Source organism: Gopherus flavomarginatus, chromosome 12 (assembly GCF_025201925.1).
Source record: "Gopherus flavomarginatus isolate rGopFla2 chromosome 12, rGopFla2.mat.asm, whole genome shotgun sequence".
NCBI classification, from domain to species: domain Eukaryota; kingdom Metazoa; phylum Chordata; order Testudines; family Testudinidae; genus Gopherus; species Gopherus flavomarginatus.
In genome coordinates, this window is record NC_066628.1 from 46200380 (window position 1) to 46432380 (window position 232001).

The window sequence follows — 232001 nt, forward strand, 5'->3', positions numbered from 1 at the left end:
ACACACTTCCATAAGTGCTGGAACTAGGGCTTCTGGTGCACCTCCTGGCTTGAAGTGGTTTCCCTCATATACTGGGTTTACAGTTTGGTGTAATGGCTCTCAGGACCCCTACTATACAAATTGTTCCAGCACCCCTGTACACTTCTGCTTCTAATTATCCCCATTCCTTAATTAATTCCCTATTCATGAGTGACATCACCTGCTTCACTATGCCTACACTCTTGCACTATACCATGCAAGATTCCCTGGACAATTATGTTCCCTTTGCTCTGGCCTGGGAGAGTGACAACTAATTGTATCTCCCCAGCAGGAACAGAGTTGATGTAGTGGCTCCTACATCATTTCCTTCATGTGTAAGAAAAGTCAGAGCATGTTTTTCTATGATTATCCTGAGCTGGTGGACAGTCCAACCCAAGATCCTCTAACCCAGAGATAGGCAATCTATGGCACTTGTGCCAAAGGCAGCATGCAAGCTGATTTTCAGTGGTACTCATACAGTGTGGGTCCTGGCCACCAGTCCAGGGGGCTCTGCATTTTAATGTAATTTTTAAATGAAGCTTCTTAAACAGTTTAGAAACCTATTTACTTTACATACAACAAGTTTAGTTATATATTATAGACTTATAGAAAAAGATCTTCTAAAAACATTAAAATGTATTACTGGCACACGAAACCTTAAATTAGAGTGAATAAATGAAGACTCGGCTCACCACTTCTGAAAGGTTGCTGACCCCTGCTCTAACCTTTAGCAAGACCAGACTTGGGGAAAGGGAAAGCTGAGCAAAGTGACTTGCTCCCTGGTAGCCTTTCTTCTGCTGTATCAACTGGATCTTCAGCTGCAACAGAAAATCTGGCCACTTATTTTATTGTAATAGTAATGATCCAAAAAGTGCCTAAAAACGGCAGCCTCTTACTCCACAGATCTGGTGTCTCTGTGCTAATCGACTTACTTTACTGAATAAACTAAGTTGATTCACGTTTAGTCCTATAAGATGTGTTAGATCTGAACCACTAAAGGGGGACTGGTATACATTTTGGTCTGGCTAATGTAACTGCAACAGAATTGCCAGATAAGATGTATTACAAAATATTTATTACTGCTGAAATGTGTGGACAGAACCCATTTTGACATTCTGATTCCAGGCTGAATTTGCAGTATGGATGTTAGAAAAAAAATCTTACTTGTAAATTAAAGATGTATAATATGGAATCATAGAGACACCAAAAAACAAAAGTAAACAGGAAAAAAAATGGAGCCACATGATGCCATTTTTCCAATGACTAGTCTCTATTTGGAGGGAGACTGCCCCACCCCACAAAAAGTCCATGTTTTGAGTCTTTCCAAGCCCCAAATGACAGTAGAACTTGGTAAAACAAGAGAAGGGCGAGTGTGCAGGCAGGCCTTGGGAGAGAACTGTGGGGCTTGGTGTCCCAGGAGTCCCACCCCTCCCATGTCATCCCAGTGACAGTGCAGAAGCCCCCCCGAGCTCCGCTGTGGGTACAAGGTCCCCTGGTTCCCCAAACTCTATCAGCCCTGGGCACACCTGCGCATGCACGAATGTCCGTGTGCACAAATGTGTAAGAGCACGCGCGTGCAAATCTACATGTGCCTACACGGTTAGGTCTGTGTGGGTGACACAGAGGTGCACTGAGTACATACGCTCAGCAGCCCTGCCTGTGTGGGGGCCTCCCCTGCTCGTACTCTGCGCGTGCCGCGGGCCATCGGCCCCGCCTGTCATGTTGCACGCGCGAGCTGAATACGCATGCGCAGACAAAGGCGCGCGGCCGGCCGCTGTTTAAGGCGGACTCGCTCCCAAATACCCTGGATCTCGCGACATCTTGCGATGACTTTAGCCCCGCCCAGGTACACACAGGCGAAACCCAATAGGCGGCAAAAACGTCACGTGACTGCGCTGGGTCGCAGAGCGGAAGGCTAATCATGTGACGACGGGCAGGCGGCGGCGGATAGGGCAGCACAGTCACGTGGCAGGTGTGAGGGGAGGCCCGCCCCCGCGGTCACGTGTCTCTTTCCGGGCGGCGGCAGCTGCTGCCTGCGAGGCGCATGTGCAGGCGGCCGCGCCGAGGGGAGCGCTAGGCTGCAGCTGCGGCGCGCGGCGGCCGCTCCCTGGCAGTGTTTGCTAAGATGGCGGACTTCCTGCCGTCCCGCTCCGCGCTGTCGGGCTGCTTCCCCGGCTGCCTGCTGACCAGCACCGAGGCCGAGCAGCAGCGCAAGTCCAAGGAGATCGACAAGTGCCTGAACCGCGAGAAGACCTACGTGAAGCGCCTCGTCAAGATCCTGCTGCTGGGCGCGGGCGAGAGCGGCAAGTCCACCTTCCTCAAGCAGATGCGGATCATCCACGGGCAGGACTGGGACCGGACGGCCCGCGAGGAGTTCCGCGCCACCATCTACAGCAACGTGATCAAAGGTGGGCGCGGGGCCGGGGTCGGCCCGCGGCCGCTGGGCTTGCCGGGGCCGGGATAGGGGGCGGGGCTGGGGACCGGCGGCTGGCCTCCCGGGACGCTGGCCTGGTGTCGACAGTAGTGTCAGATGGCGGGAGGGGGAAGGTCTGAGGGGCGGCCGCGGGAGAGCGCGCGGGGGGGAGTGGGCGCTGGGGCATGGTCTTGGGGGAGGGGACGAGAGGGGGGTATGGCCCGCGGGTGAGGGAGGTATAGGGGAAGGGGGGACGATGCGGGAGAGGTGAGAGAGCGTTGGGGGGTGTGTGAAGTAACTGGTCTCCAGATGTGGGGGGGAGAGAGCGCAGGGGCTGTGCCGAGGGCGTGTTGCGGGGGGGGGGGGGGTGAGAGAGAAAGCGTGGACGGGTATGGACCCTGAGGGAGGAAGGTGGGGGTAAGAGAGGATGGTGTGGGGAGGCGTGGCCTCAGGGAGTGGGATCTTGAAAGCACGAGGTGTGGGGGGGGGCAAGAGAGTATGGATCGTGGGGGGATATAGCCCGGGGGGAGAAGGGGATGAGAGCATAGGAATGGGGCGGGGGAGGTAGAGAGTGGGTGGGGCACAGAAACCCCACCTCCTCCGGGGGTCATGAAGAGTCTTTACTAGACTATTACCTTCCAAAGACGCGTCCAAGGAGGAGCCCTGTTTCTTACTGTCTGATCATTTTCTGCCTGATGGGCTTGGTTTTATTTCAATCACTTCACACTTTTATACAGCCCAGCACTAGTTTATATAATAACCACTGAGGGGAGAGTCTCCGAACTGGCGGGCCACCCTGCAGGAAGTGGAGGTAGCCTGGGCTGCAACCTGTGACACTCTCTGACGTGAGGCTTGGTACTGAGGGATTCTAGCTTATCGTGCAGTATTTTCCTAGCTTTATTCATGCAAAACACATACAAAAAAATTTCATTCAGACAGATTTCAGCTTCACCACTTCCTAGTAAGGTATCCCAGTGTGATAAGTAATGGAAAGGAGGAAACAGTGCACTTGAAAGTTTATATATACATATCTATATCTATATATAAAGAGAAGTGTCCTGTATTTGTGGAGAGGGATTTGCATATCAAGTTGATTTAGTAGAAGCTGCATTGCTGTGAATGTGGAAACTTAGACTGACCTAGTTGTTAAGCGAAGCCCACATATTCATCCCATTCTGTGCCCCCTCCAGAGCGCCATAACTGAGATGTGCATGTGACTTAAATGAGTGTGTCCAATGATTGCTGTCATCCTTTATTTTTTTTACCCCACCCCTCTAAATTTTTATCTTCATCTCATTTTCAGATTAGACTGTAAAGTTTTCAAGGCAGACACCAGGGATAAGATTTTCAAAATATATAAGTGATATAAGAGTCTTAAATTCCATTTTCAAAGTGTGCCTTTGATTTAAGAGTTAAGTTCCATTGACTTTCAGTAAAACTGGACTATAAGTCTAAAAGTCACCCTAGAAAAAGGGACCTAGACTCCTAAAATAATTACTCAGTTGAAAATTTTACCTCTAGTCTTTCTTCCATCAAGTGCCTAGTATGTGTTCAGGAGCTGCAAAAACTAAATAATAATGCTTTCCCTTACCCTGAGCAAATATGTATTGGACAGATGCTTGGGACAGAGTTCTATTTGTAAATACAGGTGGTTCTACTGCTGTAAAACAGTATGCAAATAAGGATTGCAGGTGAATGTTCTATACTTTAATTTTCTTTCCATTTGCCAATCTGGAAGGTATGGTTAAGTATTACCTGAAGAGAATGAACGTTTTAAAAATAGTTTGTATATCACCCTCATAAAATTAGACATTTTTCTTAATGTGGTTCTCGCGTCAAGATATTTTGATCCCATGTGCCTGTCCTGTACTTGCGTCACCATGCTGATTTCCTCTTTTCATACTTTCTCCTATCTATCAGTAAATCTAATGGTAGCATAATCCCTCAGTCATGTTATTTTTTTCTACTGCTGCATAGATGGATTTTAAAAGGTCAAATATTAAACTAGTTTAAATTGCTTAATTCACTTTTCTTTAAGAATTCATCAGAGTAAAAAGTAAGAGTAGGGAAATACTGTGTGTATAATGGTACTGAACATGATTAGTTACTGTGTAAATTTAATCAAATCAGAGTATCTTTAAGAACAGAAATTTACATTTTATGAAGTGTCGATTAATGTCACATTGGTAAACATGTTGACTAACTGTATCCCTGAAATCTATAATTTCAGTTTTGCTACTGTCTTTAGGCATAACTGAAGGTGGTTTTGGAACAAATTGATACATTAAACTTTAATAAGTCACCAGGAGCAAATAGTATTCACCCAAGAGTTCTGAAGGAACTCAGAAGTGAAATTATAAACTACTAATTGTGGTATATATTGTTTACATCAGCCTCACATGACTGGAGGATAGGTAATGTAATGCCAATTTTTGAAAAAGGCTACAAAGGTGATCCTGGCAATTAAAGGCCTGTAAGCCTAACTTCAGTACCAGACATATTGGCTTTAGTAAAGAACAGAATTATCAGATATATAGATGACTCTTCCTCAACATATTGTGTTCATTGCAGCTTTTGTAAAGGGAAATCATACTTCACCAATCTATTAGATTTCTTGAAGGGAGTCAAAAAGCATATGGACAAGAGTGATCAAGTTGATATCTTGTCCTTGGATTTTTCAGAAAGCCTTTGACAATGTTCCATACCAGAGGCTCTCAAGCAAAGTAATTTGTTATAAGATGAGGGAAGGTCCTCTCAGGATCAATAACTGCCTAAAAGATAGGAAACAAAGGGTAGGTATAAATGGTCATTTTTCACAATGGACATAGGTAAATAGTGGGGACCCTCAAGGATCTGTACTGGGACCAGTGCTGTTCAACATATTCATAAATTATCTGAAAAAGGGAGTAAACGGTGAGGTGGCAAAATTTGCAGATAGTTGCATCCAAAGCTAACTGCAGAGAGTTACAAAGCGATCTCATTAAACTGGATTACTGGGCAAGAAAGTGCAGATGAAATTTAGTGTTGAGTACAAAGTAATGCATGGTGGAAAACGTAATCCCAATTATACATAGATCCTATCATTTTCTATCTTACGGGTTATCATTCAAGGAAGAGATCTTGGAGTCCTCATGGTTAGGTCTCTGAAAGCATCTGTACAGCAGCAATCAAAAAAACTAACAATGTTAGGAACAATTAGGAAAGAGATAAGACACAGTATCATAATGTCACTGTATAAATCCATGGTACCCTGACACCTTGAATGCTGCATGCAGATCTGGTCGCCCAATCTCAAAAAATGTATTGGAACTGGAAAAAGTACACAGAAGGACAACAGAAATTATTAGGGCTATAGAACAGCTTCCATATTAGGAGAAATTAAAAAGATTGGGACTATTCAGTTTGGAAAAGAGCTAACTGAGGAAGGATGTGATAGAGGTCTATAAAATCGTGAATGGTTTGGAGAAAATGAATAAGGACATATTATTTACCTCTTCACATAACACAAGAACCAAAGGTCACTCAGTGAAATTAATAGTCAGCAGGTTTAAAACAAGCATAAGGAAGTACTTCTTAACACAGCCCACAGTCAACCTGTAGAACTCCTTTCCAGTGGATGTTGTGAAGGCCAAAAGTATAATTGGGTACAAAAAAGAATTAGATAAATTAATGGAGGATAGTATCAGAGGGGTAACTGTGTTAGACTGGATCTGTAAAAAGCAACAAAGAGTCCTGTGGCACCTTATAGACTAACATGTATTGGAGGATAAGCTTTTGTGGGTGAATACCCACTTCGTCAAGATAGGAGGATAGGTCCATCAGTGGCTGTTAGCTAAGATGGTGAGCGATGCAGCCCCATGCTCTGGGTGTCCCTAACCCTCTGACTTTCAGGATCTGGAACTGGACAACAGAGGGTGGATTATTGTTCTGTTTCTTCTGATAATTGTTCTGTTCTTTCTCTCCAAAGCGTCTGGCATTCGCCACTTTTGCAGGAAAAGATATTGGCCTATATAGGCCATTGGTCTGACCGTATGGCCATTCTTAGGTTCTTATCTTCCAAGTGTATTACAATATATGGAAACAAGGAGATGCCTTAAAGCAGGATACTAGAGACTTCATTGTGTTCTGAAATGGTGCTTAGCATAACTAATTTATAGGCCTGAAATCTTGGGCTCTTGCCAGGTAAAGTCAACTGCCATAAACTGGCTTCAGAGTTTTGACAAGTGACAAATAGGCCTTGTAAAGTGACGAAGTGGGTTAAGTAATATCTTTTACTGGACCAACTTCTGTTGGTGATAGAGACAAGCTTTAAAGCTTATACGGAGCTCTTTTTCAGGTCTGGGAAACTAACTCCGTGTCTCTTGTCTCTCTCTGACAGAAGTTGGTCCAATAAAAGAAGGTTACCTCACCTAAGTTGTCTCTAATATCCCGGGACCAACATGGCTACAGTGCTGCATACAAGTAGGCCTTGTGACATTTTTCATTTGCCAGCTTAGATTGCTTACTCTGTCGTTTAGAATATTATTTACAATCCATACTAGTCATAATACAAGATAAAAAAAAATCCTGGTAATAGGAACCTTACAATATTGCTGGTTCTGTTCTTCATAAGGATCTTAATATCTGCAATCAGAAAATTGACAGCTATCATATTCTCCTGAGAAACAGAGCATTAATAGCTAGGATCCCAGCCCTGGAAATATTTACACGTAATGCATATGGTTACATGTGTGTTTAAGTCTTTGCAGGTTCAGGGCCTAGTGTAATGACTAGACATAGCAGATATTGGAAGTATCTAATCATGGCACTTTCCCATTTTTTTTCAAGGTGTGAGAGTCCTTGTAGATGCTCGAGAGAAACTTCATATTCCCTGGGGTGATCCTGACAACCAGAATAACGGGGATAAGATGATGGCTTTTGATACTCGGTCAACAATGGTGGCACAAGGGATGGTGGAGACTCAGGTTTTTTTACAGTACCTTCCAGCAATAAAATCACTGTGGGCAGATAATGGAATCCAGCATGCCTATGACAGACGCAGAGAATTCCAACTGGTAAGCTGTGGCTTTCTTAATACTGTCAATGACATCTGTATGATGCATTGTTCGTGTATCATTTTTCAGTAAACACTAATTTAAATCTGCCTCTTTCAGGCTGTTATTGACGTATATCATGAGGCCTACCTAAAGTACTAGCCCGTGGAATTGCAGACTAGTTATAGCTTTTACTTTTAACCAAGAAAGCTAGATTGAGCTGAAACAGAACATAAGGAAGTATTAGTCCCCACTTTGCAGATGAGAGGTTAAGTTCAGTAAGGTTGACTTGCTGTCATGCTCTGAGTCTGTAGCAGATCTAGTAATTGAATCTAGATGGTTTGTCTCATTCCAGTGTCTTAACTGCAAGACCATTCTTCCTCTTTGATGTATTGAAACTTTTTTTTAAATGATGTGGAGGGGAGAATTAATACCTAGTATTTTATGTGATTATTCTTCCTTTAAAAAAAGTGGTGTTATACACTTGATTTTTATTAGAAAAAGGGTTTTTAAACCACTTTTTTCTCTATTCCAATCTGAGCAATCTTGCAAGCATATCCTCTGTGTTTCCTGATGTATTTCATGTGTGTTGTTTTCATGTAATCACCTATTCTGTTTTGTTGAAGTTCAGTTGGAAATATGGACTTCTAGTTGAATAGCTTAATTCTAGGATGGGAGGTGTTTGTGTGGGATGGCAGAAGAAACACAGGTTGATAACCCATTGGAAGTTGCATTTTTAATGTAAGTGATATGGAAAAGAGATAAAAAAATTGTCATATTTGTGTCTTTAAATGAGGAAAAGCCCGGTTCTGACTGGAAAATCAAACTCTAGCATATAATAACATTAAGGTGATTTTCCTAAGTAGTGGAAGTTCTTATATAACTTGCAAATAAAAATTGTGCATTTGTAACCTTGATCCCTTCTAAAATACTTTTTAGTATGCAGGTGAATTTGCCTAGTGTTGCATGCTTAATAACAATGGGCTTCCATGTCTTCAGTTGCTAAGTAATAACTGTGTAGTTGAGATTGCATTGTGTATCCCGTGTAATTCTCTGATTCGTTTTGACTTCAGGGGATTTGGATTTTCAGATTCACTACACATTATGTAAGTAGTTGACAATACGTACTCACTAGATACCAAGTTTAAGGACTGGACAATTTTTTTTAGTCTCTCAGCCAAATTTAACCTTTCCACTCCCTCTTTGATTAAAAAAAAAAATAAATCAAAATTTAAGCTCAGACATCTGTAAAATTTGACTTTTAAAAGTTCCCTCTTAACACTGAAATGAGAGAGCTAGATGGAACTTTTATCAGGGCGATAAATTTATCAGAACCATAATCCCACTGTGTAGTTTTAGAAGGGACATTTGGAATGTATAATACTTTAAATTGCAAGCACGATTTGATTTTGGCTCATCTCTAGTGGAATAAATTTAGAGGGGAGAAGTTATGTTAACCCATCAATTTCATTCATTTACACCAAGTTTCTCTTGTTACTATTGTGCTTTTTAAGTGTTCGCTTTTTGTATTGTATTGGTTGGTATATAAAAAGTTAAACCACTTCAGTCTGGGATACAGGAACTCTATATTTAACTCCTTTATTTAGTATATCTCAGGTGACAAAGTTCTGCTACCTACATTGATATTGTGAAACAAAATGAAAATTCAAAGTTAAAGCTGATGCCATTGGACTAGCCTGTGACAGTGAACTGTTGCAGTCCATAGGGATGTCGGAGCTTGCTCTCTTTGGCCACTACTGTAGGTAGATTAAGGCTAACATTTTCTTAACTTGATTTTTCACTTCCAGTCTTGTTACAATTTAAAATACACAAACCTAGGTTGTTAATTTCATAGTCTTACCTCAAATATGGGGGTTATTTTTGAGCAATAGACCATGATGTCTTCTAAGCTTTTATGGGCTATTGTATACACTGATTTAACATAAGCTGTGTAAATACTCTGTTATAAATTCGTATTGGCCTGAGGCTAGACTGTCTTCTAGAGAATATAAATTGGGTGAGTATTCAGGCAGTATGAATATTGTGGACCAGCTTAGTAGCGATGCTATATGAGACTAATTCCTGGCAAACGTGCTGCCTGTGTTATCAGATGTTGGACTGTTGCGGAGGCAAGTGTGATTGGCTGTAAAGGGAGTCTGGTGTAGTAAAGGGAGTTGAAGTGAAACATTGCTTTGTCTTCAGAAAGAATTATAAAGGAGTAGAAGTTTTCCCAGTGCTCAGGATTCTCGTCTGGTGTAGAGATGATATTCCTGATAAAATATTTACTATGGATGACACAGCCATCTTTTTAAACTTTTTTTTAATGAATATGCTCAGTCCTTTAGACCAAATAGTTCATCTTGAAAACCTTTCATGGAAAATCTTTTCATTAGTCACACTTGGTGTTTTTAATCAGTCTTTAAGCCGAAGAACTCCTCTCCCTTGCTATCTTCATGTCTTCCTTAGTCCATCAAGTACGCTTTGACAAGAGTTGTGACATATGCACAGTTTTTTGTTTTGAGTAGGAGCTAGAGTAGGTGCACTCTTCTAAAAGTCACCAGAAAGACTGATTAAACTGTCCCCAAATTAGAATCTGTATGAATGTACATCAGTTAAAGAGGCTACATTTCTGGCCTAACAATCTGTATGATATGCCGGTCTGGTAAAGTACAGATTTTTGCTCTGTCATTGCTGAAAGACTCTGTAGAGGTCTTTTTAGTGGGATTGATTGAAGAGGAAGGTTGTTCAAACATGTTACATGGTGTGGGAGGAAGATATGGAAGGATTGCATAGGAGGGAGTCTCAGGAGTAACTGAGGCGGTGGGAGGGAGAATGTGAAGACATGAGTAGAGAGGTAGACTGGTGAGTTGTGCAAGGCCTTGGAAGTAAGGACTAGAAAATTGAACTTGATAGGAACGTCGGATGAGATGCGTACAAGAAAAATTTGCACTTCACAAATTGTGAGGTGAACAAGGTATGGGCAAAGGCTGTTGGGGGGTGAGGGTGATATGGCACTGGAAGAGTTGGCTTTTTGGAGATGTAGAAGTAATGATAGGATTTGGTGAACGTGGAGGAGAAAGGAGTGGAATATGACATTTTGAGGTACTGTAGTGAAAGTTTAAAGGTCACGAACAAAGTTTTTTCAAGAGAAGATGGGGTTCAGTTTTCATTGCCCTGAATTTGAGGTTGTATAGGAACAACAGTCAGGAGGAGGAGGTGTTGCAGGTAAACTATGAGAATGGATGGAATTTGTGTGCATGAAAGCAGAAGAAAACAGGCTGAGAGCAGAGTAGTGAAGGAAATGAAGTGAGTGAAAGCTGTGAAGATTGCCCAAAGAAAAGGGTGGAGGGGAGAGATCAGCTGATTTAAGTGACAGAATGTGGAGGGTGAGTACTGAGAAGAAAGGCAGGTTGAGAATGTCATCAGAGGTACACCTCAAACTTATTTGCAACAGAAGAAGAGCTCTTATGAGAGAGCATTGAGTTTGTCCTTAGGACAAATTGATGAAACCTGGGGGAAGGGTGAGTGAAGGAAGGTTTTGAGGAGAGAATTAGAGCTAGATATGGGAGCATGGCATTGAAGAATCAACTTAACTTTACTTATAGCAGTGCTGGTGGGATGCTGAAACTCAGTTGCAGCTTCTTAATGAGAGGCAGGGTTACTCTGGAACTGACTTCTTATCCCTGCTCTGCTGCTAATTGTTGAGGTCTTGAGCAAACTATTAACTGGGGGTTCTCAAGCTGCAAAATGGGGGTGTTACTTCACAGAGGTGCTTATGAAGATCCATCAGTTAATACTTGTACAGTGCTTTGAAGATGGAAAGAGCTATGTAATATTTAGCGCTTTCATAATGACTAATTATAATCCTTCAAACAAAAAACTTCATTTAAAACCCAATTCAGGCTGTTCAAGTGATTAATCCACTAACACAGTTTATAAAGCCAAGAATTTCCTAGTTAACTTCTCAGCCATTCCTTGCCTTCATCATGTTCCCTTCCCACATCCACCGCACTCATGCCACCTCTTCCCTCCGCTCAAACCATGCAATGCTAACCGACTACAATCATTAGCTGTTGAGAAAACCCACAACATCCCACATTTCTGTCACCTAATAAATATTACAAACTTCTAAGCCAATACATTCTATTATAAACTGTTCCATCTGTCTTCCTACATGACTCAGGTAAACATAACCAGCTAAAATCTATGCCATATACACTAACAGTCTCCTTCAATGCAATACCAAGTCAACATTCCAATCAGTTACAAAACCTCCCTTTGTAACCACTCCACTGGAGGGAGTGAAATTAGCAATGTTTTGTGTGGAGGTGGAGGAAGGAAGCATGTGTTTCTGTGGGTGGTAGATGTGGAAGAGGTAATGTGGAGAAAGTAAAATTATAGTTATAGATTGCAGGTGGTGGCTGACAGTTTTTAACTAGGGATTTCCTGGCTTTTATGCATGTGTTGGTGGAATATATACTTGTTCACTTTAAACTGTTTGCTCTGTTTTGTGGGGGGCTCTCTTCAAAGTTACTGGCAGCTGAAGAGGAAACTTCTAGTGCCAGTGTTGTCTTGCTTTTATTACTGAGGAAGGTGCTTCTGTGCAGGAACACAGTTGGGAGAAGAGAGAGTGTGAGTGCATGCTAGTAGAAGGATCCCAGGGCAGATTAAGGAGAAAGCAAGCTCCCAGCATGGTGGGGAAGTACTCTGGTAGGAATATCTCCAGGCAGGATTTCCTTCTAGAATTTTCCCAGTTTTTTTGCGATATAGGCAGGACCAAGCTGAAAACTCAACTTTTCAGTCCCATTGTTACTTTGACTCAGATTTAAAGGAATTGCATCAGGTGAAAAAACTTTGAGATGGATTTCAAGTTTTGGTATCAGTACTTAGTGAGGTATCCTTTCCCCATTTCACATACTTTGAATGACTGTTCACCAACATATCCCTTAATAATCTGGAGATGATTTTTTTGCCCTACTTGTGATTTGACAGGGATTGGCAGTGGCAGAGCTAAACAGTTTTAAGTGCATGGACGCAGTAATTCCACCTTGGTCTGTGGAATCACCATTTGCAGAGAACTGCAGCTAATATGAGTGTTGAAACAGGGTGGAAACAACTGGATATGTATTTTACCTCTGGATTCCTGTTTACTTGTGGCATTGCGTCTAAGCGAGATCAGATTACAGTATAGAAAACCGGAAAAGGTGTGTTCAGTTAGAATCTTTCTTGCTAGTTTTGCTACAGTTTCTCTGTAGCTTTAGATGTTGCAAAGGAGAGGGGAAAATCTTATGGGATATTGTCCACACTGAGTTCTCTGCCTGATTCAGCTTACTATGAGGAGATAAAATGTTACAAATAATCCTGATTCCTGATAGGCTTCTCTCTGGAAGGAGTGATTCCCTAAATGGCCTGATGAGAGTAGTGAACAAAACTTACTGTAACTAGTTTTTTTGGGACAGGGTTGCTGAAGAGATTGATAGTGAGATAGGTAACCTCTCTCCTCAAGGTCACTGGCTTGGAAGTTGGTCCAATAAAAGATATTACTTCACTCTCTTTTTCCCTCTAATATCTTGGGACCAGGATACACTACACTACATATTGCCATTTATGCTACCAATTTGAGGGGTGGGAGTGGCAGTAAAGATTACATTGCCTATAATTCTGTGAAGTGGCGGAGACAATCCACTTCCAAATTGTCTGTCAGATCTTCAGAAGGGTTTTAAAGTTCTTGAGAATTTTCCACATGTGCTCCCTCTTTAAAAACAATTTGACTTTAAAATATCACAATTTTATTTTGATTACAGGCCTTCACATTTGTGTTAAGTCTAGTTTTAGACAACGTGAAGAGGCCTGAATTCCCATATTAGAGTATTCTGGGCCTCTGGCCACAAATGTTTGCAATTCTCCAGGCCCCTTAATTTCTGTGGGTGTATATATACACCACAATATCTGCAGTGCTGCAATTACACCATGATGGTGTAGACCCTTACTATAGTAACAGGGTTTTTTCCATAGCTGTAGTAAATCTACTTCCTTAAGGTGGTAGCTAGATTGACGAAAGAATTATTGCATCAATCTAGCAGTGTCTACAATGGGTGTTAAGTTGACATAACTATATCTTACACAGCATGAAATTTTTCACAGCCCTGATTGACATAGCCAGGTCAACTAAGTTTTAGGCATAGACTAAGCTTATGCAAACAACTAGATACTCTCATTTTTATAACACTTATTGATCTGAATAACTTTCATTCCAGTGATACTTCATGCTAATTTAAGTGCCAGCTTTCCTCATTTTCCAAAATGGGGCTGGTTTCCCTTTCAAACATGTAAGTTCTGCAATAAGTCCATTCTGGCACTACATTCCTTCCTTATCCAACATTCTTTTCTCCTTGCTTGTGACTTGTTTCTGCTTAGCTACAAAATTTAAAGTAATTGCAGAGTCCTAGTGTGGTATAGCACATTGATCTCATAGTGAGAGTTGGTTTTGTTTGCATTGTAGAGCAGTTTGTTCTGCACAACGTTTCCAAAATACATAGAAGATAAATTTCATGCTGCAAGTTGGTATGCTGTGTTCTGAGCAAGCAGTAGTGTGCTCCTGGTGGCCTTGTTCATCTTGCATGCTGCCTCTTGTGGTTGCAATTCTGTATCTAGCCAGTGATGTAAAGTCTGTTCAGTGTGGTTTGTATTTACACCTAGTAGTTCAGTTTCCTTCTGATGCATCTGTTCCTTTTGTAAAGGCAGCTGATAAAATGGTTCACATGTAGTTTGGGACTTATTAAATATGGACTATAGTTTTGGTAGATATGGGCTGGGTATCCAGAATGTTGTAGTTGACATATTGCTTCTACACTTGGGAGATGCAAGCTCTTTCCAATCGAGAACACTGCTGGCAGTTTGCCAGGGGAACACTTAATTTGCATATGTGGACTACATCATGGGGAGAAGGATGACCCAGTGGTTGGGGCACTGACCTGGGATGTGGGGAGACCCAGGTTTAATTACCTGCTTTACCACAAACTTCCAGTATCACTGTAGACAAGTCACTTAGACTCCTTGTGCCTCAGTTCCCTATCTGTAAAATGGGGGTTCCAGAGAGGATACAGGCTTCACTGAGATAAAATCCCCACCCATTGGAACATCCTGGAAATGACACTCCTACAACCAAATCGGTCACAGATACATTTCCTACAACCTCTTTAATCCAAAAGAGGTCTAACCAATATGTTTGCTGTATTAATAAAACTTGAGAATGTCATAGTAGCCCAGTGATATGACACCAAGTGGCAATTAGGAGACAAGGTTTTAATCCTGACTCTGCCATTGACAGGCAAGTCACTTGATCAATTTTTTTAGATTCTCTTAGTATTTTGTCATAGAAGTGAGAAGCACCAAAAAGTTAGACTTGTTATCAAGTCATCCTTGCTAAATCTAGAAGTTAAATTTGACTGTCCTTTTGATTCTGTATATATCTGTGCAATGGTCAAAGAGCCTGGTCTGAAAGGAAAGGGTTTTTTAATATCTGATGGTTAAAGGTACACTGACGTATTTTCCAGAGCTACTGGATTACTTGCAGTGGTCATAGTTCAAGGTGTCTCTGCTGTTAAATTTCCACAGTAATTATTTCTACAACTTGTAAAAGCCTGTTGGAGCAGCCTTTTCCACACTCTGCTTTCAGTGCAGTGTTTGAGGAGTTGGCATAATAATTCATTCAGAGCTGACTTTCTTGCTGGCCATTAGACTTGAAGGTAGCACATGTTGGCATAGGTAGCTTGTCTTGTTGGATCACATTGCAGTGGTAAAGATGTTAGTGGCCAGGGGACTAGATAGCTTAGGGATTTATAATTGGATAGAGAGCTCTCTATCTCTAATGTGTCAGTTGAAATCTAGCCCACAATGGTGGTAACAAAGCTCACTGTTGCACTGTATAGGTGGAATAAATTTGATCTCTGTGTAGTTCTAGTCATTCATGTCAAACAATACCTCATTTGGGAACAAGGTTGTCATTTTCAGCAGAGATCAAGGAATGAAAAGCTGTGGAGAGTGAACCTCCTTTGCATCTGTATAGTGGCTTCCTTGAGGATTGAGGCAAACTGGCAGGGTCGTGTTGGGTGGGGGAAAGTTTGTGCTGCTATTGCCCATGCTGTAGCTGCTCCATGGATAAATAAGATTCAAGTACTCAGAGCTGTCAAACTTGCATCTTATGAGCATTGAATTCGCAGCGACTACATGGTGTGACAGCTAGTTGCTTTCACATTTGTTGTAGACCCAGACTCTACCAGATTCTTTGTTTTATTTAAAATGTTCCATGTTCAGTCCATAACCCTTCTAGGAACCTAGCATAGCAATAGGAAGCTGTAATTTTGAGCATCTTCCCCAAGCCACGAAGCAAGTGTGAGGAAACCATAACATGGCTGACCTTACTGCTTTGTCTAGGAGGAAATCAGTGGAACTGTTGAAGTGCTGCTGTTGGCTATGGCAGCAAAATAGCTGCTGCATTTGTTACTAAATAGTTTAATTTACCTAAGCAAACTGGTCTGCTAATAAAGTTTGCATTTGCTGGTCTGTTTACTGATACATTGTGAAATGTATGAGTGTAGGACTGATCCAGAGCTTGTACTCTTAACAGATCAGTAATACTTGTAACAGTGCTATTGATCCTGGATGTTGTAAGTTACAACCAAGTCTTGCATTATTCTAACACTAGGGCTCAGTTTACTCCAGATTTTTTTTTTTTTTTTGCCATTAATATGGAGTCATGAGAGGGAAGGATGGATAATAGGATCTTGGAATATGCATTTCTGCACTGAACACAAGCAGCTTTGGTTGTCAAATATATTATAACCAAAATATAATTACTAATGAACATCTGAAGTTGGGAATCCGTTCTCCCTACTAAACTAAATTTATTACATTGACAAATGGGAAAAAAAGCAAACCTTAATTACAGTTGCTGGCCGTCCCCTGTGGATGCAAAGACCGAGGGATAGGGACTTGGCAACTGGAGCAAAGGCCTATGTTATGCAGGAAAGTATTAGTCTCTGGAGGTGTTGGAACTGATGCCTATATTGATGACAAATGTTACATGCATCTAAAGAGTAAGGAATTTTGAAAGCTAAAGAATTCAAGGTATTTTCTAAAAATCTCGTGAAATATCTCATGACCCCTTTGTCCTCACAGAATCATGAGCCATGATAGATTTGGATATTTCAAAGCAAGCAGTCTTGAACTCTAAAAGATAGTGAACCCATCCAAATAAAACACCCACTTTCACAGCCTCTTAATCTAGTGTGCCATACTTTCTTCAAATGTTTTCCCTGAATTCATCTGTGGCTGAGACTAAGCATGATAAATTTCAATGGAAAAGGAATTATTTGAGGGAGTCTGGAAAATAGAACTGGAAACATCACTTAACTAAGGCATCGCTAAGGAACTTGAAAGACTCAAAAATCTCCTTAATGGGCTGCTACAGGATCAGAAATGATATACAGCAAAGTGATAGTCTAATTGTATTTGCATAAACACACCTGAACTTCTTTCTGCATTGTATCCCTTCCCTGGTAATGCCACAGCAATAGTTTGAAAGTGACTAGAATCTCTGCAGTTTGAAATTGATTAGGAAAACACTGCTTGTCAGAGCAGAGATATAATCGTCTACTGCTGACTATTGAAGGGAGTGGATGCAGCAATTCCAGCTAAGAAAGTGAGAAGCCCTCTGGCAAATTAACATCAGATAAAACATGAACAGAATTATGCTCTTTGTCTATCTCACAGTAGGTTTCAGATTTTTAATAAGGGTTGTTTAAACCTTTCTTTCCAAAAGCACAGATGAATTCTTGCCTTAGTACAATGGTTCTCAACCAGGCATACGCAGAGGTCTTCCAGAGGGTACATCAACTCATCTAGATATTTGCCTAGTTTTAAAACCAGTTACATAAAAAGCACTAGTGAAGTTAGTACAAACTAAAATTTCATACAAGCAATGATTTGTTTATACTGCTCTATATACTATACACTGAAATTTAAGTACAATATTTATATTCCAAGTGATTTTCTAATTGTATGGTAAAAATGAGAAAATAAGCAATTTTTCAATAATCGTGTGGTTGTGCCAGTTTTATATTTTCAATGTCTGACTTTCTAAGCAAGTAGTTTTTAAGTGAGGTGAAACTTGAGGATATACAAGACACATCAGAGCCCTGAAAAGGGTGCAGTAGTCTGGAAAGTTTGACAGCCACTACCCTAGTATATTAACTTCTGTTGTGAAATTCCATAACTAATGTAAAATGTTGGGTGCCTTATATGGCATATGGGTGCTGTGCATAGGATTTTCTGAATGTTTTGACTTTGATATTTAGCTTTTTATTTCAGGGATTTTGTAGTCACAGCTTATGTCAATTTTTTAAAATGGTTAATGCACAAAATTATAGTGATTTGCTGTGCATTTTGCAAGCCATAGTGATTTCACATCCTTAAATGTAATCAAAAGGTTCATGACAAGTGGTCAACACACTTGTTGCACAAAATGTTTAATTGCTTTTGTTTAAGCTTCTTTGTTGAACAAAGAAATTAGAACTTTCCTTTACTCAGTCCAAATAGATTCTGCTAGATGCAGTCAAAGTGACTGATGAAAAGTATTTGGTCTGCATTTTGTCTCCTAAGAGACTGAAGGGGGGAGTGAATTCATGCTATAAAATAGAATCCTCATAAAGGATACTTACCCCAAGTGCATGAGTAGGTCCATATTCTTATAAAACTCTCCTTTCCTAGTGCATTTGTCTTCTGCATAGCATACACAGCACTAAATGTAACAATTTCTAGTTTAAGATTGGCAGTTCATAATAGGGGAAGGTGATTTAACTATAACTATTACTGTTATAACCTTTGTAACTTGTATACTAATGCAAGTGTTAGCATGTTTCCGTATGTCAGATTCTTCTCATGCTTTTGGCACACTTGAAAGAGTCTTTGCCAAGCTCTGCAAACTAGCTGCTTTTGGAAAGGAGCATAGTTCTGAGTGATGAGTGACAGACTTGCAGACTCACTGCTGCTTCAGGGTTAGATTAAAAGCAGTTTGAGTTGCAAATACATGAAGTCATGGAGCCAGTGGGTCAGTGCACTGAGGGAAGAAAAATGTTTACAGTCTGGTTCCAGTCTGTTTTGCACATAAAACATCCAAAGTTTATAGATGCTTCCAGAGTATAAATAGTAATTGGGAGATGGCAGTTTGGTCTTGGATAGTACGTGCTCCCTGGTCAGTACATGGTTTCCAGTTGATTTCTGTAGTAGTTAGAGGATGCCCTGGCCTGAAATGTGTCACATCATTGTAGAATGAGATTCCAAATAGTCATAGTTCAAAAATACCTGTGCTATGCCCCATCCTCCCACCCGCTGCAGGCAAGTACTTCCAAATACTGGGAGGAGGGATAGCTCAGTGGTTTGATCATTGGCCTCCTAAACCCAGGGTTGTAAATTCAATCCTTGAGGGGGCCACTTAGGGATCTGGGGCAAAATAGTACCTACTAGTGAAGGCAGGGGACTGGACTCAATGACCTTTTGGGGTCCCTTCCAGTTCTATGAGATAGGTATATCTCCATGTATGATATTGATATTATTCCATAAATGACTCTAAGATTTTATATGGAAGGAGAAGATGAAGAAAATTCTGCACTAAGGAAGTGCAACAATAATTGGACAGAAACATTTTCATTTCTTTACTTTCATGGATTAGTTTCTGTTCTGGATCTGGCAAACTAACAGCTGAGTGCTTAGTATAGATCATTTGGTATCCTGGCACTTGCAAGTCCTTCACCTCATGCCCAGCATATTCCCCATTTTTTTTCATATTCCTTGTGCTGATTTGAACTTCTGTGGAAGCGGTTGGAATGGTCTTAAGGAGGTCATCCTCACAGTTTGAAGAAGTACTGTGGCAAAACGGTGAGCTCTAGTGGTGTCCTACATCCCTTAAGTTTGTCAGAGAAAAAACTTGCTCCAGGCTTAACAGACATTAGGCTTTGGATATTGTCCTTAAACTCTGTGTGCATGTACAAATCTCTCCACAGCTCTGAGCTGTGGAAACTTTTGTTGAAGCCTTGGATTGGTTGGGTGATTCTAATGTGATATGATGCATCTTGCTGTCTGGGTCTCTGGCTTGAAAGTACGGGTTGAACCTCTTTAATCTGGCGCTCCCCGGTCCGGCAACATCTGTGGTCCAGCATAGGCGTCGACTCTGTGGGTGCTCCAGGGCTGGAGCACCCATGGGGAAAAATTAGTGGGTGTGGAGCATCCACCGGTGCCAAGCTTCCCCCTCCTCTCCAGCACCAGCAGCCCCACGCTTACTAACTCCTCCTCCCTCTCTCCCAGCACTTCCAGAGCCCTGTGAACAGCTCATTCTCAGCATTCAAGTTCAGGGAGAGAGGGAGCGGACCTGAGGCTGGCGGCTGGGACCCCGGTGCTGGGTGCAAAGCCTATGGGTGCAGAAGCTTTCCCCACTCCACTGCTTCCCGCACCTATAGAGACCCACTGGCACTCTGCATTGACCTCCCATGGTCAGTTGTTCCTGACTGAAAGCTGTTTTATGATGGCAGTTTGCAGAACAAGCTGGAGTTTTGCATCTGGTTCGTAGGAAAATTGTGCTTGTTCTCGCTCTGAAGCAGTAATGAGTGAGTTTGCAAGTTTTGTTTAAATAAAATAGTTTTCTCCTCCCCCCCCCTCCCCTGCCAAAGTGCACACCAACACAGCTTGTTTGTACACCACCTGGCAGGTTTCTTTTTTGTGCATTTTAGAGAAAATGTAAAACCCTTATTGATCGTCTTTTGGGGAGAGGCTAATTAAAAACTGGAACAGCTTGCTTTATTGTAAACTGAGCTGTAGCTATGGTATCTCTGGTACTTAAAACCTTAACTTGATCATATTTCTTTGAACAGAGTTATATGGGGTTAAGTAGGATAGTATTCAGTGAACTCTGAAATAATGAAAGTGTTAATTGGAGCAAATCTGAAACTAATTACAGGAGATGTTTACTAAATGCAAATTAGTGAGTTTTGAATGACTAGTGCAAAATCAGTTTTAAGATTTAAAATAACAAATTGACACCTTGGATTAATGAAGTGCTTTTTTGGAATGTATGTTAAGTTAGAACGGGGATCGGCAACCTTTGGCACGCAGCCCAGGCCAGTTTGTTAACCTACCGTGTCCACGGGTTCGGCTGATCGTGGCTCCCACTGGCCAGAGGGCTGCGGAAGGTGGCGGCCAGCACATCCCTCAGCCCGTGCCGCTTCCTGCAGCCTCCATTGGCCTAGAGTGGCGAACTACCGTCAGTGGGAGCCACAATCGCCCAAGCCTGCAGACGCAGCGGGTAAACAAACCGGCCCCGGGGTGCATGTCAAAGGTCGCAGATCCCTGGGTTAGAATCAGTCTTGTCTCTATCTGTCCATCCCTGCTTCTCCTCTTATTTGCAACGATTTTTGGATTGCTTTATGGCAACTGCAGCAGATGTTTCTGTAGAAGAGTAATATCCAGAAAGTATTTAGTGTATTTTTAGTATATTTTATGTAGAGTAAAATCTCAAAAGAGAATAGAACAGTATTTGTTCTCCATGGGACCATGCTTTGGGAACCCCTAGATTAATCTGCTTCTGCAGTAAATGGTGGATGGGAAATTAAACAGGTATTACTGGTTTACAACCTTCTTTTTAAAAACTTCTTTCCCCTTGTTTCTATTAACATAGTTAAGTGTTTAAACTGAAAATGTTAAATTTGTTTCACCAGTGACGTGTTTGACCTCTGTTTTCCTTGTCAATTGCACTTTAACTCATGTTTTAGTTTCACTTTTTAGTTTTCTTGTAGTATCAAGTTAGTGTAATGGTTGTGTCACACATCGTGCGGAGGTCTCTTTTTAAAAAAAAAATCCAAATTACAGTTTGTTTTGGAAAATAGTGTCGTTGCTTATTTCTTGTGAAATCCTTTCAACAAATAATAAATGTGAGGCGTAATCTACATGATAGTGTCTCTTTAACAGTAGAGTTGATTCCTTTCTGCTGACTGAACAGTGAGCAGTAACAAGCAAAACATTCACATTTCATTCTGTTTTGAGGCTGAAGTTTACCTTGTTCTTTCAGGGCAGATACTGAGATAGGAGTTGTGTTAAAGCAGTCTAGAAGTGAAGCCTTCTCTTCTGCAACGGAGTTTGGCTTTTTTTCGAAGCATCTAATGTTGTGCACAGAAAGTGCTAAAAAAGAAAAGAAGATAATGTTTTGAGCAGAGGTGGGATGAGATGTGCTTGTTACTGACATGCTTACCCCAGGAAAAGTATTTTGGTGAATCTGTTTTCACAGAGAAAAATCTGTGACTGAAATTCTCCTATCTGTCTAGGGAGCTACACAACCAGTCTTAACACTTAGTCAAAATCAGTTCACCCTGAACTGCATATAACAGACTTAAAAACTGAATATCATACTAATGTATTCAGGAATTGGGACAAGTGATGTATTTTTTTTGTATCTGATCTCTATATACAGTATCAGTGCTTTAGCTACTTCTAAATTACATTACAGTTTTTTTTGTTGTTTTTAACAGTTTCAGGCCTTGACACGACTACATTTAAAACTATACAAGCAGTAACCATGTTTTGACACACTGTATTTTTGAATGGCTTTCACCCTATTTTGATCAGATGTAACTGGAGCTTTTACTAACACTACTCTTTGACTTGCTAGCACTTTTTTCTAACTTTTTTTTTTAAAAATCAGTGTTTAAAGAAGGGACAGCCTCTTCAGAGGCTAGAGGATAATAGTGGTAGTTGGGACACAAGTTATTTCCCTTCTTTCACTAACTTGTTTGATGTTGGGCAAGTTGCTTAACTGTCCAGTGCCTCAGTTTCCCTATGTATAAAACGGAATATTCACCTGAGGCCCTGCATTCGTTGGGTGAAAGGCACTTCTAGCAGTCTCCACATAGGAAGCAGTACAAATTTTAATAAAAATAGGCAAAGATTGTATACATTGGGAACCCACTACTGAACTGTGGAGAGGTGGGAGGAGTGAATAGAGTGAGAATAGTTGGATATGAGGTATTGGGGGGGATTACTCCATAGAATCCCTGAAAATTCAGTGGGAAGTTGTTACTGGATTCTTGGCTGAACTAGGAAGCTAGTGAGTAACTGATGTGGTGATGGTCCTACCAGTGTCTGCAGAGTAGGCTACTTATGATGTTAGACATTCTAAAGTTCACATGGCTTCAGGAGGCCATGAGGTTGGAATTGGCATAGCTGTGGCTGTATATGAATGTGGCTTTCAGTGGATGCAGGATCAGGTGTTCAAGGGCAAACTCTCACTCAATCTTGATGATTCAATTAAGGACAATGGTAGCAGGTCACAGCTGGGACAAAGGACTTTAATCTGGCCTAATTTTATTGGTCTAACAAACACAAAACCAAGGAAATTCAGAGTTAAGGTGAATGTCTAACTCAGCAATAACTGACCTGTTTTTATTGCTAACATTCCAGAATACTGCAAATGTTACTTAACATTGATGGCAGCAGTGTTGCTTCATGATCAACCAACTTTGAAATGAGCTGTATGAGTTTGGGGAAACAAAAACTAAAGGCTTCTTGCTTTGTCGAACCCACACATCTGCTATGTATTTGGATAAAATAGTAACCAAAAGCATGCACACTTTTAAACTGCAGTTTTGAGGTTTATTAAGGTGTTGGCATGCTACAGAATTAAGAATCCTGACTAACTTCCCCCCAACCCTGTTTTCATAACCAGGCTACCTGCATTTTCCTGTGTTAGTTTTCATGGTTTATGCACGATCTGCACCCCAGACACACCCTTCAATAGTATCAACATTGTGGTTTACCTGTTGCTCTTAGCGTTGGCCAGGGCTTCTGACTACTTAGCTTTTTCACCTCTTCAAAGTACAAATAACATAAGGGGGAACAGGAAACGTTGATAGTGAAGAAAATGATACTGATTGAGTTGCTTAAATCCAAGACCACTTGCAATTAGAAATGTCCTTGATTTCTCTTTCTTGCTCTACTCAAGGATAATCCAGATCCTTGGAGGAAACCTGAAGGTTTCTTCTTAACATAACATAAGAACATAAGAATGGCCATACTGGGTCAGACCAAAGGCCCATCCAGCCCAGTATCCTAGCTGCTGACAGTGACCAATGCCAGGTGCCCCAGAGGGAGTGAACCTAACAGGTAATGATCAAGTGATCTCTCTTGTCAACCATTTCCACACTCTTGACAAACAGGCTAGGGACACCATTCCTTACCCTTCCTGGCTATTAGCCGTTAATGGACTTAACCTCCATTAATGTATCTAGTTCTCATTTAAACACTGTTATAGTCCTAGCCTTCACAATCTCCTCAGGCAAGGAGTTCCACAAGTTGACTGTGGGTTGTGTGAAGAACTACTTCCTTTTATTTGTTTTAAACCTGCTGCCCATTAATTTCATTTGTTGGCCCCTAGTTCTTATGGGAACAAGTAAATAACTTTTCCTTATTCACTTTCTCCACACCACTCATGATTTTATATACCTCTGTCATATCCCTCCTTAGTCTCCTTTTTTTCCAAGCTGAAAAGTCCTAGCCTCTTTAATCTCTTATTGTATGGGACCCATTCCAATCCCCTAATCATTTTAGTTGCCCTTCTCTGAACCTTTTCTAATGCCAGTATATATTTTTTGAGATTAGGACACCATATCTGTACGTAGTATTCAAGATGTGGGCGTACCATGGATTTATATAAGGGCAATAAGATAGTCTCCATTTTATTCTCTATTCCTTTTTGAATGATTCCTAACATCCTGCTTGCTTTTTTGACTGCCGCTGCATTTTGCGTGGATGGCTTCAGAGAACTATCCATGATGACTCCAAGATCTTTCCTCATTAGTTGTAGCTAAATTAGCCCCCATCATATTGTATGTATAGTTTGGTTTATTTTTTCCAATGTGCATTACTTTACATTTATCCACATTAAATTTCATTTGCCATTTTGTTGCCCAATCACTTAGTTTTGTGAGATCTTTGTGAAGTTCTTCACAGTCTGCTTTGGTCTTAACTATCTTGACAGTTGAGTATCATCTGCAAACTTTGCCACCTCACTGTTTACCCCTTTCTACAGATCATTTATAAATAAGTTTAATAGGATTTGTCCTAGGACTGACCCTTGGGGACCACCACTAGTTACACCTCTCCATTCTGAAAACTTACCATTTATTCCTACCCTTTTTTCCCTGTCTTTTAACCAGTTCTCAGTTCATGAAAGGATCTTCCCTCTTATCCAATGACAACTTAATTTACGTAAGAGCCTTGGTGAGAGACCTTGTCAAAGGCTTTCTGGAAATCTAAGTACAGTATGTCCGCTGGATCCCCCTTGTCCACATGTTTGTTGACCCCTTCAAAGAACTCTAATAGATTAGTAAGACATGATTTCCCCCTTCCAAATGTTTAAAGTAGACTTATCAGTCCAATGTTGTGTTGGATCTGCATCCAAACTGGGACAGGTGAATAAAAATGTGAACACTTAGGCTATGTCTACACTATGTACCTTTTAGCGACACAGCTGTGTCGCTACAGCCATACCACTAAAATGCACACCATGTAGCTGCTGTTTGTCTGCAGGAGAGAGCTCTCCCGCCCACAAAACTCCTGCCCCACAAACAAGCAACCAGTAGCTTTGTGGGCAGGAGAGCTCTCCTGACAAAGCCTTGCTCAGACCTCTGCTTTTTGTCAGCAAAACTTTTGTCATTTGTGGGGGAGGAGGGTTTCAGACCTCAGAAGTCCTTCAGGTTCCAATGCAGATAATGCCTCTGGGCTTGTCTACACTGGTACTTCACAGCACTTCACACCCCCAAGTGAGAAAGTTGTAAACACCCCCCCCCCCCCCGCCCCCCGAGCGCTGCAAGTTTCAGCTCTCTAACGTGCCAGTGTAGACCATGCACCAATGCTGGGACTTATTCCCCTTGCAGAGATGGGGTTTTTTAGACTGCCGGGAGAGCTCTCTCCCAGCTCCATGCCACAACTGCACAAGCATGGCAGCGCTTTAACGTTGCCAGTGAAGACGTGTCTTCCGGTTGTGTTATTTCAAAGTGTTAGGGCTCTTTAAGGGCTATCCCTAATGAACAAATAGCAAAACGCACAAGCTCTACCAAAGTCCTTTAAAATTTAATTGTGAGAACTTGGCTTGGTTTTAATTTTTGATTACTTGGTTTGCATGTAAATTAACTCACTTTTGTTTTTGTCAGTGAATTTATGCCACCCAGTAACTATTCTGATTTAAAAGGAGCATTCATTCATTTGCTGTGCATTTCAGTTAGTGCATATTTTTTGGCTTTTTTAAAAAAAAAGTTGCTTTCCTTTAAATGCTAGCAGTATACTTGGGCTGTTAGCAGTTTGCTTGTTGTTGAAGGGAACTCCTCTTAAAAGCTAAAACTAAGTGTATTAGACTTTGGGAGCCTGCTAATACTTTTTATAACCCACTAGACTCTCATGTAAGAAGAATGACTGAAAGCACATCGAGTTTTTGCTGCTGTCTTTTGGTGAAGGAAAATTGGACTGTGCATCTATGAGTTGGGTAGAAACAGGCTAGATTTGTAAAAACTAATACAACACTGAAAGGAAAGCTGGTGGTTAGAATGTCTTCACAAGGAGATTAGGTGTTTTCCTCATAATTTGTTTGAAACATGACTTGTGTGATTGCACTAAAAATAGTTTGCTTTGACTTTCTTCAGTAGAGATCACAAGACTTCAGGAGGCACACAAGCTGTCTGAGTCAAACCTGTCTGAAAATGGAATATTTGACAGTTATGAATCAAGTTATTTAACAGTGAGCTTCCTGTGGTTTACACAGACTTCTGAATCAGAGGGAGTATTGAGGTCTGCAGCTGAGCTGAGCCCTGGACAACTTTGATTCCAGTTAAACAAAAGAACTCATCTATGAGCATTCAAAGCAATTGGCTGAAATCCAAGAGAATGATAGAGGTCTATTTTAGTTCTGTACCAAAGGTGCAAAGGCTGATGTTCGAACAGAGGAAGATCTTGTAAGGCCACCCTGCAAACTAATCTCCAGAAAGCCATGCATCTTGCTGTATCATAGTGAGTGTATGTTAAAATACTGCTTTATCACACCACCTGTTGCTTGAGCACATTTGTCACCAAAGTGAAACACTTCAGCACATAAGTTGTCATGCAGAATTCTGCCCTTGGATCAAGTTGTTTTACCTCTTCTCTGATATTAGCCTCTTCATGTTTATACTTAGCCATTCCCTCACTATGTGAGATCCTTGAACTGTGAAAATAAAGCTTAACAGCATCTTTCAAGCTCTGTGTGTGTGTGTGTGTGTGTGTGTGTATATATATATATATATATATATATATACACACACACCCCCACTCTGACAATGTTTTTTAATGTAAACCATGCTTTTGGAGATCACTGCTTGAAATTCCCATATTTTCAAATGTCAGAACAAAGTTAGTAGCTTTCACTTCAATTTCAAGTACGTTGAGGCTCCCACTTAACACAGTTCTGCCTTAGCCATGTAGTGATGATTTGATTTTACTTGCATATGTATGACCAAACCAATGCCTAGTTTACACTTAAAATGTGGGTTGACGTAGCTGCATCAGTCAGGGGGCTGAAAAATCCACACGGTGAGTAATGTACCTGTGCTGACATATAATCCTCCATTATAGACGCAGCTAGGTGGACAAGAAAATGCATCTGTTGAACTAACTACCATTGCTAAGGGAGGGGGTGTTCCTATACCAACAGAAAAACTCCGTCCATTGCTGTAGGCTATGTCTGCACTATGTGGTTATGCCAGCATAGCTACAATGCCGTAGCTATGCTGGTCCAGTCCCTGTAGTGTAGACATTTCCCAAGTTAAGGGAACCATGCTAGAATGCGAATCTTCCAACTCATTACATCCCTGATTCTGCAAAGTTGATCCCTACCTCAGTTTTGTAACAGTTCCCTGAAGCAAAACTTGAAAATTTGGTTTGTGTTGGGGTTGTGTGTTTTGGTTTTTTTTTTTTTGGGGGGGGGGGGGGGGGGGTTGTCAATTTTGATTTTAAAAAAGTAAGTCCTGAAAGTTTGTGTTAACCTTAAAAATATCAGAAATCCAAGTCTTGTTTTTGTTGACTTCTGCTCATGGACTTGTGTGGGTTTTTTTAACTGATCTTTATTTTTCCAGAAATATACAAACTTACTCTCTCATTTCTCCATCTTCTCCTCTAATGTACAGGACGTTGTTACATCTTATCAAAACTTCACCAAGGTGTCCTGACAACACACCATCTATGTATTCTTCCATGTTTGCAAGCTGCATGTTCATGTAGCTGTCGACAGACACCAGGTAGCGGATCTCAGGATAGATGAGCTTTCAACTTAGTTTAGGAAATAGAGGTATTGAATTTTTAACAAAGGTTTCCTATCTCATAAGTGCTCAGTAGGCACTAGAGTTTAAATGAGTGTTAAATTGGAGTTAGTCTGTTCCCCTTTCCGTCACTTGGATTGGTCTTTCATGACGACACTTCACTAGTTTTCCAGTTATCATAGACTTGGTGTACCCTCTACTTTGTTCTCATTTTCTAATTCTTAGTATCACTGGTGCAGCTCTAGCAGTACTGAGAGCACTTGCTTAGATGGGGTGACTTATTCTTACATCATGTCATTGGAAAAAAGATTGTTTGGGGTCTTTAGATGCAAACTGATATAAATACTAAAGTTTCTCTCGAATGCAAACTAAACTGGGGGGAAAAAATTCCTAATCTTTCACTTAGCCATCCTGGGTATTACAAGTAACACTAGTAGGTTTAAAGAAAAAAATTAGACAGATGTGACTGTCTTCCTTTAAATAGAATTGTAACAGTTGCTGTCTTAGTCCTCTTCAGTAGGGCATACTTGTTCTTTAATCCACATAATATGCATAAGACGTTTTTCTATCCTCTGTATTACCAAAAAAAAAAAAGTGTATTAGTGAAGGATACTGTCGTCTTTTTGGCCTCATTAGGTCTCCTCATATCCAGTTACTATACCAATATATATATATACACAAGGGTTGCCCTGAAAGGAATTATTAAATGTGCCATATTGTCCTTGTATCTTACCTGTACATTCCAAGTGCTCTGTGGGGACTAGATATTCTGTTTTTTCGTGAAAGTGATATTTACTGGCTTTGCATCTTGCCCTTTACTCAGCTGAAGAATTTTTATAGATTTTCATGGCTTAAAAGTTGAAAATGTGCCTTGATGGAATATGCAGTTGTCTGAATTCCATCTTCACCTGATTGGGAATAGTGTGTTTGAGCAATCCTTAAATCTACACAAACTTTTTCTTATTAGCCCATTCAGCATAAACGACTAAGTGAACAATGGTGGAGCTGTAGTCAGAGCAGTGCTTAGTCCAGTAAAATTGAAGGGGTGTAAGTGAGGCTGAAATGATCAGTAGTCAAGACTCTAGCTTTGAGCTGTGTAACGTACAGAAACGACTCCAAGGCTAGAGACACAAGTTGGAAAATGTGAATTGAAGTCCACAAGAGCTGAAAGACTCTTACCTTCTTAGAGGTAATATAAGATTGAAGCATATTGTCAGGAAGTTTGCCCCATTGCTGTCACACTGGTGGTGTGAATGGATTTAGATAGGTACGGTGGCTGTCATTCCAGCCCAGAGAATGGACTCTCAGGGCACATCTTCACTAGCCATGCTAAAGCACTGCCACAGCAGCACTTTAACATGGCTTGTGTAGTCGCTGTGGCACTAGGGAAAAAAAAACAACCCCATGGAATAGCTGCCAGCACTGGGAGCACTGTCTGCATTGGCACTGTACAGCACTGAAATTTGCAGCGCTCGGGGGTAGGGGGAGAAATGTTTTTTCACACCCTTGCGTGAGAAAGTTCCAGTGCTGTAAAGTGCCGGTGTAGACAAGCCCCCAGGTTAAAGAAGTGGGGGAGGAAAATCTAAGCATCCTTATAAGTGGAATATTTATTTCTCTTTGTTTTTTTTCATAGCTTTTTCTGACTCTCTCAAAATGGCCATATCAGGACACAGCAGCAAACAAGCTTAAAAACCCAAGTAGAAGTAGCTTTCTCAATGCATCTGTTGAAGCTTTTGAGCATTAGTTTGTAAACTTACTGTCAAATGTATAGCTATAGAGCTTTGCCATTACTGTGTGCTAATGTATTTTGCATTCATGTTATCAGGAAATCCCCTCTTCTGGAAAGCAGATTTTGGTGCTGTTCTATGACCTTTATATGTTGTGGTTTTGGTTGTGTGCTTTAACAGAACAATCACTAGTGTGGCAATAAGCTCTCAGGACTTAAATGAAAAGGTAGTAACAAATTTGTTTAAATGCAGAAGAGTTAGGGCCTCATTAGAGCAATGTAGATTCCTTAAACAGAATAGTGCAGTCTGATCTAAAAGTTCTCTTTGAAGGTTCTTGGGACAACATTAGACTATCTAAGTCCATATTTAGGTACCTAAATAGTCTGATTTTTTTTTTCAAAGATGTTGAGCACCCAACAGGTCCTGTTAGAGCCTAAATAAGGATTTAGGAACTTAACTTTAAACATGCTTTTTAAAAAAAACTTGTCCTAAATCTTTAAGGTAGAAAAGGTGCTTTGGATTAAGAAAAGATGGAGTCAGGAGACCTGGAATTTCCTGGCTGTGCTGCGAACTTCCTGTGTTCGAGCAAGTCACTTTTCTCTGTTTCCTCATCTGTCTAATAGGAATGCCCGCCCGCCTCTCCCTCACAGAGGTGAGGTGAGGTTGTATCTGTAATTTATGAAGCACTGTGAGCTTCTGTAGTACATGGCATTGCAAGTGTGAAGTCTTGTAGTCATACTGAACAACCACTGCCTTCCTCCAGCAAACTTGGAAATCTGTTACTGTTTTCCAATACTGTAGTTTCAGTTTATGAAAAATGTGACATTAAACGAGATATAATATATGATAGTGGTTCTTGCCTCAATGTCTGTCCCTTTAAGTACATCAGGCACAAGATGACTCACACTGAAGTCTCAGCCTTGTCTAATTAAAGGCTTGGGTTTTAAAACTGCAATTTTACTGTGAGTATGGTGTATACTTGCACCAGGTGACCTCTAGCCCTACAAATGAAAAAGCTGGCAAAGCGTTTTAACTTCTGAGCTTGTTGAACTGGCCAGAAGTTTCTGGTGTCTTGGTTACTTTAATGTCCTAATGCCTGCTCAGACTTCACATTTTAATGCTGTCTCCTCTGGAAAGGACTGACGTCCTTTATCATTTTTTAAATATTCATTCTTAAATGAAGGACCTTATCAGAGATATAACTCTGGTCCCTTATCTTTAGTTCTGTTATGACTAAATGTAGTACCTCCTAATCTTGAATATTTTATGTAATTTAAAGTCCCTTGATGCACAGATTAATTGTATGTACTGCAAAATCTAATTGACTTCCTGCGTTTCCCTTCACTGGCAGAGTAGTATAGACTACTCTCTAACTGAATTGATGACCAAGTAAACCATATTGGGATTGCTTTGTAGTTAGGAATTGAAGTGTAACTTACAACTTTGCCCTCTTGTTATGACACTGAATATCTCAACAAGGCCTTTCTGTTATTGTGCCCTAAGTTTGTCATTTGACATCAACCAAAAATAGAATAATTCAAGCTTCTATAAATTTTAGTTTTTGCATCTGAGGGTGTTCAGAATTGCAATTGCCACATGTAAGGGTTGGTATTGTATTGAACTTGGAAGTCTGTTCAGTAGAAGAAATATTATACAGAATTGCAGCTTGGAGCACTATTCATAACTTCCTAAACAAGTTGTGCTTATCCAGGGTGGTCTTTGACAAGAAGGCTTATTCCAATGTTTTAGATTCATCCATTCATTATGGTTTTACCTTTCCATCTACCAGGAAGAGGCGGTTGGTCAATGGAGACTCCTGTGACTGTGGGGCTTGTTTCCGGGCCTTAGTCTGTTCATGTATCCAGGCAGAGTTCCTCTGGGCGGCATCCACTGGCTCCCTTGACGTCTTCAAGGAGCAGTGGGCGCTGTCCGGGGTTCTCTGCTCGATGTCCCCCTCAGACTCCCTTCTTATGACCCTCTAACCGCACTCCTGTCCCTGTTCTTTTATTAGTTGTCCTCCGGAATTGGTTGGGTTTTTGAAATCCTGTAGATCCTCCCCTTAGGCTGGGGGGTGGGGATCTGTTAGCAGTGGGCAGGCTTCCGCCCGCCCAGTTCCCAGAAATCCAATAGGTACTGCTATGTGCTCTGCTCAACAGGTAGCAGGGTCTGTAGAAATGGGAGCTGACTTCATTGTGCAGTTTAAATGAATCTATCTCAGTTGACCTTTATGTACCCAGGCACCTATATACAGACTACTCAGGAATAGCAAAAAAATATTAAATGCAATATTTTATGCTGAAGTTGAGTCTGAGGTTTTGTACAGTGATTACCCAAATGAACAGCACTAATAAAAATGTGACAATCCTAAATTTTGTAATCATTGAACTATTTTAAATTAGACTATCCCTGCTTTTTTAAATGGTTGAATATTAATTTCCATGAGTATCAAGCTCACTAAACTTCTCTACATAGTTGCATACAGAATTTATAGAAGTCGGTGACTAAAGCTTTTATACCAAGTATGTTTGGTTTCAGTAACTGGACTTCAGAATGTAAACTGCTGTGACCAAGTATGCCATCTGTGAAAAACACTGATCAGTTTATTTTGTTTTTTAGGGGGAATCTGTAAAATATTTCCTGGACAACTTGGATAAACTTGGAGAATCGGTAAGTTTAATTTAGTTGGGAAGTTTAAATCAAGTTAGTCTTGAATATCATTAGGGATTTTGTTGATTCAGTTTAAATATGTAACTTGCATGTGGTAACTGGGGAGTAGTGCTTTCATCTTGTTTTAGTAATTTACATGACCTACAGGTTGACTGGTAAAACATCCAAACATGAGTGGCAGGGGGTATGGATAGAGTCCTAGCAAATTCACTGTCTGTTTTGGCCAACTTCATGATCATAGGATTTAAAAAATCCTAAATTTCATGATTTCAGCTGTTTAAACCCAAAATGTCATGGTGTTGTAATTATAGCGGTCCTGATCCAAAAAGGAGTTTGGAGGGTGGGGAAACAGGCAGTGCTACTGTAGGAGGGGTTACAGTACTGCTACCCTTCTGTGCTGATGGCGTCACTGCCATCAGAGCTGGGCAGCTGGAGAGCAGCAGATGCTGGCTGGAAGCCCAGCTCCGAAGGCAGAGCTGCTGTCTGGAGACCTGGGCCTTCAGTCAGCAGCGGCCACTCTGTGGCCACCCAGCTCTGAAGGCAGCAGCACGGAAGTAAGGGTGCCATGGTATGGTATTGCCACCCTTACTTCTGTGCTGCTGCTGGCAAGGTGCTGCCTTCAGAGTTGGGCGGCCAAAGAGCAGCAGCTGTTGACCAGGCATCCAGCTCTGAAGGCAGTACCCTGCCAGCAGCAGCGCAGAAGTAAGGGTGACAATACTGTGGCACCCCTAAAATAACCTTGCCCCCCCCACACAACTCCTTTTTTGGCCAGGACCCCCAATTTGAGAAACAGTGGTCTCCTCCTTGAAATCTGTATAGTATAGGGTAACAGCACACACAAGACCAGATGTCATGATCCGTGACAAGTTTTTCATGGCTGTGAATTTGGTAGGGCCCTAGGTATGGAGTAGAATAGGGTAATTGTCCTATCTGGTAAAATGCTCAGAAAACAGTATGATAGTGGCCAGGAGAAGTCTGTGAATATAAATTGCAGAGTCAAGCAATCACCACTGAACTCTACAGAATATATGAAGTTAGTAATTTTTCTATAGAAAGCACATGGTGCTGCTGTATTCTGAAAATGTCTGTGAAAATACAACAAATATGGAAACAGTGCTATTTAATTTTGAAAATCATATATGTTCTTTTTACAAATAAAAAATGTGGCTTTTTCTAACAAGCTCCCACGGGGATCTAAAAGTCAAGCTGGATTTACTGGGTTCACATATCACGTTCAGTAAAGATTCTGACGTTAGAAAGTAGCTAACTACTCGGATGATGCATAAGCCATGTTTAAATCCCAGCTCTGCTTCTTCTGACACTAACAACAGATTGAGAAGTGGTAAGCTTATTACCATGCACACCTGGAGCAGGTCTGTTAAATAGGGTGGTTTTATTTTTAGTTATTCTTATGACCATAAATATACATTAAAGAAGAAGAAAAAATTGCTCTTTACAAAGTGTTTATCCAGATTGTGTATTTTGGCATCCTGAATTTGCTAGTAACACTGTACGTCCATTTATCAAGATGACTCTGGGGCAGTACAGATCTAATTATTGATACCCAAAGATGCCTCTTGCTAGAAAACTTTGTGCTTATATGTAAGAAACCTCTGGAACAAGAAATTGTGACTGTACAGTTCACTGTTATATTTTGTAATGTGCCTGGCATATAACACAGTTAATGTAAATTTAATATGGGATAGAATCTCTGTATCTGCTCTGGAAAATGTTTCAGCATTCCATTTTCCATGGGTTTGTATTGCTTTCTAATAATGACAGCCATTTTGATTGTAATTTTTGCCTCATGAGCTTGTGTTTATAGTCAGTTTGTATGTTCATATCCAGCGGTCTTGTTTTGCAGAATTTATGCATGAAAATTGACCTGACAATGGGAAGCTAACATCAAACCTAACTGCGGAGACACTGCATCTGTTATATTCCCAGCCATAGGTGCCAACTCTGGAGGTGCTCTGGCGCTGGAGCGCACACACACCCCGGGGGGCGGGGAGGAGGGTGCTCAGCACGCACCAGCCACTGCTGTTCGGCAGCGCCGCTGATCAGCTGTTTGGCATCTTGGGGAGAGGCTAGGGGGAGGGTGGAGAGTCACAGGCAGGCTCAGAACTCTGAGAGGGGGTGGACTGGGGGCTGGAAGAGGCAGAGCGAGGGCAGGGCATTGGGGGGAGTGGTGGAGCGAGGGCAGGCCTTGGTGCAGCACCAATAGGGGAAAAACAAAGTCAGCACCTATGTTCTCAACAAATGCTTTGAAGTCTAATACCACCCAATACCTAAGAACGGCCATACTGGGTCAGACCATTGGTTCATCTAGTCCAGTATCCTGTCTTCCAGTAGTGGCCAGTGTCAGGTGCTTCAGAAGGAATGAACAGAACAGGCAATCACTGAGTGATCCATTCCCTGTTGTCTGCTCCCAACTCCTGACAGTCAAGAGGCTAGGGACACCCAGAGCATGGGGTTACATCCCTGACCATTTTGACTAATGGCCATTGATGGTCCTATCCTCCATGAACTTAATTCTTTTTTGAACCCTGTGATAGTTTTGGCCTTCACAATGTCCCCTGGCAACAAGTTCCACCAGTTGACTTTGTATTGTGTGAAGAAGTACTTCCTTTTGTTTGTTTTTTAAGCTTGCTGCTTATTAATTTCATTGGGTGACTCCAGGTTCTTGTGTTATGTGATTGAGTAAATAACACTTCCCTGTTCACTTCCTCCACGCCGTTCATGATTTTATAGACCTATTATTTCCCCTTCTTTAGTCGTTTCTCTCTGAAACTGAACCAGTCCCAGTCTTTTTAATTTCTCCTCATACAGAAACTGTTCCATACCTCAGTCGTTTTTGTTGCCTTTCTCTGTATCTTTTACAATTCAAATATACTTTTTTCAGATGGAGTGATCAGAACAGCGTGCACCTAATTCTCTTTTCTTTTCTTTTCTCTTTTCTTTTCTCCTTTTCTTTTCTTTTCTTTTCTTTTCAATGATTTTGAGTGAGGAGAGTCTAAGCTATCATCTAAACTTAAACTATATGAGGAACCAAAACAAAACCTTTCCGAACTTGATTATCAGGTTAGATCTCACATATCACTTACTGAGTCTCATTTAGAAGTTCCAACATCAGTGCTGCTTGTTTGCCTTTTGCCTTATGGCATCTGTCTGAAGCAATAAAAGGAGTACTAATTGTTTGTCTCTAGTAGCCAGCCAGGTGGCTTTTTTAACTTTCTGTTCAGATTTTTCACACCCATTGTTATGCCGGTCCACACATTACATCTAAAACAATCGCTTTGAGGGCTGCTTCTGTTTTGCAGCCACCTTAAAGTTCTTAATCAGAACTATAAAAAGAAATGATAGCAATATAAGACATTCCAGTTAACTGTGCCTTAGAGTCTCTAGCTATAAATACAATAAATGACTTCGTTTCTTTAGCAATTGCATCTTGAACTAAAATGATTTTAGTCACTCATCAGAATGGTGACTTTTAAAGTTGGATAATAGTGTTTAATTGTAAATCACAAATGTTAGGAGGTGTAGTTTTCTTCAAAATCATTATCTGTTGACAGAAATGACTAGATATATTCAGGCAAATGCTAGGTAATTTTGTGTAAATATAGCTTTTGGTTTATTTCCCATTTGTATTGGAGCACAGCTCTTTGCTGGCGGTTAAAGATTGTTTGTTTGTTTTTGTACGTTGGCACTGTAGTAGTTTATGGGTAGAAGCACTCACTACTCCTGTCTCATGCAAACCGATGATTTGAAGTTACATTGTTAATGGGCAGACGTGACTATGGTCTTTTCTCCTTTAGCATAAGGAAGCTAGAGAGATCAGCATGTCTAAAACCTGCTCGTTCAGATTTCTGTTGACCTGGTCAAGCATAAGGAAATCTGTTCTTGTTTACATACATGATTATAATCAGGCCTGTTTATTTCAAAGCTGAATTGGAAAAATAGAGAAAATTACCTATCATTCTCACTATTGGTCAAGTAGAATATTAATTGTAAACATTTTATATAGGACCTTGGCTTTGCATAGCATGTTAGATTATGGCTATGGTCAGCACTACAATATAGAGGTATGATTCCCCTGCTCATGTACACACACATGTAGCAGCTTGATGAGAACTAATGCAAGTATAAATAGCAGCGTAGCCAGGTAGCACAGGCAACAACAGCAGAGGCACAGCCAAGCTGGCAGGTACATATTCAGCACAGCTCAATCGTGTCTCTGCTTCCTGTGTTACCCCAGCTATACTGCTGTTTGTAGTCATTCTAGCTCTCATTGATCTGTCGCGAGCATGTGTGCACGAGCAGGGGAATCCCTACCTCAGCGTGGACATATCCTCAGAGACATGATCCCTGCCTTGAACAGATTCCAATCCAGATTAGGCAGACACAGTGAGTCACACTAGCAAGTGACACATTCTGATATTTCTAAGTAGGTTGGGAGAGCAGACAGTTCAGGAGTGGAGGTAGAGAGTGGAAAATATGGCCAAAGTAGTGGGTTTTGAGGAGGCATTTGAAGGAACTGAAGATGCTTGGCTCCTTGGAATGATATTACCCATTCCAATCTTGCTTGTTTTGTCTAAGTGTGGGAGAGCAGGAGAAAAGGAAATGGCAAAGCTGAGAAAGAGGGTGGAGTCCTAAGGACTAGGTTGAGAGTGACAGGAGAGTGAGATGCAGGCTGAGGAGATGACGTGAGATGTTTCAGGGAGGCCAGTGATGGAGTGTCGTTTGTACTGGCTGAAAGAACAATGGCGTGATCCAGAATATTGGCAGTGAGGATTGAAAGGGGGGGATTACTTAAGAAATGTACAGGAGCAAGAGGGCCTAACAAGTCTAAAAGTGAAATAGAAAGGAAGGAATTGGTGCCCTCGGGTTGCATGTATGACAAGGAAGAGTGGATCAGAGTGTGGGGATGGAGAAAGGAATTGGAAGGAGGTGAAATTCAGCTTTTTCCCATGCTCAGGCATTGGGAAACCTATGAGGAGATGGGAATTGATGGGACTGTTCTCAGTCGGTGGTGCTTTCAACTGTGCACAGACTACTTGACATTCACATTGCCCTTTACAGACTGTACAGTTCATTAAATGTAGCCAATTGTGAAGTAAAATGTGGTGGCTTTTATGAGCCAGTAATGTTAAACAGCCTTTAAGAGGGGAAGTGAAACACTTTATGATTGAAATTTTAAGCCGAATGTTAATGCCCAGTTGTGAGCTTAACCCAGGTGTCTTGGTCACTGGTGGTGCTCTTGCAGGCATATGTATCTTGGGAGCTCTAATAGGAGGTCAAGGTCTTGCATTTTATCTGCTGGAAAGGAATTGTAGAAATATGCTTTGTGCCCTGTTTTGTGTATTTGAAATGTGTTTAAAAAGTCTGCTTGTCTTTTACCTTAGAAATATCAGGAATGTCTGGTCTTCCCTGGCTTTGATGGAGGACCTCTTTGAGAGGGAGTTGATCTCAGGAATGTGTTTGATCTTTTGCCCTTCAGAGAAAGGGTGGTGGCGGTGGTCACTCTGCAGCAATGACAGCCGCTCTCCCGAATGTTCATTAGGCACTGCAGTTAAGTGTGTGTTTAAAATCTAACTAAAAATCCTTTCTCAGTTTCTTAGTTTCAGTCTCTGTGATGTTATAATTTCTCAGATTTTCCCATGTTAGTCTTTTCCTGGCAGACAAGACCTGAATTTAATGTTGTAAAGCAAGCAGGAAAACTTATTAACCGTTCAGGCTGCTTTTATCCATGAGAAAGAGGCAAAAAAGGGCAAAAGCCCAGCTTTTTCTTCCATGGGTCACTTTTAAGACAGTAGGTGGAGTTCTAAAGGCTTCAGCTTTCCTTCTGAGAAACTAGGTTGCACCGTCATGGATGTACGTCAGTACCTAAAGATGAGAGCAAAGAGGGGAGCCTTGTGGTGGATCAGAAAGTTTCTTGGTAACTGGTTTTTATCAGAATCACCCAGACATCTCAGTTGTGGCCAGCTTGAATAAAAGAATCAGGAGTTTAGACAAAACAGTTGCTGTTCCCTCATTAGTTTCACTTTCTGATTTTCATGCGTTAGAACGAAGTGCTCCTTAAAATCCTCAAACCCATTTTTAGGCTAATTTGTAACTTTTTGTCAATGCTTTTGTTTTAAGTTGAGCTTAAACCCTTTTAAATATTCATTAACAAATGTCTGTTAAAATAGAATCCCATAATAGCCTATCTGTAAAAGCTTGCAATGATATATCTTCTCGTTAATTGTTTTTAAATAGTTTGTCCGAAATTTTGTAACAATTCCTTATTGAAAAGATTTAAACATTCAGGTTTTGTATAGCTGTAATTTAAAGCAAAACAGGCATGTTTGGGCATTTCAAAAACTAAACTGTACTACTGTTAAATTCTAGTTTTGTTTATTTAACTATGTTTATCCAGGGGTTTCTTTCTATCCTCAGAAGTTGGTTGAATCAGAGTTCTCTTGACATTGCTTCACAAGTTTTTTCAAAGGTCTCCTGTTGAGCTGTGAGCCCTTCATTGACTAGGATTATTAGGAAAAGATCTTTGAATAGATTAAGTGAAGAGAGACTTGCTTTTAAACTTCTCAAGGTTTCAAACCTAGCTTGTTTCCCAAAACTGCCGTGAATACCAAAGCATGACATGTCTGAACAGTGAAGTATAACAAAGGATTTATTTATACTGGAGAACAAAGCTGTGAACGTAAAATTTAGCAAACTGACTGCTCAGAGGTAAATGCACAAATCAGCGAAATGACTCCTGTGAAAATGGAGAAGCCAAAAATGCATTAGCTTTCTTTAGAGATCAGATCCCACAACTTTGGCCTCTTGGATTCATCTGTTTAAATTCCTGCACTTTGGAAACACAACTCTTTCTTGCACTGAGTATTTTCATTCCATTGGATGTCACTGCTCATAACGGAGCTTTCTCATGCTGCCTGTTACCCATGAGGGAGCGAGGCAACAGGTTGCTGTGCAGGCATCAAGTTGTTCCTTGAGTTTGGCTTCTTTGTGATGGCATCTGTGGGTTCAATAAAAACTGAGGTAGTCTCAGTACCTTGTCAGACAGTGGTTCTGTTCTTTAATTATGAATCATGATCAACTGAGCAATATGCCGAGGAGCGGAAAGCTAGTGAATGAGTGCTTACTGTTAGAATTGGTAGAATCGTTCTAATGCAGCCATTGGGGGTAAAGTTGGCAGCCAACAAATGCATATTGTATAACAGATAGGGGAAGGGGACTTTTACAAGAATCTGTAGTGAGGGAATAAAAGAAGCTGGTGGCATGAGAAACAGGTAATGCTCCTTCCAATATTGTTTACTAAGGTCACTTGATATGTAGTAGAGGGAAAGTTTCAGTTGTCTAAAGCAGTGTTTCTCAACCTTTTTGATACCAAGGACCAGATTGCTGCCACCTCAAACTGTATTAGGGAGATCTCAGGGACTGATGCCAGTCCATGGACCGGTCGTTGAGAGAAACTGCTCTAGAGGGATTCTCATTTTAGGGCTGAGTGAGTTAATCTCAGCTTTAGTGACTGAAATCTTTTAAAAATGGAATAGTGCATGAAGACTGTTCAAAAATAACTTTCCTTCCAGCTTTTCTATGTCAGAAGTCTGCTAAAGCCACTATGCTCATTGTTCCCTAACTGGCAAACTTTGCTTTATTTTTTAGGATTATCTTCCATCACAGCAAGATATTCTGCTGGCACGAAGACCCACGAAAGGGATTCATGAGTACGACTTCGAAATAAAAAATGTTCCCTTCAAGATGGTTGATGTAGGTGGCCAAAGATCAGAAAGGAAACGTTGGTTTGAGTGCTTCGACAGTGTCACATCGATACTTTTCCTGGTCTCCTCAAGTGAATTCGACCAGGTGCTCATGGAGGATCGGCTAACAAATCGCCTTACAGAATCACTGAACATTTTTGAAACAATAGTCAACAACCGGGTTTTCAGCAACGTCTCCATCATTCTATTTCTAAATAAGACAGACTTGCTTGAGGAAAAAGTACAAAAAGTGAGCATCAAAAACTATTTCCCAGAGTTCGAAGGGGATCCCCACTGCTTAACAGACGTCCAAAAATTCCTGGTGGATTGTTTTCGTACCAAACGCCGGGACCAACAGCAGAAGCCCCTATACCACCACTTCACCACTGCTATTAACACAGAAAACATCCGGCTGGTTTTCCGTGACGTCAAGGATACCATTCTTCACGACAACCTCAAGCAGCTTATGCTACAGTGATGTGCAAAAAGACATATTTTTATTTGAATACCTTTTGTGTTTTTAAAATTGTGGTTTACAACAGGAGAAGAAAAATCCAGGTCCTGTCAGACTTCTTGATGTGTGGCTGAAAGGTGCTGCTGAGCACATTATTGCCAATTTCTGCTGAAATTGAGGCTTTAATCTCTTCCACTGTAGCTTTGAGTTGACTCAGTTATAATTTTATAGCAAACCTAAGTCCAAATAACCTGTAAGGTGACTAAACTTGACCTCTAGTGCTTGTATGTTGCAAAAAGTCTATCTAGAAAACACACTCCACCATCAAAAATCCAAGTCCAGACTTCAGTGTAACATTCATCGGAATTACGTTAGACTTGTAGTAGTAGTTTTTTAAAGCTGTTCCTTTTCACCTCTTCCTTAAAACTATAATGAAGACTGTGATAATATAGCTGACTTTGATTTCTCAGGTCTTTCATTGGATAGATATTCCATAAATTTCTTGTTGGAATCATTTAGAAGCTAGGATACTTGGTAATAAAGCCTTTCCTGCCTTAAATATAAAGTTTTGCATGGGTTTTTGACTGTAGGGTATGCTTTAGGTCAGGAAATACAGAAAAGCTGGGAACGGTCAGCATTAATACCTTCTGCCAGAAATGTGTAAAGACTAATATGATCAAGAACTAGTAAATGACACAGTTCAGTCTAAACTTCATTTTTATTGCATATTTTAAGTACTCCGCTTGTTAGAGCTATAACAGAGCACTATGATCTGAAATGCTGATATGTGGGAAGAAGCAAACTACACTTTAGAATCTGTATTCTCAGTTTGTCATTGTGCTGAATAGCTTACATCCAGGTACCTTGCCCCAGAGTTTAGGCTGATTTGTTGTGCTTTTGTATCTTTTCACCATAACTTTTACAGTGTGCCTAGTCCCACATCAACAAGCATTCACTAATGCACAGAAGTATTTGCAAACATAAGTGCCTCCAGTCTTCTTTCCTTCTGCAGTGTTTTCAGTGGCCTTACATGAAGACAAATTCCCCAGACAATGGCCTTATGCAGATATGGGTAAATAGGCCAAACACCACTAAGCCAAAAGTCTGTACAGTAAGATGAGCATAACATGTTACAGTACTTAAATGCTAAAGTCTGAAAACTTCAGAGAATCTGTCAGAATCAGGTCTAAAATCCCTAAGAACCATAAGAATGGCCATACTGGGTCAGACCAATTGTCCATCTAGCCCAATATCCAGTCTTTTGGCAGTGGCCAGTACCAGATGCTTCATAGGGGATGAACAGAACAGGGCAATTTATTGAATGATTCATCCACTGTTGTCCAGTCCCAGCTTCTGGCAGTCAGAGGTTTAGGAACATCCCTGATAGTCTTGGCTAATAGCCATTGATGGACCTATACTCCAGGACCTTACCCAGTTCTTTTTATAATGCAGTTATACTTTTGGCCTTCACAACATCCAGTGGCAACAGGTTCTACAGGTTGACTGGGTTGTGTGAAGAAGTACTTCCTTATGTTTGTTTAAAACCTGCTGCCTGTAATTTCATTGGGTGACGCCTGGTTCTTGTATTGTGTAAATTACACTTGTTCATGATTTTATAGAGCTCTATCATTCCCTTCTCTCCCCCTCCTCCACTGTCTCCTTTTGAAGCTGAACAGTCTATCTTTAATCTCTCCTCATACGGAAGCTGTTCAATACACCAGTCATTTTTGTTGCTCTTCTTTGTACTTTTTCCAATTTTAATCTTTCTGGAGATGAGACAACCAGAATGGACATACTATTCAAGATGTGGTCTTACCATGGATTTACGTAGTAACATTGATATTTTCTGACTTCTGTCCCTTTCCAACTGGTTCGACTGCCACTGCACGTTGAGCTGATATTTTCAGAATACTACCCACAGTGACGCCAAGATCTTTCATGAGTAGTAACAGTTAATGTAGAACCTCTCATTTTATGTGAATATTTGTCATTGTTTTCCAGTGTCCATTACTTTGCATCTGTCGTTCTGTTGCACAATCACCCAGTTTTGAGAGATTCCTTCATAACTCTTAGTTAAGTCCAAAGCTGACTGCTATCTTGAGTAATTTTGTATTATCCTAGCAGTCAGCTTTGGACTTAATTATCTTGAGTAAATTTTGTATCATCTGCAAACTGTCTCCCCTCTGTTTACCTCTTTTTTTCCAGATTACTTGAATATGTTAAACAGCACAGGTCCTTGAGGGACCCAGCTATTTACCTCTCTCCACTCTGAAAACTGAACATTTATTCCTGCCCTTTGTTTCCTGATCCATGAGAGGAGCTTCCATCTTATCCCAAAGTATGACTGCTTACTTTAAGAGCCTTTGGTGTGAGACCTTGTCAAAGACTTTCTAGAAGTCCAAGTATACCGTATCTATTTAATCACCCTTGTCCATATGTTTCACCTCCTCAAAGAATTCTAATAGATTGGTGAAGCATGATTTCCTTTTACAAAAACAGTGACTCTTCCCCATCATACATTCATCTATGCATTTGATAATTCTGTTCTTTACTGTAATTTCAACTAGTTTGCCTGGTACTGAAGTTAGGCTGGCAGGCCTGTAATTGCCAGGAATACTTATGGATCCTTTTTTTTTTTTAAAAATCAGCATTACATTAGTTATTCGCCAGTCATATGATACAAAGGCTGATTTAAGCAGTTCGTTTTGTACCACAGTTAGTGGTTCTGCTATTTCATATTCGAGTTCTTTCACAACTCTTGGGTGAATACCATCTGGTCCTGGTGACCTATTACTGTTTAGCTTATCAGTTTGTTCCAAAGCCGCCTCTAATGACACTTCAGTCTCTGATAGTTGCTCAGATTTGTCACCTAAAAAGAATGGCTCAGGTGTGGAAATCTCTCATCCTCTGCAGTGAAGACAGATGCATTTAGTTTCTCTGCAACTGCCTTGTCTTCCTTGAATGTGCCTTTAGCACCTCGATTGTACAGTGGCCCCTCCTGATTGTTTGACAGGTTTCCTGCTTCTGATGTACTGAAAAAAATTTTGCTGTTAGTTTGTCTTTTGCTCAGTGCTCTTTAAATTCTTTTTTTGGCCTGCCTAGTTATACTTGTCCACTAGACTTGCCAAAGTTTGTGTTCCTTTCTATTGTCCTCAGTAGGACATGACTCCAATTTTTAAAGGATGCCTTTTTATCCAACTGCCTTACTTATTCTGTTTAAGCCATGGTGACGTTTTTTGATCCTCTTAGTATTTTTTTTTTATCGTAAGAATACGTGAGCCAAACATGCTACATAAGGTTTTCTAGAGATGCCATTTCTCCCCAGTTTTATTCTGCCCAAAGTTCCATTACAACTAACTCTTGTGGAGTTTCACTTTGGTTGCGGGGCAAAATATACTTTTGGCTGAAACTTTGTATGCCAAAGAGCATGTTATGAAATAAAGCTTGGCCAGTTGGTGTTTTAAAGATATAAGTCCAGGTCACTACTGCACAAATCAAGTAGTTCTGTTTACCCCTGCCAGTGTTCTGTTTTGCTACTTGGCCCATAGAACAAGTTAATTTTTGTGGTGGGAGAGCAATTTTTTAAAGATGGGTTTTATCATAGATGCACTGCATGTGCGGCAGTGGTTTGACATGTTCTAGTTGTTTAAAACAGTCTGCATTGAAGATGAGATCGTTTTGGTAGGAGTCAGGGAAGCTTGGGCTCTGTTGGCAACTCTGCCTCTGACTTCCTGTGACTATCATTTAAACTTCTCTGTACCTCATTCTCTCATCAGTAACATGGGAATAGTGCTTACTCACCACCGTAAAGTGCTTAGAAAGCTGTGGATGCAGTGCTAAAGAAATGCAAAATACTTATTAAACTAAGGATTTATATTTTGGTTTAGACTGACACTTATTAAAAAAATTGAAACACTGAAATTTCACATCACAGGATCTGTTTGTTAAAATTGATACCCATGCAGGAATAGCACCTGTCTCTCAGTAGTGGCAGGCACCCACAAGTGCAGCTGAAGTCAATGGGAGGTGAATGTTAAGGATAAAGTCAAGTCCCAAAGCCTTGATTAAGTAAGTGTTTCTGAAGAGTCCCTAACAATGAGTAAATCTGCTTTTCAAAATGCTTCCATGCGCCTTGGACTAATCCAAAATACATGTTACTTTGTTTTGGTTAAGTGTCATGTCTGTTCTTCCCAGAAAGGTCTTGTTTTCTTAACTAGAGTTCTAGCCACTCTCTCTCCTTGGATCACTCAGCCTTAAACTTTGACATCAAGAAAGGGTAGGAAATTTAGTGTGTGAAATTTCTCTCCATCTGAAACTTGCACTCAGACTAATTCCATCTAAGACAATTGTATTGAGGTAAATCATTGATGGTATTATTCCCCCCCCCCCCCCCCCGCCACACACACACACTTCCCCCCTCCCTGAAAACTTACCTTGAAACATTGTATATTTGTTCCTGTGTGACAGTCTGGCTCAAAACTACTGGGCATTTCCATCTTCTTTGTACCTATTATTTGCAGACACACTGAAAGAGAGCACCAGTTAGGCTGCTTTATTTCTTTTGGGATTTGTTACTGGATGCATTTTTTTTGGAAATAATTTGGATGCAAGGTGTAGTAATTTAATATTGCTGAACAGAGACTGACCATATATGTACTGAAGCTAAAGCAAATGTGTGATCAAAATCAAACTAATAAAAGTGAAGACTGAGTGTAAACCAGTAAGTATGGTACAAAGTCAGGACTTAAATTTCCAGTAGAAGTGGAAATGCAGGAAAAATCCTAAGACTTTAATTAAAAAAAGCTACTTTTAACAGGACTAATTTTCCAAGGATCATTAGCTTCACTGAATGATCAGTAATTGTATTGAGCTATGATTTCTATATACCACTGTCTTGTACAGTGTGTACTTGAAGGTGAAAATAGCATTTTAGCAAACGTTCCTTGTTGCATTGTTTAAATTTGTTTGATACCTGAAAATAAATGGTGGCTGTTCACCAGGTCTCAAAAAAATCCACTTACCAATGGTGCAGGTCCCCACATTTCTCAGGAGGAATAGGCCATCAGTTCCTGCCCAATGTAAGCTCTCATTTTTAAAAAGAAAATTCTGGCCCCTCTCATCTTTCAGAGAGGCCTCTGGCTAATAGGCTTAGTCCTTTGGCTAATAAGTGTCTGGTAAAGGGTTTTTAATCCTGCCATCCAGGATTCTAGCAAACCTAAAATGCTTTGAGCATGTCTGTAGTATTCCTGACTCTTGGCTAATACTGAGTCAGTATTTCGAACTCCGCATAACTTCAGCAGAAACTTTTTAACTAATGGGCTTTTATTCTATCCTGCTGCTAATGTAAGTAAAACTTTAAAAAAACAAAACAAAAAACCACCTGATAGTTCTGAACACAGCACTGTTTGAGATATGGCACTATAAGTTTATAAGCAAGTTGCCACTTAAAGGGGTGCACACAACTGTCGCAGTCTTCAACTTTCCTGCTGGTTGCCAAGCTAGTCAAGAATCTCTAGGCATTTATCTTTAAAGATGGTTGCAGAAGTTGTTTTCCAACAGCAGCATTTCCTGTTTCAGAATAATCAGTGTTTCATGCTAAAATAGTCACAAGATGACTTTTTGGGTCTTTCTGTATTTGATGGTACCATGATGTAGATGAATCTAAGTTTTGTTTTTTTTAATTACACAGCATTGCAATACAGTGCCATTTGCAATTTTCTTTGCCTTGAACTTGACAACAAATAATTGAATTGCAGAATATTTAAAACTGCTTTCCTGTGCTTTCAATAGCAGAGAGAGCTTACCTTCCATGAAGCCTTATGAAAAAATATTTGTAACAAGCTCATAGATCCTTTATCTAACAATCAAGATTTGTATTAGCTTTGTATAAATGTTTGTGGCTTACCATTTTTATATGTGTATCTTTTATAACTTTCCAGGGGCTAGCCAGCATCTTTTATATTGTACATTGCTCTCCTTGCTTTAGTTCAGAATTGGCAATAAATTATTTCTAAAGAAGGTTTTAAAGAAAAAACATCACTTGCTTTTATAAAATGGTTAAATTACTAATAGATTAAAGCCTCTTACATTCAGTTGTAGATTGCTCTGTACATACTCTGCAAGTGTTGTCTTTCAGCTATTAATATTTGCCTTGTGTTTAAAAAAAAAATTACTGACGATAAATAAACATATACAGCCTCATTTGGGTGCTGTGAATTTACTTTACCTTCAGTACTTAACTTTAATTATAGTATGATTAAGGGGCCTTGTTTAAGGCTTAAGAACAGCAAAGTTAGACTCTGACACTGATTTAAAATATTTACTAATGTATTTTGAATTCATAAGAACATAAGAATGGCCGTACTGGGTCAGACCAAAGGTCCGTCTAGCCCAGTATCTGTCTACCGACAGTGGCCAATGCCAGGTGCCCCAGAGGGAGTGAAGCTAACAGGCAATGTTCAAGTGATCTCTCTCCTGCCATCCATCTCCATCCTCTGATGAACAGAGGCTAGGGACTCCATTCTTTACCCTTCCTGGCTAATAGCCATTTATGGACTTAGCCACCATGAATTTATCCAGTTCCCTTTTAAACATTGTTATAGTCCTAGCCTTCACAATCTCCTCAGGTAAGGAGTTCCACAAGTTGACTGCGCTGTGTGAAAAACTTCCTTTTATTTGTTTTAAACCTGCTACCTATTAATTTCATTTGGTGGCCCCTAGTTCTTGTATTATGGGAATAAGTAAATAACTTTTCCTTATCCACTTTCTCCACATCACTCATGCTTTTATATACCTCTGTCATATCCCCCCTTAGTCTCCTCTTTTCCAAGCTGAAGAGGCCTATCCTTTTTAATCTTTCCTCATATAGGACCCTCTCCAAACCCCTAATCATTTTAGTTGCCCTTTTCTGAACCTTTTCTAGTGCTAGAATATCTTTTTTTTGAGGTGACACGATGACTCCAAGATATTTTTCCTGACTCATTGTAGTTAAATTATCCCCCATCATATTGTATGTATAGTTGGGATTATTTTTTCCAATGTGCATTACTTTACATTTATCCACATTAAATTTCATTTGCCATTTTGTTGCCCAATCACTTAGTTTTGTGAGATCTTCTTGAAGTTCTTCGCAATCTGCTTTGGTCTTAACTATCTGAAGTAGTTTAGTATCATCTGCAAACTTTGCCACCTCACTGTTTACTCCTTTCTCCAGATCATTTATGAATAAATTGAATAGAATTGGTCCTAGGACTGACCCTTGGGGAACACCACTAGTTACCCCTCTCCATTCTGAGAATTTAACCATTAATTCCAACCCTTTGTTCCTTGTCTTTTAACCAGTTCTCAGTCCATGAAAGGACCTTCCCTGTTATCCCATGACAGCTTAATTTACATAAGAGCCTTTGGTGAGAGACCTTGTCAAAGGCTTTCTGGAAATCTAAGTACACTATGTCCACTGGATCCCCTTTGTCCACATGTTTGTTGACTCCTTCAAAGAACTCTAATAGATTAGTAAGACACAATTTCCCTTTACAGAAACCATGTTGACTATTGCTCAACAGTTTGTTTTTCTCTGTGTCTGACAATTTATTCTTAACTATTGTTTCGACTAATTTGCCCGGTACCGACGTTAGACTTACCGGTCTGTAATTGCTGGGATCACCTCTAGAGCCCTTTTAAAATATTGGCATTACATTAGCTAACTTCCAGTCATTGGCTACCGAAGCCAATTTAAAGGACAGGTTACAAACCATAGTTAATAGTTCCGCAACTTCACATTTGAGTTCTTTCAGAACTCTTGGGTGAATGCCATCTGGTCCTGGTGACTTGTTAATGTTGAGTTTATCAATTAATTCCAAAACCTCCTCTAGTGACACTTCAATGTGACAGTTCCTCAGATTTGTCACCTACAAAAGCTGGCTCAGGTTTGGGAATCTCCCTAACATCCTCAGCTGTGAAGACTGAAGCAAAGAATCCATTTAGTTTCTTCGCAATGACTTTATCGTCCTTAAGCACTCCTTTTGTATCTCGATCATCAAGGGGCCCCACTGGTTGTTTGTAATGATTTCTGGTCTTGCGCAAACTCTGTGCTGAAGGGCATCCTTCCAAAGCTCTAGGTGCCCTTGGCATCCTTTCAGCATAGGAGATACAATGTAAAAATTGAACAAATCAACAGCATTTTTTTCCTCTCTCTATCGCACAGCATTAGGTCACCAGTCCTGTGATCAGAATTTCAAAACCCTTCAGATGTTGGGTCATCTGAATGGCACTTATGTGCTTTTTATGGGGTTAAATGGCAAAGCCTTGTATAAATTAATTAGCTTATTCAAAAAATAGCTGCAGGGATTTGCAGCCTTCCTTTTGTTGGATTATAGAATACAGCAGTGTCAAGTTTTCACCTTAGTATTTTGTGTAGCTACAATACTAAACTTTATAGTTTATAACTGTATAGTTAGGAGGATGGTGCTGATCCCCTCTCCATCAGTTAATGGACCTGTGCCTGGGATGCTTCAGGGCTCCTGCAGTGCTGAAGTCCCACTGAATGCAATGGGAGTTAAGCACGTTGCAGGACCTGGCTTATATTTGTTTGAAGTGTCAAAAATATTGAGGCATCCTCTGATTAAATGCATGATAGCTGCCATCTGCACAGAATTTTCTGCTTTGTTGACCTTAAGTTCAGCATCAACTCCATCACACCACACTAATCTTCCTATGAAGTAATGAGGGGGAGGAGGTGGCTGCTTTCCATCTGCCCCTCACCCTTCCTTGTAAAGAACATTCACCACTTAAAATGTTATCTTACAGGTTGACTGAGAGAAATACTTCTCCTTGTGGAAATTAGGAGATATAAAAGGTGTAGTGCAAGATCACTGGAAAAGGAAGTGTTTTCCCCTGCTTTGCAGTAAGGTTTGATCAAGGTCATCAAGTGTTGCTGTAACTTAGCTGTTCCTGTAGAACTGTTCCTTTAAAACGGTATATCACATCATTGCTTTCACTTCACCACTTACCTTCTCACTGAAGAAATGCCTGCACTTGAGTGACTTATCAGTGCTTGCTGAGTTGCTTTGACGTTGATACCTGCGTAATAAGAGGGTTTCTTTGTTTTGAACTGCTTTATATAATCTCCTTTACTTACCCTCTCTTCTGTCTAGAATACAGCCTCTGGTCTTGGAGGGCTAAGCTGAACACCCTTTAAAACTCTATATGATCAGCCATAGTGCCAAAAACTAGCTAGTACCACTTATTCCCACTTCCCATCAGCAGAAGACAGAAGTGTTGTAGGCCCCTCTTACTTCAAGGATTATTTGGGCTTTTCCTTTTGGATATACGAACTATGTAGATCAGGGGTGACCAACCTGTGGCTCTGGAGCCACATGTGGCTCTTCAGAAGTTAATATGCGGCTCCCTGGATAGGCACCAACTCGGGGGCTGGAGCTCCAGGCACCAACTTTCCAATGTGCTGGGGGGTGCTCACTGCTCAACCCCTGGCTCTGCCCCTACTCCATCCCTTCCCTCCCCTAAGCCTGCAATGCCCTTGCTCCTCTGTTCTCTCCTCCCTCCGCCCCCCAAAAAAACTTTCTGCATGCCAAGAAACAGCTGATTGGGAGAGAGTGGGGAGGTGCTGATAGGGGGGGCTGCTGGTGGGCGGAAGGCACGGGGAGGTGGGAAGAGCTGATGGAGGGGGGGCTGCTGACATATTACTGTGGCTTTTTGGCAATATACATTGGTAAATTCTGGCTCCTTCTCAGGCTCAGGTTGGCCACCCTGATGTAGATTCTAGACTTCCCAGGTCTGTGTGTGATTGATAGTTCTATGCTACTAAATGAATCTTTTCTGAAATGTGCAGGCTGCAAGACTGATCTAAAATAAGAACCACTGATAGTTAATCATACCAGTCAGAAGAGCTTGCAAGTGCCAAACTACGCTACAACAGCCAATAGGGTAAGTTTGGGAAGGGGAAAGGAATGAGAAACTGACTGGGACAATATTCAGCCAATAAATGACTAGGTTAGGGAAGAGTCCTGTCTGTCTCTGAGTTGCCCATTTGGGCAAGCTGAAGGCTTGGTGGCTCTTTTTATTTAAAAAACAAAAGCTGCACTGCGAGTAGTTTCTTAAACCTCTTCCTTCCTGTCAAAGGGGACAGATTACTCAATGAGGAAACTGACACAAGAGCAAAGCTTGCATGAAGCTGCATTGAAATAGCCTTCTGCGCAGCTATTTGCATCCAGTTGCGGGGCTGCTCTGCTAGGCAAGCCAGGGAGGTGGTTTCAAACTGACTTTGGGTGCTCATTCTTGGGCAGGTACTGACTTGCCCATTGTCCCGTTTCTCAGCTGGAGTGCAAAGTGCCACAGGAGCAGCTGCCTCACAGGAGAAGCATTTGCCCTGCAGGACAGGTGTGTAAACAGGACCAAAGTCTGCTCTGATTCAGTGCTTGGCTCTTTTGCATTCAATAAGAAAGGTGCTGGGGAAGCAAGGGGGTGAGAACTCTGCTTATGCTCTAGATCCCAGCAAAATGAGGAGGGTCTATTTTCTGCATATAACACCGGGATTAAGCCAAGGTCACTTATTTCTGTTCACATTGAACAGCTCCCATGATACGTGAAACCTTGTCCTCCAAAACCTGTGCTGTCAACGGATAGTCTTCTCTTGGAAAGCATTGCATATGTAATCACCAGCCTGGGAAAAAACAACCAAACACTTGTCTAAAAACTGAGTAACCTCAAGCCTCACAAAACACTTAAATTTACTATATGGCTGCAGAAGTTGGTAGCAAAATATTCTTTGTCATGCACATTTGTATGGATCTCCCGTACGTCATTCTCCCATCCTAGTGAACCTAAAAAACAGAGCAGCAAAACCCCTAGGTATGGGGGAACAAAATAAACTTTATTTTTTTTCAGTGAAGATATATTAAGGGTGCTTGGTCAGAAACTGGAGTTACTTTGTTTTTAAATTAGTCCAATAATTAGAAGTGATGGGCTTCCTTCAACAATTTGGAGGGATGGCCTTGAAGCATCAGATTCTTATATACTACACTTACCTACCCAGGTGTTTAAGCAGAGTGGTATCAGTTTTTGCTGCACTTCCATAAACCACAAGCTCAAATCTTAGCAGGGTGGAGGGTGGGCCCATCTGTACAAGGTAGGTAAATGGAGCTCTATACAGTTGACTCTGTAGGGGCATTCTGGATAAGAGCTTAAACCAAGGTCCTGTCAGAACTCTGGTGCGGTTTGTAAGAGTGCTGGTTGAAGGTTTGTTTTGACACATGTGAAGTGTTTTAAAATTAGAAGCTTTTAAACCCAGATTTTTCCCTTTTGAGCTATTTGTTTGGATGTGTGTCATGATTTTATCTTTTGCGGAGTGGTCCAGTGGACAGAGACCAGGCCTGTGATCCAGGAGAATGGCTTCTGTCCCTGATCCTGGTTCTGACTCTGGAGGTCATTGCAGGTGGTTTTGACACTGTTGCAAACAGTTGAGTTTTTCTCCACTAGCAGCTACACTGTGAGCACTGGGTGCTGAAAAACGGGTGCAAAACATGCTAGTACATGCAGAGGTTCTCGGTAGCAGGATCTGGCCTAAATTAGATTCAGCACACCAAGGGATGACAAAGTATAAAGGAGGGAGGGAGGGAATATGGCGAAGGCTCACGCCACATGCTTGTTATGTGCACATCCGATTGATATATTTCAAAAAGAAGGAACTAATGTGAGCACCAAAGAAGACTGAAGGCTGGGGTGGAGGGTTTTTTAAAGTGAGCATTTTACTGTGCAGCAGATCGTACTCTGTTGGATAAAGAGCCTCTTGTGTGTACTGTCTGCAAATAAAGAGTGGACAACAGCCATAACGGGGACCAGCATGAACAATTGCTTATTCTTTGTACCAGTATTTAACTACTTCAGGCTGGGCTGAGTGACACACTGCTCAGCTGTTTCTCTCCCCACCCCCACAAACTGAGACCTGTTTTTTTTCTTTGTGCTCATCCTCAATTGCAAATTTGAAAAAAAAAAATGAAACGAATGACGAGAAGGGTTTGGAATAAAGCACAAGTCCCTTCTGACTCTGGCTGGTTCTACGGTACATGGCTCTGCATTTATGTGATGTTTGTCCCTAACTTGTGTGTAAGATATTATTTTAATCCCCTGTTCTCCCTTCTTTCTCCCTCTCTGCATTGTTTATGTGCAGGCTGGGTAAATGAAGAGCAGGGTTTTTTGACAGCAGTTGAATGCCCTTCCCCACTGAGAGAAGCTTTCAGAAGGACACGTGAGCAGCCCCACCCTCTGGCAGTCGAGAATGTGGTGGCAGAGTCATAGAAAATCCTTAAACTTCAGTTCAGTAAACAAGCTGCAGAAGATTCAAGATAAGGAATCAAAGCATTCAGAAGAAATGAGAAATACACCCAATAAAGGCAAGAGAAATGCTCCCCGCCCCCACATGTGCAGACAGACATATTCTGTCAGTCTTGTCTCACTCCTCAGGGCTTGATTAAATATTAAGGACTTGATTCTGCAAACCCTGTTTTAGGGTACATCGAGGTAATGCTCCAGTGCAGGTGGAGGCTAGGTGAAGCTGCGCATAAAGGTTAATGGGTGAGGCAGAGCCCCCTCCACAGCAAATAGCAGTGCTCTCTCACAACCTTGCTGAGTAGTGAAAGGAGCAGGCCTTTGGGAGACACGAAAGATCCCTGCAGAGAATAAGGCTTCAACACAATTGTCAGCATACGCATAAGGTGGTTGTAAAGCTGTAATCTGCCTCTTGGATGGCTGTTTAGTCCAGGCCAGGATTTAGAGACCCCTTGTGTGAGGCAGGGCCAGCTCCAGCTTACCCTGGCGGACCAAAGGTTGCCAATCCTTGATATAAATCAATACAAAATAACCTTCACTGTCCTTTTTCGGTTGGTGATATTGAAGAAAAGTGACATTATTTTAAACGTACAAAGGTCAATGACAAGTCAACCTGGATGTGTTTCTCTCTCTCTCTGTCTAACCTTCAGTTACTGTGAGGTTGCAGAAGATTTCTTCCCTAATTGCAGAAGACCCCAACTGCTTAAATCAGCAGGGATGAATGCATGGATGGTATTTAGACACTTTTTGTAATTAAACTGCATATTATCACTCATCTAAAACATTAGCGAGGTAAATTGTTTTCTTTATTTCCTGTTCACTGCAGTGGGAATCAAGCGTGAAAGTAGCTAGATGACAGCCAACTACTCCACCAGAGTACAGCTTGGCTTCATTGTTTCCTCCTCCTCCTCGATTGGCTTATAGCAGGCCAAATCCCTCCCTGGGGTGACTCCATTGAGGTTAGTGGAGTTATACCAGAGATGAGTTTAGCCCAACACCTTTCCTTAATACTATGACTTGCCTCTGTGGTGGAGGTGGTACCATCTAGTGATTTGAGCAGGGCACTAGGAATCTAGACTTTTGAGTTTGATTCCAGGCACTGTTGCAGCCTTGCTGTATGGTGATGGGTAAGTCACTTAATAGCTCTGTGCCTTGTTTCCCCATCTAGTGAATGTAGATAATCCGTATCTCAAAAGGGTGTCGTAGGGGCTCATTAATTCTTGGAAAGCACTTTGAGGTCCTTAGAGGAAAGGTCCACTCTATACACTTGCAAAATATTTAATTTTTCATTGATCTAGGATCCCACAGCATGTCTCCATGGGATTTCACAGGTCTAGGCTCTTATGTTTTCCAGATCCTTGCTTGTAATAGTCACCGGCGACTGGAAATAGGTTGTCCCTGTAGCTGGAACTATTTGGAGCACATACTCTTGCCATTTGGGCCTGATTTTCTTTCCCCTGAGTTTGCATTAAAAGGGATTTCTCTTGGACTAGACATGTCAAACCTAAATGCCATTCCATCTTTTGGTGACTCCTTATCTCAGCCATTGTGAGGAAACCCAGTAAGCAGAGATCTCAGAGTGATGGCTGTGAAAAATAGGACAAATCTTAAAATACTAGTAATAATAGAGATCCAAGATATGAAATGCACAACCAGTTTGTTGTTCTGAGCACAGGATTGGGATCCAGCAACTCCCGAGTTCTAATCCTGTCTCACTATGACTTCCATTTGGTGACTTTGGACAAAGCATATAATGTCCCTGCGTCCGGGCTTGTCTACAGGAGAAAGTTAGACCAGTGTACAATAAGATGTGAACTGAAACTGCTATAGTTATACTGTGTGTACATTTATTCTGGTATAAGATTGGCTTTTCCTGGTTTAATTTGTCACTTTTGAAGGGGTTTAAACCAATCGGCAAAAAAGTCACTCTTATTTTGGAATAAGTGTGTCCACAGGAGTAGTAGTTCAGGTATAATTATACCAGTATAACTAGTGAAACTTTCCCATGTAGACAAACCCTCATTTTTTCCATCTGAGCAGTGAGCACAATTATACCTGCTGGCAAGATTCAGTATTGTTAGTAAAGTCCTTTTGAAGATTAAAAGTGTTATATAAGTGTTAGATTTTTATTTGTTTGTTTTTTGTTATAAACCCGTCAGGAAACTGTCCAGTGTGCTGGGGAAAGGCTGCTCCTGGCAGAAACCAGGAACTCTTAATATTTGGGGGTTTTGTTTGTTTGTTTTCGTTTCTTCAGGGGAAATCCCTCAAGGTTGCTTGCATTCAGAAGGCAGAAAGGATCACAGCTGTGAGTGAGAGCAAGTTTCCATGACCGATTCAGTCAGTTTTCTCTGCTGTTAGCCACTTTTTGACACAGATAATGTCAATTGTGTTTGTGGAATTTACAACAACAAAAAATTAAGTACATCAGAAGCAGGAAGTCAAACAATCCATGGGGCCACTGGACGAGCAAGGTGCACTGCGAAAGGTTCACTCAAGGAAGACAAGGCTGATGCAGAGAAGCTAAATTAATTCTTTGCATTGGTCTTCACTGCAGAGGATGTGAGGGAGATTCCCACACCTGAGCTGGTCTTTTTAGGTGACAAATCGATGGAACTGTCCCAGATTGAGGTGGTGTTTGAGGAGGTTTTGGAACAAATGAATAAGCAGTAAAAAGTCACCAAGACCAGCTGGCATTCACCCAAGGGGTCTGAAGAAACTCAAATATGAAACGCCAGCATGACTAACTGTGGTATGTAACCTATCACTTAAATCAGCCTCTATACCAGATGACTAGAGAATAGCTAAAGTAATGTTGATTTTTTTAAAAAGGCTCCATAGTTCAATTGTGTCAATTACTGGGCCATAAACCTAATCTCAATATCAGCAAAGTGGTAGAAACTAAAATAAAGAACAGAATTATCAGACCTATAGATGAACATGATTTGTGGGGGAAAAGTCAACAGGGCTTTTGTAAAATCATGTCACACCAATCTATTAGAATTCTGTGAGGGGGTCTACAAATGTGGAAAAGGGTGATCCAGTGAATATAGTGTACTTGGACTTTCAGAAAGCTTTTGACAAGGTTCCTCACCAAGCAAAGTAAGCAGTCATGGGATAAGATGGAAGGTCCTCTTATGGATCAGTAACTGTTTTCTATCTTTTAACTAAAGTGTATGAATAAATCGTCAGTTGTTAGAATGAGTGCAGTAAATAGTGGGGTACCTCAAGGATCCATACTAGGGCCTGTAGTTTTCAACCTATTCATAAATGATCTGGAAAAAGAGGTGACAAAGTTTGCAGATGATACAAAATTACTCAAGATAGTTAAATCCAAAGCTGATTGTGAAGAGTTACAAAGAGATCTCACAAAATGTGGTACCTGGGTGACAAAATGGCAGATGAAATTCAATGTTGGCAAATGCAAAGGAACGCACATTGGAAAACAAAATCTCAATAATACATACAAAATGATGGGGTCTAAATTAGCTATCACTACTCAAAGAGATTTTGGAATCGTTGTAGATAGTTCTCTGAAAATATCAGCTCAACATGCAGTGCCAGTTAAAAAAAGCTAACACACCAGGAAAAAAAAACAGGAACCATTAGAAAGACAATAAATATTATGCCGCTATATAAATACAGGGTACGCCTACAGCTTGCAAACTGCATGCAGTTCTGCTTGCCTCATCTCAAAAAAGATTTATCAGAACTGGAAAAGGTACAGAGAATGGCAACAAAAATGATTAGGGGTATGGAACAGTTCCCATAATCGAACTGAATGAGTGGGACTGCTCAGCTTGGAAAAGAGATAACTAAGAGGTGCTATGCTAGAGGATTATAAAATCATGAATACTGTGGAGAAAGTGAATAAATAAGTGTTATTTACCCCTTCACACAAACCAGGGTTCACATAATGAAATTAATAAGCAGCCTGTTTAGAACAAACAAAAGGAAATACTTCTTCACACAATACACAATCAACCTTTGGAACTCCGTGCCAGGAGATGTTTTGAAGGACAAAAGTATAACTGAGTTCAAAAGAGAATTAGATAAGTTGCTGGAGGACAGGTCCATCAACAGCTATTAGCTGACATGGTCAGGGATGCAACCCATGCTCTGGGTGTCCCTAGCCTCTGCGTGCCAGATGCTAGGAGTGGATGACAGGTGATGGATCACTTGATAATTGTCCTGTTCCGTTCATTCCCTCTGAAACATCTGGCATTGGCCACTGTCATAAGACAGGATACTGGGCTAGATGGACCATCAGTCTGATCCAGTGTGGCTACGTTTGTATATCTCGGTTGAGAGGAAATAGCTATTGAACAAACTTCCAGAGGAGACTAGGGAAAATCATCTGACTGGTCTTTTGGATACACTACAAAACTTTTTGAAAAAATCTTTCCACTACAAGCGTGATACTCACAATATTAAATCCTCATCCCCCCAAAAGGGTTAGTTGCTCAAATCTGAATAATCAAAAACTAAAACCCTACAGAAAGAGTTCTACTCCAGAAAGGGAGAAATGCCAGAGACTCCATGAACTTCAGTAAGGACTTGGCTGTTGACACTGATTTTTTTTCACGGCTGGTACTCAGAGTCTATGGTAAACTATCTCATTACCAAGCCACTCTCTCAAAGATAACAGTTCATGTTTGTTCCTGGCTGTAACTCTGCTGATGTCAATAGAGTTACCCTAGGAGTGACTTTGCCCAATATGATTTAGAATTTTAGAGAGTCCCTTCCACATGCTATGTTGCACAAGTGTAATGAGACTCTCAGAAATAGAGCATCCTCCTCAGAACTTGCAGACAGGCATAAAATGATGGCTAGACATCCTAAAACCAGACACAGCGTTTCTCACAGGGCACTTCCGCATGTCTCAGGATGCCATGCTAACGCAGCTGAAATGACAGGAAATTACATCTGAGTTTGAGGGGGATTTTTTCTTTACAGAATGGCAGCTGCGAGAACTGCTTTCTTCCTGAAAACCCTCCAAGAGGCAGAGCTAGTTAATTCCTGTAAAAACCACAGATATATCAGCTGAATCTTTCACAGGGCCCCTCCCCGTATCTCGTGCTGCACCTTGCAGCTGGGATAACAAGAAATAACAGTTGTTTGTCTGCTGCCTATTGCAGCTTAGATAACACTGCACCCCAAGCTGCCCAAAAAGAGGAAAATTCCTCCAAATTCATCAGATTTAGGCCTGGTCTACACACACAGATATTGCACTGATTTAACTAAGTACTAAGAAATTGAATTAAGCTAAATCAATATTAATTAACTGATGTAACTACATCTACCTAAGGGGGCTGCACTGATTTTAATTATATCAGTTTAGCAATTGATTTAGTTAAATCGGTGCAGTTTGCCCTGAGAGAAAAGCTCCAAGAGTTATGTCGGGTTTCACAGAAGGACAGCTGTCTTCTGCAGATTGACAGAATACTATAACTCACTTCATCAGATACATGGAGTGAAAAATATAGTAGGAGTTAGATACCCAAATCCATGGGAGTTGGGCATTAACTGCCAGCCTAAATGCTAGACTGTCATTCCATCAGCATAGGCAGTGTCCTGTTAGAGCCCAATGACGTGAGCTCTCTAGTTTGGCCTTTGCTAGTGCCGTGGATCCAGATTTACTAAGGGTACCAAGGCCATAAACTCCTTCCTTCTTTAAAGAGTAATTGTTGGCAGTACTGTTTCTGAGCCATTCATGTGGCTCTGCCCTGTGTCACGAGCCTTTTTAAAATCCCACAGCCATCATCAGTCTTGAAGCTCATCTGTCTAGGGATCTGAATGCAGAACTCCCATCATCTAGCCCTAAAATAACACTCCACTCGCACTATGGTGCCACAACAGGTTGAGAGGGTTCTGGTATCCTATAGTGGCTTCATAAGAAATATAAAGGCTCCCTGGATACAATTAAATGACTCCAAACAACTCAAATACAGCTGCTGGGATTGAATTGAGCTAGCTTGCAGAAGTTTACCAAACTGGTAGTGCTTTTAAAAGAGGATGTTTTCTCATGCTCCAGAATTTCTTTCATTTATAAAAAGTCTGTAGCCCCTGTGTTTGCAAAGAAAATCTTTGCATTTTGAAGCAAGTACAAACTGGTGGAAGGACATCTGTCTGAGACTGCACACAGCCTAAAGCAGTACTTCTGCACTGTGTTGGCTCTGTAGCTTAATGACAATAAAAAAAAATACTTGTTTTAACTGGTGCAGTACTGATCAAAATGTGCAAGAAAGAAGAGAGATGATCATATTATTTTGAGAAACTATAGTCTACTGTGGGTAACGTCTCATTTTATTGTCTCGAGTGGGAGCATGCCACTATTTTTCTTCCATCCCTGCCCCCTCAGGGCATCCCTATGGAAGTTTTAAACAACCAGAAAAGAGAAGTACATGGCCAGGATTAGATCCCTACAGAAATGGTGCATAATGTAAACCTGTGTTCTTTGGATGTCATTCCCTAGTGGGCCATCCACCCCATCTGTGGCCCAGTTCCAGGCAACTGCCCTAACTTAGGGTTGGTCAAAAGTTAGGGGGGGTCCTTGTGCTTCTTGATGCAAAACAAGGCCAGGTTTTAGCAGTGCTCAGGCTGGAGTAGGGAGCATAGTTGACTACTCTTCCAGTTTTATGCTTGGGGGTGTATTTCTTTAAAGCCCCAGCTGCTGGCAGCAAGAGATGGCACATGGCACGCAGCTCGCTTTCTTTTTCAAGTAACATTGTGGCTGCCGAGAAACGCTCGAGTGCGATTTCCAGGCTCGGAGCCCGGAAGGCAAAGACACCGCACCTGCAATTCATTACAAAGCGTGAGAGTGTTATGGAAAAAGTCGCTTGTTTGCTGGGTTGGCCCCAGGATGCTGGAGAGTGAGGGTGGGGGAGGCGATTGTCTCTGACCGGACCCGTTTCTGGTGGGCAGGGGCCAGGCTTTGGCACCACAGAGCTCTGCTTGAGGGGCCGGGGGATGCTTGGGAAGAGTGTGGGGGGTGGTGGTCTGAGGGGGAGAGTTAGGGGGTGAGGGAGGCTGTGGGGCGGTATGCGGAGGGCGCGTGGCACTACGCGGGGCAGGGGGATGTGGGGGGCCCTATGGGAATGGCGGGAGGGGCACGGGGCGGCAGCTCCGGCCCCTGACCCCCAGCAGCCGCTGTAACCGCCCGTGTTTGAGTCACTCTGCCGCGCTAGGGCCCGACGCCGCCGAACGGGCCGCGGGGGCCGGGCGGGGCCACGCAGGGAGCGGGGCGGGCTCTGCTCTGGAGCCGCCCCACGCGACTGCCGCGCGGCTGGGACAGTGCGCAGGGCCCCGCCTCCGGGCGCCGGGGCAGGAGGGTGAGGCCGCGCCCAGGCCCGGCGGGGCGGGGAAAGGGGCGGCGAGGTGAGGGGAGGGGGGTTCCCCAGGCGGAAAGCTGGGAGGGGAGGCAGAGAGGACGCTGGGATAGGTGTGGGGGTGCCGTGGGGCTGTCTGGAGTGGGTGCTGGGAGGGTTTTGGGGGAGGTCGGGGCGCTGCGAGGGGTCGGTGGGGGGTACTGAGAGGGTTGTGAGGCCTGGGGATGCTGGGAGGGTTGCGGGGGCAGGGGGTGCTGGAAAGGTTGTGTGGGGTGTTGTGGGGGCAAGGGGTGCTGAGAGGGTTGGGGGGGCAGGGGGTGCTGGAAAGGTTGTGTGGGGTGTTGTGGGGGCAGGGGGTGCTGAGAGGGTTGTGTGGGGTGTTGTGGGGGTTGCTGAGAGGGTTAGGGGGGTGCCATGAGGCCTGGGGATGCTGGGAGGGTTGTGGGGGAGGTCAGGGGGTGCTGAGAGGGTTGTGTGGGGTGTTGGGGGTACTGGTAGAGTTGTGGGGAGCAAGGGGTGCTGGGGGGGCAGGGAGTGCTGGGCATGTTCTGGGGGAAGCAGGGGGTGCTGTGGGGGCTGATGGGATGCTAGGAGAGGTGTGGGAGACATGCTGTGGAGGCAGGGGGCAAAGCTGGGAGAGGTGTATGGTTGGGGGATGCTTGGTGTGTGTGTGGGCCACTATGAGGGGTGAGGGATGGCCAACCTTGATTGGACATATTCCTGGAGGTTTCATCAGATGACCTAATTTTTAATTTCTGGAGACTCCAAGACAATCCCACAGGGTTGGCAACCCCAACTAGTGGGGATTCTGGGACTGATGTGTGGGATGTATAATGTGGGTTGTACACAATGTGTGGCTGTGGTGGAATGTAATGGGGTCTGTGTTGGGAAGTAATTGGGGTTGCTGTGGGGTGTGTGGTTATGGGTTTAGGGTATGTATTTGGAGGTGTGAGGTGGATTCTGTACTAACCCCATGCACCCTGGAATAGGATGTGTAGGCATGAGGGATGAATTTCAGTGTCCCCCTTTGAGGTCTGACCAACACAAACAAAAAAATAGTCCCTCTTCTCTGCATCTGATACTTTTCTTTTTCTCATTTAAAAAATAGCAATGAGCACAATCAAAAGTGTGTTAAAATAGAATACAGTCTTTGTGCACAATGGACTGGTACTAATTGTATCAACATTGTTCCCTCAAAAATCTTCTCAATCCTGCCCGATATGTTTTGTAACACATTGTTAGGAGAATGAAAATATCATCTATAAAATCTCTTTTCTCATAAACTTACATATATGTTTATATTATATTCTACTCTTAATTATCAGAGGGGTAGCTGTGTTAGTCTGGATCTGTAAAAAGCAACAGAGAGGCCTGTGGTACCTTATAGCTTATGCTCCAATACATCTGTTAGTCTATAAGGTGCCACAGAACTCTGTTACTCTTAATTATTGAGTCTACTTTATATTTCCTAATACACCCTGAAGTGCAGGCACAATTGTTATCAAAGTCATCTTAATACTTAGCAATCTAGCATTCAGTCCCAGAGTCCACTAATCACAGATGAAGATACAGGGAGAAACAAGAGATGAGATAGCAAGATACTATCCTAAGTGGTGGATGATTAACAGAAGTGTCCTTATGGGGGAGAAAATTGGCATTCATTTGTATTATACTGATAAGTGCTTCACCCACTGCATAATGATGAATTGTTTGTGGGGTTTTTTTATCACAATGCTTTTTGTTCAGTCAGTTGTTGCTAGCATTGACTAAGCTTACAGAAGAAAGAGCTTCCTGGTCTTGATTCTCCTACATCAGCATAAACCTATTGAAGTCAGCTGAGGGAGTTGCACTGTTTTTTTTGTTGTTTGTTTGTTTTTTTACACTGGAGCAAACGAGATTAGAATCAGTTCTAAAGATCTTGTTTGAGGGGGAGCCACTAGAGCAGTGGTTCTCAAACTTTTGTACTGGTGACCCGTTTCACATAACAAGCCTTTGAGTGCAACCCCCCTAATAAATTAAAAACACTTTTTAATATATTTAACACCATTATAAATGCTGGAGGCAAAGCGAGGTTTGAGTTGGAGGCTGACAGCTCGTGACCCCCCCAGGTAATAACTTCACGACCCTCTGAGGGGTCCTAACCCTCAGTTTGAAAATCCCTGCACTAGACTGATACAGTGGCAACAGGGATTTTTTTAAGCAGAGAATGAAGTGAGGGAATGACATAATACATAGAACTAGACTGGGAATTGTGAGTTTGCAGCAAAACTTTCCCATGCTGGTCACTTCCCCCTCCCCTCCAAAAAGCAGAAGCTGCTTGTGTGTTTGGGGGCTGGGTATGGAAATTGTAGGGAAAAGAGGAAGTTAAACGGCCGTGCCTCAGCAATCCTGGCTGGTTAGCTAGCAACAGGCTATGGAAAACAGCTTGTTAGCTTACCAACACCTCAGAAAAGGAATGAGAAGCTGGGGGTCATCAGGTGATGGTAGAGGAAGGAAGGAAGCTGTTTAGAATACATGCTAGGTATGAAACCTGGATTTTATAAATGCTTTTGGTCTTTTATCTCTTTCCCTTTGGTCAGATGAAGGTAATTAAACATTCTGAGCAGGTCCTGAAGACAGCATTGATCTCCAAGAACACACAGCTTGTGAAGCTGTATGAGAATCTTGAGTCTAGGGAGAAGCGTTTGCTGAATGAAGCGTTTCAGCCAGACAGTGTTCTCTTCAGACCCATCACTCTTCATTCGGAGTCAGACTGGATCTCCTCACACCCTGAGCCCACCCAGGACTTTGAACAGTTTTATAACGATCCTTACAGAAGTAGACCGACATCTCGGAAAAGTGCCATTTATGTACAGCCCATTGGTAATGTCTAACTGTGATCGCTGAACCAAGCCATCTGTCTCTTTAATGTGCCTGTCCCATTAAATATGAACTAATTAGGTTATATGTTCCAGTTTTCAAATAAAAAGACTTTACAGTAGAACTCAGACAAAGTGGTCTAGTGGTTAGAGCAGGGGACTTGAGAGTCAGGGCTCCTGGGTTTTATTCCTGATTCAGACATTCAGCTATGGTGTTATGGAAAATTCACTAAAGTCTTGATCCTGCAAGCACTTATGGATGTGCTTAACTTTATTCATCTGAGTAGTCCTATTAGAGTCAATGGAACTGCTCATGTGAGTAGAGGTAAATCCATCCATAAATACTTGTAGGATTAGGCCTTCTGTGCCTCGGTTTACCCCTCTTCAAAATGGTGAAAACTTAATTAAGCATTACTGGAGTGTTGTGAAGCTTAATGTTTACAATGTGCTTTGGTTTCTTTGGATGAAAGGTGCTACAGAAATGCAAATTACTGTTAGTATAGAAAAAATATATTAAATATGTTGCATAGAGACATGCCATTGAGAATCACAGTAAATAATATAGATGGATTTAAGTCATATTTCCTGGTAGCTTTCACAGTTTTTGATTAACTTGTGTATAAAATTGTGTGTTAAGAAAATCAGGAACAGTCATCATCTTGGGGGGGGGGGGAAAACGCATTGAGGTAAAAACAAACGAAAAAAACAAATACAATATGCTAAACCTCAGTCCTTCAGTTTCTCTACTCCATCCATATTTCATCAGTGTTTATGGGAATTGCCATTACTCTTAAAGCTGAAATTTTAATTACAGGTATGAGTAATGGATTCACTATTGCAGTCTACAGCACTGACGTCAGTTTCTGTGTTGCCTCTTGTAGGTAGCATTGTATTGTTTGGCTGTTTTTAATATCGTGTATCAGCACTTGACAGTGATAAACAGTGCCCTTATTTAAAAAACAAACAAACCTCCCACTTCATTACTGTACAATAATTATCCCCAACATGGCTGTATCATTGTTATGAGATGTAGTATCTTGGAGTATTGCAGTAGAATAACTTGGTCACTTTGTTTTTAGGCTAAGGGAATAGAAGTTAATAAAATAGAGGCTTTCTTGGAATTGCATGGAAATGGTGAAAGGTTACAATTGTGTTTCTTCTGTTTTCTATAATATTGCTCATATTTTCTTTTGATAATTTGGGGTAAATGTGATGTTCATTAACAAACATGAAATAAGAGGAAATATTAAAGTTATCATTCTTTTGGGGGATTTTTTTAAAAACATGGGTTGATTGGATGAACTGCCATAGCAGGTTTATAATCTGTTGTTGTTTTGGACTGCTTATATAGGTTCTTTTGGGGACACCAAAGTTAGTACGGAGGATTATATGAAATGGTTGAAGGATTACTGTGAAGCCTTTTACTATGGCCTATCTGTAAAAATCCTGGAGCCGGTTCCTGTTTCACACACAGGTTGTGCTTTTCGAGTGAATGAGTACACATGCAATCTACAGATTCATGCAGGTATGTAGGGAGGAGAAGAACATCAAGTTCAGAACCGCCTCATTGCTAAAAGATTGGGATAATAGAGAAATGAACGCTGAGTTTCTTGAAGCTCTAAGTCGTGGTGTTGTGATGATAAATATGTTAAAGATTGTGAGGTGTTCAGATACTACCGGTGGTGGTGGGGGGGGGGGGGCGGTTATATCAGTGCCATAGGCAGACAGAAGGATGGATAACTTCAGATTCTTTGTCAGCAGCTCACCAGAGTCTCTAGTCACTTGACTTAAGTGTAGTGGAGTAGTGTCGTTTAGTTGTTTGAGCATAAATCTAGGACTCAGTAATGCAAGAGGCTAATCCCAGCTCTGGTTTCAGACCTGATTCTGCAACCTTTATTCATGTGAGTAGTTCCGTTGCCATCAGTGGGGTGATTCATTCAAATAAGATCATCTGCATCAGACTTCGAAAAAGCAGTTGAGTCATTCTGTTATATCAATATAACACATGCCTGGTAGTGCATTCAGGTTTGATCACTAAGTTCCCTAAACTAACCAAATGGTCAGCTAGCCAAGTAGTTTTCTCTTGAACGTTAGTTTTTTAAAATGAACACAAATGTATGAGTCCAAAGATTAAATAGATGTCCAGCTACTTTGGATTGAGATACATTTTCTTTGGATATTGCCATGAAACCACTTGATGATTGCCTATTCTGTTAATTCCCTCTGAAGTACCTGGCATTGGCCACTGTCGGAAGATGGGATACTGGGCTAGACGGACTTTTGGTCTGACCAGTGTGGCCATTCTTCTGTTTCTAATATTATCTTTTTTGACCCTTAGAATGTCAGTCATGGTGGTGATTTTTGTGATGTGACTACTAGAAACTTTGCTGAGACCATCAAGTGTCCCTCTGACTTTTAGGACTTTTAACCTGCAATAAGTTCAAGCATCTACCTTTATCAAGCAGCCTGACCACTCTTGTAAGACTGCATTGAATAGAAAAATATTATCTACCCTAAGGGCTTGTCTAGGCTTATTGCGTTGCCAAAGCTCACTATGAAACTTTCAGTGCACTTTAGCAGGGTCCACATGGAGACTTAGTGCACAGCAAGCTAGTGTGCTGTAGCTTTCTGTGCACTAATACAGTATGTTAACAAGCCCCAATTCATCCTGATACCAATCCTGCAAACAGAACTCCCATTGGAAATTCTGTGTATGGCGGGTTTTTACAGGGTCTGACTGCATGTTAGCAGCATTAATGGCTTCAGTTTGATGATGTGGCTGGACCCCTACATTGCATAATCCAGTGGCTTCTCAATCTTTCTGGACTACTGTACCCCTTTCAGAAATCTGATTTGTCTTGTGTACCCCCAAGTTACACCTCACTTAAAAACTACTTGCTTACAAAATCAGACATAAAAATACAAGAGTGGCACAGCACACTATTACTGAAAAATTGCTTGCTTTCTCATTTTTACCTTATAAAATAAATCAATTGGAATATAAATATTGTACTTACATTTCAGTGTATATTATATAGAGCAGTACAAACAAGTCATTGTCAGCATGAAATTTTAGTTTGTACTGACTTTGCTACTGCTTTTTACGTAGCCTGTTATAAAACTAGGCAAATATCTAGATGGGTTGCTGTACTCCCTGCAACACCTCTGAGTACCCACCTGGTTGAGAACCACTGGCATAATCCTATGACTGCTTTCACAGGTTTCTTCTGTGGTGACACATGCTTCTCCTGAAAGGAGTTGTTTTCTGTTGTTTATACAGAGGACCTCTTGAAATACCTAAAGAAGAAAAAGCCAGAAGATGCTTTCTGTATTGTTGGGATAACAATGATAGATCTTTATCCAAGGGCGTCCTGGAATTTTGTCTTTGGCCAAGCCTCTTTGACAGAAGGTATTATGTCTGGAGTATATCAGTGGAGAAAACTAAAATGACTCAAAAATGCTAGGAATCAATTTACTATTAAAATGTGTATAAAATATGATAAATATGGGGAAATATTAATTGAATTGGTATATAATTTATGGGTAGATAATTTTTACAATAATATGTGATATTGTTTGAACTCTTACAGTTCAAAATCACTACATTCAAAAGACAGTTTAAAAAGTAAGAAACAGTTTTGATTAATCTACTGTTAAAAGAAAAATCCCTAAAATGGGTTGGCAGCCTTTCAGAAGTGGTGTGCCAAATCTTCATTTAGTCACTCTGATTTAATGTTTTGCATGTGAGTAATACATTTTAACGTTTTCAGAAGGTCTCTTTCTATAAGTCTGTACTTTATAACTAAACTATTGTTGTATGTAAAGTAAATAAGGTTTTTAAAATGCTTACAAAGCTTCATTTAAAACTAAATTAAAATGCAGTGCCCCCCCCCCGACCGGTGGCCAGGACCCAGGCAGTGTGAGTGCCACTGAAAATCAGCTTGCGTGCCGCCTTTGGCACACATGCCATAAGTTGCCTACTCCTGCCCTAAAACTTTGTTCATAACTTCAGATATGTTTCCCTTTCTATACTGAATCTTGTTGGATAAGTTCACAGCCCTAAAGGGGATTTTTTGGTTGACACAGTAGGGTTGGTGTTGGTTTCTGTGTGTTTGTTTAGAGAGTTACAGAAGTGCCAAAGAAATAGAGCTCACATTTTCAAGATGTAATTTTTCGTACTCTGGTAAGTAAACAGTGCTTTTTGCTTTTTAAAATAAAATCTTATGCAAATAAAGAAGGCGCTGCTGCCCTAAGAACTTAAACCCAGCTCAGATAATGTCAATGTCTGTCCAAATCGCCTATTTTTCTTAGATTCTTTACTGCTACAAACAGAGAGTAGGCTGAAAAAGAACAGCCAAAATTAGTGAGTTGCTGCTACAAAGATTCTGAGAACCTTCTGCAACACCAAAACCCCTTGGCAAAGGGTCCCCTGTTCTTTGCAGACAACTCGCCTCAGACAAACCCAGTATACCAAACATTGTACAGGATATTTATCCATAAAGAGAAACAAGCTATCTATGGAAGACTCATAACTTGTCAAGATTCATAATCATTGTGAGATGTATGTATGGGATGGATATATATGAAATGAGAGAGAATGCTTGATGACTTGCAGTAAAAATTAGTCACTGGGGTTAATGCCTATTTCAGGGTGGGGGAGTCGTCACCCCTTGCTGTTTAGCCGAGGATGCAGTGCAAGGCTCAGTTTAGCTTTGTGCAATAGTAAGACTTTGTTTGCAGTTGCTTCTGATGGTTTCACATTCAATCAAAACCACCTGAAGGTCAAAAAAGGACTTTACAACAAGACAGGGGTTTGCCCTGTCTCTGAATAGGAACAAAAGGTTGGTTTCATTATAACAGGAGGAAAGACCCTCTGGATCCATTCACTAAAGAAACTCCTTGTGGAACGAGGGTGTTTGCATCATATTTCTTGGTAAACCAGACAACTCTGCAGCAGACTGAACTTTGTGGGGGAAACCTACTTTATTTGGTAGGAAAAGTATTTATTAATAAATATAGACCCAAGTTCACATTTTGTGATTCTGTTTTGCATTGTAACCATATGTTTCCACTGCTCTCTCTTGTTTCTAGTTAAAGCTTTATTCTTTCTTACAATAAAACAATATTAGCTTTATTTCAGTGCTCATAAGGACTGTGTGGTTTACAGGAGCGGTGGTTTAAGATAAAACTGGAATACGCTTAGGGTGACCAGATGTCCCGATTTTTGGGTCTTTTTCTTATATAGGCTCCTATTACCCACCACCCCCTGTCCCGATTTTTCACATTTTCTGTCTGATCACCCTAAATACATTGCTCCTTCGGGAGCAGAGGATCTGGGATTTCTGTGAGTTGCCAGTGTCATAGGGGAATGATCCAAAGGAACTTGGGGACTGGGGTGCACCTATTGTTCACCTGCAAGGGGAAGTTAGGGCTGGTATAGTCCAGAGAAGAGGGCTTGAGTGGCTGAAGGGCTGATGGTGTTAGGGAGATGACGCCCAGCCAGGCAGTGGCAGGACTTCCTCACGCTAGAGGTAGGGGATAACAAGGTGACTCTCAGTCTTGAGTACTCTAAGAACTGTCACACCCTCTTTCTAACAGGCTAAGATATGGGCAATGTCTTTCACTAGGTATACTGGAAATTAGAAATATTTTGACAGGTTAGTCACACAGCAGATGTAATGTTATGTACATTTTTATGTTGTGTACAATTTTAAATGAAAATAACTTAAAAAAATCTTGCAGTCTTATGATCTAGTCTTCCTTGTACTCCTAAATCTTCCGGTCACATAAAATCAGAATTTGGCATTCCCTAGGAGTACTAATTGAGCCTCTAGGTTGTGATAGACTTTCGCTGTTGCAAAATAACCAAATGATTGTTAATGTAATTTTTTTTTAATGCATAAAGTCATCATAACATTTAGACGGTTTGGTTTTGAGTCTGGTGTTAGTTCACTGTAAATTAGGAGTCAGTACATCAAGGGCAATGAAGTGACTCCTGCATTAGTGAAAGGAGAAACAGGCCCTCTCTGTCCTGATTGCATGTTTGCACCATGAGTTCACTTCATGGACCACAACAGCCTTTAGTCTATGATACCCAAAATCTGTATCTCAGAATATTGTTCTTTGGCTTTTTCACCATAAAATAGAGTGCCTGTGGTATTCAAAGCAAAAATATAAAACATTTTATCATGTTAGCTATTCCAAAAACATGTATGCTCGCAAAAATCTGATCAGGTCAGTGACAGGGTAAAATGGTTTGCTTAGCAGCAGGGCTTAGTGGGCATGTATATTTAACTGCAAGACTTAATTGGCATAAAAAGCAATCTTGCTGTGGGCCCAATTCTGTACTCAGTTATAATTGGACAGCTGCATTGATTTCATTGGGGATTGCTGGACGTCTAAGTGCAAGTAGATTTTGGTCTGATATCTGTCCAAAGCATAGTGTAAGTAGCTCTGTCTATTTCGCCAGAGTCTGATTGCTAGCAATCAAATCCAGTTTGCATAGGTGCTTCTGATTACACTCATTCTTCAATTCCCAGCTTATGGGCCTGATACAACAAGCACTCTGTTTGCCAAACTCCCATAGAAATCAGTGGAATTGCCCTTCCATACAGGTAGGGTGAATTTGGAATTTTTTATATGTTGATTCTTTCTTTTCAAACAGTACTTTGTTAAATAAGTTAGAATCTCAGTTATGAATCAATTGACTTATGTTCACCTGAAAGGTTCACAGTTAAAATTTTGGCCCTGTAATGTATATTTTTAATTTAAACAGTATTTTTCCATTTCAGTGTTCCTTTTTTATTATTATTTCCCCTATATTGGCCAGGTGACTCCAGAAATGAGGAATCTAAATTATCTGTGTATCACCTGTGACAAAACCTGGCACAGGCTCCAAGTCAGCAAGGCACTTAATCATGTGACTAAGTTTGTGAGTAGCCCTGTGGACTTGAATGAGACTTCTCACACATTTAAAGTTAGCCCCACACTTAAGTACGTTCCTGAGCTAAGCAATACAGCTTAGGGCCCGATTCTGGGAGACTTTGAATGTGCTCATTTGCCATTGACATCAGTCTCAGGATTGGCCCTAATATGGCTATGATCAAAAACTTGGGAACACCAAATGTTAGTCAAAATACAAAATCACTCCAAACCAAAACCAGAACAAAATGAGCAAATGGAATAAGACAAAAATAAAACAAGACCAAAACATTGAACCAAATTCTAAATTAAATGCAGGGACCATGCACATAGGCCCAGTGCACAAGCTCATTCATTGATAGCCAGAGCTGCCTTAAAAGAATGTGTTTTCCAGTGCTAGTAGACTCCTAACTTCAGAATTGCCTGCCTGCCACAAAATGTGCCTTCAGAGAGCATTTTTATTAGGTGGAGATGACCTCTGAACCCAAAATGAGACAAGTATCAAGAACTATATTTCTGTAGTTGAAATAGAAACATAAACTTCCCGAGTTGCCTGGAACAGCCCCATCTACCCTTTTAGGGAACTTTTTAAATACCTTTTTTATGATATTTTGTAATAGTGCAGTTTTAACACGGAAAAATTAAGCCATCTGTCGGAATCTCTGCATTAAAGTTGAAAGCTCAGCCTCAACTCCATCCCCTGCTCTTGTGCCTTATAAAGTGTGGTCCAATCCTGGGAGATGTTGGGAGGCTCTGCAGCCAATGGGAGATGGAGTTGCTCAGGGTCAAGATTGTACATTGTTTGAGACAAGGCCTGTGTCTTCTGCTTGATTCAGCAAGTCACCTACCATGCTTTTGGAGGCTGTAAAAGACTAATACAATCTATAATACATCCTGGAAAAGGTCTTTTTTTTTAATTAAATGTAAAAATGTCTGCACTGATTTTAATAAGACTTTATACACGTACAGCCACAAAGTACCTCTGAGCTTCAACAAAGCCTGCTGAATTTCAGCCGAAAATAATTTAAGAAAATAATTATTAATTGAAAAGGAGTGGTTAGAATGGAAGGTGGAATTCCACCTGCACCATAGTGTGTGCTGCGTATACCAGCTACACCTCTACCCCAATATAACGCGACCCGATATAACACGAATTCGGATATAATGCGGTAAAAGGAGCACTCCAGGGGGGCGGGCTGCATGCTCCGGTGGATCAAAGCAAGTTCAATATAATGCGGTTTCACTTATAATGTGGTAAGATTTTTTTGGCTCCCGAGGACAGCATTATATTGAGGTAGAAGTGTATGTCCTGCCTAATGCTGGAATAGCATTTAACAATAGCAATCTGTATTCACGTAGTTGTGCTACAGAAAGGGCAGAGATCTAAAAAGGAAGTTGCACCCATTTCACTCTGCTGCACCCTTTCTATTCAATAGCTAAGCATAGAGGGTGGGATCCATGGAGAGACTTAGGTGTTACAACACAACACAGCACCTAGCTTCTGGCACCGAGAAAATCCAAGAATATCTCTGCCATCCACCAAGCCAAACGAGGTGCCTAGGCTTTCCCTACAGCTACAGGACAATTAAAATGAATAGATTGGGGAGGCAAAAATCGGTCTAAACTTGATGAAAATATAATAAAAACATAAATGTTCTCTGTTTTCTCAGCCTTTCATGAGCAATTTAAACAAATTAACATAAAGTAAGGATCAAGCGTGGCTTCTGGCTTTGTAGTTGATGGTTTTAATAATTGTTTTTTAATTACCTAGCAGTATGGATCATTGTGTTTGGTTTCTGTGACGCAGACCACATCTTCAACAGTGGTCCATGTATTTGTGACAACATGTGTTTGTGTTTGGTGTCCACTCTGATGAATTGTGAATGCGAAGCAAATGCTGTTTGTGCTCAAATTGCAAATTTTTCCATGGGCTGAACAGCGGGTTCAAAGATAAAGATTTGGGGCTTGATTTCCCCATTGCTAAATGTCCCTCTGGCAGTGGTGTAACTCCACTCATCTAGTTTCAATAGAGTTATGCCAACTTTAAAACTGGAGTAATGCATTGGTGACTGAAGCCCATGGCCGAAACCCTTCTGTAAATTCAGCTAATTGAGCACAAACTCATGTGCCAAAGAAGCCCATATGCAATTGCTGAAATTAACTAAGAAATAGTGGTATCTCTTTGTATTCTCTCTTTGACATTAAGCAGACAAAATGTCCCATTGTGCACCTTTGTTCGTAATCCTGCTTTAGGAGAGAAGTCTGGTATTCCTTATTATACAGTAAATCACCTGATACCATTCCAAATTTGCAAACTCAAAATTTAAAATTTGAGTGAAGTTTAAGACCAGTGTAGAATAATCTGGTGGAGTCTTTAACACTTTATTTGAAGTTTGTGGAGAACATTAATGTTGTTAAAACAGTAGTTTACATGCAGCGCCGGGGCTTTTTGACTAACTGCATGTGTTGCTTGCATGCACTTTGTTTAGTTTACCATTTGACATATAAAAGCTGAGATACATGGTGTTTTATGCTGAAACAATGTGTGTATTTATTGCTAATATATAAAGTATCATAATTAAGGCTAAGTTTTTGTCACGGATATTTTTAGTAAAAGTCAGGGACAGGTCACGGGCAAAAAAAGAAAAATTCACTGAAACCATGACCTGTCCCTGACTTTTACTAAATATATCCCTGACAAAATGGGGATCTGTGGGTCCAGACTACCTGAAGTGGGGCAGCTGCGCAGGGACTAGGAGCTGCCTGCAGCAGCTGGGAGCTGTAGGGTACCCCTGGCCACCCACAGCTCCAGGGGCCCGCAGCAGCTGGGAGCTTGGGGGTTCCCCACTGCCTGTGGTGGCCAGGAGTTTGGGGGTTCCATCAGCAGCTCTGGGGGCCGCCATCACCTGCGGTGGCTGAGAGCTCGGGTTCCCCCACCACTGGCAGCTCCGGAGGCCCACGGCACCCATGGCGGGTGGGAGCTCTGGGAGTTCCTCTGTGGCAGCCAGGAGTTGTGGGGAACCCTGCTGCCTATAGTGGCTTGGAGATCCGGGGTCCGCCAGATGTGGCAGGGGTACCCCACAGCTCCCTGCTCCCACGGGCCGTGGGGTATCCTGCAGCTCCCAACCACCGTAGGTTGGAGTCACAGAGGTCGCTGGAAGTCATGGATTCTCTGACTTCCGTGACTAAATCGTAGCCTTACTCATAATTGCTGTTGTGCAGATTTTCAATTAGATAAAATGCACTGGGAAAATGTTAAAGTGCACATATTCGAAACCTATCTTATGACGCCATCACGTACACATTCTGGAGACTCTCTCACAATTTGTAGAATTACCACTTGAGTTCATTTCTGCAGGGCTCCTGCTCTATAGAATTTAGGATCACTTCACAGTGGTAGGGAACTTTTACACTGAAAAACTTTAGATGTCCAGTGAGTTTAAGCACTTACAAGGTTTGCTGGGAATTTTGTGGATTGCAGTGGAGCCCAAACTGTGTCTTAGGTGCCTAAGTACTGTCGTGAATCCCACCCCAAGTTCTCAAGCTTCATTTAATGTCTGGCAGTCTGAATTTTTTGTCTGTAAACTTAAACATGATGGTGAAATTCCTCAGAGGTGCTGAATAACTGTAACAACTGCTGACTTTATTGGGTGATGTAGGTGATTGGTACCTTTTAGTATCTGTCCTGCTTTGTGTCATGGAGAAAACCACATGGAAAATCATCAGATCTGAAGTTCCTTAGTGGAACGTCAGAATATGACGCACACACACAGCTGGGAAATACAGAGCTAGAGTGCTCCTTTTGACCCCTAGATATAGTGGGCACCTGCCCTTTTTGCTACTTGTTTGTATTGTACTGCATTTTCTTTATGTGCAAGAGGAGCTTTAACTGTGATTGTAATCTTACTTATTTTTTTAAGTCAGTCCCTCTCCCTGGGAATGGCTGTGTCCTTCTGGGCCATATCTCTTAGGGAGGCTGGAAAGTTTTGCTTTCACACTCTCCCCATTTTAATGTTACCATCCTCCAGGCCTTTTAACTCAGCCATCCTTCCGACAGGATACGCATGGTTGGATACTTTTTGGAGGCCCTTCATTGCTGTTACATGGTCAGCTAGATGAGTCATTATTGGGCAACACAAGGCAATTCCTCCCTCAGTGGCAAAGTTCTTTTCCCCTGTATTACTTGTACCACCCTCAAACCCGAGGAGTGAGAGCCAGGTGTGGAACTCCCATGCTTCATTGCAGAGTTAAGGCCCTGAACATTCTGGTGTGTGTAAATTATTGTTTCTCTTTCTGCTGCTGCTGTACATAGCACTTCTCTCTTTATTATAAATCAGCAATGATTCTCAGTAGAAACTTTCGATCATGGGGATGTAGGCCTGCTGACTTCTTACGTGCAGGACTCCTGTTGATGACATCAGAATTTTATCCTGCAGGAATAGATTTTCAAATGGACTGTTCTTGTTTTTTACAGCAACCTGGGGTGGTTAATGTAAAGTAGGCACCAAATGCCCCTGATAATTACACATATGAATGGGGGAAGGGAGCCTTGTAAATTGTGTTTGACAACCTGAGTCATCCATTCCTTTCTGAGTCACTGTGAATCAGTGGTGCCACAGAAGTCATGTTCCATTCTCAGTGAATAATAGCGCGAGGCGCTGGCCTTATGTCGTCTTCATCACATTGCTAATTATAACATCCAAAAGGACATAAATAGCCTAGTAATGTTCAGTGTCCCACTACATTGTTTTTCACAGGGACCTGTCATACAGGAAATGCTCAGTAGTAAGGTGCCTTGTACTTCAGCTATTCCTGCAATAATTTTGATTTGACAACTCAGAAAAATCAGCACAGTGGGAATATATTGGACTCACTACATGGAAGATCTGGATTCATTATTTGAAAAGGAAATATACTGTATCTGTGGCATAGATCCTGCGTAGTGTAATCAATTTAAATAACATCTTCCTGTGGTTAAGGTACAAGACCGGCAGCCAAGTGTTTTGAATACTAATCCTGCCTTTGCTCCTGATTTTCTCTGTGGGCTTGGACAAGTTACGTAATCTCCCTGTGCCACAGTGTATCCCTACGTGCGATTAATGTCTGTAAAGCATAGTGAGATGAAAAGATGCCATATAAGTGCAAAATATTGACAGTAATAATCCATGTGCCTGTTTTAAAGACAGTGCGTGTGCAAAATCATGTGCGCTATGGGATCCTAAGTATGTGTTTTCCCCATTTTTGAAGATTGCATTACACTCAATATGGGACAATTATTTAGCACTTACATCTGCAACTCTTGCTCATATGAGTAGTTCTACTGAAATCAATGGGATTACACAAAGGAGGAAATGCTACTCAGTATGAGTAAGGTTAACTGGGCTTTTAAACATCAAGGGAAACTGAGTACAAGAGGTTTTTTTGTTTTGTTTTTTGTATTTGTTTTTTCAGATATTTGCTCTGAGGTCTGCCAAATCCTTCTTTGACCAGACGAGGTCGCTGGTAGTACATGTGAAGCACTTCTACTACCTTCTCTTTGTACTACTTTCCAGAGCTATAAACCAGAGCTCTGCTAAACAGTAGCTAGTTTGCTTAGAAATAGATGAGGGTAGATCTACTTGTCCTTCTGTGCTGAGCCATAAACATTCACTAGAACACGTGGCAAAGCAAAATGGTGATTTTAAAACACAGGGTACAATGTATATTATTATTTATTTTGATGCTTCCTGTGTTTGAAGACTTCTGTGTATCTAACACAATGTAACCCAAAACATAGGAGTGCTCTTTTGGCATTGACTTAAAATAACAAATCTAGGACTTCAGATCGTTGTAAGTTTAATCACAGTTGTGTTTGTGGGTAGGGCTCAACTTATAACAGCTGGCAATTATGCTCTTCATGAGTCTTCACAGAGAAAGCAACGCGCAGACGATGGCCTGTTGTAGGCAGTCTGGCTTGCTGGGAATATCAGTGTAGGCAGGGAACTGTACAGCGTGGAAAACCCCTGGTTAGGAGGGAGAGAGAAATGGCTGCCCAAAAGCCTAGAATGCACCCTCAAGGGACTGCGGAGCGAGAATACAGGGGCAGTTGCCCTGAACTGTGAAGGTGTCTTCTCTAATAGAATTCCTTTTTGATTTCTTCTTAAGGAATGGGGATCTTCAGCTTTGCCAGGTATGACAGTGACTTTTATAGTGCGAGCTACAAAGGCAGACTGAAGAGTGTCAAGAAGCTTCCCTCAGCAGACTATTCAGTTTTTGATGGCTATTATACTCCTGCAATCAACAGTATGCTGCTTCTGAGATCCTGCAAGGTCGGTGCCTGTTGGGCTCTAGAGAGTTATTGAAAGCCTTAAATTTCTATTTGGAAAAAAAAAAAGCTTTTGTTTCGAAGGGTTTAATTCTCCTCTTGCTGGTGTAAATCAGGAGCAATTCCAGTGAAGTCAATGGAGTTACACCAATGTAAATTACAGCAGAATCTGTCTCTTCATCCTCCAGCCCTGCAGCTGAGATCAGGTGGAATGTTCAAGCTGATATTCCTTACACTTGTATATATTACTCCTGGGGGAATTCTGCGCCGAAAAAATAAAAATTCTGCGTGCAATATTTTAAAATTCCGCAAATTTTATTTGCCAAAATAACACTACATAATCACACCAGCTTCAATTATTTTGGTAATTTATTTAACAATACCTGTCAGCAAGCATGTCTGTAACAATACAGGGACAAAGTATTCCCCCAGGAGTAGAAAGTTAAAGAAACCCCTATGACAATCCTGTTTCTCTGCCCCCTCTCCCACAGAGCCCTGCTGGGGGCCAGACACCTACAACCCCTCCCCTCCAAAGCCCAGCCATGCTCCCCCACCCCAGCTAATACACCTGAAACCCCTCCCCCCCCCAGCCCCGCTGCAGGGTACTCTCAGAGCCCAGACACCTGCACCCCTCTGCCCCCAGAGCCCAGCCATGGCCCCTGCAGCCTAGAAACCTGCTCCCCTACCCCTCAGAGCCCAGAGATCCCAAGGGATAAACAGCCTGATGCTTGGTCCCAGGCTTGTGTGGTGTTTTCTGGACACTGCCATCTCCTTCCCTTGGTGTGCTGAGAAGTGCCTCTGTTAGGAAACCTCTAACTCCCTCCCCGCCGGCAGTGTCTTATGTATATGAACTGGGCTCTGCTAGGTCCTGTGGCCTCTAGTGGCAGCCAGCAGCACTGCAGCCCATTTCTGTGGGGGAAAGGAAATTCTGTGGGCACAACATTAATTTCTGCCAAATTTTGCATTACACAGTGGCACAGAATTCCCCCAGGAGTAGTATATGGGAGCAGGGTTTCTCACTAGAGGGTACTTGGCAAGAGGGGATTAAAGCCAGATCCGTGAATCTGAAACCTGGGTTGGGAAGAGGCCCAAGAAGTGACAAAGTTTGGCTCCAAGGATATAGTTCCTCTCAAGAGAGGAGTGGTATCTGCTGTGAGGACTGGGGAGCAGGGGTTAGCACTGGTGGGGCAGAGAACCAGGAGTGGCATGAGTGTTTTTGCAAGGGGGAGGGACTTTGGTTTGCTAAGAGCCCTTTGGTTGGATTGGATCCAGCTCCATTAATCCGGATCCACTACCAATCTGCTTCACTTTGGTTGGATGGAGCCTATTCAGTAACCTCCAGGCCTATCTGTTTAATCAACCTCTTCTGGAAGAGATGGTGTCTGTGGGATATCTGAGGGCTTGAGATTTTTTTCTAGCTGTAGGAAGGTCTTTGTTGAGCTTCAGTTCATCTGCAAATTTGACACAATCAGCTCAGGATTAAACAAAGACTGTGAATGGCTAGCCAACTACAAAATCAGTTTCTCCTCCCTTGGTTTTCACATCTCAGCTGCTAGAAGAGGGCCTCATCCTCCCTGATTGAGCTGACCTCGTTATCTTTAGCCTGCTTCTTGCTTGCATATATATACCTGCCCCTGGAAATTTCCACTATATGCATCCGACGAAGTGGGTATTCACTCGCGAAAGCTCATGCTCCAATACGTCTGTTAGTCTATAGGGTGCCACAGGACTCTTTGCATTGTTGTTAGTGGTTCCTGTTGTCAGTAGATCGATGTGGTTTGATAGCCTTTGTCCGGGGACCTAGAGGGAACAATAGGTGCATTTTTCTAAATTGGAGAAATCACTTCATCTAATCAATATGTTTTAATTTCCAAATCAAGGAAGACCATGCCTCCTTGTGCTCAATATTGACTGAACTAAATAAAACACAGTAAATCCTTAATTTGAATGCCAGTAAACTCAGCCTCTGCGGGTCAATCGGGGGCTGCAAGTCTTAGCTTGGTATTGTTTGTGACGCACTTTGCGTTCCCTGGATGTTAGCACTATGCAGATGTGTGAAGAATTATCCTTATAAACAAACATCAGGGTTTTTTAAATCCCTTGAGCATAGTCTGGGGAGCGGGATATCTTGTTTTTATTACAACAGTGTCTGGAGGCCCCAGCTGAAATTAGGGCCTCACTATGCTAGGTGCTGTACAAACAGATAGGAAGAGACAGTCCCTACCTCAGGTTGCTTAGAGCCCAAATCCACAATACAGAACAAGAATGGAAGAAAGTAAGTAGTATTGTCCCCATTTTGCAGCTGGGGAACTGAAGCACAGAGCAATTGTGAGTCACCCATTCATAGAGTAAGTTTGTGGCAGGATTGGGTATTGAACACTCATTTCCTTTCCTTAACTACAAGGCCAGCCTCTTCATTTTTCTGTAACTAAATTTGGTACCAGCCCCGTACCAGGTCTGTTGCCCTGTCTTGGAGTGGGTTGGAAGTGGATCTGTTTTATCATTGGCCCATTTTGTAAGGTGCTATAATGGGTTCTGCCAGTGTAGGGAGAGTGGAAGAAAGGGGGGGATTATAGATTACAATAATTTGCAAAATAAGACCTGTGTTTCAGACCCTGACCCATGAGATTGGGCACATTTTTGGACTCCATCACTGTCAGTGGCTGCAGTGTGTGATGCAGGGTTCCAATCACCTGGAGGAATCCGACCGACGCCCACTGGATCTGTGTCCAATTTGTCTGCGCAAGTTGCAATCTGCCATTGGCTTTCACATTGTGGAGAGATACCAGGTACAAAGATATTGCTTACTAATGGAAGATTTGCCACTGAGGAACAGGCCACTTCTCCTGTGGTCTAGCACCCTGCCAATAGTTGATGCTTCAGAGAAAATGAAAATCTTCTTTCTGTGTCATGATGCACCTGACTACTTGAGCAACGCTATATATGGGGGGATTCCTTACAGATCCCTGTGGCTGTTTGCCCTTGCCAAATAGCATGACATTTGATTATCCAGTAATTAGCATGCATTATCCAATCCCAGTTTTTAACCTTTTGACCCCTTGCGGGAGTGAATCCCACAAATGCACACAGAAGGAAGAAACATTTTTCTTGCATTTGTTTCTGCTGCTCTGTTTGAAACATTGTTATGGAAACTGTAGTTTGTGTCTGCTTTTTTCTTGGTGCCTTTTTGGTCCACTACTGCAGTACTTACAAGACTAAAAAATCAGGAGCACAGACATTCATGGCCCCGGGAGGAAACTGTGGTTTGAGATATGCGAAAAAAGATAATTGTTTATGCAGAATACTGGCCCTGTGGTTTATTGGAAACTAAGTGTTTACTTGTTCTTCTAAGTAGTGAGCTTGAGAAGCAGCTACTTACAATGACAATTCTGTGTAGTTAAGATGGAAGGCAGAATAGCTCTATACACGGTTGGCCTGTTGAAAAGATCCTAATCAATGCAAATTGGATTTGTTTTACCAATAGAATATAATGGAGAGAAGGAGCGAACAGTTTTGGAGTTGCTCAGTATTTTAATTTGGTCCGGTGTTCATCTGAAACATGAATGGCCCTTCAGCTTGTGTATCTTTTCTAGGCGTTACTGGGGTGGATGGATGAAGATGGTAGTGGAATGGATGCTGAATTCAGAAATGAAGCCAAGATGGGCTTGCTGAAACCTGTGGAAGCATTTAAGGAGTGTCGAGAGTGGGTATTAAAATGTCTTGATGTCTTGCAGAAATAAAGCTGTAGAAGGTATGTAGTATCAAAGGGGAAACATTCTCCTCTATTTAAAGAGTTACTTTCAGGCTGACTACTTCTAAAACTGTTGTAACTTAATATGGATCATCCACTGCATTATAAGGATCTTTAAATAAAAATCCATCCCTTTGTCACTGAACATTTAACCTTTATACACTCCTTCCCCAGACAGTAGCTATTTCTGCCATGACCTTACAATATTTGCTCTCTGCTGCTCTCATATCAGAAATCAAGGTACATTTTAATCTTAATTGCAGTTATCAAAGTTAGAATCAGGACTCTCAATTTGTCAGACCACTCTGTTTATTAGCGCAGCGCTCCACCAATAACATTCAGAATATGTGAGTGGCCATGCAAGGCCCAAACAATCTTATTTATACAGATAAAAGAGCGGGAATTAGACAAAGGGACAAAGAAAGCAAAACAGTAAAATTCACCTGGGGCACAGCATGCATATCCTATTTCCTTACTAACTGTTATCGATCTGAGGCGAATACTTCACCAATTGCCCTTAAACAGTGCAATTGTTCTATGTTAATGTCTGTATTCCTGACACCTGGATTGCAACATTCCAACAATTTTGCTTAAAGGTACAGACAACATTTCTTTAATCCTTTCTATTCTTACAATATAATTCATTCTACTTTCACAATCCCTCCTTTTGGTCAAGCGTACGCTATGACCAACCATTACTGGGTTCCACAAATTAACCGTTCCTTATCTCTTTGTTCATCAGTGATATTCAAAATCATCCTATTAGCACTCTGTTTTGGGGCAGTCATCTGGGTGATACAATTCTGGATACAACAGGAAATTAACTGAAAGCATACAAAAATCACTAAGATTCCAAACAGGATAGTTAGGGCTCCCTGAAACAACCAGTTTCCTATGCCAAAAGAAATTGAACAGGTTACTTAGCCACTTCCATAAAGAACTTGGCTCTTCCGGAGGAAGATATGCGATTTGTTCTAAGTGGCTAGCGCGATCTATTACCTCATTGATATTGTCAGGTATAAACACACAACATTCTTTCCCAATGAGAGCACAGGTCCCTCCTTTGGCTGCCAGCACTATGTCTAATGCTTGACGGTTTTGGAGGGCCACCTGTCGGATCACCCCTGTTTCTTTGGCCGGGTTTTTAAACTTTCTCCGGTTTCATTTGCCATTATTTCAACCACTGCTTGTAACCTTAGGAGTCTTTTTGCATGGTGTATTACTCCCCCAAGTGGGGTAAAGAAAGTGCCAATGGCCTCTTCCCAAGTTAAGGGGCTTATGTTATGTATATACCATTGGGCATCTAGTAAGTCCCTTCTTTTTCGCCTGAAATTATGGAGGCGTTCTCATTGGAGGGACTCTAGTACTCGGAATTGTGGGAAGAGTTGGGTGGGATAACAGATACCTGACCAGTTAGCTGGTAATACAGTATAAGCTTTGGTTCCACAAACCCAGTGATGGCCTATTAAGGCCAGGAAGGGTCGATTGCATCCATTTGTTACATAAGTATCTGCAAATGAGGGGTAATATCCTCCAAAGGGCACAGGGTAATCCTCCTTACGAGGAGTAGTAGTGTTTGTATAGCATTGGAAGATTGTATTATTTTTACTAAGATTACTGTAGGGGGAACATGAGATTGACTTTTCTGTTTGATCCCAGGTTGAGAAAAAATTCATATCCTCATACCTAGCCCGCCACTCTTTAGTTTTGTTTGAATAATCCCATACACCATTTGCCACAATATGCTGAAGGCAACGACTTTTTCCCAGATCCAGCCCTGTCCCATTACACACTCAACACCAATGACCTTTTCCTCCCACCACACTTATCCATTTAGATACATTTATTCCCACTGCTTCCCAAGTGTCATTGCTGTTCCATGTTTTGTTAAATGGACGAGGTCCTCCAATAAGGTCTGGGGAATTCAGTGGGATAGCCAGGACAGGAACACCAGCTTGAGAGTGGGCTGGGATGTGGCTGCAGACCCAGCATTTAGAAATATTAAGGGTCTGAGCTATCCACACTTGCTGCTGGATAAAAGAATTGTCATTGTGGGCTCCCCAGATCTTAAGATACCAGCAGCTGAGGAACAGGCGCCACCAGAGGTGCATGTTGGAGGCAAGGCCCTTCTGGTTCTGACAACCTCAACTGAGGGAACCGCAGTCGCGGTTTTATATCCACCAGGCAGCAGGCGCTAGGCTTACTACTGCTGCTTCTTGGGCCTTCCTTTAGGTCGTCGTCTGCTTCTGGCAACCCTTACGAGAGCGTAGATTGTAAGGTATTGCAGGCTGTTCCTCTATGTCTTCTGGAGTCAAAACTGACTCTGCGCAGTCCTGAGGTGTTGAATGATTTGCCGGGGAGGATGTCTTCTTACACAGTGAAGCATGTATCCATGCTGCAATGCCAGATAGCTTAACAGCTGTCTGGGTAGTAAGCAGTACCTGATGAGGACCCTTCCACCGAGGTTCCAAGGCGTGTTTTCGATGGTGGTGCCGTACGTAGACCCAGTCACCTGGCTCAAGGTTGTGGCAGGCGTCAGAGGTGGGTTCCGTCGGCCAGGCGGCTCAAACCTGTGAATGGAAGTGACTTACAGCTTGCATTAATCCCTTGCAATATTGAAGGAGTGTACTGTGAGTCAAGTTCAAGTCTGGGACTGCAGTAATGGTAGCCACAGTTCGCATAGGGCGTCCCATAACGATTTCAAAAGGACTCAGTTTATGCCTTTGGGATGGAGTGGATTGCATTTCCATAAGGGCTAGTGGTAAAGCTGCTGGCCAGCTTAATCCTGTGGAGTCACAAATTTTAGCAATTTTATTCTTAAGTACACTATTTTGCCTTTCCACAGCCCCTGCACTTTGTGGGTGGTAGGGACAGTGCAGCAGGTGTGTGACGTGTAATATACGATCCAGGTGATGGACAATTTGTCTGGTAAAGTGTATACCCCGGTCACTGGACAGAGTGGCAGGAATTCCCTTGGCAGGCATAATATGGTTTAACAAACATTTAGCAACGGACAGTGAGTCAGCCTTGCGACAAGGAAAGGCTTCAATCCAACCAGAAAATAAACATACCATAACCAAAATAAATTCAAATCGTCGACACCTAGGCATTTGTACAAAAGCAAGTTGCCAATGCAAGAAGGGTGCTTGGGGCAAGCCCCGGAATCCCTGAGCCACTTTTACAGGTTTACCAATATTGTGGCTTTGGCAAGTGGTGCAGGCGGCACCGTGGCTGGCTGCAAAAGAGCTGAAATGTGGAGCCCACCATCCCGCCTTAGTTAGAGCAGAGACCATTCCCTCCTTTCCGACATGCGAAACACCGTGTAGCAGGGCGGCCAGCGATGGGTAGAATGAAAAGGGGGCTACAAAGACACCAGTGGGCGAACGCCAAAGGGAATCAGGATGTAGAGAGCAACCCTGGGCAACCCAGGAGTCTTTTTCGGTTTCTGGGGCAGAGTCCTGGAGCAGGGTGAGGTCAGTGAGGGATGGTGGTGGTATAGAAACAGAGAGGGAACCTAGAAATGCATCTGGGGAAGGTTCTATGGCAGCAGCATGTTTAGCAGAGGCATCAGCAAATGCGTTACCCTTAGCAACATCAGTGTCTGCCATCGAGTGGCCAGGGCACTTAACAATAGCTAGGGCAGAGGGAAGTAAAACTGCATACAGGAGAGCAGCGATATAGGGGCCGTTCTTAATTGGGGTACCGGCAGATGTAAGGAAACCCCGAGCTTGCCAGAGGGTACCAAAGTCATGTACAACCCCAAAAGCATAGCGGGAGTCAGTGTAAATGGTGGCGGAGCATCCCTCCGCCAAAAAGCAGGCACAGGTGAGGGCAACTAATTCAGCAACTTGTGCTGAGGTTACAGAAGGTAAAGGCACAGCTTCTAGGGTTTCAGAGAGTGACACTACAGCGTATGCTGCAAGGAGACGACCTTGGTTGTCACGAAAACAGGAACCATCAGTAAACAAAACAAGGTCAGAGTTAGGGAGAGGGACATCAGAAAAGTCAGAGCGCGGGATGGTGATAGCAGAGACAGTTGCAAGGCAGTCGTGAGGATCACCATCATTAGACAAAGGAAGGGGAGTGGCAGGATTTAACTGAGAACAGCGCTTTATAGTAATATATGAGACCGACAGCAGTAGAAGTTCATACCTGGTAAGGCGAGCGAAGGAGAAGGGCTTGTATTCCGTTGTAACAGCAGAGTTTCTACAGAGTGAGGGACCATGAGAGTAAGGGGGGAGTGAAGGACAAGGGATTCAGACATTTCGACTAGGCTTGCTGCGGCAGCCACAGCACGCAGGCAGGGGGGCAGGTCTTGGGCCCCAGGGTCCAAAGTGGCAGAGAAATAAGCTACTGGGCGGTTCTTGCCTCCGTGCACCTGAGTGAGAACTCCAAGTGCACATCCAGATTGTTCATGGCAGAAAAGGGTAAAAGGCTTAGAATAGTCTAGCAGCCCTAAAGTGGGGGGCAGAAGCCAAACCTTGTTTGAGGAAAACAAAGGCAGAGTCTGCTTCAGGTGGCCATGGCATGGGATTAGGCACAGAGAGTCAAGTGAGTTCCTGTAGAGGTTTTGCAAGGGAGGCATATTGGGGAATCCATTGCCTGCAAAATCCAGCCGTGCCCAAGAATTTTCAGACCTGGCGTGGAGTGCAGGGTCGGGGAAAGCTAAGGATAGTCTGGACGCGGGTGGGAGAAAGCATACGGGAACCCTGGGAGAGGAGAAAACCAAGGTATGTGACAGAGGTTTGACAGAGCTGTAGTTTAGAGCGAGAAGCCTTGTGACCTTTGTTTGCTAGGGTAGTAAGGAGCACTAAAGAATCAGTTTCTGAGGCAGATAACGAGGGGGAACAGAAGAGCAAAACATCTACATATTGGACTAGAGTGGACCCGAATGGGAAAACAAGGTCAGCTAGGTCTCGGGCTAATGCCTGGGAGAAATAAGATGGACTTTCCGTATACCCCTGAGGGAGCGTGGTCCATGTATATTGCTGTCCCCTGTAGGAAAAGGCAAAGAGGTACTGGGAGTCAGGGTGAACCGGAACAGAAAAGGAAGTAGAACACAAATCAATAACAGTAAAATGAGTTGCAGCTGGTGGGATAGAAGCCAGGATCATTGCTGGGTTTGGGACAACAGGAAAAGCGGGTATGACAATACGATTAATGGCTCGAAGGTCATGAACAAATTGCCATGATTTGCCATCAGCTTTTCGAACGGAGAGGATAGGAGTGTTACAGGGACTGTAACAGGGAACAATAATGCCTTGCTCCTGTAGGGCAGTTATGACCGGAGCAATGTCAGCCTCTGCCTCAGGGTTTAAAGGGTACTGGGATAGGCCAGGCAGGGGTTTGGAAGAGTCAAGAGTAATGCAGACAGGATCGGTATTTAAGCGGCCCACCTGAGAGGGATGGGTTGGCCACAGAGAGGATGGGACCTGCAAAATTAGGTGCTCAAGGGACGGGGACCAGTGGGCAACAAGGGACCGGAGTAGAAAAGGACGTTTCAGACAGCAGGGAGGCTACAGAATCACTCAGGGAAGACTGGGGAATTTGTAAATAGACCCCATCCGGGGAACAGTATATGGTGCAGCCAAGCTTACATAACAGATCCCGACCCAAAAGGTTTACCGGAGTGGAATCAGAGAGAAGGAAGGCATGATCCGCAGAAAGGGGACCAACCTGGACCGGTAGAGGTTTTGAAAGGGGACAAGGGGTTGAGACTCCCGTAATGCCCACAGCGGACACGGTTTTTCCGGAGCAGGGAACCTCAGGCAGGTCGGTAGTATGAACTGCAGAGAGCGAAGCTCCCATATCAACAAGGAAAGGGAGAGAAAGATCACTGATAGTTAACACACACACTCACCCGTGGGAGTGAGAGGTAGTAAAGGGGCTAAAATTTCCTGAGGTTCCCCAGTGCCCCATCGTTGTGGGGCAAAGTAAGGCTGGGGGCTTACTGGCTGTACTGGCAGGGGGTTTAACTGGTTGTTCACAGAATTACCAGACCGGCTTGACACACATTCTTCCAATGTCCCGGCTGCTTACAGTAATTACAAACTTCCCCATAACCCAAAAATCCAGTTCCCTGTCCCCTCCCACGACCACGTCCCCGTCCCTGGAATTTTCCCTGTCCCCCGTACTGTTTGCCCTGCCCTGAATAATGCTGTATTTGCAAGGCCATTAACTGCTGAGCTGATTGTTCTTCCTTTCCTTTTAAAGTACGTTGGCAGTGCTCTGCCACTGTTTGCAATTTGTCCATGGTTTCGGTCTCCCATCCAACACTTATTCGTTTTAGCAGATTGCCAATAGCAGGCAGGAGGCCATTAACAAATGCACTAGCCAGGGCGCCCTGTCCATTTGTATCTGGTTGCTGTATACCAGAATGTTGCAGAAAAATGTCAGTTAGCCGGGTGCGATAGTCGCCCGGGTTTTCTCCCTGTCGTTGCTTACAGCCATTTATGGCCGTCCAGTTGGTTTTAGGAGTCCATACCCGAGGGATGGCTTCAAATAGATTTTTAGCTCGTTCCTTACACTTTTTTTGGTATTCAGCATTAGGACCTGTGTCTGGCAAAGTAGAGTGGCGGTCAGCAGCGAGCCAATCTGCTGCTGTGAGCCATTTTTCATGCTCACTAGGGGCTGTTACAAGTAGCTTGCACAGCTGCAGGAGGTCTGCCTCAGAGGGTTCATAGGTATCACACACTAACAAAAATTCCTCTGCATATTTGGTAGGATTTTCTCGGGGCTTTGGAAAGCCTTTTACAATTGAAAGCAGCTCAGTGCGAGTCCAGGGTTTATAGCTCCAAGCGGGACCCCCGTCCTGGCCCCTAGTATGCAGGATTCGGAGGGGAGCCTGGATATTTTTAAGGCCCAAGCGCGAGCTTTTACGAGGCAGAGTGAGTCCAGAGGAATGGGCCTCGGCAGTACCGGATGATCCGGATGGGTCTGAACTGGAGATCTCTGGGAATTGTTCCTGAGCTGGGAGATCTGGTGACAGTTGTTCCTGAGCTGGGGGCGTGGGTGGCCGTCTATTGATTCGACGCAAGGCTGCCAGGCCAATTAATGCGTCTTCTTCATCCTTGTCCCCGGAATCTAGAAAGGGGTTTTCTTCGTCTTTTCCCACCCGGGAGACAGGAGTATGAAGGGGGGTCTGCTTGGAGAAAAGGGTAAAGGGGAGCGCTCGGTCTAGTGGTGGGAGAGGAGGTTTCCAATAAAGCTTTTAACTTATGATTTGAATCTTTGAGAGAGGCGAGTTTCGATTCTGTCCATCTACGATTTGCCTCTTCCCACCATTGCATGAAACAATCGACCTCTCCTTTTGCCAATTTACTTTTAGATTGGCCGAGTTTGTCTTTTAAGACATCTACTCGATCCTTGTCCCAAGATCCTAACAGTGGCCACTGAGTTTTGGGATCTCCCTGAGTTAGCCTAGACTGTTTTTCCAGAAACTTACAGGAGTCCAGACCCTTCCTAAAATACATTAAAATGAGCCGGAGTTCCTTTAGGGAACTGCCCCGGCTTAGGCGTCTGGTTACCCATACAGGAAGACTTCACACACCAATCACACAAGAAGGAAATTAGGGTTCGTCAGAGCGATGCCCAGTGCAACACAGAAACGGAGCCCACAGGCTACTGCCTCAGTCGCCCTTGCTTTCACACTAAGGGTTTTACCCAAGGTGCGGTGCGGCTGCGATTGTGCAGATTTCACTCACTCAGACCGCGGGGACAGGAACCCCTTGGTCGGCCGATCCCCGGACGGAGACAGCACCCAGACTCAAACAATCCACAGGGAGGACGGATAGACACAGAGACAGGACAGTCCTCAGTCCAGACAAAACACAGAAATAATTACCTGACCAGATTCCTGATGTCAGATCCTGGGATCCCTACCAGAACAGAGTGGGAACCAACAGGTTCGATGGCATAGACTTCACTGTGGTCGTGCGCCTTTCCATTCTAGTGGAGGACCGCTTGGGCCAAGTGCCGGCTGCCACAGTCGTCCTACAAAAATGGTCAGGAATCACACAGCCCCAGTGAAGACGGTTGCCATCTCGGTGGAACCTCCAAATTGTCAAAGTTAGAATCAGGACTCACAATTTGTCAGACCACTCTGTTTATTAGCGCAGTGCTCCACCAATAACATTCAGAATATGTGAGTGGCCATGCAAGGCCCAAACAGTCTTATTTATACAGATAAAAGAGCGGGAATTAGACAAAGGGACAAAGAAAGCAAAACAGTAAAATTCACCTGGGGCACAGCATGCATATCCTATTTCCTTACTAACTGTTATCGATCTGAGGCTAATACTTCACCAATTGCCCTTAAACGGTGTAATTGTTCTATGTTAATGTCTGTATTCTTGACACCTGGATTGCAACATTCCAACAATTTTGCTTAAAGGTACAGACAACATTTCTTTAATCCTTTCTATTCTTACAATACAATTCATTCTACTTTCACACTGTAATATACAAAAGAACATTTAACATCTTTTAAAAAGGGCCTAATGTGTAGTTTATAAAATATATAGTCTAAATGTTTGCGGAGGATTTTGATGTTTATTTTATTTAGTTTTTTTCTAGCATTGGAAAATTAGGAGCATTGGACAATGAGGAGTCACTGAAGCTGCAAATGTGGTGTGGTTGTGCTAGTTGTCCAGGCACTGTCACTAAATCAGGGAGAGGATTCCATCCCCTGTACCTGCATATAGCCCTATGCAAAGTCCTGTAGTTGTCTCCATGTGGGTGCAGGGGTCTGTTTGTGGAGAGTCATTTGCAGGATCAGGACCAAAGTGAGTTTTTACTTGGTCTTTCTCCTAGAGAATCAGGAAATGGTGCCTGGGTACTTTTGAATTAGGAACAGAATGAAAAGAACCTGGTTAAAAGAGCAGGGATGGCTCTAGGCATTTTGCCACCCCAAGCACGGCAGGGTCCTCCGAAGCCGCGGGACCAGCAGACCCTCCACAGGCAAGCTGCCGAAAGCAGCCTGCCTGCCGCCCTCGCAGCGACCGGCAGAGTGCCCCCATTTGCTTGCTGCCCCAAGCACGCACTTGGCGTGCTGGGGCCTGGAGCCACCCCTGTAAAAGAGACAAAGCAGTACAGATTTAATTGATGTATTGTGTGTGATGGGTTTAATTTCCCGTGGCAGGGTATTGTTTTAATTACGGTTACCAAGACCCAATTATGCTTTCAATTTTCTTTATATAATCCTGTTAAGACACTTCCTTAGTCTGTTGCTGCTAAATTGCTTTCTTCCCATCATCACCCCAAAGCGAGGCTGCTTGGCCAGATTTCACACTGTGTACAATTTTCTGGATTATTTTTGCACTCTGTTTCACAAAGGTACATTTGTGCTCCTTTCCCAATCTCTATGCGTTGTGAGTAATTAGCTTTCTAATTAAATTTATAAATAGAGCAATGTTATTCCAATGGAAAAATATATTCCAAAGGAACATTTTATTATTTTAAATTTAAATCAGTTTACAATGTGTTCTAATATTTATTACTATTATTATTTCCATCGTGCTGTGCTTGTGGAAATGACACATGACAGTCTAATAAAAGGACACAATCTGTACCCCATAGAGCTTCCATTCTAAGGCTGTGGTCCTGTAATCTGATCAATGTGGGCAGATTATACTGAATGGAGGGTGTTCTCTGCTCAGGAAGAGGAGTACATCTGTGCAGATCAGACTGCAGGATTGAGGCCTAATCCTGCAGGCACTTCAGCACAGGAGTACTTTGGTTTACATGAGTACCCCCATTGTCCTCAATCTGATTTCTTGGGTGAAGTTTACTCACATGCTTAAGTGTTTGCAGAACAAGGTCCAGGTCTCTCCAGGCCACTTGGCACCTCAATTGTTAATGGCAGGTAAGCCTTTATTTGTGTTATCAGTGGATTTTCGTTTCCACCAGTTTTGAAATAATCAATCCACACAGGATGTCCATTACATCTCTGCTTTCGTTATATTTTTAAAATTTGACATATATTTGATGATAATCACTAGGGATAAAACTATGGAAAAGGTCAAAAGACTTCAGTGGGGCCAAGATTTCACCCTAAATTTTAAATGGATAAATATTTCTTTTTAAAATGACAATGTTTTTTTAAAAATGTTAATTTGTTTGTATTTAAATACTCTGAAATAATTCACAGGCACTAGAATTTCTCCCTCTACATAAAAAGAAAGTGTATTTCCAAACTCCATTTTCAATGAGTTTTAGTTTGAAATATTTAAAGGAGGTGTGAAGGTACCTTATTCTGCTAACACAGGGAGTGCCACAGAATGCAGAAAACATTGCTGAGAAATGGTGAGCAAAAGCAGAAAAATTACTTGTGCCCCAGTTGACTCCATCTATGCAGGCGCAATTTATTTAACTCCATTTTATGTTTGGAAATAAGGAGAAAAAGTGTGTGTGAGAAAATGACTGAGTGAAGGGAAATCTTGCAAGGATTAAGTGGTTTATGCATAGGGAAGGTAACCATGGATGACAAATTCACTAGAACCTCTCTATTCCCATGTGTAACATGAATATTCTCCTCAGCTAGGATTTTCAGGCTGAGAGGGTTTGAACATTGGGGAAGAAGTTTGGTTTTAAATGTCTCATTGAAAGAAAGCACAATGCTTCCTCACAAAAGGTTGTATGCGGTGCAGTTGTAAGCCCTGTTGATCCCAGAATATTATAGAGACAAGGTGGGTGAGCTAATATCACAGAAGCTGGTCCAATAAAAGATACTACCTCACCCACCTTGCCCCTCACGAAAAGAACATGCTTTAAAATAACAACACTAATCACTCTGCTTTCAAATGACTCTACAGATGAGTGAGACTTTGTAGGTCTGCTGGATGTGCAGGGCTAAAGATTTCTCCTACACCCAGTGTCGTCAGATGCTCCTGGTTGTGGTGCTCTGTTCTAGCCAATGTTGATATCAGTCGACTGTGTACATGTGTTCCCTCTGCGTGTTGCCCCAGCTCTGTGCAGATAGCTGACGCAGCAGACACCGAGAGAACCCCAATGATCAGAAACTCTAGTAAGGTATGAAGGCGCCCGGGCCAGGTTTATTGTCGAAGAGGAATGCAGTCTCTAGCTCCCTGGCATAGAAGTCCAAGGTGCTGCTAAAGTGCTGCTAGCTAGTACTTATGTGCTCCCTGTTAATGGACCAGCTCAATCAGTGGCGGGACTTTCCATTGCCCCCTAGGCTGGACAAAGACATCCATTCAGGGGTGCATTCTTCTACAGAGGTACAAACAAGTTACACATCGCTCCTGATGTATTGAGGTGCAACCCCTCTACGTAGTAAGGTGCTGCCTCTCACCTTGTACAGGTTGGTTCGAACAAAGCAACTCTATTCATCATAGTACTCTTTTGGCCCTGTCATTGGGATATGTCTGCCAGTTCCTTGTTATCTGTGTAGAGTGTGCAAGTATGCAAATGTTATGATATCTGGTGTCCAGTACCTTTTAGGTATGTCTCTTTTTGCAGCATCAGCCCTTTCCTTGCCAGCTTCTGTGAGCAGAGCCTCATACTGGGCCTCTGATAAGGGTGTATGTTTCAGGGCCTCATCTTACTACACCCAGTAGCAGAAAAGCGGTTTCTGGTTCTGTCTGTGTGGGTCATTGGAAGCAGGAAAAAATATTGCTCCCTTTTGTTGTGTCTGCCCTTAGCCACCTGAGTGCTGCTGGCAAACAGCTGCACGTGCAGACGAGTTGCTCTGGAGTGGGCTGGAAAGCAGTCATAAGCTTCTGAGACTTCTGCTCCACCCACGGGTATAGCAGTCAGACTGCGGTGGGAGGGGCAGGGCCTCTCTCTCACCCGCTCTCACACGTGTCACGGACTGTGCAGCGGGGAAGATTAAACATGGCAGGCAAGCAGCAGGAGGCTGCTCTCTGTACACCAGTGAGTGCACCAATCTTTATTTTGGGGGTGTGGGGTGTTTGATTATACACTGTCTTTTCTTGGTGGTGGTGTGCCAGCCTCTTTAAACCTGTTTGCATTAGAGAAATTATTGGCATGAACTGTGAACCTTGTTTTGTATCGGGGAGGGCATAATGTGGCCTAGGAGCTATATGCCGCCTATGTATCTTTGTACAGCAATGTGTTTACAGCTGCCAGATCTCTGAAGGTGCAGAGGAGGGCAGAGCGGAAGGTGTGATTATAGTTGATAAACTCACAATGTGTGTGTGTGTGTGTGTGTGTGTGTGTGTGTATAGGGGTGAAGGTAAGGGGAGGATAGGGGGAGATTCTTAAGCATATCTCATGGTTGATGGATATTTATTTGTGATGTATGTATAACTGAGGTGGAATCCAAATCCTGCCTTGTAAGACATGGCTGCGCTAGTGTGGGGACGGGGTGCAGAGAGTGGCTTCTCTCCCATTCCCACACACCTGTTGAGCAGAAGGGCAGGAAACCCACTCAGAGCTCAGGAGGTGGGCCCTGCTACTGCACCATCCAGGACACTGCTGTCCTACAGAGGCATAATCCGCTGGTTTAGTGAGTGTTGCCAGGTGCCCAGCTCCTTGTGCCTGTCCTGCAGTGTGCAGCGAGAGCTTCATATTGCTTCTTCTCAGAGCAGTAAGGTGTGCCCCACTGTACATTCACCCTGGCACTTCATGAGCCAGCCTGCCCTGCACTGCTAAGATGACAGAGGAGGCCCCTTATGTGAGGCTAGCACTGGCACACCCCTGAGCATGGCTCAAGATAGAGAGGGGCAGGATTTGGCTTTAGGTCTTGTCCACACGGGATTTATTCTGGAGTGAGGTAGGGTGTGAATTCAAAGTGCAGTCTGGAATAGATATCCACACTGGAATAAGAACTGCAGTCCATTTCCTGTTGTAGACGAACCCTTAGTTGTGACCCTTATATGTCTGGCTAGTTGCCAGCGCAGTGCATGGTGTCTTAAAGGATATATAGGAAAAAAATCCAGCAACAGAAACTACTGGGGAAGGATTTCTGTGGTTTGGACCAAATGCTGCAGTCTTTATCCAGGCAAAATCTTAATTGACTCTAGTGGTTTGACTTCTCCTGAGTGAGGATGTCAGGGTCAGATTTTGTGATGGTTTGCAGGATTTACCTTATTACTACTTTGCATCTTATCAGTATGTTCATTCATCTCTCTGGGTGTACATTATTGACTAAGGTTGAACACCCTGTTAGACTGTCCTCCTTTTTGTGTAAATGAGGCCTGAAACAAATATTCCTCTCTGGTTTCTTAGTTCCAGTCTTGTCTACTCTGGTCAGTTGGATGACAGGTTCGTTATGACATCAGATACCAAGAAAGCGACATCTAATGGGGAATTGTTAATTTATTATTTTCTCGGGGTTCAGACATGACATTACTAGTATTTTGATGGGGGAAAAAATGTAAAACCTCATCTTTCTGGTTTTATTTATATATCATACAGGATACAATCACTTTTTTTTTCCTTCTGCAAGTTATTTTATGTAACTTCCTTTATCTGTAGATATAGAAAACGTTGGACCCCATGAACCAGACAACTACAAGAGAGGTTATTTTATAGTCATGGTTGAAAGAAACATTGTATAAATGAATTAACTTAACTTGCAGATATAGTGTCTGAGTCTCTGTCTTGCACCTTTCGTAATTTGGACCAGTGCAAAGTGGATGTAAAATGTTACCAAATAAGAGTGGTTGTGTTTTTATCTCACTTTGCTCTGGTTTAAATGACCACATACAGGACAATAGAGAATCTGGCCCATGTGATCAAATGGAATTACTTTAAATTGAGGTATGTGTATGTGTGTGCGGGGGAGTTAACTCGGGGAAAAAAAAATGTTATGTGGGGAGGGATAGCTCAGTGGTTTGAGCATTGGCCTGCTAAACCCAGGGTTGTGACTTCAATCCTTGAGGGGGCCATTTAGGGATCTGGGGCAAAAATCTTTCAGGGATGGTATTTAGTTGGGGATTGGCCCTGCTTTGAGCAAGGGGATGGGACTAGATGACCTCCTGAAGTCCCTTCCAACCCTGATATTCTATAGTGGAAGTCACCAGATGGCAGTTACCATTTAACGAGTTCTTTTTCTTAGCATGTGAGCAAATGTGCAATCTCTATTATAGTTTCGTGATGCACGTTCTTTTTGGGGAATCTGTTGCAAATAGCATGTTTACTGTCCGCCTTAAACAGTTAATTCTTGTGGTAGAGTTGCTTCCTGAAAACTGGCCATTGGTGTTGACACTGGGATTTTGAAAGAGGTTTGCCTGCATGCTGTTTGTGATCACTTTTTGTTCCAGGACTGATGAATGTAGTATAAATAAAACAAGTCACACTAAGGAAGTGCCACTGATTTGTCCTCCAATGAATAACTAGTAATAGTGCTTACTGCCCATTTTCATGCTATGAGCTATGAATAGGGAATTGTGAGAGGCAATGGGGAGAATTGGATTGGATTAAATTAATATAAGAACCAGGGTTTTGCAGAAAAGAAATGCCTCAGGAAGTGTTATGGCTCTGTGCAATTTACAGTTTCACTTTTGAGGCACCAGCCAGCTGCTTTGTAATATAACATTCTTCTCTATTCACTGAGACAGTATAATAATTGCATGACTGCTTAGATATGGCAGTGATGTTCCTCAAATGTGTGTATGTTATCAAAGCACATTTACCTGTCAGAATGATGCATGATTATAGCCCAGAGTACAGTGGTATAAATTTTACAAGAGCACCGGTTCTTATTTAAGGTCAATGTTAATCCACCCTCTCACATGCAACCAATGTAAAAGAATGCAGGGTTGCTTAGTCCACTGGGTAAACATGGTCCTTCAATCTCAGCAAGCTGCATGTGATAGCAATGCACTTCTGAAAGCCTTTCTAAAGAGGGAATCATAATAATCAAGCCTTTTATTCACAAGGCTCTGTGTTACTTTTTGCGAGGTTACTACAGGACAACTAGAAGCACAGCAATGGAGATCTGGAAATGAAAGGGGCAAAAAGTGTTTTGTTTTTCAAAAATCTTTATTGTAAAACTCAGTATTTTATATCACTTCCAGACTTCACTAAATACATTACAGAACAAACCAGCAAATCCTGTTTTGAACACGTTAAAGTCTGCTTTTCTGGGTCTTTTGTGCGCATATGCATGCGAACATACATGTGCCTACTCATGCTATGGACATAAACAGAAACTTATTGTGCAGCCATTTATAGACATTATTATTGAATCTGTATTGGAAATCCTTGTAAAAAAGTGACAGCAGAACCTCGTTAATCTGCAGAACAGGTAGTTTTCTCACACACACAACCTGGCAGCCTCTCCCACTTCTAAACAAGTTTATAATAGCAAAGTGCTGTAGTGAGGTCTCATATTACTAAGACTTCATTAATTTTACAATTCTATTCTACAGTACATTTTACCAGCATGCCAGAAGCATTAGCATAAATTAAAAATAAACATTTACAAAAATAAATACAGTTTTGTGATGCAGTATTGTGTTTGTTCACTTACCCGCTAACTCACAAATTCTAGTCATGTACAATGGATCTTCCAGTCATTCATGCAATTTAGCGAGGTTCTGCTGTACATCATAAAGTGCTGAAGGCATATTAAAAAAAAGAAACAAAACTGCAGCATAGTCTCACTAGTTCTCAGGCAGTAAGAGTGGAGTGCCATAGCCACTTTGTTGCAGGAATGTGTTTCTTTTTGGACATCTAAGACAGTTTAAAGAAAAACACCTTCCTAAAGAGAGGAGTTTTATACAGATTGTCCCACATTTCTATGGCTGATACAATACCTAGACATGTTAGCATAGCAGTTAATATACAGCGCCACTTCCACTTAAGTACAGAGAAACATGTCAAGCTGTATGCGTACTTAGAACCAAACAAACCTTTTACTTGTCCCCCTGAGTTGCCAAGTGGCATAATAATGCGTAAAGGAATCTATCAAAATAAGAGTAAGTGAACAGCCGGCTTGTCGTCTCTCAGAATTCCCTTCTTTGTGGGTAATAAAATACGAAACACAGTAAGGACCCAATTCTGCTGTCGCTGAAGTGAGTGGCAAAAAACTCACTGACTTCAATGGCAACAAAGCAGTGTTCACAATGATGATTTTCTTTCCATTGTAGAAGACCAGTTATTTGATGCCTACAGAAGCTTGAGAACACACTGGTTGTATTCTAATAATGTAAACTGTTACTGGTAATGGTCAAGTGCCTTTACTACTTCATATTAGCTGCACTGACTTTATTCATGTTAATTCAGTAGTGCTGCAAAGATTCCTTTATGTGCAGCTGTGGTAAGTGGAAGTTGCAGGTATGTTTAGGTGCTAATCATACAGGACCAGATTCCCAGCTAGTGTTATTCAGTGGAGCTAGATCAGTTTACACCAGCTGAGGCAAAGACCTACAGTCTATTAAAAGATGGATAGTATCTTGCATTCAGTTTACCACAGAATTATTTTAAGAGCATAGTTGTCTAAGACCACCATAGTAAAATCAGGCAGCATTCACAACAACTTGTGATTTTCAAAACAAAACAAAACTGAGTTTACAGGATAGGCATTGAAAGGATTGATGCAGAGAGGTAAAAAGGTTTTTCTGCTAAATCAGATATTTTTTCTCTCCAATTCAAATTATTTATCTGATAGCCTTTAACAATCCTAGAATAACTTAAATAATAAATACTGGTTTAAATTAAAGACAATACATCTTGCTAGCAACAGGAAACGATTCTTAGGATGCTAGTTTGTAGAGAAATATCTTTATAGTGAAATATCTGCAGTAATAACTGGCCATAAAAATAAGTGGTAACCTCCAACTTCCCAGCATTTACAAAATTCAAGTTAACTAAAAACCAATTTACCAATAATTCTACTTTTAACTAATTAGCCTACCCTACTGCCCCCCATGTCTTGTTACAATGATCTGAAACAAGAGTCCATGTTCTTCTGATAGAAAACTCGAGTTCAAATTATATTTATTTATTAAATAATTTCTTCTGCATTATTTATTCTGTTGATTGAGCAAAATTTACAGTTTGGGAAGCCTACCAGGCAATCACAAAAGATTGTGACCTAATAGATTTAGTTGTAGGGGCCACTTCTGATTTTCTTTCATACTTATGTAGCTAGCAATGTGTGGCCATGTCTCATATGGAACCTACCATTGCTGGTTTACAAAAATAAAAGCAATCTTTCCAAAATAATAGTTGATGGCAACTTTTTTACATTAAAATGTTGCATTCCTTTTGAAGTATAGTTTTAGAACATGGAGCAGAGCTGACTTGTTTTTCCCAGATTTAACAAAGAGCATATTGGATTTATAAGGACCAGCTTTTTCATGCTATGCTGTCACAGCTTCTTACTGAATCATCTGTTTTTCCAAGATCCATTTCAATAAAGTCATCTGGTATGTCTTGTAAAGCTTCCGATGCATCTTCTTCTAAGCCCTGCTTCTGACCTTGACACAGTACTGTCTTGCATGGTCTTACTAAGGACAGAAACACAGCACCCAGTACCATGCCAGCAGCACAGGAGTAGAATGCTGAACTGTAGTTCTGTGTAACGTCCACTAGCACACCTATGGGGGAAGCATTTCAAATCCATTAAAAGTAAAAATCACATCTCACACTCATCTATCATTTTCCTGCCCATCTCATTACCTCAAAAACACCACTTCTCCCAACTTTTTGATATAATTGCCACTGTATTTGTATGATATTTCAATTTGAAGATCTAGGTACTGGTAATCAGCTAACCAACCATTATGGGTACCTTTTTAAGTCTTAAAATATCCAGGATCAACTTAATACATATGTAACTGACATCTGCCAATACAGGTCTGACATTTTTCAGGGGCTCTGGCTAGAAGGCACCGTATGAATGAGTCATTTTCATGGGTATATTTCATTAATACCTAGAAAGAATGCTAGTTTTAGGATTCTAACTGGAACAGGGTAGCAGTGCAGGATTTTCCTTCCTTCTATAGAGGATGCCTCATCTCCAAGACACTGCAGCCCTGCATTGCAGCAACTTTCTTTCCAGCTCAAGAGGGCTGGATGGGACATTGCTTGGAGCCTACCACTGTTTTCCTTAATTCAGTCAGAAAGGTGGTTCTAAAGAGGTATAACGTATTCTCACCTTCCCACCCAGGCAGAGGAGCAGCACTAACCAGAGGCCTAACCCATTGCAACATGGTTATTCGGAAGAGGCATCAATAGTAATAGTAGCTGATGTCAGCTATTGAAAAAGGTACATAGTTTAAAGTTACCTGCAAGGGGTGGTCCAGCCAACCCAGCTAAACTCTGAATGAAGACATATACTCCCGCTGCAGAAGACATCCTGTCGATACCAGCCACATCATCTTCGGCTAGCATTGGAATGTGTGTGCCCGCTACAGTTCCAAGCATGAACCCAAAAAATATGCTACATATCATCAGTCCCCAAAATTCATAGGCAAGAGGAAAGGCAAACAGAGCTATGGAGAGCAGAATGACACATATGAGTTCAATGTAAATCTTGCGGATAGGCTTCTTGTTGAGGACCCAACCGGCACTAATTCTTCCAAAGACTTCAGCAATGGCCATTGCAGACAATATGTATGCAGAACGATCCTTATCGATACCAAGACTGATGCCAAGAGGAATGATGTAGAGTGACGGAGCAAAGAATCCCAGAGTAGCAAAGAGACCAAAAAGTGCATAACAAATAAAGCCGTGGTCTTTCATCACAGAGAAGTCCAGTAGTTGGATTTTTGGTTTTTTAGGGGAGCTGCTAGCTTCAACAAGCATCTGTATGGTTTCCTTTGGTTCTTCACTTTTCAGCTCTGCTTTGGTGTTTCCAGGCACACTGCTGGGTGAGGTAGATACTTCTACTCCTGAGTCAATTGAATCTATTGAGGTGCGTGTTTGCTCATTTTCAAGCATGTACTTAGTCTCTGTCTGCTCTTCTGTTGGTAACACTTTCACTTCTTCCTGTGCTTGGATAATAATAGGTCGCAGCAGTAATCCACAGATGACGATGCCTAACTGTAGCACCCCAACAATCAGGAGACTGTATCTCCAACCAATCTGCTCCTTCAATGAGGTGATAGCTGGGGAAATGGGGAGCAGGGAAGAAATTATAAAAAAATAACAGGAAGCTTCCAACATTAAAAAAAAATCATACACATAAAAAAATATAAATCAAAGTTATTGGGACAAACTCTGCTCCATCTAAAGTCAATAGGGTCCTAGGTGTCTCAAATTAGGCACCTAAAAACTAATGGCCACTTTTGGAAGTACAGCTTACTCGAGATCACCCACTGGTTCCCTATCAGAATTCCAGATTCCCAGTTTTAGGCTCAGTCTACACTGGCTAGTATTTAGAGTCTGACCTGTAGTAACTACAGGCTTTCCCTTCGCTTCTTGAGTGAACAGTCTTTTCAGACATTTCTTAACTGGCGTGGGCTGGCAGGCACTTTGATCAGCAAGGAGCAACTAGGTAGTATTTTTAATGAGTTTTCGTGAACTCAGTTTTAAAGTTTCCGCATCCTGAAGCCAGTTAGTAAGGGGGAAGTTTTTTCTCTATTCAAAGTGTGCTGGTGCTTACATACAAGCCTTTCATTACAAAGGTTTCTTTAACTGAAAATGAGTATTTTGCATTAATTCAAGGCAGACCACACCAGCAGATTGCATTATCTGATCAGTAGAGAAATGGCAGGTTGCTTGCCCTGTTTTAGCTATTCTGAAAAGTGCTAGTAGAAGAAAAGATGATAGGGAGTGGATTTCCAGAAATTACAGTACTAGGAAAAGACTTCATCTTCTTACGGAATTCTAGGAAGGCCTCATACAATTCAATCTCCCAAGACCTTGGAGTTGGGTTTCACATGACACATACTCTGAAAGATTAGTGAAGATAGAGATTGAGGGTGACTCCACGTTACAACCCATGCTATAAAGTAGCCATGGTAACTACCCTGCCTTATTTTTAGCTTGCCAGGGCTGTACAGGGAACCTACCAGATGAGGTGTCAGTGTAGCTTACCCTGTTCAGCCAGCAGAGACTGAGACTAAAAAGCCAAGCCTCTCCCCCGATATTGATCTTTTTTCTTGCTACTAATAACAGAGGAGCAGATCGTTCCTCTATGACGTAACACCATGCAAGAGATGGGTTTTCTTCTGCATTCTTAGGCAGAGGAATGCAGAAAAGGCTAGGGATAGCTGTCCAGAGACCTTGTGTCTCCTTGTAGCTCTGGGTTCCTGGCACACCCCCACAAACTCCAATTTCAATGAAAGTTAATAAAACATGTAATTGTCTTGTGACCAGAATAACTAGGATCTAAACTTAACACTATGCAGGAGACAGGCATTTCAGCTGTCTGTCCAAAAATTCCACTGGGACTAATTTTGAAGTCCTTACTCAGGCAATGTCTTAAAAAGGACTTTTACCCTAGTAAGGACAGCACTGGCCCAGTAACTACAAGTGTCAATGAAATCAATATGGTTGTGATTAAGGCGTCAGCTTATGTAAGAATCGGGCTCTCATTTGGTTGAAAGGAGGATCACACAACGTATTGCTTATGTACACTTGTGTTTACAGTATTTTGGTCTATATACCTGGCGCAAAAGAGAAGACAGCAAAACATTCTCCTGTGGATGCCACTGCAGTGACCAGTGAACGCCGTTTGTCAAAATACTGTGACAAAATGGTGACAGTCGGGAGGAAAGACAGACAGTATCCCAAGCCTGTGAATAAATGCCAGAAATTGTCATGACAATGAGGAAGGAAGCTGGACGCTAATGCCAGCTTCCCTGGTGGTGAAATTATGGGATCAAGTCTGCCAACTAAGTAATTCACTTAGGGAAAAACAGAATGACCTAGCATAGCCTAAACCCACTAGATCCTGCTTCCTACTTCCAAATAACTGGGAATTCCCAGTTGGGGGAATTTCCAAGGATCATTTATTTAGTTACTAGTTTGTGTCTGTGGTGCTTATCACCCTGTTGTCAGAGCACTTCATGGACAATAGCTTTATCTTTAAAACACCCTGGCCATGTTGGCAAGTATCATTATCCCCAATTTACAGATGGAGAACTGAGCTACAGAGAGATTCAAGGGCTCAGTCCTGGCAAGGTGCTGTGCACCTTCAGTTTCCACTGAAGTCATAGGTATTTCCTCCCCACACCCCCGACCAACTTAATGGCTGTGAAGAATGTGTCATGGACCATGACATCTGGTCTTGTGTGTGCTTTTACCCTATACTATACAGATTTCATGGGGGAGACCAGCATTTCTCAAACTGAGGCTCCTGCGGGGGTGGGTTGGGACAGTATTGCCACCCTTACTTCTATGCTGCCTTCAGGGCTGGGTGGCCGGAGAGCGGCAGCTGCTGTCCAAGGGCTCAGCTCTGCAGGCAACAGCACAGCACTAAGGGTGGCAATACAATACCATGCCATCCTGACTTCTACACTGCTGCTGGTGGCAGCTCTGCCTTCAAAGCTGGGCTCCCAGCCAGCATCTGCCGCTGCCCAGCTCTGAAGTCAGCAATGCCATCAGCAGCAGCACAGAAGTAAGAGTAGCAGTACCGCAATCTCCCCCTACAAGAACCTTGTGACCCCCTCCTCCCCTCTCCAACTCCTTTTTGGGTCAGGACCCCTACAATTACAACACAGTGAAATTTCAGATTTAAATAGCTGAAATCATGAAATTTGATTTTTAAAATCCTAGGACTATGAAATTGACTAAATTTGACTGAATTTGGTAGGGTCCTAGTCATAGGAAATTGACAGTGGTCAGCACATCTACAGGATCATTTGACAATTTTCAGGATCAAGCCCCAGGTGACCTGGCCTAGGTCACACAGGAAGTGTGAGGCAGATGCAGGAAAACAACCCCAGCTCTTCTGAGTCTCAGTTCAGTGACTTAACCACAAGCTCATCCTTCCTCTCTGAAAAGGGAAATAATTTCACAAGAGTCTGGAATGGGACTCCTCTCCGCAAGGCAAGTGACTTTGGTGTGATAACAATCCTCAGAAATCTTCCAGAAGATTGTGTGCGTACATGTGTGTACACACACACAAGCTATATACTGCAAGCTAAATATCCTCTTTGCAAAGCTAAGTACTGGCTTTTATACACACACACACACACACAAACTGAATTACTTGATATATCAAGTGTACACATGGGCTTTGGAAAATACAGACATTGATGCCTATGAGATCTTAAAATGCAATACGCCCCCTTAACATCTTCCCCCCCCACCCAAAACAAAAAAATAAATAAAACCCCAAAACAAAACAGAGCAAGAGTTCTGTGGGAGAGTTTGAAAAGAAATCGGTTTTGAAGTGGTTGACACAGGCAGTCTTTGTGAAAGAAACAGGTTTTAAGGAGAAATATGAAGAGGAGATGCTTTGTTGAATGAGAAATGGGAGATGGTTCCAAGTGTAGGAGGCAGCCTGAAAACCAGCCAACAAGAAACATAGCCGGCAAAAGGTGATAAAAGGAACAGCAAGGAAGCAGGATTGGGAGGAGCATAAGGAGTAAGATGAAGAGTCATTTAAAAAAAAAAAAAGCCAGTTTAGAATAAGGGAATCCTAACTCACCAGAAATTAGGCCAATCGTGATATACATCTCGACAACTGTGCGTGCAAAGGAGGCTGTGACCATTCCAGTACTGATCAGTACCCCTCCGACCATCACCACAAGGCCATGACCAAAACGGTTACTCAGGACTGTAGACAAGGGAGCTGGATTGGGGGGAGAAAAGTGCATAAAACATGACAGTAATTTGCAAAACTCTTGTAGTCTCTGATCTCTTTTCCCCATTTTCTCCTCCTTTTATCCCTCTGGTCACACTGACGCTCTTCTTTGATCAATGCTAGTCTACTCCCACACCCTTGCCAATCTATCCACCTTCCCTGAGCATTTTATACCCAGGGAGAGCCTGAAATAAATGCTGTAGCTGAAATATTGGCCCCACTGAAGTCAAAACTCCCACTTCAATGGGGCCACGATGTAACCTTTCATAGCACTTACCAGCTATATATGGCAAGTCACTTTACAAAAGTACAAGTTTGATGCTCATCATTATCCATCCCCCATATTTACAGAAACGGAGATGCTGAGAAGTTAAATGACTTGTCCAAGCTCACACAAGCAGAGACATGTACAGAGCCCAGTTGGTCCCAGGCCCTATCTGTGGTGGTTCAGATTGAGACTGCAGAAGTGAGTTGTGGAAGTAGCAGAGACGAAGAAAGGGACCTGATGAGCAGAGTGGGGAATGGGATGTTGAATGACTTACCTGCTTGTTTCCTTGCTCTTTATCGTTTGTGATAGTGGGATATGCAGGTTGTCAACCACAGATAGCTCAGAGAAGGGGGGAGTATATACACTAAGTGTGATGTGAATGTGTGTAATATTTATATGGGTGCACCAGTGACATGAACACAGACCCTTAATAATTTTCAGTTCAAACTGAAGATGTACTGTGCACTTACCTGTAAAAGTCAGTACAAACACACATATTGAAATTATCCACGATATCCTGCTGTTGGTTTCATCAAAGCTTTCCATCAAATCATTAAAGAAGACTCCAAATGATTTTATAATACCGTATGTAAGTGCTTCCACAACAAAGAAAGCAAAAGCAACAGTCCATCCCCATCCTCCATCAGGCACTTTAGTATAAACATTTGGGGTGGTACACGACATTTTTATAGCTTTGACGGTCATTCTTAATCTGGAATAGAGGGAAAAATAAGATATCTTTTAAAATTCATTTTTTACAAAGTCTAATAATTGTAACATCATAGAAAAATATTGGGGAGAAGAGTCGCTTTCTCGCTCTGCTGCTGTGAGATTAAACACGAGACTCAGGTAGACGTTTGTCTTTTCTATGATGAGATAGGAGTGGTTTGTCAATGGGCCCTTTGAATCAAGAACCAGAAACTCATCACTCAGCATCAGGACAAGCTGTCCCAATCAGCAAAACCAGTGGTTAAAAGCAGTCATCTGAGTTTAATGCAGATGGGATACAATTCATGAAAAAATCCACAGGAGAGCCCCAAAGGGCTTACGAAATGACACAGACTTCAGAACAATGCACCAACAATCACGTTTTTCTAACTTGCTGACACTGAACAAAAAGTAAAGCAGTAGGGGGAGGATGAGACTTCCATCCTGCACATCCTCAAGGACCTCTCTGCTGTCTCAGCCCAAAGCTTCAACACAGCTCCACATGGTTTTTGCAGGGCTGGTCAGTTACCTAAATCAGCTAGAGGCTTTTTTTCCCCTGTGGCTTTTAAAACCATTAAATGTTTTCCTGAGCACTCATAGTGGCTGCTAAGATTCAAGGAAAGAGAATGGAGTGGCTTGTATCAAAGACAAAGAGCCAAGAAAAAAACCCCAAAACTGTTCCCTTCATGTCTCCCTCCAGTGGCCAAGATATATTTGGAGGTGGTTCAGCCTCTAGTGGTTCTTGGGGCTACAAAATATTGATCTACTTCTGAAGCTTCTTCCCTGGTAAGAAGGATTTGTTAGGATCAGTTTGTCTGATGCTGAGGAAGTTAAAGGTGACCTGTCACACAGAAAGACCAAATTGCTTCAGCATGATGGGCTGAACACTTACAGCAATAGTAAAGGAGAGCACTGAACACATTATAAAGGAAAACTACATGTGTCTCCTTACCATAAGGCTCAATCATGATGACATGCCGGAGATTCACTGAGCACTTATCAGCAAACACCCAATCATGCATCTGGTGACTTCACACTCACCACTAATCCCATCTGCAGGCTAGGCCTGGCATACACATGTAAAGTAAATCCTATTGTTAACAACACTGCATGGTTTTCTGGAGTGTTTTAATACCATACAGTATATTAAGCTAGGCCCAAATCATCCTGGTGTAACTCTGTTGACATCAGTGGAGTTACACTAGGGATAAATGTGGCCCATTAGCTTTTAAAAGTGCTGAAATACTCGATGTCAAAAAACAAATCAACAGAAACGACCCCAAAACCCACACAACCTAGGGTTCATCTTAGTCTCCAATAGTGTTTTCTGAAAACTGGCCTTGTAGTGGGTGTGACAGCACCGTGAGTCATGGCGTCCCTGTTGCCAGATAACCAGAGGAGGTCAAGCCTCCATTTTATTTTGTAAGTCTTCAGCATACACAAGTGCAAAAGGTCATTTCTCTTTCTGGAGCTCCCACTAAAAACCAAGGCCCTATGTCAGAACAATCATCCCACAGCTGAGGAGGGCTAAGACCTGTGCTTCTGAGTAGGATGGGCAGAGAGGTATGAGAGATGTCATGGTCTACTAGCGGATGGCCCTGTCGCCCACCTGCTGTGTGACCTTGGGCAAGTCACCTCTCTCTATCCCTATGGCCCTTCCCACCCTTTCTCTGTCTTTTCTAGTTAGAACTTGTCTGTGCTATGGAGGCTACAGCACCGTAGCTATGCCTCTGTAACCTCATAGTGTAGAAGTATGCTACAGTGACGGAAGTGGGTTTTCCATCATGGTAGGATCTCTACCTAGGTTGATGGAAGCACTCTTCTGTTAAATTGTAAATTCTCTCTTACTATGTACCTCTTCCTGTATAGTGCTCAGAACAATGGGACCCAAAACACTAGTACTAACCTTGGATCTTGAACCAAACTACTGCCCGGGAGCCTCCTCCGGCCTTCCAGACATTTTAATCTGTCCCTCGAGCTCCCGCTGGGGAGCGGTGTCCGGGGCTTGCCCTGCTCTGGCGCTCCAGCCAGGGAGTGGTATCTGGGGCTTGTTCCTCTCTGCGCAGCTACTGGAAGCAGTGGCATGTCCCCTCTCTGGCTCCTGTGTGTAAGGGCAGCCAGGGGGCTCCGCACGCTGCCCCCACTCCAATAGCTGCCCCTGCAGCTCCCATTGGCCTGAAACTGTGGCCAATGGGAGCTGCAGGGGTGGAACCTGTGGATGGGACAGCTTGCCTGGCCACGCCTCCATGTAGGAGCTGGATGGGGGACATGCCACTGCTTCTGGGAGCTGCTTGAGGTAAGCGCTGCCCAGAACTTGCACCCCTGACCCCCTTCCTGCGCCCCAACCCACTGCCCCATCCCTAATCCCCCTCCTGCCCTCAAATCGCTTGGTCCCAGCCCAGAGCACTCTCCAGCACCCCCAGCCCAGAGCTTGCACCCCAAGCTGGAGCCCTCACCCCCTCCCGCATCCCAGCCCCCAATTTTGTGAGCATTCATGGCCTGCCATACAATTTCCATACCCAGATGTGGCCCTTGGGCCAAAAAAGTTTTCCCACTCCTGACCTAGCTGCATCTACTTCCAGGATTAGGAGCGATGAAGCTATGTGTCAATTAGGGCTTAAGTATAGACAATGCATTAAATTGTAAATTCTCTCTTATGAGGCTCTCTCTTACTATGTACCTCTTCCTGTATAGCACGCAGAACAATGGGACTCAAAACACTAGTACTAAACTTGGATCTTGAACTATTCCCAGCTGGTTGCTTTATCCCTGCTCTGCTATTCCCAGCCCCCAAATCTTTACACAATAATGTTTTCCTTCCCCCATTTTCTACCTAAGTTGCTTCAAAACATCCAGAAAGATTCATTTGGGAAAAGCCCAAGGTATCTGTTAGGTCTTGTATGCTAATTTCAGCCTAAGTGTAGAATTCAAGGATGAATTTCAAATAGAGATACTGACACACCCTTTAAGTGTAACAAATCTGTATGTATGGCATACCCTTTGCTAGGCTGTGGGCTTATTCATTAAAAGCTGTTCCATTCTATCATGTCAATACTCAGTCAGGATGTGCACTTAGGTATATTAAAATGTACTTCAAGATTCCTTATGGAAAGGGTAGAAAAAGCTGCTGCAGGGCATTTGATACAGGTCACTAACCAATTTACAAGATCTACTTTTTTGATGATGCTTAAGAATTTAGTTTTACTCCTTGAAACGAATCCCATAGGGATAACACTTACTCCTGGTAACTGAAGAGTAAACCTGGGCTAAATTTTGTCTATACAAACTGTAACTTTTCCTACTTGGCTGAAGAGACTGCAGTAGGGCATGTTTGTGCTGAAAGACTTGGCAACTTAAAGAAAATGACCTGCCTCCTTTGGTTAAGCACAGAGGGTCAAATCCATTCATGTTGTAATTCAACAAGTACACACACTGACTGTACACACAAAGACCAAATTCCTTATAGCTAGCTAGAAATAGCAATTAAAAATGATGTATTTCTAGCAGTGGCCCTAAATGCTGTTTGATTTCTGAACAGAAGACAGTGCCCAGCATAATTCACAATTAGGGAAACTCTTGTAGGGATTGTTCTATTTCAGAGATGCTATAGCAAGTCTCTTGTGGAAAGTGTCTTTCACATGGATGCTGTGTTGAATGAACATTGATATGTTATTTGTTTTTGTAAAGGTACTGTACAAAGTTACTGTATATACTTTTCCTATCATACTGTTGTTCTCATTATTTAAATCCAGCCAGAGAAAACTAGTTGAAGCTTCTTGTTCTCAGATGGCACTAAATCAAATAACAGCAGCATCCTAAACCTTCTATAAAATGGGTATTGGGAACAGGAGCTGAAAATGAACCTTTATAACTTAGGGAAAACTTCTGTTGTCTAGCCACACGGTGGACAGAGTGCTGGCACTCCTCTCTTCCCCCTTCAGTAGAGCTCTCAGATCCACCTGACAGATTTTACCAATACTGTGTCCTCCCAAAGCATGCAGAGCCCTACCTGCTCTGGATCTCCATGCCGCTTCGTCTGCTCTCCGAAGGCACTGAGGACCCTCTCCAAAGCAGACCTGATTTAACAAAGGATTGGATGATGTGTTCCCGTCCATTCAACATTTAAGCCCTTGCTGATGTCCTATTGACCTCCATGAGATTTATACACACTTCAATGCTTTGCTGACTAAGAATGGGGCTGAGCACGTGCTTAGCTTTATGGCCCTACTTTGCTGATTTGGAACTTGCCCTCATCAGAAAGCAGATCATTAGCGTCCAGCTATCTCTCCAAAGTTTGTTGGAAAGAATCTTGATCCCTCAGCAGTGGGGGCACTAGGAATACAGACCGGTGTGCAAATCTGGGGCACTACAGAAGTCATAAATAATGGAAGAAATGAGCGAGGGACACTGCTAGAAAAGCAGTTTTGAAATATACAACCAAGTTCCTTTAAAAAAAAAATCTATAGATCACGAAGGACCACGGCAAAAATTATCTGGGTGCAAAAAAAAAAAAAAAAAAGGCAAAAAAAGCCCTCCTGGTTCCTAAGTGATGTAGGGGACATTAGTGCGGGGGGGGGAGGCAGATTTTCGGCATCACTTTGAGGGTTTAAGCACAGTTCCCACTGGGACTGCGGCAGCGCTCGCGAGGGAGCCAGCTGTGCGCTGGACACGGATGCTCCTAGTTACAGAAATAAAGAACGGCCACAAGGCAACAAACTTTGAAGCATAAATCTCACTTACCAGGTTTGCTGCTGCTGCTGCTGGGGACCCCCCACGCCACAGCGGGGTGCAGGCGAGCTCAGCAGCGGATCGGCAGCATGGTGAGGGAGAAGGGGGCTGGGGAGGGCAGCCGGGCAGGGACCCCTGTGCAGCGGGGGCTGTGGCCGGAGAAGGGGGGAGAGACGCTAGCCCCACTCTGAGCAGGACTAGGGTCTGTGCCCGGCTGCTCCCCAGCGCCTCGCCCCGGCGGCGCCCGGCTGCCCGTCCCCTGCTCCTGCCCGGGCGGCGGCTGCTGTCCCCCTCCGCTCACTTCCCAGCTTTATATAGACCGGCTCGAGCCGGTCTCTGCCGGCGGACCCGGCGCGCGCGGCAGCTCAGCAGCGCCATGTGCGCGCCGGGCCCGGCTCGCAGCAGCCGCTCCAGCCCGGCGTGCGCTGCAGGGAGGGGGGCGCGGGGGTGCGCGCTGGGGAGGCGGGGCAGGGAGGAGAGGCTGCAGCCCAGAGCCAGTGTGCGAGCTGGGGGGGGGGTCATCATTGCCCTGGGTCTGACCTGACCCTCTCCCAAATACCCCACTCCCGAGGGGGTGGCCCTCCCCTTGACTCTGACCCCCCAACCAATGGGTGTCCCGCCTCTGCGGTGCATGCCCCAGGCTGTCCCTCTTCCTCCCCCAATACCCCGAGGGGTACCGCTCCCCACAATCCCCTGGCTCTGCCCCCACTCCCAGAGCCCCTGGAGCCTTTGCATCCCTCCATTAATTACTAGCCCAGACCTGGAACAGGGCGGCCCCCCTTCGCGGAGGGCAATGGCCCCTCTGCCCCCCGTCCTGTGCACAAGCCAGGGGATGCTCTCCCGCCGGAGCAGCGAAGCGGGGCCCGGCTTAACAAGGCCAAGTGACTGCGGAGGCGCAGCCGGCCCTGCACGGACGCACGCAGGGCTGTGGTTTGGCCACCCGGCCTTCAAAACCAACCTCCAGCAGAGGGGCTGCAAGAAAGGCTGCGTTTCCTGCTCCTTCCAATAGCACCGATGAGGCCATTATTGGGAATGGGACCCGCTGGCTTGCTTGGGGGGGAGGCGGGGGCAGCCGTGCATTTCACCGTTCTGCGACTGGGGTGCAGGCACCTGCTGGACTCAACCTTCAGCATCCTTCAGGCTGGAGTCCAGAGGCTGCCCCGGGCATACGTGGGCAAACATTCCCTGTTTACAGCCCAGACCCCGTAAGGAAATCTGAAAGGATTCCTGGCTGGCACCAAGCCAGGGTCCTAGAGCTGCCGTTAGCTGATGCCAGGCTAGGACCCGTCTGCGCTGTACCATGCCCTGTTATTTCATCACATGCGCCCCTGCACAGCCGGGCAAAGGCGCACGCTGCCGAGAAAGCGGCCCGCCCGCCGGAGTGCAGCGGGGGAAGGCGTTGGGTCAGACAGTTACTGCTTGCGTTCGGGGGGGCTGTGGCTGGGGGGGAAGGAGCGGTAATTGGGACAAAACAAAGTGCCGCAGCCCCCCAAAGGGCAAAGCCGGGCAGGGGTCTCTGTTGCAAAGGGGTCGCATCAGGGGAGGACGAGACTGCAGCTGCTGCTCGCGCCACCCGTGCTAGGTGTCTCCCCCCGCCTCCCCGGGGAGAGGAAACCCTGGAAGCGCCTCCTCGCGCTCGGGTCCCCGGCGGGCGCGAGCCCGGCAGCAGCATCCTCCGCCTCGGTGGCGCGAGCGCGTCCCAGGTTCCAGCTCGTGCAGCTGCCGCTGACTGGAGCTGGTCCGGGCAGAACAGGTTTCTGCCAGTTTGGGTGTGTGTGTGTGTGTGTTGTGTGTGTCCCCGCCGGAAGCCGCGCGCTGCTTGCTGCAATGGCCCATGACGATGGCTCCCGTTGCATGGCAGAAGCACCCCCCCCCCCCCCAGGAGAGAGCCAAGCGGACGGGTCTCCCCCTGAGTCAGCAGTTTGCAGCCTGCACCCCTGAATGTGCCGGAGCTGGGTGGTGGCTGTGTTAACTGTGCGGGCAGGGAGGCTGGGGATGGAGCACGGTGCTGCTGCTTCTCCTGGTTCAGCAACAAACCCGGCCGGGCCGAATGGTTATGCAATTTTCAATGCTTCGCTTGCTGACTCCCATTCCGGGCTGGGAAAAAGGAGAATTATATTTTATTCGCCTGCCCTGGCCGAAACTAAAATCACTCGCCCTCTGGGCAAAAGGTTAAGCAGACTCTCGCGGCGTGGGGCGGGTTAAATCTTACTGCGTGGACGTGCAGAGTGGGTGATTTTGCTAATGCTGACGCGCCTTTAACGGTGGAAGAACGGGAAAAGAGGGTTCACTTGTCACCCGTGCTGCGTGTAAGGGGCTCGGGCTGTAGGAAGAGTCGCATGTTATTTAGCGTGTAGCCAAAACGGATTGACGAATGGGAGCGCTTTGTGGTGCGCTCACTTCATCCTGCACCCTCCCATTCAGCCGGCCACCCCCCACTTCGCTCTCAAGCCCTGCACCGTTTTGGAGGGTCCATGTTGCATCCTGTTTGTTTAGAGAAGGGCCCTTCCTCTCTGTGTGGAAAGGAGACAGAAGGGCTAAGTGTGTAATGCAAAGGAAGCAGTGGGTGCCCCCCTACACGCACTCTGTTTGATGCCTGCTTTGAAACAGCTGCATCCGACCTTTTCTTTCATTCCCAAATACAGTTGGCATCTGCAGTTTAGAAAGCCATGCAAGACGGGATCCTATGGATAGTGCGTGTAACAGTGCAAAACAGCAGCCCCAGCCTGCTGTAAGGCAGCAGAACTGGAGGTTTCAGAGTAGCAGCCCTGTTAGTTTGGCTCCGCAAGAAGAACAGGAGTACTTGTGGCTGGAGGAGGGAATCTGGTAAGCTGCTCTTTTAATACTAATGCTTAGCGCCTGCAAGTGCTTCATCTTCCAGGGACTATACAGTCATTAATTTAATTATTTTTAACCACTATTTTGGGCTGCCGACCTGAGCCTGAGAAGGAGTCAGAATTTACCAATGTACATTGCCAAAGAGCCACACTAATTTGTCAGCAGCCCCCCACCAGCTCCCCACCTCCTCCCAGCGCCTCCTGCCTGTCCGGCAGCCCCGCCAATCAGTGCCTCCCACTCCCTGCCCATGCCTCTACCCCCCCCCGTGATCAGCTGTTATGCCTTGCACAGGAGGCTCCAGTGGGGAGGGGGGAAGAGTGAGGGCATGGCAGGCTCAGGAGAAGGGGTGGATTGGGGGGCAGAGCAGGAGGTTGAGCACTGAGCACTCCCCATCACACTGGAAGGTTAGCATCTCTAGCTCCAGCCCTGGAGTCAGTGTCTATGCAAGAAGCAGCATGTTAACCTATGAAGAGCCGCGTGCGAATCCGGAGCCACAGGTTGGCCATCCCTGGACTATTTCTGTTCCTTTTTAGTGCCACAATAATGGTAGGTCTCTTTTTGCAGCCTTAACAAGCAGACTAAAAGCCTGAGTGTGGATTTCACTCTTAATCATTAGAAAAAACATAACTTTTTGTTAATTGTTTTAAAGCTTTCCCTTGGTTATCATGTCAAAGAAAAATGATCTGGTCATAAAATAGGCAGGATCTGATCATAAAATAGGTCATAAAATATTACCTTACAGATAATATTGTTGTTTGTTTGTTTGTTTGTATTGTTGTAACTCTTTGGAACCCTAGTCATGGCGTAAGACCCTGTTGTGCCAGGTGCTGTACAAACGCAGAACAAACTGTCCCAAAGAACTTAGCTGCTTTGAACTTTAAACAGGATGTGGACACTACGGAAACATGTTTGTTGGTCTCAGTCCAGTTGCCCAAAGAACCATCCAACAGGTGCCCTGGTCATGAACTTAGATGATACCCTCAAAGCAGAGTCAAAAGATTGACTGGACCATTGAGGCTGAGGCACATTGCTGGGTGTAACCCTCACCCTGCTATGGCCCAAACGTGGGATACAACGTGTGACAAAGACCCAGATGAGCGATGCAACAAAATTATCCATGTAAGAAATGTAAAATGCCTCATGGCTCCTTCTGTGAGCTGTAGCTCCCAAACTTTTTCATGCTGTGACCTCCTTTGGGCTCATGTCAGATAACGTGACCTCGAGGGGTCTGAGAGGTGGTGATGGGGTTGGAAAATTAAAGGCTGGAAAAACAGGTTCTGCCCGTGGCGGAGCAGGAGGTTTGCAGAGTGAGCCCACCTTGTGCTCGCCTGGCAGTGGTAGCTCCTGTCCTGCAGGGCTAGCTAGGCTTGGGTCCCCATTCTGGGCATTGCAGCCTGGTCCCTGGTGTGTGGGTTTGTGTCACAGCCCCCCGCAGGGTTGGCCTGGCCCCTCTAATGGAGGAATGATTGAGCCAAATTTGAGTGAGTGACGTTATGAGTCCGTGCACCATGAGCAAAGCCGTAACACCTGGAGCAGGGAGTTGAGCCCAGCCAGCCCTGCAAGACAGGAGCCTCTTCAACTGGCACATATTCTGGCTTTCTTACATTTTCTTTTCTTTCCTCTTTTTTTAACATCTCGCCAGGCCCTGGCACCCTTTTATGACCCTTTCTAGGAGTTGCAACACAGAGTTTGGCAAAAGCTGCTGTAGAGTAAATAACTCGGTAGCCTCAGCTCCACGGTTCTTAAATCATAATTTTTCAGAATAAAGTGAGGGGAAACCAAATTTTTGTGGAATGAGGGTAACCTTGGGACTAAAATGAGAAACTTTCCTCCAAACCAGGATCATTGGCAGGTATGTTGCTGAGCCATACGAGGAGGCATGCACAGATTCTACCGATGCTGGTTCTGCTTGTTCTGTGGCTAAACAGAATGCTTGAATCTTAGCAGCTGCCCAGTCTGGCATCTTGTGCCAGCATTCAGCTTTTGCTTTCTAAGTGAACTTGGTTGATGATGTGATGAGCTTTCCTGACTCAAAAAGGTCCATTCTTTGGAGTCTGTCTCCAAAGAAGTCTGTATTTCAGACTGTTATTTAGCCTCTGGAAAAAGAACCTTTTGGGCTTGAAAAATTAAATTAAAAGAGGCACGTTATGTACCTTGTGTATCCATGTTGGTATTCGGTGCTTTGTTCTCTAAGTGAACATACTGTGTACTTGATAAAATCAGATTCTAGTTCTTCTCGTTTTTTAAATTTCAGCGTCCCTCTACACACACGCATTGTTTGTGAACTTAAAGCAGGGCTCTTATTCTGAATTCTTGAGCCTTGCACCATTAATCATTGCTGTTTGTGTTTACATTCAATGACTTTTGCCCACTTGTAACAGATTTAAATTTTTTATTAAAGCTAATGTTAAAAAAATTAAATAAAACATAGGTTGAGAAAAGAATATCTGCACATCTCGTTCTAGTACTTAGATTATCCACAAATACAAAGTTTGTTTTTAAAACAAATATGATACGTAGAATACATAATCAGCAATAACCCACATTTAGATAAATAGATTTAACAATACAGTTTAGGTATTAGAATCTGAATACTCGGGTACATCGTTCATGAAAAGTGTACAGAGATTTGATTGTGGAAAGCAAAATATATCAATGAGTGGCGATTGTCCCTCAGTAATTGAGAATTAGGTAGGTTGTCCCTTTAGGAAATACAATCCATGAGGAAAATTGTCATGGGATAAAAGAGAAGGTCCTTTCATGGATTGAGAACTGGTTAAAAGACAGGGAACAAAGAGTAGGAATAAATGGTAAATTCTCAGAATGGAGAGGGGTAACTAGTCGTGTTCCCCAAGGGTCAGTCCTCGGACCAATCCTATTCAATTTATTCCTAAATTATCTGTAGAAAGGGGTAAACAGTGAGGTGGCAAAGTTTGCAGATTATACTAAACTGCTCAAGATATTTAAGACCAAAGCAGACTGTGAAGAACTTCAAAAAGATCTCACAAATCTAAGTGATTGGGCAACAAAATGGCAAATGAAATTTAATGTGGATAAATGTAAAGTAATGCACATTGGAAAAAATAACCCCAACTATACATACAGTATGATGAGGGCTAATTTAGCTACAGCGAATCAGGAAAAAGATCTTGGAGTCATCGTGGATAGTTCTCTGAAGATGTCCATGCAGCATGCAGAGGCAGTCAAAAAAGCAAACAGGATGTTAGGAATCATTAAAAAGGGGATAGAGAATAAGATGCAGAATATCTTATTGCCCTTATATAAATCAGTGGTACGCCCACATCTTGAATACTGTGTACAGATGTGGTGTCCTCATCTCAAAAAAGATATAGTGGCATTAGAAAAGGTTCAGAGAAGGGCAACTAAAATGATTAGGGGTTTGGAACGGGTCCCATATGAGGAGAGATTAAAGAGGCTAGGACTTTTCATCTTGGAAAAGAGGAGAATAAGAGGGATATGATAGAGGTATATAAAATCATGAGTGATATGGAGAAAGTAGATAAGGAAAAGTTATTTACTTATTCCCATAATACAAGAACTAGGGGCCACCAAATGAAATTAATGGGCAGCAGGTTTAAAACAAATAAAAGAAAGTTCTTCTTCACACAGTGCACAGTGAACTTGTGGAACTCCTTGCCTGAGGAGGTTGTGAAGGCTAGGACTATAACGATGTTTAAACGAGAACTAGGTACATTAATGGAGGTTAAGTCCATTAATGGCTATTAGCCAGGATGGGTAAGGAATGGTGTCCCTAGCCTCTGTTTGTCAGAGGGTGGAGATGGATGGCAGGAGAGAGATCACTTGATCATTACCTGTTAGGTTCACTCCCTCTGGGGCACGTGGCATTGGCCACTGTTGGTAGACAGGATACTGGGCTAGACGGACCTTTGGTCTGACCCAGTACGGCCGTTCTTATGTTCTTAAAGTATGTTAGAGACTTTCCTGATTGCGCTTTTCACCAGCATGCCAGCTCATCCCTTCTGGTATTGCCGATGTCTGGTGATGTGTTCTATGTATATGTCCCTTGACCACCTGATGACGTCCGACACCATGAGTTGCCAGATCAGCTGGGCGTACTGTTGACCGATTCTGCATTCTCTCAGCTCTCGCTCGTTACTGAGGTCCCATGCACCCAAGGCTCTGACAGTCAGTCCGTGTGTCCGAATCTGGTAACCCTTAGCTCTCAAGGTTTTGGCCAGAGGGGTGTATTTCTACATCTTTCGAGTTTGGGCATCGTGGAAGGCCGGGGTGACATCTACCATGATGATCTTCTTCCGGTCCTCACTGGTGATGACGATATCCGGTTGCAATTGGCTGTTGGTTCCGGGGATGGCGGAGTTTACGGCAACCTTCCCCAGGGGTGGTGGGATGGCTCTGGCCAGGTGATCTAGAATGGCGTTATGTTGCAGCTGCCGGGCTCTGGAATGAGGCTTGCAGCTACATAGGACATGGGGTAGGAATACTTCATTCAGTCCAGAGTGGGATAAAAAACCGTATCTTGTTTGCTCTGCTGTACTTATGGACTGTGGAAACTTGCCAGATTGCCATGGTAATATAAATATAAAACTACAACACACAAATAACTCTGTCTAGTTCAAATGGGACTCAGAAGAACTTTAAGGAATCTGGTTTATAAACTTTCAAAAATTAGGAAATAAATCAAGATCTTCATTCAGTTCTGAAGTCATTCTGCAGTGCTCATTGCATCTCATATGGCATGTATAATTTCTCAGTGGGTAAAGCCCTCCAGAGTCCCTATCACTCAGATCAGAGGTAGTAAATGATCACACACATACACAGAGGTATATGTTATTGAGAAACAATCTGAGTTTTCTTTAACTTCAGTTAGCAGCTCATGGAACTCCCATTAACTTTCAGTTGGCAACTCTCTTTGACTTCAAAGAGCCTCTGAAGACATCAGCGTATGTCAAAACCTTTGGATGAAAAGGACCTTTCTGAAGAGTTCATGGCCCTATCCTCCCACCCATTCACCCTGTTGGCTACAGTGCAAGTAGTTTTGAGGCAGTGGAAGAGATGTGTTGCTCCAGGTGAGAAAATAACATGCTAGTGTTCTTAGAATAAAGAACAAAAAGAAAGAATATAGGGCTATCACCTTTCCTTTGGGCAAAGCTTGAATGCAGCCCTGTCCTTGTCTGGCCTCTCGATTGATTGAACTCTTCCTTGCTCATCCATCTGTCCTTTTCCACACGTCTGCCTGCCTCCTCCTCCCCCTATTTCTGCTCATTTCCTTTGCTCTCCTTGATACTTTCCCTCCCACTTTATTTTGCAGTGTTGTTCATGCAAACTGTCGACGCGTCGCAGGTTGTTGTATACTGTGTAGTTGTAGCTGTGTCGGTCCATCTCACCAACTGAAGGTGGTCCAGTAAAAGATTATTGCCCTCTTTGTCTCACACTTCACGGAGGGCAATAAGGGAAATGGGAGATGCGCAGTTTTGGGTGAGGTCTGAGGATGATGGAGAGAAGGAAGGCTGTACCAGATTGCAGCAGCTGCAGGGGGGCAGGCTCTTGCCCCAGCAGTGGTGAGAGACGGTGCACAATGTGATAGGGGAGGAGAGAGAGGCAGGTGGTCTTTTGAGCAGTCTGGAGAATCTTCTTGGGTAATTTTGAAAGCAGGTGGGAAAATAAAATTAATTGGATGCTGATGTGGCCGGGGAGGCCATTGAGCTGTTTGGAGATGGGGGAGTTGTGGGAAGGTGGGCAACAGCGTTCAGCACTGGCTGGTGTCTGGCGAAAGGGCAGTTCATTTACAAGTGTGAGGTGTCTGGCTCTTAGCCATTCCTCCCCTGGTTCATCCCACCCAACCCAGCTCCTCCTCTCCACTCTGCATTCCCTCCTGGGAATCCTGTGGTTCCCTTGTGGCAGGGAGCACTCCTACCACATCACCAGCTTAGCACCTCACTCCATGGCTTGCCCATGCGCTTCAGGCCGGTCAAAGGGCCTGCTCAGCCCCAGGGTACCCACATAATGGCTTGGAAGCCAGGGGACTCGGGCTGAGGTATACACTCTACTCCCCGATTTAAACTTTCTTTGGGGCTGCAGACCCACATTAGCTCAACATGCGCCCTGTGGTCTGAGATTTAGTAGTGGAGATGGTCAGTCACTGAGGCCTTTGGGACTGACTTCAGGGGGACTCACCAAGCAGGCTCAGAAAAGCCTGCCTCTGTGCTTTAAAGAGGCAGATTCTTCCATAGCTGGCTGATCAGGTGCACAGTGCAAAGGGGTCACGTTGTTGGGTTCTGGCTGACAGCTCAGTTCTCCAGGCCAGTCTGGAATTGTGTAGAGATCAGCTCACAGTGGCCCAAAGACTCATTCTCTCCAGAGCAGACTGATGACGTTTAATGGACACAGTTTTCTGTACAGGTAAATAAATAAATACCATACAGACATTTACTACTCTCCCCTCTGGCTAGGCCCAACCTGCTTGGATTTACTTTACGGTGGCCATTAATTAGTCACAGCACAGCACAACTTCTCTTCTGAGGAGGGGATTCTCGAATTGACCTCACTATTAAAATATAGCTCCCTGGTGTTCAAGAATCATTTATTGCAGTGTAGACCTGGGCAAAGTGCTGCTTTATGGGCGGCATTTCTCTCTCCTAGTAGAAACTGAAGGATGCGGCATAAAGACACATTTATAATTTACACCTTTTTAAAGCCTTCTGATGCCTTGCCACTGAACTGTGTAGGGATGGGCAAGCTCAGCAGTGGCTTCAGGCTTCCATACACTCAGCTTGTTATGGTGGCAACCGTACAGTGGCCGCCCCGTGCACTTAAACGTGCAGTCTTCAGATATGCAACCTCAGGCAGAATCGTGTGCAGTCATCCAAATCATACAGCAGTTAAAGAAGGAATTATGTTCAAACAATGCGGAGTGACGTATTTTTAGATAGTCAAGGAAAGCTCAAGCTAGGACAGCCAACCGCAGCCCCCAGAATTCAGTAACTGTCCTGGTCTCGTTTTGAAGAGAGTGGAGTTTTGGTCCTCAGGAAGCTCTGCAGTGGTTCTAAGGAGTCACTGTGGCAGGGGAATTTGCTGCTGGGTTGCAGCATTTTGAGCTGGTGAGACACCCCTCCCCCTCTTGCCTCTGAACAATTGTTTTCTCAGCCGGGGGCTCTGATTCAATGAAGCACATAACCATGTGCTTGAGTACCCCACCTACTAAGCAAAGCACTGGAGCCCCTGCCTAAATCCCACTGAAGTCAACGGGAAAAGCACATGCTATATAGTACTTTGCTGAACATGGAGTTTGCATGACTGGTTGTTGGTCAGGGTAACTGGGGAGGGAAAACTTGGCCTAGCTTATCTGCCACGTGGGCATGTCTAGGTTTCTTTGTACTTTGTTCCACATCTCCGTTAATGGCCTTTGAGGGTTTATGTGCTCTGAAACTGGGAGCAAGCCTCCCAGCTGGGGTGGAGAGACAATGTGCTAGCTCTGCTCAAGCTAGTGTACTAAAAAGAGCTGTGGACTTTGTGTCACGGGTTGGCTGCCTGAAAACATACCCAGAGGGCCAGGCGGCTCTGAACTCGGGTGGCTAGCTCCCGCTGCCACCTGTGCCACAATGGCCACATGACTATTTTGAGCTCCCTAGCTCCGTCATAGCTACTGCCTTTCTACCTACCCCCGCTATGGGCATGTTCCCAGCCGCAGTGTAGACATACCCTAAGAGCCCAGAGGATCAAGCAATTTGATCAGACACTAATGCACAGACATAGGCCTCAAATGACTTTTTCCTTTTCAATTACAGAGAAGACAGTGTCCTTTGAAAATGGTTCGGATTGCTTGTGTTAGCCATGTTATACCCACTTACCTCCTTACAATCAATCAACACATCTGGCAAAAGTTCAGGCTCGCTCTGGGATGGAGGTGCAGTTAGTTTGGTCAGGCAAGGGTGTGGCATTGTATTATTGCGGTAGGTCACTCATGCTAGATGAGATTTATCAGGCAAAGCCATAAGCTCTTTTATTAGCAGAAGTATCTTACCAGCAGGGTTTGTTTTTCATCGATACAATTTTAAAAGATACCTTGCTTGGGCAGTTTCAACTAGGAGTGCTGTTGCATGTTTTGCACCATTATTGCACAAAAGGATACATTTTCACAGGCTGTTACTCTGAAATGCAGATTAGGCTCTTTCTCATGATGCTCAGCGTTACTTTGCTTGCTGACTTACTGTGCTATTAGAATGGGAAGACCGGCGTACATGTGGCTAGGATGTAATGTGCATGGAGAGTTTCTGCAAACCATGCTTTGTGTGTCAACTCAGAATGTCAATATGATTTTTTTTCTGGTGTTTTTAGTAGGGTTTTCTGAACAGCCTTGAACAAACCACATTTCTTAGTTCAGTCCTTTTACAATAGTATCAGTGTGATCTTCCTCTCTGATAAGTACAGGCACTGTTTCCAATAAGGACTCAAATATAGTTTAAGAATTGGTTATGGTAGAAGAGGTGATTTGTGAGTGTGACCAAGTTTCCCGTGGACTTTTAAAAAAGTGGTTACAAAATCCTCAAGATATTTAAAAAAAAAGGAATGTAGCAATTTTGAAGGGTGTTAGAACCTGCATTGGAGACCAGAGCCTTCTGTCCGTAGAACAAGTCTATCCACTGCAGCCTTGGTGTCAGCTTCCCCCAGCATTGACCTCCTAATGTGCCACCCTGCCCTGACCATGGGTGAAAGGGGAGTCAACAAGGGACAGGATTCTGCTGTCAGCTGCTTCAGTGTAAATCTAGAGTCCCTGTACTTAAGTTAGTGGAATACTCCACATTTACGCCAGTGTAAATGTGATCAGAATCCTGCCTAAGAAGGTCAGTTGTTTTTTTGTGTAGTGGACACTTGCCCATTATTGGGAATTGGAAGAGGGACACCAGCTTATTTCATACAGACCCACAACCAGCCTGCATAGGCTAATAACCTTCAGCTGCTGCTGCTTTTAACCCCAATCTTCCAAACACTTAGGCCAGGTTTACCCTAGGTACTTTTTCCAGTATAATAATGTCGATTAGGATGTGATTCTCTACAATGTTTATAAAATGGCAAAAAAATTCTAGTGTAGATACAGTAATACTGACAAAAAAAAGTCCTTTTGCTGGGATAGCTTGTTTTGTTTGGGGAATGGCATAAGCTATATTGGCAAAAGATTTTTTCTGCTGGTATGAGCTATGTCTCCACTAGGAGGGTTTGCTAGTGCAATACAGTACCAGCGTAGCTATACCAGCAAAGCCTTTCTAGTGTAGACATGTTTCTGGAGTCACGGGATTACATGAGAATGTCAGCTTTCTTTCTTTTTTTTTTAAATAAAAGCATAAGTCTGTAGCCCTCGTCACCTTTGTCACCTTTGTCCAGCTTGTCCTTGTCCATCCCTCCACAAATGCAAGTCGACGCCACACCATTCTGTTTCATTGCAAGCATGTTCCTTCCATTTTTGGCCAAAGAGTTTTATCATGGGACTGGCCCAGCGCATTTTCAGTCTGCCCAGCGGTTGCTTGTGGTCCCTGGGGATCCAGTCACTGATGTGGGTTGTCCACTTATCGTCTTGCCTGCGGACTACATGACCTGCCTATCTCTGCTTTGCGTCATACATTGCCTGCACTACTTCGGTCACCTCTATATGCCTTCTGATCTCATTCAGTATCTGATCAGGGAGCGTTGGTTTCCCTAAAAACACCAGAAAAGAAATCATATTGACATTCTGAGTTGACACACAAAGCATGGTTTGCAGAAACTCTCCATGCCCATTACATCCTAGCCACATGTATGACAGCGAAGTACAGCGGATAGTAGGGAGACCGACCGTACCTCTATTACTCTAGGGCAGCCCCACCAAAGTGGAGGGGTACAGGGCACAAGGGCTGGCACCCCAAATGCACTGCAGCAAAATTCTCCTGCCAAACAAGCCACATAAAAACAGAATAAACTGAGCACAGACTCATGCTTCGGCCTGACCATCACTCACAACCCAGGGCGGCACAGGACAAAAAACAGAAAATGGCTAAAAGAATAGTCCAACTATTTGTTGCAAGTCACAACGCAAGCCTAGCCCTCATGCTTGAGGGAAAACCTTGAAAAAGTGATCCCTAAAAGCTCAAAATCCAGAAAGCAAATAACAAGAACCCCCTTTGTTCATTTTTAAAATCTTGTGATTTCAAAGCCTGTCTCAAGATTCTGGAACGCTTGGTGTTGGCAAATTTGCACTTGGAGGTTACGTCATGGGAAACTGTTCACAGTAGCAAATACGACACCTGATAGTGTTTGCTATCCCTCAGGCTGATTGGAACCAGAGTCATTTTATGAAAAGATTATAAGAATTGGTTTATTTTATTCTGGGAATATTTTTTTTCAATGGAAGTTGGCAAACTTTATGGGATGTTTCTCTGTGTACACAAGGCAATGTTTAAAAAGCTCTGCAGCATACGGCAGTCTACAGCAGCTTTCACCTGAGAAAAGAGAGTATCATGTCCCTACTTATTTCTGATGCTTCCTTTTTCATTAGGAGAAAAAAAAAACCTAACTAAAACAACCAACTCAGCCCAGAGGCTGATAATAGGAAAACCAGTAAAATCTGTCAGGGAACTTTCATCAACGGAGAAACTTTCATCAACGGAAAAACTTTCATCAGCGGAGCCGTGCAGGAAATAATTTGGGCTCATTCGTTCAAAACTTTCTTTCTGAAGGAATTCTGCCTCCATAAGTCAGTTTCACTACAATGGGAATTCTGTCCAGAAGTGAAGGAAATTTAGTACCAATCTAATCTAGCTCTCTGTCTGATAGAGGTTCTTTTTGGTAGTGTAATACACCAGGGAATGACTGTGGTTTTGTGGTTAATGCACACGAATGGAAGTCAGGACTCCTGAGGTCTATTCTTGGCTCAGGCAGTGGCTCATGTGTGATCCTGGACAAATCACTTAGACTGTCTGTGCATCTGGAGGGCTGTCCTGTACCTCACACGCTTCATGAATGAATGTCTGTAAAGAGCTTTGAGAGCCTCAGATGAAAGGTGTTAAATAACTTCACAAGGTTATATTTATGATGATGATTTTTTTATTGTAAGTTAGAAGACTAAAGAAAGATGCTGATCTGAACTGAAGCCCTAAGACTTTTTAAACTTAGTAATGAATTTGACTGGGAAATTATGACTTATTTCCCACTGCCAGCTGCTGAAATCTTGACCTACACATGGTGTTTGTTGTGTTTTCTCTCTTTACCCTGCATCTCATGGTCCTTTTGGTTTTTATTATTCATTTATTTACTCTTCCTTTGAGTTTATCTAGATCATTCTTAATTTTGTTGCCCTCCTCAGTTGTGTTGACTGAGTCAAGTTTTGTATCATCAGCTGCACATTCTTTTCTCAAGGGCATTGATACACAACTGGAAACATCTGTCATAATACTGGCCCTAGCTGGACTCAGCTAGCTTGCTCTGTCCACTTCAAGCTGCTCATACTCAGTGCTCTCTGTATTTGATATTAAAGCCAGTTCTTTGCCCAATCGAATGTCTCATTCTCTGATATCATTCTTGTTGTCCTTGCAGATTAGTCCTTGTGCTGATGGTTTTTTATAAATAGCCTGAAGGCTTGTAAATTATAGGAGCTTCCTGCCACCTCATTTCTTGTTACTGTCTCATGAAATTCACACTGATTTCTTAGGCATCAGCTCATTTTTGGTAAATCTTGGCTGATTAGTTTAGTTAAACCGTAACTTTCAACATGTTCCCCAACTAGAACTCTAGGCAGTTTCTCTAGACAGCGCTACAGGCATTTGGTCCCTTAGTTCTGCCTTACATGCCTTCCTATAGCCACCTTGGACCAAATCTGCCCCCAGCTACCACCCTGATTTCCGTGACGATCTGTCAGCACACAGCCACTACATCAGCTTCTCTCCAGCCTCTCCTGCCCTGCCCTGTGTTTGTGAGCCCAGCACTGCTCTCTGTGCACTAAATTCTGACACCCTTACTCATGTAGAGAACTCCTTGAGTGATCCCACTGATATCAACAGGACTGCTCATGGGATAAGCTGCTATTCCAGAAGAGGAAGCGTGTGATGTTCTGGCTCAGCGTGAGGAGTGGGCCTATTCAGTGTAAATAAGGTTTAATTTTTAAATTGAGTTTTACTAATTGACCTTAGTCCTTGTAAATTATTAAAAATTGTGGAAAGTCTGCATATAAATCCTATCTGCCTGTTTGCTGTCTGCAATGCAGATTAGTAACACCCCATGACATAAGAACATAAGAATCACCATACTGGGTCAGACCAATGGCCCATCTATCCCAGAATCCTGTCTTCCAGCAGTGGCCAGTAGCAGATCTTCAGAGGGAATGAACAGAACAGGGCAATTAACAAGTTATCTATCCCCTGTCTTCCAATCCTAGCTACTAGCAGTCAGCTGTTTAGAAATACCCAGAGAATGGGGTTGACCATCTTGGCTAATAGCCATTGATGGACCTGTCCTGCAGGAACTTACCTAATTCTTTTTTGAACTCATGACCTCATGCTCGAAGATCAACTGTGAGATCACATTGCAAATTTAGGCAAAATTACTTCTCCAGTGATCTTCAATTCTTAACTGTATAAGAAGAAGTCAGGCTTGATTGTTTATACAGAGTATGTAGGTTTGATATGTGGTGATTAGGGGAAATGGGCACTGCGTTTGTTTCCAGGCATTGGAGTAGTTATCAGTTGAGTTACAGCAACCTTAAATTTGACAGCAAAATTGCAACCGCTGTGTTTGAAAAGCAAAGGATATGTCTCTGCAATAGAAAAACAATTCTTACGCTCACTAGGATTAGGGTCTAAAAGCTTAACTCTTTCCAGTGCTAATTGTCTCTTGTTTTTCTTGCACAGGAACATTTGCTGTAATATAAAGGTGTCCCCCTTATGGAATTCAAAGAACAGTTCGACATCATTTAACTTCAACTTTTGTCTAGTCTTTTGAAGAATGGGCATCATCACTTTACAAGGCAAAATAGAGAATTCTCCTGTAAACACCAGTAATCTAAATTGCATGGTTCCTGGGACTAAGTAATTTATAAAATTGCATGCCGTATGGACAGTTTGTAATTAGGATAAAGAAGCTTGGGGAAAAAAACAAGTAAACCGTATATTAATAAGACATTATTTTAATTGCATATTTTGCAAAAACCCACAATTATTAAATGACAATATGATTATTGTGACTTCCTACAAGATCTCACTTAGCATGTCAGCTGTTTGCATATGGAAAAGAGAGAGGAAGATTATGGTTCAGTCGATCTCCAAATGATTAAAAGTCAATACCGCAGTTTTGTGACTCGTCTCTTCAGCACCATCCAAAGATGTGAAATTTGATCCGAGGGCTGCTTTGGGTGGCAATAAACAGCTGACTCACATCTGAGGAAAGCACGACAATGGAAGTTCTCAAATGAGCATGCCGCAGGAATAGGCCACCACCGTCTACTCACGCACACTAAAGGTCTCCAGATGGCGTTCGCCTGACACCATGGAGATTCTGTTCCTGCAAATGCTTCTTCTGCTGGCTGGCTGTTTAGCTGGGCTTTTCTATCACCTCTCAGATCTTTGTCTGGGTGAGAAGAGAACAGTTCAGAACAAGCCTAATTTCATAGTCATTTTGGCAGATGATGTTGGATGGGGGGATCTTGGGGCCAACTGGGCAGAAACCAAGGACACTCCTAACTTGGATCAGATGGCTGCAGAAGGAATGAGGTAAGCCTCAAAGAGGCATCTGTCTATTTCTGAGTCTTCCGTTTACCTGTTGTATGATACTAAATAGCAGGTGGGCAACAGTAAAATGAACAGAGGTTCTCACTAGTTCTTAACAACAACAGTAAGTGCCAGGATATCCTGTCTGAGATCCATGTGAGAACCATGCTGTGGACTACCTGTGGTCAAATTCATCCCTATGCTGAGACACTCCCTCCCCTCACCCCCATGGAGGCATGAGCATTACTTACATCACATATGCCCTCAAAATAGCAAGAGCAGGGATCTAGAGCCACCAATGGGGTGTGGCTGGGCAGGACACTGTGGGGGCCCTGCCAGCTACAGGGGCCTGTAGGATGAAGGTCCAAAAGATACTGCACCTGCCTCAGAATTAGGCAGATTTCCCATGGGAAGGTGCTTAAAGTCCAGGGAGCTGAATCAGGAACTCTGGCTCTATTTCCAGCTCTGGGTGACCTTGGGCGGTATCTTTGCCTAGCCTGTGCCTTAGTTTCTCTCTCAGCAAAATAGGGATAATAATGCTCCCTTACCTCACACAGGGGTTGCAAGGTTGAGCTTTAAGGCTGGCATTTTCAAAGGGGCCTTGGTGGGTTTGGAGATGGGAACCTAGCTTCCATAGCCTCATTGGCAGTTCCAGCTTTAGTGTCTGTTAAACCACTGAGATCTCCAAAAGAAGGGGTGATACAAGTGCACAGTGTCCTTCTTATTTATGTCATTGGTCTGCAGGCAGCAGCAAACCAAAAAGGTGCAGGTGGTGACCCAAGAAAGAGTTCCTGAATAAGCATTAGGACTGCCTTGGAAAACTTGCCCCGATGCACAGGAGATCAGTGAACATAGCATCACTGCTTCAAACTTTGGTTGTTTGCAACATATTTGTTCTTCATACTGACTGTGGCAGAGAACCTGGGTTCTGACAGCCTAGGAATAGCTGATAGATAAATATTTGCATGAACTAATTGCCTAGCAGTAAAGACTTTTCTTCATCTCAGCAAATATTTAGAGGCAGGTCCTGGTTCAAATGAACAAGTCTTGTCTTTAAGGATGTTGATAAATACAAGTTATGGTAATCGCGGAGGAAATCATACCATGTCTTTTTGTGTAGAACTCAGAGAGAAATCTCAGCTGGAAAATGATTTTAATATTCCTTTTTATCAGGATATACAATGCATTGTAGCATCGACATAGAGCTTTACATTTTAAAAGCTGTTACTAAACATTAACTATTTAATATGTGGCCAGGATTAGGTTACAAGAATGCACACTCTTGCCAGTTCATTAACTCCTGTTTTAGAAAGGTTATCGTAGTGGTGTTGCGGTCATCCCTCCCCCTATGGGTCAGAGGGAGGCCACACCACCTCACTAGTCATTGGGATCATGGCCCTTCCTGCCTTCGTAACAGGGCAGGACCCCAAATAGTCAATAGGGATTAGGCCCTCAGGCAGGCTGGGCTAATGAGTAGCAGGCAGCACAATAAAGCAGTCTATGAGCTCTAACCCTTAGGCAGGGGAGAGCTAGCAAGCACTCTGTGGTGGGGAGTCTGCCACCCCAGGAGTAGCGGGGCAGAAGCCCACCCGACTACACTGCATCCCAGCCTAGGGCCCTAGCAGTGGTGGGGTGTCCCACCGCTGGGTCAGCAGGGATCCTCCCACAACACACTGACTGGCTGTTAAGCCACACCACCACCAAACTGAAGTCTGGTTTCCCTGGGCTACTTCCTACCAGAGTTCCAGATCGGGGTCCGTGGTCTCAGGATCCTCTGCTTCATTGGGGTACTCAGCTGCCGGCAGTGCCACCAGCTCCTCCCCGACTTCTGTCCTCTCCGGGGCCAGGGTGCTGCCTGGCTTGGCCGCAGGGTCAGCGGGCTGCAGCCAGCAAGGCACGTTTGTCTCCTTCTCTGGCTTGGCTCCAACGGAGCTAGAGGCACCGCCTTTTGTACTTCCAGCCCCACCTCTCAACTTTCGGTGGGACGGTCAAGCCTGGCCTGACTCCGCCCACCTGGGCAGAGAGAGTGGTTCCTCCTCCTCTGGCTCGAAGGGTGGCCACACCACTTCACTACCATTATAAAACCGCATATTTCAAGGTTTAAGTCACCCACTCTCACTATTTAGGGATTAGGGTGAGACCTTCGTGGGGGCATTTCACATCTTCCTATTGTAGGGTCCTTGTGCCCTCCGCTGGAACATCTGGTTCTGCGCCTGGTTAGGACAGGATTCTGAGCTCTGTGGACAATGGATCTGCTCCAGTCTGGCAATTCCAGTCTAGCTCCTATATGAGATAGAAAAAACCTTCTAGCTCAGGCACTGTAGTTCACCTCCCTTCTCCTCAGCGCTGCTAGATTGTTCCTTGGGATATATTTTCTAGTGCTTTGTCCTTTTGAGGTTGTCACTTAGGATTTCAGTTCCGCTGGTTATTTAGCAGTTGGTGCATGGAACTGTGCGGAACTAGGGCTGCTCAGAGAATGATTTCCTAGAATTAGATGGAGAAACCTGACCGATGGAGCCAGTGTGAGGTTACACAGAAGTGGGACAACAGCCTCAGGTCAAGGCAGGCTGAGGAGAAGTCCTGGCTGTGTGAGAAAGGCTTCAGAAAACTGTATCAAGTCCTTGGTTCGGGGGAAGTTGGTTCTAGCGATGGGGAATCAACAACAGAATTTAAGGAAATGACCCAGCTGTGTATTCCAGACAAGACAAGCCTCTCACACTGCTGTCGTGGATGTGAGGAGAATGGTCTGACTGGGAAGATACAAAGTAGGGAAGTGGTGAGCCTGGTATTTAAGGACTGAAATGCCCAGGGCCACTGTGAAAAATACATCTGCGCTTGTGCATCTAATTGCTTGTGCCTCGCTAGGAACCCCCTCCCTTCCCCTTGGGCGAGAGCTGTGCCCACATCACCGCCAGGCTGGGTCACAGCACTTCCCTGTCTTTGAATGGAGAACCAAGAGAGAGGCTCCCGCTGGTACACAATGCAGCTGCCCACTTCCTCTAGTGTATAAGTCATGGTGAGCTCATCAAGTCCATTTCTGCTACCCGGTCCAGGCATTGGTGGTCCTCTTCAAACCAGTTAATGGAGCGCCACTGCATTAGTGAGCACAGCTCCATCGATGAACTGCCAAGACAGTTGCCCTCCTTTGGGACAATGCAGATCATGAAGCACATGAAAGCCAGTGACAAATCCGTCTCATTTGAAGGGCTCTGAGTGTGGATGAATCTGGCGTCGGGCGGGCTTTAGAGAACTCTGTAGAACCTTCCCACTTGATGAAGTGTCTCCACTATATAATCACAATGATGTTCCCAGCATCAACCGCTCCCTGTTCCTGCTCCCTCTCCCAAACACACTCTACTCCCAGCAGAGCTTACTGTGCCCGAAGAAGGAGAAGAGCAAGAGACTCCATGACATCCACTCAAGGCTTCACTGTTCCCAATTTCCTTTGTGCAGAAGATGCTCAAATGCTAAGGGAATGGGTGGCAATTTGAAACCCATATAGCTTCATGGTAGTTTGAAGAACTCAGCTATCTTCAGGCAGCTCAGCATCTCACTGGCCGTTAACATGTACAATATAGTCATTTGCACTTGTGGCAGGTGAATGGCAATCCCATGCATGTTTGTTTACAGCCCTGGGCTCCTCGAACAAAGCCCAGCATGTGGGAGCATGTCAGTTTTTGCCAGCTAGTGGGGGTCGTTTTTGCAGCTTTTTATCAGACGTTCCAATCACAAATCCTAAGGTACATTCTGCCTCTTTCTCTTCTAGATTTGTGGATTTTCATTCTGCTGCATCCACTTGCTCCCCATCCCGTGCCTCCCTGCTCACTGGAAGGCTCGGCATTCGCAATGGAGTGACCCACAACTTTGCTGTCACATCAATGGGTGGCCTCCCCCTCAACGAGACTACATTAGCTGAAGTTCTGAAGGAAGCAGGATACATCACTGCGGTAATAGGTAATGGATGCGTTGCGGAAAGCTCATACTGTTCTGTTTTGCAGTTTATTATATAGACAGTGGTAGACAGGGCTTGGGGCATAGGTGCTGGAGGTGGCAGTCCCTGGCTTGAAGTGGTTTCCATTATATACAGTTTGGTTCAATGGCTCTCAGTACCCCCCTCTATAAAGATTGTTCCAACACCCCTGCTCAAGAGACACAGGATGGACCATGGAGCTAATTTATTGGCTCAGATCCAACCCACGCAGGGAATGGCTACAAGTGATTATTACCACTTAGTTGTGCACTCTTGGGGATGGGGACTGTGTCTGTCTCTGTGGTCTGTGCAGCACCTTGCACACCTGACCTTGCTTGGGGCTTTGGAGTGCTACTGTAATAGAAGCATTAAATAACGGCGGAGGCTGTTCAGTGGAGGGAACTTGAGCATCACGTCTATGTCGTGAGAAATATCATCTCATTTGGCACGAAATGACTAGCTCCCTTGCTGGCAGTCACAGCGGCTAAGACAAACCTTGAAATATGCCGTGAAGACTGACTCTTCATTCACCACTAGGATTTGGTCCCTTCTGGTTTAGCATTGAGGCACGTTGGCAGAACGGTCCAGGGGCAGGTTGAACTATTCTCCAGTGTACTTTCTGCCTATATCATCTATCTATCTATCTATCTTTATTTCTTCAATATTGTGAAAATATATACAGGTGCCCATCCTCCGCTTAGGATTCTTTTCCCTACATTGAAACCAGTGCATTCATTAAAGAAGAACTTAAAGGATGTTTTTTTTCTGACTTTTCACTTTTTCTCCCTCTCTTTTTGCAGTTCTATGATATTTTTAAAAGTTGCCTTTTTAGATGTGGGTGGTTACATCATGATGTGAACTTAACTTTTGGATCCCTCCAAAATTTAAATGTGTGAATTGGTTAACTTTAGAAGAGTGTTTTTTCCTACATATAGTAACTTTTAATCAAAATATTAACACGCAGAATGGTTCTGTGCCTACAGACCCCAATGTTCCTTGATATAATACCCTGTGCTAGCATGAAAAGCTATGTTATGTGTTGTGTCAATAGTTCATGAGTTTTGAACTCCATACTGCAAGCATATGGAGCGCTGTACCAACTTCCAAGGGAGTCATTCTAGTGTATCAGATCAGTCATCTGTGGATAATAAGTAAAATATACACTTTCATTCAGAGCCATTAAAATGCAATGAAAGAAAGTCACAAAAACCAGGAAATTCAGTTAGTTAAATGCAGATCTTGCCATTTCTTTACATTGACTCACATGCAAAATCATTCTCTGACTTCAAAGGTTGTTTTGCATGCAAAATTATGACAGGATATTGTTCTGAATAGCTAAAGCTTCATAATTAAACTGTTGGTCATCACGCTGGGCCAAATTGTGGCAGGGCCTGCGAATATAGCGCTTGATCTTTGAAAACACATATGTGGCAGTTCAGAGGAGGAAGCCAAGAATGGATTATTCCAAAACTCTTAGAATGTCTTGTCTTTGAATACTGAATGTCTGGCAGAACTGTGGTGAGGGTTTAATTATGAACGAGACTTGAGAAAACGTAACAATTTGTTTTATGAAATTCCTCTGAGGTCTAACACCCTTGTGGAATGGATCCCTTGGCAAAACGGCATGCTTTAAACAGGACCTGCAAAGACAGCGACTCTTGTTGCTGGATTAAAACGTCAGGCCCTGGACACTATATGTAATTACTAGTATCTACAAAGTTTTCCTTCTGAAAAGACTTCTTATTGCTTCCATGCAGGTAAATGGCACCTTGGGCACAGCGGCCTCTATCATCCCAACTTTCGTGGTAAGATTTTGTTGTAAAACCCAGTAAGTGTTTTGTTTCCCACCATCCCTTTCTCTTTTTAAACCCATTCTCCTCTTTCTCCTTCCTGGTAATTGCCCTCAGAGTGGGAGGAGTGAGCCAGCAGCAGGCTCCTCTGTCGGTTCCCCTGTAGCTCATTAGTCTGCAGGGGGCCACCGGCCACCCGCTGCTCTGTCTCTTGCCAGAGACGTTCTGCTGCACAGGAGACTCTGCAACCCCTGCCCACTCCCACAGCAGCAGGAGGGGTTTGTGGGATGACCAGTGACTTGAATTCCCTGTGGAAGGAGTAATTCTAGTTATTGGGTGGAGATGCCTGTTGCCCAGCTCCCATGGGCTTGCAGAGTGGGGGCGCAGTCTATGAGGTGTGAATTCCTTTTGGTAGCCGAGGTGGAGTAGGGGATATTTGTGCTCTGGATTTCCCTGTGTTTAAGTTCACAGCTAGGGCTGCTCCCACAGGGGTTGGTGGAGTTATCTCTGAGGTGGAGTTGACCCAAAAAGTCTGTCTTCACTTGCAGGAAAGTCCAGCACCACTGTCAATTTGTTCTTAGAATAGAGTCCCTCTTATTGTGCTATTTACTCGGTCCTGCCTTCCATTAACTCAATATTAGAGCCCTGTGAAGAGAGGACCATGCTGGGAAAAAACCACAGGAAAGTACAAACGATGAAGTCTCAATGGATCCTCATCCTGTTGTAATATGAACTAGATTCCCGAACCTTTACTCAGACCCCCATGGAGCCCCATGGGCGTGAGCATTCACCTGCATGGTTCTGCTTCCAGGACAGGGATCGAAGCAGCTGTTTTGCCTAGAACTGACCCGTTCCCATCCTTAAGCTTGTAAACTCAGCAGCAGCAACTGTGTAAACAGTGTATAAAAGGCAAATGGCCACAGCAGGCTAACCTACTCGTTTGGATCCCAGGTTTTGACTATTACTTCGGGATCCCCTACAGTCACGACATGGGTTGCACTGACACCCCAGGCTACAACCTCCCTCCCTGTCCGGCGTGCCCCCGACGCTCTGCAGCCACAAGGTACAGCTTCTCCGGTGGGGTGGGGTGGGGTGGAGTGGAGTCTGGGCTTTGATGGGAGCGGGGATGATAAAAGGCATCTCCCTCTTGCTAAATGTCAGAGCTGAATGGAAAACGTTTTCCCCTTGGATCCCAGGAACAGAGAAATTGGCAGGGGTTGTAAAGATGAAGGGTTTGGAATGTTCACTGAGGTCTCCTCTCCCCTTGCTCTGCCCCAGCGGGACTATCCCCTATCACCCTGCAGTGCGTATAAAACACAGCAGGTTTGGGGGGCCAGGCTGGTCCTCTGGATCCCCTTCACTCTCCTCCCTGGCATCACAGCACTGCTCCCTCAGGCCAAGGAAACCCTGAGGAACCCATCAATGCTCCTTCCTGCACTAGCCCGAGGTAGTAACCAGAGAGCAAGATGAGGGGCCCTGGCCCGCTCCTGCTGAAGTCAGAGACCAATGGGGTCTATGGGAGGGAAGTGGTTAAGACACTTGTCTGTGACACAGGAGATCTGGGCTCAGTTCCTGGCTTTGCCACAGACACCCCCCCGATCTTGGTTAAGTCTCTCAGTTTGTCTATGCCTCAGTTCCCATCTGTTGAGACTGTAAGCTCTCCAGGGACTATCCTTACTGACTGTCCATCCAGCAAGGGGCCCTGAGCTAGGCTGGAGCCTCCCAGTGGTAACAAAAATGTGTTCACTCTCCTACAGTGGGAGGAGATAGTGAGGGGCTGAGTTCAGATCCCCTGTAGGGCTGTCTGTGTCACATATGCAGCCAAACCCAAGAGTGAAGAGGCTTGATTTCTGATGCAAGGGGAATAACCGAGACTGGGTCACATTGTGAACAGACCCCAGTGATGTCAGGGCACAAGCAGGCCTGCTTCCTTCATTCAGAAAGCCTCCCTTGTTACTAAGAGGGTCTCTTGGTTTCTCTCCAGCAGCCATGGGAGAGATTGTTACACCAAGGTGGCTCTTCCTCTCTTTGAAAACATCACCATCATCCAACAACCTGTGAACCTCACTGGGTTGGCTGCAGAGTACGCAGAAAAAGCAACTCAGTTCATCCAACGTGCAAGGTAGGTCTACCCCTTCCTCCCCCCAAGACACAACTTTGCAGCTCTCTCTCTGCAGAGCTTAGGGTAGTATCCAAATATTGATAGCCTCCTGCCCCAGCAGTACCCCCACATTCTGGGTCTCCCCTCTCAGGGGAACCCCCAACCTTCTAAGCCCACCTTGCCTCAGTGGCAACTGCCATCATCATCTAGCCCCCCCGCTCACTGGGGCAGACTGCAGTTTGTCATGGCCACTCATCATTAGCAAGGAGGTTGGACTAGCTGCCTCCACCTGTCTCTGGGCTGCTGCCTCTGTAACCTCAGTACTTGCTTTGGCCCTTAGTAAGGCCTGCAGCCTGGGGATTTGCCAGGCTGGAGCTCCCCAGCCCCTTACCTTTCCCCAGCCCTGCCCTACTCCCAGCTACCTTTACTCTCAGACCATCAGCCCTTCCCACTCCAGGGCTAGAGTGAGACTCTTCCAGCTTCTGGCCCACAGCCCTCTTATCAGGGCCAGCTGGGCCCTAACTGAGCTGGCCACAGCTGTGACTGCTACTCCAGTCAGCTTAGCCTTTCACAGCTGCAGCCCTCTCCAGGGCTGCTTTTAACCCTTGTTTTCCAGGAGTGGGGCAGCTATCCCACTACAAGCCCATTATTAATGCTGTCTTCAGAGCAGGGTTTGAACAGAGTTCAGTAAATGAGCCATATGGAGCAATGAGGATAAAATAAAATATTGAATAACTGCTCACTCCGGGAGCACTGTCTATCCTGTGCACTGACTGAAGCAGGGGTCTGGTGGAAAAAATAGTATGTGACCATGTAATTAAACCCTGTAGCATTATGCATATGCACAAAGGTCTTGAATTAAGGTTACCCAGGCAATTTAAATTCTGGCATTTCCTAACTTTAGAGCAGGGATTGGCAGCCTCTGGCACGCGGCTCGCCAGGGTAAGCACCCTGGCGGGCCAGGCCAGTTTGTCTGCCTGCTATGTTGGCAGGTTCGGCGGACCGCGGCTCCCTTGGGGGAAGCAGCGCAGGCCGAGGGATGTGCTGGCCGCAGCTTCCTGCCACCCTCATTGGCCTGGGATGGCGAACCGTGGCCAGTGGGACCCATGATCGGCTGAACCTGCCAACGCAGCAGGTAAACAAACTGGCCCGGCCCGCCAGGGTGCTTACCCTGGCGAGCCGCTTGCCAGAGGTTGCTGACTCCTGCTTTAGAGTCTTTGACTTTGCAACTGTAATATTCTTTTAATAGAGTTGTTGTTACTCCTGAGGGAATTCTACGCAAAAAAACAATCAAAAAAAATTATGGGCACAATATTTTAAAATTCTACAAAATTTTGCAAATTTAATTTGTCAGTAAATAACTGTGGGTCCAGCATGGCAGTGGGGAGCACAGGCTACTGGCTGCATTGAGGTGGGAGATCACCCTGAAGCCCCCACTTCCCTCAGTACATGGACTCGGCAGTGAGGCTGCACCTGACCCTGACACAGTGCGAGGGCTGGGCCTGCCCCTGGGGCCCTGCCCCTCTGCACCAGGCAGACCAGGTGTGGGTGGGCAGGCTCAGCCCAGCAGGATCCAAGTGTGGAGGGGCTTAGTGTGGGGGGGATCCAGGTGTGGGCCGAGAGGTTTCTGTGTGGGGCAATCTGGATGCAGGCGGCTCAGTGGATGCACTGGGGCTTGTTGGGGGGTTCTGGGTGCAGGGGCAGTGGGACTCTGCAGAGGATCCAGGTGAAAGTGGTTGGGACTCAGCAGAGGGGGTTCTGGGGAGATGGAGCTTGGTGGGGGGGGTCTGGCTGTGGGGTCTCAATGGGGGGTCCAGGTGTTGGGAGAGTGTGGCTAGATGGGGTGAGGGTCCAGGTGCAGCTGGTTGGAGATCAGTGGGGTGGAGGTGGGGGGCTTGGCGGGAGGGTCCAGGTGTAGAGGGTTAGGGCTTGTCAGGGTACGGGTTTGAGGGGCCTGCTTAAGGGGGGAGCCCCAGCTGCTGCTGAGAGGATGCCACATGCCGGGCTCCTGCTTCCCCCTGCAATTCCCCTCTCCCCCTGCCCTCTTCTACCTTCTGGTATTTCTGAGAGCTGATTTGGCACAGCCGTGGGAACTGAGTTTGCATTTCTGTTGCTGATGCCAGAATAGTTGATGGTACCATCTCACTGTTCCAGAGTTAACAGGATCATAGCAGTGAGAGTTTTGCAGGACTGGAGTCTTAGGCCCAGATCCGCAGAGGTATTTAGGATCCTAACTCTTACTGAAATATGGGAATTAGCCACCAATGTACCTATGTGAAACTGAACCTTAGTGTCATCAGAGTGAGCGGACCTCCCTCTGAATATGTACAGGGAGTGGATCTGTGGAGTAGAAAGTTTCTGTGGAGTCACTTTTCAAAGCACTCTTCAAGGGGGAAAAGGCTGCTAGCCACAAAAGAATGCACTGCAAAGCTCGTAGTAAAAGTGCTGCTATCTTCAGTGCATCTCCTGTGCAGGGGTCATGTGTGCTTACAGGTAAGATTTTTTGGAAAGGTCCAGTCTTTTAATCTGTATTTATGTAACAGACATGTTGCGGGCCAGGCTGCATTCTGAGAGCAAGAGGGGGCTTAGCCCCACATACTATGAAATCAGCATTAACTGGGGAAGCACAGGAAAGGGAGGGTTGTTACTGGACCAAAATACTGCAGCTCTTAAGGCCCGATTCTGTTCCTCTCCCAAAATTCCCATTGGTGTCAGTCAGAGTGAGGTTCTCCTCAGTTCCCACATAAGCAAAGCTCCCAGTGAGTCCTGTGGGGGTTCAGGGAGCCATAGAAATGAGAAGTGGAACAGGCCTTTGTAGAGTCCATCTTGCAGGGGCTAGCCTAGGGCTTTGTCCAGGCTGGTTGTGGGAGCCTGTGTCGGCAGCTACCAATGTCCCCATTCCCCTTGGGTCTCCCCAAAGAGCTGAGGGCACCTCACAGGATCAGGCCCCGAAAGACTCCTGCAAGGGTGCCTCCATTGCTCCCCTTAGGAGCCCAGTCCACAGTCTCTTAGATCTCTCCACTAGAACATGGCTTAGCAACAATCAGCCTAGGTCTCCCTTTTTTCACCCCACCCCTCTGCCCTCACCACCTCCCAGGGAAGTCCCACAGCCCAGTGGAGACCCTGAGCCAGGGTCACCTATATGCTCTGGCTACTTTGGGCTACTCCAGTGGTACAAAGAAGCCTCATTTAACCAGCCAGAAGAGATGGGTTTACAGCTACTTTGAGGCCCTGGAGAGGAGTTCACAGGTGAAGGTGGCCCTATTTAAGGTGCTCTCCAGAGGAAGAGAGCTGCACGTTTGTCCTAGTTAACAGGACCCCATTCTGAGCCCTAGCAAAGGATGAGAGATGTAACAGGGGGGACGGCTGCAGGCACATTGCAGAGAGAAGGAAGCTACCAGCAGGAGTTAACCAGACACAGCTGCCCTGCTTTCCCTGTGGGAGAAGAGCAGGCATCTCCTGCTTTGGGAGCCACTGATGGTCAACAGGTGGCTCTTATTGCACCTAATTAAAGGGGCACTCCAGAAAGAGATGAGTGGGGGAGAGAGACCAGGGGAAAGGTTTATTAGGCTGGGTGAGAGAGGGGAGTAGTCTATTGCTGTGTGTTTGTGCTGGGATGGAGGAGATACGTTATTTGCAGAGCAGGCTCTGTGAAAAGGGAAGTTTGAGATGCAAAAGCCTGGTGTGATTCCCAGAGTTTAATCCAGCCCAAGCTAGGGGGCTTCTGCAGAGCTCTGGGTTGCAGGAGAATTCCTCTTGGGAGGAGTGATGGCTCCCAGCACTAAATAGATGCACCATATCTGCAATAAGGGCTGTTTGTTTCTGGTAGGACTCTGTGGGGGGGGAGAATGTGGCTGATGGAGCATCTTTTGAAAGGAGGCAGTGTATAGTGGGTCGGCTGTGTGGACCAAGGGCAGGACCCAGCTCCTCTCCACAGTCTTGATAGAGCCTAGAACCACAGTAGGGCTAGATTCACATAGTGTTTGAACTCCTGTCTCTCTCCTCACTCAGGCATCTATGCAGGGCTGGTGACAGCTGAACTGCAGGGTCCTGTGCTGCTGCTGGTGTAAGTGAGCTTGGCTCAAGGCCCCCAACTGATGGACCGAGAAGGCCCGTACCATTCACGGATCTCAGAACATACAGTTAGGGCCTAATTCTCTGTTACTCTTTGGCCCTGCTTGGATACCGTAAAGGTGCTTTAAAGATGTAAGCAGCCTCCTGAGAATCTCCTTTAAACTGGGAGCCTCCCTGGCTGGTGTGTAATTAGTGAAAGGGCTCTAAGCCAGCTCCGTTTCTCAATCTCTGGTGCAGGGAGAATCAAAAGATCAGGGTTGGAAGGGACCTCAGGAAGTTCTAGTCCAACCCCCTGCTCAAAGCAGGACCAAGCACAACTAAATCATCCCAGCCAGGGCTTTGTCGAGCCGGACCTTAAAAACCTCTAAGGAAGGAGATTCCACTGCCTCCAGTTCCAGTGCTTCACCACCCTCCTAGTGAATCAGTGTTTCCTAATATCTAATCTAAACCTCCCCCACTGCTACTTGAGACCATTGCTCCTTGTTCTGTCCTCTGCTACCACTGAAAACGGTCTAGATGAATCCCCTTTCACGTCGTTGAAAGCAGCTATCAAACCCCCCCTCATTTTTCTCTTCTGCAGGCTAAATAATCCCAGTTCCCTCAGTCTCTCCTCATAAGTCATGTGCTTCAGTCCCCTAATGATTTTTGTTGAATGTCAGGGATGTAGCTAGAGTATGCTGCTCTGAGGCTGGAGTACATTACTCTATGGCTTATCTCTGTTTCACAGGGGCCATGGGAAACAGAACATGAGTTGGAGCAGCCCTGGGACTGCTCTAGCTTATACCAGAGGCCAGACAGGGCTCTGCGTGCCCCCCCAGATATGGAATATGTAAAGGTGGCTTAAAGCTATCTCTTGCGGCAAGCCCACTCCTCCCCGTGAGTAACTGAGAATCAGGTCCAGAGTTTTCTGAGAACAAGAGGGGGATTTTTGATCCTTTGACACTCACGTAGGAAGAACCAAAACAGGACTCAGAAATAACATCCTACTTCCTGACCTGAGCTTGGAAAGCCAAACTGAGCAATTCCCAGCATCGCCAGGCCTAAAACAGGGGGCAAGGACATGAGGGGCAAACTCCAGAATATCAGAGCTGTTGGAGTGCAAGAGCAAGCCCAGCTTGTCAGGGGTTAAATGTTATTTTCTTTGGGGCGCTTAAGCTCTGCCCATGGACTGTGCTTTTGAAATCACTTGTTTGCTGTCAAGCTGACAGCCCTTGAGAAGGGAACTTTTTTCTTTTCCCTTCAGCTGGGACAGCGTACTGGGATGTGGGAAGATTGATGTAGATGAAAAGGATACCAGTGTCTGATGGGACAGATAGATATATATTTAGAGTCATAGACTTTTGTCTAGCCAGCCAAGATCAATGGCTGCAGAGGTGTCTTGAGTGGCCTAATAGTTTGCAAAACACACATGATTGAAATGTGAATTTGGGGCTCACACTCCTTTGCTTCTTTCTGATAAATGATCTAGGAGCAATGCTAGAGGATGCACTCTCCTTGAAAGCATTCACACTGGTCTTTAAAATCATTCCTTGCCCTGGCAGCTCACAGAGTTGTAGATCTAGAAAACCACGTCCTTCTAATTACCCTCTTGGGTTTTCTCCTTCCTTGCTCCAGCTACTAAAATTATATTGCAACTCCTAATTCATAGCCTACATGCTACTCACAGATGAAATAGGAGTGACCAGGAGCACGGCTGTGTTCTGAGCCGAGTGTAAACCAGCCTCTCTTCCCAAGCTTTCCCATGACCACACTCTCCATCCCATCGGCTCAGTCCCCAAGCACAAACTGCAGCCCTGCTTCGTGGTGCCAGCTGGGAAAAAGAGAGGGAAAGTCAGCATCTCTTCTGTAATGGGAGGGGCTCAGGTATGACAGTCTCTGACTTCTGTCAGGTACCTAGAGCAAAGTCATTTCCACTTTGCTGGGTCTGGATGTGCCCAAGCTGTAGGACAGTGGAGGGTCTAACTCTAAAGCTTTATACCATTTTAAGTGGGATAAAACATTGGCTTCTTACACTGGTGGTTCTGGTGACAGTGGCAGCTGAACTCATATTTGGAATTCAAGCAGAAAAAAACAACTCATACAGATGGATGGTAATTTGGATGCTGTGACTTTAAGGTCCACTTTATCCTGGCTTGCTAGGGTTAGGGTAGCAGAAAGCCAGGCTTCCTCCATTTCCTAAGGTGTATAGAGCATTTCTTTCTTGCCATGGTGACTTGTGAGAAACTAAGCCTTGAAACCAGCACTGACCCAGGACTGACTATAGCAAGTCCCAAGGCAAAGATCAGAGTAGCTCCCAGTTCCTATTGTCCATCAGTTTTCCACTGTCACTTTTACAGACCAGCTTTCTGCATGGTGTGAGGCTGGGCAGATGCTAAGTAGTCATCAAACAGACACAGCTGCAGAGCCTAATTCAAAAGAGCACTCGAGTGCAGAGTTCACCTGTGTGTGGCAGATCTCATCCTTCTCCCACTGAACCAAAGGGAGTCTGGCCATTGACTTCAGTCAGAGCAGGGTGTTGCCTTCTACAGAGATACTGGTGCCAGAGGTTGGAAAGGGGATTTATGCCATGTGCAACTAGCCTCTTTCTGTGTAGTGAGACCCGGAGTATTCTGGTGCTGGTAGCATGGGCTGGCCCTGAATCTGATTCTCTTCATACCAGATCAGCTGCTGGGGCAGGATTAAACACCCCCGAGTCAGAGCTGGAGGCCAGGGTTTCACTGGATCCTGCCAGGGCAGTAGGAGAAAGCAAATTTGTGTTCCAGAAGCCATGGAACTGCTGGTTGCAGTTGATCCTTCCTCCCAAGCTGCCAGTTGCTCTGGGGATGAAAAAGGGGATCCTAGAACCATCCCACTGCTCTTGAACAAGCTGACATGGCTGGCGTCCTATTGACGTGCACCAAGAAGAGCCTGTCAGTTCAGCGCTAGGCCTGCCTCACTCATCAGTGGCAAAATCTGAGCCTGAGCTCTGACCAGCCTCAGACTGTGTTATCTAAACCAGGGAGTGTTGGTATTGACACACCTTAAACATGTATTTTCCAGGGCAGTTTCTGCCCTGAGTTACCTCTGTGCTAATCTGTTTTTTATCTATCACCTTGGTACCCAGCCCTCATTGCAGTCATGGCGTGAGAGTAACTAGAACCTGCTACAGTCCTGGTCTTGCCTACTATCTGCACCCATTTTAGGGGCACAGATACACCAAACTGGGGCTTGCTTGTGCACGTACTTAACCCCCAGCTGGTTCACATGCATCCGGGCACTTGCCTACCTCAGTGGGGCCTGTGCGAAAACACGGGTGCCCTTTGGAAGGCTTGTCCCTGAATTGCTGCCCTGATCCCATGTGACTGTTTTAGAAGCAGCTGCACCGTGCATGGTCGTACACACGCAGGGTTAACAGAAAAGCTTTTAAAGCAATTTCTAGCTATTTGGGGGAAATGTTTCACTATCTGCTGAGAACTCGATTAAACAGGTTGCTGTACACGGAGGCAGAGTCCAGTTTGGCTGCTGCTGCTGCTTAACTTTTCAATAGTTTAGTTCGCTATAGTTCTTCTTTGCCTGCTTCTCTCACATTGCTAGACAATGACAGAACACGAGGTGCGTCGGCTATACTTTGTGTAGCAAGATGTGTCAAGGCTGAGCAGGGACACAGATCCGAGGGAATGTGAGGTACAAAGTCAAAGGATTTTAATCTAAAAGCCCCACCCATGAGTTATGGATTAAACCATTTAAATTTTATATATATTTTTTGCAGAATCATCATGGAGTGTGGATGCAAAAAGCAACCAGGATTCACAGCTGAGTGGACTGGGGATGAATCTGGTTATTTCTGGATTCCTTCCCCACCTCCTATTAGAAACATTGTACTTCTGCTGTTTGGGCTAGATCCAAACTTGCTCCCTCATGCAAAACTCCCATTGAAATCAGCGGGCCAAATTATTAACTTTATTATGTGTGTTGTGGTAACACGTAGAAGCCCTGGACCTAGGTCCCATTGTGCAAGGCACGGTACAAACACAGAACAAAAAGATCTTCTCCTAAGATCTTGATTTACTTCCACCAGTATTCCCTAGATATAAAGTCACGGGAACCATGAACATACGTTTGTGCTGAACGGGTGAATAGTTTTGGGTGAAATTTTGCTGCAGTGTTGTCCCTGGGTTTGCAGAGATTGGCTTGAGACAGACTCTAGAAAAGCATTCAGAAAACGAGGTCCTGTTGAGTAGAGTGTCCATGTGTGGGTGTGTGAAAATGGTGGTATTCTCCTCTAATTCAGTTTAGACCCTGCTCAGAGTAGCTGGGCTGGGTCTGTGAAAACGATTGGCACTGAAGCAGTTAACAACGCTGTTGCTGAAATTGTCCTTACTTAAAGTTTCAAAGGTTGATACCCTGTTGAAATAAAAGGGACAGTTTCCCATCTTTCCCCTGAGCTATTGTTTCAGGCTCTCCAGTCTCAGGAAAACAGTGTTGCATCACACCACATAGAGAAAGTGATTTTCCCCTCCACAGCAGTAATGGCTAGAAACATATATGCCTATTTTAATTAAAGCTAAATTTTGTACGGGAATGTTACAGCCCAACAACAAAGTGCAATAGAGTGTGACACTTCGGCTGGCTCCAGCTAGGCTGTGGAATAAAAAGGCTATTCAGGGAGCTTTAGGACTGACTGATGTTTTCACTTGATGTGGGAGACATCCTCTAGGCAAAGGAAGGAAACATAGGCCGCAAAGTTGAAATGTGCTCTGCTGGAATCATGATAGCATCTTAATTCTTTTAAAATTTGATCAGGCTGCAATGATAAGACCCTGGTTTGGCAGCAGAGACTGCACAGACTTGCAGGGCTGGGAATTAGTGAGGCAGACTGCAGTTTCCTTCGGTGACTTCCAGGCCTTTGTTTGACGCGTGCGCGCACACACACACGCGTCACTGGGATGACCCAGTTCCTCCCGATCACTTGTCATCCCACCCTTCCCTTCACAGGGCCCTGAGGAAGAGTGGGCCTCTTTTGAGGAAATAAATATAGCCCGTAAACAAGAAAACAGGATGTGTCCACTGATGATTTAAAAACAAACTTCGGAGGGGACGATCAGCAGCCCTCCGGTTTGTTCAATAACAGGATTCTCCTCTAAAGATGCCTTGTGAGAAGTTGAATGTGTGTGGTTTGCAGTTCTGAGACACCATTGTGCAGCTGACGTCGTTGTTTCCCTCTGTGTTTTAATCCTTTAAAATTACTTCCTGATGCAGCGGGGTCCAGATCTTACCTTGGATTTCTGCAGGGGAACGAAAACAAAGGGAAACACAGTAGTTCGCAAAGCACTTGGCAGTCCCAGTCGTTCAGATGGGAAACTGAGGCACAGAGAGGCCAATAACTTGCTTATGGTCACACAGAGAGTCTGGGATGAAGTAGGAAGTTGAATCTGGGGCTCCCAAGTCTTACGCTCGTGGTCTAACCTCGTTATCATCCTCCTTAGGTGGCCCCAGAATCTCTTGAAGGGGAGGAAAGAGCCTCCCTCCAAAACTCGTCAATCCCCCTCATCCTTAACTCCGCAGGCATGGGGTCTGGTGGGGTTGGGGGGCAGAGCCGTGGGAATTCTTGCTGAGGCTGAGGTTCGCAGGGCCCTGGTGACAGAACGGCCTCTCTTACGCAGGACTGACCATTGGAGGGAAAACTCCCACCATCACCCTAACACAGTACAGCTCCCCCAAGTGGGGGCGCTAGTGTGCAGAGTCAGCCCCCTTGCCGCCTAGGATTGCTCAGAGCAGAGTAAGAGGATGTGGTGGCCTAGGCTAGCACTCCTGCTCTAGCTAATGCTGATCGAGCTGCAGTCAGAGACTTCCCTCAGATTGTCTGTGAGGGCAGGGCCCTAGCTGTGGCCCCTTTGGGTCAGGTTTGTGGCATGTTGACAGGGGGACAGAGGAGCAAGCTTGCACTGCAGCTGCTGAACCTGTTCTGTGGATCGCGGGACTGCAGGCAGCCAGGAAGGAGAACCAGGCCTGGAAGGCAGCCAAGCAGCGAGTGCATCTGACTGCCAAGAAATGAGCTTAGGAAGTGAAATTGGGGCGAGGAAACAGCCCCCGCGCTCCCAGGTTCCTCAGGCTGGGCCAGGAGCGGTGGTGGATGCAGCAGGCGCTTAGCAACTGGGGAAAAGCAAATAAAATTCTGGGATACGTGAACAGCGCCAGGGAAAAACTGACTCTCGCCCAGTGACAGGAAAGAATGAGGCTGGGCTTGGGACTTTGTGCAGCTGCTCCACTCCAGGGCAGGTGCCGAGGCTGCCTGAACCCACCTGGGAGGCAGGTTTGCTGGTCTCTGCCTTGAGCTTCGCCTCTCATATAGATTTTATCTGCAGAAAAGCCAATGACCCCTCTCCATCCCTCCCCCTCCCAGTCTGCTCATGCGAAGGTGGAAGGGCAGGCGGGGCTGGTCCGGGCAGGGCCAGAAGCTGGCGTCTGAGCTGTGCACAGTGAATCCAGGCGTGCAGCCCCTGCTACCCCTTCCCAGAGGCAGGAATGGCCAGTGCAGAAAGGTGGGTGCGGCCGACCTTCTGCCCCAGCCCTGTTTGGGAATCCAACGCTGCTGTCTGCGCTAGGCTCCCTCAGTCTCTGTCGAAGTTTGGCACTCCACGTTCCTGCACAGGCTGGGGGCTCGCCGGCCCTTGCAAACAGGTCCCCTTCCTGGCATCACTGCCTGCCATGTTTATGACTGCACCAGCTGTAGATTGCGCTTACTCTGATTATTGGCCCTAGGAGAGTGGGGAGATTTACAGGCCTGGGGGATGAAGTACCTGACAGCTGACTGGGTGACTTTGGACTTAGTGATTTGCCTAGAATGGCCTTTGGACTGCAGGGCTGGAGACAAAGGGGAGAGCCTGACCTCCGGATCAGAAACAGACGCTGCCTGGGGTAGCGTGTGTACTAAGCCTGAGGCAGAGAGACCCCTCTGTATCAAGTCTCCTATTCATTTGCTTGTTCCTGCAGGGGAGGGATAGATCCTGTTTGCCTGCCTCATGTGACTCCTCCTGCTAGCCCCCAGCTCCAAGCACTTCTCCTCCCTCACAGGGGTCCAGCACTGCCATGCCCTGGTGCAGGCTGGACTCCCAATCCGGAGCTCTCTCCTCCCACGCTGCAGGTGCTGAGAGTCCTGGGAGCAAGGTGCGGAGTCCCAGGATGAGGGGCTGTGTGCATGGTAGAAAGGGCTAAGAGTGTCGTCTTTGATTTGCCACAGCAGGTTCTATCTAACCTTCCTCAGCTATGAAAGTGGAGGCCCATGAGGTGAAGCCACAAGGCTCCAGCTGAGTTCAAGGCCCCATTGTGCTAGGTGCTGTACAAACCCAGAGTGAGCGAGTCCCTCCCTCAGGGAGCTCACACTGTTAATAGATAAGTCAGGTGGACGGTGGGAGGGGGAAGGGAGGCACCAAGCAGTGAAGTGACTTGCCCAAGGTTCCCCGGTGTATCTATGACACAGCCAGAATCGACCCCAGATCTCCTGGGTCCCAGTGCAGTGTCCTACCCACTGGTGGCCTTCTGTAAAAGTTCCTTCTGCATTAGAGATTGTGGAAAACCTTTCCCCGTGCCCTGCCCTGGCTGCCCAAGCTCTCCACCCTCCCCCACACCTTTCTCATACCCAGCGTGCTAAATACACTTCCTGTGTTTCCTGTCTAGTGAAAGCGGACGCCCGTTCTTCCTATACTTAGCGCTGGCCCATATGCACGTGCCCTTGGTCCTCGCTCAGCCTCCCTCCAGCTTCTCCTTCCCTGAGCCATACCGAGCTGGCCTGAGGGAGATGGATGCCCTGGTGGGACGGATAAAAGACAAAGTTGACGGCTGCGGGAAGGAAAACACATTCCTTTGGTTCACAGGTGAAGCAATAAAACCAGCTACAGTAACGGCAGATCATCTCGATAACTGATATTTACATACTGCTGGGATCTACAGGCAAGGCAAGGGGTGAAGGGGAGCCTCATGCAAATGGGACGCTGTCTTAGGGACAGCCCTAGCATTGTGTTAGGGGAGGAAGTGGGGCTTAATTTGGGGGAAAGGAGGACTTGTTCACAGGCTCTGCACAAGGGGGTGGATCTCATCTCCCATGAACTCTGCTCCTTTGTATTCATCTGTGTTAAGCAGTACTAAAGCCACAAGCCAAGCTCTGCTCTCGGTTATTCTGGTGTGAACTGGGAGCTGCGGCACTGGTGTCAGTGGACTTTTACAGGTGTAACCAAGAGCAGGAGCTCTGCGGGTCTTGTTTCTTCCATTCCTATTATCCTGCCTGTCTCACGTCCCCCTGCCATCTTTGTTGAGTTCCCTTCCCTGGCCCTTCTGTCGAGCATGGTGAACCAGCACGGGACAGCCCTGTGTAATCCAGAATCCCGGGGGGGGGGGGACAACAGGGGTGGGGAGTAAACCCCTCCTGGCCAAGTGGGCTTTCAGGGAGACGGGGAGCAATGGGCAAGAGGAGCAGCAGGTACAAGATGGACTGAGACGGTCTGGTCGGTTGCGTGCCCAGAGCAATTCTCAAAACTGGATTGTGGAAAATGCTGATTGGTGCCTGGCCTCTGGTGAGACCCAGGAGACACCACTGAGAGCGACATGGTTACTCTGAGGAACTGGCTCTCAGGCCCATCATGAAGTTTGAGGGACTCCTCTCCCCCTTGAAATTGGGTGTGTGTGGGGAATGGGGGCCGGGATCCCCAGAGAGTTTCCTCTGGATTCTCCTGTTGGTCAGACCCTATCTGAGGTGCTGGTCCACTGGCACTCAGACACCGTGCAGATGGGAGGCTGTAAATTTGCCTAGATAGGTCAGACTCCCCTGCTTTGGGGGATTGCTAGGGAGGCTGGACTCCCCACCTGCTTTATAGGAAAGGTTTGGGCCTCACAGGGCCGTGCTGCTCCATCAGACTCGGCAATGATCCCTTCTGTCAGGCAACTTGTTTTCCAACCATCTCCCCACTCCCCAGGCTGCCCCGCTTCAGGCGGGGGGGATGAACCTGGACATCCATGTCCACAAATTAAACCTCAAATCCCTGTTAATTAAAAAACCCAAATCCGCTCTTGCTGAGATGCCTCCCTAACGAGGATGTCTTGCTTCACTGCCATTCAGATGACAGGAACAGCTCTGCGGCTCATTAACGCCAAATTGCTCTTGTCCCCCCTGCCACCCTCCCCCATCTTAGACTCAATCTCCTGAGTGGAAGCTCAGCCCCCTTGAGGAAACATGGCCCTGTTATTTGAAACTAACCTCCATTGTCAGCCGTTCAGTCAGTCCTCACTCAGGCGCCTGCCGAGGTAAAAAGCCGTCAGGCACTGCAGAGGAGGGGAGCAGGGGATTGGCTGCCTCTTTAAAGGGCCTATGAGCTCCCCCATGGGGAGAAAATATCATCCGCAGCAGCTCCCCACTTCCCCCCAAACATCAGGGGGCTCTGTCTGGAGCACCCTCAATTCAGAGAGGCCACCAGATAATATGGATAAACCATGGAACCTGTGTGAGATTGTGCCATCCTCGCTCAGTTTCCCAGGTGAAAATCAGCATAACGCTTCGTTGTGATGGAGCTGATCTGAGATTGTGCCCTAGGGACGGAGGCTGGCTTGTCTCCCATGGCCTCCATGGTCTGACTCGTTCGCTGTGTTTCAGTCCAACTTGTCTGTCTCAGGCTGTTACTCAGCGAGGTTTTTTTTTCTCTCCTCCAGGAGACAATGGCCCTTGGGCTCAGAAGTGCGAGCTTGCAGGGAGCGTGGGCCCATTCTCCGGGGCATGGCAAAGGCAACGAGGTAACCGACAAGGCTGCTCGCAATGCTGTTACCATCTTAGTAGCCATCACATGTGACCTGCTGGGAGGGACCTGCTCCTGGAAGGCCCTTGTTCAAATCTGGCCACCAAGTAGAAGGGAGAGATAGGACACTTCCCTGCCTCTGGCAGAGTTCACTCCCAGCTGTCTGGCTACTGCTGGACCAGCTCTGCACGGACTGATTTACCTGCAGAGCTCCAATTTTTGAAGAGCAATTTTCTTTCCTTTAGCGTGGACCAGCTAGTACTAAATGGCAGGTGTTTCCCCAAAATGTCATAGGGCATCTGGCTGAATTAAGGCAATCTGGGGCACTGGACGCATGTCCATGGAGCCTTCTGGCCCCTGCCCCATGCATGGCCCTACCCCTTCTTATGGAAGCAGCAGCCTTCAGATGACTGGAGAAGTTTGCGCCTCTTGGAGCTATTGTCTTAGGCTGTCTGCAGACTCAGGCAGGTATTGTTCACACATGGCTCATATTTCAAGCTTTTCTCTTATTGCACAATAGTTACAAACATGATTTTTTAATTGACAGCCCCTAGGTCTGGGCCTGTAGTGTGATATACTTTAGCTTCTAGATAGATATAAAACTATAATCTGGCCCTGACAGTGAAGGATGCTGAGAGATGCATATAAAAGGTCTTCAAGTCCACCTACTTCTTGAGGTGACCCAAGCTGAGACCTGTGCTCTAACTGTGCTGAGAATTACTTTAGAGCTTGGATTTTATTGTCCTGGAAATGCTGAGCTCCCACTGACTTCTGTAGGGGTTCAGGGTGCCCTGTGTTTCTGGAAATCAGGCCTGTAAGTGTGTGTCATTGTAAACCCTAAAATCTAACTGTATGGAGGTGTGGTTTTAGTGTTTGCTGTCTCCAGTGGAGCCATCTGTGTGGTGGCTTTGATTATTTACACAGAAGCAGCCAAAAGTCTCCAGCATGACTCAGGCTTTTCCCGCTTCTGCTTGTGTTACGCACTGTGACTGCGTGTCGGGTTACATTTCCTCATTTGCTCCAGGACGGAAGGGGAGGGGACAGCGGAGTGAGGCAGCATCTCTTTCCTCATCTATTTCCTGACATCTTCCAAATATAGTAGAGGCCCAGAGGAAACTGATGTGGGATTCCGAGAAAAGGTGGCTGTGGGGCTGGCCGGCCAAACAAGGGGTACTCCCTCTTCCTTGCATCTTTTTGCCATTCTTGCTTGGTTATTTTTTTTTATCACTTTTTTTTTCTCTCCCCTTCTCCATCTCCCAAAAATCAGCAAATCGAGATTGTATTCTCTTCTGAACTAATTAAAAAAATAAATCTTTAGCAACAACCCAACACACCTATGAGCAACCAAGCCTATGATAACAACAGACAGCCTAGCACCCACTCGCAACCCTACAAGAACAAACCAGGGCTAGAAACCCACTGCTCACAGACAACCCTACAGATCAGACCTCACAGAAAGGGGACAGATTCCATAAGGATATAGAAACACCTGCCAGGAGCAGTGATTTTTAAAATCCCTCTAGGTTCCTTCTTAAACTTCATACAAAAAGGAATATTTATAGATATTTCGAAGTGCCTATGTGACGCTAATATCTTCGTTCTATAGCATCTCAGTCCTATAGGTGCTGATCTCTGTTCTATTGCCTCAGGTCTCTTTTGTCTTCTTATGGATGTGGTTTGCCTATCTTGACATCCCCAGAGTATGTGATCTGTCTGCCTGTTCTAGACTGTCGCCCATTACTGCAGTACCTGAGCACCTACCGTATAAAATCTGTCCCTGCTGGACTTCGTGGTGTCTCTGCTACTTCTCCCTTTTTGGGCTCAAATCTCTGATTAGGAGAGGGTGTTTGTGGGATTTTTTTGGGTAGAGGTTTAGGGGAACAAGGGAGGCTGTCAGTGTTGTGAGTGTCATTCCTGTGGTGACAAGGCTTTTTGTATGGGTTGGGTGAGGCCTGAAACTAGCTGGCAAGTTTACGAAAGAGCATTGGTTATTAGTGAAAGCACTTTTCAAGCAACCTGGCTTTTCCCTAGGCCCTGATCCAAATCTCAGGAGTCTTTCCAGGGACTTTGATGGCTTTAGATTAGGCCCTTCCTGGGAGGGAGAATAGCAATACTGCAGTCTTGGCTTTTTCCCACCCTCTCCGTGAGCTCTGTACATCAGAATAAAAACTTTGCCTCTCCTCTGCAGCAGCCCCCAAACCGTTGGGGAAACTGTCTTCCCATCTCTGGCTGGTTGGGCCCTTAGCTGTTACACCCGAACCTGGGTGGGCTGTTACTCTAATGGAACCCTGACATGTGTCAGCTGCATCGCCTTGGACTTGAGGAGGTGCTGGAGATGTGTTGAATTTGCTATGAAAGGAAGCAGTGGACCCACCATCACCCCTCCCAGGCATATGGGGATGGTGTCCCCCGGCGCGGTTCCCTCTGTTTTGTACCTCGCCTGGAAGTCACACTGAAAGGGGGAGCAGTGCCGTCTCCCTACTGGAAACGTCCTAGTTTTTGACCTATTGTTGGGATGGATTTGTTATTACTTGCAAGGAAATCTTCTGTTTTATCTGGTGTCCAAGTTTTTGTAGAAAGCCTTGACCTTTCTACAATCTACACAGGAGGTCCACTTCCTAGACACCACGGTGCAAATAAGTGATGGTCACATTACCACCACCCTATACCGAAAACCTACCGACTGCTATGCCTATCTTCATGCCTCCAGCTTCCATCCCGGGCACATCACACGATCCATTGTCTACAGCCAAGTACTGAGGTACAACCGCATCTGCTCTAACCCCTCAGACAGAGACCAACACCTACAAAATCTCCACCAAGCATTCTCAAAACTACAATACCCACATGAGGAAATAAGGAAACAGATCAACAGAGCCAGACGTGTACCCAGAAGCCTCCTCCTGCAAGACAAACCCAAGAAAGAAAGCAACAGGACTCCACTGGCCATCACATACAGTCCCCAGCTAAAACCTCTCCAATGCATCATCAGGGACCTACAACCCATCCTGGACAATGATCCCACACTTTCACAGGCCTTGGGTGGCAGGCCAGTCCTCGCCCACAGGCAACCTGCCAACCTGAAACATATTCTCACCAGTAACTGCACACCGCACCATAGTAACTCTAGCTCAGGAACCAATCCATGCAACAAACCTCAATACCAGCTCTGCCCATATATCTACACCAGCGACACCATCACAGGACCTAACCAGATCAGCCACACCATCACCGGTTCATTCACCTGCACGTCCACCAATGTAATATACGCCATCATATGCCAGCAATGCCCCTCTGCTATGTACATCGGCCAAACTGGACAGTCGCTACGGGAAAGGATAAACGGACACAAATCAGATATTAGGAATGGCAATATACAAAAACCTGTAGGAGAACACTTCAACCTCCCTGACCACACTATAGCAGACCTTAAGGTGGCCATCCTGCAGCAAAAAAACTTCAGGACCAGACTTCAAAGAGAAACTGCTGAGCTTCAGTTCATCTGCAAATTTGACACCATCAGCTCAGGATTAAACAAAGACTGTGAATGGCTTGCCAATTACAGAACCAGTTTCTCCTCCCTTGGTTTTCACACCTCAACTGCTAGAACAGGGCCTCATCCTCCCTGATTGAACTAACCTCATTATCTCTAGCTTGCCTGCATATATATACCTGCCCCTGGAAATTTTCACTACATGCATCTGACGAAGTGGGTATTCACCCACGAAAGCTCATGCTCCAAAATGTCTGTTAGTCTATAAGGTACCACAAGACTCTCTGCTGCCTTGACCTTTGTAATTTGATGGCATCACACAATTGTGCAACCATTATTACGAGAAAAATCCACGTGGATTTTTTTGTTTTCTTTGTTTTGTTTCAGCGTAGTGTTTACTACTGAAAATGTCACCCTGAGCCTGTCAGAAGGCTGCTCTGGCTTCCTGTGTAATTAAACACACCACAGTACGTGGTATAGGTAGCGCAGCTAGTGAATATTCCTTTGACTCTCTCTTGCTGCCTGCTATGACTCATTATGGGTTTGTTTACAAATCTCTTGACCTTATTGTGTCTCGGTTAACCCAGCTGTAACTTGGTACAAGCAAAACCTTATTTAAAAATACAAGGGCCTCCTTTTATTTGGATTATGGAGGATCAAATTAAAAATCTGGTACGGAGGCTGGTTTAAGACATAGATTAGTCTACAAAGCACAGTTAGCTCTGCAATTTCATATTTGAGTTCCTTCAGAACTCTTGGGATACCATCTGGTCCTGGCGATTTATTTAGGCTAGAGCTCTAACCACTGGACTATATTTCCTCCCTTGCTAGAGGTAGACCCAGGTGTGTTGGGAAATGAACTAGTGGGTAATTAAGAGTAGAGGAAATTGTTTGTAATGTGGTCAGAAGGGATTTAGTTTAAAGGTGCAGGCCTGGCAGATATGTGTTTGTATGAATACTTCAGCAATCTGGAGGGTGCAGCTTTCATGTACTGGAGTTGTTTCCAGTTGGTACTGTACAAACACACGTATGTACACCACGCCCCTCTAGCCAGCCCATGAGGCTTGCACATAGAAACAAAACCAAATCAGCAGTAACCGCAAGCTAAACATTTCTCTGTGTGTTAGGTTCTCACACAACATCAAAGGCTTATGGAAATAATGTTACCCCAGCTACATGTCTTGTGAAACTAGCTCTGCGATTTTTCTATTGCTCATCAAAACAGATGAGAAGTAATTAGTCTGGGAGGGACCTCTGGGTCATCGAATCCATTTTCCAACCCCAAATCTTTGTTAAGAAGGGCAAAAGTGGGAAATCCAGCTAACTTTTCTCTCTCCTCCTTCTCTAAAAAAAGAACGCTGTAAGTTTAAAACCCCCAAACATTGGAAAGACTCAAAATGTATAGGATTAAGCCATGCATGGGTCTGCTGCTAGCCCAGGGTGAATTTCATCCTAAAGAAACTGGGGGGCTGGAAGGAAGCTACTCTTTGAATTCACTTTGCTGCAGGATTTTTTTTTTCTTGACAGCTTCACATTTCTGATGCAATCCTCCTCCTTTGTAATTTGTTTAGTATCTGTGACTCTGGATAATTCCTTTACCTTGTATCAGGAGAAGTTTGAGTTAACGAAAAGCTCCTGTGCAGAAGGGCCACTGTGAGTTTACCTGTCTGTCTTCCAGGTGGGAGTGCAGCCAAGCAAACGACCTGGGAAGGGGGACATCGTGTTCCAGCGCTGGCTTATTGGCCTGGCAGGATACCTGCAAACGTGACGAGCACTGCACTGTTGAGGTAGGAGGACAAAACTTTTTTGTTTTCCCTAGGTGAGGTCTAATGGTCTAAGCACAGGACTGGGAGCCTGCATCAGGAGGCCTGGATCTTCCATAGTCTTTCTCCCAAGCAGGTAATGTGCTCTCAGGGCGTGACCTAAACTGCTGGCATTTCGGCTTTAAACACGGGGAAGCAAACCATAATCTGTCGGCTTGGTCCTGACAGATGAGCCTTTGCTCAGTGGCTCAGAGGGAGGTGGAGGAAAATCCAGGATCGCTGCCAGCGTGCCTGCAGGGGGATGTTCCTGCCTGACCTCAAGCGGGGCTGTGGATAAAACTAGAGCAAAGTGTGTATCGTGTGGCATTGGTGGAATCCAAGTCTTTGCCCTTCTCTTATTGAGGGCCAGCCGGGTGAACCCTGCCAGGACAGCCTGGGTAAAACATTCCAAGGATTAATCCCCCTTACAGGGAAGAAAGGAATTGTGATTATACACAAAAGCTGTGCTCCAACTGATCAGAGCAACTGTTTGCCTGGCCTGGTCCCCTGTCCCGGTGTGGGGTGGGTGAGGGTTAGCCAGGACCGGGTGCTCTAGGAAAGAGTGTAAAGCCCACATCACAGTTAGCGAATGCATTGCAGCTTTGAGTGGTGAAGGGAGAGACTGTGGATTATCTACTGCTTTTACGTCTACCAGACCCAGTCCAGCAGGTTTGACAGCAATAACTCTAGGAAGCTGCCAGAGTTTCAGGGCACACAGTTGTGGCTGGATTAGAGAAGGAGGGGGCTGAAGGGCACTTGCAGGCTCTCAGAAATACCCAGTTCCAGATTTTTGTTGTTGTTAAAGATGAAATTCTCCAGTCCTGCACAGCCCCAGGGGTGGGCAATCCAGCTTTATGTACTATCCTGTGAAACCCACTGACCATGCTGGGGGCAGCAAACAGCACTACAGTGCAACTGCTCTGGTCTGGAGTCTGGGGTAACGTGGCACCCAGAGCTATTGTTTCTCAGTCACTAGACTGACATGAGCCCAGATCCACAGAGCCCTGCGCGGATTCAAGAGTTGTATCTGCATCTGATCTGCAATCTGCAAACATGGTCTGCAGATATCTGTGGAGCTAAATCCGCAGATCTGCAGGACTCTACAAGTCTAGTGCCTCTAGCCTGGCCTGCATCCAGTTATCCCCTGTGCATTGATGAGGAGTCAGTGTTGGACAAGGAAATTTAAAGACAACACACTCTGAAAAGGTTTAAATAACTTCAAGTGTGTGACACAGACCAATAAAAGGCAGGATGTTGCAAGTGAAGGGCTGACGGCTTGTCTTTAAGGAACTCCACTCTCCGGCCACATCTGGTGGTGACGCACATGGTGGTGACGTAAATCAACATCTCAATAAATGGGCATTAATGAATGTCAGTCACACACTGGAGGTAAAGGGCAGGACAGTTGTAGGAAAAGTGGGAATATATACGATGATATTGAACAAGGTGGAGCCCTGGGGTTTTGTAGCCAGTCTAACAGATTGGGTACAGGGCCAGGTTATCTCAAGGCTGTGGGATTTTATACCTGACGTTCATGCCAGTTAAAGGCACACCATTGGGAGCCTTAGGGACTGAAAGTGTAGCAGAGACTACAGCGTGCCAGCTTTCTCCCTCCTCCCCCTTCCCCAGGAGAGATTTTCCGTAGGGGTAATGGGAGAGTTTGATTTCTCAGGCTCTTTTATTTGCAGGCGCCTCTGGCTGGACTGCCGACAAGCCGCTGATTCGTGTCTCATAGAATGCGGGACACTCTAGTCAGTTAGGGACTGAGACCACCAGGCGGATATGAGTGGGTGATAAGCTTTGTCATGACCAATCAGGAAGGGCTGTGTATTGGTGACCTGCCTGTGAGGTTCTCTGCCTGACACTCACACGCAAAACTGTGCAGGTTGTTTACTGTCCAGATTTCTTTTTCCCTATGACATGTCAGCAATGGATTCCATCCTGTTCCCCTATCCTTCCTGTGATCCCTCAATAGCTTGTTTTGGAAGCAGCCTTTCTTACAGAATCTGATCCAGATATTTTCACAGAAAGGTCATCTTTGTTTTCCCAGTGCTGCAGCGTATTTCTCTTTGTTGTCACTAAACCAATAGGAATCCACCTCCAGGAAATCTGGCAGAGACTGAGCACTCTTATCGGCTGCATTGCTGATGTGTCCTCTTTCAGGTTAGAGAGGTAGTGCAGCCTGCTGCTCTGAACTTTTGCCCCAGCATGACCACTGGCTCACCCTGGGGCCTGGGCCCACACCCAAAGGCAGTCTTTTCCAGTTGTGGCCTCTGCTTTTAGGTGCCTCTCTAGGTATTTATGGGCCCCTCATCACTGGGGCATCCAAGCACATGGATATGATCCTCACTCACCCCTGTGAGGAAGGGCTGGGCTGTTCTCCCCGTTGTACAGAGGGGAAACTGAGGCCCAGAGAGACTAAGTGACTTGCCTAAGGTCACACGAGAAGTCTGTGATAAAGCCAGGAATTGAATTGGTGTCTCCTGAGTCCCAGTCCAGGCAACTGTAAAGCCCCCAGTATATGCAAAGCTGTTGTGTCCAGGACTTTTACTCTCCCCCTGACTGCAGGAGCCCCAGGGTAGGGGGCATGGTGTGGCATGTTGCAATCAGGGTGGAAATTACCAGCCTTTGTGGCTATTCTGACCTGTGCTGCAGGCTGAGGTGACACTTGTCAGGTCCAGGATAGGGTTCTCACTAGCTACGCTCCCCATCAATCCCTGTGCCCACCCCAGACTGGTGCAGCAATTAACTCTCCTCCCCTGGGCCTTATACTGAGATGCAGTTACTCCCGCTGGAGATGTGAGTGCTTTGAACATCTGAAAACAAGGCACTCAGTGTCTCAGGCTGATGAATAAAGCAGCTCAGCCGAGCTGGGCATTCAGAATTAGTGGATGCTTTTGGAAATGTTGGCCTCAGTTCTTCTTCACCACCATTTTGTCCTCCTGTTAAACCTTCTTCGTTGCACAGAGGTGTGGCCGAGATTCATTAGCTAATGTCTGTGCAGCATGCCATGTATTGCTGTCCCCTGCCTTGGAAAGGACATGGTCCCAAGGACCGTCTGGATGGGTCTTTCCCATCTCTTGTTCCAGTGATCCCAACTGGCATTGGAGAGCGTAGGCGCCACCTGAAATGATCACCCTGAAGGAAGGGAGGATGCAACACGCCAAGCCCAGGAAATGCAAGCGGCTGGCTGCATTGTGAAAGAGGCATGCCTTTATATTAGCTTGGCTGCGCTCCAGTCTATCTGTCAGGGCTGCTAATGCAACCAGCGCTACATGGTGCTGGGAAAGACTCTGCATGCTGTTGGGAGCACATCCTGACAGGGAGGAGATGGAGCATTCCTGTGGAGTTGTGAGCGATGGATCTGAGTGCAGGAGGAAGGTGCATGGGGTGAAATGTCCATCCCCAATTAAAGCAGTCAGGGTAAAGGCTTTGCTCCCATTGGGGAAGAAGCCAAGCAGCATTTTGGTGTGACTGGGAAACCTCTCTGTGGATGAAGGTTGCCCCTCACCCTCAAACGATGGTGATGCAGAAGGCCATTGTGGGGTGATGTTTGGAGGTGCACATGGAGTGTAATCTCTTAAAGATCTGATCCTGCAGCCTCTACACGCAGAGAGCTCCCATTTACGTTGATGTGGGCATTTTGCTTGCATAAGCCCAGCAGGGTTGGACCCTTTATGGATTACATGGTAGAAGCGCCTTCAAATTCCTTGGGCCGGCTTCGGAATAGCCTGCACTGCTTCTGTACTCTGTGTGGCTATTCTGGGGAGAGCAGTGCTGAGCGAAGCTTGCAGGAAGCCCAGGTCAGTGGACAGCAGGGCACAGAGCCATGGAAAGCAGATCAGAACTGAACAGAAACACGCTGATGCACTCTGCGTTCTTTTACACAGACTGTCCTCCTGTGTGCCAGTGCAAACGTGCAGCTTCTAGCTTGTTTCCCCTGAAATGTGCCGTGTCTAACTGTTTTGCTTTATGATATTTGACTAGTGGAGCCTGCTGTGCCTTTACCATTCTCCTCACCAGTCAAAAGTAGGGCCTTGAAGTAGGTCACTGAGATGAATAAGAAGCAATTTGCACCATCATTTATTACACACTCTCTTGGCAAAATTCTGCAGATTGAGCAAAGCTGTTCTGCAGTATTTTCTGCAGAGGCAGGTGTGCATCTTGCTTAATAGCTCTTTGTTGCTGCATAGCCATCTACATTGTATCATCAGCAAAATATGGCTTGAGGTGGATTTGAAGAGAGAGACTTTTACTCTTGTGATGTCATCTAGGATCCTTGTGAGCTACTTGCTGCTCTGCTTCATTGATTTTTTTGAAAAAATATTCCATCCTGGTTCTTGCTGTACAGTGAGCTGGAAGAAATACCTGTAGTGTCAGAACTTCCAGTGTTGTTCAAATAGATGTGGACCCTAAGCAGAAAGTTTAAATGGCTTTATTTACCCACAGGTTTCCTTATGAGTGTTTGCTATGTAGGCAAAAGCATCTTCCTCTTTTAGCACTGCCATGTTTTCCCAGCTTTACTTCTTAGATTCATCCTCTTGCACCACATTAGCCTTCACACAGCTCTTGGAAGGTCGCAAATGCACATTCACCTAGAGAGATTTGGTCCCCAGTGTACTAAATTGTCAGGAACAGCTGACAATCAACAGCATTGATTCTTAGCCAAGGAAGTGAGTTTTATGTTTTGGATGTTGCCATCCCAGGGAAGGAGGTGCCATCCCTTATATTTGTTGCAGGCATCTTCAAAATACCAAAGGTAACTTGACACAAGAGCTAAAGTGCAAATTGTTACCTTTTCAGTCTCAAGCTGACCCCAGACAGAGTCCTTGCAGTGTATTTATGCTGGTTGGCCTGGCCGGCTACCGATTCATGGCTGGAGTTTTGTCAGCGGTCTTAGAAGTCTCTTCTTCCCTTGATATGCATTTCCAGCTCATGTCTTCCCGGCTCAGCAGTCAGCGAACTCTGAATCCTGAGATACTGGCTAAGAAAGAGCTCTTGCGTTAGAGCTGAAGACCTGGAACGTTGACAGGAAAGGTGAATTGTCATCAAAGGTTCTGTTACAGCATGAAACCTCTTGACATCTGTGATCTGCACTTCATATCTGCAGGGGATGCTGGAACGTGATACCCCTGGAGAACTCTGAAATCTTCATGATCAAAAGCCAGTCACAGGGGAGACTGCTTACAGGGGGATGGGGAAAGAGTTTGACAGCAACAGTTGGAGTCACAGTGTCACATGCAACATAGAGCATAGGAATAAGGGCGTTAACGAACTCAAAGCTTGTCTCCCATTCAAGGCTCATCAAACTGGGTGAGCCTGAGCTGTGTTGTGGAATAACACCAGGTGTGTGTGGTTTCAACACAGATTGCACCAGCCCTGAGTTTAGACTGCAAACTCTTTAAAGCAGTGTTTTATGAGGTTGCCCAGGACCTAGCATGATGGAGGCCTGTGAGCACTCCTGTGTAAATATTAAATCATCCTGCAAAGGCATCTGCCTGTGAGGCCATGAAGGTCCCTTTGCAGAATTGGGACCATGGTTAGGAGCTGTGACTGGGTGAAATGTAGTTGTTTCTAGCATGGCCAATGGGTCTGATGTGCCCCTCTCACATATCCCTCTTTTCTCCCCTTACACAATCCCTTTCCAACACTGAGTCTCTGATCATTTCCACCAGCCTGGCTGCTGTTTCCAACCTATTTTTGGCATAACGGTTTGAAATTGTTCTAAGAGGTAATGCTAAGAGCCAGATCCTGAGAGGTGCAGCTCACCTGGCCCGTAGGGGAGCTGCAGGCAGGTGGCAGCCTCGGAGTCGGCTCAATGGCAGCCGTAGGCCACGTCTACACTACGGGCGTTGTGGCAGCATAGCTACAGCATTGTGACCCCGTGCAGCGATGGAAGGGGGTTTTCCGTTGGCGTAGGAACCCCACCTCCCCTAGCAATTGTTGCTAGGTTGATGGAACCTTGTTGGCCTGGGTGGGATTCCCCCGGCAATGAGGCCTGAGTGTTGTCTGTTTGGAGCCTGACTTATTTAACAGCCTCCTCACTTGCCTCACCCATCAGCCAGCCTCTAGGAGAGGGCATTAGACTGAGCCTGCCTTTCTGCTCTCCTCAGCGTTGTTTGGCTGCTCGGTCTCTTAGCAGCCGGGGAAATAGGAGCTTTGAGTTCCTCTGCTTCCAACTCACGCAACTGGGATAGTACCAATGGGCCCAGGCCAGAAGTGCTCACTCAGGCAAAACTCCCGTTATGTCCAGTCGTGCTCCTTGACTTCCGTGGGAGTGTTGGTTGAGTCAGGAGTTCAGGCCTGGGCCCCGAATACCTGGCACTCTTACTGGTGCTTGGCATGGCACTTCTGCTCCAGCCCGAAGCACAATAGTAGTAATCCACCTCTCAGTGCCTCTGTGAGACAGGGACGTTGTAGGGTGGTTTTGCTTTCCTCAGGCCTGATAAGCTAAGATGCAGGTTAAGCTGGTTACCTGAGATCGCACGGAGTCAGCAGCAGAACTTGGAGCTCCTGCCAGTGGGGCTTGTGTCTGATCAGCGGAACCTTCCCCCTGTTTACTTCCTAAAGCAGAGGTGTTACCCGCCTGGCTCAGCCCAGCTGCCTGGAGGTCCAGGAGGCTGAAGGAACTCTTCCCACGCTGGCAAATTCCATCATACGTCTGTAAGGGCTGTGACTGATACAGAGACCTTTCTGGATTTCCAGCAAGCAGGGAGTTACCACCCTGTTCAGGTGCCTTAGGCATGCAGGGGATAAGAGCCTTTCCCAGGCTGCTGCTCCAGGGCTGGGAGTTATCTGTTCTTGTATCCAACCTCTTTAACGCCTCAAGAATAACGCCTAGGAGGAGAATGTGCAGATGAAAGAGGGGCGCTTTCATTGCTGATCCACGCTGGTAGTTCACGCCAGCGATGGAAGCCCTGTGCCCAGACACTGGCAGCCTTGTTATAACTCTTCGGGGAGCCAAGTGTAAGGGGCCTGCTCAAAGCTACTTGTGAGAGGTTTCGGAGTCAAAGGAACACAGGCTACAGTTTTCATAGGGTCCCAAACTCCCAGCTACCATGGAAAGTCAATGGGAGTTAAATGTCTAACTCCTTTAGCCCTCTTTAAAACCCCAAGCCCCAGTGTTTCTTACTGAAGCAGGTCGTGAACACGGCTGAGTTCTTACCTGTTTGTTTTCATCTTCGGATCTTGAAGTGCTTTTTAACATGAAATATTTCTCCTCTCCTTGTGCACGTGGTCCAGGGATTTGTGGGAAATGTCACTGATCCATATTGACATCCTGTTTCCTTTATAAGGGACTGGGGGCTGCCCTGGGAGGACACATCTGTCCCCAAAGTCAGTGCGTAGCTTGTTTTGACCATCCTAGATTGCCTGATGCTCATGCTCCCTGGCAGCTATGGTGGCTGTCCACTCCAGAGGACCTAGCAATCATACGTGGCCCTTGTGGGAGTGCATTCATATTTGTGCCAACAACTGGGAGGATTAGAAGGGAAAGAGAGCTACAGAAAGTGAGGGTTAGATGAAGAGGAACAGAGATGCAGAGAGCTGGATTTGCCCCTGATCTCACTGGAGTTGTGCCTGCTTATGACAGTGGTGAATTTGGCCTGGAAAGTATAAATGACTTCCCCAAGGCTGCACAAGAAGTCAGTAGCAGAGCCAAGAGCTCAGGAGTTCCTGGTCCCAGTCCCATGCTCAGTCCATCAGACCATGTTCATGTACAATCAGCACGTTAAAAGTTGGCTGCAGTCCACAAACAGCAGGCAGAAACTCTCGCTCTTCCCGTTCCTGGCCTTACGGGTCTATATGTTGCAGCTCCTGGATGTCAGGATGCCTGTTCCTCTCTGTGTGCCACACCCTTAGCAGGAGCTTAGTACATGGAGTAACCAAGAATTAGCCTAGAGCAGTATTTTGTGGCTGAGCTGTAAACCCCCGAAAAGAGAGGATGATGGTGGAAATGCTGACGGCTTTTCAGTATAAGTGTACAAAACAGCACTGCTCTCATTTTCCAGTCTGGTTTCTATGGCTCCGGTATGCGATACATAAGTGAGACCACATGTTCCTAGGTTACAGGATCTGCTGTGACTGGAGTGAAAAGTGACTGAGTTAGCACTTTCCCTTCAGAGGGTAACTTGGCACCTTCCGGGGGGGACTTCATAAAGGGTTATGTGGCCCTGCCGCAACTGCAGTATCTCTGGCCAGCTTCCTCTTTGATATGGACTCCCAGGTATCCAAGAACCTGGAGGCCCAAAGGATTCCTCTGTGTGTTTCTGTGTTCCTTTCTGGCAGGAAATGCTCAGCCGTGCCAGCAGAGGGGATGAACTAGGAGTTAGGGCACGGCCTGGCACTTAGGAGAATTGGGGTTCAAATCCCACCTGATTATCGTGCATACTGTGGTAGCATCTAAGTACTGTACAAACACAGGACAAAAAGACCCTCCCTGCCCCAGGGAGCATCTCTGCCAGACGCTCTATGCGACCATGGGTCTCCATCACTTGAGTGAGATGCGGACAAATTGATTGAGGATAGTGCGGTGCTTAGATTGTACAGAGATGAGGAAACCCAATAAGTGCCTCTGGAGAAACTATGTTCCCTAGCAGCTCCAGCCCCGTTGTGCTGGGCAAAGCCCATTTTGACCCATTCTCCCATATTTTAATAGTGAAGTTGTTCTGCGTGTCCTATCGCTGGGGGGCACAGGCCTCTGAGCTCTTTCCAGCTACTGTGTCCTTTGGCAGATTGATTTGTGTAAGACGTGCTGCCTCTTCTCATGCACATGTACTCACTATCCTAAAAATATGCTAATCAGTATGGGCTATAAGGCAATTGCATCTCTTGTACAGAGCATGCCCCCAGCAAGCTATGCCTCGTGTTACCAGGGCTCTTTCATTAAATACGCCGAGGTTAGGGATTCTGGCAGGCTTCTTGGATAGGTGCCCTTACTCACAAGTGCCATTAGCTTTGATAAGCGGCAGGATTGAACTCCAGCACTCCCCCAGCATCCAGGCCCAGAGGGCCCTGACATTACTGTTAGGCCTGGGACGGGCTCGCTGGGGACAGGCTCAACTGCTTTTGCTCCAGGCTCTGGGGTGTGGATGGGATTTTAATGATTTTAATTTCATGTTTTAATGAAAGCTTCCTCTCTGCTCCAGCACCACAGACATTTTCCCCACCTTGGTGTCCCTGGCAAAGGCAAGCCTGCCTTCCAACAGGCGCTTTGATGGTTCAGATGTGTCTGAGATTCTCTTTGGGCAGTCGCACCAGGGGCACAAGGTACGTAGTGGACTCTCTTCAGCTGCAGCGGGAATTACAAACACCACTTCAGTGAGGGTTAATTGTTCCTTGTGCATGCGATCATTACCAGGTGCAGTCACAGTGGGAATGCTGCTGTAGACAGACGGACGCCACTTTAAGCACTGTGTCATGTAGGCATGCATTGGTAGAATGGTGGGACACAGCTTCCTTAGGGGTGTGGTTTGACTGGCTGGGGGCAGTGGGGTGCAGAGGGCTAGTTAGCATAATGAATCTACTGTTCATTCCCTATCGCCCAGACTCTCGTCCCAGCTCATTTTGAGGTCTTACATAAATTGGCTCTGATGGGTCTCAGGTCTGACATCACATGACAGAACTCCATATTATCAACTGCCCAACATTACTTGGCATCATTCAAGAGAGATCTGAAGCTAAGCTAGCCTGGAATCTGAGCTGCCTCTTCACTCAAGACAGGGTGGTCTCTTCCAGGCACTGCTGAGATTGCCAGGAGCTGGTGGAAGGGTTGGAGAAGAATGTGTGATGGTTTGATTTTATTTGTAGTACACAATGGTAGCACCGAGAGGTCTCAGCTGAGATTCCAGGCACTACACAGACACACAGTGAGATACAGTCGCTGTTCCCAAGGGCTTATCATGTAAGTAGACAAGATAGACCAGCATGGGAGGCGATAGTGGACTTGCTTGAAGTCACACAGCGCATCAGTGGACAAGCCAGAAATAGAACCCAGGTTTTCTGGCTCCCAAGCCTGACTACCCCCTGGACCACACTCCATTAGCAGCAAGATGGCAGTTACAAATTAACCTTACCAGATTTGGAACTGCACATTTCTGTGGGCTCCTCTGGCATTTCCCAGCTTGGCCAGAATGTAACAGACTGGATTTCATGGCAGAGGTGAGGTGAGGTGAGGCAGGGCAGGGCAAGATGGAAAAGATTTTTTAAAAAGAGTAGTTAAAACTTGATTTGTACCCTGAGCAGCTTGGTTAGCGGCAGCATGTGGCCCATCAATATGGCATTACGAGCTAAAGTGCGTCTGCCCTGCTGGACAGCACTCACCTGGCTCCATGTGTCACTGGAGTCATTGGGACCTGTCTGTGAGTATCCGAGAACCAGAACTTGGCCCTTGGCCATTCCTTTTATGCTTGGTAGTTGACCTGTCACATCTTTTTCCCTGTGCATTTCATAGCTGAGATGCAGTGACAGGAACGCCATCCCATGTGGTATTTGGGTCGCTGTAGCACTAGAATTAGAGAGAAACAAAACTCCCAGGCACTTGAAACCAGTAGCGTGTCTGTCTTGATTTGACAAACAGGGTCATGATTAAGCTCCTGTTTGTTCTGAGCCCTGGCTTGAACAACATGCCCATTATCAATTTGTAAGTAGGGCAGCCAGTCCCATATCCTGCAGCTTTCAATCCACATGACAATAGGACCTTCTCACAGCTCCCTAATGCATGAGAAATGCAGTTAGCAGGACAGCCATTTCTGAGCCTTACACAAGATTTTGGCTGCAGGACTCCAATGGCCTTTAATGAGCATCCCGCATCTAAAATCTTGCTCTTTGTTTTGAAAGTCTGCCCTGCTGGGAGCTTCTCAATCTGGCTCCCGGTAGGGATTTTGGATTTGCCCTCTGAGTCCATTGCGTGATTGGTATTTAATATTTTTTATGGAACCCTTTGTTGAATCCTAAGATAAACAACTAAGATATGGCAAAAGCCCATTTGGCTGTGTGAGTTGTGATGGACCTTATTATGAGTTTGTAGTGATGGGCCACTGTGAAACGCTACAATTAGTAGAGCATGTCCAGTACTTAAGCAATAGCCAGGGAATTAACCATCGTGAGTGGTTCTTCCCCCAGCAGTGGCTGAAAGCCTCCAGGCAATTCCAGAGAAATACAATAGCCATGATAGATGGGCATGGGCTTGGAGATCTGCTAGCAGAGCTGCCATGTTTCATCATGGGAATTTCCAAAGTGTGGAGACGAAATTGAAGGGGGCGTAAGAGGCTGCGGGCGGATCACAGAGAAGAAATAGTAGACGGGCAGTCCATAGTGGGCCAGGGGAACCAGAGACTGCAAGGCAATAGAAAATGTAGTGCTGGCTCAGGGTGGCTGTGCTGCAGCACAACAGAGAGTGCAGTGCTAGGTACTGCAGGGTGACAGAGAGTGTGGTGCTGGCTTGGGAGTAATACAGAGCAGCAGCACTGGGCCTGCAGGCTGCTAGGCAGTGCTACAGAGAACTGCCGGGGAATGTTGATACCCAAAGGAATAAGTTACATTTTGACCTTAAACCCTAGATTGTCATAACAGCAACAAATATTGAAAGGTTGCACTGGATACTAATTTAGTTTGTCTGTTGTCTCCAGTTTACCACCACTAGAGCTCTGACGTGCCCTGTCTGTGGTTACTCACTGATTAATAACACACTCCTGCCTCAAGTCAAACCACTTGTGTTCCTGAGAAAGCCTGCAGACTCCTAGCCATTCAGAACAGGAAATTGGGATGGGATGGGAAACTGTTGTGTTTTCAGCTCCTTTCCCTGCCTGCACAGGGCTGGCCCCTATGCTGCATTTCGCCCTGTTCTAAATATCCCCACAGAGACGGAAGGCCTTGGCTATGTGGCCTTTCAAATGATCAGCTTGTGTCTTTTGAGCACTCCCTTAAAGGTAAGCAGGCTTTGTAATTCTCCCTGGAGGATCATGAGGAGTGAATTAACCCTGTCAGAGCCAGACCCTCCCAGGGTTTAGGAAACTGATTGGTTAAATGTGGGGCAAACAGTAGCTTACTATTTCTAGGACAAGGGCAACCTTTCAGCCAGTTTTGGGCTCAGCTCCCTGCCTTTTGTAAGCAGGGAAGGCTGGTGCCATATCCAGTGTGTTCTCTGTCTGCAGGCGAGACCCTGGTTCACTCCTGAACCACAGTCCAAACCAGATGTGTTTGAAGTTGCCTGGCTCCCCGTCCTTTAGCCAGCTGGGACTTGAGTTGTTCCCGCCAACTTGACACATTTGGTCTGGTGTGTGCAGAGGGAGAAATAGGCGAGTCTGTCAGAGCAATCCAGCACCTTGGAGCTTGTGTATTCTATTCTAATAAGGGCACATCCATAGGTCAGCAATCACTTGGCCTTGTGCCTCTCAACACACTCATGCTGGGGAGCTGATTGCATTTCTGCTGTACCTCCCTGCTGAGTGCATATAGCCAAGTGCTTTGCAATGAGAATCTACTCCCTTTTATCTTGTACTTGTGAACTAGTGATAGCAAAACTGCCTTTGATGTTACAGGCTTTTCCTTGACACAAATCCTCTCTGAATCAGTTCCTTTTTTCTTTTTTTTTCCCCTAGCATCTGATTTATGCACAGTTCTGGCACTGATTGAGGTGGTTGTGTTTATTTGGGAGGCAGTTTGCTGACTGCAGTGTCTGTACATCTCCTCGCATGATCTCACTTAGATAGCCTTTGGTTTCCACTCCAACAGCACCTATATTCACTAGTAGTGCCACCTATGCGGGCTCAGGAACTGCAGCCAGAGTCCTGTTTGAATACAGTTTGTTCGCAATAAAAACAAATCATATGAAATGTATCATAGATAAAAGCATCAGGCAAATAGGCTTTTTTCAGTAGATTAATGTCAAAGGAATGTTCCTGATGCCCACTCAGTAATAGAAACATACTAAGTAGTTTAGTTCAAACTTAAAATGATCAGCTTTTTTTTAAAATAACAAAGTCAAGAATCACTAGCTATGTAACATACCTAGTAGTAAAGCTTTGCAATTCTCTAGACTAGAGCCATTCACCAGAGGGCTTCAGTTAAGATAAGCAATTTACCAGTGCAGTAAGAATTGTAATAGACGTTTTAGAGATGAAAACAACGAGGAGTCCAGTGGCACCTTAAAGACTAACAGATTTATTTGGGCATAAGCTTTCATGGGTAAAAAACCCACTTCTACAGATGCATGGAGAGAAAATTACAGATACAGGCATAGATATATATTGGTACATGAAGAGAAGGGAGTTACCTTACCTTTAGAGATGGTTAACCTGAGTGTAACAATACCAGCAAATGTTTCAAGTGTAGATAAGGCCATATACTGGTACAGCTTAGTCCTCTTCCTGCATAGGAATAAGCCATACTGGTATATGGCACCTTCATACTGATGTGACGGCATACATGCTAGTCAGTGCACCATGTTCATGCCACTGCTGTAGTTCGATCAGTACGACTTTTGTGTGTAGACGAGACCTAATTTTAAGCATGTAAGGAGACCCACGGGGCTTGATTCTCATTTATGCTAAGGGATTGTCTGCACACGGGGGTAATGTGCTGACAGAGGTGTGATGTCTAAAACACACTAACATGTTGCACATTAATTAGTCCATGTAGACCCTGCTGGTGCACTTTAACATAATGCTCTTTGGAATAGCACTACATTAAGCACGCTAGGGAACCTTTAGTTCACACCGGCAGGGTCAACATGGAACAATTAATGCTCTAGGTTAGTGTGCTTTAGAAATTACACCCCTGTACAGCACATTATTCCATCATGAAGACAAGCCCTAAGGCCAGTTTACACTGTCCAGCTACTTTAAAGGGGGCCTTAATGGTGGGTGTGAATGTATTATTAACTCCCACTTGAAGGCTCGTTCGTGCTAACAAAGCAGTGTACAGTGGCCTCAGTGTACATGGAAATTTTTACAGGAAAAAAATATTTTTGATTAAATTTTTCAGAACTTCAAACCTGTTTTTTTTTTTTTTTTTTTACCAAAAACCAGTCCCATAAACAGTTTTGAAAAGTGAAAAGTTGTTGAAAAACTGGGGGGTTGGTGGGAAATGTACAGGAAATGTTTATGAAAACAAAGCAAACCAACGGTTTATAAAATTTCCCACCAAAACTTGGCATTTTTTGTGTAAACCACATTACTCCTTCATTAGTAGTGGCTGTATTCATTTATCTGGCTTTTTCCCGGATAGAGAACACGTGGATGTAAAATCCCAGGGCATCAAAAAAGATGACAGTTCATAAAATGGGATTAGGAATCAGGGTCCATAAATTCAACAGCCATCAAAGTGATTTCAGAAAGAAGTGCTCCATTTGGGAAGTGAACAGGACTTAAACACAAATGCCAGTTGGAATGATTACTGTGGGTGGGAGAATAATGTACATTTGAATTCAGTCATGTTGTCTTGGGGAGTCTAGGAAACAGAGAATAACTTGAAGCCATTGCTAGATTCTCTTTTGATTGCAGGTTGGTGTGGATCCTCCCCATTTTTCATATGCGTAAAGTTCTTTGAATAAAGGCCAGACAAATGTTAGACAAACGCCATATCTGATCAGATCAATGGTTCAACCAGTCCAGTATCCCATCTCTGACAGTGTTCAGCCAGGTGCTTCAGAAGAAGGAGTAGAACCTTCGTAAGAAACAGATATGCAATACTATCGTCATGGGGGAGTTCCTTCCTGGCCTCAAGCAGTTATTACTTGGCTTATAGCCTGAAGCATGAGGGTTTATATCCTTTCTACATTTGTATAATATCTAATGAAACTGCATGATGAAGTTGGTCTAATATCTAATTCTGTTCAAATATCTGATCCTCCAAAGCTCTTTCCACATCTTGTAGCAGTGAGTTTGACAGATTAGTTATACAATAAAAAGCATTTAATTGTATCTGGAGATGTTTTTTAACCCTCTGGTTTTCTTGGGAGAAGTTTTCTTCCCCTCCCTCTTGTGTGGCTGGACACATAATTTCAATAGTGAAGGGGGGCAGCTGGAAGCTCCAGCATTGATCGTGTCTGACGGGAAGAGGGGGTCGAATTTTTAGAGACACTAAGATACTCCAAGGATGGTATGGGCCTGACCCAGCCATCTGCTGTCAATAGGGCCACGTCTATACTACAGGGACTGGCATAAACCCATAGCTTAGCTTACCGCTTATGACGGAAGTGGTTTTTCCCTGAGTGATGGTAGCTAGCTTGACAGAAGAATGTAGCTGCATCTACGCTGAGGGGAAGGACAGCATAACTATGGTGCTTTGGGGTGTGGGTTTTTCACACTCCTTAACACAGTAGCCGAGTTGACCTACATTTTAGGTGTAGCCCAGGCGCCAGGCCTAGAAGCGGCACTCTGAAGGTACGTCTACACCACGGACAGTGGCAGGTAGGGTGTGGAGCTACATACCAGAGTGAAAAGCGGGCTACCTGTGTCTGTGAAAGGCTATGGCAGCGGTGAAAGGCTCTGGCAGTGGGGAGCTGCTGGAGCTTTTCCCCACTGCCTCTACCCTGCCAGAACCTTTCCCTGTTGCTGGAGCCTTTCCCTGTGGTGGGGAAAGGCTCTGGCAGCGGGACACTGCACTGCTAAAAATAGCAGTGTAGCTGGGGGAGCGCTGCTTGGGTGTGTAGAGAACCGTGTCAGATACGTACCCGAGTACGTACCCTAAGGTTCTGGCACTCTCCTAAACTGTCTACGCTGCTGTTTATCTCTGTGCTGAGGGCTGTACTCTACACAGCACTATTAGGAGAATGCGCTGTAGGCTTATGGAATCCAGATCCTGTCGCTGAAGGGATGGCCTTGGGTAAAGAATGTTCCCTTTGGTTGGGAAAGAAGAAAGGGCAAAGTAGATGAGAAACAGCATTTCGCTGTCCTGAGGCAAAGGCTCAGAGTGCTGATTGGCTCCTCCTGAGGGGCTGTTATTTGTTTCCATTGTATTCTACTGAAATAGCAGCACTTCAACAACATATTTTTCTGTCTCCTCCTCTTGGTCTTTTCTTCAGACAGGCTGGGGCCTGCAAAAGACCAGCATTAATCAGCATTCCAGAGCCTCAGCGCTGAAGCTCTCCTGGTAACAGCATTCCAAGGGCGGCTTAGCAGAACCAGGGATTGCCTCCGCCAGAAAGGATTTGGAGCACTCGTAGGCAGTTTAATATAAAGGCTCCAATAATGGTACCCAGCCAGGCAGGATACCATGGCGACGAGGGCCACAGAAATACCTAGAGGTCATGGTAACCCCAGCTCCTGACGCTGCTCAGAGAGCAGTGGGCTGGAAGGATGCTAGATCCTATGAGCATTTACACTTCCCCCTGCATCTCTGAGGAGATTGTTGCTTTTGTGTCGGGTCTATGATGACACCCACTGAGCTGCTAGGATAGCAGGAGCCTGTGCTGGAGGCTAGCTTCACTGCACTGCTCTTGTTTTCCCATCCCACGTACCTGAACCTTTTCCAGCCAGCAGGGTCTGGCTGCTCAGGGATTTGTGGGGGTAGGTCTGTTCTGCCGCTGAGTCATGGTGTGACCTTGGGAGGTTGCTTAGCCTCACTGTGCCTCAGTTTCTCATTTGTAAAATGTCATCAGTAATTGTTTGTCAGACACTTTGAGATCTTTGCCTGAAGGGTCCAGATATGGGCAGAGTATACCGTCTGCATGGGAGTCCTATAGGACATGAAATCAGGCCTGCCTGCTTTGAGCTGCAGTATGTGCCAACTTCTCAGCTATAGATAGTAAAAAAGAGGCAGCTAGTCTACCTCACTGCTACCTGCCCTGAGAGCGACACACCAGCTGTAAAGCATGTTGGTTGAAGAAGATCTCCATTGACAATGTCTTCTCAAAATGCCACTATGTGGGTTCCTTTCCCTTTTTTGGGACACAAGGGCAGATGCCTTGGAGGTGTGTTATAGCTCTGTGAACCTCTGGGATGGCTTCTCGCTCTGTAAAAGTGCATCAAGCTGGGACAACAAGGGCTTTTGCAAAGAGAAGACCAGATGTCGAGTCAAAGGGAGTTAAACACACTGAGCAGATGCTGCCCAGTCAGACCCAGTCTCTGTTATATTCTCCACCTGGAACCTTCATATGAAAATGTTAAGATCTTGCTTTTCCTCAGGGGAGAAGATCTAGTAGTCAGTCTCTGAAAATGGACAAATGTTCTCAAGGTTAATTTTTAGTTTGAATATGGGGTCTGTGCTGCCTGCCCACACTAGCCTGAGAGTGCTAGTTCCCCCCCACTGCTGTGTTGTACGGTCTGGTGACAGTGGGAACACCTGTTAAGTAATCATCTCACTGATCAGCTGTGAACATGGCTGCTAAACTTGGCGCGACAGCTGCCTCCATCTCCAGCAGATGTTTCTAATTTTTAGCCCAACGGAAACTTTATGAATCACTTCAACTCCTTCCCAGGGAGGAAACCTCTTGTGATTCATCCCCCTCTGGGACTGCGGGGTTCCAACCGGAGATTATCTGACAGACTGGTCCATCAAGTTCACTTGGCCCTGTCATTTTATTTTGCCTCCAGGGGATCATCCAGTATGGATTCAGGGTGTCAAAGATTGAACTAGACATAATCCACCCCACCCCCCTCCCACTCCTTGTCACCTTAACTCCCCTTAATGTGTCTCTCTGTGTTTGTGAAGGGAGACTTCCTTAAAGTGGAATGAGTGACTCAGTGGCAATGAACTGTGCTGTTCCAGGGCGTGAGCTCAGAGTACAGTCTCTGCTTCACAAGAGACATGAAGTCATTATGAACTTGGGGCTTGGTTGCTGGCCCCACAGAGCTGTAAAGGTCTCTTAGATGTCCCTGCCACTAGCTGAGCTGTAATAATAGCAGGAAGGACCAGAATGCTCCTTGTTCTCATAGCGTCATGCTGGAGAGGGTTCACAGGAAAAGTTACAGAAGAACATGAGCTCGTGTTTGCTAAACACATTCCATTCGCTAGCCTCAAATGTTTTGCCGCTCCTCTCTGAAAGGCCTTGGTATTGGATAGTCCAGTTCATGTAATGAGGCTGGTATCAGAGTAGAAAACTCAGAGTAGTTAACTTTCGTGGTGTGAAACCAGGGCAGATTCTGTAGGGCTGTATTGAAAACTAGCAGCTGTATTGAGGCAGGGACAGAATGAGGTCGTTGTTAAAGCTGATCATTTTTTAAGCCAAGCAGGAATAATGCAGTGGGCGCAGGTTGCCCCATTGAGTTGCAGCTTCGATCGGGTCCAGCTACGCTGGTGTTGTTGGAACACAGACAAGCTCAGAGTAGGTCTTTAGTGATGTGCCATCGCCTAAAGCAACAGAAGGGTGTTAACAACCCTTGCAAGGAGCTGCCACATTCTGGCTAGTCATATTCATTCTAGCATTAACACCCTGTTAATGGTGAGATGTGAAAACAAGAGTGATTGTTATAAACAGGCACAACAGTTGATCAGATCTCTAGTGCACAATTAGTGCCCATCGGCTGTTCATCAGGGAAGGAAATGGACTCCAAGGGCCCTACCTCAGGGAACATGATATAAGAGAAAAGGTGAGAAAGGGCGAATAAAAACGTCTAAGGAACCAGACCTAGTGTCTTACCTTGGCAAGCAGATCTCTCACGGCATGACGTATGCAAGCCCTACTCTGTCACCAGGGGATCGAAGCAAAGAAACATCAATGGCTCTTACTTTTCCATAGCAGAATTTTGCTTCCAAAGCATGCTTGGTCCTCAAGACTTGTAATCTGGTGGGAAAGCAGAATGGCTGCCTCTGCAAGCACAGCCTGGTCTCCTCTGGGGCTGTGTCAGAGCTCAGGGCAGGAACAGATAAAATCTTACCTGGTGTCCCCTAACTTGTTGCCTTCTTTTCTTCCTTTAGACGTTGTTTCACCCCAATAGCGGAGCAGCTGGAAAGGCCGGAGAGATAAAAGCGCTACGGCTGGCTCAATATAAGGCATTTTACACTACAGGTATAGTCTGTTAGAATTTAGGAAAAGCCCCTTATCCAAAGGCCTGGGTGCTCTGGGGGAGAGATTTAAAAATCCAGGCAGATTGGTACAAACAAGCACAGATACAGGAGCCTCCCGCAAACCAAAAAATGAATCAAATCCTTGCCCCAGCCACGGGTCCCTCCCCTGCAGGCTTTGTGGCCCAGACTTGGTGACTTTCAGGGCAGCGTCAGACCAAGGGGAGTGTGAATTCCAAAGCTGAGGATGCCTCCCAGAGAAGGTGCTGACAGCAGCTTCCTTTCTCAGCCCCAGATTCAGCCAGGCACCTAGGCACATGGCTTCAGTGGGGCAAGCTATGTGCTTAAAGGCAGGAATATGCTGCAGTGCTTTTTTGAGTCAGGACCTGGAACGAGGGCTTTAGCCACAGCGCCTCTGATGGTCACGACTACTGAGAGTGGTGACCTCTGGAAACAAAGCTGGGAAGCAGACACCCAGAGCACTTCAACAAGAGTTACAGAGGAAGGCTTCTGATGTGAGAGGACAGCAAGAGGAATGACATGCTTCTCTGCAGCCCTCTGGACATGCTTAGGTTCCATTAACCTCAGAGGGTGGATGATTAAAATGGGACCCTCACCCCCAACTTCAGAACTGCACACAATTCCACTGCTCCTGTTCATAGCATGTGGCTTTTTCTGAGGCATCTCCGATGTAGTATGTAGCCCCTACAGAGCAGGTGCCTTCCCTGCCAAGGTCTCTGCTTACCAGCAGCACTGGACCTGCTCATGTTCCTCTTCATCTTGTTTCCTTTATTTGTAACCTTCGGTTCACTTAGCCTTCTTGTAGCTATTCTTGTGTCTCAGTGTTGCCCTTTGTGTCTCAATTCCCTTTTTGGAGCAGCCCACAATATGCCTTCCTATCCTCCCCTTGCCTGTAGAGCGTGCGAGAGCTATAATTTCATAACTGGGTCAAACTCGGGTCAGCCCATGCAAACCAACGCACAACCTTGCTGGAGGGTTTTAACCACAGCTGCAGTCTCCAGTGCTGTACAGGGTTTCTGAGCTATAATTACTGAAGGCTGTTGTGCTAGTACCGTTTGCCAGAGATCACAGCAAGCCCTAGGACGGTCACTTCATATAACGTAGCTCCCTGTCCTTCTGTGGTGCAATTCCTAAAGAGCAGACAGTCACTTTTACAGATGTTTCCGATATAGCACCACTGCACAGTAAATGTTGCTAGGCAGGACTTTCCTTAGCCTATCACTGGAATAATCGATGGAGAACTCAAAAGCTTTTCCGTCTGCTGCTAGGTTGTTAAGCCGTGTCCAGCAATGTGGTAGCAACTGTAGGTATAAGAGGTTAGACCTACACTAGAAACTCACTGATCTCCTTTGCTTGTGAGTAACTCATTTGCCATAGTTATATCAGTTAGCCTAGGACCTTGGCACCCCTTGGTAACAGAAGTACCTGCTGCATGTGTTCAGGCCGCTACGTCTGCTAGAAACTAATGACGCTGCAGCAGGGATGGCTGCCAGGGGACTTACTTCAGAGTTTTTCTCTGGGTTTCCATTCCAGGCGGGGCGAAAGCCTGTGACGGAAGCATTGGGCTGGAGGAGCATCACCAGCCACCGCTCATTTTTAATCTGGATCAAGCCATTCAGGAGCAGGTGCCTCTGGATGTGGAGGCTGGCGAGTATCGCGCTGTGCTACCTGTGATAACCAGGGCTTTGACAGACTTTCTTCAGGATATTGCAACAGACAACGTCTCAACAGCTGATTACTCTCACGATCCAGCAGCAATGCCCTGCTGCAATCCACAGCACATAGTTTGCCGATGTCAGGCTTGCTGCTCTAGCAGTAACAGGGAGCCGTAGACAATCGTTTCACACTGAATCAGCTATCAGGACAGTCTGTGCCATTCTAGCTGTGCTGTATGCAAATAAAGCTAATGCTGTCTAGACCAGCTCGAAGGACTAGCATATCAGTGTGTAGCTACCGTCGGCATGGACAGCAGACATGGCTCTCTTTGCAGTGTTTAGAACAGCATAGCCACGTTGAGACACTGTGAGTGGAGTGTTCTGAGAAGATCACCTTCTCTGCTCCTGCGTAAAGAGCTGGTAGATCTAGATCTGTAGTTCTCACACGATTTACCACTGTGGGCCACATCCAACACTACCAGCATGGCCTATATGGGTGTCACATCGACCACAGCTCTGCTGAATGGGCTGCAAGCAGCCGCAGCTTGAGAACCACTGATCTAGATTGTGGTTGGGGGGGGCAGGGAGGAAGAAGGGGGAATGCTCTTTATGGGCTCACCAGGTGACAGAGGCGGTTCTTGGGTCAAAGCCCTTGTCTATGGTATTGTCCCCTGCCTGTCCCATGGAGAATTGCTGCAAAAGATGAACCTGCATGTCACTTGCCTCTCTGTGATCTGAAACTGGCCTTGAAGGGGACTTGGGGGGATGGGATGTGAGGAGCGAGGATGAGCCCAGGGGAGCATAGATGGAGAAGAAGGGGGCCCAGGAAGCAGTGGATTAAACCTTTGTACATGTGGCCTTGGCCTATGTCAAGGCCTTGAGATCTGTTGGCTCAGAGGGCCAGACACCCCCCACTATTCCTGGAGAGGTGAGGGGTAATCTTTACCCCCTCTGGCAGCACAAGGTGGTCACTCCTGGCTCCAGGTGAGTTTTTCTATCTAGGGTTAAACCAGTATGGGCTTTACATGAAATTGAGATGAAGACAATGGCCCAGCTCTATATCCTAGGGACAGGGGAATTGCAGGGAGAACTGACCTCCTCCTAGAGACTTAAACAGCTGACGACAAGTAGTAAGGCCAAGCCCCATCCTCGCCCCCTAGGATTTCTTATCCATATTTACAAAAGGCTCCCACTTAGAATAATGCCCTGTACTTCCAGGGCAACTTGCGCCGCTGAGGATCTCACAGCACTTTGCCAAGATGGGAAAGTGTTAGCCCAGCTTGAGAGGATTCCTTTAGCACAGCATGCTGTCCCTGCCCTGGTGTAAGGGTGTTTGGGGCTGGCTTAGAGAGGGGGTGTGAAAGGGGCGCAGCCAGAGCATGATGCCCTCCTGCAATCTTAACCACTAAAGGAGCTCCTTGGGAGCGGTTATGTACTGGCACAAGGCAGCGCAGCCCGGAGACCAACCTGGTGCCTGGCAGTTCCCTGAATGGTGCTGGAAAGCCCCAATGCCCCTTCCTTTCCCAGGCTGTTGCACATCTAAGCCATTGTCTCCATGTTACAAATGGGGAATCCCAGGCAAAAATTACATGAGTCCCCCAAGGTTGCAGCAGGTCAATGTCACAGCAGCAAACAGAGACCACAGGTCACACATCCTGGACAATGCTCCTGAAGCCAGAAAGGGTTGGGCAGGGTTGTAAGTTAGTCCAGGTTCAGCAACGGCAGCAGCCGTCTTGAGTCTCAATTCTCATCTCTAACGACGATGCCCTTCACTCCCGAGATAGTATTGTTTGAAACAAACCAGTCAACGTGCAGCTGAGGGCAACGGGTGACGATTCGCAAACAGTAGAAACCAAAACTAGGAGCCTTTCCACTAATACACCTGAATCAAGACTGACATCCGTAGGGCCCCCTAGAGAACAGCAAGAACTCCCACACCGAGCAGCCACTGACGTATGACGACTTTATTACTAGTCTTCTGGTAGAGCTCAAAACATAATAAATTGGGAGATTTCCCCCTAATATCACTGCAAAAATACTCTGCATGGATAAAATATTATGTATATACTGTACAAAGACATAGTTTAATAGACTTTATACACATAAAACAGCATAAATTAGAAAAGGGAAACCCATGTATATAAAATTCAGGTTACATACAAATCTGGTCAGGTTAGCATTTACAATGGGGTGTTAATGTCTCCTTTGTTACATATAGCACTGTGCATGCAATATAGTTCTACCACTCCCGTATACCATGTCAAACACAGGGCCAGAGGGGTGAGGTAACCACTTGAATATACTGTTGTAAAAGCAATGCAGCACCTCTGGTTATTCGCCCTGTTGTAGGCACCCCCAAATCCTTTCTTCCACACTGCTGGGTTTTTCCAAACCACCTCCCAGTGCCTGTCTCGAATCCTGAAGTTGGCGTCTCATCATGACCTCTTCACTTTGCCCGGGTGACCTCCACGGCACAAGATTATCTACCAAAATCAAAACAGAACTGCCTTACTTTTCCCAGCGATAGGCCGTTAAGTAGGGTTAATCACAGAAGGCTTTGCACATGTGCAGGGGAGAGGACGCCATGCAGTGTTTTACTTTCTGGTCAATGGGAGTTGTGTGTTTGCCCTACATGTATAGGTTGGTGATAATGTGTCCCTTATCCAGCTGCCATCACATCCAGAACACAGAGATTAAAAATAGACAAAGCATGCAGACATACTGGATCACTACTTGTCAGCTCTTAACTCCGGTAACAGAATACGGCATCCTCCTCAGGACACAGACAGGAAATACACAATGGCAAGGATGTTTAAATAGCTACTTCATACCAGCACCACACACACAAGCCACAAAAAGGGGACCAAAGATCTCTGGGCAAGAACTGCACCGTCTTATGGAAAAGCCTGGGGAGGGGGGGTTGCTCCCCCACCCACTACCCTCAGAAGGGTTCTGCTCTACGGAGACTCCACCCAGCAGCTAATGTGTTCTGGGTATCAGTGCACAGATGCCTGCTGGCTAGATCACCCCGCAGCTCCTCCATCTTGGGCTGAGTTGCAGAGACACTGAATGCTAGAAGGAACAAAAGGCCAGCCATACTTCCACAGAAGCTTCCCACCAAGGAGCAGTATTATTAACAGACAGTTCCATAGAGGCACTTTTGCTCTTTGTTACCGCAGGTAGCAACTATAAAGAAATGCAGCCAAAAATTCATAGTAATGCCAAATGTCTACGTAGCGGAGTTAGTATGATCAAAACGACAGAAGGCCAAGGTGGAAAACAAACACCGTGACCTAGGCAAGCACTGTAACATGCAACACAAGCATGGCTGCAATATTTTCACTTCAGGCGTACCAAAATATCAGTTGTTTAGACAGCTTGGAACCTGTGGTAAATAATGCTTTTGGCAACAATCCTCAGCAGTATCTCCACCAACTTCGGCATAGCAAGGCTGACCAATACAACGCTCCCTATTTTAATTATAGGTAAGTTCTGTTCCTTGGCAACAAGGTCCTAGCTCATTGCAACTTATCTAGTGCATAGCTCTCACCTGCGTCTGTTGCTAAGCCGTTCCTGGTTTACATGGCTGCAATGTCACCTTTATTCTGCCCTAGGGACTAAGCTACTTTGAGCTAAGCAAAGTTTGTTAACGCTCTGATGATCGTGATTAGACCTTCATCCACAACTCATGCTAACTACACTGCGTCCATGACAGGAAGCTCTTTTCTAGCACTCCACACTATTTATGCTGAACTAACTCAAATGAAACCTGAAGCTAGTAAAGACAAGACACAGTGAAATAATGACTGCAGCAGGCTCTTTAAAACAGCCTCTTCGTTATTGGCCAAGCAGGAATACTGGGGTGCGTATTGCAATGGGCAAACATTCATCAAAGCCTCTAAGAGCCGCTCAGTAACCCAAATTGCAGCAAACAGGTGGTAGATGGATATGGCCCATTGTAAGGATCAGTTTTCTCACTGCTGTTGACAATGCTAGTTGCTGGACATGCATACAGGAGCTATATGCTCACAGTGGCAGCAGTGTGCTTCAGCTGTCCGCCCTTTTGTACTGGTCACTCAAGTGTCATTAAATCTGGAGGTAACAGAACAAAAGGTCCTGAGCATGGAAGCCATTTTAAAGGCTCCTTTTGCATTTCAGTCCCAAGCCATTGGTTCCAACAAATAACTTGTCGCTTTGCAATCTCTAGCTGGAGTTCAGAAAATGCCTCTAATGAAATTCCCTCTTGCTATCAGGCTCCATCTTAACATTTCTGATACGAGATTCTTTGGTTCTCAGCAGAAGAATCCAAAAGACATGTAACCGTGCATGACAACCCTGCATTAGAGCTCGGTAGGTGGGCTTTACATTCTGCACAGATCCTCTTTCCTAATACAGCAACTCCTCACTTAAAGTCGTCCTGGTTAACGTTGTTTCGTTGCTGATCAGTTAAGGAACATGCTCATTTAAAGTTGTGCAATGCTCCCTTCTAACGTTGTTTGGCAGCTGCCTGCTTGCAGGAAGAGCAGCCCGTTGCAGCGAGCTGGTGGGGGCTTGGAACCAGGGTGGACTGGCAGCCCCCCTATCAACTCCTGCTCCCCTAAGTTCCCTGTGCTGCAGCCACCCAGCAGGCTATTAATTGCTGGGCAATTCAGCTGTCCCTGCCCCACTGCTATGTGCTGCTCCTGCCCTCTGCCTTGGAGCTGCTCCCAGAGACTCCTGCTTGCTGGGAACGGGGGAGGGGAGGCTAATGTCAGGGTGTCCCCCTCCCCCCTGCTCCTACACCCCGCTTACCCCTTCTCCATATAGAGCAGAGATGGGACACTGACGGAGAGAGACAGAGAGAGCCTGGGGCAGCAGCTGCTGTCTCAACTTCCTGATCCAGTTAAAAAGACAATGCACTTAAGAGTGCGTCAGCTTACTTAAAGGGGCAGTGTGTATCTCTCTCTCTCTCTCTCTGTCTGCTATGCTGTCTCCCCTCCCTTGTGTTCGTGCTACCCTGTTGTTTATGTAGCCTCTCATCAATGTGTTAACCCTTGAGGGCTCAGCCAAGTGCTAGTTCATCATTTAGCAGCAAGGCATTCCCTGGGAGATATCCCTCCCTCTTCCACCGTCTAAATTCACCACCTCAACCAAGCTGTGAACAGTATTAAATTGTTTAAAACATATACTCTGTGTGTGTGTGTGTATGTATATATATGTATGTGTGTGTATATATATATATATATATATACACACACACACACACATACATACACACACACACACATATACACACAGAGCATATGTTTTAAACAAAACAATTTAATAAACATATACTGTGTGTGTGTGTGTGTGTGTGTGTGTGTGTGTGTGTGTGTATTATATATATATCATTTTTTGTCTGGTGAAAAAAAATTCCCCTGGCCTAACCCCCCTATTTACATTTATTCTTATGGGGAAATTGGATTCGCTTAAAGTCACATTTTTCAGGAACATAACTACAACGTTAAGCGAGGAGTTACTGTACATTCTGCGGGCCTTTGCAGAGATTTCTTTGGCATGTATATTTCATTTCTGTTGAAGCTGCTCTATAGGTTTCATCCTTCTCGCTGATAAATGCTGCTCAATCCTATAGGACTCGTCCATAAAACCTCATGACCACGCTATCTATCTCTTTAGAACATTCAGAAAAACACCTTGTGATCATGGTGTCCTGAAGAAGCTGCAATGAATTCTGAAAGGCTACTTTGGCTATGTGGCCAAAATCACATCAGCATTAAACTCCGGCATAAAGTGCATAAATCAACAATTACTGGAAAGCTCTTTTGGAATACTGACTGCCATCTGTCAGATCACTAGCACAGGTAAGCAGAAGTCACAGCTGGAATTTGTGCAGCTGTGTGTGGCCAGAACCACATGAACATTTAAAACTGGACTTGTACATAGAATAAATAATGTGGGTTCATTCCTCCCTTCCCAGCATTTCTGGTCCTCCCAGCAAGTCAGCATTCTGCAGGGATCAAGTATTGACTTCAGTGCTTTCTTCTCGAGACATCAATCTTTGGGTACTATGCTGCCAGCCATTAAGTAGCCATTTCCTCATAAAATCAATAGCACAGACACTAAGTCCCTAAGTGGACTTCACAGAATCAAGTCCACTCCTATTACTGAAAGTGAAATAGGTGATTAATCTTGTTCTCCAAGTCACTATCAGTTTCAATAGCTCCTAGCAACATGGGTATCATCCAAACAACTTCTAGTTGTGGTCAGATTTTAAAATCAACACAGGTCTCCGGCTTTTTATCTCCTCCTCTCACTGAGATCTGGGCTGATCCTGTCCTTGTTAAATTAAGTGGCACCTTTCTATTGCCAGCAACAGGCTCTAGATCAGATCCAAGCTATGGCACCTTTAATACTAATGAGTTAGTCACATTAAGCAGTGATTGAATTCAGTAGAAGGAAGGGTATTTAAAAAACAGAGGAGCTATAGGATACTGTATGTTGCTCCTTCCACAAAACTGTCCAAATACAAAGAGTAATGAGTTGAGCTGGCTGGGCGGGGACAATTCCATTTTGCAACAGCTTTCAAGGTTTCAGAATTTGTCTTTGTTCCAAACCCTTTCAAACATTTTCACAAAACGGAAATGGGTTGAAATATCTGTTTTTGGATTGAAAGGGCAGGCTTTGATTCTGATCTTTAGTCAAAACTGACCAGTGTGTCCTCCCTAGACCCCAGAAACCTTTCTGTGAAAACCTCATCGAAATCAATACATCTCCAAACATCAAAGTGTTCCGACCAGCCTTACTTATAAGCAGCACAGTGTAAGCAAATGCTGCACTAACAACTGGAACCTTCAGCAGCAAGGAGGAAAAACAAAGTTCTAAGTCCAAATGCTTCATCTGGAAGCTCCTACTGCTAGCTCACAGCAGAGAGGCCTGTTTTGGGAAGTAAGTCACACACGTAAGTTGTTCTGTCAAGTTAATTACAGCACAAGGTTTTGACAGATCAAAGTCCATTTAATAAAGGCCTGTTGGTGGACAGCAGGGGTTTTCGGCTGCTTTCATACAATCCAGTCACAGCATGCAAACTCACGGGAGCATGTCAGTTCAGCTCAGCTCCTGCTTGTTGGCACTTGCTTGTCCCTAGAACACACACTTAAGATCAGGTTCCTTGGAAACAAGCACAGGAATTTTTTGTGGGCTCCACTCCTTCTAGAACATTGGCTTCAGCACCCCAGGGGTCAATATGGAATGGTTAAAGGGTGAACACTTCAAACTAAATACCCTGAACAGGAAGCCAATGGGGAAAAGAGAAGAGGGTCATGCCAAGTTTCAAATCAATTATGTTGCTGACAACGGAAGTGAACTGTATAATCCATGGCCGTGTCATGCACAGTTCTGAACTAAAGCAGTGAGTTTCATGAGTTCTGCAGCTATATAGCCCTCTACAGCAGTACATCTCAATGTGCTTTAGAATATCACTAAATCCTAAGGAGTCCGGTGGCACCTTAAAGACTAACAGATTTGGGCATAAGCTTTCGTAACCCACTTTTACATGGTCTTTCAGACAGCCCCGCAACCTGAAGCAAATACTCACCAGCAACTACACACCACACCACAGAAGCGCTAACCCAGGAACCAATCCCTGTAGCAAACCTCACTGCCTACTCTGTTCCCATATCTACTCTAGCGACACCATCAGAGGACCCAACCACATCAGCCACATCATCACCTGCACGTCTAGTAATGTGATATACGCCATCATGTGTCAGCAATGCCCCACTGCCATGTACATTGGCCAAACCGGACAGTCCCTACGTAAAAGAATAAATGAACACAAATCAGACATCAGAATCGGTAACATACAAAAGCCAGTAGGTGAACACTTCAATCTCCCCGGACATTCTATAACAGATTGAAAAGTAGCTATACTTGAACAAAAAAACTTCAGAAACAGGCTTCAAAGAGAAACAGCAGAACTGAAATTCATTTGCAAATTTAACACCATTAATTTGGGCTTGAACAGGGACTGGGAGTGGCTGGCTCATTACAAAAGCAGCTTTGCCTCTCCTGGAATTGACACCTCCTCATCTATTACTGGGAGTGGACTACATCCACCCTGATCGAATTGGCCCTGTCAACACTGGTTCTCCACTTGTGAGGTAACTCCCTTCTCTTCATGGGTCAGTATATAATGCCTGCATCTGTAATTTTCATTCCATGCATCTCAAGAAGTGAGGTTTTTTACCCACGAAAGCTTATGCCCAAATAAATCTGTTAAGACTTTAAGGTGCCACCGGGCTCCTTGTTGTTTTTGTGGATACAGACTAACATGGCTACCCCGATGCTTGACACGAAACCCTAGTCAACTTTGAAAATCTCATCCACCAATTGTGGGTCACATCCTGAGACCATAATATAGTTTTTACTTGGTCCTTACTCAGGCAAAACTTCCATTGAAGATGGGTGAGGACTGAGTAAAGGACTCAAGCTTCTGTCCACAGTAATTGCTGCAACAATTTAGTCAAGTCAAAGTGTCCTGGTGTATTAGGGTGTTACCATTATCGGGAGGCTGCTAACTACTGCTAACTACTATAAATTATCATCGCAGGTAACCAACATCTGCCCTCTCAAATGTTAAGCAAACAACATAGTGTTTGGATACTAGATCACATAGCTGGAGAGACACTGCCAGGTTCAAAGTCAGTTTTAAAAAGCAAAAAAGTGTCCTTACCTCTGGTGACTAATGCGGATAATTGTTAAAAGATTGGAAATGGATTTTAAGTTCTAGTACGCTTGTCCCCATTTGGGCTGGAGGTTTGGGCTTTCTCCAGAGGTGGCAGAAACTCTGTGCATTGGGGGCATGGGGCAGCAGATCAGAAATGCTCTACATGGGGAGCAGGGGAAAGTCAGGGCCAGTGTGGGGAAGTCGAGTGTCAGCGATAGATTGTGGAGTGGGATGGGTGCTCTGCATGGGGAGCTACTTAGTCTAAATGGTTTGTGCGCGTGGTGTGTTCCTGCCTGGATCCTGGGTCCTGCTCACTGCCTCTCTCTACCACCCCTCATGCATTTGTGCATGGTATAGAGAACGGCATGCCAGCGTGGAAGCACAGATCAGCCTCCCCCGCATATTTCCATTGTGGTGGCATTAACCCCCTTTGCCCCTCTGATTCCGCATCCCTTGGGATTTTTTGCATTTCACTCAGCTTGGGAATTAAAAGATGGCTCAATTTTACTTTTGTTCTGGTCATTTCAAGTTGCAGCTGCACCAGCCCAATGCTGGGACATGTTTGCACTGAAAATACTGCTGGGGATAATAATATTTTTGTTAAAATGCTGCCGTCATTGCAGTTAAAGCTACTTCTATTAATATGAGAGACAGGCCCAAGATTTAAAGGTCAGATCCAGATTCAAACTTCACCCACATTTGTAGGTGCTTAAACACTGGGAATCTGCTTGGCCCTCTCTCTACTTAATGTTAGGTTTTGTAGGCTGTAGCCCCATCCCTAGCTGCACAGCTGTGGGCGTAAACTACCTGGCGGTGTCCCTGTAACATAGCTGTTATAGGCTTGATAATGGATCAGGGCACATTAGAGAAAGGGAACAACATCTCTTCTGTAAGAAGTTAATATTTTCTTCTTAGCATGAGGGCTGTACTGCCGTTTTAAGGACTCCTAATGCTCACAGGAGGGAATTCATTCTCATCATCAAGACGCACTGGTCCAGTTGCAAATTCGTGCTCTGGGATAACCTCTCCTCGCAGGGCGCCCCCATCTTCTGAGTAACCTGTACAAACAAAGAAAGGCAAAAGACTAAGGACAAATGAATCCAAGAAGCTCAGAGCTGAGCAGGAAGAGACACCATTTTCTCACTGCATTTGAGCTCAGAGCTGGTTTCGGCAGCAGTTTGGCAAAGGAGCTGGGGAATTGGGGGTGGGGTGGGGTGCTGTCTTTGCCACCAGTAGTCTGGGGAACGGATTAAGGAATTAGCGCCTGCAAAATAAGTTTTCTGCCTCCCACCACAGGCAAACCAAGACAGGCTTGGGTAATTTGCTGCAGTAACTTTAACAGCCACGCAGCTGTAGCATAGGAGTCATTCATACAGAAGACCTGGAAGAACTCAAAGATGTGGCATTTGTTTCTGTAGGATGCACGAAAGAAAGAGGCTTAACAAATAAATCAGTTTCAATAGTAAACTAGGTCTCATGCTGTACAGACTAATGTCCAGGGAAATGATCACACCAGCTTGTGTTCCCAAAGAGAATGAAAGAGTTTAAATTGTAATCATGCTTTATACGGTTTCACTGTCTTTTCGTTTCTTCAATTATGCCAACCAAATGATCTAGCTTAAAGTACATTTGCGCCTTGCAGCAATGAGATAATGCCAAGAATGTATTTAATATGTGTGTATATATATAGCTCCTCACTATATGTTCCATTCTATGCATCCGAAGAAGTGGGCTATAGCCCACGTAAGCTTATGCTCAAATAAATTTGTTAGTCTCTAGGGTACCACAAGGACTCCTGTTCTTTTTGTGGATACAGACTAACACGCCTGCTACTCTGAAACCTTTAATAAAAGAGAAAATCCTGTAAAAGGACCTCTGTACAGGACGCATTTCTGCTCTCGGTGGATATGGGCAACTTCCACTAAATATTAACAGAAGTTGTGCCCGAGTGCATGGAGAGATGCACACCCACCCCTGCAAACTCACTCTCCCTGGCATGCATTCTGCATAAGGAAAGTAAGCAGACTGCTTGATGCTAACAAACTGCTAAGGAATCACACTCCATGTTTTGGTAAAAGCTTGTCAGAGACTTGGTCTTGCTGATTTATTCCCAAGAATTAGAACCCTGAAATATTGCTTTGTGTTTTTAATTAGGATTATTTCTGATCACCTTAGATATAATGTTCTGCAAGGCTGCTGTCATGATGGAATCATTTATTTTAAACTGGGGAGGAGATGTGTTAAAGGTGACTGAGTCCATTAGAGCAAGCCCAGGTCCCTGTAATAAAAATCTTGTTCTATTGGCTAGTGTGTATGCAAATCTTGATGACTAGGAAGTATAAGAGGGCAGTCACCCCCTGGACTCCTGCACCATTTTAGAGCTAGTTTCTGTACGAAGAGGCAAAGTGGTTTCAATAGAAGCTGTCGAAGAGGCAAAGTGGTTTCAACAGAATTTGTAGCGATCCCGACACAGTGCCATGGAGATGGCTTTTTCAGGACAACCACTGTCTCAATGGTTGGACACAGATCTGACAACTGTTATCAGTAACAAACTGTAATGCAAGTGAGGATATAGTTACTGCTCTTCCCAGCGGAATTGCAGCATAATTTTGCTCATTATTAATCATGCTTAGCATTAGCTAGTGCTCCCTACTGTCAAAGCATTGTAAGTATTAGCCAATTCATCATTAGGACACCCCTGTGAAGTAGGAAAACAACGTGGTGTTTTGCAGTAAACTGACTGTAATCAGTTTGTCTCACTCCTGAAAATCGAAAGACCAGACTCTTTAGAGCCAAGAATGATTTCCTCAACATGTCACTTATTTATACTGTTTAAGGTTCTTGGACGTATAGCACAGATCCAAGGTACTGGAAACTGGCTACAAGCAAGGATGAAACACAAGCTCAGGTCTGGAAAGTGTTCAAAGCTCTGAACAGGGAGAATCTACTACAGGGTGTGGTGGTTATTCCAGAGAAGGGTGGGGAAAGACACAGGGATTTACAGACCGACGTGCTGCCACAGGGCTCAATGCTACAAATGAGGAGGATGAGTAATACTGAATATTTACACAGTGCTTTTAATATTCAGAGCTCTTTGAAATACACTGTGGCGCTCCACAGATTTATTATATTAAACCTCACAACACACCCGGGCCAGATGGTGTCATCTGACGCAAGGAGGTTAAGGGCTTGTCTACATTACCCACTGGATCGACGGGCAGCGACTGATCCAGCGGGGGTCAATCTATTGCGTCTAGTCTAGACGCAATAAATAGACCGCCGAGCACTCTCCCGTCAACCAGAGGGAGAGGCGCAGGCAGAATCAACGGGGGAGCGTTAGCTGATGACTTAACATAGTAAAGACACTCCGGTGAGTAGATCTAAGTATGTCAACTTCGGCTACATTATTCACATAGCTGAAGCTGCTTAACTTAGATCGACAATTCCCTCCCCCCGCCCAGTGTAGACCAGGCCTAAGTGACTAGCTCAAGGCTACAGAGGGAGTCATTATTAGAGAGGAAATTCAAATGTAGATGTTCCCGATGCCCTCCTGTGCTCAGCTCACTAGAGCAACCTTCTGCCTCATGCATACATGAGCACTGGCCTTTCCGAAATTGGTGACCATAATAAAACATGGGGTGTGGGGAAGGACAACACCATGGAACTTACAATGAACTTGATTGCAATGAAAGTCCATTCTGTAGTTGAATCAGTGCAAGAGGGCCCTGAGAGACCCAAAGGACACTGTGTGAGCATAAGGATTAGCTTGGATGGATCGGATAGCAGGAACAGGGAGATGGTGAAGCAGAACAAAACATCCCAAGTCATTTCAATGGGCTGCAACATGGAAAGTCCAGTGCCAGGGAAGCCTCTGCTCAGTGATGCTCTGCGGAGAAAAATTCTGACTTTGCTACAAGAAGCTTTCACCTGGTCACCCTTTCAGAGATGCCAGCCCCTGCGGCAAGCCCAGCTCACCTGCCATGTGCTCACCTGGCATGGATGAAGATGAAGGCATCGTACTTTGTCGGGCTACGGTTGCTGCGTAAGACTGAGGTAATGGAGGCCGAAGGTCATTTTCTTTGTTCTCGCCTGTCTTTTCCGAGCTGAGCAGGCTGATTGTTTTGAAGCAAGAGAAGAAATAAGAGTTAGCTTTGATCCTGTCCATTCCTCTCCTCTGCAGCAGTTCTAACAACGCCCTTGTACAGGTCACAGTGACGGATAATGAGCTTCTAAGTAACACACTCATCCAAAGTTTCTGAGAGATACCAACCCTGCTACAAAAACATTAGGAGCTCACAGAAACAAGGAAACCAAACATGAACCTGAAACGGCCCATCTGGGGCCTGCGCTATGCAGGAGGTACATGGCAAGACCATTGTCACTGATGTCTGAATTAGCCAGGCATGCTGGAGCATGCTCAGCACTCAGCTTTTACATGTGTTTGTTTTGTGGGTTTAACAGACAATGCTTAGGCAGATAGACAGACACATCTCTTCCACTCCACTCCAAAGGCTTAATATTATCCATAGCTATGTAACCCTCTGGGGTTATTCATTTGAAATGGACATACAAATTAAAACAATCTCCCAGGAGAAGACTGCACTCTGCCAGACGGCTATTTGTGTTTATGGGAGCTCCCTGTACTGCCCTGCACGATCACTCCTCCCGGATCAGTTCTAGAGCACCAGAGAGGCAGTACTCCTGCCTCTCCAGTGCATGGACTACGTTCTCCAGCCAGAGGATCTGATTGCAGTGGAAGTACTTTGGCTTCAGTTGTAGAAGATCAGGGCCCCAGAATTTCAGAGAGGAACAAACCTCTCCGAAGAAGTGGGCTGAAAATGTCCCCTATCCAAAAGCAGAGCGGCTCCAGGCTGAGATTTTCACAAAGCAGCTAGTGATTGTGATGCCTCGATGTCGGGGTGCTCAGCTGGAGACACCTGAAGGGGCAGGAAGTGCGTAACATCTGCCCTTTGGAAATCAGACTCCTTCAAAGAGCCTCAGGTTGAGCACCCAAAATCTAGTCACTTTTTAAATCCTAGTGTCTCGGTTTCCTTAGGATGAACTTTCCCTTTTTAAAGACCAGTCGGTGAATCAGCCAGGCCCAGTGGCTCAGAGCACCTGTGATGTGCTTACTTGTGTTTCTTAATTAAGACACACTCTCCTCCATCTTGAGGGTCTAGGTTGTAGATGTAAAGGTGTCCATCTGATGTTGTAACTAACAGTCGTGGCAGCTTCTGAATCCTAATAAGAAACAAAGACATGGATCTCTGTGCTAGCAGTGCACTGTGGGAGGAATGCAGAGCTGGGCGTCTCCACTAGGACACTTGCCTGCCCTTCAAGTGGTAGCACATGAAATTACAGCCATGGCCAGGATCCGACTGCTATCCTCACATACATACCTCGCACATTGCCACTGCTCTAGATCCCCCATGATGGGCAGTGACACTCTGCACTGGAGCAGGGAGGACAAGGGGCTAAAGCCCTGCAATGGAGGCCAGGCATGGGGTATGTCTGAACCCATCCAACCCGGGTTACCTGTAGTGTAGACATAGCCTTAAAGGGTCCACACACAGTTTGCACTGGTTTAACTAAGCAGTGCAGTTTGGTGTGTAGACAAGACCTCAGTGATCACCCAAAGTTAAGGAAGGGCTGTGCAGAAGACCTAATCTGCACCTCCACCTTTGCCTGCCACATCCCTTGAGCGGACTGTTGTAGGTAACCTATGTGCAGTAATGCACCTTCAACAAGCTAATACACCACCCTTCTCTGCCTGTGTCACATCAGGAAACAGCCCAGTTGTGTTCTGTGTCTAGCACCCTTTGCCAGCTGATGGGGTGAAGAGAATGCAGATGTTCCAACGCACGTGGACAGCGTGCAGATGTTCCTTTGTCCAGAGAAGTTCAGGCGCACAGTGGCAAAGGCTCGGTCCTGGTTCATCATGTCCGACACCTGAGCAGGGAGGTAGTTGGTAGCAGCCATAAACATCTTTCCCATGTAACCACTCCAGGTGGGAGGCTCTTCTGGCCGGCTGGGGATAATAAAACACCCATCACTGAGGCTATGTGCAGTAGCTACCACAACTAGCATCAACAAAACAACAGAGACCAGGACTAGTTAAAATGTACATACAAATTAAAACAACCATACAGGCATCTTCCTTTTGCCAGCCTGTGCAAGCTGAATCACAAGAGTTCCCTGAACAGTCTTTGCATAACCCCCCTTACCCAATAGCCATGACTTGCTTGCACCAAAAGAAAAATGTCCTGCTGGTAACTTGTGCAAACCCTCCACCCCTCACTCCTGCCAGAGAATGACTTGCAGGATTGGAGTGTTAGATATGGCCAGTAAAACGGAACCTACTTTAATGCAGGCTTGCTAAAGTGTAATTCAAATGGACCAGCCCAGACAGAGCAATGACGTGACTTGCCCAAGGTCACCCAGCAGGCCAGTGGCAGTGCTAGGAATAGAACCCCAAGTCGCCTGAGTCCCAAACAAGTGCTCTATCCAGTAGGCCACACTGCCCCCCACAGCTTGATTTAAAACTGCACTAGTCCCATCAGAGCTGCATGGGGAATGTGTCTCTGAAGACAGTCCTCCTGCTGGCGGGCGATGCCAGTCAGAGAGCACTATGGAGCCCGCCATGTGAGACACAGAGAACTCCCACCCTTATGGCAACATGCAGCCAGCCTGCTGTACGGCAGGGAAGCTGTCCTCACACCATGCTGGTCTGTACAGGCAGCTTCTATGGGAACTGATACACCAAGCCCTCTCTGCAGACTGCAGGTGAAAGACCTCATTTGCAACCTCTGCGCTGAAGCCCTCTCTGCACACCGCAGGGGAAAGGCCTCAGAGCAGATCCTCAGTAACGGATTAGCAGTGTTTTTCTATTCAGATTTAAACATTCCCCTTGCTGGGGACGATGCTTGCAGCCAACGTGTTCCTACAGTGGATTCGTCCAGGATACCAGCCGGGGCAGCAAGTTATAACAAGAAGTGCCCACAGGTGGTGGAAATGCTTCCAGCAGGCAAACTCCATGGACTTGGTGGCCGGCTAATTGCTTTGCTGCCTACGGTGGGACCTTTCTCCCTGCGTCCAGCCACAAGCACAGAGCAGCTCCTTAGCAACGCTGCTTGGATTTGCTATAGCAACTCTGATGTCAGCAGCATCCTGCTGAGAAAGGGGGACCTTGCTGGATACGGCCAGACACTGGCAGGGAGCGAGGAGGCTAGAGGTGAACCTGGGGTGCTGACATCACTTCCCAGCCAACAGCAGGAGAGAGCAGAGAGCTCTTCCAAGCAGCAAGTCCCTCAGGCTATTAAGCCAAAGGGGCAGTTTGCTGCCAGTGTCACGGAAGGAAAAGCACGAGGCCTAGTTCATGCTAACAGTAACGTGTGCTCATTCCCCCGCAGAGGGAAACATACCCTCTGGGGCAAGTGGCTTAGCTCAGAGCCTCTCACCTGTCTGTGGTATGTTCCAGTTTAAAGATGTGCACAGTCTCGGTATTACTCGAAGCACACAGGAACTGCGAGTCCATACTGAACACAAGAGAGCTGATGTTCACGTACCTAGGGCAGAGAAAACAAAGGGCCTGTCACCGAATGGTGCACAACCAAGAGGGACACACCGCAGCACCCACACCCGGCCATCTGTAAATCCTGTCCACTGACAGAAGAGGACCCAGAGACTGGTGAGACATTTTGCCCAACTAGGCCCTGGCTACACTGCCAGGGAAGCCCCATTAGCAACGTTTTAGCACGAACCATGATTTTGACTGGCCGGGCTAAACACAACCCTAGAGTGGAGATGTGGCCTTAGCCCCACTACTAGGGCAGGAGCAGCAGAAGCTCCCTAAAAGTGAGGGGGCCACTGGCGCCTGAATCGCGGCCCCGCCCTCTGGGCCACCCCTTCCCGAGGCCCTGCCCTTTCTCCCCAAAACCCCCCTTCCCCACTCGCCCCTCTCCACCCTCTCTCCCCTGTCGCTCACCCTTACAGCCGGTAAAAAGTGATGAGGCCATGGCCACCTGCCCGCCCCCGTTCCGGCACCCCGTACTAGGATTATGGAGGAGCGGCACGGTGCCTCTTTGGAAACTGCCAAGAGTGACGGGGCTACGTAGGCTCATCTCCCAGCCACGCAACACTGGGTAACGGAAGGCAAGAGGTGGGACAATTTTGTGGCATGAAGTGGTGCTGTCATGGGGCAGGCAAAGAGTGCTCAGAGCTGCTCTATTTACTGCTCAGAGGGAAGGGGATGCCCCTTGCTTTCACCCGCGATTTCTGGGGCCTGGTCTGTGCAGATTTTGTACCAGCAGAACTATACTGGTCAGGGTATGTAGCGGGGTGAACACCCGCTCAGCCCTGAAGGGGTTGGAAAAGCCCTGCAGAGGGCTGGAGCTGCGGAAGGGAGCAAAACCCCGACTGATTGGCGGAAGTGGCTGCGGCTGGGGCCACGCCTCAAACTGAGCAACTAGGCCTTATAAGAAGGCCAGGGCAGCCGGAAGCTGAGCAGTCTCACTCTGACTGGAGAGAGAGACAGGCCTGGCTGCTGGGGAACTCATCCGGGGACCTAGAGTGAGGCAGGGCTGGGGAAAGGCCTTGGGGGCTGGGAAGCCCCAGGCCAGCAACTCCCCAGGCTGCAGGGCCTGGTCCTAGGCCCACATAGGTATTGGGGATGACCAGCAGGAGGCGCCGCTGGGTGAGTCTGCACCTGATTACAGGGTACAAATAGAGTTCTCCTGGTACAATCCCTTGTGTGGATGCAGTTATCCCAGGATAAAAAGGTCTTATGGCTGCAGACCTTATTCTCCTTCCTGTACAAGAATAAGCTATGCTGGTATAGTTAAGCAGTATGACTTCCTAGTATCAGCAAGGCCTTAATAGTGGAGAAGAACCCAAAGATATTATTCAAACTTCTTCTGAGCCAGGCATTGGATAATTCAGAGGCACATTAGTTTCCTCCGCTCTGCTAGTTCTACAGGGCTGATTTCCTGTTGCCTTAAGGGGCAAGTTTACGCTACAAAATTAAGCTAACACAAGTTACGTTGACGTACAGCCACCGTGGTAATTAAAATAGCTTTGCTCCTTGTGTCGGTGGTGCATGTCCTTGCCATGAACACTCGCACTGATTTAACTGGCAGTGTGCGTGCAGCATTGTGGGACAGCTTCTGAAAGTCAGTGTAAGCAGCTCAGTGTCTACACTGACACTGCGTCAACTTAACTACATCGACCTAAGCACTACACCTCCTGCGGAGATGGAGTTAAGTAAGTGCAGTGAGCGAGTTACACCAGCGGGAGCTACATTTTAGTGTGGACCCTTACAGAGTTAGGTCGATGTAAGCTGCCTTATCTTCACCTACCTGTAGCCTAGACCAGGGCACTGTCATTTACTCTGGACAATGTGGGTATAAAACCCAACCGAATCAGAGGGTAGCTTTTTAGCACCCACTTAGCCCAGGCAAAGTGAGAATCAGATCTCTGTAGAATGGTATAACTATTGTATCGTCATTACTTAGAATGGAAATCCAATTACCTTTCAAGTGGAGATTATACAAAGAAGAGAGTCAACGTGTCCAATTTGCCTCCAATTCTCTGGAATCACCCAGTTCTGCAAGCAATTGAACTGTGCAACTCAGCTTGCCAGAGACAAAATGGGGGAGGTACGCAGCACTATCACGTTCCTATAGAAGGACAGCAACATATGCCGAAGCACCCAAGGTCCTACATGGTCAAGAATGTCTGCAGTGAGAACGTATTTAACGTGTTGTTACTTGATCCCTTCGCATGCTTGTCAATAATTTTAAGAAGTGAACTGACCTCTTCATTCCTCTTCTGAATTCGTAGAGTTTTTGCCCATCAGGTACAGAAAATACACGAATGACAGTGCCCTGTAAAAATGCAGAATAAAGGTCATGCAGCAAGCAGGGTGAAAAGAAACATGCCCCTTCCTCAATGCTGTCTCTGGGGAGTTCAGAACATGCAAAAGCCATTTCCACCTTCCCACCCAAGGATCAGTGCAAAGCAAAATCAGATCTCTTCCTCACAACTGCTTTTCTTCCGTTTGTGCTCCCCCAGCTCCCTTCCTCCCCTCAATCAATACTAAAGCTTCACTGTCATGAACAGGGCCGCCCAGAGGATTCAGGGGGCCTGTGGTCTTCGGCGGCGGGGGGCCCCCCGCTTCAGCAGTAATTCAGCGGTGGGGGGTCCTTCTGCTCCGGGACCCACCGCCGAAGTGCCCCGAAGACCCGCAATGGGGCCCCCGACTGCTGAATTACCGCCGAAGACCTGGCACTTCGGCGGTGGGTCCCGCTTCAGCAGCAGGGGGTCCTTCCGCCCCAGGGGTCCCGAAAAACTCTCGTGGGGGCCTATTGCCCCATTTCCCCCCCCCCCCCCGGGCAGCCCTGGTCATGAAACACAGAAAGATACCTCTTCCCCAAAAAACAAACAATCTAATCCAAATACTGCATTGCTCTGCGGATCTTCCGCAAACCCATAAGCATTAAGGAGTCTGTTCACAGTGGGCTTTTCACTCACTTTTTCTGAAGCGCTTGCTAACTTCGATCCCATGGAGTTGAAGGTTATTGCAGCGAGGGGCCCATCATGGGCAGGAATTGTACAGACTGTTCTCTGTTGGTAAAAAGGTAACAGGAATGTAAACCAAAGTGCGATGCCCCACCTGCTCTCTGATGACACATTCCATACTCAATTACACTTGATTTGAAGATGTGCCTTTTGAGCTTATTGCTAAATCCAGGAGGTATCTCACGCTTCCTTCCACCTCACCCTCAGTTCTCCTCCTACCACAGCCACCATGTTACAAAAGCAAGTTTGGGCCTCATTCCAAGTAGTGCCCAGAACTTACAACTCCTCTGGCAGTTATGGGTGCTTCACACATCTCAAAATGGCCACAATGTAGTGATTGCTCTCCTACCCTTCTCCTTTGATGCTTGGCACCTACCTAGGCAAAAGCAGCCCTGAACTCTGGGGACAGTTCAGTCTCTGCAGAACTTTTAATATTCCAAGACAATACCTATTCCTGGGATTTTACCCCACGGAAGCCCTGGCAAGAGAGGACTGGGGACTTGCTAATAATTCTCACTATACGCCATGCACCAGAGTAGCTTAAGTTGCTCACTGGCTTTTCTTTCTCTGCCCTCTAGCTCCTTTCATGATGACACATTTCTCCTGGGTCACTACGTTCAGAAGGTTCATGAAGGTTGCTCTCCTTACCAAGGAACTAGACCATGAATACACTGATCTTAAATTCAGTACTTTTGCTCTGGGCATGTGTCAGATAATTAGTTTAACCACGTGCCATGTCCAGATGAGCAGGCATGGAGGAGACCCCAAATCTTAGTGGTCGATATCTGTGCAGTATGGTTATGTGGACTTTCTTTTCTCTCTCTCTTTTATTAAAAGAGCTCAGTTGGGCATTTCTGTAGCGGTCTTTGTTTACCAACACAGATTATTTTCTGTCCACGGAAGTATCCACATGTCCATGCCCTGAAACCTTCTAGTCACTTCACACCTACCAAATTATTTCCATCGTAAAGCACAATCTCCCCAATAGTCGAGCTGCCAGGGTACGCCAAGTAGGAGTTGGAATGGTTGATAGAAAGTGCACATAAACCTAGCAAGGCATGAAGGCAAAGAAACATGCTGTCAGGTATAGGGTGAGCACACACAATAAAAACGGAATGGTTACAGTCAGCAACAGAAATGCTGGATTTTCAAGCTCCATTGCTTCAGGGGAGGAGTGTCCAGCCACAGGAAACATTAGGGGCTTTCCCTAAGGGTGGGCTGGAATTCACTAGGAAATTCCTCAACTCTGGTGACACCTACTGGCATGTGATGGTAGCGCCGATAACCCTCCAAGATGCTTTTAAAGAGGATTCTTTCTTAGAGGTCAATACTGGGTCCAGTTTCTTCCCCTTCATCTAAATTACCACCCTTGGGAATGGAGAAAATAAATCACTTGCAATATTTCAAAGGGCTCTCTCTAGCTACGTCCTTATCTGACCCCGTCACTGTGTATCCAAGCCCCTCACAACCACTAATGGATTTTAGTCTCACAACACCCCTTTGCAACAGAGAAGCAGCATCCCCTTTTTACAGATGGGGCACAGGGTAATTAAGTGAGTTGCCTCAGCTCACATGGGAAGCCTGTTGCTGAGCTGGAAACTGAATCCAGATCTTGAGTCCCAATCTAGTGCCCCATCCACTAGACCATCTTTCCTACCCTCATGTGAGTTTCAAGGGTAGCTGAAGTAACAGGTCTTCATTTCCCTTTTGGGTGCCTATAAGCCTGTTCTCAGGGCTGGCTGCAGCCTTGCAGGACCTTGTGCAGAGTACACCACACGGCATGCCAGCCCATCTCACGTGCCACCTCTTGGGGGAGTGTCTGCTGCAGGACAGGAGCCCAGATGCTTATCAGATGGTAGCAGGGTTCGTTCTAGGATACTGCACGCTCGGCCTACGGCCAATCCCTGCCTGCTCTGCCCATGTGCTGAAATGAACCTCGGTTCTTTCCAGAACCAATGCTGTCACCCTCAAACACACACCGCAGCTGCTGTTAGAACGTAGGGGACTGCTGGCCCTGCAAGAACATGGATTTTTGATTCAATAGGTTTGTAAAACCTCACGGAGCACTGCTAGGAAGGTGCCACATGTGGGGGAGACTGCGAAGTTAGAGGCTATTTCAGATCCAGCCAGCTTGTGCGCTCAGCTCTCCGAACAGGAAATGCACCTCCCCTCCCAGACACACTTCATGGGGCCGGTCATGTCAGGACACTGCCTTGGCAAATGCCCAACAGCAGTGCAGGATTAGCTGCAGCTAGTGTTTCAGATCATTGTTTATAACTGAACGAAAGCCCCAGAGTTACAGCAGCATCCAATAACCTGAGATATCCTTTTATCAATCTAGGGTATTTATACAGTGCTAGTCACTGCTCTACCTTGGCCTGAGGTGAGCTGCAGCCATATAAACTTGGCAGCAGTGGGAAAAGCATTTAAAATAATACAAGGCAGCTGATAAAGCCTGAAGAGTGTGATTTTGGGGATCAAGGGGGAGGAGATAGTCTCTGGTATTTCCTTGATCTTTTTTCATAATAAATGCAGCTAAAAGGCCAAAGAGACAAGGAACGAGTTCCCTCCAAAAGAAGGCCTTGACTATCAGTCATTACCGTTTGAAGGCAACCACGGAGAGAATTTTCAAGCTTAAGAAGCTGAGTTCTGAGTCAATCATGCCCTGCTACAGGCCTGTCTGGAAGACTCAAACAGGAAACCAGGCCAGGGAAAGGTAAGAATACAAATATACAGAGCTGACCTCTTTAAAGGCACAAAGAGCAGCCCAGCCACTGAGCTAGATGTGCAACTTGTCTGATTTCTCCTTCCTATGGTGCAGGATAATCTCATCTCAGAGTATTCACACTACACAGTGAAGGGCTCCCAAACTAAGCAAATATGGGCCCAGAATCTGGGTGCTGCTCAGGATGGGCAAACATGGCGAGCTCCTTGCTACCTCAAGGACTGTCAGACTCCAGGGATCCATCCAGTCCTTAGCATAACTGAGCAGGCTGAGGGTGGCCCCGAGCACAAAGGGACTGCAGGAGTCAGGGGAAGACTAGTTTGACTTAAGTTGAAATTGAACTGTGCTGTTAGTTTCATAAACCAGAACCCATGAAGGGGTGTCAATTGATACAGGAGAGCCTCGATGCACTTACTGGATCCACAAAGGGGAAACTGAAGCAGAGGCCGGGCCTGATGCTACAGTCCCTGAGAGTGAGGAGGGAAACAAAAATCAGAGATGGGCTGAGTTCAAGTCTCCAGGCAATATGGCTCTTCCTGGCCCAGGGAAAGTTCTGCAAGAGAACAGCCAGTTGGAAGAGGCTTCCCTGTGAGAGCAGAATGTTCTGCCAGGGTCAACCTACTGCAGCCATCCCACAGCTGAGCAACTGACATCACTGGTAAAAATGCAACTGGCTTAATTACAGCTCCACACGGACACAATCTCGTAGCCTTCGAATGGATGTGAGCACCGTGAAATCAGGAGTCAGTTTTCTGCCTCTGGCACAGATTCACTCTGGGGCTTTGGGGGACTCGTTCACCTTCCTGCCCCAGTTTCCCCCGTCTGCAGAATAGGGCTGTATTCCCTCTCCTCCCACTCCAACGACCAAGGGTGGCTCTCTCAGGCACACGAAAACCACTGTCAGACTCACCCTCGCAGGGCATTTACCTGTGCTGAGAAAGCTGCCAAAACGTCACGGAGAAGGCAACACTAATCAGACGCAACCTTCCTCTCTGTGGAACTGTGGCAGGAAACGTTGTTTCGCCAACACTTGGTTGCAGTGAGTTTGTGGAGAGAGTTATTGAGAGCATTTCCCCTCCAACTCAAGGACACTGGTTCAGGGCCACCCAGAGGATTCAGGGGGCCTGGGGTCTTCGGCGGCAGGGGCCCCTGGAGCTAGTGAAGGACCCTGCTCCGGGGCCTCGAAAAACTCTCGTGGGGGCCCCCTGCAGGGCCCGGGGCAAATTGCCCCTCTTGCCCCCCCCCGGGCAGCTCTGCATTGGCTGTGTATGGTTTCCTGTATGCGGCAAACCCCCTCTCGATGCCTTCATCAATATACTGACTGACTGCCCTGGCATCTCAGATAATCCATGTTATCATCACGTGCTGTTGCTTTTGAAGCACAACGATGACCCTTTCCAGCTATTAGAGAACAGCGGCATGCCTGGGTGTTTGTGTCCCTTGGGGGATTTTTTTTTTTTTAATATCATTAAATTATATGTGAATCTTTAGTATGTTTAATCCTTAGCAAGAGACCATCTGTGAAGGGACTGAAGTAGGTCACTCTGGAGGGCCAGGCACTGTATCCCTGGAAAGCCAAGGAGCCCGGCATTTGTTCCATGGAGATGAATTGCATCAGTGACTCTACAATGAGAGATGCCACAATCCATGGCTGTGACATCAGAACAGTGTACAGAGGAACCCACCTTAAGCAGCCACTGCAGACTACCCTCCCACCACCAAAATAAATCGTTGGCTAGTGGATGTAGAGCTGGATTTCCCCTAAGGAGGACAGGAGGTGATTCAGCTGAGAGAAGCCAGGTGGGTTCTGCTGCTGCCTACCCTCCCTTGAGGTTGCCACAGGCAAGGAATAGCGTTAAGTTGTGGCCAGGCTGCTCAGAGAGATGAACTGAATTAGTGCAGTACCTAGACATACTGGCCACACCCCACTCCCCGCCCAGCACTGTACACTTTTGAGGCTGGCCTCATGCAGGTCCCTGGCAGAGGAGTAGTTGCAAGGACTTTCCACAATAGTAAACAACTCCTGGGCTGCCACAGGCCTCTGTTAGGGTCCACATTGACCTGGAGAGAATCTGGGCCATGATCTAACTAGAAGTCTATAATCAAGTGTCAAGCTACAGGACCCTGTGTGGAGGTGCAGAGCTATTCTGCTGACTCACCCTGTCAGCAAAAGCAGCTGGGTCTCATTTGCACAGGAACACAAAAGGCTGGCAGCATCTCTGAAGTAAGACAGCTAGAAGAAAGAGCAGGGAGTCCTGAAGGGAGAAATTCTAATCTTCCCATTCAGGAAGGATCTCATGGGGTGAAGTCTAAGTATGGTCCTGCCTTAAGACTATTACTTTATCTAAAAATAAAGGCAAATTCCAGGAAGGTTAAGATGTGGGAGAGGAGAGTGTCAGGGCCACCTGACTGTACGGCTGAATTCAATTATACTGGGATATTTTGGGGATATTTTTAAGTGGTTGCTTGAGACAGAATGCTGCCTGGTGGAGGTCAGCTATGGAAGAGATTTTGGTGTAGGCCAGTATAGATTTAGGGGTTAGAGCAGTCAGACGTGTCCGTGATACATGCATCCTGGATGCTGTACCTCCAAGGTCCTCAGCTAAAAATCTAATACTCAGAGAACAAATCTCTTTCCTTTTACCATAACTCATGTCAGTGTGTCGATTGTAGCCAACCCATGTTTGGGAATTTAAAGGCAGCCATGTATTATACAATCTACAACAGGGGTATTGCACTGAGATAAATGCAGTTAGACTGAGTCCTAGCAGTGTTGCCAGAGTCCTTCAATGAAGTTATTTCCTTGTAATTTGGTGCGGTTCACCCATTCAGCTGTGCACCCTCTCCACCTCTGGTTCCCGCTCCCCCAGTTCTGCACTGCTGAGACAAGGCTCCTCTCACACGTACAGGTCACTGGTGATATTTACTCTCTTCAATGCATTTCTGAATTCTCAACACTAAACTAAATGCGTTAGTAAGAATGCTGACACTGGCTTGATTTAAATTCTTACAGCGAAGTTTCAAATCTGCGGAGCTCTCTGCAGAACACCCAGCTTGTCATTAGTTTCCTTTGATCCGATCTCCTTTGCTTACCTGTTGTATTCGGAGGGGTTTCCAGGATTGTCTTCAAAAGCTTCATGTCCTTAATGTTATGAATATAAATTGACTCCTCCAGGCAAACAATCAGCCTCTGCAACAACACAGTTGACAGGTACACAACCACAACTTGTTAACCCTCCCCCTACACACACAAAACATGTCAGCAGATGCCAGTTACATTTGTCTTTCACAGCAGAGTTCACACTTTCACTCAGGCCCTTGCAATCTGAGAGAGTTACCAGGCATCTCTGAACTCCAAAATGGATCAGAGAGGCGAAGATCATCCTCTCAAATCCCTTGCAATTGAGAAGCCCTCAGTTTTGCACCACATGACTGCAAAGAACTGCCTGCATTTGGAACCAGGATTAGACCCCCAATCTTCTTTGCCTTGACTTTATGAGAGAGTTGATTTTAAAGAGCACTTGCAAGTGTACAGTGCTGTGCGAACGGTAGGGATTATCTGGGTGCAGCCTTAACTGTGGGCATGAGGATGGTCTCATAGTACTACGGAGTTTCATTCCTTCCCCACCCCAACCAGGCTTTTCCTTTTAACATTTCTCTCTTTGTGGCTTCTTTAGTAGCAAGACACTTTACAATCATAAAAATTGGAGGGGGAAGAGGCTGTTAGATCCCTTCTAGTCTATTTCCTCCACAGCCTGGCATTGCTCCCTACAATACACTCGCTCTAACTTTGTCCAATCTAGTTGAAAACATCCAAGTGATGAGGCTCCCACCGCTTCCAAAAGAAGCGCCTGCCACTCATGGGTGCCTTTTAACTTGGAATCAGGGAGCAGGAATCCATCTTCTGCTCCCTGCTCCATGGCGGTCTATGGCATAGCCAACTGCATTCAAATTCCGACTAGGGGGGACACATTACAGAGTGGCTGGTTTGCTCAGGTGGAACATTTTATCTTGGCAGTAGGATAGGGTATGATAGCTAATGTGATCTGCACCATCTCCATCTGACTGTGCAGTTCTTCCACTCGCCCACCTAGCCTGAAACCACTCCCAACACTGATCGCCAGGAACACATGAATTCCCCAAAGCTGTGTCTAGTGCTGTCATGATGTTAACATTAGGGCCCTAATCACAGCACCGTTCCTCAAAACAGTGGCACTGTAATCAGACATTTGTCACCAATGTATTCTGCACTGATGAGTAACAGAGAGGGAGCTCTGGGCAGCTGAGGGCATATTTTCAAAAGCACTCAGCACCTGCAGCTCCACCCAGCATCAAGAGAAATGGCAGATGCTTAGCCCCTCTGAAAATCTGGCACTAAAAGGTGAGGCCAGAACCTTCAGACTTGGGTGTCTGCAACTACAGGTGCTTCCATCCCTTTGGCCATCAGACCACTTATTTAAGGTCTACATCTGGATCTTAGTGACTCACTTTAGACACCGACATTAGAAAACTTTGTCCTCAGTGTGTAACTATAGGCTCAACCAATGCTACTTGAAATCAAAGCCTTCTTATAAGAGAAGCTTCTATTTTTGTTAACCACAGCAGACAATGCTTTGTTTCCCAAAACCATTTAGGATTTCCAGGGAGGTTTACATTTAGCATAATTTCAATGGCACTTTCCAAAAGAACAACCCTCAACTTTATAACGGAGACTTGAAAATAAAGTGTGTTAAGTGTATGAGAGGCAAAGACGTCTCAAGGCTTCACAGAGTTCTACAATACAATGCTGTTGATATATCGGCAGAGAGACGCAGAGGGAGAGACGTGTGTGTGGGGGAGAATGCAAATAGGTTTTCAGATGTGAGATGGAGTGTCCGAGGGGCAGAAATACAACAAAGCTGTTCCAGGTGACAGGAGCTATGGACGAGAAATTTCCTGCCCCAAGAGGAAAAAGATCCTAAGAAGGCAAACACTGGGTGAGTGGCGGGAGCAGGGAGGGAGGCCTGAACAAGTCCATGGAGAGTTTCAGACAAAAGGCCTAATTCTCCATTGCCCTGCCCCTTGAGCAGACAACACCAGCATCAAATGCAACCAGAAGAGACTAGGTGTGTTTGCCCCTCACTTTGCACTGGTGTAAAGCACTGCACAAGGGACAGGTAATGGAGAGTTGGGCCCAAGGAGGGCAGGTTTGAGCAGCTGAAATGGATGAGGAGCTAGAGGCGGCGTTTGCACTTCTTGCTCAGATGCTGGGGGGTGGTGCCTTAGAACTGTGTGTAGTAATTCCTGGGGTGAGGGAGACGGAACTATCATCAATACAATGTACATTGTGTAGAATGCATCACTTCTATTGCTTACTGCTCCACGGCACTTTCCTCTACACTCTCATTTAGATACCAACAAACAGACTAGTTATCTTGACCTGCACACTGAGGAGGAATGAGTGTTCTTCTGCTAAGTACATCAAAAGGATTCGGCAGCAGGACTGCAGCCAAGAAGAGATCCAAGGAAAACACAGGGAATTTTCATTAAAATACAAACACTGCTTCTCACTAGTCAAAAGCACAAACCCCTGCTCCAGCATAAAAAAAAAAATCTTGTTTTTCACCATGTGCAAGTAATAACAGGGCTGGAAATAAAGTGTTTCCATGAATCAACAGCAATTGAGAGTCTAATTCAAATGAATTCTTCCGTTTGAATAACAAAGATTTTCCACTAAGAGATCAAATCAAAAGATAAAACTGTTTGCCCAAAGAGATCTGTTCTTATTTAAACTTCCATGGCTGACAGTCATTCTCTCACTTGGATGGATTTCACACTACGATGGACTTTCTCCAGTGCAGTATGGTTTCCATACTCAGGTCCAAGACAAGGGTTTTCAGAGTAACACAGAGAATGCATAACCTAATCTCCAGTAGATTAACTTGCAAGAGGGGCTAGATTAGTCCCCTGAAGTCAGAGTTACACCACAGATAAATTTGGCCCAGGCTGTATTGATTTCATGCTGTAATGCATGGAAACAAAATGCATTCATATTGAGGGAGCTGGGCCACCTTGTCCCTGGTATTTAGAGACATTTTTGTGCACGAGCTCTCAGATATTTGGGTAAGCCAGCGATTCTGTCCCATAGCATCCTGCAAACATCTAGATGAATCTGCTTCACATATTTTTAGGAGACAAGGTAGGGAAGGTAATATCTTTTATTGGACCAACTTCTCTTGGTGAGAGAAACAAGCTTTCAAAGACAAGTTCTTTGAAGAGCTCTGTGCCAGTTCAAAAGTTTGTCTCTCTCACCAACAGAAGTTGGTCCAATATAAAAGACCATCTTGTCTCCCTAATATCTGGAACCAGCATGGCTACACTGTATACACATTTTAATGACAGCTGATGTGAAATAAACAGTTATGCCCAATGGCAAGCATGAGAGGGTGTGCGTTATCATTCCCTAGGTATGGAAGAGCACTCATCCCATGTGAAAGTACCCTCCCGTGCCTTCAAAACTCCTTTTTGCTCATTTCTCCTGTGCTGACCTGGTACGGTCTGTTCTTCAGTGCTGGGTCATAACCATTTTGTATTGCATCCACCTAGGCTAGAGCATTAGCTTCTCAGGACAGTGACCTTATCATTAGAATCTTCCCTCAGATTCATGTTTGACATTTACACCATCTAGCTATGATGTCTGAGCACCTCAGTCTTTAATGTATTTATCCTCATAGCCCCCCCAGGAGACAGGACAGTGCCATTACGCTCAATTTACAGCTAGGGGACTAAGGCACAGGGAGACCAAGTGACCTTTCCAAGGTCACACAGCGATGAACCTGGGTCTGCCAAGTCCCAAGCTAGTGCCCTAACCAATGTACCATCCTTCCTTTCCATGGCATCCTTCTGGCCCATGAGACTGCACAGGGGAGTGAGCGCCACCAAAATGAACATTGAGCTCCTAGAACTACACTGACATTTGCAATACATAAATCAGAACTCCAAAGGAAGTGATGAGTTTACCAGCTACTCTTACCTGCCACCACACATTTCAGTGAGGAAATTAATTTAGTACAAAGTTAATTACAGTATAGCACAAGCTATAGGGAGCCTGTGATCAGACAAAACTTTAATGGAAACTCAAGACAGGGCTTGCCTGTTGGAGATGCTTACTGCAGATTTCACTATTGCTAACCTAGAAACGGTTGATTATATACAATTATACAGTCTGTTTATTTTTGTATTGTAATATACGCCACTCTTTATAATCTATAATGTATTTTGGAAGAGATTATGGAAAAAAGAAGACTTTACATCCTAAAAAATAACAACAGAGAGCTGCTAGGATACAGGATACGTGCAGCAGGACATTCAAAACTTTCCTCAGCATGATTCGGGTACAAGCTATACCTTTAAAACCACAGCGAGGCTATGAGCTGCTGATGGATGCTATTTGAGACATAAGCCTTTAGGTGAGGCCCGGCAGTTCAAATTACACTCAGGGTTGTGTTATTAACTTTGACTACATTATCTGTGACAAAGATGCCACTGTAGGTCAGAAGCTAGAGCATGGCATTCAGGGAAAAGATGTTGTAGAAAAAAGTTTACATGCCTTTGGAGCATGCCATTTTGTTGAATCAGAACAGCTTCGTTTAACTGTTTGTTGCTAATTTATCATCTTCCAATTCAAAGCTCACCAGCAACATTTTGCTGTGACCTAGCATCCCATTCCACATGGAGTTATTGTAAGGAAATGTTGGAAGGAATGTATTTAAAACATACATTTCACTAAGGGACATGCCTGAGTCGTATTCAGAGGGGAGGCAAGTTACGTGTTGTTAAGTGGATGTAACTGAGTGACAGAGTCTAAGGGCGAAAGTAGTTCAAGACGTAGATCACCTGTGGGTACCAGTGGCTGTGAAAGTGCCTCTCTGACCTCTCCTTTTTGCACAGAGGAGAGTGTAAGGCTAAAGGAAAAGGAAAAACCTCACAGAAGTCAATGGAGCAAGAACGACCTAAAGCCAGAGCGACGGAAGACAGAGTCGGGCCTATTGCGTTTAGACTTAGTTGACTATTATTGTATATTAATGCACAAGCAATCGATGCCCTTACCTGCCGATTCAGCCGGATGGACAGGATGTTGCTAGAATAGCTATAGTTGCAGATCTCCGTCCCTTTTTTGAAGTGATAGACGTTCATCTGCCGAGGCTTGGTGTGACTCACCACGACCACCAGGCTGCTGGAGAAGAGGCGCTCCACGATGTAAACATCCGGGATTTCATCTGCTCAGCCAAAAGACAGTGAGAAGGCTAAATTCATCTTGGGTCTGGCTCTTTAAGAGTCAAATCCCCCATGCACTGTGCCTAGCTCAGGAGCTGAAGGGTTTAGTGCTTAGTCATGGCAGTTCTCCTTTTGTTAACGATTACCCTTCCTTGGCATGGCTGCAGCTAGGCCTTCCGCTGGGGGGTGCACTTGGCCCAGACAGGAAGGGGTTGATTGGTCTTTCCTTTGGCGACAGGAACTTAGCACCTGCAATACCTGCCACCAATGACTAGCCTCCCTTGGGCCCTCCAGCTGTAGTTAATCAGGAGAGAACAGGATATAGAGGAGAATGAGGCCTGCCTCCCAGGGGTTTACCTTAATCCAGGGACATACATGTCCTGGGAGGGAGTTAGAGAAGCTCCTTACAGGGGAAGAGATGAATCTGTGAGGGAACTGATCAGGACTCCCTGAGGCAGGGGACAAGCAGGGCATAGTCTTATTTCCTGTAAGTACATACTGCACTGTTCTGAGCTCCCTGAGGAAAGGGATGGCCTAAAGGAAGATAAGACATAGGCTATTCTATTCCTCCCCACCCCCTCAGTGGCCATAAGCCATCATGGTGCTTTGGCTGACTTCCTGTAAATACAGAGCAGTGGTTCTCAAACTTTTGTACTGGTGACCCCTTTCACATGGCAAGCCTCTGAGTGTGATCCCCCCCTCACAAATTAAAAACACTTTTTTATATATTTAACACCATTATAAATGCTGAAGGCAAAGCAGGGTTTGGGGTGGAGGCTGACAGCTCATGACCCCCCCCATGTAATAACCTCATGACCCCCTGAGAGGTCCTGACCCCCAGTTTGAGAACCCTTGATATAGACAGCTCTTTCTCTTACTACCATCGCCCCTCCTCCCCAATACACCCAGATAACCTGGGAGAAGTTCTTCCTTTTTCACTCTAGCTGCAGGCAGCGAATATTCTACATGATCCCTGCACTGACCCACACTGAGGGCAGGCCCATGCTAGCTCTAATCTTGTTTAAATATTACTCTTGTGCTTGAGCTGGATTTCAATATTTTAAGTGGGGTGTAAAAACAACAGGCAACTCTGGAGATAGCAAGGTTCTACTATGGGCTCTCTAACTAGCATGGATCAGGATTGTCTCCCTAAAGTATGCCAGCCAGCCTGTTCTCTAAGGTCTCTTGTACACTGTCACTTATTCCATTTGGGGGACCCTGTTACAACACTGTAGTCTGTGACGCTATCGGAACACTCTTCCAGTTGCCAGTGTTAGAGGAACCAAACTGTGTCCCTGAAGGCCGCAGAAGTCCAAGATTATAGCCTGTTTCAGCAACACTGTGTGGTTCCAGCTACGCTGTGTGACTGAAATATCGCTCTATCTGTTGGGACTACCATGTTTCTAGGAGGTGGCCCCCAATCTGGCTGACAAAATAGTGTAATTTGACATAGGGCCTTGGGTGGCCTATGAAGGACTTCAATGTCTTAAACCAAGTTGGCTGATCTATTCGGCAGATCAGTATGCATAAGGCTAAACTGTGGTCTAACAAGGTTAAAGGGCTTTAGCAGAGCATCTAGGTTAGAGCATTTTTAAATCTAATCTATAATGCAGTCTGATCTCAGCAAACAAAACTGCATTATATACAGTTTGGCAACAAAAAAGCTGCTCAACAGAGTCGAGTCCCTACCAGATAGGAATAGTTCAGTGGTTTGAGCACTGGGCCCGCTAAACCCAAGGTTGTGAGCTCAATCCTTGAGAAGGCCAGTTAGGGATCTGGGCAAAAATCTGTCAAGGATGGTACTTGGTCCTGCTGTGAAGGCAGAGGACTGGACTCGATGACCTTTCGAGGTCCCTTCCAGCTCTATGAGATCGGTATATCTCCATATAAATAAGATGGGTCCCTAAAAGAGAAATCCTGGCAGCCTACCCTTATTCTTAATATTAAATTAAGGTAGACGGCTGAAGTTTTGGGTCTAAAACTTACTGATCCTAAAGGAAGTATTTGCATTTAAGTCATCTTGTGTCTGCAACTCAGACAACAGTTGTATTGAGCTAACCTATAGGAACTGAGATATGAAACTACCAGAAAGCAAGACTGACTAGTGTCTGCACTTCATTCAGTCTAACACTGGAAAGCGTGAACTCACAATCTAATGGTGAAACGTGAATCAGCTCTTAAATGCTCAGGTCTAATAACCTACAATGGTATTAGTAATATGGGTAAGAATGTGTTTCCAATTGACTTTTTTCTTTTTTTTTTTTTTAACCTGACAATGTCCCTTTAAACATGGCTGTAACTAGCACAGCTCTACTCCAGTGAGGATACAGTAGAGGCAGATACTGTCTGTGCTATAGTAGGAAAGCTAACCAAATGGAATTGCTCCTTTGAGACAGATCACAAGTGCAGTAATAAAAACTAGAGCCTATCATCATCCAATATTCTGCTGCACCAAGACAAAACAGACTTACTGTTTGCATGGACTTGGTCCAACTGCTCCACAGAACTTAGGGAGAAAAGCCTGTATCCAGTTTTGGTTCCGATTGCCAGGGAGCTGCAAGAGACAAAATGTGTGCTAATTAGTTTATAGTGTATTGCTCTAACCCTGAAGCTACTGAGTATGATAGAAAAATTAGTAGATCCTAATACAATGCATCATTTACAGGGAGCCACTAGCCTGGTCATATATGCAAATTTCAACCCAAAGCAGATATAACTGTCCACCCTAGTAGTGGAGTTTTTATGTGACAGTTGGGTGCACACAACAAGTGCCTTAATAGCAATTTGCATGTGAGGCTGATAGCTTTACAAATGTTAATTAAACTGCAGAATACCTTGAGAGAATTCAATAGTCCTGTTTCACAGCAGGAAAAAACTGAAGTACACTGGGGCCATATCCTGCCATCTGGCTTTTAAACTGAAGTCCCTACTAACTTCCTTGATAAGTTAATGACTATCAACTATATTACTGTGAAACTTCTCTTAAGTGACCACCCAAAGACCCAGTAAAGGTTGCTCTCCAGTAGACAGTTAAACCACAGGTTAAGCAAAACTGTGTTTGACACTATTTAATGGAGCTGGTGACTTTATTATTAGAATTGCCAAGAAAGCTCCCTCTTTGGGGGTGCCCCATGCAGGGAAAGCTATTGGTGATTGGTACCAGACTTTACCAAGAACCAAGGCCTACTCTTGATGGCAGATATCCCGTTAACTGCAGAATAGATAATTCAGTTCTCCTGCAACCTCGTGTTCTAGAAACTATAGAACACATTCCGTTTTCCACAAATACATAGGCATAATAATACACTCACTTGTGGATTCAACCACTAGGAAAACTACTTCCCCATTCCTGCAAAACCTGTTATGCTGTATTTGCAATAGTTTTGAGCTACTTAGGAAAACTCATGGTTGAGATGGATTATTAAATATTAGGAATACTGTTCTTACTTTTTCCTCTTCTAAAATGTACTGGAGACTAAGCTCAAGTCTAGTGGCTACAAAAGCAGACTGTCAGACCTAGGCTTTATTTCAACTCTGATATTTAACTCACTAGGTGAAGTTAGCAGACACTTGCTATGCCTCGGTTTCCCTATCTGTAAACTGGAGATAGTATTCACCCTGCCTTGGAAAGCAGTGAGATCGCCCAATGGAAGCTTCACTTAGTACGCTACCACACAAGTCATCTTGCCAAGAAATAGTTCATAGCTGAACAATTATTTAAATGTCCATTTTGCCAATAAACATGCACTGAATGGCTCTAAGAAAAAAGCAGGGGCATAAACTAAGGCTCACATAATCTCTATAGGCATCCAGATGTTGTGATTACAGCTCTGCACAGTTAATACTGATGTAGATCATGGCCAGCCAAGCCCTGAATGCACAATAGTGACACTAAGTGAGGAAAGCACAAACTGGTAAAGCAGGAAGCGTGATGTGAGATGGGATTAAACTCCAGTGCCCTAACTATATCAGATTGAGAAAGGTGCAATCATACGTTGTGACACGTAGGCACTCACCCATACAACGATGCTTTGTGCACTGCCACGGACACATGGCCCTGGGTGTGTAACAAGTATACTGTGCAAGGTGTTAAACTTTCTATCCCCTCAGCTGGAATGTAAATAATTGGGTGGTATAAGGGGCCCAATCCCATGAAATGCCTGGCCTCCAATGTGCAAGAACTTCAGGGTGCCCAGCACCTTGCAAGATTGGGCCCAACACAAGAAGTGGTTTGGCTCTGCACTACAAGAAGGAAGGCTGCTTGTACTGAAGGAGAGAGGAGAGCTGAACTTGCACGCCAACAGACAGCTATCCCCATGGGCCGAGGCTCAAACATGGGACAGATGAATATTATTGGTACAGAAAACTTCAACAACAGCACCCTGACAGCTCTGGCACAAGCAACCCTTTCTATAAGCTCAGGCTCTGCCATGCTGGGGCCAACTCTTTCCCAACAGAAGAGCTGTTCCAGTGTGGGACAGAAACTGAGTTGCTGGGACCCAGCAAACCAGCACAAGCTGGAAAGCCTGAGAGGCAGCAACAATTAGCTAAAGCCCAGCCTGCTTAGTCAGACTCAAGGCTGCCAAGACTAGCCTGAATTGGCCTGGAAGCTGCAGGTACATGAGCCAGCCAGGGAGACACAGCTGCCTCTTTGTTCCCGTTCCAGTGCAGCTGCCCTGCCACGGGCCAAGCAGCGGGATCTCCCTCCCCTCCTCTGGGGACAAGTCAGAGCCAGAGCCCTAGCCTGGCTGGCTCTCTTCCCCTGCCCCATTCTCTCCTTGTATCCCCACCAGACTCCTGCCCTCCTCCCGCCACCGAATCCCCAGCATGCTTCTGGCCTTCATTCCCCCCTTCCCCTCCTCTTCTTCCCCCATCCCATCTCCACCGGGTCCCCTGCACACCTCCCACCTTCGTTCTCCCCATCCCCTACTCTTCTTCCTCCCACCCTCCCCATCTCCACCGAGTCCCCTGCACTCTCTCCTTCCCCTCCTCTTCTTCCTTCCCTCCCCCCTTCTTCCTCCCTCCCCATCTCCACCGTGTCCCCTGCATACCTCCTTCTTTCATTCTCTCCCTCTCCTCCCCCACCCTTCTTCTTCCCTTCCCCATCTCCACAAGTCCCCTGAGTCCCCTGCACACCTCGGGCCTTCATTCTCCCTTCCCTCATCCCATCTCCACCGAGTGCCCTGCATGCCTCCCACCTTCTTTCTCCCCATCCCCTCTTCTCCTTCCTCCCTCCCCCCGCATCTCCACCGAGTCCCCTGCACGCCTTCCTCCTCCCTCCTCTTCCCCCCTTCTTCTTCCCCTCCCCATCTCTACGAGTCCCTCGCACATCTCGGGCCTTCATTCTCCCCTTCCCCTCCTCTTCTTCCTCCTTCCCTCCCCCCTTTCCCTCTCTCCTCCTTCTTCCCCTCCCCAACCCTTCTTCTTCCTCCCTCCCTCCCCATCTCCACCGTGTCCCCTGCATACCTCCTTCTTTCATTCTCTCCCTCTCCTCCCCCACCCTTCTTCTTCCCTTCCCCATCTCCACAAGTCCCCTGAGTCCCCTGCACACCTCGGGCCTTCATTCTCCCTTCCCTCATCCCATCTCCACCGAGTGCCCTGCATGCCTCCCACCTTCTTTCTCCCCATCCCCTCTTCTCCTTCCTCCCTCCCCCCGCATCTCCACCGAGTCCCCTGCACGCCTTCCTCCTCCCTCCTCTTCCCCCCTTCTTCTTCCCCTCCCCATCTCTACGAGTCCCTCGCACATCTCGGGCCTTCATTCTCTCCTTCCCCTCCTCTTCTTCCTCCCTCCCCCCCATCTCCACCGAGGCCCCCGCACGCCTCCTTCCCCACCCGCCGCGCCTACGTGCAGTCCTGGTTGTAGGCGAAGCAGCTCAGCGCCTCGGGCCCCGCGGCCTCGGCCGGGCCGGCTCCAGCTGCGGCCTCCATGGGCGGCGCGCGGACCCCGGGCCTGGCTCGCGCTCCGGCCCCGCTGGCTCCCCGCGGGCCCGGCCAGTCGCCACAACAGCTGGAGCCCCCGGTGGGCGGAGCCGCACCCGCCTGAGGCCTCCTATTGGCCAACGGGCGTTCGGGCCAGCCACCCTCCGCCGCTGGACTCGGTTCGGCCTATCGCGGGCGTGTCTGGAGGGGGAGGGCGGGGCAAAGGGGGAACGCCCCGCCCCTTCGGCCAACAGGGCCGGCTGTGATTGGCTAGAGGGGAGGAGCGCCTGCCTGTGGCCACGTGGTTGTGTTGTGGTTGCATCAGACGGGACTCATGACAGATGTGGTGTGGGGGGAGGGGTTGGGGGCAGGGAACAGCTGGAAGGGAGGGAACAGCTGGGCTGGCCCCTAGCCCCTCCTGGCTGCTGGCTAGCTAAGATGAGTGCCTTGGACTGCTTGGATTATATCTAACACCGTTCAGCTATTTGAATAATTCTGTCCTTCCCCCTCCCATGCACCAAGCCTTTAGCAACTAGCGTCCCAATCAAAATCAGCCCCCTCCATTCTGCTAGGCACGGTGAAGCTCCTGATCTTGCAAAGACTGAAGTGTAGGCTTGAATTACTACCCTCGAGTAGTCCCTTTAAAGTCAGTGGGAGTAGCTGAAGTGTGTAACTCTAGGCAAATTTGTAAAAATCTTTGCCGGAATGAGGCCTGACTGGACCAGACAAATAAAGGGTACTAGAAAGGGAGTAATACTTTGATCTACATTTAGCTAAGGCACAGAGAGATCAAGTGACTTGATGAAGGAAATGCAGGCTATCTATGGCAGATCTGAGAATCAAACCCAGGGCTCCTGAGTCCCAGTGCACTGCCTTAAAACAAGCTCATCCTTTCCCATCATATCGGTAATCCCTAATACTTTAAAGTCCTTGGATGAAAGGTGCTGTAGAACTGCCAAGTGTTTTGTGAATCTTGTGGCCCCAAGCCCACCAGCACTCATACAATGTGAATAACTTTAGTCGAGCAGCCAGTCCTACTGAAATCGTGTAGGAATGAAGCTATTCATGTAACATATAGGTTCAGGCCTATTAATTAGAAAACACCAAGAAAAAGGAAAACATGCTCCTAAATCACAAATAGTCTAAAAGTTAATATAACTAAACTAACGGTTAAGTAAACAGTGTATTGAAACTTGAGGGCAGATCCTGCAAACCCTTAATTAGATGAGTAATCCTCATGTGAGTGCTAAAGTTGATGGGAATGCTGTATGTGTAAGGATAACGTGAGAGAATTTGTTGTAGGTACGTGATCATACAGCTATACGACATGGCTCTGATCCTGTAAAAGGATCCACAGAGTCCCACCAAAGTCAGTTGGACTCCATGTGGACATAAGTATCTACCTGGATGAATCTCTTTTCACAGGATCTAGGCCCTTATTATAGAAATCTCTTTTGTTCCAGTATTTTAGAATTAATGACCCACAAACATGTCAGAATTATCAGTCTCTGGCAACGTGCGTGTTTTAGGGAAAGTGTTTCTGTTAAAACAAATAGCTCCAAATTAACACTATTTCTGAGACCAGTGAAGTTGATGGCAAATGGTTCTAATGCACAATGCAATATAGTGATTAAGGAAATGTCTACACTTGGAACACTACAGTGGCACAGCTGCAGCCTTGCAATGTAGACACTTACCACAGCGACGACGGAAGGATGGAAGAATTCTTCCCTTGACCTACTGGTATCTACATTGGGGCTTAGGCAGGGGTGAAAGTAATATGAAACGCTTACCTGTACAGGGGCCCGGCGGGGCCTCTTGCAGAAGGGGTGGGGCCTCAGGTGAAAGGAGTGGGGCTCGAGGTCAGCCTACCCCAGCGAGTCCATCCATGCTGCCTGGCTCATGCCGCCCGGAGTCCGTCAGTGATTTAAAAGGGCCTGGGGCCGCTGCCGTGGTAGCAGCAGCCGGAAGCCCCAGGCCCTTTTAAATCGCTGGCCCTGGGGCAGCTGCTCCTTTTGCCCCCCATTGGCAGCCCTGCTAGTAGGGTCCTGCTGGTAGGGTCCCTACTGGCATGGTCGCCAATGGGGAGGCAAAAGGAGCAGCAACGTTAAAGCTCTGCCACAGCTGCGTACAGGCCGGTACTGGCTTCTTATCGATATGTCATACCGGCCCCTACCAGCCTACTTTCACCCCTGGGCTTAAATTGACTTAATTACATCACACACAGAGTGAAATTTTTCACAGCCCTGAGCAATGTTTTAGGCTGAACTAACTTTGCAGTCAAGTATCAGAGGGGTAGCCATGTTAGTCCATGTCTACAAAAACAATGAGGAGTCCGGTGGCACCTTAAAGACTAACAGATTTATTTGGGCATAAACTTTCACAGATAAAAAACCACTTCTTCAGATGCAGTTTTTTTAAACTTTGTAGTGTAGAACAAATTTGCAAACATAGCAGGAGGAACAGTTGAAATTAAGAGAATTGCAGGAAAACACGTCTATTAATATTAAATCTTTTAAAAACAAAATGTAAAAGCTGGTCTTATATTACCTGCTATTCGAGTTCAAGCAGTGCTTGTTGATGAAATATTAATGTCCAAAGAAAAGTCGAGCTTGAACAGATGAACATCATGCCTATTTTAAGGAATTTGGTCTGATTAGCCCCTATAATTGAAAGCTTGCTGTTTGGGGTAGTAATAATAAAATTACCCATAGACAAGTTTTTAAAATCCAGCCACAAGAGCAACTGAGACTTGTGTAATACAAGTTGTAACCATACTAATATTTTGCCATCCAACACTGTTGCAACAGCATTGACCAATCTTCTTTGCAGCTAGCTGCCTACAGCTAGTATTTAACCTCTGTGGTGAGGACATACTATGCTTGCCTTAATGAAGGGAGTGTTGGAAAATACCACGAACTCTGAACAAACATCAAACGTAGCTGAGTCAGACTTAAGGCAAGGGTTTTTGATAGATTGTCTTTGGAGATTAGGGGCTGTGTCACAGATGCAGGGCCAACAGCACTTTGGGCCCATTTCTGGCCTCTGAGTGCACCCATCACCAGTGTTGAGCCTTTATCTTTCTTTGGGTGTAATCATGTGATTCTTCCATTCTTAGGACTGGGTGGTGGGCTACAGTACCCTGTGTGTCGACCCTGCTCACCCAGCAGGTCTAACTGGGTATGATTCCTGTCATTCTGCCCTTTGGGAGCTTGAGATCAGTGGATTAGTGACCCAAACCAGCTTTCTTAAAACATAGCATAGAAAAAAAGATTTTAAAACAACACAAGGTCTACATGCATTCTTACCTAGAGTCTCCTTGTCCTCCTGATGGGCACCCCTGTAGATCTAACTTCCCCCAGGATTCCACTCAGCAAGCTCTGGGATCTTATTCTCTAAAACTCGTCTCTGTCCTTGAAGGAGGATATGTCTCTTTACCCTTTGAGATTCAGAGGGTACGTCCAGACTACCCGCCGTATCAGCGGAGAGCGATCGATTTATCGGGGATCGATATATCGCTAGACACGATATATTGATCCCCGAACGTGCTCCCCGTCGACTCCGGAACTCCACCGGAGCGAGTGGTGGTAGTGGAGTCGACGGGGGAGCCACGGACGTCGATCCCACGCTGTGAGGATGGGATGTAAGTTGGAATAAGATATGTTGACTTCAGCTACGGTATTCCCGTAGCTGAAGCTGCGTATCTTAAATCGACACCCTCCCCCCCCTGCAGTGTAGACCAGGCCTTAGATCCTCCTTTCCATAGGGTCCAAGCCGCTTCTGGAGAAATTGGTTTGGCAAGTGACGTTGCACTCCATATGTTTTATGGAAATATGCTTATGAGTGTGAATATGATGTAACTGGAATATGCTTTATGCAAAAGGTCTCTTGTAATGTATCATAACAAAGGTTATAACCTACTGAATATATTCCTTCTATTTGTATGCATGTATCATTCTTGTATCTGAAGCTAGAAATATGAAGTATAACTCTGAGGTCCTTTTGTAATTATGCAAAGTGTGGGCCATTAATAGTGGTTTAGAACCTTAATGGCTCCCGTAGACTAACACAATTAAATGGCTCTGTTTTCTTGGAAAACTTCTTGTGTATATGGGGGGGGGGGCATCCCTGGAAGAATGGAGGCTGGGGTCTTACAGTGACATGTGACCATGTCACATGACACTGGAATCCATCTTAAAACTTGTACTTTTCCATTTAGAAGGAGGGATGGGGACCCAGAGAAACAAAAAATTCCTGCCTTGTGCCAAAGTTATAAAAGGGGGTGGAACAGGACAAAGGGGTCCCAGTCATGAGAATACCCTTGCTTACCACCTAAGACATCTGCTGAAACTAACAAGGGCTAAGTGATTGGGCAACAAAATGGCAAATGAAATTTAATGTAGATAAATGTAAAGTAATGCATAATGGAAAAAATAACCCCAACTATGCATACAATATGATGGGGGATAATTTAGCTACAACGAGTGAGGAAAAAGATCTTGGAGTCATTGTGGATAGTTTTCTGAAAATGTCCATGCAGTGTGCAGAGGCAGTCAAAAAAGCAAACAGGATATTAGGAATCATTAAAAAGGAGATAGAGAATAAGACGGAGAATATCTTATTGTCCTTATATAAATCCATGGTGCACCCATATCTCGAATACTGTGTACAGATGTGGTCTCCTCATCTCAAAAAAGATATACTGGCACTAGAAAAGGTTCAGAAAAGGGCAACTAAAATGATTAGGGCTTTGGAATGGGTCCCATATAGGAGAGATTAAAGAGGCTAGGACTCTTCAGCTTGGAAAAGAGGAGACTAAGGGGGGATATGATAGAGGTATATAAAATCATGAGTGATGTGGAGAAAGTGGATAAGGAAAAGTTATTTACTTATTCCCATAATACAAGAACTAGGGGTGACCAAATGAAATTAATGGGCAGCAGGTTTAAAACAAATAAAAGGAAGTTCTTCTTCACACAGTGCACAGTCAACCTGTGGAACTCCTTGCCTGAGGAGGTTGTGAAGGCTGGGACTATAACAGCTGTAATGGGGCAAGGCCAGATGGCTACAGTAAAGTACTGAACAACAGGTATGTTAGCCCCAGGCTAAACAAATCCCTAGGACCTTGGTAACCAAATGGCAGTTGCTCCAGGTTAATCAAGGCACCTGGGGCCAATTAAGATCTTTCTAGAAGGCAGTGGAGATAGCTACTTTGATTAGAACACCTGCAGCCAATCAAAGCAGGCTAATCAGGGCACCTGGGTTTAAAAAGGAGCTCACTCCAGTCAGATGGGGATGAGCCAGAAGAGAGGAAGTGCATGTGAGGAGCTGGGAGCAAGAGGTGCAAGAAGCTGAGACTGAGAGGGTATGTTACTGGAGGACTGAGGAATTATCAGACAATCAAGCATTATCAGACAGCAGGAGGAAGGTCCTGTGGTGAGGATAAAGAAGGTGTTTAGAGGAGCCCATGGGGAAGTAGCCCAGGGAGTTGTAGCTGTCAGGCAGCTGTTACAGAAGGCACTATAGACAGCTGCAATCCACAGGGCCCTGGGCTGGAACCCGGAGTAGAGGGTGGGTCTGGGTTCCCCCCAAACCTCACAACTCCTGATCAGACACAGGAGGAGTTGACCCAGACTGTGGGTTCCACCAGAGGAGAAGATCACTGAGGTGAGCAAATCTGCCAATAAGCGCAGGACCCACCAAGGTAGAGGAGGAACTTTGTCACACAGCGTTTAAAAGAGAACTGGATAAATTTCATGGTGGTTAAGTCCATTAATGGCTATTAGCTAGGATGAGTAAGGAATGGTGTCCCTAACCTCTGTTTGTCAGAGGTGGAGATGGATGGCAGGAGAGAGATCACTTGATCATTGCCTGTTAGGTCCACTCCCTCTGGGGCACCTGACATTGGCCGCTGTTGGCAGACAGGATACTGGGCTAAATGGACTTTTGGTCTGACACGGTACGGCCGTTCTCATGTTCTTATGTTCTTATATACTGGGAAAAGGATTGGGCATAGACTAGGATTGAGTCTAGTCTGTGAAAGAAGTGTATTGGAACATCTCTGAGGGTGAGAGATTATTACCTGTAATCAGTTTCTTAATGTATTAGGCTTAGACTTGCGTGTTTTCTTTTATTTTGGTTGGTGGCTTACTTTGTTCTATCTGTTATTACTTGAAACCACTGAAATCCTACTTTTTATACTTAATAAAATCACTTTTGTTTATTAATGAACCCAGAGTAAATGATTAATACTGGGGGAGCAAACAGCTGTGCATATCTCTCTATCAGTGTTATAGAGTGTGAATGGTTGCAAATGCCAGAGAAAAGTTTCTAGCCATAGTATTTTAGACTGTGGCATGGTTTCCTTGAGGAGTGATGGAAGCCCCAGCAGTAGGTAGCGCTTAATTTGTAATGGAAACGGTGCTGGCGTTCAAGTGATTAGGTACCAGGGCTCAAGCAATTTTTTTACATTCATAACTGATGCGGCAAGCCCAGATGTATGGGGGCTATGAACTGCCAAGACTAGAGGTGCCAGGGCTCAGCTCTGGCAGTAATTAAGCACTGGCAGTAGGGAAACTTAAAATTAGATTGGACAAAGCAGAAGAGAATATATTGTAGGAGCATTTTGTATTTGTTTCCAGGAGCTAGACTAAACAGAATATCAAAAGTCTCTTCCATCTCTCTGATTCCACTGCTCAGATAGCATGTGCGAGGGAAACACTCAAATGATACAAACTCTGCCATTTAAAATCAATGTATTGTTAACCTTGTAACTGCTATTCCTGTTTATGGCCCATGCTTATATAAATTGTTCCATGGCTTTGAAAAAATACCAAATCCAGACGAAAATGGTCTTGTTCATTGTGTCTTTACCTGTATGACCCAGATCACCAATGCTCCATCTATACCAGTGCTGCTAAACTTGGTCATGCTGGAATCTCCTCCAAAATAGACACGCTGCTGACTTAATTTTGCAATGAAAAAACAAAGAATGTTTTCAACCCTTTAATATTAGACTCCAAGTAGTCATCTCTGAAAAATCTGATTGCTATTTTTTCCTCCAAAGCAATAGCTGCCTCACAAGAGACATTGTATGCTGGGCCAGCACAGAGTCTGAAATTGCCTCTCACCCCTGCAGGTGCCTTGTGCAGTGTAGGACAGAAGAACAGTAACTGTATGTACCCTGCCATTGTCTGTGCCACACCTCTTTGGTGGAGAGGTGGTTCACTTTCTGGAGTAATTAAAAAAAAAAGACACCAAGTAATTCCCAATCCCAAATCATAACTATATGAACTCTGCAATCAGGTAGGAAACAGATTTGCTACACTTTGTAAATATGACCTGAAATCTGTCATCTGACAAATCAGGAAGCTTGGCTGAATTGGAAAATGGATAGTTCAGGTTTATGACCTTACAATGAGGTGATCAGTCCATGACTCAGTTGTTTTGCTCCAGTGTACTGTGTATCCAATGGAGAGGATGGAAGAAAGGCCGCACAGCTTGCACAGAAGAGCTTAGTGCTGGAGTTATTGTGAGAAATGACTTGGCTCCCTAGTTTAGGAGAGTGGGCAGACTCTTAACTCCTGCTTACACTGGCTCTGAATGGGTTTACAGAGCTGCACAAAGGAAGCCATTTGCAGTGCATACACCAAGCTTTATGGAGCTTATTTTACAAAACCCAGAAATGATGCTATGTATTGGAGTGCCATCTACTGGTAATTCATATATATGGTAGATTTACATAAATACAAACCATAGAACGTACTGATAATATGAGTAACTCCACTGAATGACTAGAGTTGCAGATGCATGCAAGTGGTCTGAATTTGACTCCAGGTCTCTCTGGTTAAGGTTGATGGTACTTCACTGAGCCCATTGATTAAAAAAGGTGTATCACTTCCAATGTAGCTATTTCTTTTACCTATTTACCTCGATATTGACCTAAGCCAGACTGTGAAGCCGTTACTCCCATTTAAAAAGAAGTTACTTGCACAAGTAATCTTTCTGAAGCTAATCTGGTTACTTGGATGAATAACTGCTCCCCAGTCTGGCCCTGTGTTTTTGTGAATTAGATTAATGTGCTAAATCTTGCACTCCTTATTCAGGCAAAACTCTCCTATCTTTGAGTAAGAACCACAAGGTCACACCCAGTCATGTTGAGTACTTCCCACCTGAGGTTGTTCTGGTGAACGGTGTCCAACCCAGAATCCTTGTTTTCCTTGATGGCTTTCTTATTTGAGTTGCAGAAATATTGCATTGCTGTCAAATCCCCATTGCTGCTTTGCTTCTGGGAGTCAACTTTCCCAATGAGCTGCAGGTTGTCTGAGTTTGTGTATGAAAACAGATGGGCTGCAATCATGATCATGGAGGGAAGAAGACAATTGCAGCTGTATGTCATTGGTCCTTGGCTTTAGCACCTGCTGAAGTGAGGGATGTTACTCTTCTGAGGTGACAGTGGTAATAATGGGCCAAATCCTGATGTTCTTACTTGGTGATGGCATAGTCCTCACTCAAGCAACACTTCCGCTGAGGGACTTCAATGGGAATGTCACCCACATAAGAATGTTAGGATTTAGCCCAATAATAGCTCCCCACCAAACGATGTTCACCTCTGTATTGGAGGGTGATGAGCAGCCAGCATGCCAAGCAAAAGGGGAGAGGAAAGTTTCTGGCTAACAGCAGCAGCACGTACTCCCTTTTATGAAAAGCACCGTGGGCTCTCTTGTGTCCATGCTGAACAGACACATCATCTGGTGGGCTATTTTTTCTTTTAAGGTCTCCTCTAAAAGGGATCCTACCATAGAAAATAGAGTTTAACATTGGTTGTATGGTCGGGGAAACTAAATGTGGAACACCAAAGTGCGAAGTTATAAAGAAACCATTTTAAGAGTTATACTTCCTTAGAACAAAGGCAAGAGTCAGTTTCTGTTTTTAGTAGACTCTGAGGCCTGGTCTACACTTAATAATTAGATTGACCTAAGTAAATCACTCAGGGCTGTAAAAAATGTCTTGCCCACAGCGCTGTCATCAGCTTGACCTAACCTCTGGTGTAGAGGTGGCAACATCAAGAGAAGAATTATTCCATTGAGCTAGACACTGCCTCGCGGAGGAGTGGATTAATTACACAGATGGTAAAAACCCCTTCTATTGATGTAGGAAGCATCTACAATACGATAAAGCTGCAGTACCTTAGACCAGCTCTACATTAAACACTGAGGGCAGGTCTGCGCTATGGGGTTAAGTCGACCTAAGTTACGCAACTCCAGCTACGTGATTAACGTAGCTGGAGTTAACATAGCTTAGGTCGACTTACTGCGGTGTCTGCACCATGCTATGTTGATGGGAGACACTCTTCCATCAACTTCCCTTACTCTTCTCGTTCTGGTGGAGTACCGGAGTCGATGGGAGAGCTATCTATGGTTGATTCAGTGGGTCTTCACTAGACCTGCTAAATCGACCCCCGGTGGATCGATCGCAGCAGCATCGGGTAAGCGTAGACATACTCATACTTTGCTATCATTGTGTTGCTCAGGGGTGTGAAAATCCACACCCCTGGAGTGAAATAGCTATACCGACCATAACCCCCAGTGTAAACAGCGCTATGTTAGCGGGAGAGCATCTCAATACAGCTGTGCCATTGTAATGCTCCTCGCGAAGGTGGTGGTATTAAGCCAACGAGAGAGCTCCCTCCCCTTGGCTTAGAGCACCTTCACCAGAAACGTTACAGTAGCACAGTTGCATTTTGTAGCATAGACCTCCCCTTAATTGCCATGCTGTAGAGGCTGTAGTGTAGACATGGCCTGAACCCTATTGATTAGATTAAAAGGAAGGTATTCCTCCTGAACTTCCCTGTGAAGTATTGAAGTAATTTTTGTGCTAACCTTATAAATTGATTTAATAACTTCTTGTCGTAACTTGCGAGCCAAATAAATTGAACCCATTGATCTAGTTACTGAGATTCAAATTCTAACCTTGATTTGACCATTGCACTGAGTTTTATTGGCTTAGTTTAGGGAAATTAGAGATAAATTAGTTAATATAGAACAGGCCTATGTCTCTAAGAAACTAAGCCTGTATGACTATGTCACTAAGGGATGTGAAAAATCCATAGTCCTGAGCAACGCAGTTAAACTGACCTAACCCCTGGTGTGGATGCCACGAGGTCAGTGAGAGAATTATCCCATCGACCTAGCTACCATCTCTTGGGGAGGTGGGTTACCTACTCTGCCAGGAGAATCCCTTCTGGGGCATAGGTAGCATCTTCAATGAAGTGCTGTAGCGGTGGCAGGTTTTAAGTGTAGACAAGCCCATATACATGCTTAGCTTTATTTTTGTTTGCTTATTTGAATAAATCCTTAAAAAGCACACTAGCCTGGTTCCTGTCTCAAAACTTCAATGTGGGAAAACAACCTGTTTAGAGGTAAAAGTGAATACAGTGAGTAGCTTCTGGACATGTATTGTTTCATTAAAATCCTATTACCACTACCCCTTGGCCCATCCTTCTGTTTCAGAAGTACCACTACACTGAGGATTAAGAGGGTATACTTCCCTCCTGCTGCATATGGTTTGTATTCAGGCTCAGCACACAAACAAGGAGCCAGCTGACAGTTCAAAGGCTGAGGTTTTGTTTTTGTGTTTTGAAAGAGACATCTTCGAGAGTTGTAAAAATGTCTATAGTGTTTGTGTATAAGGTCGGGGAAAGTACAGACCTGCACCAGAAATCCCTCGATCCTGCAGCCAGTAAAATGTTATTTGGGTGCCAATCTAGATTAAGTATAGTGGATCAGATTGACTTCTTTATGTGTTTACTCAGCCACCTGTTGTTAAGCGTCAAGCACACCGGAAGAATAAATACGTGGGAAGTTTGGGGCATATAACTCTGCAGTGAAGCTATTCTGTGAATGACATTTCCCAGAGTGCTTGCATTCCATCTGTTAGGGAAGTTGGGATTCTTTTAGTGAAATTCTTTACAGTCCACTGAAAAACAAACCCTGGTAACTAGATGACATTTGTTTCAGGAAAATTTGTCCCATTAAAATTAGTTTGCTTCAGTACAAACTGACAAGGTGGGAGAATCACATTTGCAGATGCTGAAGCAGCAGATGAACTGTTTGAGTTGCTTTGGGATTGTAGAAACACGAAGTAATATAGCCCCCATGTGAATTATAAAGAAGGCATGACCCATGGGGTTATCTAGTCCATCTCCCTGCCCCTGGAGGACTGGTCCTTACAGGGTCTTTTTCTGGTGCTTTGAAATACTGTCTTCAATCTACCTGCCATCCTGAAGTACTTCAGAAAGGGCTCAAACACGTGAGCACTTATTACTGCATACTCTCACCCAGAGCCACTGAAATTCATGAGACTCTGTGTCTGAATAGACATATGCATGACAACACCAGGACATATTTCCAGGACTGTTCTTATAACTAGCTGATTTACAAGTTATACCCAGGAGTTTTTTCACCCACCACTGAATTGCAGCTGTAGCTGTGGTGCAACATGGCAGCTGTTTAACAGTGCTCAGCAACCATGTACAGCATCTTAATGTAGAGGAAGGGAAGAATATTGTATCCAGCTGAAATTGCAGGAGGAGCGTTAGGCAGGCAGAATGCAACTACTCAAGCGGGATTTAGCCAGGGCACTGTGGCTTTCTCATAAAGTGTCACGGACTCTTTGCTGATATAAAAATAAAGGTGCTCAGTTTCATACCTCAAGGTGAGCATGGCACCTCCAACAGCACTACACTCCTTTGTGCTATGTCAGATCACTGGCTTTGTACTGAGTCAGAGGGGAAAAGTGCAATCTCTGCTCCTTGATGTGTGTTTCTTGGAAGTCCTGTCTCAGAACTGTACTACCCCATACCACAGAGCTTGTGAGATCTGATAGTACTGCGGTTCACGATGACAAAGCCCGCAGGCACGGATGACTTACTTGAGGGGGATTTTAACTTAATAGGTTAAAGATTGTGCATTTCAAAGAGTTGTCTCTGCTCAGGGCAGGCTCTTCCATTTAAGCGACCTAGGCGCTCGCCTAGGGCAGCAGGATTTTGGGGGGCGGCAATTCGGCGGCGGGGGGTCCTTCTGCGCTCCGGGTCTTTGGCGGCAATTCTGCGGCGGGTCCTTCACTTGCTCTGGGACCCGCCACTGCAGTGCCTCGAAGACCGGGAGCACGGAAGGCCCCCCCCCGCCGCCAAATTGCCACCAACCGGGAGCACGGAAGGACCCCTGCCTAGGGCACCAAAAACCCTGGCGCTGCTCCTTTCTCTGCTCTCTGTGTTTTGGGCTTACCAGTCATTTTCTTTCTCAAAGTAACATGCGGAAATGATTTTAGATCCACTGCCCAAAGCAAACTTATTTTCCAGTGGGACCATTTCACACAAGTGGCAGTGCGGTTGATACGCAGCAGTTGGCTTCCATATGCCATCCTTCAGGGTCCTTGAATATGCATTTCAGTTCACAGCGCAGGTCTCAAGGCGGTTAGAGTCAGGAGCCCAGTCAATACCAGTAACATCACACATCTACTGACATCGGTTCTCACTCTATATCCTGACTACCCAACACATGGCTCTTTGTCACAAGACCTCAATATAATATGAAGCCATCGATGAAAGAGATGTGAGATTATTATAATACTTTGCCCTTTTACAGTTTCAACCAGTGCTCTTTGCAAACATTGACTGAGCACCACTACGCATCGGTCGTGATAGGCATTATTATAATCATTGTGTAGATAGGTAAACTGAGGCACTAGAGTTAAACATGTCAAAGTTTGCACAGCAAATCAGCTGTAGAGCAAAATCTCTCTTCCATGCCCTTACCTCCCATCTTGATTAATGAAACCTCTTTATCTCTAGTGTTACCAACATCCACATCACCTCCACAGTATGCAAAGTACAGCTTCTTAAAGAAATACTTTTCCTGGCCTGCCAATCTGACCACATCCCCCTCATTCTCCCTCCAAATCCATGCACTGACTCTGCCTTCGTTCTCCACCCATCTATGTTAAACTTTTTGTTCTCCTTTTCCAAGGCCCTGCATAACTCTGTCCTGCCTATTTCTCTGCCCTTGTCTCTTACTATGTTGCACCACCAATACCATTCGGAATACCCCATGTGTCTTCTTTTCCCACAACAGTCTTTGCATGGAACTCCTTCCTGGAGCTGGTCTTCAAAATCCAGACCCTCTAGTTTAAATTCTTCCTGATTGCTGCGATGATTCATAGATTCCAAGGTCAGAAGGACCATTGGCATCATCTAGTCTGATCTCCTGTATCAATTCAGGCCATCAAACTTACCCAAAACGGTCTCTGGATCATAACATTTAGAAAGACATTCAATCTTGATTTAAAAATTGCCAATAATGGAGAGTCCACCATGACCCTGGGTAAATTGTCTCAATGGTTAATTCCCCTCATTGTTACAGATGTACACCTTATTTCCAGTTTGGGTGTGTCTGGTTTCAACTTCCAACCATTGAATAAGATTATATCTTTCTCTACTAGATTAAGAAGCCCATTACCAAATATTTGTTCCTGATATAGGTACTTATAAATGGTGACCAAGTCACCCTTAACCTTCTCTTTAAGCTAAAAAGATTAGGGTGACCAGATAGCAAGTGTGAAAAACCAGGAAACAGGGTGGGGGGGTAATAGGAGTCTATATAAGAAAAAGACCCCAAAATGGGGACTGTCCCTATAAAATTGGGACATCTGGTCACCCTAAAAAAGACTGAGCTCCTTGTCTATCACTATAAGGCAGGAGTCGGCAACCTTTGGCACCCGGCTTGTCAGGGTAAAGCCACTGGTGGGCTGGGCTGGTTTGTTTATCTGGAGAATCCGCAGGCACGGGGTCCCGCAGCTCCCACTGGCCGCGGTTCACCGTTCCCGGCCAATGAGAGCTGTGGGAAGCAGTAGCTAGCATGTCCCTTGGCCCATGCCACTTCCCGCAGCTTCCATTGGCTGGGAATGGCGAGCTGCAGGGCTCTGTGCCTGCCTGCCTGATGGGCCGGGTGCCAAAGGTTGCCGACCCCTGCTGTAAGGCATGTTGTCTAAACATTCTCATGGCCCTTCTCTGAACCCTCTCCAATTTTTCAACATTCTTGAATTATGTACATCAGAACTGGATGCAGCATCCCAGCACCAGTGCAAAATACAGAGGTAAAATAATCCCTTTGTTCCTACTCAAGTTCCCCTTGTTTATGCCTTCAGGGATTGCATTTAGCCCTTTTGGCCACAGCATTGCTCTGGAAGCTCATGTTCAGCTGATTATCCATCACGACCCCAAATCTTTCTCTGAGTCACTGCTTCTCGGGACAGTCCTTCATCCTGTAAGTATGGCCTATGTTCTTTTTCCATAGGTGTATACAATTACATTTAATGGTATTAAAACACATTTTGTTTGTTTGTGCCCAGTTTACCAAGCGATCCAGACCTCTTTGTGTCAGTAACTTGTCCTCTTCATTATTTACCACTCCTCCAATTTTTGTGATGCCTGCAAATTTAATCAGTGATGATTTTGCGTTTTCTTTCAGGTCATTGAGAAAAATGTTTAATAGCACAGTGGTCAAGAACCAATATACTCTTCCATGATAGTATTCATCCTCTGTAGGCTTTATAGTTGCCCTCTGGTAAAAAAGGGAGACAGAGCTGGAACACAAGTTTTGTGGAAATCTGTATCTGTTCTAGTTGTTTTCTATAATAAACACTTCCTGTTTAAGACTCATTGTGATCCCATATGTCAAGGGAAAGGCCAGCTTCTACTGCAGCCCCCATGAGAAGTGCATCATCATAGTTTTTTTAATTGTATACCCACCCTCCCCCTGCCCCATGCTCCATGACTCTCATGTCTTCACTGAGTAACTGTGTAATCACACTGCTGTAGCCCCAGGTCTTCCTCTCCCATCACCACCTTTTGGACACTTTCCCTGTTGTGTCTAAATTAGAAAGTAAGCTCTTTTGGGCAGGGAACTTCTCTTTTCTGTGCTGCCAGGCACCCAGCACACCATTGGGTGATGTAAAATAATAACTCATTAAATGCTTCCCCATGGCAAAATTACATCCTAAATGTACACAGTGATTAACAAGGTTTCCCTGAAGCACTTGATGGGAGTAGAGGGTGTGGAGAGCTCACTGGGGAGGAGAGTAGGAAAGGAGGGAGGAATGTATCTGACTAAGAGAAGTGCAGCACACTAGGGGAGCATTTGAGGAACAACAAATGGGTAAGGCTGTTCCAAGCATAGGAGGCAGCACAGAAGAAGGGAAAAGCTGACAGCAGGAAAAAGAGATCAAAAGGTAGCAAAGAAGAGGGGGCTGGGAGGAGTTTAGGGAGTGAGGGAAGAGAAGGAAAGGAGTAGAGGTGAACGCCAAGCAGATATCGTGAAGGACACTGAAGGTGAGGATAAGGAGCTTGATTCTGATGTATGCAAAGACAGGATCCCAATGGTGGTGTGGTTGAAGAGGGTGATGTGGTCAGAAAGACAGGAAAGGAGGGTGATATTACCAGCTGCATTTTGGACAGGCAGCAGCTGCTGTCTAAAGGGGAATCTGACGATTTACTGTATAAACGTAATAGCAGAGCAAAGTGCAAAACCTGATGGGCAGAAAGACTTCAAAGTACATAAAGGACCCAGCTCTGGCTGTGGTATCTTCCCTCCATATCTCAGCTCCTCTGTGGATTGGGAATTCATCCCTTTCGATACCATTAACTACTGCTGCTACCTTTTCACCTTTGTGTCATGTCTACATGTCTACATCTAAAATTTTGCAGCGCTGGTTGTTACAGCTGTATTAGTACAGCTGTATAGGGCCAGCGCTGCAGAGTGGCCACACTTACAGCAACCAGCGCTGCAAGTGGTGTTAGATGTGGCCACACTGCAGCGCTGTTGGGCGGCTTCAAGGGAGGTTCGGGGAACGCGAGAGCAAACCGCGGCGAAGCTGGTCTCCTTCCCCGGTTTGCTCTCGCGTTCCCCGAACCCCGAACAAGCAGGTCTCCTTCCCTGCGGTTTGCAGGGTGGTTCGGGAACGCGAGAGCAAACCGGGAAAGGAGACCAGCTTCGCCGCGGTTTGCTCTCGCGTTTCCCGGAACCACCCTGCAAACCGCAGGGAAGGAGACCTGCTTGTTCGGGGAACGCGAGAGCAAACCGCGGCGAAGCTGGTCTCCTTTCCCGGTTTGCTCTCGCGTTCCGGAACCACCCTGCAAACCGCAGGGAAGAAGACCTGCTTGTTCGGGGAACGCGAAAGCAAACCGCGGCGAAGCTGGTCTCCTTTCCCGGTTTGCTCTCGCGTTCCGGAACCACCCTGCAAACCGCAGGGAAGAAGACCTGCTTGTTCGGGGAACGCGAGAGCAAACCGCGGCGAAGCTGGTCTCCTTTCCCGGTTTGCTCTCACGTTCCCGAACCACCCTGCAAACCGCAGGGAAGGAGACCTGCTTGTTCGGGGTTCGGGGAACGCGAGAGCAAACCGGGGAAGGAGACCAGCTTCGCCGCGGTTTGCTCTCGCGTTCCCCGAACCACCCAGCAAACCGCGGGGAAGGAGACCTGCTTGCTCGGGGTTCGGGGAACGCGAGAGCAAGCCGGGGAAGGAGACCAGCTTGATTACCAGAGGCTTCCTCAGGTATGCTGGGATACCTGCTTATTCCACGGAGGTCAAGAAAAGCGCTGGTAAGTGTCTATACTTGATTACCAGCGCTGGATCACCAGCGCTGGATCCTCTACACCCGAGACAAAAGGGGAGTACGGCCAGCGCTGCAAACAGGGAGTTGCAGCGCTGGTGGTGCCCTGCAGATGTGTACACCTCCTAAGTTGCAGCACTGTAACTCCCTCACCAGCGCTGCAACTTTCTGATGTAGACAAGCTCCAAGCCTCCGCTCCCAGTCTGGGTTTACTCCCTTGTCGGGTTCTTTCCCAGCAGGCTTTCTTCTGGTAGCTGGTCATTTAAATCTAAAAGAGACAACCAGCACCACACTGAGGTGACTGAGCTGCACCTGTCTGGGGCAGGCTGAACCTCCTTCCTTTACAGCTAGTATTTCAGCTCCGGAGGATGTGGCACATCATACCAGCCCCTTCAGTTCTCTCCGTAGAAGGCTGCCAGGGAGGTCAGTTTCAGTGGTGTGGGTGTGAGGAAGATGGCAAGGAACCAGAGAGAGAGAAGGGAGGAAGGGCCAGTTATACTGATCTGCAATTGGATTCATTGCTGTAAAGCTTTTGCTTTTGGTTTCCTCACTTCACTGTTATTAGAGCATGACAAAAATGCAACTAATGTACAGAGGCAACTTGAGACTTGGAGTAACTCAGCTGATCTTAGTGGAGTTTCACCAGGGATGAGTTTGGCTCATGGTGGCTGGCTGGAGCAGTGTCCTCTGAGTCAGCAGAATTAATAGATGAATAGATTCCAAGGCCAGAAGGGACCACTGTGATCATCTAATCCAGGGGTCTCAAACACGCAGCCCGCAAGGTTATTTTCTGCGGCCCATGAGCTCCTCACAGCCCCCCGGCCCTTCCACAGCGTTTACCTAGAGCGGCTCTGGCCCGATGTGCACCGGGGGCAGGGTAGGCTCCCTGCCTGCCCTGCCCCCACGCCGCTCCGGGAAGCGGAGAGAACCTGTGGAAGGAGACACCGTTCCTGGACAATGGGAGATGCAGGGGGTGGTGCCTGAAGCAAAAGCAACACATACACCCCTATGCCCCTGCTTGCCCATGTTCCAGCTGCTTCCCGGAGCGGTGCGGGGGCAGGGCAGGCAGGCAGGGAGCCTGCCCTGCCCCTAGTGCGCGCCAGGCCAAAGCCCACCCCCCGAACCCCTCCTACAGTCGAACCCCCTGCCCTGAGCCCCTTGCTGCACCCTTGCCACACCCCTCCTGCACCCAACCCTCTGCTCTGAGCCCCCTTCTGCACCCTGACCCCCTGGCCTGAGACCCCTGCTGCACCCCGCACCCCTCCTGCACCCCAACCCCCTTCCCAGAGCCGCCTGCTGCACCCTGCACCTGACCCCCTGCCCTGAACTCCCTGCTGCACCCCACACCCCTCCTGCACCCCAACCCCCTTCCCAGAGCCGCCTGCTGCACCCTGCACCTGACCCCCTGCCCTGAACTCCCTGCTGCACCCCGCACCCCTCCTGCACTCCAACCCACTGCCTTGAGCCCCCAGCTGCACCCTTCCTGCACCCCAATCCCCTGCCCTGATCCCCTGCCACACCCCTCCTGCACCTCAACCCCGTCCTGACCCCCCTGCCGCACCCCTCATTCCTCCTGCACCCCACACCCCAACTCCCTGCCCTGAGCCTCCTCACACTCCTCCTGCACCCCCTGGGGGAAAGGACGGGGTGGAGTTGGAGTGCGGATTTCAGGGAAGGGGTTGGAATGGGAGCAGGGAAGGGGAGGGAGGAGGAGGGCAGGGGTGGGGCTTCATGGAAGGGGTGGAGAGGGGGCGGGGCTGAGGGCCACGGTGCGGGGGGGAAGTGTCAGTAATGCAGCCCTCGGGCCAATGTACTAGTCCTCATGTGGTTCTCGTGATCATTTGAGTTTGAGAGCCCTGGTCTAATCTGATCTCCTGTATAACACAGGCCATTGAACTAATCCCGCCAGAAAGTCCAGCCCTCGGCAACTTTCCTAGACAACAACTAGCCCCATGAGATCCTTTCAAGTCACATCCACAAGTCTTTGCTTGCCGAGTTTATATCACCTCGTGATTCACAGTCCATGGGAATTCATCCCATCTCCTTCAGGCTGGGACCCTGTTCTGGCACTTACCAATCTAGAAAAGTGAACGATCCACAGCCCAGTTCATCTTATGGCTGTAACCATGATAGCAACACCAGTGCTAAAGCATGATTGTGGCTAGAAGGGTTCTAGCAAGATTCCCCCTTTCTCTGTCCGCAAGCCATTCTATAACTGAGCTATAGACAGTCCCCTCCAGAGAGGAGAGGAGCTGAGAACTGAGCTAGCAAAACCATGCTAGAGGGCCTAGCTTCACCGGAGATAGAACCACGTTAATGTAACCACGCTGCTCTGACAAGGCTGCAGCTAAAATCATTCAACAATATCCATGTAGCACCATTTCCCCCCACAACCTCATGTCAGCTGAGTTGGCCTCTCTGTACCTACCACGCAGCACAGCCATGCTTGCATCTGTACGTTCTGGGGGGAGACCTGGGTAGCTTTCCCATATGCTGCAGCCATTACCTAGGGAGCAACACTGACAGTGATCTAAGTTATTTCATTCATAATACTATTGCATTATGATGTGATTATACTGTTACAGAAAGGTTCACAACCACACTGCTAGGAACCGTAAGTAATGCATGTTGTGAACGCACTCAAGTCAAGTGCAGGCTCAGGCATACAGCAACCTGGTTACCAACTTGTTAAATATGTGTAGTGTAGCCTCTCAAGTGGGAGACAGTATATAGCATGTGTTTATAACAGGGTTCTCAAGACCTGTTGACACTGCAAATAGGAGCAAAGCAGGGGATCTGGTTCAAGGTTTTCAAGACGTACCATGTGTCCATGGATATGTCTAAGGGAGGTAGAATCCTGCTGGGAGGTAGAATCCTGTGCCTGCCTCTTGGCTTCCCAGGAGTGTTGGATGCGATGGGTACTGAGTTGCTGCAGAGAATTCCTTCTTGGGTGCTGGCTGGTGACTCTTGCCCACATGCTCAGGGTTTAGCTGATCGCCATATTTGGGGTCGGGAAGGAATTTTCCTCCAGGGCGGATTGGCAGGTGCCCTGGAGGTTTTTCGCCTTCCCCTGCAGCGTGGGGCACGGGTCACTTGCTGGTGGTTTCCCTGCAGCTTGAGGTCTTCAAACCATTTTTGAGGATTTCAATAACTCGGTCCTGGGATAGGGGTTGTTATAAAATTGGATGGGTGGGGTTCTGTGGCCTGCCTTGTGCAGGAGGTCAGACTAGATGATCAGATTGGTCCCTTCTGACCTATGAGTCTATGAGCATGGTTGTGGAGGACACTTAACATTGCATCTATGCTACAAACTAAAATCATGTTGTAACTAGGTCCCCTGGACTCTGTGTAGATGAAGCTTTAAAACTCTGCTACAACAATGATGCGGAAACACAAATGTCACTTGGATGGTTTTGACAGCAGTATGGATAGACTCTAACAGTTTTTTCTTTCATGGGATTTGAGAAACAGCCTTAAGAAGAGTCAGCATATGAATATTTATTGGCAGGTATTCGGGAGGAATATGGAAATTTAATTCACACAGTGAAGGCTCTAAGCAGTTGTATTCAAGGTGCAGCTGCATCAAAAGCACTTAACAGAAGGGAGCTCAGATGAGCATTGCAAGGATGTCTTCAGAGTATTCTGCTCCATGTATTAAGTACAACACTTCAGCACCTTTGATCTGACTGCAGTATGATGGAGTGGTCTGCATCAGTCCTGTAGAATACTGTCATTTCCTCTTGATAAGAGAGTGCTGTGAGACAAATTTTACTTACTGGTTTGATCTTTGTTCTAGGCATGGCAGGATATGGGCTCTGTCCCAAAACTGTACAAGGACATGTCCAAACAGACAGTGACACAATGTGTCAACAGCTGAAAGCCAGAAAAATAGAACAAAATACAGCTGCTTGCAGGGATACGTGTAAGATTTTTCAGTTTAACTAGGGAAAAAAACTATAATTAAAGCATTAAGTGGATTTGACATTTACTAATAATGCTCAATATCAATAGCACTTCACAAACATTAAGGAGTCCTCAGTGTTTACATATAGAGATGGGATCGAACTGTGACGTTCAGCTCTAGATTGAGATCTAGCTCTGAAATTCTCCAAAGTTTGGTGGGGCCAGTTTTTCCAATTAATCTGTTACAGAGAGCCGCTTGTGTAGCGAAGCTGAGATCTCCAAAGGATTTGAACCAGGGAGCAGCTATGGGTCTGTCCCTTATACCTGTAAGCAGATCTAACCTATTATTTTTTTAAAATGTGAGAAATAGTAAGAAAGTAAGAGAAACCTAAAAGAAACAACACTGAGGCATGTTGTCGAGGGCTTGAAAAGTGACAGTGAAAGCATTAGCAGCTTGGGATGACAAGGGTCACATGCACGTTACACTCCAATTCTTGGTGCATTTAGATTTGTAGGGTACAACATAAATGGCTTCAATGGAATTAAACAAGAGATGAAATTTCAGCCTAAACATTCTCAAGCAATTGCAACAAAGGTAATGTTCCTACTGACATAGAAATCAGCAGACTGAGGATCAACGTTCATTTCTTATTTTCTTGGTCTTCTTACATTACATGTGGCATGCATCAGCCTACCTGAATTTTGAGAACTTGAGCAATTCCTTGGAAGCTTTAACCATACACAACTAACAAATCCAAACAGCGAATCTCAGATGATAAAGAGATCTGAAATAGTTTTATGAATGTTTTAAAAAGCAACTGAGACATTCATAACAGATACTGAATCACTAATTACACCCTGCAGCTTTAAACAAGAAGATGCTAGCAACAATGTCGTTTCTAGCTGTATAGTTGATGTTATTTCTAGGGTGCCCACCACCTTGGTATTTAGGCTTCCACAAAGGAATGCTTAATTCTGAGAATTCATTCCCCCTTGATACAATAATGCCTGAATTTGTTGACTATCAGACCACGTTGCAAAGCCTAAGTATTTTTCTGGGCTTCTCCAGTGGATCTGGCCTGTGGCGATAGGTGGTGGGCCAGCTGGTTGATTGGGAGACTTCTTATTTTGGAAAGTCTTGTGAGTGCATATTGTCCTTTTTTGAATCAATTCTGGTACAATTTAGATAGCTCAGTGGTTTGAGCACTGGCCTATGAAATCCAGGGTTGTGAGTTCAATCCTTGAGGGGGCCACTTAGGGATCTGGGACAAAATCAGTACTTGGTCCTGCTAGTGAAGGCAGGGGGCTGGACTCAATGACTTTTTGGGGTCCCTTCCAGTTCTGTGAGATAGGTATATCTCCATATAGTGCTGTGCAGACTTCCCTACATCTCTGCAAATGCAGTTGCAGCATGACCCACCCTATGCCTGCTATATCAGAGATTAACCTATGGTGAGGTGTTTTCTCCTCTCCTCCCAGACAAAGGATGAAGCTGCTCAATTAATTTCCATTGGAACCCAAGGTAGGATAGGAACACCGGGGAGGAAGACTGTAAGAGCCCAGTGCTGATGTCCTTAACACTGCTTACAGACCTGGTATCTGATCTATACTTGATCCTGAGCCTGGCACCCAGCCCCCTACCTCTCAGCCTACCAAGGCCCAAATGTGGGATGCAATCTATGACAAAGTCAAAAACAGAGACAAAATTATATATGCAGCAAATGCACAGTGGCGTAGGAGTGATTCCTTTGGTGTGAGTGACTCTGCCTAGAGCCTCAGCTACAGGAGTCTAAATTTCTGATGTTAATGATTCAGATGGGGCACTGAAGTGAGACACAGCAGACCTAGACTCCATGGCCCACTGTGTGACCTGGGGTAAGTCACTTCACAGCTACTTGCCTCAGTTTACCCAGCAGTAAAGTGAGGATAACAATACTTCCTTTCTAAAGAACTTTGATTGACACTTTAATTTAATTTGACAGATGAAAAGCTGGACATTACAGCAACAATAGTGAGAAAGGCAGCCGGGGGAAACAACACAAAAGTGATGTGGGACACTGGGAACTAAAATGATTGACCTAATTTGAATCCAGAGACACACAGGTACGTCAAGCCTGAACCAAGCACTTAGGGCCTGGACTTGTCTCAGCCCATATCCAGTCCCGCCTGCCTATACTCGGCCACAAGACTCACACCTGGTGCAGGCTCAGCCAACTAATGCCCCTCAGAACCCTTTCTCAGCCCTAGTTCCCAGGGCCTATATCTAACCCCGGCACAACTCAGCCTGCCTCTAATGTCCCTACTAGGCCTCAGCCCCTACTAGGCCCTCAAAACCCATATTGAGCTCAGCCCATGCCTGGTTCCCAGAGCCCATATCTAGTCCCAGCCCGGCTCTCGTCCCCAGCCTGGCTCTCGTCCCCAGCCCGTGTTTGGATCTCAGGGCCTGTACCCTCGGGGCCAGTGCTTAGCCAAGGCCATGCCTGGGACATCGGCCCTGTGCCCAGCCTGTCCCTCATCCCCAGCCCAGCATCTCAGGGGCTTGTGTCCAGCCCCAATCCTCATCCCAAGCCCAGCCCGGTCTTCACGTCCCACGCCCTGAGCACGGCCCTTGGGGCTCGTACCGAGCCCGGATCCGGGGCCCTGTGCCCAGCCTGGCCAAGCCATGCATGGCCCTTGGAGCTCGTACCCAGTCCAGATCCGGGGCCCTGTGTCCACCCTGGCC

At 45.3% G+C, this 232001-nt stretch overlaps 5 protein-coding genes across 17 annotated transcripts; 3 read left to right on the forward strand and 2 right to left on the reverse strand.

Annotated features, from left to right (window-relative positions):
* Nucleotides 1-2065: 2065 nt before the first annotated feature.
* Nucleotides 2066-46660, forward strand: GNA13 (G protein subunit alpha 13). Of its 2 annotated transcripts, XM_050920662.1 has the most exons (4): nucleotides 2066-2426; nucleotides 7259-7485; nucleotides 32195-32245; nucleotides 39911-46660. In XM_050920662.1, the coding sequence occupies exons 1-4, from the start codon at nucleotides 2144-2146 to the stop codon at nucleotides 40481-40483; spliced, it is 1134 nt and encodes a 377-aa protein (XP_050776619.1). In that variant the 5' UTR covers nucleotides 2066-2143; the 3' UTR covers nucleotides 40484-46660. The 2 variants fall into 2 exon arrangements, with proteins under 2 accessions (XP_050776619.1, XP_050776620.1); XM_050920663.1 differs by lacking the exons at nucleotides 2066-2426; nucleotides 7259-7485; nucleotides 32195-32245 and adding an exon at nucleotides 35361-37813.
* Nucleotides 46661-60104: 13444 nt separating this feature from the next.
* AMZ2 (archaelysin family metallopeptidase 2) lies at nucleotides 60105-80105 on the forward strand. 5 transcript variants are annotated; one of them, XM_050920665.1, is made up of 7 exons: nucleotides 60105-60129; nucleotides 62706-62988; nucleotides 64336-64509; nucleotides 66265-66393; nucleotides 76050-76213; nucleotides 78822-78998; nucleotides 79803-80105. In XM_050920665.1, the coding sequence occupies exons 2-7, from the start codon at nucleotides 62706-62708 to the stop codon at nucleotides 79947-79949; spliced, it is 1074 nt and encodes a 357-aa protein (XP_050776622.1). In that variant the 5' UTR covers nucleotides 60105-60129; the 3' UTR covers nucleotides 79950-80105. The 5 variants fall into 5 exon arrangements, with proteins under 5 accessions (XP_050776622.1, XP_050776621.1, XP_050776623.1 ...); XM_050920664.1 differs by lacking the exon at nucleotides 60105-60129 and adding an exon at nucleotides 60210-60239; XM_050920666.1 differs by lacking the exon at nucleotides 60105-60129 and adding an exon at nucleotides 60239-60247.
* Nucleotides 80106-91701: 11596 nt separating this feature from the next.
* Nucleotides 91702-172801, forward strand: ARSG (arylsulfatase G). 6 transcript variants are annotated; one of them, XR_007768988.1, is made up of 13 exons: nucleotides 91704-91849; nucleotides 124062-124919; nucleotides 128683-128870; nucleotides 130644-130691; nucleotides 131628-131739; nucleotides 132661-132798; nucleotides 143905-143997; nucleotides 144508-144704; nucleotides 146530-146610; nucleotides 151784-151892; nucleotides 161054-161174; nucleotides 161715-161808; nucleotides 170766-170856. XR_007768988.1 is itself a non-coding variant. In XM_050920654.1 (13 exons), the coding sequence occupies exons 2-13, from the start codon at nucleotides 124696-124698 to the stop codon at nucleotides 172703-172705; spliced, it is 1701 nt and encodes a 566-aa protein (XP_050776611.1). In that variant the 5' UTR covers nucleotides 91726-91849; nucleotides 124062-124695; the 3' UTR covers nucleotides 172706-172801. The 6 variants fall into 6 exon arrangements, 5 of the variants coding, with proteins under 5 accessions (XP_050776614.1, XP_050776611.1, XP_050776612.1 ...); XM_050920654.1 differs by lacking the exon at nucleotides 161715-161808 and adding an exon at nucleotides 172407-172801 and having other exon boundaries at nucleotides 91726-91849; XM_050920655.1 differs by lacking the exon at nucleotides 161715-161808 and adding an exon at nucleotides 172407-172801 and having other exon boundaries at nucleotides 91727-91849; nucleotides 132664-132798.
* SLC16A6 (solute carrier family 16 member 6) lies at nucleotides 94250-108644 on the reverse strand. Of its 2 annotated transcripts, XM_050920659.1 has the most exons (6): nucleotides 108361-108643; nucleotides 103383-103624; nucleotides 102489-102632; nucleotides 100501-100629; nucleotides 98176-98997; nucleotides 94251-97485 (listed from the first exon to the last, which is right to left on the reverse strand). In XM_050920659.1, the coding sequence occupies exons 2-6, from the start codon at nucleotides 103615-103617 to the stop codon at nucleotides 97244-97246; spliced, it is 1572 nt and encodes a 523-aa protein (XP_050776616.1). In that variant the 5' UTR covers nucleotides 103618-103624; nucleotides 108361-108643; the 3' UTR covers nucleotides 94251-97243. The 2 variants fall into 2 exon arrangements, with proteins under 2 accessions (XP_050776617.1, XP_050776616.1); XM_050920660.1 differs by lacking the exon at nucleotides 100501-100629 and having other exon boundaries at nucleotides 94250-97485; nucleotides 108361-108644.
* A 1676-nt stretch (nucleotides 172802-174477) lies between the features above and the next one.
* Nucleotides 174478-208751, reverse strand: WIPI1 (WD repeat domain, phosphoinositide interacting 1). Of its 2 annotated transcripts, none has more exons than XM_050921106.1 (13): nucleotides 208637-208751; nucleotides 205263-205345; nucleotides 202624-202793; nucleotides 197629-197725; nucleotides 192761-192858; nucleotides 191763-191855; nucleotides 191046-191116; nucleotides 188693-188800; nucleotides 187099-187263; nucleotides 186369-186476; nucleotides 185226-185347; nucleotides 182193-182293; nucleotides 174478-175011 (listed from the first exon to the last, which is right to left on the reverse strand). In XM_050921106.1, the coding sequence occupies exons 1-13, from the start codon at nucleotides 208717-208719 to the stop codon at nucleotides 174964-174966; spliced, it is 1347 nt and encodes a 448-aa protein (XP_050777063.1). In that variant the 5' UTR covers nucleotides 208720-208751; the 3' UTR covers nucleotides 174478-174963. The 2 variants fall into 2 exon arrangements, 1 of the variants encoding a protein (XP_050777063.1); XR_007769039.1 differs by lacking the exon at nucleotides 174478-175011 and adding an exon at nucleotides 184905-185121 and having other exon boundaries at nucleotides 182196-182293.
* Nucleotides 208752-232001: the final 23250 nt, after the last annotated feature.

Excerpts from the sequence above, each read along its gene's own strand:
- GNA13 (XM_050920662.1), top strand. The coding sequence starts at position 2,144 with ATGGCGGACTTCCTGCCGTCCCGCTCCGCGCTGTCGGGCTGCTTCCCC. Across the intron at positions 2,427-7,258 it reads CTACAGCAACGTGATCAAAG|GTGTGAGAGTCCTTGTAGAT; the intron begins GTGGGCGCGGGG and ends TTTTTTTTCAAG. Across the intron at positions 7,486-32,194 it reads GACGCAGAGAATTCCAACTG|GGGGAATCTGTAAAATATTT; the intron begins GTAAGCTGTGGC and ends TTTGTTTTTTAG.
- AMZ2 (XM_050920665.1), top strand. The coding sequence starts at position 62,706 with ATGAAGGTAATTAAACATTCTGAGCAGGTCCTGAAGACAGCATTGATC. Across the intron at positions 64,510-66,264 it reads CAATCTACAGATTCATGCAG|AGGACCTCTTGAAATACCTA; the intron begins GTATGTAGGGAG and ends TTGTTTATACAG. Across the intron at positions 66,394-76,049 it reads CCAAGCCTCTTTGACAGAAG|GAATGGGGATCTTCAGCTTT; the intron begins GTATTATGTCTG and ends TTTCTTCTTAAG.
- SLC16A6 (XM_050920659.1), bottom strand. The coding sequence starts at position 103,617 with ATGACCGTCAAAGCTATAAAAATGTCGTGTACCACCCCAAATGTTTAT. Across the intron at positions 102,633-103,382 it reads GTTTGTACTGACTTTTACAG|CTCCCTTGTCTACAGTCCTG; the intron begins GTAAGTGCACAG and ends CCCCCAATCCAG. Across the intron at positions 100,630-102,488 it reads CACGATTGGCCTAATTTCTG|GCTTGGGATACTGTCTGTCT; the intron begins GTGAGTTAGGAT and ends ATTTATTCACAG.
- ARSG (XM_050920654.1), top strand. The coding sequence starts at position 124,696 with ATGGAGATTCTGTTCCTGCAAATGCTTCTTCTGCTGGCTGGCTGTTTA. Across the intron at positions 124,920-128,682 it reads ATGGCTGCAGAAGGAATGAG|ATTTGTGGATTTTCATTCTG; the intron begins GTAAGCCTCAAA and ends TTTCTCTTCTAG. Across the intron at positions 170,857-172,406 it reads TAAGGCATTTTACACTACAG|GCGGGGCGAAAGCCTGTGAC; the intron begins GTATAGTCTGTT and ends TTTCCATTCCAG.
- WIPI1 (XM_050921106.1), bottom strand. The coding sequence starts at position 208,719 with ATGGAGGCCGCAGCTGGAGCCGGCCCGGCCGAGGCCGCGGGGCCCGAG. Across the intron at positions 185,348-186,368 it reads GTCTTAATTAAGAAACACAA|CCTGCTCAGCTCGGAAAAGA; the intron begins GTAAGCACATCA and ends CAAAACAATCAG. Across the intron at positions 175,012-182,192 it reads ATGAGAATGAATTCCCTCCT|ATAATCTTGTGCCGTGGAGG; the intron begins GTGAGCATTAGG and ends TGATTTTGGTAG.